The 263694-nt window shown below is 41.1% G+C and overlaps 1 protein-coding gene across 9 annotated transcripts; it reads left to right on the plus strand.

The window, feature by feature from the left end:
• The first annotated feature begins 3400 nt into the window (after positions 1-3400).
• On the plus strand, positions 3401-243364 carry MAPK10 (mitogen-activated protein kinase 10). 9 transcript variants are annotated; one of them, XM_075860994.1, is made up of 15 exons: positions 3404-3730; positions 37307-37359; positions 121232-121330; positions 145035-145204; positions 156924-157053; positions 167836-167894; positions 168358-168496; positions 171562-171727; positions 184576-184647; positions 208807-208989; positions 210102-210226; positions 224117-224173; positions 229939-230002; positions 231012-231089; positions 241293-243364. In XM_075860994.1, exons 4-15 carry the CDS (start codon positions 145083-145085, stop codon positions 241433-241435), a joined length of 1338 nt encoding a protein of 445 aa, XP_075717109.1. In that variant the 5' UTR covers positions 3404-3730; positions 37307-37359; positions 121232-121330; positions 145035-145082; the 3' UTR covers positions 241436-243364. The 9 variants fall into 9 exon arrangements, with proteins under 9 accessions (XP_075717092.1, XP_075717068.1, XP_075717085.1 ...); XM_075860961.1 differs by having other exon boundaries at positions 121232-121303; XM_075860953.1 differs by lacking the exons at positions 37307-37359; positions 184576-184647 and adding an exon at positions 193829-193900 and having other exon boundaries at positions 3402-3730; positions 121232-121303.
• The last annotated feature ends 20330 nt before the right edge of the window (positions 243365-263694 follow it).

Consider the following 263694-nt stretch of genomic DNA (forward strand, 5'->3'; position numbering starts at 1 on the left):
AAGCCATACATGTATACACACAGTAAGTATATGTTTATACAGTATAAGAGTACAAGCCATACATGTGTACATACAGTAAGTGTATGATCATACAGTATAGGAGTACAAGCCATAGATGTGTAAATACAATAAGTGTTTGATCAAACAGTATAGGAGTACAAGCCATACATGTGTACATACAATAAGTATATGTTTATACAGTATAGAACTACAAGCCATACATGTGTACATATAGTAAGTGTATGATCATACAGTACAGAAGTACAAGCCATACATATACACCTACAGTAAGTGTACGATCATACAGTATAGAAGTACAAGCCATACTTGTGTAAATACAGTAAGTGTATGTTTATACAGTATAGAAGTACAAGCCATACATGTGTACATACAATAAGTGTATGTTTATACAGTATAGAAGTACAAGTAATATATGTGTACATACAGTAAGTGTATGATCATACAGTATAGAAGTACAAGCGATACATGTGTACATACAATACGTGTATGTTTATACAGTATAGAAGTAAAAGCCATACACATTTACATACATTAGGTTTATGATCATAGAGTATAGAAGTAGAAGTCATACATGTGTACATACAGTAAGTGTATGATCATACAGTATAGAAGTACAAGTCATACATGTGTAAATACAATAAGTGTATGATCAAACAGTATAGGAGTACAAGCCATACATGTGTACATACAATAAGTGCATGTTTATACAGTATAGAAATACAAGCCAAACATGTGTACATACAGTATAGGTGTACAAGCCATACATATGTGCATACAGTAAGTGTATTCATACAGTATAGAAGTACAAGCCATACATAAGTACATACAGTAAGTGTATGTTCATACAGTATAGAAGTACAAGCTATACATGTGTACATACAGTAAGTGTATGATCGTACTGTAGAGAAGTACAAGTAATACATGTGTACATACAGTAAGTGTATGTTCATACAGTATATAAGTACAAACCATACATGTGTAGATACAGTAAGTGTATGATCATACAGTATAGAAGGACAAGCCATACATATGTACATACAGTAAGTGTATGATCAGACAGTATAGGAGTACAAGTCATACATGTGTACATACAATAAGTATATGTTTATACAGTATAGAACTACAAGCCATACATGTGTACATATAGTAAGTGTATGATCATACAGTACAGAAGTACAAGCCATACATATACACCTACAGTAAGTGTACGATCATACAGTATAGAAGTACAAGCCATACTTGCGTACATACAGTAAGTGTATGTTTATACAGTATAGAAGTACAAGCCATACATGTGTACATACAATACGTGTATGTTTATACAGTATAGAAGTACAAGCCATACACATTTACATATATTAGGTTTATGATCATAGAGTATAGAAGTAGAAGTCATACATGTGTACATACAGTAAGTGTATGATCATACAGTATAGAAGTACAAGTCATACATGTGTAAATACAATAAGTGTATGATCAAACAGTATAGGAGTACAAGCCATACATGTGTACATACAATAAGTGCATGTTTATACAGTATAGAAATACAAGCCATACATATGTACATACAGTAAGTGTATTCATACAGTATAGAAGTACAAGCCATACATATGTACATACAGTAAGTGTATGTTCATACAGTATAGAAGTACAAGCCATACATATGTACATACAGTAAGTGTATGATCATACAGTATAGAAGTACAAGTCATACATATGTGTACATACAGTAAGTGTATGATTGTACTGTAGAGAAGTACAAGTAATACATGTGTACATACAGTAAGTGTATGTTCATACAGTATATAAGTACAAACCATACATGTGTAGATACAGTAAGTGTATGATCATACAGTATAGAAGTACAAGTCATACATGTGTACATACAATAAGTGTATGATCATACGGTATAGAAGTACATGTCATACATGTGTACATACAGTAAGTGTATGATCATACAGTATAGAAGGACAAGCCATACATATGTACATACAGTAAGTATATGATCATACAGAATAGAAGTATAAGCCATACATATGTACATACAGTAAGTGTATGATCATACAATATAGAAATACAAGTCATACATGTGTACATACAATAAGTGTTTGATCATAAAGTATAGGAGTACAAGCCATACATGTGTACATACAATAAGTGTATGATCATACGGTATAGAAGTTCAAGCCATACATGTGTACATATAGTAAGTGTATGATCATACAGTATAGAAGTATAAGTCATACATGTGTACATACAGTAAGTGTATGATCATACGGTATAGAAATACAAGTCATACATGTGTACATACAATAAGTGTATGATCATACTGTAGAGAAGTACAATCTATACATATGCACATACAGTAAGTGTATGATCATACAGTATAGAATTAGAAGTCAAACATGTGTACATACAGTAAGTGTATGATCATACAGTATAGATGTACAAGCCATACATGTGTAGATACAGTAAGTGTATGATCATACAGTATAGAAGTATAAGTCATACATGTGTACATACAGTAAGTGTATGATCATACGGTATAGAAGTACAAGTCATACATGTGTACATACAGTAAGTGTATAGAAGTACAAGCCATACATATGCACATACAGTAAGTGTATGATCATACAGTATAGAAGTTGAAGTCATACATGTGTCAATACAGTAGGTGTATGACCATACAGTATAGAAGTACAAGTCATACATATTTACATACAATAAGTGTTTGATCATACAGTATAGATGTATAAGTCATACATGTGTACATACAATAAGTGTTTGATCATACAGTATAGAATTACAAGTCATACATATGTACATACAATAAGTGTATGATCATACAGTATATAAGTACAAGCCATACATGTATACATACAGTAAGTGTATGATCATACAGTATAGAAGTACAAGCCTTAAATGTGTACATACAGTAAGTGTATGATCATACAGTATAGGATTACAAGCCATACATGTGTACATACAGTAAGTGTAGGATCATACGGTATAGAAGTGCCAGTCATACATGTGTACATACAGTAAGTGTATGATCATACAGTATAGGAGTACAAGTCATACATATGTACATACAGTAAGTGTCCAGTTTATGTGTAGGAGCCAGGCAGTATATGGGCTATCACACAGTATAGGAGCACATACACACTATATAAGGAAGGTGATGGTCACCGTAGACACTGGTTTAGGGCAAGGCATGGGATGCTCCCGTCAGTGTTGGTTCCTGCTTGTTTGTCATGTATGCTGTGACTGCAGATTACACGCTCTTCTTCCCTCCCTCTGCTCACCCACCCACCTCACCCCCTGAGACCTCTATGCATGTGACGTCATGTGTGCTCCTTTCAGTTGCCATAGCTACTCCCTTCCCTAAACCCCTCTGCCTGTCTCCTCTGGTAGCTTCCACAATGGTACAGGCAGCAGCATCACGCCGCACAATGCTGTCCGGGCAGTAAGGGAAGGTGATTCAGCAGCACGCCTGCCCAGCACTACTATACCAGCGCCTTCCTCTCTAGTCCCACAGCTCTCGTCATCATTCTCTGTCTATGTCCCAGCCCCATCGTGGGGGACCCTGAAGTCACCTGGTCATTCTGCTCCCATCCCCCCGCAATTGGCGTCTGGAATGTGGTGTAAGAACGATACATAGAAGAGCGCAACCTCTGCATCTGGATCCTGGCATTGCAGGCACGGAATGGTGAGTAACCCTCATTGATGATGGGCACTGCCTGCTGGGTGGGGTGATGGGTACGTGCTCCTTAAAACAAAATGTTATATATATAGATGGAGATGATCACTGACATTGCCTGTCATCCTGTTGTTCTGTGTATCTAGATGGATGTGCGGCCTATCTATCTATCTATCTATCTATCTATCTATCTATCTATCTATCTATCTATCTATCTATCTATCTATCTATCTATCTATCTAATATATATATATATATATATATATATATATATATATATACACGCACACAGTAAGAGCTGAGCCAGCTGGTGCCTGTACGCATTGGTGCAATTTGCCAGTAATTGCTGTTTCTGCTACAAACCACCCCCCAGTTTTTTTCTTCTCTTAAAAATGGCCTAATAGACAGGCTTTACCAATATCTATCAGCGCCTGCTCCATCATTGTAAGATGAAGATGATATTACTGACACGTCACTGTTTACATCATCAGACATAAAATATATGGCTAGATTCCCATTACAGTATCCAGACGGGATTGCTGTTCTTGTAAATCCTGCAGCAGTGATATCCATGTGGAATACAGGACAACATATCACAATAATCTTCTATCCTGACTGCTTTCTAAATAGAGGAGTTATTTTGGCTACATTGTTATTGTAGCACAAGTCATAAATATAATATTATGGCTTCACCAATGCTTCGTTTAGCTTTGCTGCATTGCTTCAGCATCATCTGCAATCCATTCTGTATTTACCCACTGACTACCGGCGATGCCTCGTACAGGACTGGTAAAAAAAAAAAAAGGAGAAGGTGACATGAGCCAATAAAATAAAGGACGCTTTTCATCCCACTGCCAATGCATAGGATGGCACAGCCCGCCAGGCCAGAGCCTTATAACAATATAGCCGCTGGTAGTTACTGCTGAGTGATGCTCCTAACCTTTGGTGAATGTGACACGACGCTGTGCGGATGCTGCAGGCCTCACTCCAGCATACACGGGGTTAATCGGGAGACTGTAGTGGCTGCAGCATAGTGACAGGTTGTCTTTTCTTAGCTCTGTGCCAACAGTGCAGCATAAATACCCTCTCGGTTCATCACCAGCTATTCGTATAGCACAGCGCAAAGTTCTGCTGATACCTATAAGTGACTTTATAGTAAATAATGCTTAATGCTGTTTTGCTGCCGGTATATTTTCTAAAATGAGTCCTTATTGTACCGATTCTTTTCCTACGTGTCTTTATGCAAATACGAGTTCTGCGTTTATTGCGCAGGTCATCACCATCTTGCCTCTGGCATCTTCCTGGTACATTTGTTTGCTTGATACGACGTACTATACTTTGATTTTTAATGCCAGCATCATCATCATCATAGGTGTGCTCATCAGCTTGATGGTATTCTATATAAAATATTTCCGGCATTCTTGCTATAGGGGCAGGTACGATGCTGTTTTAGGATATAAGGAGGTAGGATTTGGCCAATATGCTTGTTGTCAGTTTGATCATTTCATTCTATGGCTCTGCAGTGCTAATGAACTACCCCATCCGCTGATATAGGAGCCATTCATTATGCTCATGCCAGTTCCAAGCTAAAATTGTAGGTTTTTGTTCTGCTATTTTATCTAGGCAGCCAAATTTCGTGACTAGCCTTCACTGCTTCCCTTCCCCCCCATTGGAATACTAATCTATAGAGCTCCCAGAGGAATTGACAGCTGTCAAAATCTAATGGGTGATGGTGCTCTTGTTTCTCTACCGGTACTAGCATTCTGCAGCAGGCACAAACAATAAATATGGTCCGCATGCTGTTTTAAGAATAAGGAGGCTTTATGGGTATGCACACTAGGGTGAGCTGTTCCTTGAAGAACCATTCCCTTTGTTGCCTTTTGTTGACGATGAAGGCACATCATTTTTTTGTAGATGGGACTATCCGTTCTCTAGCAATCATTTTGTGAACAATGAAATGATGAGCATATGCTTTTGTAATCGTCATTTTTGTTAAGCTTGCTATCACTGATGGAAAGGTATAAGAAAGTGTGAGTGCTATCAATGAGTTTACAGGGAGGGACAGGTCTTTGGTTTTGTCATCTTAAAGTGGCAAGTATGAGATTACACAAAAATGTCGTAGTTATTTTCAGAAACTGCGCCACTCTTGTCTGTAGGCTGTATCAGGTGTTGCAACTCAGCCCCATTTATTTGAATTGGGCAGAGTTGCAATACCATGTACATCCCATTAACAAGAGTGGCGCTGTGTCTGAAAAAAATAAAAAACCTTTTTTTCTCTAATTTCATATAAACCCTTTACTAGACTGCTGTGTTCTCATATGTCTCAGTGCTGGAAGTATACTTTAAGATAAAAAAAAAATCCTTAAATGAAAAAAAGAAAACTTTAGCCTTTCTCAACTGTAATATTGGTTGCCTATTCAATTAAAAATGCCCACTCTCCAGCTGGTAATAGTGAGTAAGTTCAGGCCCCAGGCCAAGATGCAGTCTGGCCGATTATGTTCCTGTGGTCTACGGTGAGCTAGTTAGAGACGCAGTTGTGGGTGAGCAATAACTGTATAAATTGTAATGTAATAATAATAATAATATAGATCGGTTTACATATATACAGTAGGTTATATTATAACCAAAGGTCCAGGTATATTTTGTGTTTGAAATGTACTGTAGATGCAACCATATTATCTCCATGGCTAACCTATCAACATATCACAACTCTATGCTTCTTTTCCAAATAAATGACAAGTATTTTTTGTGTGTCTGTTTATTTGACATTGGTGTGAAGGACACTTGACTATGGACATTTTAGTTTGCAGTGTTAAACACAAAGTTCATTTTTAAGACACAGAAAGTTCATCAGGTCGACAACAAAGGTGATCTTGAACTAGAAAAATAACAATATCGAGGTAGATATTGCAATAATTATACGTGGATATTTGTCAAGGCCTACAAGGGTACACGCGAAACGTCCGTAGGCTTGTGCTCCACATCCATACTGCCTTTTTCTACCTAATAAAAAGGGAAATTTTTAACTGAATGAATGGTGAGTGCCGTGGAACTTTCTTCTTCTCCAGTGCATTTTAAGTATCTTCTTCTATATACCACTGAGCACCACCTATCGGGGACTGTTCATGGTGCTGCAACATATGGTACTCCCAAGAGCTAGATCAGTGCCGGTCTATCTTTTCCTCTATTTGACATTATATGTGGATATATTGTCATTTCTAGCATGGTTTTAAAGGGAATTTAAAAAAAAACAACATTCCAAAATGATGAATTAAACCTCGTGTACCCCATACCAGCCACAGCGTCCCCATCTTTAGGTTATGTTCAGATATGAGTTATAACGTTCTATCAGGGGTTCCATTTGGGTTTCCGTCACTTTTGGCAGCGCTATTTTTTGCCATCAAGACAATGGAAACCTCAATGGAACCCTTACCGACTTCATTGTACAGGAACGGAAGCCATGGAGCAGTTGAGAACAAAGTCATAATGTCCCCCACCCACATAATCTTACCTGCAGAAACAATCTGTATAGATCACTTTTGCAGGCAAATTGGTGACTGGGCCATAGCTTCTCAGTTTCACACACTTTATAGTATTGACCAGGAAGGTTTCCTGAAAGTTAGTGAGTGAGGCCAAAATATTGCAAAATACTCTAAAATATAAAATATCTAATACCATCGTATCATGGTAATTCAATATCTCTAGCTTTAGACTAGGGCTCAACGGTGACATAGGGACGACTGTGAGTTACAGTAAAATCACAACATTATCGCAAAAAGTTACTAGCCATGTCTAAATTCTTTCGATTGTCACATGACTTTTCTCCTCATAGGACCACATTGAGATTGCGGTAATCGCAAGTTGCAGGTGACCCTGTGTCGCCGTGGAGATCTTTCCTTACTCAGAGGCATAGCCCGGGGGTCTGATGGGGCAATGTCACATGTAAGGAGGCTAAGCTAAAGCAAGAAACATAGAAAATCAGTTCTCTTCCATTTTTTTTCATAGTTCCATGTATTTCAAGAACGGTTCCCAAGAGGCAACGCTGAGATTTTCCAATACAGGACATCTCCTGGCCATGTTTTGATAAGCTACGACCCCTTCCGGCATTATTCTAGAGCTATGCCTTCAGTGTTACATTACCCTTTGAGATCATGCTGTATTTTTACTCTAGATCTTTCCCTTTCCACGGTTTTCTATTCTGGTCTAGGTGGATCATTCTAAAATCACTATCCTGTCAAACAGTGGAGCACCAGCTTCTGTTTGCACAGGGGTCAACTGGAAGAAGTGACCTGCATTATTTCCTATAATATTTCATTACGGGAGGGAAACCAGAGCAGTAAATTGTAGAGCTCTGATGGTTGTATAGACCTGCATGGTAGTCACAGCTATGACATTTGCCATGCTATGCTGATTCTATTGTTTGCAGCTCTGGAAGAGCTTTCAACAATTTCTAAGAGCGAACTCTCATCTGTAAAACTAATAGAGACACAGTGAGCCATTCCACTCCCTGCTCCTGCTTCCACCCCCTCCCCCAAATTACTTGCTTACTGAATTTGGTTGTATTTTATATTTTACATGTTTTAAATACAGATCAAGATGAACTGTATGGTATATATTAGTTTGTAATGAATAAATTGTCCAATTCTAGGAATAGTGAATTCTAACACTCAAGACAGTCCTTGGAAATTGGGATCAATTGGCATCAATTTAAAGGAACCTGAGCCTAAAATTTAGTTAACAAGTACCTTCAAGTATTTACATACCTGCTTAGATTCATTGTGTGCCTTGGTGCCTTGGGGGTAAGAAAGTCAAAGTCTCCTTACAGTATTGTTCTACAGACATAAGAGCTTGCGCAACTTCCCTAAGGCCCTGCCCTGGCTGTAAAGTGAGCTGCAGAAAACAGGAATTGACAGCTATTGTTTATGCTAGTGACTAGAGTGAAAACATTAATATTTCCGAATTTTATTTTTTCTAGTGATACTAAATATGAAAAAAAAAACAATTCTTTCTAGAAATTAGCTTTTTCTAATATCCTGATTTAAATGTAACTTTCTGATGATCTTTTTAAAATGCAAATTTATATTTCTGCATACTCATTTTCCTAGACAGTCAGATCTAAACTTAACAAGCGATTTATTAGTAGCACAAATTTTTACAAAAAATGCCTGTGCTCATTTGTCTATGGAGAACCCACAATCTCACTTGTGATTGCAGAAAATAATGTAATCTTTCAAAATGTTCCCTATACACTGTGTGAACAATTATTAGTCAAGTTGTATTTTTGAGGATTCATTTTATTATTAAACAACTACAGTGCTGTCGGTCAATCCAAAATGTTAATAAACCTCAAACCTGAATATTTAAGAAAGTAAAAGTGAGGTTTTGGCTCTCTTAGAAGAATTTCTGTGTGCTTAATTATTGGGCAACTATTAGTGTTCAGAAATATTATGTAACTAAATGATAAAAGAAAATTTTCCTATCCCACTTGTTTATTTTCATCTGTTAAAGTGAGAACAATAAAAAATACAACTCAAAACTTACAAAAAAAAACATTTCTGACATATCAGTGACCAATATAGCCACCCTTCTATTCAATAACAGTCCTAAGCCTTCCATCCATAGTCTGCCAGTTTCTTAATCTGTCGGGGATCAACTTTTTGTGCAGCAGCCACTGTTCAGAGAGGTGTACTGTTTTCTTTCACCGTAAATCTGCAATTTAAGAAAGGTCCACAATTTCTCGATAGGGTTTAGGTCAGGTGTGGAAGGGGGCAATGTCATTATTCTTTCATCTTTAAGGCCTTTAGTGGCTAGCCATGAAAAGGAGCATTGTCCTTCATAAAAATCACGGTTTTCTTGAAAGATGTAGACTTTTTCCTGTACAACTGCTTGATGAAAGTGTCTTCTAAAAACTGGCGGTAGGTTTGGGAGTTGACTTTTATTCCATCGTCAACATGAAAAGGTCTAACTAGCTCATCTTTAATAATACCAGCCCATAGCAGTACTGGACCTCCACCTTGCTGGCCTCTGAGTCGAAGTGGAGCTCTGTGCCCGTTACTGATCCAGCCACAGGCCCATCCATCTGGTCCATCAAGAGTCACTCTCATCTCATCAGTCCATAAAACCTTTGAAAAATCTGTCTTCAGATATGTCTTGGCCCAGTCTTGACGTTTCAACTTATGTGTCTTGTTGAGTGGTGGTCGGGTTTCAGGCTTCCTTATCTTGGCCATGTCTCTGAGTAATGAACACCTTGTACTTCTGGGCACTCCAGGGAGGTTGCAGTTATTGAATATGACAGTACTGGAGGATAATAGCTTCCTGGTCGCTTCACGTTTGATTCTTATCAAATCTTTGGCAGTTAACTTGCTTTATTTTTTTTCTCAACATGTTTCTTTCGACCCTGGTGGCGATTTGCAACAAAACGTCTGATGGTTCAAAACGTTTGATGGTTCTGCGATCATGCCAAAAATATCTTAGCAATATCAAGAGTGCTGCATCCGTGTGAAAGACTTATAAAAAATTTTTACTTTTCAGAATCAGTTAAATCTCTTTTTTGGCCCATTTTGCCAGAGGAAATTCAAGCTGCCTAATAATTCTGCACACCTTGATATAGGGTCTTGATCTCCGTAGGCCACACCCTCCCTCATTACACAATTACGCATCACCTGATATGCTTCATCCAATAAGCAGTCAAGTGTATACAGCTTGGAGTTAGAGAATATGCATAAAAATGATGATATGGTCAAAATACTCACTTGCCTAATAATTATGCACACAGTGTAGACTAATTATTGCTCAAAGGCGATTTCGGTTGTGTGCTCACTCTTCTGACAAATCACCCAATTCAAGTAATCTACCCTGCCCCATAGTAACTGGAAAGGATATTGGCTTTAATGGCCATAATTAATAAAAATGAGGGAATGTATCAAGTTTCAGGCCATCCTGTCCAGGAATCGTGCGGTTTGTTGGCATGAATCAGCAAAATCAGGGATTCCTCTTTTCTGTACGTATCCTGTTTCTGGATGAGGCTTCCTTTTTATAAAGAGAAGCAGATTCTGTTGTTTTTTTTTGTATAATAGCTAGTAGCTAATGTGTCAACTGCAGGTAACCGTTATAGCACTCAGAGTTTCTCTAGAATTTATCTACAGTGGCGATAAAACATTTTCAGGGATCACTGGACCAATTAGTCTAAACATATAGACCAGCCACCTCATCTTATTTTTTTCTTTACTAGCCCCTTGAATGGAGTGTTAGGTATTCAAGTATAACAGGCGCAACTAAAGTTTATTGGATTATACTGTAGATCAGTGCTTCCCAAACTGTGGAACGCGACCCCCTGGGGGATCGTGTGAAGACCTCCGGCGGGTCGCGAGCCACTCACAGATGTCCCGGTTTCAAGATACAGTTTAATTCAATGCTGACGACTCCTTGCTCCAGCTTTCACTATGCCACGAGTGGCTTGGTGCAAACAGGCGCGATGTAGTGAAGTAATCACGCCTGACTGCGCTGAGCGACACACTCCACAGACTGGAGGACCAGAAGGATCTCCAACCGTTGTGGGAATGGGCATAGGTGAGTAGGTATTTTGTTATTTTTATTAGGAACTATTGGGGCCATGTGGAAGCAGCTATGGGGGCATTATAAAGCGTGGGGGCAGCTGTCGGCACTATACTGTGAGGTGGCAGCTATGGGGAACTTTATACTGTGTGGAGGGTAGCTATGGTGGCGGTTATGGGGATATACTGTGTGAAGGCAGCTATGCGGGGCATTATACTATGGGAAGGGCAGCTAAAGGAGCATTATACTGTTAGAGGGCAGCTATAGGGGCCTTATCCTGGGAGCGGGCAGCTATAGGAGCATTATACTGTGTGGGGGCAGCTATAGTAGCCTTATCCTGTGTGGGGGCAGCTATTGGAGCATTATACTGTGTGGAGTCAGCTATAGGGCATTAAACTGTGTGGGGCAGAAATAGCGGCATTATACTGTTTGGGGGCAGCAATAGGAGTCTTATCCTGTGTGGGGGCAGCTATATGAGCATTAGGCTCAATTCACATGACATGGTCCGAGTGTCGGCCGATAAAAACGGCTGTTTTGGGCCGTTTTGCATCTGTTCTATTCCGGGCCGTGTTTCCGTTTTTAACGACCGATTTTGACCCATTTTGTATCCGTTTTTTTCCCTATCCGTTATAAAATCGGATGAATTTCATTTGTACATTTTTTTGCCACACACTTCCCTCTGTAGATAATGCCACACACTGCCCTCTGTAGATACTGCCACAGCCCCCCTTGTAGGTAATGCCACACAGACCCCCTTGTAGGTAGTGCCACACAGACCCCCTTGTAGGTAATGCCACACAGCCCCCTGTAAGCAATGCCACAAGGCCCCCCTTGTAGGTATTGCCACTCAGACCTCCTTGTAGGTAGTGCCACACAGACCCCCTTGTAGGTAGTGCCACACAGACCCCCTTGTAGGTAGTGCCACACAGACCCCCTTGTAGGTAGTGCCACACAGCCCCCTGTAGGTAATGCCACACAGCCCCCTGTAAGCAATGCCACACAGCCCCCCTGTAGGTAATGCCACACAGCCCCCCTGTAGGTAGTGCCACACAGCCCCCCTGTAGGTAAGGCCACACAGCCCCCCTGTAAGCAATGCCACACAGCCCCCCTGTAGGTAATGCCAAACAGCCCCCTTGTAAGCAATGCCACACAGCCCCCCTGTAGGTAATGCCACACAGCCCCCCTGTAGGTAGTGCTACACAGCCCCCTTCTACATAGTAACCCCCCCCCCCTACCTTCCTGTAGGGCACGGCTGCAGGAGAAGTCCCTCACTTCACTCTCGATATATGGACAGTGAAGTGAGGGACTTCTCCTGGATCGGAATCCCCGGCCACATCGATGGGGATTCTGCTTCAGAAGTCCCTGACGTCACTGTGTCCATATATGGACAGTGAAGGCATGGACTTCTCCTGGATCGGAATCCCCGGCCACAGCGGTGGGGATTCCACTTCAGAAGTTCCTGATGTCACTGTGTCCATATATGGACACAGTAAAGTCAGGGACTTCTCCAGAAGCGCAATCCCCAATCCCCAGCCACAGCGTTGCCGAAGCTGTGGCCGGGGATTGGGGATTCCGCTCCTACAATGAGCAGAAAAATACCCTCCTCCTCACGTGACCGACGGAATACACAGCCATCACTTTGAGCACATTCAAGTGATGGCCGTGTATTACCCGGCTCCTTAGATTTCTATGGGAGCCGGGCGTCCGGGAGAACGGCCGAAAATAGGACATGTCCCAAAAAAATCGGCCGTGTGAATAGCCCCATTTGGGGTCTATTGTTCCTACTGCGGCCGTGTGACGGCCGTTTTTTGAAACGGGAAGCCCTGTCATGTGCATAAGGCCTTATACTGTTTGGGGTCAGCTATAGGGCATTTAACTGTGTGGGGCAGCAATAGCGGCATTATACTGTGTGGGGGCAGCTATAGGTGCATTATCCTGTGTGGGGGCAGCTGTGGGGGCATTATACTGTGGGGGGCACTAAGGGGTCATTATACTGTGTGGGTTCAGCTATAGGGGCATTATACTGTGTGGGGACACTAAGGGGGTCATTATACTGTGTGGGGGCACTAAGGGGGTCATTATACTGTGTGGGGGCACTAAGGGGGTCATACTGTGTGAGGGCAGCTATGGGGGCATTATACTGTGTGGGGAGGCACTATAGGGGCATTATACTATGTGGGGCCAGCTATAGGGGCATTATCATGTGTGGGGTCAGCTATAAGGGCATTATAATGTGTGGAGGCCACTAAGGGGTCATTATACTGCGTGGGGGGCCCACTGGGATGGAGTCCACTCAGCTGTGTTTCCCCCTTCTGTGCTAAACCCCTAGCTACACCTCTGAGCCCGCCCCATCCCCCACCCGCACAATCATCGTTGCTTTCAATGTTGCAGGGACTTATTTTTCGAATGGAGCTAAATACCGGCATCTAACTACGAATGATGTTGACATACATCAGACGAAATGGGGCTAAGTACGGTAGTGGGGGGTCCCAAACAAAAGTCTCGTCCAAGAGTGGGTCCTGGCCTCAAAGTTTAGGAACCACTCCTGTAGGTGATATTCTGCAAGCTGTAATCAGTAATCAGGACATCAGCCATTTTCCCCTCGTCCTCACAATCCTGTGTCTGGCTGTAAGACAACTGGCTGCAGCACTGTCTGCAGTACTACACACATATAGTTAATCCCCACCCTTTGCTAAGCCCCACCCCAACTGTGTTCTCTGCAGCATTTCTACAAGACTGTTTGTGAGGGCTAGTTTATCTTCTGTTTAGTTTTATCATTTATTTATAGGTTTAGTGTTCCTATAATAGAGCTATAAAAGTGAATGAACTGAAAGCCCCCCAAAGTGCCATATAGGGGGGGATTAAGGTCCCGTTCACACGAAAATAAGTAGCATGTACGAAAAATCCTGCAGATTTCCACTCACGGATTAGTCCCATTGATTGGGGCTAATCCTCGTGCGGATCTGCAGGGCATCAAATTGCACATTCGCGAATTCAACCCGTTTGAACCTAGCCTAAATTAATCACATGATCTCTCACAGCTAGTCAGCAGCTCTTCACAACAGGTACCTGCATCTTAATAGAACGGGCCTGATAATTGTTGTATGTATGTTCCTAAGAACAATTGGTTCTAATTGAAATCGCCTCCATTAGTTGGAACACTTATCGTTAGTGCTTCATCATTTCTCACCGTAGCTAGAGGAAATCTTTACATTTGTAGCATTTAATTTACTAACACTGAGAAAAACACATCTTTTTTTATGTACGTCCCCATATTATTGCCACATCTTTCCGTCTTTGGCCATCTTAGGCCTCATGCACACGACCGTAGCCATGTGCACGGCCGTGATTTTCGGGTCGGCCGGCAGCGGACTGTCAGCCACAAGCCACCCGAAAATAGCGGCCTTTATTTTCAATGAGCCCGGACCGCAGAAGACGGCCGTAATAAGACATGTCCGTTCTTTCTGCGGTGCGGGCTCCCGGGCCATGCATGGACCGTAAAAACTACGGTCGTGTGCATGGCCCCATAGAAATGAATGGGGCTGCAATTATCCCGTGGATTTTCGGGGGAATTGTGCCCGCAAAAGCACGTTCGTGTGCATGGGGCCTTAATGTGGATGAGATAGACCTTGAACAGGATTTGCCTATGGAATACAAGTTAAAATTTACTTACAAAGCTATTGCTGTACATTGTAAGCCTGGACCTTTTGACGGACAAAATGCATATGATGGCACCGGTGGAAAGAGTTCTGTCATTGCACTTACTGTTATGCACAGCAGGGAGGAGCAGGCTCTCATGAGTCATGGGCCTAAAAGCCTCATTAAAAAATAAAGCTGTATCCTCGTGACCTGATCCTATTTAATCTGTGCACTGCTGCTTTCGTTATTTTACACACTTGCAGTAAAATACTATGGAATGATGATTTATTGTATTTTTTCTCACACCGCCCCATGACATGTATAATTACAACTGTAAAAACTAAAGGGTGTATACGTCCTGTAAATGATGACGTGTGTAGTGTAGAATCACAATACAGAACAATGTATTTTTCAGTAATTCAGAATTGTATTTATTTTAATATGTACATGTGTGAATGATACAGTACATAACGGCATGTCAGACTCATACAGTTACAAAATAATGCTGTCTGTTTGCAAACCAGCAGCTCTCTTGGAATCTAGGCTACGGACAGTCTGACCTATTTTCAGAAACACTTGCAGTACATGAATGAATTCCAACGCACCCTTACTTTCCATTGTAGCCATAGAAACATGAAGCCTGTCTGAGACCAGCTCAGTCCTGTAATTGCCCTGGACCATATGGACCATTTCCTGCATTGTATTTTTGCAGCTAGTAATGTCTGGCAGCTTCTGGTATTTAGGCTCTGTTCACATCTGCGTTGGGGTCCTGTTCTGACGTTCCGTCTGAGGTTTACGTCAGAACGGGACCCTGAGCAGACACAAACTGATACCGACGAAAACCAGAGGTTTCCGTCTCCATCACCATTGATTTCATTGGTGACGGAGCCGGTGCCCCTGGTTTCCGTTTGTCTCTTTTGTGCACCGGATCAGTCATTTTGCCAGAAGCAATAGCGTAGATTCCATAATCTGATGAATGTGTAGTGGCAGTAAATACTCCAGCTAATTTTCACATAATCTCTTTAATTCACCTCACAAATCTACTTTCCTTAGATTTAAATCCATCTGTCTCTTTTTTTCTGCCAATTCCTTCCCTCTTTCATAAATATCCTCATTCAGACAGGTACATTTATAGTTTCTCATTTGTGAAATTAAAAAAAAATATATAAAAAAAAATTGGTTTCTATTTTGAATGGGTATTGCACAGTAAGGCAACCCAGGATTCGTTTCAGGAAAAGATTTTTAACATCACCCATTTTGGGGCAGGTGCTCTATGAGGCACAGGCTAGGGGCAGCATCTAGGGAAATTTACTTCTATCTCAATGCTATATAGCACCTCTCGGGAAAATTACTGTGATTTAATCCTCTGACCAGGAGTGATCCATGAAGTTATCTGGGGATCCAAGTGGACTACCACATGGAGTGGGTGAGTGACTATGAAATGCCCCTAGACCTCGCATTACTGTCGTCCTCCTGATCATAACTAGGCGTGTTTTCTTGCTAGACCGTCAAGTGTTGGTGATCCGACCATATCGTTTTAAAAAAAAGGAATTAATAAAAGGGATATTTTAATTGGACAATTCTTTCAGTGATAACTACTTTAAATGTGCTCTTTAAAACTATGTACATATATAGTATGTACACATGTAAGTACAATATCTCTTCTAGTCTATACTAAATAATATGTAATTACATTATCTTAAATATTATTTTTTATTAAGCACATATTTTTCTCGTAAACATAAATTACAGAAACATATAAAGCAGCATAGAGATAAAGCTTTGTCCCTGGACTTACCATGGCAACCTGAAGGACATATATTGACTACATTGTTGCCTGCAATGTGAGAAATTTAAAATAATGCACAATAGAAGTCCTACATGAGGCTCTGTCCATACTAGCTACATGGCTTACATTAACCAGAGCTACGACGGATCGGTTGGGTGACGGACCATAGCGGATTCAATTGACCTATCAGGTTTCTGCTTTTCGTTTTTGTATTTTTCAGGAAAGGATAGCATAGCAGACTACACTAATAAATCAGACCCTTACATCAATGTGAAGAGCCCTATAAAGTTATTTCAGTTTAGAACCCCTTTAATATAAAGTCCTTTAGACCTTCTTTTATTATATTCCGCTGTGCAGAGTGGATGAGGTCAGAGCAGCAGTTTCCAGAGCCCACAATTTCAGATAATGTGTATCTCTATAACATGGTAGGATCTCCCTAATTTATGTTTGTAACCATCATAATCTGTTGACTAAACACAGCCTGCCTTCTTGTGACGTAAATTCCCTGCAGCCCTGGCGGCTATTTTCAGAATTATCTTGCTCGTGAAGGGAGCATTTCTTATAATAACATGAGATGAGAGAATTTTTATACCCATTACAAGTTTTGTCAATTTGCAAATAAACTCCACCACCCCTAGGATACATAGGGAAAATCATTATGATATATTGGTAATTCACATGATTGAGCGAATCAGCAAATTATCAGCATATTTTTTCACCCGTTGTATTCTGAGTAAATGTTGGATTGAGCAGATAAATCTATTCATTTTTAATAATATTTTTGCTAATTACTGTTTATGCAATTCCTTTATATGACCCTTAAGAATCGATAGAAATTGAAGCTTCCCTTTATTGATAGTGCCCATTTTTCATGGAGACTGGGACCTATAATCTAGTAAATGTAGTATATATACACTACCGTTCAAAAGTTTAGGGTCACTTAGAAATTTCCTTATTTTTTAAAGAAAAGCACAGTTTTTTTCAATGAAGATAACATTAAATTAATCAGAAATACACTCTATACATTGTTAATGTGCTAAATGACTATTCTAGCTGCAAATGTCTGTTTTTTTAATGCAATATCTACATAGGTGTATAGAGGCCCATTTCCAGCAACCATCACTTCAGTGTTGTAATGGTACATTGTGTTTGCTATCGGTGTTAGAAGGCTAATGGATGATTAGAAAACACTTGAAAACCCTTGTGCAATTATGTTAGCACCGCTGTAAACCGTTTTGCTGTTTAGAGGAGCTATAAAACTGACCTTCTTTTGAGCTAGTTGAAAATCTGGAGCATTACATTTGTGGGTTCGATTAAACTCTCAAAATGGCTAGAAAAAGAGAGCTTTCATGTGAAACTCGACAGTCTATTCTTGTTCTTAGAAATAAAGGCTATTCCATGCGAGAAATTGGCAAGAAACTGAATATTTCCTGCAACGGTGTGTACTACTCCCTTCAGAGGACAGCACACACAGGCTCTAACCAGAGTAGAAGGAGAAGTGGGAGGCCCCGCTGCACAACTGAGCAACAAGACAAGTACATTAGAGTCTCTAGTTTGAGAAATAGACGCCTCACAGGTCCTCAACTGGCAGCTTCATTAAATAGTACCCGCAAAACGCCAGTGTCAACGTCTACAGTGAAGAGGCGACTCCGGGATGCTGGCCTTCAGGGCAGAGTGACAAAGAAAAAGCTATATCTGAGACTGGCTAATAAAAGGAAAAGATTAATATGGGCAAAAGCACACAGGCATTGGACAGAGGAAGATTGGAAAATAGTGTTATGGACAGACGAATCGAAGTTTGAGGTGTTTGGATCACACAGAAGAACATTTGTGAGACGCAGAACAACTGAAAAGGTGCTGGAAGAGTGCCTGACGCCATCTGTCAAGCATGGTGGAGGTAATGTGATGGTCTGGGGTTGCTTTGGTGCTGGTAAAGTGGGAGATTTGTACAAGGTAAAAGGGATTTTGAATAAGGAAGGCTATCACTCCATTTTGCAACGCCATGCCATACCCTGTGGACAGCGCTTGATGGGAGCCAATTTCATCCTACAACAGGACAATGACCCAAAGCACACCTCCAAATTGTGCAAGAGCTATTTAGGGAAGAAGCAGGCAGCTGGTATTCTATCTGTAATGGAGTGGCCAGCGCAGTCACCAGATCTCAACCCCATAGAGCTGTTGTGGGAGCAGCTTGACCGTATGGTACGCAAGAAGTGCCCATCAAGCCAATCCAACTTGTGGGAGGGGCTTCTGGAAGCATGGGGTGAAATTTCTCTCGATTACCTCAGCAAATTAACAGCTAGAATGCCAAAGGTCTGCAATGCTGTAATTGCTGCAAATGGAGCATTCTTTGACGAAAGCAAAGTTTGAAGGAGAAAATTATTATTTCAAATAAAAATCATTATTTCTAACCTTGTCAATGTCTTGACTATATTTTCTAGTCATTTTGCAACTCCTTTGATAAACATAAGTGTGAGTTTTCATGGAAAACACATAATTGTCTGGGTGACCCCAAACTTTTGAACGGTAGTGTATATATATATATATATATATATATATATATATGTATATATATATATATATATATACATATCAATATTAACAGTGTTAACAGCATCCCCGGCAAGGTTATAATGCATTGAGTCTATCCACTGTGCCCTGAAATGCATGCTGAAGGCTCTCTCTATGGAGGGTCCCTGTGGAGGAGGTAAGTGTTTTATTATGTGTGGTGTATTTAGTTGTCACTGTAGCTGGTTGTCACTCTTATAGGGCACTGGGGCTTGGCTAGCTGGCACTATCATTGGGCATTATGACTGACTGCCACAGTTTTGGAGGACTGGCTGGCACGGTTATTGGATGCTATGGATAGTTACTACTTTTTATGGAGGTACTTGGCTTCTAAAAAAATCTGCGGCAGCACATTCCATATACCTGTCGTATGTACATCTGGGCATGTTTATGTATCTGTACATGTGTGTAAGTATTGGGCCCTTATTTTGGGTTTTCACCATGGCTGAAGCGGGCCCCCTTCTATGTTTACTTCAGCTAATTTTTTTAATACTACAAATGCTTTGAGGTACTGGTTTGACTAATAGCACACTGCATAACTAGATACTAGAAATCTAAACTATTATGTAAAGGAGCCCCCCACTAATGCTATTGATATACCATAAATGTATGTGGTGGGAAACCCAGTTCACTTGACATATAGTTACATCTATAAAAAAAAATTTACACTTGAAACAGCAGATTTAGGCTTTCTTGGCTTGTTAAAAATGCAGAAAAGCATTTTATGGGTGGTGTTTTTAATGCAGAACGTTTGTAAGATGCATTTTTTTCAGGCATTTTTCAGTCCTAAAGAAAAGCCTATGGGAAAACGGCTGAAAAAAGTCGGCCATACCTAGAGCATGCTGCGTTTTGAAATATACCCAAACAACGCACCAAAAGTGAAGAAAAATACCACATACAAAAGGCATTGTTTCTGTTGCTTTTTATATTTCCCTATTGGCTTTCAGCAGATATCTGGCTGCAGCGTTTAGAAAAAAACAAAACAAAAAAACATTGGAAAAAATGGCAGGAAAAACTCTGCAAAAAATGCAGTGTTTTTCCTATAAACGCTATGTGTAAACTCACCCTCACATTAAAATTCCCTGTGTCTTCTGGCTTTATAATATACGTTTTCCTAGCAATTTCCTTCTCTTTGCATAACTAGCAATCATGAAAAATGTATTAGCAACATGATGCTGCAGTCGTTTTCTATGAAGTAATATTGACGGGGTTTCTTAATGTAATGTCTTGGAATGGATTCAAAGCTGCATTGCCATTGAGTACATTTGATTTGGAGGATGTATTTTCATTCCTTTTTTAAATATAGTATATTGATGATATTTGACATTGATTGATAATGTTGAGGTCATTTTACTGGTATTGCCGTCATGATCCAGCACGCTTTATATAGGTATAATTGCATTGTGGGGAATTTTAGGAGCTTCTAATGATGTTAAATCATTGATGACCATAGGTAGAGAAAGTCTCTGTAGCATTCATAAAAAAAAGTGAAGTCAGACTCAGATCTTGATCATATGATACAGATGTATCCACCCTCACCTTTGCTTGAATTTGATTAAGGACTCCAATTTTGCATGAAACTAATTCAATACATTATCGCAACATTCTAGCAAAATCCTTGACAGGTTGCAATTCACATCACAACCACTGGATGGCCACGCAGAGACACATATAGCAAAGAAATCTCGTGACAGAGTATCACAAAATACTGTTTTTTTTTTGTTTGTTTTAAATCTTGTCTTCTTGTGTCACATATCTCCGAATATGTTGAGATTAAAGGAAAGGTAACTTGGGTTTGGTCACTAACCTAAGCGTTAATACTTGCATGTTCAGCTCTTGACCACTGAGGCCAGTTATTAGCCGCATCGGTCACGTGGATGTGAGTGATGTCATCAATGTGTGTCAGCACTGGAGTGGCTGGGAATTTAACAGGAGTAGTATTGGTTCATCTTTTATTTTATGACATCTTCTACTCTCAGGCTAACTTTTTTAACTCCCAGAAAAGCCCTTTAAGAAATTGTATGTCCAAGGTTCTATAATATATATCTTAATCGAAATGGGAGCTCTATTTTCTGGTATAGAGCCACAAATCCCCTGATTGCTTTCGCGTTCATACCGTTAACTGATAGAATTCTTGCTGCTTGCAATCAAACCAAGTGGAGTTTAAGAGCTTACTGAATACATTATATTCTGCCAAAACTTTACTTTATAAACGGGCTTTCCTACTTCTAAAATTATTCAGCAATTGTCTCCAAACATATAAAATAACAAACAGTAAGTATTAGTGAGGTTGTATCAGCTATTTGCACGAATATAATGAATTAATTTTTACTACATTTTAAAACAGAGAATTTGAAAATGATATTGTAGAGGTTGTCCGGTTTCAGCAAATTAATATATATATATATATATATATTTTTTGTATAATTAAAAGGGATACACACGCTCTGTTGAAAAAATAAAAAATATGTGAATAGCCACTATTGACATGTATGGGTCTGAAAAAATAAAATTTATTGAAAAAACGGATAGCACACGAATGAGAAATATGTTAGTGTAATTAAGACTTGGGAGACTTTGGTTCCTGCCTTATCTCATGAGAAACATAGACCAGATGAACTTCTTAGCGCAGTGTTTAGCTGAGATTCACTATTATTATTGTATAAGAGTTCGTATGAATTTGTATTTTCATCATGACTTTCCCATTATTATGAGTTAATAAAATCATCTGGTTTGAATGTCCTCCACTTTGTCTGCTTGTCTTCTTGCATTACGGTAAATAGGTGTTTTGTTCATGCAATGTTGATGTGAGATGACTGACTTTAATATACTGTATTTTTAATACAGTCATACTTGGCGCACCTTGGTTCCTAGTGTGCCCTTTATGTCTCAGGCCATTTGTAATGAGGATAAACAAGGTAAATATAACATGCATTACAGTCAATGAGCTCAAGTCATGTGAATAGTTAGATAATAACTGGTAAATGGTGCCTTGTTACTGGAGATGCATTCAACCCAATAGACATCTTATTGCCATAAAAATTATACTCTTTACAGTCATAAATTCACACCTAATGAAAAGAAATGGTTATACCTACAGTGCATTCGGAAAGTCTTCAGACCCTTTCACTTTTTTTTTCACATTTTGTTATGTTGAGGCCTTGTGCGAAACTAAAATAAAAATTCAGGTATTTCCCCATCATTCCGCACTTAATATCCCATAAGTGAAAACATAATTTTAGACATTTTTGCAAATTTATTAAAAATTAAAAACTCTAATTTTACATGGACATAAGTGTTCAGACCCTTTGCTATGACACTTGAAATTTAAATCTGGGGCCTCCCATTTGTCTTGATTATCTTTGAAATGTTTCTACACCTTGATTGGAGTCCAACTGTGGTAAATTCATTTGATTGGACATGATTTGGAACGACACTCCCCTGTCTATATAAGGTCTCACAGCTGACAATGCATATCAGAGCAAAAAGCAAGCCTGCGGAGGAAAAAAAAACTGCGTATAGAGCTCAGAGGCAGGATTGTGTGGAGACACTGATCTGGAAAAGGGTACAAAAAAAATAATTCTGATGCACTGAAAGTTCCATAATTCTTAAAGGGAAGAAATTTGGAGCAACCAGGACTCTTCCTAGAGCTGGCCGCCCCACCAAACTAAGTAATCTGGGGAAAAGGGCCTTGGTAAGAGAGGTGACCAAGAACCCAATAGTCACTCTGGCTGAAATTCAAAAATTTTGTGTGTAGATGGGAGAAACTTCCACAAGGTCAGCCATCACTTCAGCACTCCACCAATCTGGGCTTTATAGCAGAGTGGCCAAAAAGAAGCCTCTCCTCAGTAAAATACACATGAAAGCCCACCTGGAGTTTGCAAAAAAAGCACTTAAAGTACTCCCAGACTGTGAGAAAGAAGATTCTGTGGTCTGATGAAACCAAGATTGAATTTTTTTACCTAAATTCTTAGCGTCATATCAGGAGGTAACCAGGCACTTCTCATCACCTGCCAAATACCATTCCTAATTTGAAGCATGGTGGTGGCAGCATAGCCAGCGGTTGGGACAGAGAGACTGGTCAGGGTTGAGGGAAAGATGAATGGAGAAAAGTACAGAGATATTATTAATGAAAACCTGATCCAAAATGCTCTGGACCACACACTGGGCCCAATGTTCACCTTCCAACAAGACGATGACCCTAAGCACACAGCCAAGACAACACAGGAGTGGCTTAGGGACAACTCTGTGAATGTCCTTGAGTGGCCCAGCCAGAGCCCTGACTTGAAGCCAATCGAACATCTCTGGAGAGACCTGCAGATGGCTGTCCACTGACGGTCCCCATCTAACCTGAAAGAGCATGAAAGGATCTGCAGAAAAGAATGGCAAAAAGTCCCCAAATCCAGGTGTGCAAACCTTGTGGAATCATAACCAAGAAGACTGGAGGCTGTTACCGCTGCCAAAGGTGCTTCAACTAAGTACTAGTAAAGGGTCTGAATACTTATGTCAATTAAACATTTTAGTTTTTACTTCTCAATAAATTAGCAAAGATTACTAACATTCTGTTTTAACTTTGTCATTGTGAGGTATTGAGTGCAGAAAGATGGGGAAACACTTGAATTTGTTTTTATTTTAGCACAAGACCTCAACATAACAAAATGTGAAAAAATTTAAAGGGTCTGAAAACTTTCCGAATACACTGTATTGTAATTATTCATTTTATTATTACATTAGTCCCTCTGTGTGCTGAGGTGCTTAGCAACAGGTGTGGTCTCCTTCTATACTAGAAAATGCTCGTAAGCAGGATTGTTGACATGCCACCACTGCTTCAACACTTTGGGCGGGGAGTATTAGGCTATGTTCACACTCAGTGGCGTAACTACCGCTGTAGCAGCCGTAGCGGCTGCTACGGGGCCCGCGGCATGAGGGGGCCTGTGTCGCCCGCCGGCACAGGCCCCCACGATGGCCGGAGGCTCCGCTAGCTGCCGCTATGGCTACTACAGCGCGACGCCACTTAACACTACGGCAGAGCAGGGAGGTATCTGCCCGCTCTGCCATTAAAGGGGTTGTTCCTACAAAAGACATGTATCCCCTATCCTGTGGATAGGGGATACATGTGTGATCGCTGGCAGCTATAAGGAGAACAGGGGACCGAAAGTCCCCTGAATTTCTCCATCACAAACTTCGGACTTCCGGGGTCTGTGTCGGCAGCTCTGTAGAAATGAATGGAGCGCCGGTCGCGCTTGTGCGCATGCGTGACGAGCGCTCCTTTCATTTTTATTGAACTGCGCAGACGCCGGAAGTCAGAGGTTAGTCATGGAGAACTTCGGGGGACTTTCGGTCCCCTTTTCTCCTTATCGCTGCTAGCGATCACACATGTATCCCCTATCCTTTGGCTAGGGGATACATGTCTTTTGTAGGACAAACTATAGGTCTGATTTTTTTGGGGGGTTGTGGCTGTACGGCGTTACCTACAGGGGGGGCTGTATAGCGTTACCTACAGGGGGGGCTGTATAGCGTTACCTACAGGGGGGGCTGTATAGCGTTACCTACAGGGGGAGCTGTATGGCGTTACCTACAGGGGGACTGTATGGCGTTACATACAGGAGGGGCTGTATGGCGTTACCTACAGGGGGAGCTGTATGGCGTTACCTACAAGGGGGGCTGTATGGCGTTACCTACAGGGGGGGCTGTATGGCATTACCTACAGGGGGGGCTGTATGGCGTTACCTACAGGAGGGTTCTGTACGGCGTTACCTACAGGGGGGGCTGAATAGCGTTACCTACAGGGGGGGCTGTATAGCGTTACCTACAGGGGGGGCTGTATAGCGTTACCTACAGGGGGGGCTGTATAGCGTTACCTACAGGGGGAGCTGTATGGCGTTACCTACAGGGGGGCTGTATGGCGTTACCTACAGGGGGACTGTATGGCGTTACATACAGGAGGGGCTGTATAGCGTTACCTACAGGGGGGGCTGTATGGCGTTACCTACAGGGGGGCTGTATAGCGTTACCTACAGGGGGGGCTGTATAGCGTTACCTACAGAGGGGGTTGTATAGCAATACCTACAGGGGGGTTCTATATGACGTTACCTACAGGGGGGCTGTATAGCGTTACCTACAGGGGGGCTGTATAGCGTTACCTACAGGGGGGGCTGTATAGCGTTACCTACAGGGGGGGCTGTATTGCGTTACCTACAGGGGGGCTGTATAGCGTTACCTACAGGGGGGGCTGTATAGCGTTACCTACAGAGGGGGTTGTATAGCAATACCTACAGGGGGGTTCTATATGACGTTACCTACAGGGGGGCTGTATAGCGTTACCAACAGGGGGGCTGTATAGCGTTACCTACAGGGGGGCTGTATAGCGTTACCTACAGGGGGGGCTGTATTGCGTTACCTACAGGGGGGCTGTATAGCGTTACCTACAGGGGGGGCTGTATGGCGTTACCTACAGGGGGAGCTGTATGGCGTTACCTACAGGGGGGCTGTATAGCGTTACCTACAGGGGGTTCTGTATGGCGTTACCTACAGGGGGGCTGTATAGCGTTATCTACAGGGGGCTGTATGGCGTTATCTACAGAGGGGGCTGTATGGCGTTCTCTACAGGGGGCTGTATGGCGTTCTCTACAGGGGGCTTTATGGCGTTCTCTACAGGGGGGGCTGTATGGCGTTCTCTACAGGGGGCTGTATGGCGTTCTCTACAGGGGGGGCTGTATGGCGTTCTCTACAGGGGGGTCTGTATGGCGTTATCTACAGGGAGGTCTGTATGGCGTTATCTACAGGGAGGTCTGTATGGCGTTATCTACAGAGGGGGCTGTATGGCGTTATCTACAGGGGGCTGTATGGCGTTCTCTACAGGGGGGCTGTATGGCGTTCTCTACAGGGAGGTCTGTATGGCGTTATCTACAGAGGGGGCTGTATGGCGTTATCTACAGAGGGGGCTGTATGGCGTTATCTACAGAGGGCTGTATGGCGTTATCTACAGGGGGGCTGTATGGAGTTATCTACAGGGGGGGCTTTAAAAAAGGCACTATCTACAAGGGGGGTTGTGTGACACCGAGGGGGGGGTGCAGTCAAAAGTTTTCTATGGGGCCCAGTCTTTCCTAGTTACGCCCCTGTTCACACTGCTGTCAGCAGTTAAAGTAGTTTCCCCACTAAGAACATTTCGACCGCTGGGATCCCCACCAAACACGAGAATGAGTGTTCCCAAGTCCCCTATACGAATGGAGCGGTATTGAGCATGCTTGGCAAACACTACATTTACTGTGCATGGGTACAGCGTTCGGCTGGAGCTTTTGTCGGGAATGTGCAGAACCGCTCCACTAACATAAGGGCTTGGGGGCGCTTGGTCTCGTGATCGGTGGGGGTCACTGCGGTCAAACTCCCACTGTTCAGCATGCAGCGCTATTCTTGCCATCAAAAACACAGACTCCATTATAAGACAATGGGGTCTGTCGGCGTTGTTTGGTTCTGTCATACAACCCATCCAACTTTGTGTTGTGCCCTCTGTTATGAATGGAAGCTACTACGCAGATGTGAATAGAGCCTTAGGCAAGTAGATTTGTTTTTACTGGTGCCTTGTGGGAGAAAATTCCAAGGAAAGATAGTGTCTGTCTGCCAAAAGTATCCTTTAACCCAAGGAGGCACTCAGGAATGATATGTTTTCTAAATCTTGTGAGTCTGGCTTTGGTGACAAAGCAGGCACAAATGAAGTGGCTAGCATGTATGTAATAGGTGTTATAATTATATAGGCACATGCATATGAGGTTCTATTTAGATATTGCATGTGAAGATACAGCCAAAGTTTGCATGAGTAGTACATGAATAAAAAGATGTCCATCCTTACCTTTCCTAATATCTCAACATATCCTGAGATGTGTGGCACGAGATGACTAGGTTTGAAAATGAACATGACATAGCGATACTCTGTCACGAGATGTCTATGCTATATGTGTCTATGTGTGGCCACCCAATGGTTGTGATGTGAATTGCAGCCTGTCAAGGGTTTTACTAGCATGTCACAATATTGTATTGAATTTGTTTAATGAGAAATAGGAGTCCTTAATCAAATTCAAGCAAAGGGAAGGGTGGACACATCTGTATGAGTAAGTTGTAAGAGCAAGATGATTTTGTGGGAAGGGGAAGGGGAATGCATCTTACAACCCACATCACAAACCAACACCTGGGAAATTAAAACGTTACTGAGCTCAAAGCTTGTAAAATTACATTTGATTTTATTTTGCTTCAATAACCTACTCAACTTTAGTCATAGTCACAGGTGTCCAATATGCTGAGATTTAGGGGGTTGTTTTGGTATCCTCATAATGTAGAACTTTTATCTGTCAATGTGTTTGCCTTTGACATGAAGGGGTTAAAGGCTAAATACAACTTGGAAAACGCGTTTTTTAAATAAAAATGTGTATCAGTGTGCTTGGTGTAACATTCTAATTAGTTTTTATTAAAAATTATTTTTACTTTTTGAGATACAGCTGCTTTGTATCCTGTACCAGCGCAAGATACAGGATACAAAGCAGCTGTTTCTCAAATTAGTAAAAATTATTTTTACTAAAAAGTAATTTGCACGAAACACACTGATTTGTTGTATTTAACCCATTGGCGCAGAATCACGTACATGCATGGCATAAAATTAAGCCATTAGCGCATCCCGCCGTGCATGTACGTGAAGGAGATCTTGCGGGCACAGAAGCTTTGCCCGCACAATCGCCGCGGGAGCCCTAAATAGCCGCGGTCAAATTTAAGTTGTTTGACAGAGGGAGGGAGCTCCCTCTGTCACCGATCGGCGGCCCGCAAATGAATTGCCAAATGCCGACAGGTTGCCATGGCAGCCGGGGGCCTAAGAAAGGCCCCCATGTCTGCCCTGGCTGTATGCCTATTTAGGCCATGCCAGAGTATTACACTGACCGGTAATAATGCTTTGATACACTAAGTATACCTAAGCATTATATAAGCGATCAGAAGATCGCATGTTAAAGTCCCCTAGTGGGACTAATAAAAAAAATAAATGAAAAAAGTTAAATAAAAAAATAAAAAAAAGATTATAGTAAATATTTAAATAAAACCACTTTTTTCACATAAAAAGTGGTTTTATTTACTAGAAGTGCAAAAAAACACAAAACACACACATATATATGGAATCTCCGCGATTGTAAAGACCAGAGTAATAAAGTCAACTCATTAATTAAACCGCTGGGTGAACGCGGTACAAAAAAAACACAAATTCTTTTTTTTTCTATTCCCCCACCAAAAAATGAAATAAAAGTTAATCAATAAGTCCCATGTACCCCAAAATGATACCAATGAAAACGACATCTCACCCCGCAAAAAATAAGTGCTCATATGGCGACATTGATATACAAAATAAAAAGTTACGGCTCCTGAAAAGCGGAGATGCAAAAACAAATAATTTTTGTTTAACCCCTTAATGACCGGGCCATTTTGCACGTTAATGACCAAGGATTATTTTCTGTTTTTTCACGGTTGCATTCCAAGAGTCGTAACTCTTTTTTTATTCCGTCTACATAGCCGTATAAGGGCTTGTTTTTTCCGGGACGAGTTGTATTTTGTAATTGTACCATTTTTAGATGCTTATAACATATTGATTAACTTTTATTAACTTTATTTTAGGAGAGAATTGAAAATAAGCAGCTATTCCAGCATTAATTTTCACGTTATAAATTTACGCCGTTTACTATGCAGCGTAAATAACATGTTTACTTTATTCTATGGGTCGGCACGATTACGGGGATACCAAATATGTAGAGGTTTTATATGTTTTCCTACGTTTGCACAATAAAAACCCTTTTAGAAAAAAATGACTTGTTTTTGCATCGCCGCATTCCAAGAGCCGTAACGTTTTTATTTTTCCGTCGATGTGGCCGTACGTGGGCTTGATTTTTGCGGGACAATGTGTAGTTTTTATTAGTACTATTTTGGGGTACATAGGACTTATAGATTAACTTTTATTTTATTTTTTATGGGGGGAATGGGAGAAAAGAGAGAATTTTGACGTTGTTTTTTGCGTTTTCTTTGGACGCCGTTCATCCGGCGGTTTAATTAATATGTTCATTTTATTGTTCAAGTTGTTACGATCGCGGGGATACCATATATGTGTATGTGTGATTTGTTTTGACCGTTTTACTAAATAAAACCACTTTTTGGGCCAAAAAAGTAGTTTTATTTGACTTTGACTGTAATTATAATTTTTTTTTTTTCACAAACTTTATTTAACTGTTTTACATTTTTTTTTTTAGTCCCACCAGGGGACTTCACTATGCGATGGGCTGATCGCATATATAATGCTTTGGTATACTTCGTATACCAAAGCATTATTGCCTGTCAGTGTAAAACTGACAGGCAACCTGTTAGGTCATGCCTCCGGCATCGCCTAACAGGCAGATGCTGAAGGCAGACCTGGGGGTCTTTGTTAGACCCCCGGCTGTCATGGAAACCCGACGGCGACCCGCGATTTGTTTGCGGGGGCGCCGATCGGGTGACAGAGGGAGCTCCCCCCTCTGTCAAACACATTAGATGCCGCTGTCACTATTGACAGCGGCATTTAATGGGTTAAACTGCCGGAATCGGCGCGCGCTTCGATACCGGCAGTTGCAGCAGGAGCCAGGCTGTGTATAACAGCCGTGCTCCTGCCGCTGATCGCGTGGGTACAGTCTCAGTACCCGCGCCATCACAGGACGGATATATCCGTCCTCCTGCGCGAACTAGCAGCTGCTGAGGACGGATATATCCGTCCTTCGGCGTTAAGGAGTTAAAAGTGTTTTAATTGTGCAAAAGTATTAAAAAAAAACAAAACTATATATATTTGTTATCTCCCAAAACCCCAAAAACAATGTTGGAATAGCTGTATTTTTTTTTAAATTCCTTCCCTAAAATAATTAAAAGATAAGCAATATAATATATACACCCAAAAATTGAAAAATACAATACAATACAATACAATACTCGTCCCGCAAAAAAACAGGCACTCATATGGCTATATCAACATAAAAATAAAAAAGTTAGGACTCTTGGAAGGCAGAGAGGAAAAAACAAAAAAGAATGCAGGTCCTTAAGGGGTTAGACCTGGTCCTTAAGGAAATAGACCTGGTCCTTAGTTAAAAAAAACAACGATTTCAAAAGGTGTACATAGCCTTTAACTGGTTCCCAACCGCTGGCTGTGTTTTTACGGCCAGCGGTCAGGGTCCTTAAAACCCGAGCCATAGACTTTTTACGGCTCGGGTTTTAACTTGCTGCCCGAGCGATCGGGCAGCTGAATGTCGGGTCTCCGGCTGTCAGTGACTGCCGGGGACCCTGAGGAGAGGATAGAAGCAGCTTTCGCTGCTTCTGTCTTCTCCGATGTCTTTTTACACAGCGCTCAATGAACGCTGTGTATAGGAATAGAGGCAGCAGAAGCGGCGCTGTCTCTATTCCTCCCGGTGATCATGTGCTGGTCACATGATCACCGGGTGCCGTTACTGACAGACTGCTGCTGGGTCTTACTAGACCCAGCACAGCCCTATTAGTGACAATCGTCACTATGAGAGGGCTGATTTCCCCTGTAACTGGGGCTGCTGTGCAGCTCCAGTTACAGTGGAAAAACATGGTGGAAAAGAAAGAAAAAAAAATATATGAAGTTCCCCAAAGGTCTTTTTTGACCTTTGAGGGACAGACCATAGTAATAAAAAAATAGTAAAGTAAAGTGCAAAAAAATATTAAATAATAAATACACATAAAATACCCACCTAATATAGACATGTAATATATTAAAATATACGGTAGACAATGATGATCACAAATAAAAGGTCTATTTTAGGGTAAAATTATGTTATTACCAAAAAAAATAGCTGAAACATAAAAAAGCTTATTTTTTTACTGTTATTTTCAAACTTTATGAATAAAAATTCTAAAATAGCAAAAAGGATGTGTATAAAAACGATAAAAAAAGAAACCTGCAATTGTCTATGGAAAAAACATCGCAAAATTCACGTCGTTAGCCCAACAAATAAAAAAGTTATAGCCATTTAACTAACATGTGCTAAAAATGGCTAAAAGATGTCTGGTCCTGAAGGCTCAAAATAGCCCGGTCCTGAACTGGTTAAGATATCACTGATGAATTTATTTTCCAGACTCAAAAAGTAGTGTTTGTCTCTGAATGGTAAATAAGTTAAAATGACCATATTGGTCACGCAGTAGGCACAGGTACAGCTTTCTGGACCCATGTAGGAGTGTGGCATTGGTTAGCTCGTCACATTTTAATTTTTAGGTTTTATCTCTTGCCCAACGCAGAGGCACAGCTGAATGGTTATGTCTATCAGCAGCGCAGCAAACAGTGTCACCCAAGGATGTAATTGAACAGAGCATCTCTTACTTCTCCCCTCACCCGCAATTGTGTCAAGTTGTCTGGAAACTGGAGTGATCTCATAATGTTGTCAGGCATCAGGTTATTGAAACCCATTCTGCTCCGACATTTTCACTGCCTGAGATTCAGTGTTCTGAAGCCTGACTCTAGTCATTGACTGTTGTGACATCAGCTTCATTGCAGATTCCAGGGAGACCAAGCAGTACATGTACTATAGTGCAGTGCTCAAGTTTGACCACTAGGTGGCCTCTACTTAATCCTATCTCAAGCCAAATGATTTCGATCACACAACAAAGAAATCTGGTGGTAATTCTAAATTTTTTGAGGCACTCCACCGAATGCGGTAAGAATTTACAGAAGGTTCAAGTTTTTTGTTACATGAGTAATGGTACATCACACTGACAGCCCTCACCAGCATCCTATCACCACACTTGCTCCGCCACCTCAGCGTTTTTGACAAAACATAATTTTTTCTGCTAAATCAGATACTTATTTAATATCAGTTTCATGGGGTAAATATGCCTATGAAAATTGATGTCTTTATAAGTACGCTTAGATTGTCAGCTCTTTCTGCATTTTATTGAAGTTTGTACTTATTGGACATGGCTGCGCAGATAATAATAATATGGTCCTTGGAAATATCCACGTTTTCTTGTTTTGTTGTAAATTGACAAAAGTCTGGTCCAACTAATATGCATTGATTATTAGTCCAAAGTAAACTATTTTATTTTGGAACAGTAATCGACCTGTGTAAATAATCAGCTAAAAATATTATCATTTAGGGCCTGTCACAATGGCGTCGGGTTCCATTTGGGGTTTCTGTTCATCTAGTCCGTCAGAGGATTAGACGAACGGAAAGCCGAACGGAAGCTATAACTTCCGTTTGCACTACCATTGATTTCAATAGTAATGCTTCAGTTTCAGATGGTTTCCGTTTGTTTCCATTCTGTAAAGTTTCCCTTTTTTTCACGGAAACAATAGCGTAGTCGAACAGGCCCCTAAGAAAATTGACCATGCATCGATAAAATTGTAAGTTATAACCAGCCCAGTTCTGTGAATCATTACATTACAAATGTATTGCAAAAGTAACAATATTAGAAATTTTGGTGACTGTTAATTTGTGATCTCCTAAATAAATCATCTTTACTCAATATGCCATGAAACCTTGTGTAACTTTTAAATTGCTTGGGTACGTTCAGACGAAAAAGTTTCTGCGCGTTTTAACCACTTATTAATATTACTCTATTTTAAGCTGAGGAATTCATTAAAGATCTGAAGTGTCAGCTATTTCTTAAGGAAAATTAGAAAGCCGGACTCTAAGAGAAAAATGCTACGCACCAACAATTTTAACATTTTGTATGCACAATGCGGCAAACAAGATATGATGCATATGCAATACATTCCGGATATGTCTATGTATAAAATGTAACACAACAACAGAATATATCTAGTATACCTCAAATTAGTCATACCACAGGCCTGGACAAATGTCAGGAGCCAAAAAGGCAATAAGCCTAGAAAGCTGTGATTGAGGCCTCATTTTTTTACTGGTTTTGTACAGTATTTTGTCCATTCCTCCCATACGCCATCACCTAACTAGTATAGCTTTAAATAGCCAGTAAGCATACTTAAAAATATGCCACCGTGACAGTAATCTCACACTGTAGTTGTGCCCATACAGCAGTACCAAATAGTAATGATGCCTATTTGTAGTATTAGGCTGGATTCACACGAGCACATTACGTCCGTAATGGACGGAATGTATTCGGCCGCAAGTCCCGGACCGAACTCAGTGCAGGGAGCCGGGCTCCTAGCATCATAGTTATGTACGATGCTAGGAGTCCCTGCCTCTCCATGGAACTACTGTCCCGTACTGAAAACATGATTACAGTACGGGACAGTTGTCCGGCAGCGAGACAGGGACTCCTAGCGTCGTACATAACTATGATGCTAGGAGCCCGGCTCCCTGCACTGTGTTCGGTCCGGGACTTGCGGCCGAAATACGTTCCGTCCATTACGGACGTAATGTGCTTGTGTGAATCCAGCCTAATATAGTGCCATATAACATAATTTCTCCAAAAGTCTTTTTTTTCTTTTTTTCTAATACTATTTTTATTGAATTTTGTAGGTCACATATAAGCGCACAAAGGTGAAATTCTGTAAAATTTAACAACACAGAGTACATAATCTAATCAGACTGACAGGCATACCGTATAAATGGCGTACACTATAAAGCGAAGCCATAATATATTCACAGAGAGTATGAAGTTTGATTACAGGTCACCCAGCAATAGATACATTATTAGGCCACGCCCATGTGGACACCCCTCCTATTTATTGAGTTCAGGTGTTTCAGCCACTCCCATTGCAAACATTTGCATAAAGCCCCGCCCCTCAGCCTTCTGCCACACAAAAATGGAAGATATCAGAAGAAAATCACCTGTGTTCTCTGCAAGATTTCTGCTAGATTGTTTGTTTCAGGAACATGCAAAAAATCCTGCAGATTGGAAAACATTGTTGAATTCAATCAGTCATTTCTAGGTTTAGTGTTCTTTTAAGTCAGGGTGCTGACTGTAGACGTCTACTCATAGAAGAGGCTTGGTGGCTATATCTGTCAGGCACTATTATAGATGAGCCCTTTTCATATTCTTGTACTCAATTAATCCAATTCCTTTTGGAAATATTGTTACGCTTTTGACAGCACCCATTTAATACATGCATCGTTCATTGTGATGCCAGTACAGTACTTTTCTCAGTACAAGACCCAGTATGACAAATCCATGGTTACAATGGTACTCAGCGCCAGAATGAAATCTCTGACTGAATCAGGTTAGTGTAGCCACAGTTCTAAAATATATGTTCAAAATAATGTGGTATTACATCAAGCTATTGTCTGAAGGAAAGTAAATCAGGAATATTATATGGAACTTAGGGACACATCAGCGTTGCCTTTACGTTGGGTTCCGTCGGAGGTTTCCGTCCGGTTAACCACTCATGGAAAGGCAAACGTAAACCTTATCTTCCGTTTCCCTCACCATTGATCTCAATGGTGATGGAGACGTTGCTAAAGGTTTCCGTTTGTCACCGGTGTGACAGGGTTCCGTGGTTTTGACGGAATTAATAGCGCAGTCGACTTTAGCAACGTTTCCGTCACCATTGAGATCAAAGGCAACGCTGATGTGAACACAGCCTTAACCCGCAGAAAAGAAAAAGAGTCTTACCTGGAGGGCAAGCACAGGTAAGGGACTCATAGTACAGTAAAACTCGGGCTGGCAGAACATGTGATGGATTTGTGCTTTTACTGGACCATAAAAAATGTAATGATACTTTACTATGATATTTACAGATGTTATCTCTGGCATGTTTCCAACCCCTGCTGAACTGATGCTGAATTGCCGCTTCTATATTTTATACCAATAAGCATGGGTCCTGTAAACGCAGTAATATTAGAGACATTTCTTACTAATGCACTTTTTTGCTCGATGCCGGATTAACATTAGAACATCAGAAGGGAGTTTTGGAGTGAGAAATGCAGAGCAACATGTTGCCAATTATATATTTTTTTATTATTATTAACTCTCAGAAAAGTTATTTTACAAGTGGAGATAGGCTTTAAGGGATTTTTACTGTACAGTTACACATTAAGTGTAACAAGCTATTACAGGCAGCAATAGCAAGTTGGAAAGTATTGGTAGCATGGCTTTAAAAATCCAGATTCTAGCAGTTCAGCCCTCATCAAACCTAAGAAACAAACCCAAAGGAATACTTGCAGCAAAAATCATCAACATACAATATTTTGCTGAAATATCTCTATTAAAAATATAAAGGAGCTTTACAGTTGTTGTGGGCGCCGAGCGAATGGATCAATGCACATTCTACCTGCTGTTTAAACACTGTTAACTCCAGTTACAAGTAATTTTTGATTGTCTTTGTCTATATTGAAATTTGAAAGGGGTTCTTTGGGAGTATGTAGTAGAGCGGAATTAATAAGTACAAAGCCTGCTCTATTTCATTATATAGTGGGGCGTACATTTAGGTCCCCAAGATTTGATACTCGTAATGCAAGTGGCAAATAGTAACAAACACTGAATCCGATAAGAGTACGCATTGATACTGAGTTCTATGTGCATGCTCATTCAACAGCAGCTATTCGAAAGTGGATAAAGATGTGGTTATTAACTTGACATCTGCAAAAAATATATCAATGGTTACTGTGACAGCTGGCACATATAGACAGAAGAGATGTCCTAGAAAACTACCTGAGAAACGGTGATGACACAGGACTTCCAACATTGATTACAGAAAGTTGGAGTAAGATATCAAATATATTTTCACGTTAGTTACAAACGCTTTCCAGCACAAACATTAATGGCATATCCCTAGGATGTGCCATCAATGTTCGATTGGTGGAGGTCTGACCACTGTGACCACCCTTGATTGCTAGAACAAAGAGGCTGCGCTAAAAAAGTGCCAAGCCACTTTGTCTTTTGTGTGCTCCTCTCGGTTCTTTAGGTAGGCTGCATGATAGGCCCAATATAGTCAATGGCTAACTATGCCGTCTCCAGAAAAACCTGGGCTGAGATGACAGGAGAGGAAGGGGCATGGTTCTATCATATCACCGCCGTCACTTCGTTCTTGCCATCAGCAGTTTTCCCAGCAGTCGGACTCCTACTGATCGGACTTACTGGCGATGTGCTATCAATATTTGTACTGAGATGACCCCCTTTAGTTGTTTTCATAGCATTAGAGTTTTTCTTTAAAGGGACACTATCGCTAAACATTATTTAGAATTAGTTTTTTTTTCTTCAAAAAATCATTTAATATTCAGTTATTTTGTATTCGATATTTGGTTACTTCCTAGAGGCAGTCCTCAGTAGAACTGCCCCCCCTCTCTTCACAGCAGGAGAGGGATGTTATAGAGTCATGTCATTGGAGTATGGAAATTGAGATCGGCAGTGACATCACCAGCCCTCCCCCTGATAACCCTGCCCCTCACTCTGTGACATCACCAACCCTCCCCAGATAACCCCGCCGCCTGCTGTCCTTTCCTTTTGCTTTGTATTAGCAGTCTACACTCTTTCTTTTGTGTCTTACCTGAGGCAGTGAAGTACACTTGTCAATCTGTTATTAATCCTGCCTACTAGGGTTAGTGAAGTGATAATATTTCACCAGTACATCCCACCAATGCTTCTGCTGTATATTCGTTGATTACTCTGGTCTCTACTCTAGCATTGTCACCCACTAACTCTGACACCTGCTACTTATTTGGATGCTGCTTAGAAAACCGGGTGCTTTATAAAATTACTCATTGGGTAGTCTAAAGAATTCCATAATAATTACCCACAATGAGTTACTTTTGGTTTTACAGAAGTTTCCCTTTAAATAAATTTTATTAGCGATTGACTTTCATGTTTTGTTAAGGGGCATTATTCAAGCTGCATTGGAAATTCATTAAATTCCTAAAAATGCTAATGTTCCAATCTCCGAAAGAACACATCTTAAATAAATGTACATTTAAATACATATGAATGCATTATACCGCTCTTATTGTATCTGATAATGATTGCTTATTTCTTACAAGCTTTCTGTTGATATAATCTATAAATACATCGGACATTGTAAAAAGAATGCGGCTATTTTATTTTACTTTCTTGCTTAGATAAAAGAAGAATATTTTAAACAGAGTCCCTGCTGACGTCTGGATAAACTAAGGTACAAAGGTTTTGTTAGATTCATGTGAACCTAGTAATTAATGAGTTTCTCATATTAAAAGGCCACAGATAGCCTTGACAAAAAACAGCTGGTTAGATTACTTACCGGAATTGGTATCTAAAAAAAAATTACATTTATTTTTTCAATTTCTAGGTTAAAATAATGAGACATCCTTGAAATAAACGCCAACAATTTTAGAGCAATTTCCTTCTTTATTAGGAGTGTATTGTGTACCTCCCAATTTTTTAATTTAAAGTACAGGACATGAGCATTTTTAGGTCCTATTTTATTTAGTCTGAAATACCAATCCTCCAGTTCCCGCAGTGTCCTATTCAGATAATTAAAATTCAGGCATTTATGTTGAATATATAATTATTCATCTTATTCACTTTCCTGCAATCTTACTTTTCAAAATCAGTGTGAAATTGTCTAAAAAGTTGCTATGTTTGGCTCCATTTTATGAATGTAATGACCATTTTCTTACTTTTTTCGTTGAGGGGAGGCATTTATTTAAACAAATTGTAGTGTGACTGTAAAGCCTAATTAACACGAGCCTGTTCGGTCCGTGATATACGGTCCATATGTCGGCCGCATTTCCCGGACTGAACGCACCGCAGGGAGCCGGCTCCTAGCATCATAGTTATGTACGATGCTAGGAGTCCCTGCCTCCCCGCGGAACTACTTTCCCTTCCTGAAAACATGATTACAGTACGGGACAGTTTTCATGCATCAAGCAGTGACAGCTAGCGTCATAGATAACTAAGATGCTAGGAGCCCGGCTCCCTGCAGTTTGTTCGGCTTGGGAAATGCGGCCGACACACGGACCGTATATCACGGACCGAACACGCTCGTGTGAATTAGGCCAAACGGCAAGTGTTTTTTAATCTAATGTGTATGACCAGCTTTAGAAAATAGAGCATCTCAGAATGTGACTTCAACGTACTTGCATTAGGTGCAATAAGTAACACCACATTACCAGGGGCAGACATACCATATATGCAACTAACACGGGGGGCCTAGCTGGTAAGGGGGCTCCCTGCCATCTTAAAAGCCTCTAACAGCATCCTACTGTCCATTAGATTGCATGTACGGGACTGAGCTATTGCATTTCATGAGTCACAATTATGGCGGATTGTTGAACAGACAGTTTGAGAATACTCTGCAATAAGGGATCGGATGCACTATATTTGGAAAGCAAGGGGTCCATATTATTTTCTTGCACAGCGAGCCCTCTGCTGTCTATATCCGCCCCTGCACATTATATAAAGGTAGTGCCACCTACCGGCCACTTGTTGTGAAGTTTGTCATCTCCAATGGTTTTCCTTTCCTTTAAAACAGTGGCTCTGTAGTTTAAGGATAGGATAGGAAAATCATTGGTGACCACCAGCTCTTCAGAATGAAGATCCTGACAAACTAATCCCCATATGTCATCTTTTTTAACCCTTGTGAGTGTGGCATGTGGAGAGAGTGAGACACTGGGGCTAACTACAGTCATACCTACATTTTTATGTTTTAAATTGGCTTTAAAAACATGGAGAAATATCCATATATTAGTAAATCAGAAGTTAGAGCTGTAGCCGGAGTCTGTCAATGTTTCTTTTGATTATAGAGATACAGGCATTTTTCTATTCAGTTATGACAGACTTTTTTTTTTAAGAAACGAACAACAATTAGCTTCTCAACAAGAGATGGGAAACCGTAATTTTTTTTTATTGACAGGACCGACAGGAAAAAGGTTATTTGGTCATCAGTTGCTGAGAAACAAGTTCAAAAGTGAACACAAACGTATCTGCACGTCCTCTTGTCAAGTTTTTAAAAATGGCCTCCAGAGCTAACTTGTGATTAACTAATATATGACCAATTTTATATTGATGATAAATGCTGTGCTTAGTATGTGATCATACCAACTATGTACGGTTGGGCAGATTTCTCAAAAGCTCTAGATAGAAAGTCCTAATATCTGGTGACTTGCTCCAGGGTTATCAACATTTTTATTAACACCACAGATAACACAGTGATAACTCTCTGAGAACAGATAATGTAGTAGATGTAAGAGACAAACACATGCAGAGACACAGACAGACAGAGACACACACACACACACACACACACACACACACACACACACACACAGACACTATAACATTTTAAATATAAAGACTCAGCAGGTTAAATCGCAAGTTAGGTGCCAATGACAAGTGTCTGAGCACCTCCAATATAGGTTTATATAATGGCAAGCTTCATTGCATCATAAAGAACTAGGAGAAAAGGAAGCCATAACACCACAAATGTTTAAATATAAATAACAAATTTTATTGGGACATACAACATAAAATAACATTAGTATAAAATTTAAAGGGATCTAAAAAGAAACAGTATGGTTGCTTAAAAACAATTAATTCCAGGGTGTCTTGCATAACAGATTCTTTAACAGTTATGTAAGCCTCACAACGACCAACAATGCGTGTCCAAATCCTATAGAACGGGCGTGTATGTAGCCTATGTGTAAAAACACAAATGTAGTCTTAAGGGAGACACAGGGTTAAATTAACACCATGTGCTCCAGAGTACCCAAAATCAGAAGGCTGTATAACAAATTACGCCAGAGTAAAAAGGATAGACCACGAGAGGGAGGTCAGAGTCAGGCAAACACAGCCGAACAAAAGTTCAAGTGTCTAAAGCGTTCAAAAAACAGAAAGAGTCTGTACATGCATAGTAAATGTGTCTGCAAGCTTACCCATGGTAATAGATGGTATGATGGCCCCACACTGCAGCCTGATATGGTAGCACCCCGACGCGCGTTTCGCCAATCTAGCTTCCTCACACACACACACACACACACACACACACACACTATAACATATACACATACAAAGACAGAGACACACACTGTATACACACTACACACACAGACACTCACCATGTCTCCTTGCTGACAGCATCACAGGTCAGGACGGGCTGTGGGCGGAGCTTCCTCCCTGCTTCTCGGCACAGAAGAGCACAGAGTAGAGGCAGAGCTGGAAGGCTGCAGCACGGGAGTGGACCTGTCTCCTGACCTGAGTCATCTGACCTCATGTCACTGACGTGAGGTCAGGTGACAGGTAAGGTGACCGGACTGGTCCACTCCCTGGCCGTCACAGACCCCAGTCAGAACGCCGTAATTTCCTGGCTCTTCCTAAAGCTGCTGCAGGTGTCCGACATACGGGGCGCCTGTCAGCAGCGATCAGCTGCTTTTCGGCGCCCCCCCCTTCTCTACCACCTAGGCTTTGGCAGCGTATGATCTAAAAGTGCCGAAGCTGCCACTGTACCTCGTAGACTGGGCTAGTACTACGCAGGTGCCGTCCTTTTTCACTGTGAACATGCATAGGCGCGCTCACAGTGAAAAGCTTAATAGGCTGGGCGGGCAGTAATCAACCAGCGCAGGCTGGGGCGAGACCATGTGATCGGGATACGACACAACAGTGGAGAAGCCTGAAAAAGTGACGTCAGAAGTCATGTGATCCGAAGAAAAGAGCAGCCAGAGCGGAGAACAGAAGCAAGATTGCACGGGTAAGTATATTATTCAACTGTAAATATGTGCAATGTGTGTTTAAATTTACTGAAAAAATTAATCTCGGACAACCCCTTTAATTTCTTCTGTGGTGGCGCTAAATAGAAATTGAATACAAGGGAAATTGAACATTAAAGGCTCTATTACACCGGCCGATAATCGGACGGTGCAGCGAGCGCCGCTCAACGAGACATGATTGATCGGTGCTCGTTTGCTCCTGTGACAAGGAGCTATGTATATGGATGAGCGGTATTAGTATCATATCGGCAGCGCGCCTCCCTGTTTACAGGGAGATGTGCAGCCGACAACGATAATATTTTAGTTTTTTAAAATGATACGATCAGCAGATGAATGTCTAATAGTGTGGGTTCCAGCTCTGAGACCCGCGAGTATATATAGAGAACGAGGTTCACCTAACATTCGTTGCGCCTGGTGCAGCGGCCGCATATTCCAGGCGGCAACTAGTGGATAGAGTGCCGCACATGCGCTCAGCTCTCACCATTTTGTTAAATTGGAGTTCCGGAAACAGCCGAGCAGGCGTTGCTCGGCTGTTTCCGGAACTCCCATACAACCGAATGTACATAGCTGCCCACATGTGCAGGCCCCTCTCCTCTAGACCCAGCTTGGCATCTACGGCCAGTGGCTTCCGCACCTGGCGAATCGAGGGTATGGTGACCCCCTGTTCTTGATATAGTTGCGGGTCCCAGAACTGTGGATATGCCATACATGTCTAAGATGAGAATACCCCTTTAAAGAGGCTCTGTCACCAGATTATCAAATTCCTATCTCCTATTGAATGTGATCGGCGCTGCAATGTAGATAACCCCAAAGTTTTGTTTTTTTTTAAAAAAACATCATTTTTGCCCAAGTTATGAGGAATTTTATATTTATGCAAATGAGCTTTTCAATAGACAACTGGGCGTGTTTTCTCGTTTTACCAACTGGGCGTGTTTTTACTGGTTTTACCAACTGGGCGTTGTGAATAGAAGTGTATGACGCTGACAAATCAGCGTCATACACTTCTCATCGTTCCCACCCAGCTTCTTTCACAGCAGACACACAGCGTGAAGTTACCCACAGGTCCTTCAACTTTGTCGTCGGACAAAGAAGATACATCGGCTCCAAGCGTCCAAAAGGTTAATATGCTCGTCTCTAGTGAGTTTGCTATGCTTACCTGCACATGGTGATGCTCCTGCAGATTCAACTGTACTCTCTGACGCCTGAAGCTGATGTGTCTTCTCTCTTCCGACGCCAAGGTTGAAGGACCTGTGGGTGACCTCATCGTTCCCACCCAGCTTCTCTCACGCTGTGTGTCTGCAGTGAAAGAAGCTGGGTGGGAACGATGAGGTCACCCACAGGTCCTTCTACCTTGGCTTCAGAAGAGAGAAGACACATCTGCTTCAGGCGTCAGAGAGTACAGTTGAATCTGCAGCAGCATCACCATGTGCAGGTAAGCATAGCAAACTCACTAGAGACGAGCATATTAACCTTTTGGACGCCTGGAGCCGATGTATCTTCTTTGTCCGACGACAAGGTTGAAGGACCTGTGGGTGACGTCACGCTGTGTGTCTGCAGTGAAAGAAGCTGGGTGGGAACGACGGGAAGTGTATGATGCTCATTTGTCAGCGTCATACACTTCTATTCACAACGCCCAGTTGGTAAAAACACAATACACGCCCAGTTGGTAAAAACACAATACACGCCCAGTTGGTAAAACGAGAAAACACGCCCAGTTGTCCATTGAAAAGCTCATTTGCATAAATATAAAATTGCTCATAACTTGGGCAAAAATGATCGTTTTTAAAAAAACAAAAAAACTTTGCTGTTATCTACATTGCAGCGCCCATCACATTCAATAGGTGATAGGGATTTGATAATCTGGTGACAGAGCCTCTTTAAGTCAGAAGGCCAGAATAGCAATAATATAGCCATTTGTAAAAGGCAACCTGTTTTGTTGCACAGGGAACTCGGAATTTCTTGGACAGACAATTTCCCGCTGTTTCCTAAGAACTCATTATCTGCCTTTGTTTAAGAAGATTATGTAGAGATTTGTATCATTGGGGTGGTCTATGATAGATAAGCAGACTCAAGGAATAAACGATTAATTGTCAGTAGATGAAGTAAAAATAGTTTTAAGTGTCCGGAAGCGTTCCGTAAAAAGCCTGTTTTATATGGATTAAACATAGTATTAGCATTTGAGGAGTAGTATGTGGCTTTTATCTTGTGAAAAGAGCATCTGGGCAATGGCAGTAGGCCTGGGTGGGATTTCACAGCGGTGATTCCTGCACAAGGAAATATCTCTTTAGGTTCAGAAAATGATTCTGTCTGTGACATAAAGTAGGACAAACATGAATACTGATATAGTTAAAGAGGCTCTGTCACCAGATTTTGCAACCCCTATCTGCTATTGCAGCAGATAGGCGCTGCAATGTAGATTACAGTAACGTTTTTATTTTAAAAAAACGAGCATTTTTGGCCAAGTTATGACCATTTTTGTAGTTATGCAAATGAGGCTTGCAAAAGTCCAAGTGGGTGTGTTTAAAAGTAAAAGTCCAAGTGGGCGTGTATTATGTGCGTACATCGGGGCGTTTTTAATACTTTTGCTAGCTGGGCGCTCTGATGAGAAGTAACATCCACTTCTCTTCAGAACGCCCAGCTTCTGGCAGTGCAGATCTGTGACGTCACTCACAGGTCCTGCATCGTGTCGGACACATCGGCACCAGAGGCTTCAGTTGATTCTGCAGCAGCATCGGCGTTAGCAGGTAAGTCGATGTAGCTACTTACCTGCAAACGCCGATGCTACTGCAGAATCATCTGTAGCCTCTGGTGCCGATGTGTCCCCGCTCGTCTGACACGATGCAGGACCTGTGAGTGACGACACAGCGTGATCTCTCGAGAACACGCTGTGTCTGCACTGCCAGAAGCTGGGCGTTGTGAAGAGAAGTGGATGATACTTCTCATCAGAACGGCCAGCTAGTAAAAGTATTAAAAACGCCCCGATGTACGCACATAATACACGCCCACTTGGACTTTTACTTTTAAACACGCCCACTTGGACTTTTGCAAGCCTCATTTGCATAACTACAAAAATGGTCATAACTTGGCCAAAAATGCTCGTTTTTTAAAAATAAAAACGTTACTGTAATCTACATTGCAGCGCCTATCTGCTGCAATAGCAGATAGGGGCTGCAAAATCTGGTGACAGAGCCTCTTTAAAACCAGTTGTGTTGCTCGCATGTAAAAATTGAACTCCATAATTTTTGTAGGGCCGTTGTGAAATTCACGCCACTTTTGATCATAAAGTTGACAGTATACGTAAAAACATATATACCACATTTGTGCAGTCTATGCTCTTCTTTAGTACTGTAAAACAAAAGGTACTCAGATAAAGTACTGTTTAGTATACGTACATTTTAAAAACATACTGCTCGGTCAGTCGGCTGTTTATTATACCGAGTATGTGTGTCTGAGATATGGAAATTTTAAATAAGGACCTTTTAGAGAAGTGGATGATTATTATTTGTGTACAGCATTGTGTATTATGTTGGTGATATAGTCGTCATGGGAAATATTACAAATGTAAACAGACATCAAAATGCATGCAAAGTAAAATGAATGGTATACATTAATATGCTTGTTCCTTTTTAATTTCTCCAGTTAAAGAATTTATAGGAATGTTGGCAGCCACAACCAGGTAGATAATAGCCGGCAGGACTTGTGGAATATATTGTGTTAATAGTTTGCGGAGCTTTGGAGTAGCAGCTAATCGCAATGCAGCACTTTTTCGTGAAGAATCATGTTAAACAAGCTGTCTGTATAAGCTGCAGTAGCTGTGTTAATAATTGGTGAAATGAAATGCGTGTCTTCTCACTAACCATTCATAGGACGCATTTTTACTACTTTAACCAGTTAAGTGCTAGTTTTTTTTTATTTTATCATCTATTCTGCACCATGATATAAAATGATCCCTATGGAGCATCAGAATTGTGCACTGCTGCAGCAGCGTGACTACCGCAGAAATGTGTAAGATAAAGAGAAGTCTTACTTAGTACATCTCCCATCAAAATATAAAGCTGCATATAGAGGAGGCATTTTTTTTATATTAAGATAAATTGAACATTGCTGATTTAAAATTTATTGTGATTGCGGTTCCTTATCGTTCGGTCGGGTCATGTATATACTTATTTTTCACCAATGTGAGCGTTCTGATGATACCTTAACATTGACAATTGTTTTCATGTTTTGGAATGATCATAAAGTATAAATTGCCATTTTAAAACTTTATATACACCTGCAAAATAATCTATTTAATGATCATTCAAAAATGTTAATGCATTTTCCTTTCCCTTAAAGGGATTGTCCTGGACATTATCATTAGAAAAGACCATTAATGTTTGATCAGTAGGGGTCCAACCTCCGGCTTGCCTCCCAATCAGAAGAATAAACAAGACTTTAAAGGCTATGTACACCTTTGAAATCTTTTTTTTTTTTTTTTTATAATAATATTGTCCATTATTTTAACTTTTTAATATACAGCTTTGTATACTTTATACAGAGCAGCTGTATCATTTGCTAAGACCTGATTCTGTCAGATCCGCGGGACTGACAGGTTCAGTGTCAGCGGGTCCTTTGTGTCTCTGACATGCAGGAACCACCTGTAATCTATCACATCTAAGTTATGAACTTAGACGTGATAAATAGCAGCTCGATCCACGCAGGATCCGCTGACACTGAACCCGTCAGTCCCGCAGACCTGACGAATACAGGATTCAGCGCTAGATACATGTGCTCTGTATACAGTATTCAAAGCAGCTGTATCTCAAAAAGGAAAAGGAATTTTTTATAAAAATTTATTTAGGAAGTTGCACCAATCACGCTGATGGACAATTTTTTTTTTTTTATAAAGACACGATTTCAAAAGTGTACTTTTAATGCAATAGTTTGAGCTCCAGAGCTGGCCCGGTCCCTCTGTCGTTATTGTCACCCCATTGTATGCAAGTACGCATAGATACATCTCCCTCCTTTAGTAGATACGTCTCCCTTGTTCTGCTCCTCTTTTTTTCTTTGTGTTTCTCCATCTTAGGTTTGCTCCCAAAGTCATGTCCCGGTACTTTCAGTACCAACGTGAATTACAAAGGGGTACACCAAAAAGTCTGCATACATGCATGCCTGGTAGCTAGAAATACAAACTCCTTCTCCAAAGGTTTCCATTTATTTCAATGTCATAATTTGGGAGAAAACAGCTATACAATATTCTAACGCATGCAAAATGAAAATGAATATGTAAAGCTCACTTAGCTACTAGTGACTCCTGCATGGCACGTCTGGCTAGTTTGCATATCTTGTCGCATATTTATAGACATTTGCCTTTCAGGAGTCCTGGAAACTCTACGATATGTCACCTGACTTTACAAAAAACAACTATTGGTTGAATATCGCTTTAACAACATGACAAAAAATGACTTTTTATAGGTGACTTTTTAATTTTAGGAGGATATGCTCGAAAGTTATGAACAAAGGGGTGTCACCTTTAAAAAATGGATGTCATAAGGGCCCTTAATAAAGGAAAATAGTGGATGAACTAGGTATAAAATAGTACAGTTATAAAGAATTATGTATTCTAGAAAGAGTTATTTTTTTAAATATAGTATTTAGTAGACGTCAGCGTTTCGTTTTACAACCGTGGCGAAAGCACTTGTCAGGCAGCTGTGTACTTGTTTTACATTTTAGAACTCTTCAGTGACTTGCAGTGGCCCTATAGTTCAGAGTAAACTGTATAATATTCACTATGTAAGGCTACCTGTTCGTGTCAAATATACAGACCCTGGTAAGTATATCCTATAGTCCTACAGTATCTTTTAATTACTTTAGGCCCCATGCACACGACCGTATTTTCAGTAAATACTGTCCGTAAATACGGATTCGAAGGCATCAGTAATTCATCCGTATTTACGAATTGGTATCTGCAAATACGGTTTGTATTGCCTAGCAACGCTTCCGTAAATACAGACGGTTTACGGATGCACATCCGTGGCCGTCCGTATTTACAAAAGCTCCCATAGACTTCTATGGGAAAGTCTGTGCTGTAATTACTGACAAGAATACGACAGGTTGTATAATTTTTACAGTAATTATGACAAGGACTCTCCCATAGAAGTCTATAGGAGCTTCTGTAAATACGGGCGGTTACGGATGTGCATCCGTAAACCGTCCATATTTACGGAAGCGTTGCTACTCAATATGTTGATGACATCATTTGCAGCCTCCCTCTTTTTTACGGATCCATATGTACGGATCAAATACGGATACAATACGAACCGTATTTGTGGATACCAATCTGTAAATACGGATGAATTACGGATGCCTACGGATCCATATTTACGGACAGTATTTACTGATAGATGAAAATACGGTCGTGTGCATGAGGCTTTAGGCCCCATGCACACAAACGTGCTTTTGCGGCCGCAATTCCCCCGAAAATCCACGGGAGAATTGTGGCCCCATTCATTTCTATGGGCCCATGCACACGACCGTGGTTTCCACGGTCCGTGCATGGCCCAGGAGGCTGGACCACAGAAAGAACAGACATGTCATATTACAGCCGTGTTCTGTGGTCCAGGCTCATAGAAAATAATGGACGCGGCCATGTGCTTGGCCCGCGATTTGCGGGCGGCTTGCGGGTGACACTCCGTGGCCGGCCGACCCGGAAAATCACGGCCGTGCACATGATTACGGTCGTGTGCATGAGGCCTTAGACGGCACAGCAAATGTGCCTGTTTTATGTCAGACAAATGGTTTTGGTCATTTACTGCGGCACCGTTAGTAACAAATAAAAAAGCATCTTGTTTCTGACAATAGACTCAAAATTATATATAACTGTACATTAAAATATCAGCCTTATATATGCAGAACAAGTACGTTTCCAGTAATGTTACTTACAGTCTTCATGATGGAAATGCAATATATTGTAATTTTCTGACTTTATTCAGTTCAGTGCAATATTATTAAAACTAAGTGCAGATATTGATGCACAGTAAAAGGAGATTGGTGGATATATATGGATAACTACTCATATGGATAACTCATTGCATGTATTAAAAGGCAAGTCTGGGAAGCATTGTGCTTGCATTGATGGCCAATTCTGGGAGGGAAACTTAGTGCAAGTGGTGAAGGATTGTTTTGGGGAGGTGAGTCCATGTAAAGATGACCAATACTAGAGGGGAGCTTAGTGGCTAATTGGGAAGTGCTCTTGACATATATTGATGGAGTATTTTACCTGCGGATTTTTATGGATAATTCTAGTATTGATGCACAATTTGATCTTGTCTTGGTTTCTGGATGATCCATACAGTGGGTTTACAGCACATGCACCCGCCCATAGACGCTATTGCATGGTAGGTAGTGTTAAATAAAAGCTTTTTACAGTCATTTTCAGTTATTTCATCATTTTTTGTAGAGATGTGACTCAATTTTTGTTATTAGAACACTATACTTCTGTTTATGCTTGTGTTGCTTGTGTTCTCATATTTCTTTAGATTTTTTTTCTCTAAGTCTTAAAGAAACTGATCCTTCTATTGAAATAATGGAAACCCTCAGATGATTTTACCCTTCTATGTGATAAGGAAATCTTGGAAAAACTCTCTTGATCCTCTTAAGAGTTAGGCTGGGTTCACACAACCTATTTTCAGACGTAAACGAGGCGTATTATACCTCGTTTTACGCCTGAAAATAGGGCTACAATACGTCGGCAAACATCTGCCCATTCATTTGAATGGGTTTGCCGACGTACTGTGCAGACGACCTGTCATTTACGCGTCGTCGTTTGACAGCTGTCAAACGACGACGCGTAAATGGACTGCCTCGGCAAAGAAGTGCAGGGCACTTCTTTGCCACGTAATTTGAGCTGTTCTTCATTGAACTCAATGAAGCACATCTCAAGATTTACGAGCGTCTCAGACGGCTCACAAAATGCGAGGAGGAGCATTTACGTGTGAAACGAGGCAGCTGTTTTCTCTTGAAAACAGTCTGCCTTTTCACACGTAAATGACAGCTAGCGTGTGAACATACCCTTAGATAGAAGACCTAAAGTTTGACTTTTATATGAACCGTTTAAAGGTCTTTTCTGGCTAAGTGCTATCAAGGAAGCACCTTACAATATATTGGCCACACAAGAAATGCGTACTAATAACACAAAATTCTTATTTACAAGTTCATGTTGCCAGAACATCAAATCAATCTGGAGCAAACGCGGAAATATTATCAAAGCACGACCTCCTCCGTTATCCCCCCTAAAGGCACTATTACACCGGCCGATAATCGGCCAATGCAACAAGCGCCGATCAACGAGACATCGTTGATCGGTGCTCGTTTGCTCCTGTCACAAGGAGCTATGGATGGGGCTAGCGGTCGTTACTTCGATCATTATCCCATTATTATCATGTCGGCAGCACGTCTCCCAGTTTACACAGGGAGACGTGCTGCCGACAACGATAATACTTTAATTTTTTAAAACGATATGATCAGCAGATGATCGAGCGTTTGCTCGTTTATCTGCTGATCACAGACATGTTTACACAGGACAATTATTGGCAAGGAGCGTACTATGAACACTTGTCTGCCCGATAATCGCCCAGTGTAAAAGGGCCTTAAGGATAACCAGCAGACATAATTGTCAAAGATTCCTTCTTTATCTTACTAAGACCTCATGACATTCTAGAGAAACAGGAGAAACATATAAGATGTATACATATATATACACTACCGGTCAAAATTTTTAAAACACCTGAATTTTTCCAGTTATTTTTTACATTAACACAGTTCTAGTATAGCAAATAATGTGAAATGGTTCAAAGGCTCAAAAGTAAGTTAAAAACATAAAAAAAATGCAACAATATTCAGAAATTCTGATTTTAACCAAAGGGCTTTTTTCAGGGAAGACATCAAGGACAGCTGCTCTGCAGCACAGAAAGCTAATTTTGGTTTGAAATTGGATGCAAACTATTCCTACAGGTGTCTCAACTTTTGGAGATTACTTTTAAACCATCTGATTCTATATAACCAGTGTTGGATTTAGACAGTTTTGCTCTTGAGGACAGAGCCCATTGCTATCATAATGGCAAGAAAAAGGCTATTAAAATAAAACAAACAGACAATTATAACCCTTAGAAGTGTAGGTCTGTACTGCAGGGAAATTGCCGAGAAAGCCAAGGTGGAGGTCAGTACAGTTTCCTATACCATCAAAAGGCACTTGGAAACTGGTGGAAACTCTGACAGGAAGAGGTTTGGCAGACTAGTGGCCACTACAAAATCAGATGACAAGATTTTGAGAGTCATAGTTTGCGTGATTGGCGCCTCACAGAACAAGATCTTCAAGCCCAGCTTAATGCAGCAATAAATAAGCAAGTTTCCATTTTAACTGTGAAGAGAAGACTTCTATCTTCAGGTTTGACAGGTATAGTATCCGTAAGAAAGTCAAAAGATTGTAAAATTAAAAAAAAAACGACTTGCCTGGGCCAAGCAGCAGCTCCAGCGGACTACTGAAGAGTGGAAGAAGGTCTTAAGGACTGGCGAATCAAAATTTGACATCTTTGGTACATCACACAGGGTTTTGGTACGTCATCTAGTACATGAAAGGATGCTTTCAGTGTATGACACCAAGTGTCAAACATGGAGGAGGAAGCGTGATAGTCTGGGGCTCTTTTGCTGGATCCAGAGTTGGCAACTAGCACAGGGTTACTGGCACACTGGATAAAAAGGGCTACCACAGCATTTTGATGTGCCATGCAATACCCTCTAGTGTACGCTTACTTGGTCAGGGGTTCACGTTACAGCAAGACATGATCCAAACCATACTTCTAGGTTATATCAGAACTACCTAAGAAGACAAGAAGAAGCCGGTAGGCTTCAAAGAATGGAATGGCCTGCACAGTCTTCAGACTTAAACCCAAACAAGCTCATTGGGGTTTAACCCCTTAATGACCGGGCCATTTTGCACGTTAATGACCAAGGATTATTTTTTGTTTTTTCACGGTCGCATTCCAAGAGTCGTAACTGTTTTTGTATTCCATCTATATAGCCGTATAAGGGCTTGTTTTTTGCGGGACGAGTTGTATTTTGTAATTGTACCATTTTTAGATGCATATAACATATTGATTAACTTTTATTAACTTTATTTTAGGAGAGAATTGAAAATAAGCAGCTATTCCAGCATTGATTTTCACGTTATAAATTTACGCAGTTTACTATGCAGCGTAAATAACATGTTAACTTTATTCTATGGGTCGGCACGATTACGGGGATACCAAATATGTAGAGGTTTTATATGTTTTTCCTACGTTTGCACAATAAAAAGCCTTTTAGAAAAAAATTACTTGTTTTTGCATCGCCGCATTCCAAGAGCCGTAACGTTTTTATTTTTCCGTCGATGTGGCCGTATGTGGGCTTGATTTTTGCGGGCCAATGTGTAGTTTTCATTAGTACTATTTTGGGGTAGTGTGTAGTTTTCATTAGTACTATTTTGGGGTACATAGGACTTATAGATTAACTTTTATTTTATTTTTTATGGGGGGAATGGGAGAAAAGAGAGAATGTTGCCGTTGTTCTTTGCGTTTTCTTTGGACGCCGTTCATCCGGCGGTTTAATTAATGTGTTAATTTTATTGGTCAAGTTGTTAGGATCGCGGGGATACCATATATGTGTATGTGTGATTTGTTTTGACAGTTTTACTAAATAAAACCACTTTTTGGGCCCAAAAAGTAGTTTTATTTGACTTTGACTGTAATTGTTTTTTGTTTTTTTTTCCACCAACTTTATTTAACTGATTGACATTTTTTTTTTTAGTCCCACCAGGGGACTTCACTATGCGATGTGCCGATCGCATATATAATGCTTTGGTATACTTAGTATACCAAAGCATTATTGCCTGTCAGTGTAAAACTGACAGGCAACCTATTAGGTCATGCCTCCGGCATCGCCTAACAGGCAGATGCTGAAGACAGACCTGGGGGTCTTTGTTAGACCCCCGGCTGTCATGGAAGCCCGACGGCGACCCGCGATTTGTTTGCGGGGGCACCGATGGGGTGACAGAGGGAGCTCCCTCCCTCTGTCAAACACATTAAATGCCGCTGTCACTATTGACAGCGGCATTTAATGGTTTAAACTGCCGGAATCGGAGCGCGCTTCGATTCCGGCAGTTGCAGCAGGAGCCAGGCTGTGTATAACAGCCGTGCTCCTGCCGCTGATCGCGTGGGTACAGTCTCAGTACCCGCGCCATCACAGGACGGATATATCCGTCCTCCTGCGCGAACTAGCAGCTGCTGAGGACGGATATATCCGTCCTTCGGCGTTAAGGAGTTAACTGGACAGAAGGGTGGAAGCAAAGCAACCTACAAGTGCAGCACATTTTTGGGAACTTCTGCAACAATGTTGGGAAGAAATTTCTGCACAACATCTGAATGCAATTGCAGAAAGAATGCCTTGATTGTGTAAAGCTGTTGTATCAGCTAGAGGTGGCTACTTTCAAGAGTTAAAAATCTAGATTTGTTGAAAACAAAGTTACTCCATTACTTTTATTCATCCTAACTTGTTTATTTATTCTAAACTTTCATTTCAAAGTACATTTGAGACATTAAACTGTGTAAATATCAATAAAAACTAGAAAAACGTAGGTGTTCTAAAACTTTTGACCGGTAGTGTATATATACTGTATGGCATAAGCATATAATATTGGCAATTGATTATTAGCAAAGCTATAATGATAATTTTTTTATCACGGGTTACAGGGCATTCATGTGGGCTGTCATGTGGGTGTTCCTGTAGATGAGAAGATAGGGAAAGTTAGTTCTGAGTAGCCTCTGTGATGACCGAATACGGCTGATTTCTCGAGTTACAGTAAGAAGAGTGGCTCTGGAGCACAAAAGATAACTGTTATAATTACTTCAAATGTTATTATATTTCCCCCTTGAAAAGTCATTCCAGGGTATATAAAGGATTGTATATTCCAGCATATGAATAATGTCAAACACCAAATAGCTAGTTGCAATGACTAAATTAATAAATAAACTGGGTTTAATGCTATGTTTGCTTGGCAGACATCTGGGCACTAACATAGAAGCAGTTTTATTTGCAAAGCCACAAAACACTTACCTTTACGTAGCAACCAATAAATTGCATTAATATTGGTTTAAGAGATTCAATGGAATAAGCTTAAAAAGATGCTCCCATTGCAGTTATCAGACAAAGAAATAACCTGTTTTCGCCTTATTTTTTCTTATTCACACATGCCGCCATTATAAAGCACAATTGCAGATTCTAGTTTCTGCACACCTTTGATTTTTATCTTTTTTTTTTAGCATATAATTGCAATATTTACAGTGTCGGTTAAATCACCACGGAAGACTAACAAGATATCTGAGCTGTACTTTGTCCAAACTGCAAAGGTTTAGTCAAGAAAATCTGATAAATAGAACAAAGTGTATGATATTGACAAAAGTGCTTCTGGATGAATGTGTGTCTATTATGGCCTGTTCACATCACGTTTGTGTTGTACGTTTGGCACGTACACCATGACAGCTTCCGTCGTACACGCAAAAGTGTCCCTAGGGCTACATTAGCCTGACAGAGGCCAAAAGAGTGTCCATCGGACAGATGGACATCAGTATACCATAAAAAAGGTATTGAATAGCACAGTAGACCACAATATTTAATACAATGATATCCAGTAAAAAAAGCATACAGTGTGGTATACGTTTTTACAATATGACGATATTTTAAGATGGATGCCACTGTTCGGCATTCATCGGAGGTATCTGTTCAATGTATTCATCAGGAGATTTTCCCAGTGTATACGTTATATGAAGGCCATAAACGTGAATTTGTGCACATCACTGTTAAAATGTCCTTTAATCTACATGAAAAACAGCTAAGGCTCTGTTCACATCTTTGTCAAAGTTTCTGTTTTAACAGATCTATTCTTGAGGGATTTATAGTCAAGCTTTGGTCATAATACAGTCCACATGAAAACAAAATTCATGTTTTTTTAGCTGTATTTTTATTAAACATTTTGAACGATCAATGATTGTGAATAATATCTACTAGCATATAGAAATCTAATACCAATAAAGAATTTGTTCAAATCCAAACCTCTATGAGTATTAACTTATGCAAAAGAGACATTATATCTGTCTTCGCATAATGTTCAATAGAGGCAAAATACAAAACATGTTGGTCAGTTAAAGAAATCAAAAAGCATACCAATATAATATGCAGGTTAACATGTTGAAAAAGAAATGAAAGGGGGAGAGTATCAAAAAGTAGACAAACACAACACACATCAAGGAGGACATTAGAGAGAAAAAGTTGAGACAGTGTTTAATATCAGCTGGTAATCACATCTATTAATTTTCTTGGGCTGTGTAATCGAGCGTCAATCAACGTGACAGCTCGTTGATCGGCGCTCGTTTGCTCTTTTCACAAGAAGCTGGGTTTGGGGATGAGCGATCGTTACTACGATTGCTCATCCTCATACATTTCTATAGATGATACTACACATTTCTATCAACGATTCTATCATATATGGACACAGTGACGTCAGGCACATCTGAAGCGGAATCCCCGACCCTGTGGCCGGTGTTTCCGCTCCAGGAGAAGTCCCTGACTTCACTGTGTCCATATATGGTCACAGTGATGTCAGGCACTTCTGAAGCGGAATCCCCGACCCTGTGGCCGGTGTCTCCACTCCATGATAAGTCCCTGACTTCACTGTGTCCATATATGGACATTGAAGTCAGGGACTTCTCCTGAAATGGTGCCGCTATCTACAGACAGGTAGGGGCGGGGTGCCATCTATGGTGGGGTGCTCTGTAGAACTACCTATGGTTGGATGTATGGCATTACCCATGGGGGGCTGTATGGCATTACCTATGGGGGGGGGTTGTGTGGCATTACCTACAGGGGGCTGTGTGGCAGTGCCTACAGTGGGCTATGTGGCACTACCTACAGGGGGCTGTGTGGCACTACCTACAGGGGGCTGTGTGGCATTACCTACAGGGGGCTGTGTGGCACTACCTACAGGGGCTGTGTGGCACTATCTACAGGGGGCTGTGGCATTATCTACAGAGGGAAGTGTGTGGCAAAAAATTTACAAATGAAATTCATCCAATTTTAAAACGGACAGGGAAAGAACGGATGCGAAACGGGTCAAAATCAACTGTTAAAAACGACAACACGGCCTGGAATGGAATCGGAACGGATACAAAACGGATGCAAAACGGCCGGGAAAAATGGTCCAAAACGGCCGGCACTCGGACCCTGTCGTGTGAATAGAGCCTTATACTCCTGGGCAATTCAGGTGCCAGATGAAGGAGTTGTAACTCTAGGTAGAAGCGTTGTGCCCAAGGATAGAGGTCATCTTCTATTCTGTTGGCCTGGATTTCAGATTCATGGTGGAGCAAAGGGTAGTTTTTCAGTCTCCCAATCTGGTAGGTCAGGCGGTGTTTTGTCCAATGCAGAGCAGAAGCTAGTTAAGTCCGCTTGAAAGCAAAGGGTTGCTTCGCAAACATTTTTGAAAGCTTGAAGGGAAAAATGGAAAACCCAACAAAATGTTATGCTTCAAAAGGAGAAAGAAGTAGCCATAATTGTCGCTTTTCTAAAGCGTTAACCATGAGAGGTATGGAAACAACTGCACAGGAGCTCCTCTGAAGTCAAAATTGTGGAGAGTTCCTGCCTTCGCCTTGATAGTTTCTTACAATTCAGTCATGACTGCAACAAATTATATCTCGGGGGTTGCGAAGTGGAACCCTTAGGGTGCAATGCATGATGTGCCCTGTCTATTTTAATCTGGTGCGAAGGGGACTTTTTAAAGATAGCTTACAATTTAGCTTTTATGTTTTTAGTGTCTGTGGCTCTGGCAAGCCCTGCACCCCAAAATTATTTCTACGCCCACTATTGTCTAAATCTTCTAGATGACACGTAGTATCCTGCAAGGATGTAGCATAGGATGAGACACTAGCTTGAATTTGGAGACGTGTTAAAGTGTGTCTGTCATTAATTTAAGCTCATGGTGCACTGTAGCAATTTCTGCTCTAAAAGTCTCTTTGACCTCAGTAATAAGTGCCCTGAAGTCCTCTTTGGTTGGCAAGGGTTTTAGGTAGTTTTGCCACTCTGAAATATTAAGAAGTAGTGCAGCAGCCAAAGATGTTGCATCAGATAGAGATTCAGAGGAAGTATTTCAGGGGTCCTTAAAGCAAAGTTAGATAGAGAAGGGGTAGCTTCCAAATTGTTATTAGGCGAGTCAGCCCATGTTGTCTGCTAAGGTAGAGTTGTGGCAGGGGCCTTTTCTTGGGCCTCAGACAGTTGAAGGCTTGCACAGCATGTTGGAGTGGCTAGGTGTTAAGGCTGGTAAAAGATGGCACTCACTCACCGCAGCTGACAAAGGATTCTGAATCCTTATGTAAGAGCATTCCTTATGTTAGAGCCCCCTGACATGGATTGTGGCCCAGCTGCTGGGTAAAGTCTGCTACTGTCAGGGATAGAAGGGGAGGCATATTCACGCCTCCGCCAACAATATCCGACGTGATGCAGCCCTCTTGTCTACCTGAGGTCCGGCGGGGAAGCAGGTCCATAGATGACACTGGATGGTAAGTATGGGTGCTTTGTCTAGTGCCGGGCACCACACGGTTAGGGAGACGACTTCTGGTCGAAGACAGGCGCTTGATTGGCCTCTTGTAAAGAAGGCATCCAGGGTCTGCAATGGGGCTATAAGAGATGGGGCTTCTTTTCTCCATGTAGAGGCCAGTGTGAGTGGCTATAAGTCCCTATTTTAGCGGCGGATCTGCAGAACTGCGGGATAATGTGGTCATCTTGCTTGGCCTCTGGACAAGCCCCTATTCATTGAATCAGAAATGCTTACAGATTTATTTTGCTGCCATATACTTTAGTGACCTGGCGAAGTATAAAGTCCTGGACTTGCTGGGGTATGTGGAAGGGAAACGAAAAGAAAGTGATCAGCGACTGCACCTTTTTCAATGTCTTTCGCATATAACTATAGGTAGTTGCGGACCTAGATGGAGGATAGACCTCCTGGGAGACCAATATGGAGATGGGAGAGAAGAGGTGCACTAGTGTATTATCAATGGATACTAGGAAACGTGTAGAGATAGGTGAGTTTGTGCTCACCTTTTTGGATTGTTCTAGAAGGTACAACACTCTGTAAAGATTTTATGGCAGAGGGGTGCAAGCAGTCTGTGACCAGGTACTCGGATTACCGGGTTCACAGAGTGTCATCTGCAGGAGTTCCTTATGCTGAACGCACAGTGGGATAAAGAAGGGCACAGATGTGCTCGCTAGTGTGATAACGTAATGAAAGTTGGTCACTCAGTAATTAGTGTAGGTATTGTGCTTACCGTGTTAGCACTTGGCTGTAAGCATTTAAGAAGTTTCCATCAGGAGGGTTTCCGGACCTTTAAATAACCACTAACATGGCTGCATTGTAAATATTATACTGGTCTGAGTACAAAACGCATCACCGTTGTTTATAATATTGGCCAAATAAATTCCTTACCTACTATCAACACTTGTAATCTCTCTTTGAAGCGTCAGTTGCCATCCTGAAACAACAGGTCACAGCGCCAAAGGTATTTACTCACGGAACCATGCACAGAAACTTCTACTGGCAATGACCGACAGTGGTCCCCTGCCCCATCGGCATAAATGTCCATCTAGATGATTGTTGTTTCCCACTCAAGGTCTGAAAACCCTCCTGAGGGAGACTCTTTAAATGCTTACAGCCAAGTGCTAAGAAGGTGAGAACACTACATTAATTGAAGAGTGACCAACTGTCATTAAGTTATCACAATAGGGAGCGCATCTGTGCCCTTCTTTCTCACAGTGTGTTTTCAGCATAAGGAGCCCTTGCACATATAACTGGTAACTTAGTAACTGCAAGCAGCCATTGAAAGTAAGGGGTCCATTGATTGAATGGCCACTGATTTTAGATGGATTCCTGTAATGCTTCATGATGTTGCTGACAAATGAATCCGTAATCTGAGATGGAGTTTATCTTGATCATACAGTATACAGTTGTTTTGCCTTTCTTTGGATCAACTAAGGCTAATATATAATCATAATTTCTTTATCATTTCTAGTGTATTTTAAGACACCAAAACACAAAATAAAACTGTACAAGTATTGCTTTATTTTATATTATATTATTATTTTTAGCATTAGGAAGTTGTGGAAAGTGTGTTTTGAATAATACCAAGTCTTGGAGCCTCTTTTTCTTTGCTTAGATCAATGCCAATTTTGTGATGAATTGAAGACCTGAGTAATATTATACAGAGTGGTTGCCATGGATGCGTTGCTTGACAATTCCACGTAAAAGACTATAGCTGATTTCCATAGTAACCAGTCTTTCTCAAAAGACTCATCTGGCCAGATTAAAGCTATCCTAGCACTGTGATGTCAGTAGGGAAGAGGAAAGGGTGGCCCTTTCCCATTGATACATTTTTTTCCTAAAAGTAATTTTAGGTGGAGAACTTCTTTAAGATGAATATCACTCATGATTTACATTCACCTTCTGTTGCCAGCTGGATCTCTTGGGTATTAAATAGTCTATTTCTCTTTGAAAGCATATTCTTTATCATAAGTGAGGTGCTGCATCAATATCAAATATATTGTCACAGTGTCTATAAAATATGTCTGGCTGACATTTTTGTAAATGTCACTTGCTAATGCAGATTTTATGTGAACGAAACTGTCTATAGTGTAGATGTGTTTTATTGTGCCAAGATGTTCAGTAGAGTTGGTTGGTGGCAGTTGCCTGCGTAACGATGATTCTTTTACAACTGGTGCCATTTGTGCCTCAAATCTGTGACCTTTTGCAGATAGATTTCTAGCAAAATAGGCTTTGAATTTAGGATCTTAATCTCTAGTTCTGTATAATGTGAACACAAGGTGTAAACGTTTTTAACAGTATAATAATTTTTGAAAACACGATATGCTAGGACATAAACAAGTGCGTCTTTTTCACAGGATCCATAAATCTGAAATTTGGGTTGTTTTTTTCGTGGGTTTGGCAGCCTTTGTGACCAGGAGATAACCAGGGTAAAGACCGGAAAAGCACCACTAGCTTGCTTCATGTTTTCAGTGAAATAAGGCTATAAAGAGAAAGAATAGTTGGGGAGAAACTTATCCGAGTGAAGTATGGAGAGATCCAGTGGAGCAGATTGAAAACATGCTTTGGGGTAGGTTGCACTAACCACTGTGCACACTGGACCAAACCAGAGACACCCATCTGTGGGCAGCATTGTTTCAGAGTTGTTCCTCCTCATCATGTAATGACAGGGGGGTAGGGAAACAGACAGTGAGCCCTAATCTACCCACCACTCAGTCCCTGCCTACTTGCAACGACCCGCCCTAGGGACGGGGTACAACTGGGCGACGGTCCCTACGCTCAGTAGGTGCACGACAGACAAACAGACAAGGGGACACAAGCAAAGGGAAATGGGGCAGTTGCCCACGGCAACACCTTGAGCAACAAGAGAGGTGAACGAGCCGAGTCAAACCAGGAATGTACGAGGTACCAAACGCAGAGCAGGAGAGTAGTCAGAAAGCCGGGGTCAGTATGAAGCAAGGTCAAATAGCTAGGAGCTGCAGCAAGGCCAGGAAACCACACGAGAAGAATCACAAGCAAAGGAGGAACAGGAAAGGCAGGTATAAATAGACAGAGGGCGGGAGCTAGCTCCGTCTGGCCAGGCTGCGATAGGCTCTCCCACTCCTAAGCCTGCCATCCTGAGTGGTGGAAGATGGAGTCAGTCTCATAGACATAGAACCTGGTGCAGACTGATTACCCATGGGCGTATACACAGAAGTTGTGCCTGGCAGATCCTTTACACATCAATACAGAGTAGTGTTCTAGTTGGCTGTCTGCTTAGTAATGCAGGGTAATGCAATCCATATACCGTACAATCCTTTCCTCTATCCAATTGTTTATAACTGGTTTAATTTAAAAAAAGCCTAGTTTATGTGTAAATGTTATGTTCAATTTTAGCTTCATCCAATTCAAGCCAATCTTACACATATAATGGTGGTTTTACTTGGTGAACCCAACTGAGCTGCTGTTGTGATGTTCTTAAGGGTATGTGCACACACACTAATTACGTCCGTAATTGACGGACGTATTTCGGCCGCAAGTCCCGGACCGAACACAGTGCAGGGAGCCGGGCTCCTAGCATCATAGTTATGTACGATGCTAGGAGTCCCTGCCTCTCCGTGGAACTACTGTCCCGTACTGAAAACACGATTACAGTACGGGACAGTTGTCCTGCAGAGAGGCAGGGACTCCTAGCATCGTACATAAGTATGATGCTAGGAGCCCGGCTCCCTGCACTGTGTTCGGTCCGGTACTTGCGGCCGAAATACGTCCGTCAATTACGGACGTAATTAGTGTGTGTGCACATACCCTAAGACATAATTACTTTATCACTATATAGCCTTACCTGGTGGGTGGGTGGGTGGGCAGCCAGCCGTTAAGTTTTTTTAAACCCCAAAAGCTTTTTACATGGCTATTTCCAGCACATTATTGTTAACAATGACATGTACCTCAATACAATGATTACTATAGTACTTTACTTACTATAATCATTAAAACTTTAGGAAAACCTGTGATTTTGGAAATGCGAGCATAATAAAAAGATAAAAGAATCAGTAAAATTTATATTTATTGAATTTTTCTACCCTTATCAAATACTTCTGCATGATTTTTAATATATTTTTGCACACAATATATAATATAGTGATGTGACCCCCCCCCCCCATTCCAGTTATCTCCTATTACTGTATATTTATCACACTGAGGGGGTTTCCTATCTTTTAAGCACATATATGCACAGACACACACACACACACACACACACACACACACACAAACACATATATACAGTGCTGTGAAAAAGTATTTGCCTTTTATGACCTAGTTTCTATTTTTGCTAATTTGTCACATAAAAATGTTTCAAATCATTAAACTAATTTTAATATAAGTTAAGCATAAAGACAACACGAGTAAACATAAAATGCAACTTTTAAATGATCATTGCATTTATTGAGGATAAAGATTTATTCAAAACCTATATCACCCATGTGAAAAAGTAAATGCCCCCTAAACCTAATAACATAATAACTGGCTGTGCCACCCTTGGCAAGTACAACTGCAATCAAACACTTACGATAACTTGCGATGAGTCTTTTAGACCACTGGAAATCGAGGAATTATGGCCCTCTTTTCTTTGCAGAATTGTTTTAATTTGGCTACATTGGAGAATTTTTGAGCATTAACTGCCCGTTTAAGTTCTTGCCACAGTATCTCAATAGAATTCAAGTCAGCACTCTACCACGCCAAAACATTAACTTTGTTTCTTTTGAGCCATTCAGAGGTGGATTTGCTTGTGTGCAGATCATTGTCCTGCTGCATATTCTAACTGTGCTTAACCCCTTCGCGCTCAGGTCAGTACTATTACGTCGCACTAAGTACATCGTTCGCGCTCAGGTCAGTAATAGTACTGAGTAAACACGGCGCCATTTAATCCCAGCGCGTGTTTGAGCTGTGATACCTGCTGTTTCCGACAGCAGGCTATCACAGCTTAGTGTGCAGGGACCGATCGCGGTGGTCCCCGCCGATTAACCCCTTAGAAGCCACGTTCAATAGCGATCGCGGCTTCTTAGGGGTTAAGCTGCCATCGCCGGCCTGCTACACGATAGCGGGCCGTGATGGCTACTATGGAAACCAGAATCCTAACAATGGACTCTGGCTACGCCATCGACGGAAGCCTAGTGGGTTCCGACAAAATCAGGACCCACTATGCTTGCTGTCAGCGAACAGCTGACAGCTCTAATACACTGCACTACGTATGTAGTGCAGTGTATTAGAATAGCGATCAGAGCCTCCTGCCCTCATGTCCCCTAGTGGGACAAAGTAAAAAAAGTGTGAAAAAGTTGTGTAAAAATAAGAAAATAAAAGATTTAAAAGTAATAAAAGTAAAAGTCCTCCTTTTTCCCTTATCAGTTCTTTATTATTAATAAAAATATATAAATAAACAAATAAACTATACATAATTGGTATCGCCGCGTCCGTAACGGCCTGAACTACAAAACGATGTCGTTATTTATCCCGCGCGGTGAACGCCGTAAGAGAAAATAATAATAAACCGTACCACAATCACAATTGTTTGGTCACTTCACCTCCCAAAAAATGGAATAAAAAAAGATCAAAAAGTCGCATGTACCTAAAAATGGTACTGATGGAAACTACAGTTCGTTACGCAAAAAATAAGTCCTCGCTCGCTTTCCTGATGGAAAGATAAAACAGTTATGGCTCTTAGAATAAGGTAACACAAAAAATAAATTATATTTTACAAAATGTATTTTATTGTGCAAACGCCATAAGACATAAAATAAAACTATAAACATCTGCTATCGCCGTAATCGTATCGCCCCGCAGAATAAAGTGAATATGTCATTTATAGCGCACGGTGAACGCTGTAAAAAAAATTGAATAAAAAACAATAGTAAAATTGCTGTTTTTTTAGTCACCACGCCACCTAAAATTAGAATAAAAACTGATCAAAAAGTCGCATGCACCCCATGAAAACTGCAATGGATTCCTCAAGGGGTCTAGTTTCCAAAAAGGGGTCACTTTTGGGGGGTTTCCACTGATTTAGCACCACAAGACCTCTTCAAACCGGACATGGTGCCTAATAAATTAAATTAAATTAATTAAATGTCACCTCTACTTTGCTCTAAATTCCTGTGAAACACCTAAAGGGTTAATAAACTTTTTAAATGCTGTTGTGAATACTTTGAGGGGTCTAGTTTCTGAAATGGGGTGTTTGATAAGGGTGTCTAATATATGGGCCCCTCAAAGCAACTTCAGAACTGAGCTGGAAACTAAAAAATAAAATAAAAATGAGGCAATACTTCGCTTCTTACATTATACTGATAATGAGCCGTGCCCACCCCGAGATGACCCCAGTTTTGACCGTTTGTATAAACGGAGACCCCTATTAGACCGTTTCAGTGCCCGGTTTTCCCAGCATTCACCCCCGAGAAGTGTATTTCTATAGATGAATCCCTGGTACATTTGAAAGGGAGGCTTCAATTCCGCGAGTACCTGCCGGGTAAGAGGGCAAGGTATGGCGTGAAGATGTATAAGCTGCGAGAGTGCATCAGGGTATACCTACAAATTTAGGATATATAAAGGGAAGGACACCAGTACTCAGCCCCCAGAATGCCCCCCCCCCTTACTGGGAGTTAATACAAAAATTGTGTGGGATTTGGTGCACCCACTGCTGGGCCAGGGTTACCACCTCTACCTGGATAATTTTTATACCAGTGTCCCACTCTTCAACTGCCTCGCTTCCAGAAGTCCTGCGGCATGCGGCACTGCTAGAAGAAACCTGAGAGGCCTCCCTAAGACTCTGCTTTGGCAAACACTCAGAAGGGGTGAGAGCAGGGCACAATCTAGCAGCAACATATTGTGTTTCAAGTACAAGACCAGAGAGATGCCACACCAGTACCCATGTACCTGTACGAGGTACCAGTACAGGGACCCCCAAACTAGACTGCATCCTGGACTACAATAGGTACATGGGAGGGGTGGACTTGTCAGATCAAGTCCTGAAGCCTTACAGTACTTCTGGAAGCGGGGCCACAGGCATCGTACCAGGGCAACACTTTTTAGGAGAAGTTCCCCAAACTGGCAAGAAGGGAAAAAGTCAAAAGAGGTGCAGAGTCTGCTATAAGAGGGGGATAAGGAAGGACACAATATATCAATGTGACGCGTGTCCCGAAAAACCAGAGCTCTGTATGAAAGAGTGTTTTAAAATTTATCATCCATCCCTTTATTTTTAATTTACCCCAGTTTTACTCGCTCTGATCCACTTTGCACAGCTTACCCCTCCTCATCTTTCCCCTCTGAGCCCTGCTGTGTGCCCAGGCAGCTGATAACAGCCACATGTAGGGTATTGCCGTACCCGGGAGAGCCAACATTACAGTTTATGAGGTGTATATCTCCGGTGGCGCATGCTGGGCACAATATATCGGACACTGAAATGGCATATATGTATAGAAAATTGCAAATTTCACTCTGCACCAACTGCTGCACATTATCTTTTACACAATACCTGTGGGGTCAAAATGCTCACTACACCTCTAGATGAATGCCTTAAGGGGTGTAGATTTTAAAACAGGGTCACTTCTTGGGGGTTTCAACTGTACTGGTACCTTAGGGGCTTCTGCGTACAAGACTTAGCACCAGAAAAGCTCCAGTAGGCCAAATGGTGGTCCTTTCCTTCTGAGCCCTGCCGTGTGCCCAGGCAGCTAATAACAGCCACATGTAGGGTATTGCCGTACCCGGGAGAGCCCACATTACAGTTTATGGGGTGTATGTCTCCGGTGGCACATGCTGGGCACAATATATCGGACACTGACATGGCATATATATAGAAAATTGCAAATCTCACTCTGCACCATCTGCTGCGCATTATCTTTTACACAATACCTGTGGGGTCAAAATGCTCACTACACCTCTAGATGAATTCCTTAAGGGGTGTCGTTTTTAAAACGGGGTCACTTCTTGGGGGTTTCAACTGTACTGATACCTCAGGGGCTTCTGCACACACGACTTAGCACCAGAAAATTCCCAGTAGGCCACATAGCGCTCCTTTCCTTCTGAGGCCTCCCATGGGCCCAAACGGCAGTTTATCACCACAAATGGGGTATTGCCGCACTCAGGACAAATTGGGCAACAAATTGGGGTATTTTATTCCTTGTGAAAATAAGAAATTTTGAGCCAAAACTAACTCTTATTGGAAAAAATTACATTTTTTTGAATTCACAGCCCAATTCAAATAAATTCTGTGAAAAAACTGTGGAGTCTAAATGGTCACAACACCCATAAATGAATTCCTTGAGGGGTGTAGTTTCCAAAATGGGGTCACTTCTGGTGGGTTTCCATTGCTTTGATACCTTTGGGGCTCTGCAAATGCGACATGGCACCCGAAAACCAATCCAGCAAAATCTGGGCTCCAAAGAACACATAGCGCTCCTTTCCTTCTCATACCTCCCATGGGCCCAAACGGCAGTTTATGGCCACAAATAGGGTATTGCCGCACTCAGGACAAATTTGGCAAGAAAATGGGGTATTTTATTCGTTGTGAAAATAAGACATTTTGAGCCAAAACTACATCTTATTGGAAAAAAGTTTTTTTTTTTAAATTCACAGCCCAATTCAAATAAGTTCTGTGAAAAAACTGTGGGGTCTAAATGGTCACAACACCCATAAATAAATTCTTTGAGGGGTTTTGTTTCCAAAATGGGGTCACTTTTGGTGGGTTTCCATTGCGTTGATACCTCTGAGGCTCTGCAAATGCGACATGGCACCCGAAAACCAATCCAGCAAAATCTGGACTCCTAAGAACACATAGCGCTCCTTTCCTTCTGAGGCCTCCCATGGGCCCAAACAGCAGTTTATCACCACAAATGGGGTATTTCCGCACTCAGGACAAATTGGGCAACAAAATGGGGCATTTTGTTCCCTGTGAAAATAAGAAATTCTGATCAAAAAGGACATCTTATTGGAAAAATTGTCATTCTTTTAATTTCACAGCCCAATTCAAATACGCGCTGTGAAAAAACTACGGGGTCAAAATGGTAACAATAACCATAAATTAATTCCTTGAGGGGTGCAGTTTCCAAATTGGGGTCAGTTTTGGGGGATTCCTACTGTTTTGGCACCTCAACACCTCTCCATACCTGGCATGCCGCCTAAAATATATGCTAATAAAAAAGCACCACCAAAATGCACTAGGTGCTACTTTGCTTCTAGGGCTTGTGTTTTAGTCCACGAGCGCACTAGAGCCACATGTGGGACATTTCTAAAAACTGAAGAATCTGGACAATACATATTTAGTTGTGTTTCTCTTGTAAAACCTTCTTTGTTACAGAAAAAAAATAGAATAAAATTGAAATTCAGAAAGAAAAACGAAATTTGCAAATTTCACCTCCACTTTGCTTTAATTCCTGTGAAATGCCTGAAGGGTTAATAAACTTTCTAAATGCTGTTTTGAATACTTTGAGGGGTCTAGTTTTTAAAATGGGGTGCTTTATGGGGGTTTCTAATACATAGGCCCCTCAAAGCCACTTCAGAACTGAACAGGTACCTTAAAAAAAAGGCTTTTGAAATTTTCTTAAAAATATGAGAAATTGCTGTTTATGTTCTAAGCCTTGTAACGTCCAAGAAAAATAAAAGAATGTTCAAAAAACGATGCCAATCTAAAGTAGACATATGGGAAATGTGAACTAGTAACTATTTTGGGTGGTATAACCGTCTGTTTTTCAAGCAGATGCATTTAAATTCTGAAAAATGCTATTTTTTCTAAATTTTCTCTAAATTTTGCAATTTTTCTCAAATAAAGACTGAATATATCGACCAAATTTTACCACGAACATGAAGCCCAAAGTGTCACGAGAAAACAATCTCGGAATCGCTTGGATAGGTTTAAGCATTACAACGTTATTACCACATAAATTGAAATATGTCAGATTTGAAAAATGGGCTCTGAGCCTTAAGGCCCAAACTAGGCTGCGTCCTTAAGGGGTTAAGGTTTAGGTCACAAACTGATGGGCAGACATTCTACTTCAGGATTTTATGATAAAGAGCAGAATTCATGGTTCCATCAATTATGACAAGTCGTCCAGGTCCTGCAGAAGCACCGCAGCCCCAGACCATCACAATATCACCGCCAGGTTTGACTGTTGGTATGATGTTCTGATGGTGGTATGTGATATTCGCTTTACACCAGATATAAAGAAACCGGTTTCTTGCAAAAAGCTCCACCTTTAACTTATCAGTCCAAAGGGATTATCTATTTTTTTTTTATCAAATACAATATGAGCCTTTGTGTTCTTTTTAGTCAGCAGTGGTTTGCGCCTTGCAACTCTGCCATGGATGCCATTTTTGTCCAGATTCTTTCTTATTGTAAAAATTTATAAATTGACCTTAACTGAGGCAAGTGAGGCCTGCAGATATTTAAATGTTCCTCTGGGTTTTTTCATTACCTCCTGGATGAGTTGTTGATGTGCTCTTGGTGAAATTTTGGTAGACCGGCCACTCCTGGGAAGCTTCACCACTGTTCCAATTTTCTCCTTTTGTGGATAATGGCTCTCACGGTGATTCACTGAGGTTCTAATTAAGTGATCTTTAGGTTAAACAGGTCTGGCAGTAATCATGCCTGGGTGTGGCTCATGAAGTTGAACACAATTTTTGCTGCGTTTGGTTAACTGGTGATTTAGTATCTAAAAGGGAAATTACTTTTCCACAGGTAGGCAAATATGCAATCCAGGCCTCATTATGTCTGGTGTAAAGCATAAACAGTATTCAACAATAAGAACAGGAACCCAACAGTCAAACGTGTGGCGGTATGAAGGTTTGGTGATGCTTTGCTGCTACAGGACCTGGACTCATGAATTCTGAACTTACTAGAGATGCTTCAACAAGAACTGACCAGTTTTTGGAAGTAAATACACCGGTGTGTCATAATTGAAGAATAGTGAGCGGAAAAAAAATTCTAACTGATGTAATGATTGATAAATTGTAGCCAGGGCGTACGCAGGACTACTTCAGACAGCAGTGTTGTGAAGACGATGGAGCTCTCCCCCTACCTCTCTGACCGGACAGCCGTCTGTATGTATTGCTGTCTGGCATCTCCTATGTAATGTTCACCTTTCACCAGCAAATGGCAGACAATCTTACATACAGATTATCTAATGTACATTAGCCTGAAGAGGAGAGCCGAAGCCAGGAGAAGTGAGGGTTTAATGGGTTGGTATTATCCCCATAATCTATCCTTTTGGGTGTGCCCCTGAATTGTAGGTACTTTTTTAAATTATTGTGAGGTTTTGCAGTTATTTAATTTAATGGGTCTATTATTTTTTCACATTCAAATACAGCATTTCTTACTGAGTTTCTCTTTGTCTAATATTTCATTCTTTTAAAGATCAGAATCCATTCAGAAAAAAAGGGCAATCACAGGACATCGTTTTCACAGTGCTGCACTATAATAAAATAATTATTCCTATTAAGCAGTGCTGATTTAGGATACCATTTCCTAGCAGAATTTATTACAACAGCTTTCGAGTACTGTATGTCCCAAAGATTACCAGCTCAGGGACATTACACAAAACATTAGCACTCAGGTGCTGTAAATGTGTCTTATTTCAGATCAATAAAATCTGCTGTGTCCAGCAGGGTCTAGTTAAATGCCTAACAGCTTATAAAGCTATAGCTGAAGTGATCTTGTAAAAAATTCATAGGTAATATAATACAACAGAATGAACATGGATAGCATTCAATCTTTCATTTTAGGATCATTCCTAAAATAAGTGTACCACTTCCAGAAAATAGGGAAAATAATGTTGAATTCTCCCCATGTGTATTAATTATAACAAACCTGTCAGTGCCCGACTGATATGCTGATTATTGGTTGAATCAGTGCTGATGCTGCTGTGATCACAGGATTTTATTAGCTAACAAGATTCACACAAGCGTGTTTGGTCCGTGATATACGGTATGTATGTCGGCCGCATTTCCCGGACCGAACACACTGCAGTAAGCCGGGCTCCTAGCATCATAGTTATCTATGACGCTCGGTGTCACTGCCTCTCCGCGGAACTACTGTCCCGTACTGAAAACATGATTACAGTACGGGACAGTTGTCCGGCAGTGAGGCAGGGACACCTAGCACCATAAATAGCTATGATGCTAGGAGCCCGGCTCCCTGCAGTGTGTTCGGTCCGGGAAATGCGGACCGTATATCACGGACCAAACACGCTCGTGTGTGGGAGGCCTAAGGGTATGTGCACACACACTAATTACGTCCGTAATTGACGGACGTATTTCGGCCGCAAGTACCGGACCGAACACAGTGCAGGGAGCCGGGCTCCTAGCATCATACTTATGTACGATGCTAGGAGTCCCTGCCTCTCTGCAGGACAACTGTCCCGTACTGTAATCGTGTTTTCAGTACGGGACAGTAGTTCTACGGAGAGGCAGGGACTCCTAGCATCGTACATAACTATGATGCTAGGAGCCCGGCTCCCTGCACTGTGTTCGGTCCGGGACTTGCGGCCGAAATACGTCCGTCAATTACGGACGTAATTAGTGTGTGTGCACATACCCTTATAAACCACATAACTCCTTTTATTCCTGGTGCCCTGTCGATTCCAGGATGACGTGCATACACAGCAGCACATTAATCACTGTCGAGAAGGGCATGGAGAGGCCAGGGGAGTGCTCTCATCATAATTACACCTGACTCATAACTATGAGTCCAGTGTGTTCTTTAAGCTAAATAGAACAATATTTGTTTGGGCCATTTTGGCCATTAGGAGAACGGACCTGTTCCTGTAATATGCTGCCTTTACCTAGCGCAGCATATTGAGGTGAGAGATCCACTTTAAGAAAAATAAACATACTATAATAGGATGTTTATGTACTGTATAAATTTCTTTTTAACTTTATTATTATTATTATTATTATTATTATTATTATTAATGCATTCATTTAAACATTCATTATTATTCAAGTTTTTCTTGACACTTTATAATATACATTAGCAAGCCATGCAATAGACTTAGTGCCATGGCACTAACATACAGGTGTATGGGTAGATCATGTTATTTAATAATCATAATAGTCATCATATTTAATAATTTCATAAATAGGGACGTGTACTGCTGTTCCTTTGGAAAAGATAACAAACCATGCTGTCTCTTTGTCAAAAAATGATGATCAGAAATAAGATCATTCTTATTAGAAGCAGATGTACATTAGATAAAGTGTAGTACTTGACTAACCTAGCATGAACTACATTGGCACGTTTTAGTAGCCTGATCACATTACTAAAATCATTCAGTCAAGATCAGTGGACTGCTTTGGAATCTTTGTGCTATGGGACTTGCCATCTTAGTGATTGACATTGATGTGACGATGCTCACAAAAGTTTCTGATGGTCCCGAAAAAATTGCTTTGTAGTAGAAAGTGATTTTTTTTTATAATGGCACAATTGTTTAATTACAGATCGTAGCATAAATTCTTACTTTTTTATTTTTATTAAATTCTTTGAGAGCAGTGTTAATTATGAGATGAATTTCAATTAATAAAAAAACCATGAACACATTTCATAATTGCCTTATTGCGTATTTTTTACATCTCACTATAAAACAATTCTTTGTGAGATGTGTCACAACTTTCTATAACACCACAAGAGTATAATGCCTGGAGTCCTATGCCAAACCTAGAACTCAAAGTTTATAGTTATCAAGCTTAATAATATCAAAGAAAACGCATTCACATGTGAATGCAATAACATGAAAGTGCTTAGGGAATCATTTCATCTGAAAAGTACCAGTGTTTCTGCTTGCATAGGTTCATGCAGTGTCTACCAGTGAAAATCAATTCTTCATTCTCCTCTAGGATCTAGGGATCAGATTCGATATGTGTAGAAGTTTGGCAAAGTAAAGGATTTGAACTGTTCTAGGCATTGCCTATATTTTAAGGGGCAATGTCATTGGGGGGCGTGGCTTAGCGGCATATGTGAGCGGACGCAGGAACCGGAGCTCCCGCTGCCGATATCCTGGTACATATCCTGTGGCTGAACTCTCCTAACGGAGACATACCTGTGCAGAGAGGGGAGAAGGAGGAGAATCTGGGGACACGACTCTGGAGCTGTTGGAGGCTGTAATGACCCGTTCCAGAAAGTCTGAGGCGGCAGAGGACGGTGAGCTGCGCTTACAAGATGGCGCCGACACGTGCATGATGGCAGAGAGCAGGGATTTGAGAGGGGAGGCGGCATCCCGGCTGGAGCGCTTTGCCAGAAAGATACCCATGAAGGCAGCTGCTGATGGAGAGATGTCAGACGGAGGGAAAGAGCAGACAGGCCGCTCAGGGTCTAGGTATGAACCGCTGAGGGCACAGATGGAGTCAGAGGAGGAGAATGGAGAAGATGCTGCAGGCAGCTCAGGAGGAGGGCTGGATCGAGGCTCGCGCAGCTTGCATAAGCCTGGACCCACGCTAGCTAAACTTACCTGCCAGGTGGGCGGAATTAAGGAGGATATCTCCATTATACGTCACGATCTACAGAAAGTTTCGGAACGAACAACAGCGGTGGAAGGCAGGGTCAGCGAATTGGAAGACAGAATGCTGCCCATGAGGAGGGATGTAAATGCGGTAGCTGTGGATGTTACTTACCTGTTATCTAAAGCTGATGATCTGGAGAATCGCCTACGTCGGAATAATGTGAGGATGGTGGGAATTCCTGAAAAAGTAGAAGGGTCCAACCCGGATTCCTATTTTGAAAAATGGCTACTGGAGGTGTTTGGTAAGGAGTCGCTGACCCCACTGTTTGCGGTGGAAAGAGCCCATAGAGTACCAACTCGCCCTGGCCCACCTGGACGGCCGCCAAGACCTGTGTTGGTAAAGTTGCTTCATTATAAAGACAGAGATTTAATTCTTCGGCAAGCCCGGGAAAAGCAAGATATACGGGTGAATGGTGTGAAAGTGTCATTTTACCCGGATTTTTCTGCAGAGGTTCAGAAAAGAAGGATGCAATTTCTAGATATTAAAAGACGACTGAGGAATCTGCGTGTTCAATATTCAATGCTGTATCCGGCGAAGCTTCGGGTTGCGGCGCTGGGATCCGTACAATTTTTTGAGAACTCAAAAGATGCGCTGAGATGGCTGGATAGTCACGAAGATCGCCTTCGTCAGGATCGAGGGGAAGAGGCGGTGTGATCATCAGGTGGATGGCTGAAGGGGGGACTCTGCTTTTTATGAAAAAGGAGAAGGATGAGCTGCGCAGGGGAATAAGGCCTCATGCACACGACCATATTTTTTCCCACCCGTAAATACTGGCGTAAATACGGGTCCGGTGTCACACGTATTCCACCCGTTTTGCACCAGTATTTACGAACCCGTGCTCGTAAATATGGGTCCGGTGTCACACGTATTCCACCCGTATTTACGAGCACGTTTTTGGCGGCAAAATAGCACTGCACTAATCGGCAGCCCCTTCTCTCTATCAGTGCAGAATAGAGAGAAGGGACAGCCTTTTCTGTAATAAAAGTTAAAGAAATTCATACTTACCCGGCCGTTGTCTTGGTGACGCGTCCCTCTCTTCACATCCAGCCCGACATCCCTGGATGACGCGGCAGTCCATGTGACCGCTGCAGCCTGTGATTGACCTGTGATTGGCTGCAGCGGTCACATGGCCTGAAACGTCATCCAGGACGTCGGGCCGGATGTCGAGAGAGACGCGTCACCAAGGCAACGGGCGGGAGACCGGACTGGAGGAAGCAGGAAGTTGTCGGTAAGTATGAACGTCTTTTATTTTATTTTTTTACAGGTTTATACTGATCGGTAGTCACTGTCCAGGGTGCTGAAAGAGTTACTGCCGATCAGTTAACTCTTTCAGCTCCCTGGACAGTGACTATTTACTGACGTCGCTTAGCAACGCTGCCGTAATGACGGGTGCACACATGTAGCCACCCGTCATTACGAGAGCTCCATAGACTTCTATGGACTGTCCGTGCCGTTATTACGGCCTGAAATAGGACATGTTCTATCTTTTTCAACGGCACGGGCACCTTCCCGTGAGAAAACGGGAAGGCACCCGTCGCCAATAGAAGTCTATGAGCCCGTTATTAGGGGTCGTAATTACGACCCGTAATAACGGGAGTTTTTACGGTCGTGTGCATGAGGCCTAAGGCACTGTTTTCTGCATTTATTTGTTGTTCTAATGTGGGTCTGCAGTTTCTATGTCTATAATGGTGAGAGGGGGAGACAGAGCTGTCAGTTTAATTGAAATATCAGTTATTTGAGGCACAGAAATGCTATATGTCTATTGTGGTAAGGTGGCGGGAGGTTTGTGGTTCTTAGGTTTATATTGCGGGAAGAGATGTATTTCTGCAATGTGAATGGGAAGCTGAATAGTCACATTGGTGGAGGTTTCTTCGCCAGCCCGGGCCCTCTTTGGAGGGTAAGTTTATGTAAAGTTGGGTGGGTTAGGGAGGTGGGTGGAGGGGGGAAAATGTTTTGGAGGGAAAGGGAGTTTGAAATGCAGTACGCTCTGATTGGCACTGGATTCAACGGTAATTGCCACTGTCAGATAAAAGAAATGGCTAAATGGGGGGTAGGGTAAATCTTTTGTCATGGAATGTGAGAGTTATGGGGGAGGTAACAAAACGGCGAGCTATATTCGATTTCCTGAAAGGACAGTCTGCTGGTGTGATGGTAATACAGGAAACGCATCTTACCGCTGATACTGTGCAACAGGCACATAGGGCTTGGATTAGGCACAGTTTCCACTCCTTTCATTCCACATACTCGAGGGGGGTTAGTCTCCTGGTTCATAGGGATGTACCTTTTTGCTGTTTGGCTTCCTTTAGAGATGGAGAGGGTAGATATGTAGGGGTACATTGTAAACTGTTTAACTGGGAATGTATAATCGTAGTACTGTATGTACCTCCCCCATACTCTGTGGTTCCAATAAGAGAAGTGTTGGAGAGGTTGGCTAGTTGGCCTATGGTTCCGACTATACTAATGGGGGATTTCAACAACGTAATGGATAAAAGGTGCGATAAATTTCCAAAAGGGGGGGGGGGGTAGGAGAGGCTGCTCTGACGCGGTTTGGGAAGTACATGACGGAGGTTGGGTATACAGATATTTGGCGGGCAAAATGGCCCTCTACTACGCAATATTCTTGTGTGTCATCTACTTATGGGTCATTATCCAGAATAGATTTGATGTTCAGTAACGGGTTAGGGATTGAGTGTGTGGAGGGGGTGGAATATCTGCCAAGGTCATTGTCTGATCACTCCCCGATGATACTGAAGGTCCGAACCAGCCCACAGATGGGGGGCTAAGATTGCACTGGAGGCTAAATCCGTTCTGGATACACCTAGTGGGGGAGGAGATAATAAATGCGAGCCTGCAGGAGTACTTTGAGTTTAATAAAGGTACGGTTCCTATGGATATCCAATGGGACGCTATGAAAGCAAATATAAGGGGGGTGTATATTCGGGAGATCATGATCATAAAGAATAAATCAAGACAGGTGGGAGAACATCTGAGGGGAAGGGTGACGTTAACCGAGGAGAACCATATCGCTAATAATACAGTAGAAACTTTGGCCCAGTGGAAGGTCGCCCAAAAACTACTAAAGGAACATCAGCTGGAACAAGCAGCTAATAAAAGCTTGTTTTTGCAACAAAAATACTATGAGGAGGGAGAAATGACTGGTAGATTGTTGGCAAATATGGCTAGGCCTCAGCGGGAGGGTGCGTTCATCCACCAATTGCAGGATAAAGACGGGACACTGGTGGAAAAAACAGGGGATATACTGGGAGTGTTGAAGTCCTTTTATACTGAGCTGTATCGCACGAGGGTAGATTATCCAGAAGATCTTCTGACAGAATATTTGACGGAAATGACGTGTGTTACTCTGGGGGAGGAGGAGAGAGAGTGGCTTGAGGAGCCAATTACTTTGGAGGAACTGCAGGAAGCGGTGAGTTCTATGGCAAATGAAAAAGCTCCAGGGATGGACAGCATACCTACTGAGCTGTACAAAACATATGGGGGGGAGCTTCTGCCAGAGTTGTTGGAGGTGTTCCAAGATAGTTTTACCAGGGGGCGACTACCGCAGACTATGTATGAAGCAGCAATAGTGGTCATTCCCAAGGAGGGGAAAGATCGAACACAGCCAGATTCTTATAGACCAATATCCCTGCTGTCCGCTGATGTTAAAATTTTGGCAAAGGCTCTGGCTAACAGGGTGACAAGAGTGGTAACTAAAGTAGTGGGCCCGGATCAGTCGGGATTCATGCCATCAAGATCTACAGCGGTTAATATACGAAGATTATTCTTGAATTTGCAGACAGATGCTGCAGATGCGCAGTGTAGAGCAGTGTTGTCCTTAGACGCTGCCAAGGCATTTGACAGCGTGGAGTGGGGGTATTTGTGGGCTGTTTTGGAGCGGTTTGGTTTTGGGAGAAATTTTATAACATGGGTAAAATTGTTCTGTGTTGGTTCAGAGCGCACAAGATTGAAAGAGGTGCACGAATAGGGTCCCAACCCAATTGTATATAGAAAAGTATCCGGCACACAAATGTGGTTCAATTTTGCGATTTTATTAAATTCGATGCCATGGGCAATGTGCGTGCAACGTTTCGGTTCAACGACCTTCGTCAGGCACTGCAGGTGTACAAAATATTTCACATGAATATATTGGCATCATATTTCAACAATAACATTATATCAATGGTGCAAAACAGCAAGTAAAGAGAAACTGGAAAGAATAAAATAAAAAAAAGGTAAAAAATAAGAACAGAGTCTTTTGTCAAGACACATACAGTGTTCATATATAGTCAATATATCTATTATTTTATTGGGAACAAGCCTCGAGATATAGATATGAATATTTATTTAAATATGGCCCAATGTATGTTAGAGGGTGACTATCTATCCAGTGCACAAACAAAAGGTATACACAATAGCGGTATATCATCAAGTATCACATCGTCATATCAAGACAATTTAAGACAATTTCTATCAAGTGTGATGGTTACAATGGGATAATGAATAATGTAGCTTAGCAAGAGTGGTAACTAAAGTAGTGGGCCCGGATCAGTCGGGATTCATGCCATCAAGATCTACAGCGGTTAATATACGAAGATTATTCTTGAATTTGCAGACAGATGCTGCAGATGCGCAGTGTAGAGCAGTGTTGTCCTTAGACGCTGCCAAGGCATTTGACAGCGTGGAGTGGGGGTATTTGTGGGCTGTTTTGGAGCGGTTTGGTTTTGGGAGAAATTTTATAACATGGGTAAAATTGTTGTATAAGGTGGCTAGAATCAGAGCCAATGGAAGGATGTCAGACTCTTTTAGATTGGGGAGGGGGACGTGTCAGGGATGTCCACTTTCCCCGTTACTATTCGCTCTAGCGATCGAACCTCTGGCAAACATAGTAAGGCAACATCCGGGTATAGAAGGGTTTCGATGTGGGGACCTGGAGGAACGCATAGCACTATATGCGGATGATATTTTACTATTCCTGGGAGAGAGAGATCGATCATTGCCTGTGATAATGACCGTATTGGAACGGTTTGGTAAATTTTCAGGGTTGCAAATTAATTGGAGCAAGTCGGCATTATTGCCACTCAAGTCATTAGAGGTGCCACTGCAGGTGGGGGGAATTGATATACCTTGTGTTAAGGAATTTAAATATCTGGGGATTACGGTCTCGGCAAGGGTGCAGGATTTTGTCGCACTGAATGTAAAACCATTATTGGATAAACTAAAAGACAAGACTAGAATATGGCTTGGGCTACCACTTTCAGCGCTAGGAAGAGCAAACCTGATTAAAATGATTCTGATGCCTCAGGTTCTTTATGTTGTGCATAATGCCCCAGTGTGGTTGCCTAAGTACTGGTTCAGGAGAATACATAATTTGTTTAGGGACTTGGTGTGGAAAAGGGGGATCCCCAGGATTAAATTGGAAAAATTACAATTACCAACAGACCAGGGAGGATTGGCTATTCCAAATGCGTGGATATATTATCTAGCAGCCCAAGTGCAACACTTTAAAGGTTGGAAGAATAGGGAAGAGTGGGACTCTAGTGGGAAACTGGTGTATTATTTGAGTCAGTGCATGGATATACTAGAGGCCATGGAGTCTCATAAGTTGCGGAGGGAGGCGAAAGGGAAACCAACTTTGCTATTGATACATAGGATCTGGTGGGAATGCAAGAAAATATTGGGCGTTACAGGGTGCTCCAACTATATGCCTCTATGGGACAATCCATACCTATGGGAATTTAGTATCTTGGCCGGCTTTCAGGAATGGGAACAAGCAGGGGTCAGATATGTATACCAGTTATATGAGGGAGGAAGTCTCAAATTGTTCTCACAATTGCAGGAGGAGTTTGGACTTCCACATCGGATGTTCTATCAATACCTCCAGTTGCGTCACGCAGCACAGGCCCAGGGTAGGTCGGTGGACTTGAGCTGCTCCACTATGGGAGCGATGGAACAGGTATTGGGGGCAAAGGACACTAAAGGGATTATCTCTGTGATATATAGTACATTACTTTCCAAATTCCTTGGAGATCCGATGGGGGAGATCAGACGCAAATGGGAAGAAGATGTGGGGACTATAACAGATGAAGAGTGGGAGGAGATACTTGAATCGCCCAAAATGCTTTCCATTAATGTAGCACACAGGCGGTCACAACTTTTTCTCCTGCATAGGGTGTATCGGACACCTAAGGTGTTATGGCGAATGCGGCTCAGACCAACGAAGGAGTGTCCCAGGTGTTCGTTTGATGGGGCAGACATAAAGCATATGTTCTGGGACTGTCCGATGCTGAATGACTACTGGAAGGAGGTTGGAGGCATGGTAGCGAGAGTATATGGGAGAGATTTCCCGTTGGAACCTAAGATCTTTATGTTGGGTTGTATGGGGGAGGAGGGAGGAGATGGGGCTGAATTACTGGCTATTAAAAAAGTTTTGTACCACGCTAGGAAGCTGATAGCAAAATATTGGCTGAATGCGGATCCCCCGGAGGTGTCTGAACTGGTAGGATATGTTAATCACACGGTGTCGTTGGAACATCGGATATATCTGAAACGAGGGGCAACACACAAACATGATAAACAATGGGGAAAGTGGATACATAACTATGGCACAACAGGGAGGTAGGAGGCAGATTGAGGGGACATGATCAGGAGATCGCTTATGGATATATCAGTATGATGCGGGAGAGAAAATGTACGAGCCAGGGAAAGGAGATACTGCGGGGGGGGGGGGGGGAGTTATGTTAAATGTAACTGAATATTCTGTACAAAACTGAAAATGTATAGATTGTTGGAATTGATTAGATATACATGAGATTTATAATGTATGTTGTACTATCAATAAAAACTGGTTTGATTTAAAAAAAAAAAGGGCAATGTCATTCATATTATTTATAATACTTTTGTAAAAGATAATTGTAGATTTAAAGCAATATTATATGCTATCATTTATTTTTGCAGACGTGCATAGTCCCCTGTGTTTTGGTGTAATCGCCGTCTCTTAGTTTTGTTTAGGCGCTGATTTTTTGTCATAGATTATTGATGTAAATGCCATACCATGACTAAATAATACCACCAAAGAGTGACTGGATAATACCATCATAAAGTGGCTCCATGATATCACCATGCAAAGACTAAATAATACCACCGTAAAGTTTATATACAATGCAGCCATACAGTGGCCAAATAATATCATGCTATACTTGCACATTCACTACATATATGCTCGCACACATACACTCACTTTACACATGCATACTTGCTACATATACGCACATACACACTACATATGCACGCTCGCTACAAACAGCTACACATAGGTGCACCCACTACACAAACACACAAACATTGTCACTGTCTCTGGTACGAAAGAACACCCTCACCCAATCCTTATCCTTCAGAACTTACAGACAGCTCATTACTGACTTCATCCGACTATATCCGAGCACCAACTTCAAGGGCAAATGCACAATTTTTAAAGGGTGGTTTCCAAGTGCTTTGGTGCCCACAATGAAGACAGCAAAATGCCCCCGATTAAATTGACTTTGCCAACTTTCTACATAAATGACATTATACACTTTTACATGGTGTGGTTTCAGGTTATTGATTTTATTATATTGTTTAGGATGGTGCAGGGGTTAGTGGTGGTCTCTGTCAGGAAAGTGTACCTAAAACTTAAGTTTATATAATAAATAGGTTCAGAATTCTTATAATGGTCAAAGTTCAGTTTATTTATTTATTTTTTAAAAAAAGCCTCCAAACCCCCTGGTTACTTTCACACATCCATAGTGTATAAAATGCTGTCTTCCTTCAGCTTCCACTAGGGGAAGCTCACTGCATAGGAATTTTTACAGCTCTCATTGAAATCAATAATAAATTGAGCTCTCCCTCGTGGTGGCAGAATTTTTTTTCTGTTTTACCTGGATTTTTTCCCGCCAAACTGCTTATATGGGGGTTTTCAGACACTAGGAAAACCCCCTATGTGTGCTCCTTTGAGATTTATCCTATTCAAAGCTCATCTCTTTTGTCATATAAACTGTTAAATTATATGCTCCATATTAAGTGACTATTACATTGTTTTTTCCACCATAATTACTGATGACATAAAAATGTGTCCTTTCGTACCTGTCCTCTTATCTCAACATATCCTGAAATGTGTTGTGCGGGATGACTAGCTTTGAAATAAAACATGATTGCGTGATACTCTGTTACGAGATGTCGATGCTATGTGTGGTCACCCATTGGTTGTTAAGTATATTGTAGCATGTCAAGGGTTTTACTAGCATGTCGCAATATTGTATTGAATTGATTTAAAAAAGTCCCTAACCAAATTCAAGCAAAGGTGAGGGTGCACACATCTGTATCAATTATATATGCCACCAATATCTGATTGGTGTGGGTCCAACTGCTGGGACCCCCACCAATGCCTAGAATAAAAGGGCCATGGTACCTTAATTTTCTTTTTCGAGAAACAATACCATTTCCAACTAAGCTTTATATCTTGCAAAACAGAGCTATTTGATTTAGGCGTCAGTAGGAGTTGGACACCCACGATCAGACATATTTAGCCGACATTCCATTAATGATTATAATGGAAAACCACTTTAGGTAATATAATCAAAAAGATAGGTAATATTAGTTTCATTTTATTAAATTGCTTATGTATGACAACTTATGTTTGAGTTGGCTCATAGAAGCATAACCGAGTCTCGACACTAGACATGTCGTTAAACGCTAAAACCTGGTTTACTGTGTGTTGATTGGCAGACACAAGGGTATCATCTTTTTATTTCAAAGACACGTGGTCCGCAATTGACTTAATGACCCAATGGTTTTTATGTGTGTTTGCCGTACTGCAGGACATTTTTTCACAATATAAGTTTAGCTGAAATACTATTGTGAATTGTTTGTACATTTTTAATACTTTTTTTGTAGTATTACAAGAAAAAGTTACAGTAAGATTAATGATCATCTTAATGGCTAGTCCTCTATTTTCAGAGCCTAATGGCCTTCTAAAGATACACTAGCTACAAATCAATAAAAGTCAAGAGTGCCTGGTGCAGTGCTGTGTTTGCTTTACAAGGAATTATGTTACTATCCAGCAATAACACAGGAAGAAGAGCAGATAAATTGAATTTACTTGCTGCAGAAATGGGAAAGTGAAGCTGATGCTGTACGATGGCCATTATGTGTTATGTCTGAAGGCTACATTTATTACCTGGTTTTAATTACTCTTTTAGATTGATTTACTTGCTCTTTACTGCCTGGAGCCGCAGCAGGTCGACATGCTTTTTAATGAAAGATATATGTGCTCACTGGCAGAGTGAGCGTACTGTTAAATTCAAGTATAACTTCATTCAGTCCCACAAATCAAAGTCACAGAAAAGACTTGGAGTGTTATCCTTGTTTTTCCATAATGTTAACATTGCATTAACTCTGCATACGATTGGTGAACATGGATGCTAAGAGATGCGCCACTTTGTAAAGCTTAAAGGGGTTTTCCACCTTTGAAAAACATATATGCAATACATTTTAAACATGTAATAAACCGTCTTTGTAATATACTTACCGTTTCAAAACTGTCGCAGTCTTTTAATACGATGTAGTGTCACGTGACGCCGGCACCTTCATAACTTTTCTCTTCCACCGATGTCCCGTATGGTTTTCTTCCATCCTGACTACCGGACGAGCTCCTCTTCCAGTCTTCCATGCGAGTGGTTTGTCGACGTCTTGCCTAAGTAGCGCCTGCGCGTTCACTGATATAATGGGACTTTGTCTTTAACTCTCACTGCTCGAATGAGAGCAGGAGAATGGCGACGGAGTTGAGTGTAGTAGGCGTGATAAGTCCCGGCACATTGCATGCTGGGACACAAGCGGTGGATGCCGTGCGCAGAATGACCGGAAAAGCAACTGAACGAACACGAACAGGTAAAGAAACCACAAGATGTCAACAAACAAACGTAATGTTAAAATAAAAGTAAAAAAATTAGACACCGATTTACAGAAATTGCGAAGCGTTGCAGTGTTTTTTAAAAAAAAAAAAAGTATTGGAAAACCACTTTAACATAGAATATACTTTGCCATTTCTTGGCCACCATCACTTCTTGAAAAGTCTATATAAAATCACTACAACATGCAGTCTCTCAATACAGACTACGCCAGCATGGGGCTACTGTGTGTCTAACAGTATAGAGAGGTCATGCAGATCACATATACGCACAGGGAGTTTTAGGGGTCAAGCACACGGCCTCTGTGCACTGCAGTACAGGCTTTGTTGGCTGCCATATGTACAGAACTATTCTCTCCTAGGAGCAATTCATCTGATGGAGCAGGCCACAATTTTTTTTCTGTTGGATTTGTACACTAGTCTGGGCACTGTATTAGAGTTCTGCGCGGACCTCAAATACGGCTGCGTGAATGAGCCCTTTATAACCCATGATTGTAAGTCAAATGTTCTGCAGGCCCTCCTCCTGTTCAGGACGCTGGCCGTTTGCCCATTTTGTTGCACATGAACATTGATCCAACAGATTTTTTCAATAATAACACCTGAAGGTCAAAGTATAAATTTGGAAACATTATTATGACCTTTCTGGACTTGTGAAGTCAATGGCTCTACATTCAATCTATCTAAAGTCTACAGCTGCAGCTATTTTCCCGTAGTGGCCAGAAATCCTTTATTATGATAGCATTTTATTAATTCCCAATCATACGGGGTGTAGATTGAAGCTCTTTGGACCTAGTGTAAAAGTTTTCTGTGCCCACTACTTAACCTTGACCGCGCATTATAATATTCCTTGTGATTACATGCTGTATGGAAGAAGTCCGCAACCTTTTCTAGGTCATGAGCCACTTTCACAAATGACAGGTGGTGTTGAGGCACATTGGGTATTTTAAAGGGGAAAAAAATCTACTAATATACTAATGATATGTCGTGAATTTCTGGATCTTACCCAACTATTAGCAGTTAGTGATATGCTTGTCACCCTATTTCACAATAGTATTTAGGGTTGCCTCCAGCTGGGGAGCTACATGCAGGGGGCCAGAGCCACTAGTTTGGAAACCCTTCTGTATAGGATCCATATACAATATAGTGATATAAGTCTGATAAGTTATTGATAAGTTATTGTACCACCAACCTGCCTGCTTATAGGGCTTTTGTTCTCTTACAGCGTTTACAGACTTGATAAAGCCATCACTGCTTTTTTTAGACTCTCTTAGTGCATGTCAAACGTCACGCTAAATGTAGTATGTAAAAACTGATCTTTACATGCAGTTTTAATAGAGATAGTCATTGGAACATTTCCATTTTTGTTGCCATAATAGTTCACAACCGGCATACTATCACTATGACACTTAAACAAAAAAGCACTAAATCTACACTATCATGAATAAATGACATATCACATTGTTGTGCTTTTTTATAATTTTTTTTGCCAGTTTTCATTATTTGTTTTGTCAGTAAAAATGTATGATGAAATATTGCAAGGTGCGGACATCTAGTGGCCAAACAGGCTACAGTGCAGACTGATCTAAAAAATAATTTTCAGAAAGTAAACAAAGCATAAATCTAAATGAATAATATTAATAATTATAATAGGATGGAATTGAAGAAAAAACAATGAAAAAAAAAATCTGGAACAAGTTACGCTTCGTTTCTTTTAAAATAAGGCGGAATACATTTGGTGTTACTATCTTAGGACTCTGGTGCAATCTGCACAGTCTACTGTAGTCATAAATATGCTTGACATATCATACAAGAAACCGTTGAAAACTAATACTTGTTCCATTAACTATATTTATGATATAGCCATTACAAAAAATATAGCAGATAACGGTTCCAAGGCAACATATATAGCTTCATAATATGGACTTATAAAATGAAACTACTCCCTATATATCTGTCAAGACATTTTTACTACTATACTTACATAATGAGAAGGTCAAGAAGGAAAGACAATACACAATAATGTTAATAGTCCAATATAGCATAAAATATCAAATAAATCCTGTCCAAGTAGATTCAGATGAACTATAGGCAAGAATGAATGCTGTTCAGAAATATAAACCAAGTGAACTTGTAAAATACCATTATCTGATTCCATAATGGCAATTAACAATGCTGCCTTGTATAAGGGTTGCCTAGTATGAGGGCCGGTCCACTCTACTATTATTAAAATATTGAGCCGTTTGACTAATACAACCTAATAGTTATGAGTTTGCTGTATTAATGAGGGGAGAGCTTATCTATTACTTTAGCCAGATAAGTTCTATAAGTTGGTTCCTTCTAAATTTCTAATAATATCTATGAAAAGGACTCTGTACTCCAGTGCACAATCCTTTTCATATATATATGACCGGGGTTGGACCCTACTTGTGCACCAGTTACACCCAGAAACGGAGGGCTATATTAATGTCATAAAAACAAGCTTGTCATAACAGTGCCGATCAGTCAGAGGAAAGTTGACTTCAATTTGGTGAAGTTGTGTTTTAGAATAGTCCTGTGTAAAAAAAAATGGGAGTTACAAGTCTAAAACTTCTTATCTCCCTAAAGAAAATCCTCAACCCCTCCTCCCTATGATGTACATTTACGTCATTCACACTATTCAGTTTCTGCGAAATGCAGTAAATGTATGGTATAGTGATGGCGCAGGAACAGGAGTCCCCACAATGGTGCCATTGAAAAATATAACTCGTCTTTGAAATTACAGCCCTCATGGCTAAATAAAAATGTTAAGGTTTTTAGAATGTAGTTATAAAAAAAACAAAAAAATGCTGCGCCCTGAAGGCCTAAAATAGGCCACATCCTTAACCGGTTAAGGACCGCCCACTGTATATATACAATGTGGATTTAAGCTTGCTGCCCGAGCGATTGGGCAGCTGAATGTCGGGTGTCCAGAGGGACCCTAGAGAGGTTTTCACCGCTACTGTCTTCTCTGCACTCACGTACACAGCGCTCATTGATTGTGATTGACCTTCATTTTTTATATAATTCAGCAGTAACCCTTTTGTGGTTTTAACTGTCTGTGTTAGGTACTTGTCTGTTCCTATTGTTTGGTATACACATATAATTGGGAAATATTATTGAGATACAATCATGTGCTTTTGCATGTATTATACATTATTTAAGAGATTTGTATTTAGTGGATCATATTGTTCTATATGATGGTAGGTGGATTAACAATAGTTGACATATAGGTGTGGGATTTTTTGTAACCAAAGTTTCCCATAACTTTTAAGAGGTTCATCTTAATCCCATTGATACGTAATGTTTCCGTTATTTTTTTTTTTGTAAATTCTTTTTATTATTTTTAAAACATTATACAAAAATATAACGTGATATATTAGCAGAAATGTAAGAAGAAAAGGAAAAAAAAATACCGAAGGGGGGGGGGGGGATTCTGCCTCGTAATAACTCATAGTAAGTAATTTCAATGTAAAAGTGATCCTTGCTTGGTAAGATCAGTCTCTAAAATATTAATTACACAAGAGAGAAATAACATTTCTGATCAGGGTAATTATTGTATAGTAATGACAATTTGACATCATCAGATATCTTGAGATATTTGTCATAATTCCTGTTTCTAGTCCACCGTCATTTTTCGAAATTATATATGTTGCAAACTTCTGTATACCATTATTTTATTGAGGGAGTGGTAGTATTTTTCCAATATCGAGGAATTATTCATTTTCAGCAATTATAAGGTGCGGGGTTATTTTTAAATATTTGGCAGAATAAGGTAGTCTGCTGCCACTGATCTGCCCGTCAAGTGCATTGAAGACCAGAAGGAACTAAACCATGACGCCAATGTGAACAGTCATTTATTTCTTTCTTGCTTAATGTGCTTCCACATGAAACAAATCTTGCCATAGACTGACTGTTCTCTGGATTGACAGGTAATGCATGGATAGCTCTATGACGGGAAGAGTAATGGTCTTATCATGTGAGTAGACTGTGACAGTGAGCTTGACTTCCATGGTCACCTTTGTTTTTTACCCTGATGTCCTTATGTTTTATGCATTTACTGTGTTGTTTAAAAACAGGCATTGTTTTTGCTTATATATTTTTAAATCCAGTATTATGGCATTATTAATCTACTTATGATAGAAAAGGTTTGGTGGTGGTGTATACAATGACAAGACCGGGCAATCACACCTTAGGCTTCGTTCACATCTTATATTTTGCCTCAGTGTAGGTGGTTAAACATTTGAGCAGCCCTTATTACAGATCTTTATCAGGAATCCTCTTTGCCATCAGTGACATGGTCAGAAAATATAATAATAATAACAACAATAAATACAGGAACAGACCCTGGGGTCCTGCATGCTCATTTTATATATGTACTGTAGTCATTTAAAATTGGGCTGGAAATCTGCTCATTTTATGTTCTGCGCTAGAGGATCAGCATTTTTCAGCTGTCATCGCTGAAGGTTACACTTGTTAGCCTTCAGCCAAATTCTTATTAGGCAAGACTTTATGACACTTTATCCAGTTCATATTTAAAAGTCTTAGATCATATAGCATATTTTATAACATGTCAAGCTTAAAAGGGAGAAATATACAACCCTAGTTTTCTTGGCATATAACACTGTTTGGCGTTCATGATGCATTTCTACAGAAAATGTACTATGGAGGTGTAACCAATGAGAAAGCTTCATTTTGCCCCTTTTCTAATGACGGGTATATTTTCTACCATTGAAGAGGTAAAGGTATATGAGTCATCAGCTAAGTGATATGAGTTATCGAGACATATCATTTGGCATATCAATAGGCTATGCTACCAATGTCTATTTGGTGGTGGGTTTACCTCTGCGATCCCTACAATACCTAGAACGAAGGGCCCACAGCTTTAGGTAAATACTGCTGTACTGAAGTGCATAAACTGTAAAAATAAAAACACATTCACAATAAATATATAGAGATTTATTGCATAATAGTACTGGTCAGACAAGCAACAAAAACACAACTTTGAAAAAAAAAATTCCCCCTTAATAATTGAAAAAATGATGTTATGCCTTTATTTCAGGTAGAACCAAATTGTGAATTGCCGTAAACTATGTTAATAAATAAAGTTTTATTATTTATATTATCATTATTGTTATGGCGATAAAGTTTGTGTTTTAAAAATGTTTCTCCATAAAACAAAATTCTGTGCAGTTACACAAAAAAAATTTTTTTATTGAATACATAGTTTATGAGGAGGTTTTGTCTACAGTAGATTGGACTACCCCTACTAAAAAAAACACCTTTATTTGCTTACGTAATTGGGAAACTGTGGGTCATCTGTTCGGAACGTTCCATTAATTCTTGGTGCTGGCAGACAGATCAGGAAAGCACCCAGATCAGCCAAGAGCAAACCACTGAGATCAGCTGAGCTTAGTGGGGGATAATATATTTGTAAATGCATTATCTGAAGCTGAAAATCCCTTCAACCACTGTCAATCCTCACAGTATGAAGTCCTACGAGTTCATTCTAAATGATGTCATCATAAATAATTCCAACTCGAAGCAACATTTCTATGAGTAAAGTTAATGTATAAAAAGGGTCTTTGTGTTGACAATTTTTGCATCAAATTCTAAAAATTGTATAGATGTTTGTACATTTGGTGTAAGTAGTGCTCACTAAACACAAAATAATTCAAATATTACATCTGTCCGATTTTTGTAAGACTGGTCTGATCAGATCTAAGCTGTATAACAATATTTCACCATTGAAATGTTACACGCACTTCATAGCTTTGGCGTACGCTCAAAACCAGAAAGAAAAATGTTGTACATGAGGAAAACCTGGACAGGCAGCCTGAAACTTTATAATATGGCACGTTTTCTCAATTTACAAATTGAGATTTACGCCAAAAAAGGCAGCTTTTATAAGTGTGCCCCAATGTGTTTGTGTAGATGGGTATGGATATATAATTTAACACTATAACCTTCAACATTGCAGTCATATTTTTCAAAGATCAGGTTATTTGTTATTAACTGAATTTTACAAGAAGTGACACAAAAGAAATGAGTTCTGCACTTACTAAAGCGTCTGTGACAGCCAACCAACAATAAAGGAGTCAAAGTTCCCACCGCAGGGGCACCATAAAGCATTGATCTAAATAGAAGGGACGCTCCACACCGCTTGTCAAGGGGAGAAAGAAGGTGCTACATGTTTACCACCAATAAGGTTATTTGTAGGTACTAAAGCAGGGAGTCTGCCACCAGAACTTGGCCTATCAAAGCAGCAGCGCAGTAATATAGTGTAGCCTCACCTGAATATAATGCTGTTATCATTTTATATGTGAGTGGTTCTGTTGCTGCGATAATAACTTTATTCTTCATATGCAAATTAGCTTTTTGGAGCAACGAGGGCGTCACCGTTGCTCCAAACATCTCTACCTTTTATCCCCAGTCTGTCACTCTCTCCCTCTGCGCATCCGCCGATTACGTCACCCTACACAAGGTGTAGGGTGACGTAACTGGCGCATGCGCAATAGAGCCGATTCGACCGCTAAAACTTCAATGCTGTACTGCGCATGCGCCAATTCAGAAGCCGAGGTGCAGGCATGCTCAGGAGAATACGGGGCCAAGAGTGATCACAACTTCTACGTTGCCTGGCCCTGTAATTCAAAGAAGGAAGGGAGGGACTGGGGATAGAAGGTACAGCTGTTTGGAGCAATGGTGATGCCCTTGTTGTTCCAAAAAGCTAATTTGCATATTAAGAAAAAATTATTATTGCTGCAACGGAGCCACGCATCTGAAAAATGAAAACAGCGTTATATTCAGATGAGGCTACACTATATTATTGTTCTGCTGCTTAGATAGGCCAATTTCTGGTAACAGACTCCGTTTAAAGTGAATTTCAGTCCCTCAACATAATTCTACAGTTTATATATGGAATTATTCTACACAAAAATTTGAGTAACTTGTAAATACATTGCATTAGGCCCCATGCACACGATCGTAGATTTCATCCGTAATTATGGACCCATTCATTTCTATGACTGACGGACACCTTCCCGTATATTTACGGGAAGGTGTCCGTCCCGTAGAAAGGCTCTGCAAAAGATAGGACATGTCCTATTTTTTGCTTTTTACTGACCATGCTCCCATACTTTATATTGGAGCACGGCCCGCAAATCTGGGTGTCTGTCCGCAGTCATCAGTCATCGAACTGTGATTACGGGCACGGTCGTGTGCATGGGGCTTTAGACATATTGTACTGATCCTGAGTTACAGACTATATTATAGATCAAATCTTTCACAGTTGTGGTGGCTTCAGAGCTCAAATCTCCCACAATTCCTTGCTGTATTAATGTCTGCACTGAGTTCACACTTGCAATTTCTATTTTAGGGTAATCTTTACACAGAGCACTGCACAGTAAAAAAAAAATATATATATTGTATTGTAAAGATGAATATGAATATCACACGCCACTGTGGTACAATAAACACCTGCCAGAATTAGACCCTAAAACTTGACTATAGCAAGGTTTCAATTTTTAGGGGCAACTTGTAAGCAAAGGTGAATTAAATCCCATCCACAGAAAGCTGAACCTGAATTTCTATAGCCCCTTTTTTCATCTTGTTTAGATCAGGCATGCTTCAAACCAGCAGAGAAATACAGTCCAATTTGATAACTCAATTATGATATGGGTAGAGGTGTCCACTGTTTTTTAGTAATTCAGCCAAAATTGTTATGAATTATTTTCTGTGAATTGTTAATCGATGGTAATTACTACCTGCAAAAAGTTCTCCATGGACGCATCTATTTATTTTTTTTTCTTACTACAGACACCGGCCAATAGATTTTAAGCACGGTTGGCAGTCCTGGTCCTAGGTGTTTCTAATGGCATGATAACATTTCTATATGGCTGTGTCATGGCCTTCTCTTACAGAATATATCTTTTAGATCGGTCAGTTAGTAAGACTAAAGATCCTTTTACACCGTCCAATATGGGCCGTGAAAACGAGCGCCGATCAACAAAACAGCTCATTGATCGGCGTTCGTTTGCTAATTTCACAAGAAACTAAGATTGGTTGTGTATGGGGATTGTAAGATTGGTTATATGTATGAGGACGAGCGATTCAGTGAAAGCGTGTCCACGCCGGATCCACCTGTTATCCATCACATCTTTCATAACAGGACCCGCTGACACTGAACCCATCAGTCCCGCTGACCTGACGGATTCAGGTCTTAGCGAACGATACAGCTGCTCTGTATACAGTATAGAAAGCAGCTGTATATTAAAAAGTAAAAATTATTTTTAATAAAATGTATTTAGGAAGTTGCACCAATCACACTGATTTTATATATACAAAATTTCAAAGGTGTACATAGACTTTCTTTAAAGGGGTTTTCTGTGACCTAAACACTGATGGCCGCGTCTTGTTTATTCTTCTGATTGGCAGGCAAGCCGGAGCAGCTGTATCTCAAAATGTAAAAATAGTTTTTAATAACAACTCATTTGAAAGTTGCACCGAACTTACTGACTGACCTTTAAAGTACATATTTAAAGGTGTACATAGCCTTTAAATATGTACTTTTATCATTTTATAATTAGAATGTTTTACAGGTCGAGTTTGTGTACTAGTTGCTCTTTCTTATTTAGTGCATCAAGACATCTGATAACAAACTACTAGAGTTCCAGCTATAGCGGGCGTCATCAGGGGCGTAACTAGTAAAGACTGGGCCCCATAGCAAACTTTTTACTAGGCCCCCCCTCCCCTGGGTGTCACACAACCCCCCCCCTTGTAGATAGTGCCTTTTTTACAGCCCCCCCTGTAGATAACGCCATACAGCCCCCCTGTAGATAACGCCTTACAGCCCCCCCTGTAGATAACGCCATACAGCCCCCTTTGTAGATAACGCCATATAGCACCCTTTGTAGATATCTACAGGGGAGACTGTATGGCGTTATCTACAGAGGGGGTTGTATGGCGTTCTCTACAGAGGGGGCTGTATGGCGCTAACGCCATACAGCCCCCACTGTAGAGAACGCCATACAGCCCCCACTGTAGAGAACGCCATACAGCCCCCACTGTAGAGAACGCCATACAGCCCCCCCTGTAGGGAACGCTATACAGCCCCCTCCTGTAGGGAACGCCATATAGCACCCCCCTTGTAGGGGACGCCATACAGCCCCCCCTGTAGGGAGCGCCATACAGCCCCCTCTGTAGGGAACGCCATACAGCCCCCCCTGTAGGGAACGCCATACAGCCCCCCCTGTAGGTAATGCTATACAGCCCACCCCTGTAGGTAACACCATACAGCCCCCCCTGTAGGTAACACTATACAGCCTCCCCTGTAGATAATGCTATACAGCCCCCCCCCCTGTAGGTAACGCTATACAGCCCACCCCTGTAGGGAATGTCATACAGCGTCCCCAACCCCCCTAAAAAATGCGACCTACAGTGTGTCCTACAAAAGACATGTATCCCCTATCCACAGGATAGGGGATACATGTGTGATCGCTGGCCGCGATAGGGAGAACGGGGGAACGAAAGTCCCCCGAAGTTCTCCATGACTAACCTCTGACTTCCGGCGTCTGCACATCTCAATAAAAATGAAAGGAGCGCTGGTCACTCATGCGCACAAGCGCGACCGGCACTCCATTCATTTCTACGGAGCTGCCGACACAGACCCCGGAAGTCCGAGGTTTGTGATGGAGAATTTCAGGGGACTTTCAGTCCCCCGTTCTCCCTATCAATGCCAGCGAACACACATGTATCTCCCATCCTGTGGATAGGGGATACATGTCTTTTGTTTAATGGCAGAGCGGGGGGATACCTCCCTGCTCTGCAGTAGTGTTCAGTGGCATCCCGCTGTAGCAGCCATAGCGGCTGCTAGCGGAGCCTCCGGCCATGGTGGGGGCCCGTGCCTGAGGGCGACACGGGCCCCCTCATGCCGCGGGCCCCGTAGCAGTCGCTACGGCTGCTACGGCGGTAGTTACGCCACTGGGCATCATGCATTCTTTTCTGTTTGGCTTTGTACTCGTACTGCGCTTGACATTATGATCATCTGGACCTCACTCCATATGCCCCTTTGTAGATAGTACCACACCCCCCCCTTGTAGATCGTGCCACACACTCCCTTTGTACATAGTGCCACACAGCCGCCCCTGTAGATAGGGCGATACAGCCCCTCTGTAGATCGTGCCACACAGCCCCCCCTTGTAGATAGAGCCACACAATCCCCCTGTAGATAGTGCCACACAGCCCCCCTGTAGATAGTACCAAAAACCCCCCTTGTAGATAAAGCCAAACAGCCTCCCCCTTGTAGATAATACCACACCCTCCCGCTGTCGAAAGCGCTACATCCTTCCTCTCTCCCTGTAGATATCGCCATTAGGGCTCCCTCTAGGAGTGGAATCCCTAGCCAGAGTGTCGGTAACGTTCCGCCCGGGGATTCCGTTCCAGAAGGAGCCCCTGACAACACTCTCCATATATGGCAGGGACATCGGGGGCTCCCTCCAGGAGTAGATACCCGGACAGAGCATCGGCACCCACCTACCTTCCCTCCTAGTGGCGCCTGGGGAACATGCCCTGCCTGCACCCCTAGATTTGCCCCTGGCTCTTGTATATACCGCGTGCTAGGCTGTAATCCCTTGTGCAAATACAAATGTTTCTGCGAGATATATTTAGCAATCGTGCCGCCGATAATGATTGTTTTTGCAACAGCGCTTTTCGAACAAGAAGTAATCGTTTTATCGTTAGGTTTCTCCTTCATTCACACTGGTCAATTATCATCATGATCACTTGGAAACAAGTAAATCATGACAATATTTGGCCTGTGAATGAATACTAGACTGAACAATAGTTTTTCTATATACCACTTTCAGATGATAGTGGTATATCATTTTGTGAATGGGCACTTGTAGCTATGAATACTTAGAATTTTTAATGTAAGATAAATTACGAAATAATTACATTCAAATAAGCGCCTGGAAGCCTAAGATTAGAGGGAAATATTATTTTAACTTGACAAGTGAAACAAATGAGTTTGTAATTATTCTCACTAGGTGACTACAAAAAGTTGATGTCACCTCAATATATGTATGCATCACAATCATCAAAGTTTGAACTTTTCTAGAAAACTGCCTGTCTTGATGTCAGGCCTGGATTTAAAGCTAACCATTAATCGTACAGGTTGTATTTTCCTGTTTCACATACAGATGTGTCCTTCATTACCTTGCCTCTTATCTCAACATATCCTGAGATGTTTAGAGCGAGATGACGAGCTTTAAAAAAAACATGATTTTGTGATGCTCTATCTGAGTTTTCTATGTCATATGTGTCATTGTGGGGCCACTTAGTGGTTGTGATGTAAGTTGCATCCTGTCAACGGTTTTCCTAGCATGTTGCGATATTGTATTGAATTTGGTTAATGAGAAATTGGAGTCCTTAACCAAAATCAAGCAAAGGTAAGGGTGGACACATCTGATATATAATATAAAACAATTCCCATATATATGTATACCGATTACTTTCCATTCATGTATACTGTACCCACTGTCATGTCTAAAGTGTATATTTTCTGCATAGTCCCTTTCAGTCAATGACATATTATCCATGTATCCTCAGGTCTATGGTGTTCCAGAGGCAGTTTTCAGTCTTATGTAACCCCGATACAATCATTCATTTTACCCAGTGTCTAGTTGTGAGTTCGTAGTATATGTAGCTTTGTGTTTAGTCCTTGGTAACACTCACTGTCTAGTGACCCAGTGTTATCGTGCCCATATCCCAGACCCAGTGTCATTGTTCCTGTTCACTGGTGACACAATGATGCAGTTAACAGTCCTTAAAGATGTCCATTCCAACCCTCTATCACTGCAGACGTAGTGGCACATTGCCCAGATTACTGATACAGTTCTCATTACTTGGTTAACCAGTTATGCAGTGTTTAATGTCTGTTGCCTCTGTGTCATTTTATCTCGTCTATGGCCATCCATTTGTAGTATCCTAGGTGACCTAGAGGTTTAGTGTACTGAGATATTGTTCCCTAGAACAGAACAGACTGGATGTATAGCCCTTAATGTAACCTGTTTTCAACCTATTTCACCTTTGTGACCTATCCTTACCTTGTGAGTTGGTGAGATATAATAAGTGCCTTGGTGTAACTCATTAGTCCACAATAACTGAGACAATAACAAGTGAAAGTACTGACACCCTTTTCCTCATTATTCTGTTGGCAATGACTCATTTGTTTATAATTGCATACTGTTCAGTCAAATACAATTGCAATGAATATGTATACATTGGAATTATAAGATCATTAGAGATTACAATTTTATTTGTGTGTTTCCTCTAGGGACGTTTTTACACAATTGTCATGTTTGCTTTTTTAAAAGATCATCCGTCACCATGTCTAAATTAGAATCCATTTTGTCTTGATCTATAGTCTCTTGGGGGTCCTGTTGTGGCATTTAGATGTCAATAAGTCTAAAAGTCCTTTTACACCAGCCCATTTTGGCAGCTCGACAGCTCGTTGATCGGCGCTCGTTTTCACTTTTCACAAGGAGCTAGTATGGGGACTAGCTGTTTGGCGGGGGTGCCTGAGAGTCAGACCCCCACCGATCAGATATTGATAGCCTATCCCAAAGATAGGCCTTCCCCTTTACACAGCTGATTGGCGGGTTCCGAGAGTCAGACCCAGGGCCGGCGTCAGCACCCGGCGAACACGGGCAAGTGCCGGGGCCTACTCGGCCGCCGGGTACTGTCGCTGCCGTCGTCACGGCATCACTGTCCATATATGGACAGTGATGTCAGAGGGAGAGGAGTCCCAGGCAAAGCGCTACAAGCGGCTCTGCTCCGGAACTCTGTCTCTGGGAAAGCTCCTGACATCTCTGTCCATATATGGACAGTGATGTCAGAGGGAAAGAAGGACTCCAAGGCAGAGCACTACAAGTGGCTCTGCTCCGAGACTCCATCTCTGGGAAAGCCCCTGACATCAGTGTCCATATATGGACAGTGATATCAGAGGGATAGAAGGAGTCCCAGGCAGAGTGCTAGCGGTTCTGCTCCGGGACTCCGTCTCTGGGGAAGCCCCTGAAATCACAGTCCATATATGTACAGTGATGTCAGAGGGAGAGAAGGAGTCCCAGATGGAGCGCTACAAGCGGCTGTGCTCTGGGACTCCGTCTCTGGGAAAGCCCCTGACATCACTGTATATATATATGCACAGGGATGTCAGAGGGAGAGAAGGAGTCTCAGGCAGAGCACTACAAGCAGTTCTGCGCCAGGACTCCGTCTCTGGTGAAGCCCCTGACATCACTGTCCATATATGGAAAGTGATGTCAGGAGCAGAGCGGTGTCCCAGGCAGAGCGCTAGTAGCGCTCTGCCCCGGACTTTGGCTCTGGGGTTGTCCCTGACAACACTGTCCGTATATGGACAGTGACGTCAGGGGTTTCTCCTGAAGCAGAATCACTAGCTATATATGGACAGTGATATCAGGGGCTTCCCCAGAGCTGGAATACCAGAGCAGAGGCTTTACTAGCGCTCTTCCCGGGACTTCAGCTCTGCTTCGGACATCACTATCCATATATGGGCAGTGATGTCAGGAGCAGAGCAGAAGTCCCAAGGAGAGTGCTAGTAGTGCTCTGCCCGGGACTATGGCTCTGGGGTTGCCCCTGACAACACTGTCCATATATGGACAGTGACGTCAGAGGTTTCTCCTGAAGCAGAATCCCCAGCCAGAGCATCAGCAATGCTCTGGCTGGGGATTCCACTCCAAGAGGGAACCCCAAAGGTGCTACTTACATGGAGGGAGGCTGTGTGGCACTAACAGGGAGGGGGCTGTGTAGCACTACCATGGAAGAGGGGGTTGTTTGGCACTACCTGGGAATAGTGGGCTGTGTGGCACGACCTGGGAGGAGGGGTCTGTGTGGCACTACCTGGGAGGGAGGCTACAGAGGGCAGTACATTTATGGGGGTACAAACTGGGGGCCTAACTTCTGTATGGGGGCATAAACGAGGGCGCAAAGTGATGTTTTCTGCCATTTTACTGCCGCCGTGAGTTCCCCCACAAAGGGTCCTACTAAGTCTGTGTCGCCCAAGGTCCCACATAAACCTGGAGCCGGCCCTGGTCAGACCCCCACCGATCAGATATTGATAGCCCATCCCTAAGATAGACCATCAATTTTTTGTCACTGGATAACTCCTTTAAATCCTTTGCAGTTATCCTGTACTTATTGGGACCTCCCATTACTATGACGTCTCAAAGTACCTGCTAGGCTGTCCTAATAATTGTCCTACACCACAGGACAGGCGCTTCACCTTCTCTGTATACTTCCACCAACTATTCTAACTGAATCTCCTCCAGGACTCCATTGCTTCAAGGTAACAGCTCTACACATGCTGCTGTAATAAACTATGAATGCAAAAGACTAATCTTATCAAGCAGAATCAGAACTATGTTCATGTGTACTAAACGAGGAAGTAGCAAAATGTTTACACCTTAGCTGCTATGAGTCCGTATCTCAATTCCTGCTATTTAAAAGAAAGTCTCAAATTTTACAAGTGGAAAAATGTCTTTCATGTAGTCACGGTGAATATATATGGAATCAATTAGGTATCTCACAGTTCACCTGAGGTTACTTGATGTTGTTTCCTGCTATGGCGTCCGTACTCTCAGTCCTATGGATGCCTGTAGGGCCCAAACTTCTAAAAACTTTGGGTTTAATACCTCGTTCACAGATAACTGAGATCACCGCTGTTTCTTAGATAGTCAAAAGTACAACTGTAGGCAGAGAATTGCAGAAAAAAAACCACTGAGTGGAACCAGATTAAAGACACTTTTTTTTAATACTGCGCTTACGGAACATAAACTTGTTACAAAAGCCCATCAAATAGAGTAAAAATACTGTGGAACCAGGTAATGCACGACCAGTTTTGCTTTCCTGCCTCGTCAGGGGTCCTGTATGGGGAGGAGGGGAAGTCCAGATAGGGCAGACATCCTATCAAGTATTTTCGACGCCACAATAAAGGTATATTGCAGTTATGATTTTTGGGGTATTTACTACTTTCTTTTCCACATTTATTACAGATACCCTTTTAACAATAGAAATAATCGGATAGTTTTATGTGATGCATTTTATTAAAGTCAAAAAGGTAATTATTCTTTGTGTATAGTACAGATTTATCTAGTAACAATGACATACATCATCCTTGGAACAGTGATTTTATCAAGACAAATGTGACAGCAGTGACACAAAGGTATCACTGACAAGTCCAATAGGTCAATTTTCATGTCCAGGGTCTAGAAACTAAAATTAGAATCTGTCATTCTTTAAAGTTTAACTGGCACTCATAGGGGATGTAAAAAAAAAAAAAAGCTTATTTCAGGTAATATATGTCTTATATTATGGAAGGAGTATTTGCTCAAAAAGATTCACCAACAGATTTCTAAAACAACTTGTTTTACAATTAGGCATTTTTACTCCCGGAACTGCTTAAAGGCAAATACAGTTTATTCTGGATAATTGTATATGGAAATAAAAATTTGGTCCTTGAGTGTTGATCTTGGCAGAGGGGGAGAGGTTGTTTACATACATTTTGAATTCTTTGGATGGGATATGTTCATATATAGTACTAGATGAGTCCCAACCATAGATCCACCTGTCTGGACAACCACATGTAAACAATCATCTTCTGGCAACAGTAGTCAGCATTTAGAAATTAAAGCTCTATGTCACGCCTATGTATTTATGTATAAAGGTTTAATATTATATATCATATTTTATATTGTATATTTCTTAAGACCAGGTCACGCAATAATACCTCTTATTTTTATATATACATAAGCAATATAGTTGCGGGACCTATTCTTGAGGAATGTTTTATTTTCCTGATAACTGCTGAATTTTATGAGACTGTATGCCTATCTAGGTCACTTGTTTTGTTAGACCTACATCAAATTAAGGCAAGTGAACATCGAGGTCAGTGATTCCCTAGTAAACCCCCAAAAAGCTACAGAGGAATCTTAACCTGTTCATAGGCAGATATCTGACCTGACCATTGTCTATAGTGAGATTTCCTCTATGATCAAGAAATGTGCCAGGTAGGCTGCTTAATCTGATTGACTGTCCTAGAATTAAGTTACATGTTAAGTTTATCTAGATAGTGCTTTGGTCAGCTAACATATACAGTACCATATAGTATAAAATGAAAAAAAAAATGTTAATGTAGTAAAAATGAGACACATTTGTTGTACACTGTGTGCTCAATTATTAGGCAAGTGAGTATTTTGACCATGTCATCATTTTTATACATACGTGACTGCTTATTGGATGAAGCATATCAGGTGATGTATATTTGTGTAATGAGGGAGGGTGTGGCCTAAGGAGATTAAGACCCTATATCAAGGTGTGCAGAATTATTAGGCAGCTTGTTTTCCTCTGGCAAAATGGGCCAAAAAAAGAGATTTAACTGACTTGGCGTGATGAAAGAACCATTAAACGTTTTGTTGCAAATAGTCAACAGGGTCGCAAGAAATGTGTTGAGAAAAAAAAACAGGAATCCTTTATCCTCCAGTGCTGTCATATTCAAGAACTGCAGCCTCCCTGGAGTGCCCAGAAGTACAAGGTGTTCAGTACTCAGAGACATGGCCAAGGTAAGGAAACCTGAAACCCGACCACCACTCAACAAGACATATAAGTTGAAACGTCAAGACTGGGCCAAGAAATATCTGAAGACAGATTTTTCAAAGGTTTTATGGACTGATGAGATGAGAGTGACTCTTGAAGGACCAGATGGATGGTCCCGTAGATGGATCAGTAATGGGCCCAGAGCTCCACTTCGACTCAGACGCCAGCATGGTGAAGGTGGGGTACTGCTATGGGCTGGTATTATTAAAGATGAGCTAGTTATAACTTTTCGTGTTGAAGACGGACTAAAAGTCAACTCCCAAACCTACTGCCAGTTTTTAGAAGACACTTTGATCAAGTAGTGGTACAGGGAAAAGTTGCATCTTTCAAGAAAACCATGATTTTTATGCAGGACAGTGCTCCATCGCATGCATCGAAGTATTCCATTGCATGGCTAGCCAGTAAAGGCCTTAAAGATGAAATAATAATGACATGGCCCCTTTCCTCACCTGACCTAAACCCTATTGAGAACTTGTGGACCCTTCTTAAACTGCAGATTTACGGTGAAGGAAAACAGTACACCTCTCTGAACAGTGTCTGGGAGGCTGTGACTGCTGCACAAAAAGTTGACAGTCAACAGATTAAGAAATTGACAGACTGCATGGATGGAAGGCTTATGACTGTCATTGAAAAGAAGGGTGGCTATATTGGTCACTGATATTTTTTGGGAAATGTCAGAAATGTTTATTTGTAAATTCTGAGTTGTTTGTTTATTATTCTCACTTTAACCCTTTCAGATCGCAACCTGTTTTAGCCTTAAAGGAACAGTGTTACCACAAATTTTTTTTTACTATGTTAAAGATGTTAGTGCTTTATTAAAAACGTTTGGATTAATTTGTGTGTTTGTGTGTTACTTTTTCTTATTTTTACACTTTTTCTTCCCTATGGGGGCTGCCATTTTTTTTTCCATTTCTGTATGTGTCGATTAACGACACATACAGACATGGAATACGGCAGCCACAGTCCCATAGGGACTGCGAACGGGTCCCGTCCCATCCACTTCTGTGTACGCCGTCTGTGTGGGAACTGCACATGCGCCGCTCCCACACAGTCCAATTTTAAATGCGCGCCGTCCGGCGCCATTTTCCTGTGGACCGGAAGTCGCGGCTGGACAGTAAGATTACTACTTCCGGTCGCGGCTTCCGGACTTGTGCACTTGGACCAGCGGCAGCAGACGGAGCGGACGGGCCGGAGGGAGCCGCGGCGGCAGGAGCAGGTAAGAGATTTCTATGTATGTTCGTGTTTGTGTGTGTTTACTACTGTATGTAAACCTACTACACTGTGTGTTAGCTCAAAAAATGGCGACACACAGTGTAGGAGGTTAGACCGTTCAATCCCCTCGTTTATCCCGGCACTAGCCAGGATAAAGGAGGGGGGGATTCTCAGAGCTCACTAGAGCGAGTGCTTTTTACCCAATTTTGCAGCAAAAAGCAATGTGGTTGCTTTACCACATGCAATGCTGCAATTTTGGGAATAGCTCCATCTAGTGACCAGCAATGGGAAATATTATAAATTAGAATCTAATTTATAATATTTCCTGACTCGTGAAAAAAAGAAAAAAAATGTGAACAATGTTTAAACACCTACACACTAAATGTTTAATTAAAAAAAAACAAACATGTTTTGCTGGCAACACATTCCCTTTAAAGACGAGCCGATTTTTTTCAAATCTGACATGTGTCCCTTTATGTGGTAATAACTTTGGAATGCTTTTACCTATCCAAGCGATTCTGAGATTGTTTTCTCATGACATATTGTACTTAAAAAATTTGGTCGATAAATGTAATATTTATTTGTGAAAAACACTAAAATTTTGAGAAAATTAGCGCTTTTCTAAATTTAAATGTATCTGCTTGTAAAACAGATAGTAATACCACACAAAATAGTTACTATTTCACATATTCCATATGTCTACTTTATGTTGCCATCATTTTTTTGAACGATCTTTTCTTTTTCTAGCACGTTACAAGGCTTAGAACTTTAGCAGCAATTTCTCACATATTCAAGAAAATTTCAAAAGTTTTTTTCAGGGACCAGTTCAGTTGTGAAGTGGCTTTGAGGAGTCAGTACAGTACAAACCGACATAAATCACCCCATTTTCAAAACGACACCCCTCAAAGTATTCAAAACAGCATTAAGAACGTTTCTTAACCTTATAGGTGTTGTAGGAGTGAAATTTACAAATTGTATATTTTTTTGCAGAAATTTATATTTAATCCTTTTTTTTTTCTGTAACACAGAGGGTTTAACCAGAGAAACGCAACTCAATATTTATTGGCCAGCAAAGGAGCACCAAGAGGATTTTGGCGTCTTCTTTTTATTAGACTATATTTTAGGCACCATGTCAGGTTTGGAGAGGTCTTGTGGGGCTAAAACAGTGAAAACACTCCCAAAAAGACACTATTTGGCAAACTACACCCCTCAAGGAATTTATCAAGGGGTATAGTGAGCATTTTGACCCAACAGTTGTTTTGCTGAATTTAGTGGAATGAGGTTGTGAAAATGAAAATTTATATTTTGTCAATAAAACGTAGACATTTTCAATTTCTCAAGGCATAAAGGACAAAAAACAACCCTACATTTGAAAAGCAATTTCTCCCGATTATGGCAATACCCCATATGTGGTAATAAACCGCTGCTTGGACACACATCAGACCTCAGAAGGGAAGGAGCACTATTTGACTTTTGGAGCTCAAGTATTGTTACAATGGTTTTCGGGTGGGACCAAAAGTGACCCTATTTGCTAAACTACACCCCTCAAGGAATTTATCGAGGGGTATAGTAAGCATTTTGACCCCACAGTTGTGTTGCTGACTTTAGTGGAATTAGGCTGTGAAAATAAAAATCTAAGTTTTTTTCTAATAAAGTGTAGTTTTAGCTCAGATTTTTCCATTTTCACAATACATAAAGGAGAAAAAGCACCCCAATATTTGTAAAGCAACCTCTTCTGAGCACAGTAATACCGCATATGTGGCAACAAACTGCTGTTTGGACCCACGGCAGGGCTTAGAAGGAAAGGAGCACCATTTGGGTTTTGGAGCTCAAATATTGCCGGAATGGTTTGCGGCGCCATGTCACATTTACAAAGCTTCTGCGGAACCAAATCAGTGAAAACCCCCAAAAGTGACCCCATTCGGGAAACTACACCCCTGAAGGAATTTATCTAGGGGTACAGAGAGAATTTTGACCCCACAGTTTTTTTGCTGAATTTAGTGGAAATAGCCCATGAAATTAAAAAGTATAATTGTTTCCGATAAATGTGGAAATTTTAAATTTTTACAAGGAATAAAGGAGAAAAAGCACCCCAACATTTGAAAAGCAATTTCTCCTGATTACGGCAATATCCCATAAGTGGTCGTACAATGCTGTTTGAACACACTGCAGGGCTCAGAAGGAGCACCATTTGGAGCTCAAATTCAGCTGGAATGGTTTTCAGGTGCCATGTCACATTTCATATGCCCCTACAGAGCCAAAACAGTAGTTGCCCCCCAAAAGTGACCCTATTTGTGAAACTACACACCTTAAGGAATCTATCTAGTGGTATAAAAAGCATTTAGACCCCACAGGTCTTTCGCAGAATTTATTGGAATTAGGCCGTAAAAATGAATATCAAATTTTTTCCATTAAAAAGTTACATTTTTTCATTTTCACAAGGGATAAAAGAGAAAAGGCCACCAAAGATTTGCAAAGCAATTTCTCCCGAGTACGGCAATACCCCACATGTGGTCATAACCTGCTATTTGGACACACAACAAGGCTCTAAAGGGAAGGAGCGCAATTTTGTTTTTAGAGTGAAGAAAAATTAGTTTTCGGACACCAGGTTACAATGAGCTAAGGTACCAGTACAGTGGAAAGTCCCAAAAAATTACCCCATTTTGGAAACTACATCCCTGAAGAAATTTATCTAGAGGTATTCTGAACATTTTGACCCCACAAGTTTTTTGCATAAGTTAATGCAGAGTGGATGTTGCAGAATGAAAATTGCCATTTTTCCAATGATATGCCATTTCAGTGACCAATATGTTGTGCCCAGCTTGTGCCACTGGAGACACACACCCCATAAATTGTTAAGTGGGTTCTCCAGAATGCAGTAATACCCCATATGTGGTCATAAACTTCTGTTTGGACACACTTTCAGGCTCAGAAGAAGCGCCATTTGGCTTTTGAAGCGTAGATTTTGCTTGGTAGTAGTTTTGTTTGGGGTTTTATTGGTATTTCAGGTTATAATGTGGGAGCATATGTAAGCTGGGCGAAGTACATCAGGGTATATGTAAACTGTGTGGAGTACATCAGGGTATATGTAATCTGTGTGGAGTACATCAGGGTATATGTAAGCTGTGCGGAGTACATCAAGGTATATGTAAGCTGGGCGGAGTACATCAGGGTATATGTAAGCCGTGCGGAGTACATCAGAGTATATGTAAACTGGGTGGAGTGCATCAGGGTATATGTAAGCTGGGCGGAGTACATCAGGGTATATGAATGCTGTATGGAGTACATCAGTGTATATGCAAGATGTGCGGAGTACACCAGGGTATATGTAAGCTGCGAGGAGTACATCAGTGTATATGTAAGCTGTAAGGAGTATATCAGGGTATATGTAAACTGGGTGGAGTGCATCAGGGTATATGTAAGCTGGGCGGAGTACATCAGGGTATATGAATGCTGTATGGAGTACATCAGTGTATATGCAAGATGTGCGGAGTACACCAGGGTATATGTAAGCTGCGAGGAGTACATCAGTGTATATGTAAGCTGTAAGGAGTATATCAGGGTATATGTAAGCTGGGCGGAGAACATCAGGGTATATGTAAGCTGGGCAAAGTACATCAGGGTATATGTAAGATGAGCGGAGTGCATCAGGGTATATGTAAACTGTGCGGAGTACATCAGGGTATATGTAAGCTGTGCGGAGTACATGAGTACATCAGGGTATATGTAAGCTGTGCGGAGTTCATCAGGGGTATATGTAAGCTGGGCGGAGTACATCAGGGTATATGTAAGCTGTGCGGAGTACATCAGGGTATATGTAAGCTGTGCAGAGTACATCAGGGTGTATGTAAGCTGGGTGGAGTACATCAGGGTATATGTAAACTGGGCGGAGTACATCATGGTATATGTAAGCTGTGCGGAGTAGATCAGGGTATATGTAAGCAGGGTGGAGTACATCAGGGTATATGTAAACTGGGCGGAGTACATCAGGGTATATATAAGCTGTGCGAAGTATATCAGGGTATATGTAAGCTGTGCAGAGTACATCAGGGTATATGTAAACTGTGCGGAGTACATCAGGTTATATGTAAGTTGGGCGGAGTACATCAGGGCATAATAGCATGATGTAATAATGGGTTGAATGAATAATAAAATTAATAATCCATGGGTTGGTGTGGTATGCTTTGAACCAATCCTTTATGCACAGGCTGGGTTTTTTGGCTATTGCACAAAATATCTGCGCTCCAGTATTGCCTAATCTTTGACTTCTTCACTAGCCCTATAAGCAGCACAAGGCCCTAAAGTTTCCTCATCTCCGCTGCATCTGTAGGGTCCACCTGTGGGGTCCACAAATGACGATGTGGTGTTTTTAGTGAAAAACTACTGGACCTAAAAAATTAGTCTGGGCCGTCATTTTGCATCATTGCGTTTTGAGAGTCATAACGTGTTATTTTTCCATTGACGGAGCTGTGTGAGGGCTTGGTTTTTGTGGAACGAGCTGTAATTTTTATTGGTTCCACTTTGGGGGTACATGCGATTTTTTTCTCACTATTTATTACATTTTTTGGGAGACGAGGAAACCAATAAACAGCATTTCTAGCACTGTTTTGTTTTTTCCTTTTTACAGTGTTCACCGTGCAGTATAAACAACATGTTAACTTCATTCTGTGGGTTAATACGATTACAACGATACCAAATTTATATAGGTTTTTACGTTTTACTACTTTCCCACAATAAAAATACTCTTTTCTAAAAAAATCATGTTTTAGTGTTGCCATTTTCGAACAGCCATAACTTATTTATTTTTTAGTTGATATCACTGTGGGATTGTTTTTTGCGTGACAAACTGTAGTTTGTGTGGATACCATTTTGGGGTACTTGTGATTTTTTGATCACTTTTTATTAAATTTTTTCTGAGGCGAGGTGACCAAAAAAAATAAATTCTGTAATTGTTTTTTATTTAATTTTTCTACGGTGTTCACCGGGCGTTAAAAATAATGTCATATTTTTACAGTTCAGGCCATTCCGAACGTGGCAATACCTATTATGTATATTAATTTTTTATTTTTTTTTCATTTATAAAGGACTTGATCAGGGAAACAGGGCGATTATTTTTTTTAATACCTAAAACGTTTTATTTATTTATTTTTCATAAACATTTTTTTTTACTTTCTTTCACTTTTTTTTTTACACTTACCTGGGAACTTGAAGATCTGATCTTCTGATCCCCGGTACAATACACTGCACTACTTATTGTAACTGTAATTTTTCATTTGACGGTTAAGCCTATTAGGTCTTGCCTGGGGCAGGAGCTAATAGGCTTCCGTATCTGGCGAACCAGGAAGTCGTTGCTAGGCTTCCTGGTTGCCATAGCAACCATTAGCACCCGCGGTTTGGTACAGAGGGTGCCCCACTGACCACCGCATTGAAGGGGTTAAACGGCGGTGATCAGTGGTAACTGCCATCGCTGCCGTTGCAGCGGGATGTCAGCTGTATATTACAGCTGACACCCGCTGAAGATGAAGAGAGCACAGCTCATGTGCCCGCTTCATCCTCATTATGGGTCTGGTACGTCGGATTGTGCTAAACTACTTATGCCGACGTACCAGACCCGTCATTTTGCGGGAAGGGGTTAACAGATGAAAATAAGTTGGATGGGAAAATTTTCCTTTTTCATTTAGTTACATAATAATTCCGCACACTAATACTTGCCCAATAATTATGCACACATAGATATTCTCCTAAGAAAGCCAAAACCTCACTTTTACTTAAAGAGGCTCTGTCACCAGATTCTCAAATCCCTATCTCCTATTGCATGTGATCGGCGCTGCAATGTAGATAACAGTAACGTTTTTTTTTTTTAAAAAACGTTCATTTTTGGCCAAGTTATGAGCTATTTTATATATATGCAAAGGAGCTTTGAAATGGACAATTGGGCGTTTTTTTTTTCGTTATGTCCAACTGGGCGTGTATTGTGTTTTTAACTGGGCGTGTTTACGTGTATGACGCTGACCAATCAGTGACCAGTCAGCATCATACACTCCTCTACATTGATTTACACAGCAGCGATGTGCAGCCACATACACAGAGATTAACGTTAATCAAGTGTCCTGATAATGAATACACATGATCATCCAGCCTGAACGTCATGTGTATTCAGAATCCTTACACTTCTGACTCTTTTCTTTGAGATTTCTAGCAAGGGAAACGAAATCTCGCGAGATTACGGAGGTAAACAAGATTTCGTTTCCCTTGCTGCAAATCTCAAAGAAAAGAGTCAGAAGTGTCAGGATTCTGAATACACATGACGTCCAGGCTGGATTTCATGTGTATTCATTATCAGGACACTTGATTAACGTTAATCTCTGTGTATGTGGCTGCACATCGCTGCTGTGTAAATCAATGGAGATGAGTGTATGATGCTGACTGGTCACTGATTGGTCAGCGTCATACACGTAAACACGCCCAGTTAAAAACACAATACACGCCCAGTTGGACATAACGAAAAAAAAAAACGCCCAGTTGTCCATTTCAAACCTCATTTGCATATATATAAAATAGCTCATAACTTGGCCAAAAATGAACGTTTTTTTAATCTACATTGCAGCGCCGATCACATGCAATAGGAGATAGGGATTTGAGAATCTGGTGACAGAGCCTCTTTAAATATTCAGGGTTGAGGTTTATTAACATTTTGGATTGACCGACAGCACTGTAGTTGTTCAATAATAAAATTAATCCTCAAAAATACAACTTGCCTAATAATAATTCACACAGTGTATATCTTTATCTGTAAGATCACATATACACAAAACACATGTATCCCCAGGGTAGGGTAGGGGATGCATATGTGATTGCTGGGGGTCTGACCACTGGGAACCCCAGCGATAAGGAGAATGGGGAACCGAAAGTACCCCAAAGTGCTCCATGAGACGCTTGGGACTTCCGAGGTCTGTGTCCGGCTTGTGTGTTCGGCAGTTGCACATGCACGACGGGCGCGCCATTCATTTCTATGGAGCTGCCGGACACACAAGCCGCACACAGAGCCCCGGAAGTCCCATGCTTCTTATGGAGCACTTTCGGTCCCCCTTTCTCCTTATCGCTGGGGGTCCCAGTGGTTGAGCCCCCAGCGCTCACACATGTATCCCCTATCCTTTGGTTAGGGGATACATGTGTTTTGTGGGACAACCCCTTTAACTGCTAATGTATGGTGTTCTACTAACGGCATAATAAAAAAAAATTAAAAAATAAAAACTTTATCATTTTTCCACTATTTGTTTTTACAAATGTATATGTACCTAAAATAAATACAAGTTGTACGAGGAAAAACAATGCATAATATAGCTACACACACACACAAAAGAATAAGACAATTCTGAGGTCTGGAATGGAAAAAGTTGAAAAATAGCTAAGGCATTAAGAGTTATGCATCTGATTTGGACAACCCCTGTTTTAGATTGCCAGTTGTCCAGAGTAGTATTGACCAAGGGAGATTTGACTGTTGGGAGCCTACAAGATCAAATGTTATACAGTAGCTGGGGGAACTGCCGCACTGATCTTGTGGGGGAAGCGATGCTGCAGGACTAATGTAGAACACAGTGTCTATTGAGTTCAGTGGGTGACCATGTGATACTATACATGGATACATTGGGGCAGATTTATTATTCCGATCTTAAACTTGAACAGCTTACATCTAGACTAGGCAGGCAGAAGAGTTGCCAAATTTATCACAGTAGTGCGTGCTGTACAGTACGATAAATTTGTCACATCTTGCAAGACATGTAAGACACTTTTTTCTTTTTTATTCCACCTCTTGGTTAGCTTAGTATAGATCAATATTTTTTGCCAAAATTTTGTCACAATTTCAGTGCACTTTGGCGTTTTTTAAGCCCCACTCACTTTTCGCTATTTCACACTTCCTTTTCTAGACCATTTAAAGCTATATAGTGAGGTGTAAAAAGTGTCTAAAACACATAATAAATCTGGCGCAAGACATGTACACCACTTAGCTTAGTAAATCTTCCTCATTGTATCCTCCAGAGGGCTTTATGCCCTGGCTTAAAGGGGTTGTCTCACCATGACAAGAACTTTCTGCCGCTACATAGAAAATGTAGTATAGTATTGCAAGGCGACCATTCAAATAAAAGGCCATGCATGTAATACAGACACAACAGGCCTATGATAATGGGCTCCTCTAGGAAACAGGGTACCTGTTGCCTATTACAAACACGTCTATGTACTGTCATGCAAGTATAGACTTTGTTTTATAATAAAAATAATTTCTTGTTAATTTTATATCTTTATTTGCAAAAGAAAAGTTTTTGGTGTGACTTTATAAATGGGAAGGGTCTCAGGTGATAGCCCCTTTTTGTCTACAAGCTCTTGAGATCTAAATCTTGTAATGGGCTATAATTGACAGATTTGTGCCACTCCCCAATGTACCTTACATGCTACGGTAAACATTTGCCTTTACGGCTCTCAATCCCACGTGTCCTTTTGTTATTTTTCACTACACGTTACTCTACTTCACAGGCCTAGATGATGATCTCAGAACCACAAGGTTGTTTAATACTGTCCTTATATTACCTTAATACATTTATTTGGAGTATTGTTTCATGGCTCTGCGCTATTTAACATAATTAATCGACTTTAAAAATAAATTGTATTGCAGAGCAACTAATGAAAGTCAATAATAAAAAGTGTGTCATTGATCAACAACTTTCATGATTAAAAATAACACATTGAATTAAACATTTAATTTGGTTTATACATTTTAATTGTAAAACATTTTAGTTACTATCAAGCCAGATGACTAGAGTCTTGCTCATTTATGTGTACAATCTAGCGCAAAGGAAAAGTGGAGCAGTTGCCCAAAGTTTCCTGTGAACAAGGGCATACATACCATAAAGGCAGACCATGGAGCTTATCAATATACACACACACACACACACACACACACACACACACACACACACACACACACACACACACACACACGTATATAGAAGAAATCCCACAGCACACCGGTGTGATGTGGGATTTCTACTATACATACTTATAATCCATGTATCAGGATTAACCGCTTGCACCCATTTACGTGGTTGATTTTGGATATTGAGTGCTGCTTATTTTCGTTTGTGAGTATACCGTATTTTTCGGACTATAAGACGCAGTTTTTAGCAAGAATAAATCTTGCTAAAAAGTCCCTGCGTCTTATAGTCCGCAGTCAAGGGAACCGGCATTGCCGGGCCCCCTAACCGCTTCATTACTTAACCCCTTCCCGACCCATGACGTTCCCGGCACATCATGGAGCGGGCTCACGCGCTGAGCCCGCTCCATACACTGCAGGTGTCAGCAGCTGACATGCTGCTCTAATGGCCAGGAACAGCTATTTCGCTGTTCCTGGACGTTTAAAGGGGTTGTGCCATAAAACACATGTATCCCCTATTCACAGGATAGGGGATACATGTGTGATCGCTGGGGGTCTGACCCCCAGTGATAAGGAGACCTGGGCCGGAAACTCACCAAGAGCGCTACTTCCGCGTTCTGTGTCCGGCAGCTTCATAGAGAGCAATGGGATTCTTCTGCGCATGCGCGAGCAGCTATGTATTGATCTCTATGGAGCTGCAGAACAAATAAGCCGGACACAGAACCCGGAAGTTCAGGCTTCTCATGTAGAGTCCCCTGTTCTCCTGATCGCTGGGGGTCCCAGTGGTCGGACCCCCAGCGATCCCACATGTAGCCTCTATCCTGTGGATAGGGGATACATGTGTTTTATGGCAAACCCCTTTAACTAGTTAAATGCCGCGGTCAATAGCGACCGTGGCATTTATAGGGGTTTTTCTATGAAGGACATTTATGACATATCCACAGGATATGTCATAAATGTCAGGTAGATGCGGGTCCCACCTCTGGGACCCGCACCTATCTCTAGAACGGGGCCCCTAAACCCTGTTTTAGCTTTCTGTACTCTCCTGTAGTAGTTACGGGAACAGCGTAGCTCGCAGGCTACGCTGCTTTCATAACTGCTATTCACTACTATGAGAGTTAGGGAAACAGCGTAGCTCAGCGAGTTATGCTGTTTCAATAACTCCACATGTAATCAAGTGGCCACTGGTTCAAGTCCCCTAGGGGAACTAATAAAATGTGTAAAAAAAAAAAGGAATGTGGTGAAACAGAATAAATAATTTTTTAACAAATAATTTTTTTCCTATTATCTGTTGTCTAAAACCGGGTGCGTCTTATGGTCAGGTGCGTCTTATAGTCCGAAAAATACGGTGTATATATATATCTTGAGAAAGGTTCTGTGTTGGACCGAAACGTCGCTCACTTGAGGTGAATAAATCCACCCTGTTTCATCTACTTTGAAGTCCTGGTGCCGTTACTTTGTTCTATGGTTGCTTTACATTCAAGTTGGGGAATTGATTCATCCCCTGGTAACGAGCACATGGTCTGATATACAGGTATATTGGAGTGCTTTGTTCATTTGTATCTGGACAATATATATATATATATATATATATATATATATATATATATCTCAGTGTCTTGATTTGATGAGCTATTACACTATTATTTACTCCCACACCTGGCCATGGACACATCACCACTCTAGAGTTTATGGTTATGTATTCCCACATGTTTTTATTGTCCCTGCTCCATGTTGTATATCTGCTCAAAAATCATTAAAAAAAAATCATAAATGTGGTAAATATCATTATATGTCTTTAAATAATAACGAGAAACATTTTGCAAACTTGTACGCCACTTTACTTCCTCCAAGATGTAGGAATCACTGGATCGTTCACACTGAGAACTAATGAGCTTCTTTCTAGAATGTTGAAGCTACCAAGTTTATTAGGATCATTACTTTCTTTACGCTTCGCTGATCATGCCATACTGTAATGTGCACCAGCAGAACTACCTCAAGTATGCCAGTGGGAAGAAATCGACTTTCATTGTAGATAAAGGATTTGTAGATTAAGATTTCTCTGTATGCATGACCACACTAATAACTCACTGCAGAAATACTGTGGTGCTTCAAACTTACTTCCTAAACGAGCGTGCCGAGGCTAAATGAAATTTACAGTGACTGAATAATCGGCACTTTAGAATTGCATTATATATTAATGGAATCATAGATTGTCTTTGAACTAATTTCAATGTAATTTACAATGACTTTTCAAGAGAAGGTCTCATAAATGATGATGAAGCTGACTTAGAATCCATTTATTTTTTTGATGCAACTTGTTACCAATCACAGACAGGAAAGTTGGACTCTGGGTACGTAATAAAAGCAGAATTCTATAATATTTTTTTTTTGCAAAATCTCTTTTTATTAAGTACAGTAACAATACATACAAAGGAACATATCTCTTACAACATGTCAATAGTCAGGTAGAACAGCATTGTAACAAAATGCAATTACATATGGTGGATAAGGGTTTAAACTTCTATAGGTGTTGCCTTACAGGCAATGCATAGGATAAAACATCCTTACATATCAGGCAAAACCCAAGAACATCTGACTCGACATGTAACAGAACACAAGGGTCGACAGAGACAAAGAAACATAACACAGGAATAACAATGAAAAGGCAACGTCCGGCATCACGTCTTATAAACAATAGTACAGCATATAACAGATGTAAACATTACTTTAAATCAATTTAAATGCCCCTGAAAGAGTAGCAAGATGTGTGGGTTCAGAAATATGTTATAGGAGGGGTTTACACTCCGAAGATACTAAATACGCCACCCCCCTAGATTTAACAGACTCAATATATAAACAGTCAGGTAATGTGGGTACAATTTATCTAGAAGAAGGGTCGAGCGGACAACTAATTCACGTTGGAGCATGTACCCCCATACCTCTGGCCAGCCAGGGACGCCATAGTTTTAGGTATTTATCTCTCGAATGGTTTATCCAGGCTGCCCATTCCTCCAGTCTACAAATCTGATGTACCCTGTCTAACCATAGGTCTACCGTCGGCGGATTAGATTGTCCCCAAAGGGTGGGGACCAGCAATTTAGCTGCGGAGATCATATGAGTCGGGAGACTGTGTGCAGATGGGAAGAAATCAGGTTGAGGCAGCCAAAGCAATATCAATGCAGCAGTCAGCTTAATATTCGTAGAACAAATAGAATTAATTACATTTTCAACTCCCCTCCAAAAGCTTGTCAATTTGGGGCAGGACCACCATATGTGGAGATAGGAACCTGGTCCCTCACGACACCTCCAACAGGAACTATCGGACACCAAGACAATGGAGGAAAGGAATTCTGGAGTTCGGTACCAACGCGTAACAAGTTTGAAGGAGTTTTCCTGCATGCATACACATTTAGAAAAACCTTGGGCGGATTTCAATATAAACTCTATGTCTGATTGTGATAAAGACAATCCCAATTCCTTCTCCCATGTTCTCACAAAATGAGGCGTTTGGGGAGACATCCCCAATAAAATACCCTTATATAATTTAGACAAGATTTTAGCCGGGATGGCCGGCAATAGTATGTAATTTTCTAACCAAGTCGGATCAACTAGTTGAGGTGGTGACTGGGCTTTAAATGTAGTAATAGTAGCTGTGTAATCTGCCAGGTGTAATACATTGGGCTGACCACATCCCCGCTCCCTAAAAACAGAGGACAGATCAGGCGGCCCCTCCGGTCTCCTCAGCTCCGATATTCGTAACTCGTGTAAGCGCCGCCAAAAGTCTGCCGTTCTATCAGGTGGTCTACCTAAAAAGGAGGGCAAGACGCTCAAGGGAGCAAGAGGAGAAAGGAGGTTCCCCGACATATTTAGGGCTTCTGCCTTGTGACACCCCCCAATCGTTCCCCTGGTAATGGGGCTCAGGTCTTCCCTTTTAGAGTTCAGGGCAGTCCGTACCCATAGTAAACTAAGCATGTCAGGCCCCAAAAGAGTTCTTTCCATGACCACCGATAAGGAGGTGTTGCCCCCATCCGCTAGTTGCGTCCAACGAGCTAAATGATTAGCTATGAAGTACGTTTCCAAGTCGGGCAATGAAATGCCCCCTTGTTCCTTTTTTTTTTATCAGATAGGAATATGCTAGTCTAGGCCTCTTGAAATTCCATAAAAAGGAGATGAACAGGGTCCTGAAGTTCCGAAAATAGCTCTTTGGAACAGCTATTGGCAAGGCACACAGTAGATATATGATCTGCGGAAGTATGTAAGTGGCCAGTAAGTTCTTCCTGCCAAACCATGACAGAAATGGCAAACTAATGGATAACACCTGCGCCCGGATTTTGGTGAAGAGAGTTTTATAATTAAGACTAAAAAGCTCCCTTAGGTAAGCGGGTATCATAACCCCGAGAAATTTAATAGCCCTAGAAGGCCACTTGAAAGGAGTACAGCTTTGCAATTGTGAAACGATCTGGGGGGAAACATTAATGTTTAGCGCTTCCGACTTGTTAAGATTTATTTTAAAATTGGAGATAAAACCAAATTCATCGAACAGTGTCAGTATGTACGGTAGGGCCGACAGCTGGTTGGTAATAAAAAGGAGGAGGTCATCGGCAAAGGCCGCAATTTTGTGTTCTACAGCTCCAACCTTCAATCCCTTAACTTCTTCATGTTGTCTAATATGTAGTAGCAATGGTTCCAAACCTAAAATGAAAAGAGCCGGGGAGAGAGGACAGCCCTGTCGGGTACCATTTTTTATGAAAAAAGGGGCTGACAAAAGGCTGTTTACTCTAAATTTTGGCTGAGGGTTTTGCGTATAAGGAGAATATAGCTCTTATAAAAGGCAGTGGAAACTTAAATTTTTCTAATGCGCTTCGAAGAAACCTCCAATCGACCCTATCAAAGGCCTTTTCGGCATCAGTTCCCAGCAGGACAAGAGGCATTTATAACTCTGGAGATGTTATTCTTCCCCTCCCGCCGCGGGACGAAACCTACCTGCTCCTCCGCTGTCAATGTCGGTAGGAGTTTAGCTATCCTGCTAGCCAATAGTTTTGCCCACCACTTCACATCAGTGTTTAACAGGGATATCGGTCTATAGCTTGCACAATCGTCAGGACTCTTTCCTTCTTTAGGAATAAGAGTGATAAAGGCTTCCAGAGCCTGCGGCGGAAGGAAAGAACCAGTTAGAAGGGAATTACACACCTCAAGAAATTGTGGGAGAAGTATATTATGGAACTTTTTGTAATACGTAATGGGCAGGCCGTCAGGCCCAGGACATTTCCCTGATGGGATGCTAGTGAGACTGGCCTGTAATTCTTCTAGCGTAAAGGGAGCTAATAGGGATGTGCCGTCGCTGTCTGACAATTGAGGAAAATCCAGTTTATCTAGGAATGTCTGTACTGCAGTGTCGCGATCGGTATGTACTAAGACTAAGACTAAGGTATCCGATAACCCCTGAGAATCCAGGTCGTATAGGCTAGAGTAAAACTGCCTAAAAGCTTCAGCAACCTGTGGGGTGGTAGAGACCCGCTGACCCGAGGCAGTCCTAACAGTGGACACAAAGGATTTCTCTGTCTGTGTCTTAAGCATTTTAGACATCAATTTTGAGCCCCTATCCCCGTGCAGATATATCCGGCATTTAAGTCTCTGAAAGGTCTTAGCCGCCTGAATATTTAGCATGTCTTTTAGTTGGTGTCGAAGGGAGTCTAGATCTGTGCGAAGGGAGTCTATCGCAGCCTGTTTGTGCAATTGTTCAAGGGCAGAGATCTGTGCCAGCAAAGAATGCAATTTCTTAGTCCTGTCTCTCTTCAGACGAGAGCACAGTGAAATAAATTCCCCCCTAATAAAAGCCTTATGGGCTTCCCACACCACCGGCATTGAGACCTCCGTGGTTCTATTGAGACGGAAGTATTCTTCCAACTTTACATCCAAAGCCGCCGTGTGAGCCTCATCCGAAAGTACCGTATCATTGAGCCGCCAAGACCACGATCTATTGGGTATATCCTGTACGTGAATCTTAGCCAAGACCGGGGCGTGGTCTGAGACAGTAATGTGCCCAATAGAAGCCGACTGCAAATTCGAAAGGTGTGACGTAGACAGAAAAACGTAATCCAGCCTGCGGTACACCTTATGTCTATGGGAATAGAAAGTATAATCTCTACCCTGCGGGTGAGATAGCCGCCATACATCAGTCAGCTGGCAGTTATACAGCATCAATTTGAGTTTGTGCATAAAAAAAAATTACAGTCACCAAAAATCTATGTAGAGTAAAACAACAAATACTAAACAGAGAGAGAGAGAAGAGGAAAGATTCAGAAGTATTCCTCCCTCAGTATCTTGAGAGGGGAAGGGTAGACATCTGATTACAATACAAAGCACAGATCTCACCAGCAAGAGCCTGTCCAACTCAGCATAGAAAGAGAATAATAATTTACTGTAACGATGGACAGGGTTGGAAAAACCAAGAATTCTGGCTGCACTAAATCTAATATACATCTACAGATGGAGTGATTGTGTTGTTGTTTTGTTTTTTTTGTTTAAGTATACTTTAGGAAAAATTCTTACTGTAAGGAATTATTCAGAAGCAATTATCTTGAAAGACAATGATCCTATGATCCTGCTTCTTGTCAAAATAAAATGTTACTTTTTTACCAGGGAAGATGACGCATAAATACAAAAGGTTGTGGGTAATTCATCGTATTTTTCACATTATTGCTTAGTTTACAGTAGTTGGTAATGTTTTTATGTAGATCCACTGAAGTGTAATTATAATGCTGATTAGCATAATTACAGAAGAGGTTCGGCAGTGTGTTTCCTTATCACTGGACCAAACACATACTGGGTATCTGGAAGCCTTGTAAGCTAGCTGGTATTTTTCCATTTCTTCTTATTCCTTGAATAAAATTTTACCAAAAAGAAACAAGTTTGGTAAAAAAATATATATTTCACCTAGCAAATTACTGTACATTTGATTTTTTTAATATATATTATTATTACTATTATTATTATTTATATAAGCAATAATGATGTTCAATGTTCTGGAACTTTTGTTTTTGTATTTAGGTTTCACTGTTTGTAGCCCCTGGGTGAACTAATATTAATTTTACTTATAGATGTTTTACAGGATTTTACATTGATGTCCTATCCTTAGGATAGGCCATCTATATGTGATCAATGAGGGTCCTACTTATGGGATCTCCAATGATCAGCATATTGATTAGAACATAAATGCGCCTTTGTCCAGTTAACAGGGGCTAGAGTACCAGACACCGGGCATGGATACATGCGTCACAATGTCGGTACCGCAGTGGGACCACCAGCAATCACCAATCCTAAAGATAAACCATCAGTGTGAAATTTCAAAAAAGCTGGCTACACTGCTTAATAAATGTGGGACATTGCGTTCAGTCTGTTTTCTGTCTTGTAGTCCAATCTCTGAAAACTGTAATAGCTATTGCTCTGGTTCAATTTATTAATTTTACTTACAAGTGCAGCGATTTTGATTCTGTTCAAACTACAGATTCATCTCTTATCATGTTTACCCAGACTAGGGGCAGATTTATTTTTACAGAATTAAACGTAACTTTTCTGGTGACTTTTCAAAATAGGCTGTCATATGTGTCTACATGAGGAATAACACTATTTCTGGCCATTATGTGACTTGTATGCCTCATTTTTTAAATCAGTTTTCCCCTATGAAGGCTCTATCTCTAATTCTCAGTTTTCTCTAAGCTAGTGCGTGGAACCTCACTGCTATCATGTCTTCTATACACAGCACACATAGAAGAGGAGAATCCTGCTCTCCTATCTCTATTTATCACATATATATATATATATATATATAAAAGCAGCAGCAGCATGGGTGAGATTATACAGCAGTAATTAGAAGTGGCTGTGAATCCAGCCCGTGTCTACACTCTCTCTCTCTTTCTCTTCTCTTGGTCCCTCTTCCTGCTCCATCCTCCTTCTCCCCTCTCTCCATAGACTTCTATGGGCAGCGTGTCTATGTTTCTCACTTTGTTTCCTCCTCCCCCCTCCGCACTTCATGGACTGCATCTCTGTGTCGATGTCTTTCCCTGCTTCCTCCTCCTGCTCCCCCTCCCCTCTCCATAGGCTTCTAGGAGCTGTAGCCTTTGTGTCTTCTTTTTTCTGCTCCTGCTCCCCCCTCCCATCTCGATAGACTTCTATGGGTTGCAGCATCTGTTTCTCCTCTCTTTCTCTCTGTACCTGCTCCCTCCTCCTGCTCCCCCATCCCTCTTCATAGACTTCTATGGGCTGAAGCTTCTGACTATCTGACTACTCTCTCTCTGATCCTGCTGCCTCCTCTTGCTCCCCCTATCCATAGACTTCTATGGGTAGCCTTTTTGTGTCTCTCTCTCTGCTCCTGCTCCCGCTTCTCATCTTCATGGACTTCGATAGGCTGCAGTACCTGTGTCTCTCTCTCTCTCTGCTCCTGTTACATTCTCCTGCTCCCCATCGCCTGTCCGTATCCTTCTAGGGACCGCAGCATCCGTGTCTTTCTCACTCTGCTCCTCCCTTGACTCCCCATAGACTTGAATGGGCAGCGTGTCTGTTTTTGACTCACTCTCTTACTGCTCTCTCCTCCTGCTCCCACCTCCCCTCTCCATAGACTTCAATTAACAAGCTAGTAAAGACACATCCCTATTTCCTGCAGTTCGTCTCCTCTGCTCTGTACCTAGAGACGGATTTTGTTTGACAACAAGGGGTGGCCAGCAGATTACAGGAAGGGAGATACCTAGTAGCAGCAACTTCACATAGAATTTGCATGGATAAAGAAACTTAAATTTTAACAGGTTGTAAATTACAAAGTTGATTTAGATCAGGTATACTATTAAGTGAGCTTAAGTTGTTTAAAAAATTAGTGTCCATTTAAAGCTTGACAGCTTAAAACTAGACTAGGCATGCAAAGATGCATGATACATTTTGCACATCTTTCTAGACATGTTAGACACTTTTCTCTAACTTATGTCATCTTTTGGTTGGCTTACTTTGGACCAATATTTTGGCCCACTTTGGATCATTTAAGCCATGCCCATCACAATGAAGCGAAACCCCTTTTATCAACGCTTTTTAAATTGTCTAGTGAGGCACAAAAAGTGTCTAAAACATAATAAATCTAACGCAAGGCATGTACATCAATTTTTTTCGTGCAAATTGAGAATTATGACGCATTTAGCTTAGTAGATCTCTCACTGTCATATACTAAACAATACTTTTCTGCTTGTCTTCTTATACCTCTCAGAACTATCTTTAGAATAGATTAGGGTGTTCTGAGAATGACGTATAAATGACAAATAATGGCGGAATATAATTTTTTGCTCATTCCACTACAAGTAATTATTATAAATGAAATATACATTTTTATTTAACCCCTTAATGACCGCCGATAAGCCTTTTCACGGCGGTCATTAATGGGCTTTATTCTACAGCGCCGCCATTCCACGGCGCTGCTGTAGAATAAAGTAAACAGAGCAGGGAGCCGTCAAATCTCCCTGCTCTCAGCTGCCAGAGGCAGCTGAGGGCTGGGGGCGTCCCTGCTCTGCCGGGTGAGATCGATATTAGTATCGATCTCACCCGTTTAACCCTTCAGATGTGGTGCACAATAGCGTGCACCGCATCTGAGTGGTTTTGGAGAGAGGGAGGGAGCTCCCTCTCATCTCACTGACACCCGGCGATAAAATCGCAGAGTGTCTGTGTCTTCTATGGCAGCCGGGGGTCTAATAAAGGCCCCCAGGTCTGCCTGGAGCGAATGCCTGCTAGATCTAGTAGACCTAGCAGATGCCTGTCCGTTTTAAACGGACAGGCAGTAATACACTGCAATACTAAAGTATTGCAGTGTATTATAATAGCGATCAGAGGATAGTAAAGTACCCTAGTGAGACTAGTATAAAAGTAAAAAAAAGTTGAATAAAGTTAATAAAAAAAAAAAGTGAAAAAAAAAAAATGAAAAACCCACTTTTTCCCCTTACAAAATGCTTTAAAAAAAACTACAATAAAGCAAAAAAGTTACACATATTTGGTATCGCCGCGTCCGTAACGACCCAGACTATAAAGCTGTTACATTATTTAACCCGCACGGTGAACGCCGTAAAAAATAAAATAAAAAACAATGGAAAAATTGCTGTTTTCTGTTAATCTTGACTTAAAAAAAATGTGATAAAAAGTGATCAAAAAGTCGCATCTACTCTCAAATGGTACCAATAAAAACTGCAAGTCGTCCCGCAAAAAACAAGACCTTATACAGCTATGCCGACGCAAAAATAAAAAAGTTATAGCTCTTCGAATGTGACAATGGAAAAATGTAAAAAATGGCTTGGACATTAGGGCCCAGAATGCAAGCAGGGGGAAGGGGTTAATGAAAAATGATGCCAGAATAATACACCCTGAATTGCAAAAATACAAGATACACAGCAACATCAGCAAAAAAAATCAAAAAATCTAAGGCCTCATGCACACGACCGTAGCCCGACCGTAGCCGTGTGCACGGCCGTGATTTTCGGGTCGGCCGGCTGCGGACTGTCAGCGGACTGTCAGCCGCAAGCCGCCCGCACATGCACATGGCCGCGGCCATGGCTCCCGGGCCGTGCACGGACCGCAAAAACTACGGTCGTGTGCACGGCCCCATAGAAAAGAATGGGGCCGCAATTCTCCCGTGGATTTTCGGGGGAATTGCGGACGCAAAAACACGGTCGTGTGCATGAGGCCTAAATGTTTCTGTCTCCCAGGATGAGACAAAAAAACGCAAAACACACTGCTTCCTCAAAGCCAAAATAATCTGGGTCCTTAGTCCATGGTTTTTCATCTTCCAACCTCATTATTTGTAAACAATAAAATCAATAGAAGATATAAGTTGTGCGCATGCTAAATAAACCTATACTCAAATAACTGGGGTGCACGCAAGGGGGGAGGGGGGGGTGTCTGTAAAAATCTCTATGTAGTGAGCTCCCCATAGTGGCAGTTACAGGAATATAACATTTTATTCTGTTACACTATGGAATCAGGGGATTTAGAGCTCTTTACACAAAAAAACAACAAAAAAAGACAGAGCCCTGAATTGTGAACCTATTTATTAAATATAATTAAATTCTAGGGACACTTTCCGTCCTAAGACCACTAGTAAACCCTGCACCATACTAAACAATAGAATAATATGATATCATCATATTATATAATAAATGGTTAACCACTAAAGCACGATAGGCCTCCAGGGATATTAGATATTAACCCATAACCACCATGTACAGTATAATGTATATCAATACCCCTAAACCACTAGGAGTATCATAGGTATACTATCACTTACCCCCGAATCCAGCCCATGTAAAAGTGTATGATGTCATTTATGTAGAAAGTTGGCAAAGTCCTTATAATTGGGGGCATTTTGCTGTCTCTCTTGTGGGCACCAATGCACTTACAAACCCTCCTTTAAAAATCCCGCTTTGGCAAATATATACTGTCTAGTATACAGTATATAGTGTGTGTTTAGTATATATCAAACTACAGAGAAGAAACCATACATTTTCAACAGACACACAATATCAAATATACTATAGATCTTAATTAGAAAAGAACATACTTTGTATAATGAATTATTACTATATTTGTCTGCTCTCTATCATGCTGTCTACAAAAGAAAGCACAGAGTAGAAGCCACATATATTACTTGCAAATAACAATTCTAAAACTTAGAGCCCTGCAGTCTCTTGAAAGGAAAACTCGATTATTTAACCACCAATAGAGACCATGATCTCCATTAAATCTATCTAAGAGTGTGGAGCATAGCCCTCATAGAGAAGATCAATTTATTTTTTTGGGCTCTATCTGCAATCTGAGCTCCTGAAAATCTAATAAAACCTTAGGAAGAAGCAAATCCTCAGCAGAATGTTTAATTTTAATTCAGTGGAGAGGTTAAAAAAAAGTGCCAATTTTCATGCCCGGCACAGTGCCAGCCGGAGGAGGCAGAAGAATTGTCACTCACTAGAAAGTAGACTTTGATGTTCTACGGTTGATTAGCATTCCGTATCCATAACGGCTACAGTATGGCACATCACAAAAGAAAGAAAAAAACCTGAATGGACGTGTTATATTTGTTTTTCATTTTTAGAAGTGTCTTTATGCTTTCAGCATTATATAGCTATAATTAGTATTCTTATTATTATAAGAAATGCGTGGGTCGGCACTGCTAAACACTAAAGTCCCGTTTTAATGCCTGACATGTTCCGTGATTGAAGTCAAGGGAGGTGCTCAGCCCAGAGACAAAGTCCTTAAGTAATTCAAAGATATAAGCAAAAAGAATGGCACTCACCCAAATCAACTTTTTATTTTCTTTAATGCTCAACAGTAAAAAAAAACAAGCGGGCATAGACAGTATTAAAGGGGTTAACTGCCTCCTGATTCATTCCATTCTAAGTTCACAGATGTCTGGTCTCCTATAGCCGGTAGATCAGTGGGGGAGGGTCCCTGCTACAGCCAGTTGTCTTTCAGCCTGAGACAGAACTTGTCTGAGGTGTGTGAACAGGAGGGAGAAAGTGGCTGATCTCCTAGGACACATATAGAAGAATGTATTATATTTTCCCTCATAAAATATCTTTCTCCTGTGAATAGAAGGATATTATAGGATTTTTATGGTATCTTCTGTGTGGTAGGGAAATGCTCAGGAAAGACTTTAAGAGGGTTCCTTAAGGTTGTATATGTATTTAATATACATTATATATATACACGTATTGATGCAACTATTTAGTTTTTTATTACTACTCACTGTATCGGTGACAATCCTGGTGCGGTCTTGTGGGCAGGTAGCAGCGCAGGAACACATGACCGCTGTTTTGCAAGCACAGAATACATTTCCCATGTAGCTTTTGTGCGTACTCACTCCCCATGTCTCCTACATGTTCATCTGTGCAGGAGATCTCTGCATTTCTGATACCTAAAAGGTATTTGTGCATGCGTATGGATTTCTCCCGCGCCACCACTAGAAATTGGAAGTACCTATAGTGCATGCGTGTTCACCTGGGCAAGACACAGAAGGTGGACATACACATCGGGAATACATCTAAAAGATAATGAGCACCATTAAAAAATTTAAGTTCAATATATTAAAAAAAACACTATAAATTGCAAAAATAATCATCATTTTTTATTTAATTAGCTATCATTTTAATGGTAAGACAACTTTCTAAAAAATTGGGTAATGCTAACATAGGCGGTTGGGCAATATTAAAAAGTACAAATGAGCTGTCAGTTAAATCCAATCACATGGCTTAATTTTTGACAAAAAAAGTGTGAAGACCATTTGTTTTATTTTGGCCACTTATTTATATATATGTATATATATAGACTAATTATTTTTTTTTGTATTTTTCAATGCAGGTATTTATGAGCCGACATTTCTTGTACAACTACAGTGAACCTACCCTGGATGTGAAAATTGCCTTTTGTCAGGTGTGTGTTCCTTACAGGTAAAACAAGGTACCGTATGAATTTGTACTTCCATTTTTCCTTCCAAAATATTCACTCTATCATTTCACAATTTCCGAAATTCATCTGTATGTTTGTCAATGCTACATTGCAATGCAAGTTACACACCATGTTTTTATGGCTACTAGAAAAAAATCACTACAAAGTGAACTGTAGCACAAAGACATATTGCAAAGTATACATGTTGTGGGTTCAGGATAACATTCATCCTATGGAGGACCCAAGTAATGTGACCCTCTAAGCATGTGTCTGGGCAAATTAGGTGACGGACAGCTTTAGTATCTTTCTAAAATTCATATCTAACAAGTTTAAGACAACTTTTATTTTTCTATGTAGGACATTTATTGTTTATTGCTTGGCTCTCTTTAAGATTGTCTGTCATTATCTATGTCTCTCCTGCCTCTCTTTCTTCTTAGATCCGTACAACCATGAAAGGAAATTTTATTGCTATTAAGTTGTCTATTAACATTAGCGGAATGTAGGCAGAAGTGGCAAATTAGGACCATTTTGGCCAATCATTCTGTTTAAACGTCTTCACAATTGCCGACGACTAACCAATGTCTGAAAAAACGGTGATCAATTGGATTAGAGTTTTCCGTTTGATACTGTTTGTATAATGTAATTGGCCACTTTAGAATTCGTTTTTTAACCCCTTTTTTAAGCTTATCTCCCTGATCTGGCATGTTGCTGGTCTGTTCATTGGCATGCAAGTTCAGGCGATTGAACGGCTGCATACTTTCCATTTCATCTCTTAAAGGCTTCCAGGGCAGCCCCATGAAGAGTATGCTTCTAGAAGTGTGGTGTCAATAGATTCACCGTCTCGTAGTTCACTGCTTTACTTTATTATTTGTTCAGAAAAAGGTTAACGTTAATCTGTAGAGATAAAATATCTTGTTCTTATTAATCTCAAATTAAATTCTCTGTGAAATCATTAGCCAATGATAATGAAAAAACCTATGCTTTGCAGAGCAATGAGCTGGACTCATTGGCTGGCGGAGAAACTTTCAGACCATCATCCTTTAGCAAACCATAACCAAACCGTAAAGTAGTATCATATTTTTCAGATTGTTAGACCCTATTTTATCTGATTGTAATATATCATTATTGCAAGGACATAAAATAGGGTCTAAGAATATGAAAAATATGATACTACTTTAGTTTTTGGATATGATTTGTTATACAACAACGCTTACTTTTGCTGTGAAACATATTTCTGGTGATCAATAACATAATGTAACAAACAATACTGCATTGCTGAAACTTAATGAATGACTCAATATATCGCATTTCATAAGCTAAATTACGACATTCTAAATCTTTCAAACTGTTTTAGCTCCCAAGGAGGAACGTTATATCAAATGTCTGCATAAGTTATGTCTCCTGAAACGCTCCTACTAAATCACATTTGTGTTTCATTTGCATCATAGCAATCTAGATTGCTTTATTTTAAAGCATTAAAATATACAGTACTGTTCAAAAGTTTTAGGCAGTTGTGGAAAAATGCTGCGAAGTAAGAATGCTTTCAAATATAGAAGTGTTAATATTTTTTTCATCATTTCACAAAATACAAAGTGAATGAGCAGAAGAGAAATCTAAATCAAACCAATATTTTGTGTGACCACCCTTTCCTTTCAAAACAGCAATCTTCTTTCCCCACAACTGCCTGAAACATTTGCACATTACTGTATTGTTACTGTAAACAATTTTGGATGGTAGCCCAATTTGAAATATGTGAATCTGAGATGCTTATGGGGCAGACAATAGAAAGAATGAAGTTTCTTTATCATTATATAATGAAAAGGTATGCAGCTTTCTAATCCACTTTGGGGAAAGTTCAACAATGGCTTTACACCAGTTTGCTGGCGTTACAAATCCGCAAATTATGGCTATATTTTTGCAATAATTTGTGACTTTTTTCCTTATCATGCAGCTGTCAACAATTTTTTTTAAGGGACGGGGCCTAATGGGATAGGTCACACATGTTTTTTTTTTTTGTAAAACTATATGTATAATTAGAATTATATCCATATTCCTAATAACCAATGCAGAATAGTACAACATATTAATTGCCCTTCGCCATACTTGCCAGATATCTCACATGTCACCCCAATGCGCGTTTTGCTTTTAAGAGCTTTGTCAGGAGGTGACATTGCAATTTTAAAATTCAAAGTAGCTCCCCTGTTAAGTATTCAATTGAATATCACATCAAACTTTACCACTTTATGGTCACTAGCCAAGTGCTTTGGATCATTTATATTTGATATTACACTCCTCAACATTGAAATTGCAACACCAAGAAGGGCAAGCCATAAGGTTATGCAAATCAAAGGAGTAGCAGGTGTCGCTAAGATCCTCAAATGATCACATTTTAAATCACCTAGTGATAAATCTCCAACCTGTGGCACATAGGAGGGGTATAAAAGCCACATGAAACCTCAAAAATCGGATGAAGTGGTGTGGGATGATTGTGCGATGCGTCCTGTATGACATTATTGCCACTTGTTGCAAACTAAGAGGGACAGAATCCTTGGGCTGAGAGACCTTGGCTTATCACTCCACTAGATCGCTATGCTCCTAGGCCGAGATGTCAGCACTCTTCAACGGTGCATGTTCCGAAGGTTGGGTGAACATCAACAAGCGGGCATGAGAGCAAGAGGTGCGCAGAGGCGAACCTCTGCATAGACATCGGATCATCTGATTGGAGGAATGGCACATAGTAAACCATTCTTTACTGCAAGTGTAATTGGACATCACATCCCAAGTCTAGGACGGCAAGCATTGTCGACACAATCCATCAGAAGGCGTTTGCATGTCATTGGACTACGAGCCAGACGTCCAGCTACAGGTGTTCCACTGATCACACGTCACCACTCTCAAAGGCTATCATGGTGCACAGCAAGATGACAATGGAGACTGGAATGGAGGTCTATCCTCTTCAGCGATGAGTGCCGCTTTTGACTCAGACACAATGATAGCCGGAGATTGGTCTATAGACCACTTGGGCAACGCCACAAAGAGGCCTTCACAAGGGAACGTCACAAAGGTCCTACTCCCGGGATTATGGTGTGGAGTGGCATAATGTACGGTAGCCGGACTCCTCTAGTCCTTATTTCAGGTACACTAACAGCTCGGCGTTACATTGATTTGGTCATGGAACCAGTGGTACGGCCGTTTCTTCAGTGTCCCGAAAGCCGTTTTTCAACAAGACAACCCCAGTGTAAAGGATCTGCCAGGCACAGCTTCGGGGTTAACTCCCATGGGTAATCAGTCTGCACCTGAATCTAAGGTCTCTGAGACTGACTCCATCTTCCACCTCTCAGGATGGCAGGCTTAGGAGTGGGAGAGCCTATCGCAGCCTGGCCAGACGGAGCTAGCTCCCGCCCTCTGTCTATTTATACCTGCCTTTCCTGTTCCTCCTTTGCTTGTGATTCTTTCCGTGTGGTTTCCTGGCCCAGCTACAGCTCCTAACTATTTGATCCTGCTCCATACTGACCCTGGCTTACTGACTACTCTCCTGCTCTGCGTTTGGTACCTCGTGCTCTCCTGGTTTGACTTGGCTCGTTCACCACTCTGGTTGCTCACGGTGTTGCCGTGGGCAACTGCCCCTTTCCCTTTGCTTTGTATTCCCTTGTATGTTTGTCTTGTGCACTTACTGAGCATAGGGACCGCCGCCCAGTTGTACCCCGTCGCCTAGGGCGGGTCGTTGCAAGTAGGCAGGGACAGAGTGGCGGGTAGATTAGGGCTCACTTGTTTGTTTCCCTACCCCCGTCGTTACACCCAGGCTGCATGTTACTCGTTCTACTGTGAGCAGCCTGCATGGCCTAAACGTGCTACCATGGCCTGCAGCATCTCCGGACTAGTCTCCCATCGAGCACATCAGGGACGTCATTAGTCGGCAATTTGTAAAGGGAGCTGCCAGCAGCCAATCTTGATGAATTGCATGCCCAAGTGTATTCAGTGTGGCATAACATTCCTCAAACAACCATTAATAACATCATTGATAGCATGCCAATGTGTGTAAGTGCTTGTATTTCTGCGTGTGGCGCTCATACTCAATACTGAATAAATCAACATGTTTAGAATATGTTTTTATCATTTGCATATCATTAACATGTCTATTGATCCTGTGATTTCCACGATTGCAAAACTTTTCCTTGGTGTTGCAATTTCAATGTTAAGGAGTGTATATCTGGACTTTTAGACAAGACAACCTCTAGTTAGGTTCATTTATGCAAGCCTCTAAGGTAAGCAGAAATTAACCCTTCCACAATCCTAAATCACCATAAAAGCTGGCATTAAGTCCTTCACTACCCTAGACAACAAGGGATAGTAGCATTAACTCCGTTGCTGCCCAGGAAAGCTCACATTAAACTTTCCACTACCTTCAACCATCCACAATGCTGGCATTGACTTTTTCAGTACTTTAGACCACCAGGAAAGTCTGAAATTAGTCAGAATTTTTCCTTGTTTTCTGTTGTTTAAACTTTAGTGCGTATTGTAGTCTGGCGTATCTTATAATAACCTAAAAATCGGAGTCTGACACACCGAGAATCAATTAAAAAGTGAACATTTTATTGAGAAAATTGTAAAAAAATGACAGAAAACACATAAAAGATTTTTTAGAGATGATTGCCACAGTGTGAATAAATGCCAGACAGTGATGTGTGCAAATATAATGCACAGGATGTGTATAGAAGATACTATATCAATATTGAAAGGACAAAGCTGTGATGCATAGTACCTTACGTCTATAAATATTTAGTAGAGATCGCAAAAAAGTAACAGTGTAATAATACTTGAAGCTAAATGCAGAGGATGCAAACACAGCAGCCAAATAAATCCAATAGTAAGTAAACAAATAAATGAATGAACATGGGAGGGTAGACAAGAAGAGGCAAAGGAAGCCTCGTCTCACCCCCAGACGAAGGCTCCAGGGCCGAAACGCGCGTCGGGGTTCATGCCAGACAGTGTGGACCGTGACATGGGTAAGGTTCTCTAATTTAGAGTTATCACAACATAGGCTTCCTTTGCCTCTTCTTGTTTTACCCTCCCATATTCATTCATTTATTTGTTTACTTACTATTGGATTTATGTGGCTGCTGTGTTTGCATCCTCTGCATTTAGCTTCAAGTATTACACTGTTACTTTTTTGTGATCTCTACTAAATATATATAGACGTAAGGTACTATGCATCACAGCTTTGTCCTTTCAATATCGATATAGTATCTTCTATACACATCCTGTGCATTATATTTGCACACATCACTGTCTGGCATTTATTCACACTGTGGCAATTATCTCTAAAAAATCTTTTATGTGTTTTCTGTAATTTTTTTACAATTGTCTCAATAAAATTGTCACTTTTTAATTGATTCTCGGTGTGTCAGACTCCGATTTTTAGGTTATTATTTCATTTAGAGGGTGTTTTCACCGCTACCACCATGCTCATTATGGAGCTTGTAAGCCCTGTCTTTCCCCTTTAGATTTCATATACCAACAGGCATATTTGTTTATTCATAACATATATATTTATTTTTTTGGGGGACTATGAATTGATTAAATTTGCTTCTTTGGTGTTCTCCATATAGGCATAGTAGTGGCGTATCTTATAGACTGAAAAATATGATATAAACCCATACCATACAAACTACACATTGTCACTGCTTTCCCCAGCGTAGCCTTCCACGTTTACTATCCAGTTAAGATTGTTTCTGTTATGTCCAGTATATCATGACCTTTGTCAGTCTTTCATTGATTGTATTTAGGAAACTTCTTGCATTTGCCAAAATGTATCAACATCCTTATGTTTCATCTACCTTAACATTATCCCACAGGTATATTTTGTATATCCATATGTAATTGAGAGGCCAGCAAAAGATTTTATATAGTTTTCTTTGTGGAATGTAAAGATTTTTCTTTCAAACCAGGCCATCAGGAATTGATAGTGTAAGCAAAACCCTGAATAGGAGAAGCCTATAGTTGTTATGTATCAACCATCTTTCATTTGATGTTTTATTGTAACCTCTATGGTTTCTGTTGGGATGGCAGGATTTGTTTAAAGAAGCATTCCGAGAAAACCCCTCTCCTTTATTTCTAAACTTGATTGGTTAAAAGTTGGTATTAATAGTAATCCTCTTAACGGTGCTTTATTTTAAAGTTAGCCACTCCATTCCAGACCGCCATTGAGTCATGTGACCCGCACTCCGACTCCCTAAAACCTACAGTATCTGATGTGTGGACTAGAAGTCAGTCTATCTATGCAAACCTATGAGAATCTTGAAGTGAGTGTCCTAGACTGACCTCCAGTCCACACAGCAGACGCTGTAGGATTTGGGTAGCCGGAGTATGGGTCATGTAACCGAACGGCATCCTGAAACAGAGCCGCTAACTTTTAAATAAAGCGCCCAGTAAGAGGATTACTATTAATACCTTTCAACTTCTGGTTAAATGCGTATCCCTAAACGTCTGTGGAGCTATGCTACCATTTCAAGCCTCATAAGCCCCCAGTTTTACTTAATGTGGGAGAGTTGGAAACATTCATGAGATAAACTGACAGCATTGACTGTTTTAAAAAAGCAGTGTCCAAATATGAGCATGACACCAGGCCATATATTTGCAGTAATTTAAAAAGTTGGTGGCGGATTACTGCTTGAGGTAAAATGCTGCAAAATGTAATTTGATCTATTCTGGGTACCATAAACCCAGGATCTAGATCAAAGATGCTTCAGGCCAAGATTATTGTAAAGTGATCAAATATTGTGAAAAGTCGAATATGTGGAACTATCACATTTATTCTACAATTTGCAAGAATTGTTACCTTTGTCTTTTTGTGCCCTTATGTCCTGCCATGCTACTTGTTTTTGTGTCATTATTAAAGTTTTGTTGCAGCATGCATGACTGTAGACTCATTCATGACCCCTCATTGATGTCGTGTTAAAGCAGGCTCGCTTTTTAAGGAGGACATTGATTATCATTATATACGTTCTATATATTCTCGCCTGTGGAATAAGAAAATGAACTAGTATATTTGTCATGCTGTGGCCTTATAAAGAAATGTTTCTATAATTCATTTAACAAGTACCCCTGGGTCTTGGCATTTTATAAAGTTCACACAATTTGCAACTTTCTTTCCTTGTAAGGTTCTAGATGTGATGACCACGGTTGGATACACAAAGACTAACATCATGACTATTAGTCTAAAACTGCATTACTAAGGGATTATAGAGTTCGGTCCTTGATTCCTATTACTTTTAACTTATGCAGGGCAAATCGATCTCCCCAGTCCCTGAATTCTCATTTTACATCCCCACCCCCCTTTACCAATGACCTTGGACTGTATTAAGGATATGTTCACATCTGCGTTCTGTATTTCTAATGATGGAGTAGAGAAACGAAAATACCAGAGACACCGGTTTCATTGCACCACGGAAATGTGTTCTGTCGGATTTCCATCGGGGTGTCCGTGGTTTTACTGAAAACAATAGCACTGCTGTGCTATTGTTTGCAGTAATTTCTGCCGAATCTGCGACAGAGGCTTCTAATGGAGCCTTCAACGCAGATGTGAATAATGCCTAAATTGACCACAGCAGCTATTTTATTGCCAAACATAACAGATTAATAATAAAAAAATGCAATAAATAGAAATTAATACGAACATTTCATGCAATCACACTACTAACACATTTCGCATTAAAAAAAAATCACCCAGATAGAAAGGAGTCCTTGAATCTAACAAAAGGATCTGGCGCCAATCTAGCCATACCTCTACTTACCCCCTGCCGATTCCCTACAGGCTCAGAAGCAGCGTGACCAACTGCAGATGACTATAATGAATCACAATCGCTCTCCTGGACACCATCCAGCAGAAGCCCAAATAAACCAGACCTCCAACAATTGTATAATTTGGAAGGGACAATACACATGATGAAGTCCTCCCCCACTAATTTAACACCAACTCCAAGGACTCCCAACCCGCCACCCACTACCATGACACTGCAACAACACCCATAGAAACAAAAACAATCACACCAGTCACCCCAAAAGAGAGAAAAAACATATGACAAAACAATTAGGGGGGGCGGGACACTCTTCACCGCTCCTTCTGGTCAATCTGGCACCAAACTCCTAGCGCCGAGTGACCTTCCCACCTCTATATCCTCCTCTTCCTATTCCCCTCGTCACCATGGTTGGACACACAAAGAGTAACATCTTGAATATTAGTGCGGTTTAAGTTACCCTAGTTTAATAATGTCTAAAACTGCATGACTAATGGAGGTATAGCGTTTGGTCCTTAATTCCTATTACCTTTTACCTTTTTAAGCAGGGCCAATCTAACCCCCCAGTCCCTCAATTCCCATCCTACCTCCCCACTCACCTATACCCATGACTAAAACATGTGAAATACTTGGATGTGCAGCCTGGGTCTGGCCTGTATGTATGTTCTACAGCCCTACTATAGTATAGAACTGTTTCAATAGCTGCATCCTTGGCCGCTGCTTAACGCTCCCTCCGCCATATACTCAATGCTCCCTGCCATCTTCTTGTTTCCAGCCAACGTTGCATTTCTGCCCTGACCATTTGCCTGTTTACCGTGACGATCGTCTGCTCTTACCTCTGACTTTGCTAACCGTTTGTTAATAATTTTCACCAGATTACCAAACCCATTCCCATGAAAGTAAGAGCACTCCATCATGAACAAATTTATTTCTATGTTTTGAAAAATTCTTTCAGTCCTCTTCTCCGGGGCCTAACCTGGTTATGGAAATACTTTTCCAGTTATCGATTGGACTTCTGGTCAGATATCCTGATGGGGTGAAACTTACCACCAACAATGCCTGCCTGTGATCTGACCCCCTAGCCCTCAACCTGTGGAATAAGTTTTGGGCAGTTTACTATTGAGTTGATACCCAATTCTACTGCACCTCGAGGTAGGGTATGTCCACTGTTCATCCCTGAGACTGAAGCTATGTCACTCTGTATCAAAAATCTTGGAGAGGGGGTTTATTCGCAAATCGACTTTCCCTGCTGGAGCTGGCTTCTCTTTCGTACTTTACAGCCCTGTATAGGCTATAGAGCGCTCAATGAGTTCACGATAAAGAACACATATTCTCTGCCATTAATTTCTGATCATTTTTGACCGACAGCAAGGAGCAAAGATTTTCACCAAGCTGGATTTACGTGGTGCATACAATTTAATTCGGATTCATGAAGGGGGATGAGAGAAAAAAAGCATTTAAAGGGGTTTTCCCATGATGGGGATTTATGACAAATCCACAGGGTATGTCATAAATGTCAGATAGATGCAGGTCCCATCTCTGGGACTCGCACCTATCTCTAGAACGGGGTCCCCTAAACCCTGTTCCATCAAAACTTGTTGTGCTCACGCTGCCTCCTGGCCACTTACTGATTACATGGTCGGGAGTTACATAAACTGCGTAACTCGCTGAGCTACGCTGTTTCCATAAGTCCCATAGAACTGAATAGTAGTTACGGAAACAAAGTAACTCGCATGCTACATTGCATCCGTAACTGCCGTCACCACTATGGCAGTTACGGAAACAACGTAGCTCAGCGAGTTACGCTGTTTCCGTAACTCCCGACTATGTAATCAGGAAGTGGCCGGGAGTCAGCGTGAGCACAAAAAGCTAGAACGGGGTTTAGGGGACCCTGTTCTAGAGATAGGTGCGGGTCCCAGAGATGGGACCCGCATCTATCTGATATTTATGACATATCCTGTAGATATGTCATAAATGTCCCTCATGGAAAAGCCCCTTTAATACTAGGGATGGACACTTTGAATATTTCGTCATGCCTTTTGGTCTCAGAAATGCACCAGCTGTTTTCCAAGAATTTGATACTGACATTTTCTGAGATCTCCTTTAGAGTTCTGTTGTGGTGTATATGGATGAAATTCTTGTTTTTTTCCCAGATCTCAACACTCATTGCAAACAACTTGGTGCAACTTGTTTTTAGTGTCTCAGGGAGAACCATCTTTATGCCAAGCTGGAGAAGTGTCTTTTTAAAAGAACCAGTGATATAGAAAGGTGACAGTAGCTGACAAAAATAGCTGCGTACACTGAGGTGACACAACTTTTTAATTTCTGTGTCCATGAAGCAGTGTGAGGGCTTGTTTTTTGGTGAATACACTGCATTACTTCTGCATTAGAGTGTTTTGATCTTTTAGTATTATTCAATTAAGCCCTGCCTCTGGCATTACTTAATAGGACTACTAAGATGACAGACCTGGGGACTTCTTTAGGCTTCCGGCTGCCATGATAACCCATCGACATTCAAAGATCGCGTAGTGGGGAGGCCCATAGGATGTGACAGTGGGGGCCCCTCTCTGTCTAAACACTTAGATGCTGTGGTCACTATTGACTAGGGCATCTAAGTGGTTAGAAAGCCGACATTGGAGTTATCAGTATCATCAAAAAATGAGGGCTAAATAATTCCCAGGAGCCAGTTAAGCAATGTACCTAGAATTTAATACTACTCCAGACGTGTTCAAACTGTCTCCTAAAGTCTATAGTACAGTAATTTGAGTATCAGAGGCATGGCCTAATATAAATTGGTGAGAACTCATTTTGCCTAATATGCTCGTGCAGTTTTGTAGTCTGTAGATTTTTCCAAATATTTTATTTGCTGAACTGTTGCCCCTTTCCAGTCTCATCAGCCATGTGGGGGTGTTCTATACTTTGTTCACATTACTGGGATTGCACCAAGCTTTATTTAGTCCACATCATTACTGACAAATAAGCTGGCTTATAGACGTCCCTAAAAGGACATATGGATAGGGGTTGTTCTGATGAGACAACTCCTTTAAAAGGGGTTTATATTGGCCCTCTACCTTTTTGAGAAGTTCATGCTAACATAGGTTATGAGCCAACGTCAAAATCTCAAAATCATCACAATTAAATGATGTTAGGGTTTCTAGCTACACATTTGTGTACAGCACCGTATTTTACCAGAGGAGAACATTCTGGATGCTAAATTTAGGTAGTGTCTCAAGAATTTTATTATTGTATCATGGTATAATAAAAAAGTACAAACAAACTACAGTTTCATTTGCCTCATGGTTCCTTCAATACGTTTAGTAGTCCTGTGTAATCTAAATTTGGAAAAGGATGGGCAGTATTGTAGACATGAATGGAAAAAAAAAGTCCTTGGTTCTGACGCTTATTCAATACAACCCTATCTCTATTTATATATTATTCTCCAGTAATGTAGCAGCATCATACATCCAAATAAATGACAGCGTTATTTTGTTCCAGCTCTTTGATTGAAGTTGTTCAATATTGATATCATCCATTTATGTTTCCTTGACATTTCTTTATCTAAACATGGATTCATTAGATACCGCAGTAGTTCACACTGAGTTTTTTGACACGTTTTTTGACGTGGAAACCGCGTCAGAAACCGTGTCAAAAGACGGCCGAAAATGCCTCCTATTGATTTCAATGGGAGGTGGAGGCGCTTTTTTCCCGTGTGCGGAAAAACCGTCTCGTGGGAAAGAGAAGCGACATGCCCTACCTTCGGGAATTTACGTCTCTGACCTTGGCATCAATAGGAGGCAGAGAAAGCGGATTTTGCTGTGTTTTGGTTGCCCGCGGCGCTCAATGGCTGCAGGCGAAAAACGCTGTGAAAATCGTCGTTCAAGCAGAGCAAAATCTGCCTCAAAATTCCAAACGGAATTTTGAGGCAGATTTTCCGCCTGCTAAAAACTCAGTGTGAACCTAGCCTAACACCATATGGAGCCCCCCCATCCCCACCTTAATGAAATTGCTCCTAACAAACAATGGTGGAAATATATTAAGTTTTCTGGTGTAAAAGAGTATCAAATTTTGGCGCACGCCACAGTTGCACCAAAACTTTAGACTTTAGGGTATGTTCACACGAGGGCGTCCGTTACGGCTGAAATTACGGGGATGTTTCAGCCTGAAAACATCCCCGTAATATCAGCCGTAACGGCATGTGCAGGCGCTTGAACGCCGCGTCAATTACGGGCGTAATTGGCGCTGCTATTCATTGGAGTCAATGAATAACGGCTCCAATTACGGCCAAAGAAGTGACAGGTCACTTCTTTGATGCGGGCGTCTATTTACGCGCCGTCTTTTGACAGCGGCGCGTAAATTACGCCTCGTGTGAACAGACAAACGTCTGCCCATTGCTTTCAATGGGCAGATGTTTGTCAGCGCTATTGAGGCGCTATTTTCGGACGTATTTCGGGGCAAAAACGCCCGAATTACGTCCGTAAATAGGCCGTGTGAACATACCCTTATGTTTTCTCTTGTCACTTTTCAATAGTAACCAAAAAGGGGGCAGAGTTTAGTGGGAGGGGCAACAGATTTACAAAGTTATAGCGCAAATCTACACCTGCTCTTAGCAGGCGTAGATTTGCATTTCTGTTGCAGGACAGCCAAAGATGCACCAAAGGTATTAAGAGGTGTTCACTTAATAAATTTGGCACATAACTCATCGATGTAAATTAGTTAAAGACACAGGGGGAATTCACTTACTTTTATATGCCAGTTTTTGGGCGTAGAAAAGTCGCAAATGTATCAAAGGTTTACGGCCAAAAGTTGCGACACAACTTTTGATGCAATTACTTTGCCCACGTCACTTTTCTGAAAAAGCTATAGCATTAGGGAGCGTGGCCTGCAGCGGCCCGACAAATTTACTATAATTTCCAGCAGAAACTGGTGTAAATTATAGCGAAAATATGCGCCAGCTTGTTGCTGGCATAGATTTTCCTTTCAGGTGCACGGACAGATGTGCCTAAATAAATAAAAGGAGTGCGCCTCTTAATAAATTAGTCGCATCTTACTCTAGCGATCGCTATATCAAGACTGGCGTGTGAAACGCCAGTCTTAATAAATCTCCCAATGGATATTAAGTCTATGATTAGATTACTATGCGACTCCTGACTTCCCCACCCCGTTACAAACAAGATTCAGTAAGAGAGTCCAGGAGTATAGAGAGTCTGAAGATGAATTATTGGAGATTTAATGGTCTTCTATAATATATGTGTGATATACGCAACACACCATACTTTAGACCAGGGGTCTCAAACTCGGCCGGGTAAGTGGGCCACATATAGAAAAAATGAGAAAATGACGGGCCGCATTACTTTCAAATTTGATACAATACAAAATTATTGTTAATCAATTAGTTATTTGAACTACTATAATAATGCTCTATTACTATAATGCTACATTACTATAATAATACCGCTAGGTTTAACCTTAACGGAAATTTGCAAGATTTCTCCACATGCGTATTTCAACAATCCAGTTTTCCAGCTTAAGTGTTGCTAAATGCAGTCCGGCGGCTCAGTTGGCAGCATTTGGCAGAAATGTCAAGATTGGGCAGCCCCTTTTTAGATACTGCCACAGTGCCCTCTGTAGAAATTACCACAGTGCCCTCTGTAGAAATTGCCACAGTGCCCTCTGTAGAAACTGCCACAGTGCCCTCTGTAGAAACTGCCACGGTGCCCTCTATAGATACTGCCACAGTGCCCTTTGCAGATACTGCCACACACCACTAGATAATGCCAGTGCCCTCTGTAGATACTGCCACACACCCACAGTGGCCTCTGTAGATACTGCCACAGTGTCCTCTGTAGATGCTGCCACAGTGACCTCTGTAGATGCTGCCACAGTGACCTCTGTAGATGCTGCCACAGTGACCTCTGTAGATGCTGCCACAGTGCCCTCTGTAGATGGTGCCACAGTGCCCTCTGTAGATGGTGCCACAGTGCCCTCTGTAAATGGTGCCACAGTGCCCTCTGTAGACACTGTCACACACACCCCTTGTAGATAGTGCCACAGTGCCCTCTGTAGATGCTGCCACAGTGCCCTCTGTAGATAATGCCACACATACCCCTTGTAGATAGTGCCACACACATCCCCATTAGACAGCTCCATTGGGGCTCCCTCTAGGAGTGGAATCCCCAGCCAGAGTATTGCTGATGCTTTGGCCAGGGATTCCTCTGCTGGAGGAGCCCCTAATGTCACTGGCAATACACAGTGACGTCAGGGGATCCTCCTGGACCGGAATGTGATGTTAGGGTCAACCCCAGAGCCGGGGGTCCCAGAGCAGAGCACTAGTATAGGCGCTGCTCCGGAACTCTGGGGACGCAACTGACATCAGTGTCCATAAGCTAGTAGCGCTCCTACTGGGACTCCAGCTGTTCTCCAGACATCACTGTCCAGCTCTGGGGAAGCCCTAGACATGTCAGGGGATTCCACAGAGTCCCGGAGCAGAGCCTATACTAGCGCTCTGCCCGGGACTCTGGCTCTGGGGAAGTCCCAGACATCGAGTGTCCACAGAGTCCCGGAGCCGATACTAGTGCTCTGCTCGGGATTCCGCTGTGGGGAAGACCCTGACAACACTGTCCATATATTGACAGCGATGTCATGGAATTCCACAGAGTCCCTGAGCGGAGCCGATACTAGTGCTCTGCTCGGGACTCCGCTGTGGGGAAGACCCTGACAACACTGTCCATATATTGACAGCGATTTCAGGGAATTCCACACAGTCCCAGAGCAGAGCCGATACTAGCGCTCTGCCTGGGACTCCGCTCTGGGGAAGACCCTGAGAACACTGTCCATATATGGACAGCGATGTCTGGGAATTCCACAGAGTCCCGGAACAGAGCCGATACTAGCGCTCTGCCCGGGATTCTGCTCTGGTGAAGACCCCGACAACACTGTCCATATATGGACAGCGATGTCAGGGAATTCCACAGAGTCCCTGAGCAGAGTCGATACTAGCGCTCTGCCTGGTACTCTGCTCTGGGGAAGACCCTGACAACACTGTCCATATATGGACAGCGATGTCAGGGAATTCCACAGAGTCCCTGAGCAGAGCCGATACTAGCGCTCTGCCCGGGACTCTGCTCTGGGGAAGACCCTGACAACACTGTCCATATATGGACAGCGATGTCAGGGAATTCCACAGTGTCCCAGAGCAGAGCCAATACTAGCGGCTCTGCGTCCGGCGGGCCGCAGATGATAGCCTCAGGGGCCGCGTGCTTGAGACCCCTGCTTTAGACACTGTAATCTATAGAGATTGAAATAATCTTTTACAACCTGTCAGGATTTCATATTCAAGATTAAAAGCATTACTTGAAGCTCAAATCTGTAAAAAGGCCCCATCTGCCGTGTGTCATTTATAATACTAGTGCCTGCCTATGTGCTAGAAATTCTTTTTGGCTACCTTAGGCCACAGTGCTGAAGTGCGACTGCTGCCTATAGCTACACCACTTATCAAGATATGGCAACACCAGTACTTTATAAAGTGGTAAAATAATACCTAGAATGCATGGTCCTTCTAAGGGTCCTTTTTCACCGGACAATTTTGGCTGTAACAACAAGCGCCGATCAACGAGACAGCTCGTTGATCGTCGCTCATTTGCTCCTTTAACGAGGAGCTATGATCAGTAATGTATGAAGACATGTGATCATTACTACGATCGTAAACAGGGCAACAATCAGCCAATGAACAAGCGTTTGCTCGTTTATCGGCTGATTGTTGCCCTGTTTACACAGGGCAATGATTGGGAACGAGCGTTCATATGAACACTCCATTGCCCGATCATTGGCTCATGTAAAATGGCCTTAAGGCAAGACAATATCCTGTTAGCTCTCCAAGAATAATTTAGTGAAAATGCACTTAATGAGAATACAACTGTAATTAAAGTATTTTATAACTAGTACACAGCAGTAACTAAGAACTCCACTTTAGTTAAAATATATATATATATATATATATATATATATATATATATATATATATACCTACCTAAGAAAACGTCATCATGGATGGGAGCTCATGTCTTCCCTGCCTACAGAATGGAGTGAGCTAATAGGCACCAGTGAATGATGTCCCCAGCCTGTATCCATCTGCTCCACAGAGAAGACTAATCTGGCGTCTAATATTAGGCCCCTGTCCATGTAAAATGCCCATTAAATCAAATGTTGGCATTATAATTGTGGTAATGACCCTTTGCCACAACAGTGATTTTTTTTATCGAATTAAAAAGAATGAAAGTACTCATCTCCTTATGTTTAGAAGGGTCAATTTTTTTTATTTTTTTTTAATAACAATTATTTTGTATTTCACAGAAGTAAATAAAATTTAATTATTGGCCAATGTATTTGCAGAAAAGCAAGATCGCTGAAGCCCATTTTTGCAAGCGTGACACTGTATTATATTACTTTAGTGAGGCCTTGTTCACACAGTGCAGATGTTGCATGCATTTTTTTAAGACAAAACCAGGAGTGGAACCTAAACTGAAGAAATATGTAAAGGAAGGCCTAAAAGATCTGTTCTCCTGGATCCAATTCTGGTTTTGGCTTAAGAAATGCATGCAAAATCTGCAGCAAATCAGCACTATGTGAACAAGGCCTTAAAGAGAATCTCTTTAGTGTCACTTCCCAGACAAAGAGTACTGTTAGAAATTCCTCAATGGCTAAGTACAGTATATTTCAGTATGGTAGACACATTGGTATGTTTGGTTCCCTCACTCCGAGATAATACATACCTTCCAAGTTTTGAATTCGGAAAAGTGGGACATTTTAAGCCACGCCCCCTAACCACGCCCAATATCCCGCATAAAAACATCAAATCACGGCCATATCCTTCTTCAAATAACAAGCGCACATTCTTACTGCGGATCTCTAGACTGTCTAGATATCACAGATATTATATTTCAGGTTATATATAGTCTTTGTGTTACTTTTCCTTTCTTGGGTATAACATTTGCTCATCACGGCGGCAGCAGGACAAACCAAAAGGCTGAAAACAATTAATGTCAAGAGGGAGACCCTGTGGTGGATGACTTTTCAATTGACAGGTAGCAGAGTTACATGATGGTGATTTTTTTTTTCCAGTTGTGTAACTCTGCTACCGATCAATGGAAAAATCATCCACATGAGCTCCCTTGTAGATCACTCCACACACAGCCTCCCTGTAGATGGCTCCACACACAGCCCCCCTGTAGATGGCTCCACACTCAGCCCCCCTGTAGATGGCTCCACACACAGCCCCCTGTAGATGGCTCCACACACAGCCCCCTGTAGATAGCGCCAAACACAGTCCCCCTGTAGATAGCTCCACACATAGCCCCCCTGTAGATAGCTCTATACACAGCCCCCCTGTAGATATCGCCAGAAACAGGTTCCCCTGTAGATAGCGCCACACACAGCCCCCCTTTTGTACATAACGCCACACACAGCCCCCCTTTAGATAGCACCACACACAGCCCCCCTGTAGATATCGCCACACACAGCCCCCCTGTAGATAGCGCCGCACAACCCCCTCCCCATTGTACATAGTGCCACACAACCCCCTTCCCCCTTGTACATAGTGCCACACAACCCCACTCCCCCTTGTACATAGTGCCGCACAACCCCCCTCCCCCTTATACTTTGTGCCACAATCCGCCAGAGTGGAGAGCGGTAGAGGTAGCCTACTGCTGCCACTCTCCGCTCTGCTTTGACGTCACTCACCGTCAGAAGAAGGCAGGAGTCTTGCAGCGGCGTTCTCACTGGTGTGGATGCCGGCCCGGGAGTGGACCAGTCCAGTCACCTGACCTGTCATCTGACCGGTGAGGTCAGATGACAGGTCAGGTGACTGGACTGGTCAACTCCCGGGAAGGCATCGATCCCAGTCAGAACACCGCCGCAAGACTCCTGCCTTCTTCTGATCACTGCTGCAGACGTCTGGCCTGTCAGCAGCGATCAGCTGTTTTGATACAGCTGCAGCACCCAGCGGGACATTTTGCAGACCGCCCGGGATGGCGGGACAGCAGTGAAAAAACGGGAATGTCCCGGATCCGGGACGGTTGGGAGGTATGGATAATACATGGGCCCACATAAATCAAACTCATTGGACTTTCAGTGATGTGACATTCAGATTGTTCACCTGAGTGCAGTAATTTTATTTCAAGTATAGCACCATGGTTTCTAAATTAAATTTGATTTGGTATATAGCGGGAATTCTGATTACATTTACTTTTTTGGATAAAATTACTAAATCCTTCAGTTTTTTCCAACTGATAAACTTCTTTAAACAGGAAGGAATATGTTAGGAGCCCCACACGCGAGCGTGTTCAGTCCGTGATATACGGTTCGTATGCGGGTCAACTGTCCCGTACTGAAAAAATGATTACAGTACGGGATAGTTGTCCCACAGCGAGGCAGTGACACCTAGCGTCATAGATAACTATGATGTTAGCAGCCCAGCTCCCTGCATTATGTTTGGTCCAGGAAATGCGTCCGACATACGGACCGTATATCACGGACTGAAAAAGCTTGTGTAAATATGGCGTTAGAGGGAATGTATAATCAAAAAATTTGATTTATTTTTTATTTTTTATGTTACTATCCAAATAAAGAAAAAACATTCACATTTTTACACTGGCCACTACAGCAAACACAATAAGCTCACATGTTATGTTTTCTTCAGCTTATTTGTCAACTTTGCTGTGTAGACTGGGACAGGGTCAGCATAGGGCAGGGGATTTATTTAAGGCCCTATTGTACTTCTGGAGGCCCTGATAAGGTTCATCTAACCTCTCGCTCCCTTGTCTCTGGAGAAGGAGCAGTAATTCTTAATTTCATGGAGGCTGTAAAGGTCTATGACATTTTCATTTAATTAGCTTCCATTTATTGCAGTTGCCATAAAATGCACACAACCTATTGCTCTACCCATACAGATAATTCATGAATGAAGTGTGTGTCGCCAATAGTAAATAGTTGCATAAAAAACAACCCACATATATCTCTTCTAACGACTAAAATCGAATAATTAAAACTAAAATTCAATATATGAGACATTCTCTTTAGGAACAGTTGAAACCAAACCATTATCAAACATTAGGATTAGATGACAAAACTTATGTAACATTAATAGAACCTTCGTCCAAAATGTATATATTGTAATTTGTACTATTTGAGAGTTGGTGTACATACAACTTTTTGATCCCTTTTTTTGAGGAAACAAGGTGATCAAAAAACATCAGTTCTGGCATTATGATTTATTTTTCCTTCGCAGTACACCATAGTTTGGGTTTTTATGGCCACGACAATACCAATTATGTTTACTTTTTATTATTGCTTAGAGTATTTTTTTTCAACAAAATGTAAAAAAAAATGTTCTAACTTTTAGTTATTTTTTTATGTTTTCAAAAGTTTTATTAATAGTTTTTATTGATTCCTAGATCTAACGCATGGTATAGATCGCTCACTCAATACACTGCAATACTTAAATATTGCAGTGTATTGCCTTTAAGTCTTAAAGGCTATGCACACATTTGAAAGGCAATTTATATATATATATATATATATATATATATATATATATATATATATAAATATAAAGGTCAGTCAGTGTGATTAGCTGAACTTTCTCTATGCAAAGCAGATGTATCGTTCGCTATGACCTGAATCCGTCAGTCTCGCGGACCTGACGGGTTCAGTGTCAGTGGGTCCTGCGTGTCTCTGATCCACCTTTAATATATCACATCTAAGTTATGAATTGATGTGATAGATTACAGGTAGATCCTGTCAGAGACTCACAGGACCCACTGTCACTGAACCTGTCATTCCCGCGGACCTGACGGGAGCAGGACTTAGCGCTAGATACAGCTGCACTATATATAGAATACAGAGCAGCTGTATCTCAAAAAGTAAAAAGAATGTTTGATATAAACTATTTAGAAAGTTGAACTAATCACACTGACTAACCTTTTTATTTAAAAAAAAAAATTGCTTTTCAAAGGTTTACATAGCCTTAATAGAGCACTGATTGAAAACCTAGAGGCCTTCAATAGGCCTTCATCTGCCATGGCAACTAATCATCACCCCGAGATTTTGTTTGGGGGCGATAGGGCGACAGAGGGAGCTCCCTTTTTATGTCTAACAGCTCAGACAGTACTTTGCTCTACTTTTCTGATATTTTAATCGCCAAGAGCTGATCTTAAGGACTGTGGCTGCTGGTGCAGGGGGCAATGGCACTGTGAGTGTTTAAATACAACTTAACATAGATCCGACATAGCGCCTTAAGCATCTATTTATTATCAACATATGAAGTAGACATATGGAAGCATACCACAAGGACCAAATTAAAACACTATATTAAGAAAATAGATCAAGTCCTATCCTTTTTCAGCTACATTTATGTTTTCCTGAAGAAACCTTCTAAAACTATTGTGACATATTTCATAGTAATGGTTATGGTGAAGAACCCGTCTAATGCCAGCCTGACAGTTTCCATATAATGGTTGTAGTGAAGAACCCCTCTTAAGTCAGCATGACATATTCCATACTAATGGTTATGGTGAATATCCCCTCTAGTGCCAGCCTGACATATTCCATAGTAATGGTTATGGTGAATATCCCCTCTGCCAGCCTGACATATTCCATAGTAATGGTTATGGTGAATATCCCCTCTAGTGCCAGCCTGACATATTCCATAGTAATGGTTATGGTGAATATCCCCTCTGCCAGCCTGACATATTCCATAGTAATGGTTATGGTGAATATCCCCTCTAGTGCCAGCCTGACATATTCCATAGTAATGGTTATGGTGAATATCCCCTCTAATGCCAGCCTGACATATTCCATAGTAATGGTTATGGTGAATATCCCCTCTAGTGCCAGCCTTATATATTCCATAGTAATAGTTATGGTGAATATCCCCTCTAGTGCCAGCCTGACATATTCCATAGTAATAGTTATGGTGAATATCCCCTCTGCCAGCCTGACATTCCATAGTAATGGTTATGGTGAATATCCCCTCTAGTGCCAGCCTTACATATTCCATAGTAATAGTTATGGTGAATATCGTCTCTAGAGCCAGCATGACATATTCCATAGTAATAATTATGGTGAATATCCCCTCTAGTGCCAGCCTGACATATTCCATAGTAATGGTTATGGTGAATATCCCTTCTAGTGCCAGCATGACATATTCCATAGTAATGGTTATGGTGAATATCCCCTCTAATGCCAGCATGACATATTCCATAGTAATGATTATTGTGAATATCCCATCTAGTGCCAGCATGACATATTCCCTAGTGATGGTTATGGTGAATATCCCCTCTAGTGCCAGCATGACATATTCCATAGTAATGGTTATTGTCAATATTCCATCTAGTGTCAGCCTGACATATTCCATAGTAATGGTTATGGTGAATATCCCCTCTAATGCCAGATTGACATATTCCATAGTAATCGTTATTGTGAATATTCCCTCTAATGCCAGCCTGACATATTCCATAGCAATGGTTATGGTGAATAACCCCTCTAGTGCCAGCATGACATATTCCATAGTAATGATTATGGTGAATATCCCCTCTAGTGCCAGCATGACATATTCCATAGTAATGGTTATGGTGAATATCCCTTCTATTGCCAGCATGACATATTCCATAGTAATGATTATGGTGAATATCCCCTCTAGTGCGAGCCTGACATACTCCATAGTAGTGGTTATGTTGAATATTCCCTCTAGTGCCAGCATGACATATTCCATAGTAATGATTATGGTGAATATCCCCTCTAGTGCCAGAATGACATATTCCATAGTAATGGTTATGGTGAATATCCCCTCTAGTGCCAGCCTGACATATTCCATAGTAATGGTTATGGTGAATATCCCCTCTAATGCCAGCCTGACATATTCTATAGTAATGATTATGATGAATATCCCCTCTAGTGCCAGAATGACATATTCCATAGTAATGGTTATGGTGAATAACCCCTCTAGTGCTAATGACATATTCCATAGTAATGGTTATGGTGAATATCCCCTCTAATGCCAGCATGACATATTCCATAGTAATGGTTATTGTAAATATCACCTCTAGTGCCAGCATGACATATTCCATAGTAATGGTTATGGTGAATATCCCCTCTAATGCCAGCATGACATATTCCATAGTAATGGTTATTGTAAATATCACCTCTAGTGCCAGAATGACATATTCCATAGTAATGGTTATGGTGAATAACCCCTCTAGTGCCAGCATGACATATTCCATAGTAATGGTTATGGTGAATATCCCCTCTAGTGCCAGAATGACATATTCCATAGTAATGGTTATGGTCAATATCCCCTCTAGTGCCAGCATGACATATTCCATAGTAATGGTTATTGTGAATATCCCCTCTAGTGCCAGCATGACATATTCCATAGTAATGGTTATGGTGAATATCCCTTCTAGTGGCAGCATGACATATTCCATAGTAATGATTATGGTGAATATCCCCTCTAGTGCGAGCCTGACATACTCCATAGTAGTGGTTATGTTGCATATTCCCTCTAGTGCCATCATGAAAATATTCCATAGTAATGGTTATGGTCAATATCCCCTCTAGTGCCAGCATGACATATTCCATAGTAATGGTTATTGTGAATATCCCCTCTAGTGCCAGCATGACATATTCCATAGTAATGGTTATGGTGAATATCCCTTCTAGTGGCAGCATGACATATTCCATAGTAATGATTATGGTGAATATCCCCTCTAGTGCGAGCCTGACATACTCCATAGTAGTGGTTATGTTGAATATTCCCTCTAGTGCCATCATGAAAATATTCCATAGTAATGGTTATGGTGAATATCCCCTCTAGTGCCAGAATGACATATTCCATAGTAATGGTTATGGTGAATATCCCCTCTAGTGCCAATGACATATTCCATAGTAATGGTTATGGTGAATATCCCCTCTAATGCCAGCATGACATATTCCATAGTAAGGGTTTTCGTGAATATCCCCTCTAGTGCCAGAATGACATATTCCATAGTAATGGTTATGGTGAATATCCCCTCTAGTCCCAGAATCACATATTCCATAGTAATGGTTATGGTGAATATCTCCTCTAGTGCCAGCCTGACATATTCCATAGTAATGGTTATGGTGAATATCCCCTCTAGTGCCAGAATGACATATTCCATAGTAATGATTATGGTGAATATCCCCTCTAGTGCCAGCATGACATATTCCATAGTAATGGTTATGGTGAATATCCCCTCTAGTGGCAGAATGACATATTCCATAGTAATGGTTATTGTGAATATCCCCTCTAATGCCAGCCTGACATATTCCATAGCAATGGTTATTGTGAATATTCCTTCTAGTGCCAGCCTGACATATTCCAGGTTAATGGTTATTGTGGGGAAGGTCTCTAAAGCCAGCCTGACATATACCATAGTAATGGTTATAGTAAAGAACCCCACGTAAAACCACCCTGGTGTATTTTATACTAATAGCCATGATGAATTTTCCCTCTAGAGCCAGCCTGAAATATGCCATAGTAATGGCTCTGGGATGTGTAACTTTCTCATTGCAAACTTATTTTGTTGCGTCACTGTGTGTGCTTCTAATGTCTAAACTGGATTATAGTAATTGACAGAATTAGAATTTTTTTGTTGCTTTATGGTTACACTGTGTGCAGTTAGATTTAGCCTAATTTCTTTATTGCTGCTTAACTCTACTATAGTTACTAAACATGTAAAGTGGCTTAATGGTAAAAAAAAAGAAGAGGGTTGTTTTATTTTCTGTCTCTTTTTATATTTCTATGTTTATGTTATAGCAAAATTCAAGAAGATATAATGACCAACTGAAACTATCATAAATGACTTGCATTGAATAACAATAATCTGTCATGTTTTTATTTCCAATAGGGATTCAGTAATCAAGTGGATGTGTCATATATTGGCAAACATTACAACATGAGCAAAAGCAAAGTTGACAACCAGTTCTACAGTGTGGAAGTAGGAGACTCGACTTTCACAGTACTGAAACGCTACCAGAATCTCAAGCCGATAGGCTCTGGGGCTCAGGGAATAGTTTGGTAAGTAGTTATTCTTGTTTTAAAGCTGTAGTCACATGCACACTAGATTTAGAGGGTGATCAGTAAGTTTACCCTTGGTAAAAACAGAAAAAAACCCCACCTGCTTATTTATTCTTAGGGCAATGTTGGGTAGTTTGAAGTAAGTTTGTGTAGTCTTTTCAGGGGCTAGTGCCCAATCGGTATCTGGTGCTTACTAGAACATATTTTTAATGCTAAACCGAATATAGGTATGTTCCCTTGTATTGGTAATGGTTTGCTGGCAAAATTATTATATACATGGGGTTTTAGGATGGATGTTCTGGAAAGAATAGGGTCGAGAAATTCACGAAGCAGCAAACTCAAGATGCTCCAAGTGGGAACCTCCATGAGATCAGGTTCTTACTACTATTTTCTAGTCTGATTACAAGAGATTTATCAAAGCCAGTATGTAGTATCTAATGGCAAACCTCCCTATCTTCTCCCTTTTCTTTTTTTTTTATGCTGATGACCTAAAATGTTTAAATTGTATATATTTACTATGTAGAAAAAACAAAAATAGCTGTGCATATAGCATTGTTGTGCTGCATTGATTTCAGTTCTATCTAGAATACTAAAGAAATGTTGCCGCAATCTACCTCTAAGGCTTTGCACACATTAGTGTCATGACTTCCATTCTTTACGAAAGCTTTGACAGATCCCTTTTGAAACAGATCCCAATGAAGCCTGACAGATCCCATTAACCTGTCATTTTTCCGTGGGGTTCGGTTCACATTTTTTAATAAAGACTAGCGCTACTTTAAAGAAACAAAATATAATCCCATCATTTCAGTTACTAATATACTGTAGCTCCAAAGTAAGCTATTGAATTCTGACAATTCTAGTAGCATAATCACGCTGAAAACAATAGCCCATGTAGCTTAGGCCTAAGTGCCATTGAGAATGCTGCATATTTTGGTGCAGATTTTGATGCAGATTTTTAACCAAAGCCAGAAGTGGATCCTGGAGGAATGAAACATAAGTTTTTCCTTTATATTTCCCATTCCTTTTGAAACAACTTCTCGCTTTGGCTCAAAAATCTGAATGGAAAAATCTGCAACAAAGTCTGCAACGAATACGCGATGTGTGAATCCAGCCTAAAGGGAAATAATAATTATTATGTATCTTCTTTTGTGTTTACATTTATTATAAAAGCATTTACCCATTAAATATCCTATTAACATTGGAATATTCAACCATACCAATAACATAGAGGAGGTGTCATGTTCAATTAGAACACATCTTTTCTCATAGAGTTTATTTTCCACGCAATATGACTTTAAAGCAAGTGAAAAAGAGAGAACTTTTCCTATAGTCACTTAACCTTCCAATCCAGTAGCGCCACAGAACGTGTTCACAATGATATTGTGCCTTGGAACTTAAGTTGGGTATATTCAGCAGATAAATAATGTCACAATGCATTTGAGATTTTTGATGTGACTGAAGTCTACATTTGAAGAACACAATTGTCCAATACAGCATTTACTAACTATAAGATCTATTCTATACCAGTCAGCGGCAGGATAGTTTAGTTTGTTATTTTTTTTTTTATAATTAACTGAATTTTTAATGCTCACATATCAAAACTAGAAAATAAGGGAAAGGGAATGGGAGCAGGGGAGGACCCTGCATTTAGAGAAAAAAAAAATGTACAATAAAACCAAGATGCGGAAGCACTCAGGCTCCAGCATCCTATAATATACAGATGAACAGGAGCACGCAGGCCCCAACAAATGAACAAGGATCCAAATGTCAAATACAATTGAGACAAGAAAAATAAATAGTAAAATGAAGAGGGCAAAGCGGGAAGAAAGAAGTAAAAAAATATATATAATAATAGTATTTGCCATCCACCCCATCCCCAAGGACAAAACAATCAATTCCATGCTCCCTGGAATAAGAATATGCACTCATCAAGGTGCGATATCATTGGGCCATGATAGACTTATACTCTGGAGTATCTAGATACACAATCCAATAGTGCTCGGTATGAAGAAACAACTCATGGTGGTCATTCAACTGAGAAGTGAGGTCCTCCATGCGCCCTAGGTCTTCCACTTTTTGAAACCAGAGCCTGAGATAGGGAGGCTCTGGACATCTCCACAAAAATGCATGCCCAGGCGCCGTTGACCAGGTGACGTAGAATAGAGTTTTTGTAAGTCTTTATGGGAATGTCACTATGATGAAGCAGGAAGTATGTAGGTATGAACTGGATAGATAAGTCGGAGAATGTGGAGGTTATTCTCCAAATCTCTCACGAGAAAGGATTCAACACAAGACAGTCCCAAAAGGTATGAAGGATGGTACCTTTGGCACATTGGCACCTCCAACATTGCGAGGGAATGGTAGGAACCATGGCATGCAATTTAGTTGGGACATGGTACCATCTAGAGAGAATTTTGTATCCCGCCTCATGGATGTGACTTGATATAGATAATCCATGTGAAAGACGATATAATCTCAATAGTTGAGATTCAGAAAAAAATAGATACTCAGGAAGGGGGGCAGAGGCTGTGTCAGGGGCGACACCAACATAGTATAGATGGAGGACAAGGTATATCTTACTGGTCCCTGGTTAGAACAGAGGACTTCTAAAGCTGTTTTGTCACGAGCAAGGGAGAATGGGGATGGAAGGGAAATTAGAAAGTGATGAAGTTGGTTAGTTCCCAAGAGTCCTAAAGAACATGGGTCTGAAGCATTAATAAGAGACTCCAGAGAGTGCCAAGATTCCCCTACAAGAAAATGAGAGGCTCAAAAATGACCAGAGGCTGACCGGCTTTGAAAGACGGGGTCCGTCAGACCTGGCGTGAATGAGGTGTGACCCAAAATCCGGAACATGGGGGAGGGACGAGGCAACAGCTGGTTTGCAATGGATTGCTTAATTGTCGCCAGTGTTAGGGAGATAGTAGGATGAGGAGGGGACATAGGGGGTGTAGTAAACAATGAAGGGATGGTCTGAAGGGGAGAGGGGCAAAAAATGAGACTCCAGAGAGACCTATAATCTGCGTGTCGATGCCAATCAACCAATCTACTAAAATGGGCAGCCACAAAATAAGTGTGGATATTAGGTAAGCCAATTCCACAGGACTCTTTGGATCTATAGAGGATAGCCTTCAAGATTATGGCCGGTTTGTTGTTCAAAATTAACTTAGTGATTGGGGTGGCTACTCTGTCAAAGAATGATCGGGGAATATTAAGAGACAGGGTCTGTAGGAGATATAGTATCCTGGGGAGTACGTTCATCTTTGGAATTGAGCAGCGGCCAAACCAGGTAAAGGTGCCATGAGACCATCGGTCTAGATCCGTCTTTAAGGACTGAAGAAGCTGAGGGAACTTTGCCTGATAAAGCCACGATGTGCGGGTGGTAAGATGGATTCCAAGGTATTGTAGTGTCGAGGGAGACCATTTTAACGGGAAAGAAGAGGATAGCAAAGAAAGTGCCGATGAAGTTAGAGAGATGTTAAGAGCCTCTGATTTTTGAAGGTTAAATTTATAGTTCGAAAGAGCTGTATAATGTGATAATTTGGAAAAGTGGTTAGGGAGAGAGATTAGAGGTTTGGAAAGAAAGAATAGAAGATCATCCGCATAGGCAGGGACTTTATGTACAATTTCCCCGATACAAATCCCTCAGATATCTACATTCTAAGGTGAGGCTGAAAATGAGGGGGAACAGGGGACAGCCTTGGTGGGTGCCGTTTGTAATGGGAAAATAGTTAGAGAGTACCCCATTTATTCTACCTGCCATCAAGGGATGGGAATATAGGCTGCCAACCCAGGGTAGCACGTTAGAACCAAGACCTATAAGTTTAAGGGTTTGAATGAGGGACCCCCAATGCACGTGGTCAAATGCTTTTTTCCGTAGAAAGGAAGATGGTGAGAGAAGGGGAAATGGAGAGATAATGTAAGATATTAATGGCTCTTGTGGTTTTGTCCCTGGTAGGCATAAAGCCCACTGAATGATATGTTGTATGGAGTGAGGCGGGCATAGAGGATTTGGGCAAACAACTTAAGGTCCACGTTGAAAAGAGAGATGGGTCTGTAATTAGGACATTCAGAGTGGTCCTTACCTTCCTTGGCGATAACAAAGAGTCTCTGTATTGTCATCATCTAATTATTAAAACACTGTGATACTTCACAATATCTTATTTCATTATACCGACTCATCCAGTTGCGTAACTAGAAATTATAGGGCCCCATAGCAAAATGAGATGGGCCCCATCACCTAGTAACAGTAAACTGAAACAGCAGCATAAGTAAAGGTATGGACAATAGCGTCATATATCAGAGAACTAACATAGTGGTGCTAGATAGCGGAAAGCCACCAATTTGTTCATCTCCACAAAACGGAACAATGTCCTTGCACCTAATTGGGCCCCCTCAACCTCTGGGCTCCACAGCAACTACTATGGCTTCTACGGCTGTAGTTACACTTATGGACTCATCATAGAATAGAATGGTGTACATAAGAAAAAATAATCTGTCAGTCAGAATTAGTAGTATAGTTTGCCATCAATGTTTGATCAGTAAAACTTTGACCTTCGGGACCCCTGCTGATTAGCATAATGAAGGGACACCACATCCCGTTGATTGTTTACATAGGCACAATGGCTATGTCTGGTATTGCATCTCTTCCCATTTACAGCCTCTGTAAACAGTGAATGTGATGTGGCACTTCCGTAGAGGTTGGTCCCCGACCAATGAAACATTAATCACCTATCCTAAGGATAGGCCATCAATGTTCAAGTCCCCCAAAAAAACTTTAATCCATTGCTATTGGCTACGAAGACATACATTTTCATACAAGTGCAAAATTAGACTTGTTTAGTGTCCATGCAATTTGCTCTCTTTTTTTAGCTTCGTTTACGGATGCCTAATAGTGGCATCCGTCAGCCTTGGACTATAATGGTGTCTGTTTAACTGATACTTCATGAACTCTTATGGCCCTAGTTCATTAAAGTATCTGTTTAACAGACACCAATATAGTCTATGGTAACGAATGCCACTGTTAGGGCATAGGTCACAGCCTACGTTTAACGTATACATCGGGAGCTTTACCCCGCGTATACGTCAAATGTAGGCAAATAAACATGATGGGAACATGGCCTTACAAGAGTATTTCAGAATTTACCATATTGAGTTAATTTCAGCTACATTGTCTGGATATACAGTATTCGCAGTGATTAATGATGTCCGACAGATTCTGCTTTCCTGCTAAATAAATTACTTGTCTTGTTGCTTCTGAAGATTAAAACATATTTGCATTGCATACGATGAAGAAGACAAGAAGGAGCACTGGTTTTAGATGAATCACAATTATGATTGAGAACATATTATTTAGAGATCTTTATAATAATGGAGACAGTGATAGGGTGTGAGGTCTCTTGTCATGAATGAGCCAAGAATACAGATAGGAATAACAATGTTATATGTAGCATGTTTAGTGACCACCATGTATATTGTAGTATACAATCTTGTATAGAAGAGGGGAATTTCCATAAGATATTGCAATGTACTGTACTATAGTGAATGTTTCAAGTTTGATCAAAAGTGAATTACTTAATTCTAGGGTGTGTCAGGAAATTTATGAGATCTCTTGAAGGGGTTATGACTTATGAGAAAGCTAAATGAAATGGAATGTTTTATGTTTCTACATTAAATGTATGTATATATGTGTTTGCTAAAATCCCTTTACTTTGGAAGAGCTGCCCAAAAATAAACAGATAACAGTTTGTCACACTGCAATTAGTTGTAATCTGTTTGAGAACCAGGCAACAAGAGTTTAATTCCGCTGCAGCGCCACCACAGGGGAAATGGTGCATTTCGCAAATGTGGTGCCTATTTTCAAAAAGGGCTCTAGGTCTTCCCCAGGTAATTATAGACCAGTAAGCTTAACATCCATCGTGGGGAAAATGTTTGAGGGGCTATTGAGGGACTATATACAGGATTATGTGACAATAAATAGCATTATAAGTGACAGCCAGCACGGTTTTACTAAGGACAGAAGTTGTCAAACTAACCTAATCTGTTTTTATGAAGAGGTGAGCAGAAGTCTAGACAGAGGGGCCGCTGTGGATTTAGTGTTTTTGGACTTTGCAAAGGCATTTGACACTGTCCCCCATAGACGCCTAATGGGTAAATTAAGGACTATAGGTTTAGAAAATATAGTTTGTAATTGGATTGAGAATTGGCTCAAGGACCGTATCCAGAGAGTTGTGGTCAATGATTCCTACTCTGAATGGTCCCCGGTAATAAGTGGTGTACCCCAGGGTTCAGTGCTGGGACCACTATTATTCAACTTATTTATTAATGATATAGAGGATGGGATTAATAGCACTATTTCTATTTTTGCAGATGACACCAAGCTATGTAATATAGTTCAGTCTATGGAAGATGTTCATGAATTGCAGGCAGATTTAAACAAACTAAGTGTTTGGGCGTCCACTTGGCAGATGAAGTTTAATGTAGCTAAATGTAAAGTTATGCATCTGGGTACCAACAACCTGCATGCATCATATGTCCTAGGGGGAGCTACACTAGCGGATTCACTTGTTGAGAAGGATCTGGGTGTACTTGTAAATCATAAACTCAATAACAGCATGCAGTGTCAATCAGCTGCTTCAAAGGCCAGCAGGATATTGTCGTGTATTAAAAGAGGCATGGACTCGCAGGACAGGGATGTAATATTACCACTTTACAAAGCATTAGTGAGGCCTCATCTAGAATATGCAGTTCAGTTCTGGGCTTCAGTTCATAGAAAGGATGCCCTGGAGTTGGAAAAAATACAAAGAAGAGCAACAAAGCTAATTAGGGGCATGGAGAATTTAAGTTATGAGGAAAGATTGAAAGAATTAAACCTATTTAGCCTTGAAAAAAGACGACTAAGGGGGGACATGATTAACTTATATAAATATATTAATGGCACATACAAAAAATATGGTGAAATCCTGTTCCTTGTAAAACCCCCTCAAAAAACAAGGGGGCACTCCCTCCGTCTGGAGAAAAAAAGGTTCAAGCTGCAGAGGCGACAAGGCTTCTTTACCGTGAGAACTGTGAATCTATGGAATAGCCTACTACAGGAGCTGTTCACAGCAGGGACAGTAGATGGCTTTAAAAAAGGGTTAGATAATTTCCTAGAACAAAAAAATATTAGCTCCTATGTGTAGAAATTTTTCCTTCCCTTTTCCCGTCCCTTGGTTGAACTTGATGGACAGGTGTCTTTTTTCAGCCGTACCAACTATGTAACTATGTAACTGTGTAACTTGGTGTCTATTAAAATCAATGGGCTGTCAATGTGACACATAAACCTGCTGGGTCCTCCAGAGAGAGATTGAGACGTTCTTTGTAGCTGCTCTCTGCTACGGCTAATTGTAGGCAGTTATGAATGAGGAACTCCTTTCTGGAAATTCAGAATGCCTTAATGAGGTAATGGTTTCCGTGACCAGACAACCCCTTTGACAACTGTGTAATATACTATAAACTATTGTCAGTTCCATGGCCACTCAGGATGACAGTATCTGGTGAACTTTTTTAGGTCCGATATACAAATATCAAGCATGGTCAAATGTGGCACAGTTATTAAATGTCAGTTCTAAAATAATAGTCTGTACGTCTGTAGAGGCCACATGGAGACGTGAGCTTTTTGATCTACTCTCACGGTTGTGGGGGCTAGTGTTTTTTTTTTTGCTGTCACGGACTGATCCTTTCTTGTGTCCACTTAAATACCAGGATTTTTATCTGTCAGCCTTTAGTACTCCAAGTGTAGAATTTACCAGGAATAAAACCTAGATAGATTTTATTTAAAAAAAAATAATTTAGAAATTAAAATGAATCAAGATGCAGCGTTCCACGTTATTGTTAAAATTTGCTCAAAACTGGAGTGCCATGGAAGAGAGCTTATTAGGCCCTACTAAATGCAGGATCTAATAGACTCCCTATCAGTGTAACACTTTTTTCCCGTATAGTTTTTCCCTTATAGTGGTATTGTAGCTCAGCCCTATTCACTTCAATGGAGCAGTTACAATACCAGACAGAACCTGTGGACAGGCTTGGTGCTGTTTTTGGAAGAAAACAGCAATGTTTTTCTAATCTTAGTCAACACCTTCACCTTTAATAAATGTTATTTAATACATTATATGTACCCCAAAATGGTGCCAGTAAATATGTAACTTACTCCCCCCCCCCAAAAAAAGAGAGTCTTATGTATTGGGGTAGAGAGTGGGGAGGTATCGCAAGATTAGGGCTGAGATGTAGGGAGGGGACAAGTTGGACTACCTTGTATTGATTTTAATGTGTCATAATAAATGGTCCTAAACTTTGTATTTATTCCTTTAACTTTATTCCTGTCTCATAAATCTGTTTCTGCAATAGTGGGGACTTTTAAATTTGATGCTCTTAAGATCTTGGTGCTTCAACTCCAAATCTAGGCCAAGACTAAGTTCAAAAATTTTTATTATTTTTATCTAATCTTGAAAAACATGAAATGTTGGACTTTAAAGGGTTATTTCCATCACCAAAAGGGATGGCACATCGCTAGGATATACCATCACTTTCTGATCAATAAGGGTTCGAATGCCGCTATCCCCGCCAACACTGAGAATAAAGAAGCTGCAGTGCTGGTTTAGTGATGCGGCACCTCAAAAGTTCTTACCGGCTTTGCGGTACCCCTGCCACTTGCTGTGACGGGAACTGCAGACGGCCCCATTCAAGTGAGCTGCAGCACTCTGCTCATCCGGTGGCCGGGATCACAGCTGTGCAGGGAAAAACTGAAGCACTAGAACAGTGTTGCGGCCCCTTAATTTTTAGGATCATTGGGGTCCCAGAGGTCAGACCCGCACCGATCAGAAAGTGATGGCATATCTTAGAAATATAGAAGCTTTACATTGAACAGCTCAGAATAAAATATGTTAACTGAAAGTCTTATTGACATTAAAAGAACAGATTTTGCTGATTATATTAGTGAATGTTTATGCTTGAGAGCAGATACAAAAATATCATTTCATTTCCCTTATTAGTGAGGATAACATTATTTATACTGACCCTTAAAAAATACATCAGAGGACTATTGTATGATACATTTTGCAGCGCTCTAACACAACAAAATGTGACACTGCTGCAGTGCAGCAATTATTAGCATAGCATAGGATTTTCCTTCTTTACATATTGAGCGTGTGTCAGTGCAGCTTTTGTTGCTCAGCCACGTAGTACAATGTCAGGAACACTCCATTAGTTGCAGTTATATTGCAGCTTGCCATGTATTGTAGTATAGCCCCAGCATCTCTGTAGATTTTTATTAAACAATAGACAGCCCTGCAATAATCAGTGAAAAACAGGAATGAAGGTTAAACTCCAGCATTGAACTGGGACAAGTGGTGATATATGGGTTGTTACTATAGGGACCCGGAGAAGCCAAAGTCTTACTAACCATACCAACCAACCATAACCCTAGACGTCTATAGGGCAGATTTTTAGTATGACGAAAATGCCCTTTTTTTTGGCATTCAAATGGCAGGTTGAAAAACGTGGGCTGAAGAACTTTTCAATATAACAGTACACCACATAAAATGTGGATGTTAGCAAGGTTAACAGTTATATAATGTAAGCGACAGACGTTAGCAAACGTAAGGATACGAGCGTGTGTGTGTGTGTGTGTGTGTGTGTGCATAGTATACAGTATGTGCACTGTACATGTGTTCTTTGTCTAGAAAAAATATGTTCAGTTCCCTTTTAAAAAGCAAAATGGATACCAACTCTATACCTTTTTTTTAAAGATCTATTTGAAGGATTGGTCAAAAATAAATAAATAAATACATATACAGTTGGGTTACAAGTTAATCCTTTTTCGGATGTATAGTTTTTTAAAAATAAAGGAATACATCTGAGAATACATCTTGTCAACCTAGTTTCAGGTGGAATAAGCCTGAGCTTCTAACCTCTGAGCTACCAAGGTGGCAAAATGACCATCCAGCAGTTGTTGTAAAATTTGCTGCCTCTTTTAATAGAAATGTAAAAAAACGCATTTAATATAATGTATAACCTAATTTGAGGCCCCCCTCTTACATTACACCCATAGCAACTGCATGGGTTGCCTCTATGGTATATACACATTGGATTACACATTTTTTTTATCATTTATAATAATCATCTCGATTATTATCATCATCTAAATGTATTCTGTCTATGAAGCATCCCTTCTGTTACCTGTACCTTGCTCTTTTGATGGTCATGTTATCTTCTGAATCTGGAGGCAAGACTTAGTGTCTAGATATTACATCATAAATCTTATAATTTTACTTCAAACCCTTAGCACAATTCAGTTTTAGATATATTAGAGATCCTTGTTGTCACGATCTAGAGGTATGTGGACCCAGTAGGCCACTCCGCCATAGCATCTATATAAAGTCTATGCAAAGTCCTTAGCACAAGAGTACCTGTAAGATTCCAGACAGTAGCACAGGCTTTAGCACGGGTAGAGCTTGACGTGGCAGATGACACCAGACGTGGCGGATGATGCCAGACGTGGTATATGACAGCAGACGTGGCAGATGACAGCAGACGTGGCAGATGACAGCAGACGTGGCAGATGACATCAGACGTGGCAGATGATACACACAACTCCAACTAAAGGCTTAGGGTATGTTCACACGCTGAGCCAAAAACGTCTGAAAATGCGGAGCTGTTTTCAAGGGAAAACAGCACCTGATTTTCAGACGTTTTTTGAGCAACTCACGTTTTTCGCTGCGTTTTTCGTGCCGTTTTCGCTGCTGTTTACAATAGAGTCTATGAGAAAACAGCTCCAAAAACGTCCCAAGAAGTGTCCTGCACTTCTTTTGACGAGGCTGTAATTTTACGTGTCGTCTTTTGACAGCTGTCAAACGACGACGCGTAAATTACAGGTCGTCGGCACAGTACGTCGGCAAACCCATTCAAATGAATGGGCAGATGTTTGCCGACGTATTGGAGCCGTATTTTCAGGCGTAAATCGAGGCATAATACGCCTCGTTTATGCCTGAAAATAGGTCGTGTGAACCCAGCCTCAGGTACAGGAAACAACACAGCAACAGGATACAGGAAGCAGGATACGGGGACACTGGGAGCAGGATACAACTAAGGGACCGTTTGCAATACACATGTGTAGACAACAACAACAACAACGCTCAGGCAAGGCGTGGAAGGGCGGAGCCCTTTTTACAGGCCAGGGTGATCTGGGGATTGGTTCTTTCAATATGCGCTTGTCCCTGGCCCTTCAAAGTCGGGGATGAGCGCACGCGCACCTTAGCACACATTTCAGGGCAGGATGGCCACGTAAGCTGCCTTCTCTGAGGAGGGAGACGCTGGCAGGAGACCAGGAGTCTGTGGTTGCGGCTGTCCGACGATGGGGTGCGGCCGCAGCGGCTACACTTGTTAATCCTAGGAAATATTTAGTTTGCACGAATTCTAAATATAAGTAAATGAAGGCAAGAGCGTAAGGCATCCATGACAACGTTCATGACATTAGGTCAATTACAACAATATACCTGAAACACTGGCGTTTAATATCCATTACTATGAAGTAGCTTCATAAGGAGGATGAAGAAGTACAATAGAACAATGTTTATGCTTTTCATATTGATCTTTACTTTTTCTTAATGTGGTTTTTACGTCTTTTTTAGATATAGTATTATCAGAAACATTTGTTCTCATGATGGTTCTCTTTCCTGTCTTTCAGTGCTGCTTACGATGCTGTCCTTGATAGAAATGTTGCCATTAAGAAACTCAGTCGGCCATTTCAAAATCAAACTCATGCCAAGCGAGCATACAGGGAGCTGGTCCTAATGAAGTGTGTAAATCATAAAAATGTAAGTTTTTCTGCCTCTTGCTATAGTCTAGGATTTTAGTTTAATCTAATTTATGTTAATCTTTTTATTTCCATGTATTGTAAAGTTGTATGATTGTGAAATACCCTTGTATTTTTCTGTGTGGCAATTTATAACATAGTACACGCTGTATGGAAATTAAAGGGGTTTTCCAGGGACTTTTTTTTTTTCTCAGGCCGTCCAGCGCATGAGCACTGAGGAGTTTTACAAATAAGAGGCAAATGGAGCGGGCATTGAGGCGTAATCAAAGAGGCAGGCATTTAGGAGACTGTGGACCAATAGGATGCCTCAAACCCGGGACTTCTGACGTACACCTGGGTCTGAGGCATCTTATTGGTCCACGGCCTCCTCAATGTCCACTACGTTCATTCTTTGCTTGTACTTGAATAGCAGCACCATTTTCTTTGCTTGCATGCTATTCCTCAATTTTCACTGAGAAACAGAATGCACACAAAGGAAATCGTGCTGCTATTCAAGTACAAGCAAAGAATGAGCGGAGCGGACATTGAGGCGGCCGTGGACCAATAGGATGCCACAAAACCCGGAACTTGACGTACACCAAGTCTTTTAAAGTGCAATACGCTCTTCTCCGAGTCTTTTCACTTAATGACATTCACCATTCTAATAGGAATGTTTCCAGTCAATGCAGTGTCCAAACAATCTGCTGTCAACTGTATAGTCCTTATGCCTTCATACTTTGCTTCCCTTAGAAGTAACTGGACATAAAGTAAAAGATATTTGTATGATGAAATTGAATCATCAGGAATTTGTATGCCAAAGATTATTTTAGATGCCAGCGGCTCATGGGCCCTGGTGCAAAGTTCTTCCTGGGCTCCCCCCTAACTTCTCTTCATGGTTGACGGCCCGCAGCTTTTAGCTGCAATGCTGAGTCTCCTAAGTGACCCATACTGTGCCAGCAGACAGTATCACACATGATAGGATCAGATACAGTGCCAGCAGACAGTATCACACATGACAGGATTAGGCACAGGGCCCAGCAGACAGTATCACACATGATACAATTAGATACAGGGCCGAGCAGACAGTATCACACATGATACAATTAGATACAGGGCCGAGCAGACAGTATTCTCCGGAATCCAAAAATGAAGAGGACCTAACTAAGGAGGGTAAGTATACTGTTACTGTAGAAAAACAGGGGCCAAAGTATTTTACTCCATAGGGCCCAGAAAGGCAGGTAACTGTGGATAGATGTGGAGCGATGGGCCATGGGTTCCCCTAGCTTTCGGGCCCGGTCGCAATTGCAACCACTGCGACCCCTATAGCTGTGCCACTGATGTCCATAATGTTCTAAAAGAGCACTGATCTACACTGAACAGTGTGAAAACCATAGTATCACCATTGAGGCAACACTTAAAAGAAAGTAGACTGAATATTTATCTATCTCATACAGTAGCTATCAATCTATATATCTCTTAGCTATCCATCTCTAACAATCACATATTTATTACCTATCCATTATCTATCTTTCTAATTCCCTATATATATATATATATATATATATATATATATACAGTACTGTGTAAAAAGTTGTGGAAAAATGCTGCAAAGTAGGAGTATAGAAGTGTTAATAGTTTTTTATGAATTAACAAAATACAAAGTGAATGAACAGAGGAGAAATCTAAATCAAATCTATAATTTGTGGGACCACCATTTGCCTTCAAAACAGCATCAATTCTTTTAGGTAGAGTCATGAATTTTGTAGGATTATAGTTAGGTACTATACCTAAATGGAGGACACCAAACAGCTCCCTACAAAATCCGTAGTGAATGCCCCTTCATCAGTGATGTGTGGGCTCTATAGGGAACCGGGCCACAGGCCCATTGTGAACATGGTGGTGACGGTGAGCCCGCTAAATATGAAACAAAACCTATAACTTGGAGTCTGACACACGAAAAATGAATTAAAACAGTGAAAGTTTATTGAATCAATTAAAATAAACACATAAATAAAAACATAGAGATGATTACCACAAGAAAAATGGACAACCAGAATATCTAATACAAATGATGGCACTATGTAGATAGGCTGAGCACAACTGTAGCAAATAGCATTAATGGTTAACAAGTAATGTGCAAAACAGCCAATTGTGTGTCAATACAAAGTGCTGGGTAGTGCATGCAGCAATAATAAATACAATGTATAATTTCACTATGTAATACAATTGGGACAACAGCCCATGAACGGTAGAGGAGAGTAACTAGAAGGATGTCACATCATAACACAAGTACCTGCTGCAATAAATCGAAATGAATCAATGTATCTTACCCATCTCAAAATTTAATATCTGGAGTCCACCCCGACGCGCATTTCGGCCCGGAAGCCTTCGTCTGGGGGTGGTGTCATAGTGTGCTCTCCGGCCTTTTAAATAACCCCCACCAATTCCCAAGCACATGCATTTTGCAGAGGCAGCTGTGCCCGCGGATTCATGGGCCGGCACATCGACCTCCGGGTCACAGACCCGGAAGCAGAAGACACAGGAGACACGTGTCCCGAATCCGAGCTAGGAGGCCGAGGGCCGCGGCACCGCGCACGCGTACAGCAGAAGAATGATAATAGCTGCCGGAAAATGCTGGTAGTACTCATGGCCGCCACAGGGGGCGCGTCATGACCGAACAATGAAAAATAAAGAAAAATAAATAAAACCACAGAAAGGGTGAAATGACTGTCCCTAACCTTTCCCTACGCAGTATAGTATAAAGGGGGAAGAAAAAGAAACAAAAAGAGGAAGACAAAATAATATAATAAGAGTATACAGAGTGATGTTTAGAATATGTGGAACAAGTAAAAATAGGCATAAGTGGATGGATGAATTTGATAAACCCCAAGTTTTAAACTTTACGCATCATTCCTGCATACACCACCAGCATAACAAGCAAATGGAATAACAGGCGCACAAGAGAATATATAATTAGAATGTATGTATGCATAATATAAAAACAATTACATGACAGTATAGCAGAACCTACATTCATTATTGAACGGCAGCATAGTCAGTAGAACACAATTGATTGCATTGATGTATATCATACAGTAAAACAAAATACACATCAATTATAGCAGATGTAGTATATGCAATACAATAACACGCTAATACATACACGTGCGTATGTCCTGCATAACCAGCCAGTATCAAGTATAATAAGTAGTGAAAGTGAAGGTGACCCCCTGCAAACTAACCAGTGTACTATAGCAGAATGCTAATGAGAATAAGTAAAAAATAACAAACATATGTGAAAAAAGAAGAAGAAGAATATAGGCGAACATTATGCTCGCAGCCAATTTAAAAACAGAGCTAAGTGACCACTGGACATGCTAAGGTGAATTTACGATTAGTGAATGGATAAAGTGAAACGTATGTATGTGTGTGAGAAATGACGTGTGAATATGTGTAAAGGGTAGTGCGAGTGACAAATAAAGCGGGTGAATATTGGATGATGAGTAAAAAATAATGTGAAGGAGTGATGATGTGCGGACAAAAATGTATATGGCAGCATGTAGCAAATACGTATAATACATGTTAGGTAAATATATATCCTAACCGTGGTCTGTCTGTGAATATCCACAACTACATCTAAATGTAATTGATGAATATGTGTGTGTCTCAAGATACAATAAATAAGTGCAAAAAATAAATGTGTGTTATACACAAAGTGTAAAAAATGTATATATATAAAAAATTTATAAAATATGCATTTAAAAGATGAAATTGGCAGATATGCACACCTACATACATGCCTACGTGCACCAAAATCAGATATAGGGGGTGGAATACAACAACTAACATTCACAGGACAACAATAGTAATACCACGTAAACAAACAAAGCACCATGTATACAATAAATACATACAAGATAAATATTATAAGTATTATTGTCTGCTCAAACAGGATAACGGAGAGCAATACCAATGTGGAATATGGGTACATTCAACAACTAGGCCGGAATACAAGTCCTCGCTGGCAAAATAAGTGGTGAACAGGGCGTCCTCTAGTAGATTCCACATCCATTGGGGAGTGGGAGAGAAAAGTTGTCACAGGCTCAGGAGGTCAATAGAGTGTTAGATTATAGCAAATGCACCATACATGACTGGCAATCTAAAAGGACTAAAAACAATCATATGTTAAAAAATGGCTATTGCTGTACACATAACACATTTGTTAAAAACAATGACACCGTGGAAAATCTTTCCTTTCAGGAAAGCTGCAAACCCCAGGATTTCGTTCAAACCCCTCGGTTGTAGTGTTTTGAGTTTCCAAATCCACTTGGATTCTACTCGCAACAATTTTTGCATTAGAGAACCACCTCTCAAATCAAGCTCCACATGGTCGATGCCTTTAATTTTAAGGTCTTTAGATGCACAGTTATGGTGCAGGAAGAAATGTCGTGGCAGAGTTTTCAGGAGATAAATATTGTCAAGAGACGTGCCCCTAGCTGCCTCAATGCTATTGACATGTTCCCTCGTTCTTAATTTGAGTTCTCTTGTGGTAAGACCAATGTAGATTTTTGGACAGGGGCAGCATGCATAATATATTACTCCCTTTGTGTTACAATTGATGGGCCAGGTGATTTTGTACGTTATTTCACCCATGGAATCCACAAAATCGTCCCCACTGACAATATTAGGGCAAGCTATGCATTGACCACATTGGCGACAGCCCCATCGTGGTTTTGATGCACCAAAACTCGGTTTGGCCACTTGTGGTTGGTGGTAACTGTGAACAAGTGTATCCCGGAGCTTTCTTGCTCTCCTTGACGCTACTGCAGGTTTAGTTGGCAAGAATTCTGATAGAATACCATCCATTTGTAGGACGGGCCAGTGTTTGGACAAACACTTGCGCATTTCCCCCCATCTATCGTGATAGGTAGTAACATACCTGATTTTAAGATCGTCTGTTTTCATAATGGCAGGGTGGAGTAATTGAGTTATAGTTAGGTGTATGATTAACCAATTATACAAAACAGGTGATAATGATCATCATGTTCATATGTAGGCTGAAACACAGTCATTAACTGTAACAGAAACAGCTGTGTAAGAGGCTTAAATCTGGGTGAGGAACAGCCAAACTCTGCTACAAAGGTGAGGCTGTGAAAGATATTTTCATGTCACAGGACCACCATGGCAAGACTAAGCACAGCAACAAAACACAAGGTCAGTGGCACAACTACCGCTGTATCAGCCATAGCGGCTGCTAAGGGGCCCGCAGCAGGAGGGTTCACGTGCTGCCCTCTGTCACGGCCCCCCCATGCCTGGTGGAGCCGCTATGGCTGCTACAGCAGTACTAACGCCACATTTAATAGTATCTGCGTCTATATTGAACACTATGGCAGAGCAGGGAGGTATCATGTTGACTTTTAATGTTTTATTTGTTTGGGGGCTATATGGCACTATCTGCAGGAGGATGGGTCGCTATATGGCGCTATCTACAGGAGGGGGTCATTATAAGATACTATCTACAGGAGGGGCAGCGTGGCGCTGTCTACAGGTGGATCTGTAAGGCACTATCTACAGGGGGGCTGTATGGCGCTATCTACAGGGGGCTGTATGGTGCTATCAACAGGGGTGAGGTGGACTGTATGGCGCTATCTACAGGGGGGCTGTATGGCGCTATCTACAGGGGGGCTGTATGGTGCTATCTGTAGGGGGAGCAGTATGGGACTATCTACAGGCGGGGCTGTATGGCACTTTCTACAGGGGGCTGCATGGCACTATCTACAGGGGGACTGTATAGCGATATCTACAGGGGGCCTGTATGGCACTATCTACAGGGGGGCTGTATGGCGCCATCTACAAGGGAAGCTGTATGGCGATAACTACAGGGGGGCTGTATGGCGATAGCTACAGGGGGGCTCTATAGCATTATATACATGGGGAAGGTGGGGGCGCTATCTACAAGTGGGGTGTGACACTGTCTTAGCGGGGCTGTATAGCACTGTCTACAGGGGGGCTGTGTAGCTCTGTCTACAGGGGGGCTGTATAGCACTGTCTACAGGGGGGCTGTATGGAGCAATCTACAGAGGACACTATCTACAAGGGAAGCTGTGTGTGGCACCTAGGGGATAGGGGGGCCCAGTCCAAAGTTTGCTATGGGGCCCAGTCTTTCCTAGTTACGCCCCTGCACAAGGTAGTTATACTGCATCAGCAAAGTCTCTCCTAGGCAAACATGTCACAACAGACTGGGGTTTCAATATGTGCTGTTCAAGCTCTTTTAAATAAGCACAAAGAATGGGCAATGTTAAGGACCGTAGATGCAGTTGTTGGCCAGGAAATTTAGTGCAGCAGGTCACATCATGCTTACTTCCCTTTGAAATAGGAAGATGTCCAGCAGTGCTATCAGCTCAGAACTGGCAGAAACCAGTGGGACAAGTATAGGCCTCACCCAATGTCGCATCAGGCGTAGTAAGACGCCAATCAATCCTCCACCTGGAGTCTCTGCTAACAGAACCAAAGCACCGGGAAGAATCCATCCAGATATTCTATGGACACTGAACACATTGGGTGATGCTTAAACTTATCGCTTGTAATTATTTTTCTGCACTGAATTTTCTGACAAAAGAAATAAATTTTTGCAAAAAGAATGTTATGTGCTTAATACTATATAAGTATTGCATTGTCTTGAGACATAGGAAGCGTCTCATCAAGCACATATCTAGCACCATTGTTTTACTAAAATTCAGGATCAAATCCATATCACTTTGATAGAAACCAAAGGGACCCAGGTACACACATGTACCGTTCGGAGAAGTCTGACCAGAAGTGTTCTTCCTGGAATAATTGCGGACAAAAATCCAAAGAAACAAGGCCAAGTGACTCAACTACGCACGAAAACATAGGAACTGGGGTGCAGAAAAATGTCAGCAAGTGCTCTGGACTGATGAGTCAAAATTTGAAATATTTGGTGTAACAGAAAGCAGTTTGTTCACTGAAGGGCTGGAGAGCGGTACAATAATGAGTGTCTGCAGGCAACAGGGAACCATGGTGGAGGTTCCTTGCAAGTTTGAGACTGTATTTCAGCAAATAGAGTAAGGCCCCATGCACACGACCGTAAAAACTCCCGTAATTACGGGCCCATAGACTTCTATTGGCCACGGGTACCTCCCCGTATGCTGACGGGAAGGTGCCCGTGCTTTTGAAAAAGATAGAACATGTCCTATTTCAGGCCGTAATTACGGCACGGGCAGCCCATAGAAATCTATGGGGCTCCTGTAATTACGGGTGACTACGCGTGTGCACCCGTAATACGGGAGCGTTGCTAGGCGACGTTAGTAAATAGTCACTGTCCAGGGTGCTGAAAGAGTTAAGCGATTGGCAGTAACTGTTTCAGCACCCTGGACAGTGGCTACCGATCACAATATAGATAAAGCTGTAAAAAAAAAAGACGTACATACTTACCCAGAACTCCCTGCTTCTTCCTCCAGTCCGGCCTCCTGGGATGACGTTACAGCCCATGTGACCGCTGCAGCCAATCACAGGCCAATCACTGGCTGCAGCGGTCACATGGACTGCCACGTCATCCAGGGAGGTCGGACTGGATGTCAAGAGAGGGACGCGTCACCGAGACAACGGCCGGGTAAGTATGAATTTCTTTTACATTTATTACGGAAAGGGCTGTCCCTTCTCTCTATCCTGCACTAATAGAGAGAAGGGCTGCCGATTAGTGCAGTGCAATTTTGCAGCCAAAAACGTGTCCGTAAATACGGGTGGAATACGGGTGACATGTATGTTGTCTCTAGCTATCTATTTTTGAAAGTGACATAACTATAGGACTCGCAGTGGTTAGAAGTCTGACTTCTTTGCTTGAGAGCCTTTCAAGCCCCAGTCCCACACAAACAGTTCCTCAATGCAACAAAAAGAAGGAAGGAGAACATTAGGTTTGGCAATAGGATGCAAACTATCTTGGAAGGCTGCCAACATGTACAGGCTAGCACTAGAGGAATTTGTTTGTTCTCTACTGGCTGGTGGCCATTCATCAATCATGTTTAGTATGTACCTAGTATTTAATTCTTGAGAATTTGTACAACTCAACTACTGGCTGTATCTGTAAATATTGTATTTGTATTTATGTGTAATTTCTAACAATGTACAACAGATCTACAGTAGTAGTAATAACTATGGCGACTTTCTAATTTGCATCTGTATGGGCTGTATGTTTTTTGTTTTTGACTGTATTTGTGCTCTAACATCCTCTGTCTTATTCAATGAATGTGCTGTAAGGACTAGTTCATTGAAACCCAGGGCACATTTTGTTCCAGTGCCTTGTTGATATGGATTTATTTAATTGTAAAGGTAAGGAGGGCTGTAAAGAACCCTACCAAGAAGCAATTGATCATCTGAACACTAAAAGCATAGCTAGACATTGCTGCTAGGAAAATAACGGAGAAAAGTACTCCAAGCTCTTTGTGAAGTACAGTAAATAATAGGATTTAGTGGGAAAGTATGTTCGCCTTAATCTAGAGAGCTAAAATATAGAGTTATCTAACTGGAAAATGTTCTGATTTATTATCATTGAGTATCCTACACACTGGGACTTGTGTATCATTAAAAAGGACCTATCGGTGCGGACAAAAACTGAAAAAGTGACAGTAGATGAAAAGATACAAGTTATTCCCTATACATATCATTAGCAGAACATCGGTTTTCCCTCAGTATTACAAGACACAGGTTTTATTTAATTTCAGCAGAGTGGGGTCCAAATCTCACGAGATTCTTTTTTCTGGGAGGTACCAATTGTGGGTGGGGGGGGGGCTAATTCTATACAGCATCTGAATGGTAAAATGTGCTCCGATCTAGGCAGGATTAGGGGTGAGGGAATCAATTCGCCTGTTTCGCCGTTTTGTTGATTTTCTGTTTCATAGAATACAATGAGAGAAGCGAGTCCCCTACTTTTCTCTTAAATTCACCAAAAGTGAATCTCAAACCTAGTGAATTAAATCACCAAAGGGCTGAAAATCAGCCAAGAGCAAAATTAGGTGAAAGATTGGCTCAGCTCCAGCCAGAAGCCTAAACTTTACTGCGTACACTATATTGTTATTTTAAAATGGAAGAAGGGTAAAACAGTAGCTGGCACTACTCAACTCACAGCTGACATGCCAAGACTAAGCAATAGGGAAAGATACTCATGTGTTCCTACACGGGTGGTGCACTACTTGAAAATACAATGTCAAAAACTATGAGTGTGTAGAGAAAAGAAGCAGCGCTCACCCAAATAGTTGTCTTAAAAAAAATATATATTTTATTGTATTCCCGGACGGGTATCACAGCGGGAAAACGTAGCACTGCACACAAGGCAACAGCCATTTCGTGTGAAGCGCGCTTCGTCTGGCCTGGCGCGCTTACCGTGAAACGGTCGTCGTCTTGTGTGCAGTCCAACATTCTCCCACTGTAATACATGTCTGGGATTGCAATAAAATATATATTGCCGCTTCTTTTCTCTGCACACATATTGTTATTTTAGCAGATGTGTAATAAGATTCCCTGCTCTGTTGCAGATGCACTTTTCCCCTTCCATTTCCTGTCAGCAGTGAAAACAAATTGACATAAAAGAAACCGGTTTGACATTACATTTATTAGACTCTGTTCACATCATGTCTAAACTTTCATTACACGGATACTTTATGAGTATGTATTTCATCTACGCATACTTCTGAAAGAAGGCTCTGACGTATTCCACTGTATAGGCATCCAGTGGCATATGTCGCCCATAGGCTCAAATGTTAAAAAATTGCGATAAACTGTTTTTGTGTGATGCCTGTGCATAAAAAAGCATAGTTGACTACAGAAAAAAAAAGGATACCGACAGATACCATCCTGACAGAGGCAAAAAATACACTCTTTTGGTCTCTATCAGGTGATGGGAGCCCTATGGAAACATTTGGTGTAGACGTGAGGAATTTTTTCCGGGCTTTAGACTAAACGTAGGGCTCAAATGCATTGTGAACAGAGCCTTAGTTATGGTGGTGTTCACCTAAATGTAGTGATAACTTACAGGGTACTCGCTGCTAGGAGCTCTCACAATCCCCCAATAAGCATCTGTCCAGTTTCCCTGAACCAACACTGCCTATTGAAACCAGTGGGCTGCCATTCTTTTCTATGAGTTACAGAGGTCCATCAGGGAGCCACAATTGTCACATCTATGACCCATGGTTAACAAATGAGGGTTTCACTTAGAGGACCACCTCAATCATCTCAGTAGGATTTAGTAAGGCTAAAGGCAGAGGAGTATCTATAGCAGACAAGCAGGCGTTATCTCAACGTTATATCATTAGGAAATTCCATCAATGTCTGACCTGTAAGGTCCGGCCTCTGTGACCCATACCGATTGCTAGAACTAAATAGCAGCAGTGCTAGGAAAGTGTTTTGCCACTTTGACTCCAGTCGGCTGCCCTCTCCTTTTTTCCAAGCTGACATAGTAAGCCAATTAGTCAATAGCCAAACATGCGGTCTCTGAACGAAAGCCACTTTGTTTCTAGAAATGGGTGTAGAATGAAGCTCAACCCTTAAAAAAGTAGAAAACTGCCTTTAAGTAGTTAAAACATTAGAGTCTACCTTCTCTGTGTTAACATGATGCAAGATGGAAGGAGTCAGAGTTTAAGCTTCAAGATGTCTCTAGTGCCTCCAATTTTCAGCATGACTACAGCAGTTTGTTATCAAAATTTCATTTGCATAATGATTTTGGAAATTAAAAAAGAATTGCATCTTACTTCTTATCATATGTCTGTCTTTGTTTCCCGTTCTCTTTTAGATTATCAGTTTATTAAATGTCTTTACGCCACAGAAATCTCTCGAGGATTTCCAAGATGTGTAAGTAATGCCTGATTAAATTATTTTAATCTACAGAGGCGGAGAAAGTACTTTCATTTAGTAGATAAAATCAACACGGTATTGATTGTCGGATGCGGCTGTACTTGTAGGAAGTTTAAGAACAGTCGTAAAGGCTACAATTGTATCGATGATTTAGTTTGTAACAAAGCTGGAGATTGCAGTTGAAGAAGGCACATGTATGTGTTTTATGTATTACTATTATTATTGATCATTTCTATATATAATAACTTTATAACGTCTAATACAAATCTAACGAAGCCTTAGTAAATCCAGCCAAATATATTTTCAGTATAAAATTAAAGCACGTAACACAAAATGTATACAAAATAATAACATTCATGCTTGCCTTCACAGTTCTGTAATATCATTTTATAACAAGTGTCTAGGCAGCATCCAATTTGGTGGGAACTGATTAATTCCAAGCACTATTCCTATTTTCTAGTTACCTAGTCATGGAGTTAATGGATGCCAATTTATGCCAGGTGATTCAAATGGAATTGGATCATGAGCGAATGTCTTACCTCCTGTACCAAATGCTTTGTGGCATTAAACATCTTCACTCAGCTGGAATCATACACAGGGTTAGTAGTATCAAATTTTTGCGTTTTCCGCACTGTTTGCTTTGTTTTCAGTATTTTAATGATAGCTTAACCTCTTGTAATGCTTAACATGGATTTAATGGTTACTTCATTAGTTAAATAAAACTCCAAATAGCTTTTTTTTTATCAACTTTATATAGCTTGTAGATGATTCAAAACATAAAAAAAAATCATTGGACTCTTTGGGGTACTTAAAGGGGAATTCTAAAGAAGGTCACATTGATGACAATACATGATATGAAACCCCCACTGATTGTTTTGACAAAAATAGATATTTTGGCCCCATGAACACGAACGTGTTTTTGCGGCCGCAATTCACCTGCAAATCTGTGGGTGAATTAAGGTCCCATTTATTTCTATGGGCCCATGCACACGACTGTGGTTTCCACGGTCTGTGCATTGCCCGGGAGCCCGGATCGCAAAAAGATAGGACATGTCTTATTACGGCCGTATTTTGCGGTCCAGGCTCATTTAAACTAATGCACACGATTACACGATTACACTCCGCTGCCGTTCGAGCCGCAAATCACGGGCCGTGCACACCACTACGGTCATGTGCATGAGCCCTTTGTCTTTATAACCAACCCAAGAAGAACTGGGTAAGGCTTTGTTCACATCTGCGTTGGGGTCCCATTCTGACGATCCGTCGGAGCTTTCTGTCGGAAAGGGACCCCGAACAGACACAAACTCACAGAGACAGAAACCAGAGGTTTCCGTTTTCATCACCATTGATTTTAATGGTGACTGATTCGGTGCCCATGGTTTCCGTTTGTCTCTGTTGTGCACTGCACCCATCGTTTTGCCGGAAGCAATAGCATAGTCACTATTGCTTCCGGCAAAACTACGGGTCTGGTGCAAAACAGAGACAAACGGAAACCATGGGCACCGTATCCGTCACCATTGAAATCAATGGTGATGGAAACGGAAATCTCTGTCAGTTTGGGTCTGTTATGACGGAAAGCTGAGATGGAACGTCAGAACGGGACCCCAACGCAAATCTGAACAATGCCTAATAGATTTTGCGTCAGGTAAATCTCCAACCAGCTCAAAAGAGGCTCACGCCCTTTTACTCAACGCACTAAAACCCCTAGATGTTGAAAATATAAAATTTTTAGGAACTGTGGCTACTGACCATCCTTTTGTTTCCTGAACTGTGTGCAAGAATGAGGGATAAAAGTGTTGTCCAGGATTAAACAAACATGGCTGATTTCATCCATAAAGAGGACCACACCTGTCAATGAGTTGTGTCTGGTAATGCAGCTCAGCTCCATTGTAGTGAATGAGGCAGAGCTGCTATACCAAACACAACCTGTGGACAGGTGTGGCACCGTTTTGTGAAGAAAGCACCTCTTTACTTTGCGTATGTTTGAACCTGCTACCAATACAATTAATAGAAAAAACAGTGCCTGCGGCAGTTTTCTGTCTACCCCAAAAACATTAAGCAGAATGGAAAAAAAGGGAAGGTAGAAAACATGACAAACGTTATGATTAGTATAAATTGCAAAAAGTTTATTTCCAATTATCATAATTTCAAATATCATTAAATATTATCACTTTTAGGCTGGGTTCACACGTGGCGGAATTTCACTTAAATTCCGCTGCGGACACTCCGCAGCGTTAATCCGCAGCGGAGCCGTTTGTCCATTGACTTACACTTTAATTTAGCAGTGTTCGTTTAGACGAGGCGTAAAATTCCGCTGCGGAGCATAGGCTGCGGAGCGGAATTTGGTGTCCGCAGCATGCTCTGTCTGTTGCGGAGCAGTGGCGGACTCATGGCGGAATTTCTCCATTGACTTCAATGGAGAGTCAAAATTCCGCAATGAAGTCCGCAGATCTTATGTGTGCTGCGGAGCGTATTGGTTTTACTACCATGACATTTCTTCATTCTGGCTGGACCTATGTATTTCTAGGTCTACAGCCAGACTGAGGAAGTCAATGGGGCTCCCGTAATGACGGGAGCGTTGCTAGGAGACGTCTGTAAATAGTCACTGTCCAGGGTGCTGAAAGAGTTAAGCGATCGGCAGTAACTGTTTCTGCACCCGGGACAGTGACTACCGATCCCAATATACAGTTACCTGTAAAAACAATAGAAGTTCATACTTACCGAGAACTCCCTGCGTCTGTCTCCAGTCCGGCCTCCCAGGATGACGCTTCAGTCTAAGTGACGGCTGCAGCCAATCACAGGCCAAGCACAGGCTGCAGCGGTCACATGGACTGGCGCGTCATCCAGGGAGGTCGGGCTGGATGCCGAAAGAGGGACGCGTCACCAAGACAACGGCCGGTAAGTATGAAAATCGTTTACTTTCACTAGGGAAAGTGCTGTCCCTTCTCTCTATCCTGCACTGATAGGGAGAAGGGAAGCACTTTTCCCGCAGTCCGCAGCAGCTAGTCCGCATCAATGTACTGCACATTTTGTGCAGATCCGCAGCAGAATCTGCAACGCAGATTCTGTGCGGCATTGATGCGGACAGTTGCGGAGGAAATCCGCCACGTGTGGTCATGCCCTTATAGGAAAACCCTTTTTGCAAAAACTGTGTCTGTCTTAAAAACATGATCTAGGCTTTAGTTTAAATTGTACAATTAATTGCTTTAAGTGATTGCAATAGCAGAACATGTGGAACCTGATTTGTGATGCATTGTATAGTGTTGGCTATAGATTCAAAATAAAACAAGTATAGCCTTAATTTTATTTAAAGTAAAGACAAAAAATTGTACTAAAAGAAGCAAATAAAAAAAGAAAAATGACAATTATTTTGCATAACCAACTGAAAACTGGGCATCTATTTGGAATCATGGCTCTTAGGCTATATTTACACGAACGTGTGTCCAATCGGCCGTAAAAAAAAACCTGACGTTTTTAACGGCCGATTTGCATCAGTGCGGAACCCGTTTTCACGGATCCCATAAAGTCTTGAGTCTATTGAGGGATTTGTGAAAACAGGGGAAAAAAAGGACATGTCCTATTCTTTCACGGGCCGTTCACACAGTCCATTAAAACAACGGCCATTGAATAAAACGTCCGTCACATTATTTATTTTTAAATGCAGGACTTAAAACCAAGTAATATTGTTGTGAAGTCAGACTGCACATTGAAGATCCTTGACTTTGGCTTGGCACGGACCGCTGGCACCAGCTTCATGATGACTCCCTACGTAGTAACACGTTATTACAGAGCGCCAGAAGTCATTCTTGGAATGGGATACAAGGAAAATGGTAGGCTGTACCCTAGACACAATCTTTTAGTAAATGCAATGTTATTAAATACAACAGTAATAATATAATTGTATATTTAGCCATTAAATTCATGTAAATGTGCATAATTGGTAACCAAGTATTGAGTTTTCATAAAAAATATTTCCTTGAAGAGAATTACTTTACATGTGATTTAGTAAAATAGACCCCTTGGGTTGATCTTGATTTTAAAACCTCAGTCCTGTCAAAAACCTACAATTCATGTGTCAATGTTATTAACCCCAATATCCCCCTTCCCCCATGTCATACCATATACAATGTAATGTAGCTATCGACCTTTGGCAATAAAGGAGTGGCTGTTTATGTTCAATATGGATAGTATACCGGAGCTCTACAAGGAAAAAAATCTATAGGCTATATTATATATTATATAGGCTTTATTTCCTGGAAAAATATAACTAGTTTATAAAAATCTCTACATGTTAAACAACCAATACAGCATATGTACCATATTAGAGAAAGTTCAGAATCTCCTAGTCTAGTATGTGCTAAAATACCTAGATTTATAATGATTGGTTTAGATAATTGGACATCCTGTAGTCCAGAGCATCTGTTAGTCCAGCACAATGCCCGTCCCTTGGTCACTGGACTATTGAAATGTAACTATTATTTTTCCAATATCTTGTACACACATAAGGATTATATGGATTTTATACATGAATATTAGATTACGTCAGTTATTATTTATTACTTTAGAGTTATTTTCTCTCCTTTTTTTTTATATCATGCCATAGATATTCTGAGTACCATAATGGGATACTAAGCAAAAATGTCATCTTAAAGAAAATTGCTCTGGTCTTTGCATCATAACACACATTTTTTTAGTCTAATAACATTTATTATAATCCAATTCAGAAAATGACATGTCTTTATTAAGATATTTTCACATCCATCATTTTACTAAAGTTTATTGATTTATTTTCTAACTGCCATCAGTATTTTCATTCCCTTAGATCTCACCTTATCCCCATCTGTACAATTACCAGGTGGCATTTAAAATCTGTTCACTTATTTGCTAATTGGGGTAATTTTTATTAACAAATAGTTTTGTTTAAGCTGCTATTTTGCTATTATAATTTGCTTTTTAATTTAAATGAAAATAATTAGGAACATTTATGAAAACTGACTCACAAGAGAAAAAGAGCAATATTCAATAAGACTCCATAATTTATATGATTATAAAGTAGTGCAAACTATATTAAAAGTAACCTGTGTGGGCAGCATGTTATAGAGTAGGAGTAGGTGAGAAGGTTCATGTATATTTTTATAGCAAAAGATTCAGTATGACTTGTAATTTATTCAGTTAAACCTCTTCTCACTCTGGGCTTAGGAGTCCAGTGGACAGTCCTACAGAGTGACTGACAGGCTACCCTGTATGAGTGAGAATACAAAGATATCTGTCAATCACTGAATAGGACCACCCACCGGACTCCTAAGCCCAGAAAGAGCAGAGGTTTAAATGAATAAATTACAAGTTAGGCTCTGTGCACACCACATTTTGACCCTTCGTTTAGTGCGTACGTCGGGAAGCTCCTAATGTAAGCTCTAAACGTGTAAGTTTGGTCTTCATCTGGCCAGTACGTCAGATTACCGCAAAAAAAAAGGTATGTTATAGAGTAGTAGACTACGCTATTCTTTACCACAGAAACCAGTAAAAACTCTTTTATGTTTAACCATCCCAGGCCACCATTAAACATATGCGACTCCGGGCAGAGCATCAGGATTCAGAGAGGGGAAGCTCTCTGAATCCCGATGCGGGGACTAATGCTGCTCTGAATCTTGATGCTATGCCTGGGACTCTGGTCCCGAAATAGCTCCCGAAGTAACTGGCCATATATGGGCACTGACGTCGAGAGCTTCCCCAGGTTCGAAGTCCCCTGGCAGAGCTTTTGAAGTCCCCGGGCCCTAGGACAGCTCATGACCTAACTGTCCATATATGAGCAGTTACGTCAAGAGGTCAGAGTTCCAGGGCTAAGCATCAGGAGTCGCTGGGTCTTCAGCCTTCTCTCCACTGAAAAACCAAAATGCATGTGCCACCAAGAAGTGCTTCTCTCAAAATAAATGTCATTCACTTATCTCTGCCTGGGTCCCCCGGGAGTTGTCTTCGCAGTTCTCCTCTCAGCTCCCCAGGTAAGTCCCCACATACTGATTATCTGTAATGGCAGGAAGGAGGTGAAGGGAAAGTGAGCCCTAATCTACCCACCGCCCTGTCCCTGCCTACTTGCAACGACCCGCCCTAGGCGACGAGGTACAACTGGGCGGCGGTCCCTACGCTGGCTAAGTGCACTGGAAGACAAACAGGGAACACGCAAGGGAAGGGGCAGTAGCCACGGAACGCCACGAGGAAACGGGGCGGCGAACGAACAGTCAGGACCAGGACGAAGTGAGTACACCCGAGCGGGCACGGAGACAGGAGCAAGCCAGGGCAAGCAAAGCAGGTCAAGCAGAACTGCAGCAAGGCAGAAGCACGGCAGAAGCAGGCTGGAGCAAGCAGCAGTGGGGCCAGGAATCCAAAAGAATTACAAGCACTGAGGGAGAGCACAGGGCAGGTAATAAAGGGCAGGGGGCGGAGCTAACTCCGAGAGACCAGGCCGCGATAGGCTCTCCCACTCCTGAGCCTGCCACCCTGGTTGGTGGGAGATGGTGTCAGTCGAACAGGTCTGGCCTCAGGTGTGGATTGATTAATCCCAGGAGTATAGCTAGATGAAGTACCTGGCAGATCCCTAACAGTACTCCCCCTTTTATGAGGGGCCACCGGACCCTTACTAAGGGGACCCGGTTTAGTGGGGAAGAGGAGGTGGAACCTCCTGATCAATACCCCAGCGTGAACATCACGGGCAGGTACCCAAGTCCTCTCCTCCGGCCCGTATCCTTTCCAATGGACCAGGTACTGGAGGGAGCCCTGGACCATCCTACTGTCCATAATCTTGGCCACCTCGAATTCCACCCCCTCAGGGGTGAGAACGGGAACAGGAGGTATCCTCGAGGGGGACCAGGACGGGGAGCAGCGTTTAAGGAGGGAGGCATGGAAGACGTCATGTATGCGAAAGGATGGGGGGAGCTCCAGACGGAAGGATACAGGGTTGAGGACTTCAATGATCTTATAAGGTCCAATGAATCGGGGAGCAAACTTCCTGGACGGGACCTTAAGGCGCAAGTTCCTGGACGACAACCAGACCAAATCCCCGACGACAAACCGGGGGTTAGCAGAACGTCTACTATCCGCCTGAATCTTTTGTGCGCTCTGGGACGCCTCTAGGTTCTTCTGAACCTGGGCCCAGACAGTGCACAGTTCCCGATGAACCTCCTCTACCTCAGGATTATTGGAACAACCAGGGGAGACGGAGGAGAACCTTGGGTTAAACCCGAAATTACAGAAAAATGGGGAGACCCCTGACGAGTTACTGACCCGGTTATTCAGGGAAAATTCAGCAAGGGGAAGGAATGAGACCCAATCGAATTGACAGTCAGAGATGAAACACCTTAAATATTGTTCCAGGGATTGGTTGGTCCTTTCCGTTTGGCCATTAGTTTCGGGATGGAAGGCGGAGGAGAAGGACAGATCAATCTCCAACTTTTTACAAAAAGCTCTCCAAAATAAGGAAACAAATTGTACCCCTCTGTCAGAAACGATATTGACTGGGGCCCCATGGAGACGCAGGATGTGTTTCACAAACAAAGAAGCTAACGTCTTGGCGTTAGGTAGCTTCTTAAGGGGCACAAAGTGGCACATCTTGCTGAAGCGGTCGACTACCACCCACACCACCGACTTGCCCTGAGATGGAGGCAAATCGGTGATAAAATCCATGGAGATATGGGTCCAAGGTCTCTGGGGAATGGGCAAGGAACGTAGTAGGCCCGCAGGTCGGGACCTAGGGGTTTTGGACCTAGCGCAAACCTCACAAGCGGCGACGTAAGCCCTAACATCTTTAGGCAACCCAGGCCACCAATAGTTTCTGGTAATGAGGTGTTTGGTGCCCAAGATGCCAGGATGACCAGATAGAGCGGAGTCATGGTTTTCCCTGAGTACCCTCAGCCGGTATTGCAGGGGAACAAACAGTTTGTCCCCAGGGATGTTCCCGGGAGCTGCACCCTGATCAGCCGCGATATCAGAAGCTAAATCAGAATCCGTGGCAGAGACGATTATACCAGGGGGTAAAATACAAGCGGGATCCTTCTCGGAAGGAGGATTGGCCATGAAACTACGTGACAGAGCGTCAGCCTTAATATTCTTCGACCCAGCCCTATAGGTAACCAAGAAATTAAATCTGGTAAAGAATAGTGCCCACCGAGCTTGTCTAGGATTAAGCCTCCGGGCCGATTCTAGGAAAACCAGATTCTTGTGATCCGTAAGGACCGTTACCTGGTGTCTGGCCCCCTCCAGGAAGTGCCGCCACTCCTCAAAAGCCCATTTAATGGCTAGAAGTTCGCGGTTGCCAATATCATAGTTACTCTCCGTGGGCGAAAACTTCCTAGAGAAGTAAGCACAGGGGCGGAGATGGGTGAGGGAGCTGGTACCCTGGGACAAGACGGCCCCCACTCCCACCTCGGAAGCGTCAACCTCCACAATAAATGGCTCCTCTTGGTTGGGCTGAATCAGCACGGGGGCCGAGATAAAGCACTTCTTGAGAGTCTCAAAGGCCTGGACGGCCTCAGGGGGCCAATGGAGGACATCGGCACCCTTGCGGGTGAGGTCCGTAAGAGGCTTAGCGACGACCGAGAAGTTGGCAATAAATCTCCTGTAATAGTTGGCGAACCCTAAAAAACACTGTAACGCCTTAAGGGAGGCAGGTTGGACCCATTCCGCCACAGCTTGAACCTTGGCAGGGTCCATGCGGAATTCATGAGGAGTGAGGATTTGCCCTAAAAATGGTATCTCCTGTACCCCAAAGACACATTTTTCAGTCTTAGCAAACAGATTATTCTCCCGAAGGACCTGGAGCACCTTCCTGACATGCTCCACGTGGGAGGACCAGTCCTTGGAAAACACCAGTATGTCATCAAGGTACACAACAAGAAATATCCCCAGGTAATCTCTCAGGATTTCATTAATAAAATTCTGGAAGACAGCAGGGGCATTACACAACCCAAAGGGCATGACCAGGTATTCGAAATGACCCTCGGGTGTGTTGAACGCAGTTTTCCACTCATCCCCCTCTTTGATGCGGATAAGGTTATATGCCCCCCGTAGATCGAACTTAGAAAACCACTGGGCTCCCTGAACCTGATTAAAAAGATCCGGAATCAAAGGAAGTGGGTACTGGTTCCTTACGGTGACCTTATTCAGGTTACGATAATCAATGCACGGCCTAAGACCACCATCCTTCTTCCCCACGAAGAAGAAGCCAGCACCTACAGGAGAAGTCGAGGGGCGAATGAAACCCTTGGCCAGGCATTCTTGGATATATACCCTCATCGCTTCACGTTCAGGACATGAAAGATTAAATATCCTACCCTTAGGAAGCTTGGCACCAGGCACCAAATCGATAGCGCAATCGTAATCTCTATGGGGGGGCAACACCTCGGAGGCCTCCTTAGAAAACACATCGGCGAAGTCCTGAACAAACTCAGGAAGCGTGTTTACCTCCTCCCGGGGAGAAATAGAGTTAACGGAAAAACATGACATAAGACATTCATTACCCCATTTGGTGAGATCCCCAGTATTCCAATCAAATGTGGGATTATGCAACTGCAACCAGGGAAGGCCTAAAACCAGATCAGACGATAATCCCTGCATCACCAGTACAGAGCACTGCTCCAAATGCATGGAGCCAACCAGGAGTTCAAAAACAGGAGTATGCTGAGTAAAATAACCATTAGCAAGGGGGGTTGAGTCGATTCCTACTACAGGGATAGGATAAGGTAAATCAATACAAGGCATCTTTAGAGACATAGCAAATTCCACAGACATGATATTAGCAGATGAGCCAGAATCCACGAAAGCACTGCCCGTGGCAGACCGGCCAGCAAACGAGACCTGAAAGGGAAGCAAAATTTTATTGCGTTTCACATTAACGGGAAATACCTGTGCGCCCAAGTGACCTCCCCGATGATCACTTAGGCGCGGAAGTTTTCCGGCTTCTTATTCTTGCGCCTGGGACAGGTGTTCAGTAGATGCTTGTCGTCCCCACAGTAGAAGCAGAGACCATTCATTCTGCGAAACTCCCTACGTTGTCGAGGGGACATGGAGGCCCCGAGTTGCATAGGTACCTCCGAGTCCTCCGTGGAGGGGCGAGGAGACGGGACCTCGGGGGGAATCGCAGAAAAGTCAGAGGGGAGCACACTGAAGCGTTCTAGCTGACGTTCCCTGAGACGTCGGTCAAGTCGTACTGCTAGGGCCATAACCTGGTCAAGGGAGTCAGGCGAGGGGTAGCTAACCAGCAGATCCTTCAGGGCGTCAGATAATCCTAACCTAAACTGGCACCTTAGGGCCGGATCGTTCCACTGAGAAGCTACGCACCACTTCCTAAAATCAGAACAGTACTCCTCAACCGGTCTCCTACCCTGACGTAAGGTCACCAGCTGACTCTCGGCTAAAGCAGTCCTGTCAGTCTCGTCGTAAATGAGTCCGAGGGCAGAGAAAAAACGATCAACAGAGGAAAGTTCAGGGGCGTCAGGAGCCAAGGAGAAGGCCCACTCTTGGGGCCCTTCCTGGAGTCGGGATATGATGATACCCACCCGCTGGTTCTCGGAACCTGAGGAGTGGGGCTTTAGGCGGAAATACAGTCTGCAACTCTCCCGGAAGGAGAGAAACGTCTTACGGTCCCCTGAAAACCGGTCAGGTAACTTGAGGTCGGGTTCTAGAGGTGAGGTGAGGGGTACTACTAAAGCAGCGTCACCCTGATTGACCCTTTGGGCCAGGGCCTGGACCTGTAGGGAGAGGCCCTGCATCTGCTGGGTCAGGGTCTCAAGGGGGTCCATGATAGCGTCAGCGTAGGAGAAAGGGTAGACTAGGTAAGGGCTTGTAATTATGTAATGGCAGGAAGGAGGTGAAGGGAAAGTGAGCCCTAATCTACCCACCGCCCTGTCCCTGCCTACTTGCAACGACCCGCCCTAGGCGACGAGGTACAACTGGGCGGCGGTCCCTACGCTGGCTAAGTGCACTGGAAGACAAACAGGGAACACGCAAGGGAAGGGGCAGTAGCCACGGAACGCCACGAGGAAACGGGGCGGCGAACGAACAGTCAGGACCAGGACGAAGTGAGTACACCCGAGCGGGCACGGAGACAGGAGCAAGCCAGGGCAAGCAAAGCAGGTCAAGCAGAACTGCAGCAAGGCAGAAGCACGGCAGAAGCAGGCTGGAGCAAGCAGCAGTGGGGCCAGGAATCCAAAAGAATTACAAGCACTGAGGGAGAGCACAGGGCAGGTAATAAAGGGCAGGGGGCGGAGCTAACTCCGAGAGACCAGGCCGCGATAGGCTCTCCCACTCCTGAGCCTGCCACCCTGGTTGGTGGGAGATGGTGTCAGTCGAACAGGTCTGGCCTCAGGTGTGGATTGATTAATCCCAGGAGTATAGCTAGATGAAGTACCTGGCAGATCCCTAACATTATCTTCCCCAGATGCCCGGACAGAGCAGGCGTTTGTGCGAACCTCCTCCGGTGATGGGGGTCTCATGCTGGACAAAAGAGCTTAGGGTGCTGAGGGAGCCTGAGGCTAGCATGGAGGACAGGGAGGCTTGGTGCTGCTGCTTGCTGGAAGAGCAACCCAGCGGCCCATAGCTGGAGGGAGAGGTACTCAAGCTACTCCAGCCAGCAGCACTAAGGTTCCGCGTCCTCCGCTGTGTGCTCCAGTCTGCCCGGATAATGCGGCATGCATTTTTTTTCATGAAAGTCAATGGCTGATGTATACTACTATGTGCCTATGTAGTGGTATATGTCGGAGGCTTCCATCTGAGGTATAATTTGGGGAATACTCCAGATGTATACTTCCAACGTAACCAAAAACTAACTGTGAACAAAGTCTTATAATGAAACTTTTGCTACAAAAATATATATCAATCTGCTCAGCTCCCCCTGCCCACAGATTGGTCTGCATTTTCAATGGGATAAGTTCCAATTCCAGTCATATTTTTTAACCATGTTTTATGCAACCTGCCTCCTGTCTCAACTCTCTTGGTGTGTGGAATCACAATTATGTCAATGGCAACAGCTCTCCATCAGGATTTATGTCACCTCTTGTCACATATTTCTAAATGCTGTGTGACTTCCAGTCCATCCCTAGCTCCTTTTATGTACAGGACCACTTATTCATCAGTCTTCCTATGTTCCAAACTACTCTTTTGCCAACGTTCCTTTGTGCTATATTTTCTCCTAGATTTCTTGTGTGGCAAATTACTTCTTTCCTAGCTCTCTTAAAGACAGACAACTACCTCCGCGGCGGAGGCCTGCTTTCACTCAGAATATTTCCCTATATGGGAATGATTGCTTACATAATATCAGTATATATGTATGTGTATGCCGCATTTACTTTTTCTGTTGGTTTCTGTATTTTTTCTGTATTTTGTCAACTGTACCCCATATGTTACAAAATGGACTTCTTCGGTCATCAAAATAAAGAATTTCAAAAAAGACAGACAACTCCTTTCCTAGCTCACATATGTGCTATGTGCCAGGCCACTTTATCCCTATTTGTCATATACCAGACCTCTCATACCAGGACTTACCAAGATTGCCTATATGCCAAACTACTCCTTTTTCAATCATGCCAGACCACTCATCCATAAGCTCTCCTATGTGCCAGATAGCTCCATCCCTAGCACTCCTTTTCTTGCTCGTCTATGTGTCAAACCATCTATTCCTCAGCATGATGTGGGTCATACCTCTCCTCCCCTAGTTGTAATATGAATTATAGTCTTAAAGAAATTGTACCACTCTTCCCTGAGTCTTCCTCCATTAAAGTGAGTTGTAGAAAAATTTCTCAACTGTAAATTTCATTGTGGGTAAAGGTGCCCTTACACAATAGATTAACGGCGGCCGAACCCGCCGATTTCGGTGGGACCACTTAACTGTCTGTGTATGGGGGTGTCGGGGGAAAGAACGATCGGGCATGTTGGATTTTATCATGCCCGATCCTTTGTTCTCACTGGAGACAAGCTGCTTATTCCCCTTTCCCCATTGAGCACACATGCACACTAGGCTAGGCTGAGCTTGCATGTGTTTGGGGGATTTATTTGGGGATTGACTGACATCTTTCTAAGGCCTCGTTCACATCTGCGTTGGGGTCCCGTTCTGTCGGAGCTTTCCTTCAGAACGGGACCCTGAACAGACAAACTGACACAAACAGAAACCAGAGGTTTCCGTTTCCATCACCATTGATTTAAATGGTGATAGAACCGGTGCCCATGGTTTCCGTTTGTCTCTGTTGTGCACCAGATCCGTAGTTTTGCTGGAAACGATAGTGTAGTCGACTACGCTATTGCTTCCGGCAAAACGACGGGTCCGGTTTCCGTTTGTGTCAGTTTGTGTCTGTTCAGGGTCCCGTTCTGACGGAAAGCTCCGACGGAACGTCAGAACGGGACCCCAACACAGATGTGAAGGAGGCCTAAGGTGTATGGTCACCTTTAGCCAAGCACCATAATCCAATCACTAATGTGGCTTGAACATTATTGAGAGATGTTAATAGAAGGTGTGGAAGGTGTCTCACTAACTCTAATTAACATTTTTCAGTCACCACGGCCTTGTTTTTTGCTTTATAAGTAGAATAGTAAATTGTTTTTCAACCACTAGCATAAAGATACTAAAACAGCATTGTATGATGATAAAAGGTTGTGTTGAAGGCCACTTCTTGTTCACACAGGAACACTGCAGGTGTATTTTGGATCAATATGCCTATGAACAACTCCCATTGAATTAAATGGAAATACACTGTGTAGGTGTATTTTTAGGCCCCTGAATTCAAATACGGCGCATAAAAATACACCTCGTAAAAATAAGTTTCTTGTCACTTCTTGAGGCGTTTTTGATGCTGATCTTCCATTAAGACCCGGTTCACACGGCATGTATTTGATACGTATTTTGGCGCACCTTACGTTCTGAAATGCGCGTCAGAAAATGCTTGATTGAACTTCCTATTGAAATGAATGGAAAAGCGTGCAGTTTTTACATACAAGTGATTTTTTACGTGAGTGTATATAAATTACACGTTGCTTAAATAAACAGCGTTATGTCAATTCTTTCCACAGAAAAAGGGACATATATTGACTTTAATATACTTAAAATCACAGAAAGAAAAGGCAATACTTACTGATATAAGGCAAGCCCAATCCCCAGCTCCCAGCAGGATGCAGACAAGCACAATGCTACATGGAGGAAGGTTACACAGGTGCAAAATACTGATAAACAGACACTCTCATGCCTACTATTCATGAGGGGGGTGGGTGCTTAGTATTATCATTGCACACAGATAAAGCTTATACAAGGGTGCCAGTCACACGGTTACGTGTAGTGCACAATGTCAGCTTGCAGCCTATTAATCACGCCCATACTATTAGATTAGCAGCTATATTTAGGTGCACCTCACTAAGTACTGACAGCCCACTATCCTAATCATTAAAATGCCTTGCTGAATCCTGAAAAAATATACATGATAAACATGAGGTGATAGTTGATATTTTGGCCAAAATACGCAAGATCGCAAACCCGCGTCAAGGGTCCTCATTGTCTTGTGAGTCCCTACACTCAAACAAATTACAAAGCACAGAAAAAGGGACATATATGTACTTAAAAAAATCACATGTCAATTCTATGGCACGTAAAGCTCCTTGAAAATGCGCAAAATGTTCTCATAGTCAATGGGAGTCCTAATTACGTGCCAAAAAATGCACAAAAAGCATGCACAAAATACATAAAAAATCCAACGGAAAAACGCAAGTATTTTAAAATGCGTTTTTCAAAAACAATAGCATATTTGACACTGTTAAACATTGTTTTTTTTTTGTTGAGAGCGGTTTGAACATGTCCTAGCACTACAAAAAAAAACACTTAGGTTTATGTTCACACAACTTATTTTCAGGCTGATTTTGGAGCGTAAACGCCTTGTTTTACGCTCTGCTGAATAAAAAAAAACACCTCGTAAAAAGAAGCCTCGTAAAAAGAATTAGCATGTCACTTCTTGAGGCGGTTTTGAAGCTGATTTTCCATTAAAACTATGAAAAACGGCTCAAAAAAAAACGCCTCAAAATACGCTTGCAAACACCAAAAACGCTTTGAAAATCAGCTGCAAAAACGCCTGGATTTAAAGGCTGTTTTCTTTTGAAATCAGTCTTGTATTTTTCTGCCTCAAACATATGCCGTGTGAACATGTCCTTTGTCATTTAGTTTGGCTTTCTTCATTCCTCTTTAACTTTATTGTCCTCAAAGGAGTGTTCTTTCTTTTTAGGTTGTAGAAAGACTACAAATCCTGGCCTGTAGAATTAGACATATCTTGATGAGGATTAATCTTTATTGAGGGCCTTTTTGAGCTGCACATTGTAAAGGTTTTTGTACAGAAAAAAAATTCTGTTTCAGTGTATCTTGAGAGTGCCCGGAAACAATACGTGTTAAGAAAATATTTTGAATTTAAAGACAGGCTGGCCACATATGATACACCTAGACTATTCTGCCTTTTTTGCTTCTTCCCTCTCCTTGGTCATTTGTTCTTTAATACCATCATTCATCAACATACGATGCTGTTGTAACATCTTTACGCCACAAGTTTCACAACAATTCACACCTTCATTAATACACAAAAAACAAAAAAATGGTGGTCATAGACCTAAATATTACACACAAGGCTGCAGTGGCCAGTACAGAATAAGATGCTCTTGGACCATTGGTCTGATATATACATTTGTATTTAAAAAAAATACAAATGTATACTCTAACATCCCCCAAGGTTTCTATAGGGGAAATATATGTCCTGCTGATGCATGTTTTGACAGGTACTGTAGTGTTTCCTTCACCTTCTTAAAAAAAAAAGGAAAATATGGCAGTGCAAGGATGAGATTATTCAGATGATGCTATGGCCAAGTTTTACTGGACAAAACTGTTCCCATCCTGACAAATATCCTTTCATGTGTGCCCCTTTTATAATAAGCATCCTAATAGCAAAAAAAAACCTGAACGTTTACAAAATTTGAGGGGTAGTTGGGCCATGTTTAGGTCTATGGCCAGGTTAGTACCTCGATGAATTGTGTTCATTATAGCTGTTGGACAGGTTCTACATTCTACTTAATAAGGTTCATGTCATTTTGGTGATTTGATTACATTTCCCACAATGGTATCTATGCTATATAAATTTTTCCTAGCACTCATTTATACTGCGGAAACCACTTATATGAGTGGTGAAATATTTTGAATATTTCTAAACAAGGTCAATTTATTTTGACTCATCTCATCTTTATATACTATGACCTGGATGAATAAAAATCTACATAGACAGATTGAAGCCGCCATACAGCCTAATATCCCCGGCATTGGAAATACAGTATAATTAGTGTCAAAAGAATGGCCAACCATGCAATACACGGTCATGATAAATTGCCAATATAAAGTCCACTTTTTACAGGAGCTTTCTGCTCTGCTTGTAGAAAGGGGTTCCGAGCCCCCATGATGTCCTTCTGTCTGAACAAGCAGATTCTGTTCTAACGGTACATTTCATAAGTGTTCCTAACTTTATTTTAGATTTATTTTTTATTTGTGGGGGTGGTGATAACTGGATTTTTATGCATTTCAATCTGCACTTTTTTCCACATGCTTCAGGAACTTACCTTCCTAGCTAACCTTGCCTTTTCCTCTTTCGATTTCTTAACGGCCTTGTTTCTGCACTTCTAGTGGATATATGGTCTGTGGGATGCATTATGGGAGAAATGGTCCGCCACAAGATCCTCTTTCCAGGAAGGGACTGTATCCTTGTACTATTTTGGAGCTTCAGTGTTCTCATGGAAACATACCTTCCAACTTATCTAGCTTACATGTCTTATTATTAACCATCATGTCTGTTGTTGTTGTTGTTTACTAACTCTTCTTAGTATTATTATTTTTGTGTTTTAAAAGAGATTTTTGGCTTTACACAGCCATGAGTATTCAGGTGTATAATAGTTAATGGGTTAAAATTGAAATATATGTGTGAGCACTAATGAAAGATTTTACCTAAATATTCTGTCTCTACTCGCTAAAAACATCAACGTATTGATACACACAGCATGCAAGTAATTTGCTTTGTATATCTATATACTAAAGGGTATCGTCATTTATAATATTATGCTTGTTTTTAGAACATAAATCCTACTAATCTTGACATTTCATATCTCATTTAGGTTAGCAAAAATAAAAAGTACTATGAAGGATGTTTGAAAACATTTCTTTAATTTCCTGTATTCTCTAATTGTATACTTGCTTGTATGAAAATTGGAGGAAACAGGCACTGGAAATAATTTTAGTCCAACAAACAAGTGAAATATATACATTAGATCTCCTGATAAAAACAATGGATCTATTAATATAAAGGAAACAATAGATACTGACTTTGTTATCTTAATACGACAAAGACTATGGTTTCTGATTCTGTATTAGTGCATGATAAGAAAACGAGAAGGTTCCCGAATTTCAATGGGTACTGGATAGTGCTTTATAATGAGCATTTGCCTTGCCATTTCCCCAGTGTTAGCAGCGGATTTTTGGCATACAAAGCAGTGCTTATTTTAGCCAGGTTGGCCTCTTTCCTCTTCTCAATGGGTGTTGCAAACCTAAATAGGCATCTTAATCTTCCCAAGCACCAGAACATTAGCAAACTAGAAAGTTCATGTTTCTCCTTGTTGGGCCCTTCTGTCCTTCTATAGGGCTATGTAGTGGCATGAACTAACACAAGAATAATATATGATAGTATACCTGTATTGATATGTCTGTAATGCAAAAAGTTGCGTAAGTAACGCCAATAAGGAATCAGAAAGTCTCTTAAAAAAAATAAATCATTAGAAACTCACCATTGAGTCACTATAGTGGGTTTTTACACATACACACTTATTAAGCTGGTACTATGTTAAGACCTCATAGCAAGGGTAGGCAAAAAAAAATTCATACATGTGTCTTACTTTCTCACCTTTCAGTAACTCTTTGCCATTCACCTAATACCTGTAGTAACAACTGTGCATGGACAGGAAAAGTTTTGGGTGGAAAAGATAACACGTGTTCGTGTGAAGTCTAATAAATTTTCACAGCATACCTCCAGTGATCCGCTTAAAAACTTCTTAGGACATGTACCTCAGTGTGTAAATTGTAGTTTTTAATCTAGAATTAAAAAATGTGTGCAGTACGCTGTTTATTAGACTCATCCACTTGCAGGTTGCACTCTCCATTCATTGCTATATAGGGAAGAGTGGAAGGAGACTTGAATAAATTCATCCCTGCTGAGAGATAGAGATAGAGTTAAATATAAAAAGGGTACATTCTAGCTAAAAAAAAGTCCTGTTATTACTGCAGCATCATCGGCATTAATTCAAGCCAGCAGCCTCCCTATCTCTTTCTGCAGTGTGAGAGGGGGATAGGGAGTAGGGGGATGTAAGCTCACAGGCTTGTAGACAGAGTGACCGTGACCGGGCAGCAGCTACACTGTATCTTTTAACATGGCAGACAATTATTACAACTTCCTGCTAGTGAAGTAAGCAGAATGAGAAGTTTGTAGCACAAACGGCTGAGCTTTGAAGGGAAAGACTTCATTGGGGTTCTGCACATGAGGCTCTAAGAGCATTGTAGGGTTTTAATTTTTCACTGGAGGTATGTATACTTTAAGTCAGTTTGATGAACTCATAAAGCTTGCTCTGTATTATAGTCCAGGCTTAATCTTTATGCTGCTCTGTCTTAATGTTCCCTTGTCCTAAGTGATACAATGCAGGGACTTGTTTAGCAGGGCTTATCTGGAAGCTCAGCAATAAGAGCCTTATGAAACACTTTAGTGTCTTTGCAGCTAGTGTCATGGCTGTTACTCTTCTAAAGGTCATAATTTATTAAGTGTTTCTTAGATTACTGACAGTGTTACTCTCTAACATTTTCTTCTTCAGCAGGTCAGAGAAAGCGTAGACCCTGTTTTTCCTGTTCACTCTCAGAATATCAATCATTCTACAGTCTCCTAGCTTCATTAGTTTTCCTGTAATAGTCACAATCACAGAGCACTAGGTTGGAAGGTATGTATAAGTCATAGCAGCAGGATGATTAGAATACAAAGAAAAATATATGACTCAGCCATCTGGAGTATGTGAGATAATGGAACTATATACCGTACATAGGTCTTCATCCTAGTCATTTGCTTTTTTTCGGTTATTGCTTATATTTTTCATTATTCATGTCATTTTTTTAGTATACGTGCTTTGCAAATTGCCATCACATCGATATGTATATCAGTAACAGAGATGCAACATTTGGAGGAGATCATGGCTGTACAGATGCTACATCTTGTTTTCCATATTGATGCTCGCAGCTTGGCTTACTTATGTGTTATAATCAGCAAGCGTATTTGATTTTAAATTCCACTGTGAAATTGTATATTTCCCACATCTTGTTCTCCCATACATTATATGCACATTAACTGCTTTGAGTCCACATTTCAGACAAATATTCAGGTACAAGAGTAAATGAGAATGTTCACCGCATCATCCATTATCTTGTAGGGAAAATAGGGTGGTGTCTCATGGTGTACAGAATTGTTACAGGATTGCTCCCCTGTATCACCCTCCTGTCAATATAGCCTGGATGCCAGACAAAATGAGACCTAGTAACAAGTTAGAGCTAAAGAACAGTTATGAACCAAGTTGTTTAGTTAGGAAATACACAAGGAAAATTTTTTTTTTCCATTGTGCAATGGTATTGTTTTTCTTCTGTGACATATATTTTTATATTAGTGTTTCTAGAATAGACTAGAAGAGAAATAGTAGTTTACCAGTATACATGTCCTGATCATAGCCATGACAACATGATATGCTGGGGCACTGAATGAATGGCATGAAATTCAGCATTGATAATATCTTCGTTAAAATAAATGGTAGTAAATAGTATTTATTTCTTGTGTGGCGTAGGGACGCAGCAGAACTGTTAGGCAGATGTTTGACATAGTATTACCAGTAGTATTTAGGCCAGGACTTCATTGTGATCTCTGTCGTATACTTTCTGTTGGCAACATTTCAAAGTAGTGGGATATCTGACTAGTTTGCACATGTATGCGACACCATTTTTTTTCTAGGGTCAATGTTATATTGCTATGTGACAACATTGCATCTCAAGTCACAATATATCAATAATCAAGTTTAGCTTTTACTTTCTATGGGCAACAAGTCTATTTTGTCTTTGATACAATTATGATGCCATTGGGGCAAATATTTTATTATGGTCCTTTTACGTAGTAGTTATGTTTGTCCTGCCAAGCCTCCTTAGCCCTTCTCTGGCACAGTTCAGTGGCAATTCTCCATGAGCTGAAACAGACCAGTTACTAGGGACATGCTAAGCCTAATCCCTAGCAACTAGTCTGTCAATCATAGGTTGACAATGTTTCCTATTTACACCGTGCAGTTTTGCGTGTAGTTTATTCAGACAAAACTAGGATTGGAACACAAAAAGAGAAGTATAAAGGAAAGACTTATTATTTTCCTTATTTTTGGATCCAGTCCCAGTTTTGCCTAAAGGAAATGCACTCACTGTGCTAATGAGGCAACACAGCATGGCAACAAGCCATACCACTCCCCATCTCAGGCTATGGTATTGATCACATTTGTCTAAAAATAAATGTAAGTGGAAAAGCTCTTGCTACAGCACAAGCTTCTTGGCTGTTTGTAAATTATGTTGAATTACATGTAGAAAATTGCCTGGTCAAGCATAAATTTCAAAACCCTCAGCTGAAAACACATCAGACATTCGGGGGAATTTATCCTCATTTCTATGACAGTTTTCTTCTAGCTGGCGTAGATTTCAGTCTGTGGGGCATAGCAAGGTAGAGGCCTATCCAGGGCCCCGTACCTTGTGTCCCCTCATTGGACTAATTATGCTCACCTCACAGCTCCTCTTCTCCCCTTTGAGCTCCCTCAGCATGTTGCGGATCATACAGCTGAAGACATTGGGTGCTGCGTCACATATAAGGCCCTGACGCTGCTTGTTGTATGAGCAGATGCACGCAAAGGGAGTATGAGGGGACCCGGAGGCTAGAAGAGGAGCAGTGAGATGAGTACGCCGTTTTTTTTAAAATGTTGTGGCCTTTGTAAACGGAGGAATGAATGTTGGTCGTTGCGCCATGGTCACCAGAAAGATGCGACACATTTATTAAAAGGCATTCGCCTCTTAATAAATGTGTTGCATCTTACGGCAAATTTCTTTATATTAATTCCCCCTTTGTCTATGTATATGGATCCCTCCTATTTTGACAGGAACTGCTGACATTCTTATGCCTATGGAGACAGCCCAACCCATCTGATTTTTTCTTAATGGAGATAAGCCACTCACCTTCTTCGGTGCTGGAATAACATAAATGCTCGGTCAAGCTGAACATACATGTGTATGGGGAAGTCATGGGTGATAGCCGTTGGCTATAAACTTCAGCAAGTTGTCTTCCATCCTTCCATAAATATAGTCTTTACCAAGACAATCATCACACCCAACCTTTATGTCAAACTTAATCTGTCTTTTTCTATACTCTATACTTTCCCGTGAATACCCTATGTAATTGTGCGGATTTCAATGGAACCTGTATCATTTATATTTTTTGCTTTGTAGTAAGGCTATGTTCAAATCTGTGTTAAAGGCTCCATTTAGATGAACACCTTCAGCGGAACACGATGAACCGCAGTGTCCATGGGGTCCAAGACAATGGGGTCCATCGGATGCCAGTGGTATTTATCATGTGGTGAATCTGCCTATGCGTCATGCTTTCCATTATAAACGGAAATCATAATACAAGTGTGAATAGAGCCTAAGTACAATATGAAATATTCAAATGTGCTGGAATAAACACTAACATTTAACTGACATATTAAACCACTGCTAGCCATTGTACATGTAGGATGTAGTTAATATGGTAATCAAACGTAGGACTGGAAATGATGAACCTCCACAATGCTCCCATATCACTTTAATACTTTTATGTTTATGATCTTTTTTACGATATGAATAACAGTGTGACAATTAGTGCTGAGCAAAGCATAAATCCGCACATTCCTGCCTCTTGTGAGAGATTATGGATTATGAATATTGATTCCAAGTTGTAATGTGCTCAGCAATCATCCCGTTCTGCAGCAAATTAATTTTGCAGATATATGTAATATTCAGGGCTTTATTTGTTAAGCAGTGCTCGGTAAATGGAACATTTCAACTGCAAATACGACTCTGGGAAAGACTTATATTCATTAAGAAAAATTCACTTCTTGCACAAATGTAATTCCAGAAATGAAGCCAGCAATGAAGATCGATAACATTAGCTTGATCGCTACCAAGTTAGTGCAACTCTCCCTGAATGCAGATATAAGCATACACTTCGGGCATCATAGAAATTTCTAGGCTTCAATAGTCAACCACCTTGTCAGTAACCTCTGTAGTATATTAGAAGGATACCAGTCATGATAGGGCTTAAAAAGTAGATATAAGATGTATACACTTATTATAGGTGCCATGCCTTGCGCATGTATTCACCCCTTTGGTGATTTTCCTGTTTTGTTGCATTACAACCTTGAATTAAAATGGATTTTTTTGTACCATTTGATTGATACTACATTCCTACCATTCTGAAAGTGCACTTTTTTTTAAAACTGTGACACAAACAATAATTAAGACAAAAAATGTAATGTGCATAAAGTATTCACCGCCTAAAAGTCAACACTTTGTTATAGATGGAGGTCTCTTGGGGAATGTTTCTATTAGTTTATCACATCTAGACACTGGGATTTTTTTCCTAATTTTCCAGGTAAAACTTTTCCAACTTCAAGTTAGATGGGTTGCTTTGATTTATATCAAGTCATGACACAAATGCTCAATTGAATTGAGGTCTGGGCTTTGACTAGGTCATTGCAAGAAATATAAATGTTTCCCCTTAAACCACTCCAGTGTAGGTTTAGCAGTATGTGAAGGGTTATTGTCCTGCTGGAAGGTGAACCTCCGTCCCAGTCTCAAATCTCTGACAGACTGAAACAGGTTTTCCTTGAAAGTTGCCGTGTATTTACTGACATTCACCTTTCCTTCAATCCTGACCAGTTTTCCAGTCTTTTCCGATGAAAAGCATCCAGACAGCATGATGCTGTAACTACCGCTACACTTCACTGTCAGAATGGTTTTCTTGGGGTGAAGGAAAGTGTTGGGTTTGCGCCACACATAGCATTTCCCATGATGGCGAAAAAGTGCAGTTTTATTCTCATCTGACCGGAGAACCACCTTCCGTGTGTTGTTTGCTTAGTGGTGCAGACTCAGGTGCCGCTTTTAGAACATGTGTATTTATACTGACATCATGTGACCGATCATGTGACACTTTAGTTGCACACAGGGGACCTTATTCAACCAAATATGTGACCTCTGAAGTCAATTGCTTTCACCAGATCTAGTGGTTTCAGGTTGTAATGCAACAAAACAGGAAAAAACTTCAAGTGGGGTGAATACTTCTGCAACGCACTTTATATAACTTATTTTTTTTATCATACTGGGAGGAGCTTAGTTGTTACATAATGTTTTGAGCTTGCCAATAGAAATCTCTGTACGGAAAGAATATTAGCATATAGCTCACACATTTCCTGTCTTGGAAACAACCCGGTGTATTGTGCCATTCCCTTTTAAGACCCCCCCCCCCTTTTTCCACAAAGCTCTGTTAGAGTTATAAGTATGCTGCTGGACCCAGGACAGGCGGTGGTATCATAGTCATCACCAGAAAAGCACAACAATTTTGAATCAACCAGCAGAGGGTAAGCCGGGTGTCAGACATCAGGTTCGGAGCGTCAGATCGTGAGATGATTGAACTTTGTTAAAATAACCATGGAATCAGTAACCAACCAAAATCATAGTATGAAGTATAAGACAATTTCACAACATAGGTCAATTGTTGGTCGCACTTAAACAGTGGTTTATTTTTTGATAACACAATAGAAAAGAATCTGACAATTCATTCGTTTTTTCAGTGCAAAAGAATATACAGAACAAATAGTTTTTTTTTTGTTACATTAAAGATCCACAAGTATTTTCAGGTACAATTCAAATGTGTGGAGCTGAATCAGAAATGATGGCCAAAAATTACAAATGTTTTTGTTCATATCATGCATAACAAGGCCTTACCCTCCCCAAAAAAATATGCATGTATGATAAATAAAATATAATTTTTTAGATTTAGAGAATTTACTTTCTTTTCTGCAATAAACAGATATAATTTGCTATTGTTTTCCCATGCAATTAACCTTAGATTTGTATATAATAGTCATCTACCGAGGAATATTTTATATGCTTTCAATTTTCTTAAATCTTGAGCGTAGTAACCAAGATTTTGTTATCCATGTTGTGTGATTATGTACAATAAAATCCTCGCCAAGAAGTGGCATGTTTACATGAATAAAAAGGTTATTTTCTGGATTTATAGAGGGATACCCATCGCTAGGATATGCCATCACTTTATGTCCCACCCCCACCGATCCTGAGATTGAAGGAGCCTTAGCTCTGCTTTAACGCTGCGACTCCTTCACTTTTTTTCCTGCACATCAGCACTTTGGCCACCCGGTGTGCAGGGAACTGCAACATGGCCCCATGCAAAATTCGGTGGGGGTCCCCAGAAGTCAAATCCCAACTGATCATAAAGTGATGGCATAACCTAGCAATATGCCATTACTTTATAAGATGATAGTGACTCTTTAAGATCAGTGGGCTATCCTTGGTATAGGCCATCAATGTGTGACCAGTAGTGGTCCCACCTCTGCGACACCCACTGATCAATTTAATGAACGGGCTTTTGTTCTCCATCACCTTCCCTGCTTAACAGACACAGAAATGATCTCAATCATGTTTTGTACAGCATCTCAGCCATAGCTCAGTGCCGTTCATTTTAAGGGTATGTTCACACGCTAGACTAAAAACGTCTGAAAATACGGAGCCGTTTTCAAGGGAAAACAGCTCCTGATTTTGAGAAGTTTTTTAAGCCACTCGCGATTTTCGCTGCATTTTTCACTGCGTTTTTTACGGCCATTTTTGGAGCTGTTTTCAATCGAGTCTATGAAAAACGGCCGCATAAAAAAAATGGCCCGTCGGAAAGGAACGCTGTTTTTCTCATTAAAATCAATGGGCAGATGTTTGGAGGCATTCAGCTTCCGATTTTTCGGGGGTTTACAGCCTGAAAAACGACCAAAAATAGGCCGTGTGAACATACCCTAATAGAGCTGAGCTGCAGTACCAGAAACAGTTGCACGGACATAGTGTACACATGGGTACTTGAGTGAGCACTGCATCATATCTGTTCTGCTGCCTGGAAAACAGACCCCCACTGATCACACATTGATGCCCTATGCTATGTTATAGACCATGGAAATCCCCTCTAAGACTTCTGTTTATACATAATGAGCTGAACAATTACTTTCCATGTGTGCTAGGAGATTTTGACATTTTTATGGTTATTTGAGCATATAATAAAAAAAAAAAAATTTGCTAATATTAATACGAGTGCTTATAATAACGGGCCTCAAAGGGGTATTCCAGATCACTTATTACCTAGATCAGTGATAAAACCCTGGGCCCCTACCACTCCCTCCCCTAAAGGCACAATAGCAGTAAGAAGGGCAGCGTGACTACTCGACCACTGCTCCTTTTAAACTCTATAGCAGTTGCAGAAAGAGGGCTGGATAGGTAAAATGTTTGTGGCTTGAGTACTCCTTTAAGAAAAATAAATACATGAAGTGAAATGGTTAATTGCAATTGAATTACTGCTCAATCTCAAACTTCGCCATATGCTCAATACTTTTTGTGTGGGGTAAAAAAAAAAAACATCTGCCCCCTATCTGTCTGTTCTCACACTGCATGATGAGACTTCATGTGCATTGTTTTCTGTTGACTTGTTGTTTTTCTTCATTTCATTATTTTTATTTGTTTTCAGTTGACATGTGGTCTGTGGGGTGCATCATGGGAGAAATGATTAAAGGTGCTGTGTTATTTCCCGGCACTGATCGTATCCTTCCTTACAAATAATAACACTGCTGGCTGCCAGCTGCTTCATATGTGTAACTAGAACAAACAGACTAAGGCCGGATTCACACGAGCGTGTTCAGTCCGTGATATACGGTCCGCAGGTCGGCCGCATTTCCCGGACTGAGCACACTGCAGGGAGCCGTGCTCCTAGCATTATAGTTATCTATGACGCTAGGAGTCCCGGCCTCGCTGCGGGACAACTGTCCCGTACTGTAATCATGTTTTCAGTACGGGACAGTCGTTCCACGGAGAGGCAGGGACTCCTAGTGTCAGAGATAACTATAATGCTAGGAGCCCGGCTCCCTGCAGTGTGCTCAGTCTGGGAAATGCGGCCGACAACGGACCGTATATCACGGACTGAACACGCTCGTGTGAGTCCGGCCTAAGACAGAGGAATCCAAGGGAACACGCCAAGTGTCTCTTTAGTGTTTCTCATCTGCATCATAGCTTTTTTGACATCCACCACCATAATGCAGCAATCTATTCAAGGCTTTGTGTTTAGGGCTAACTTGTAATGCAACTAATGTAAAGTACAAATGTCATCAATATATAATGAACACAGTGAATGTATTTATATCCAGCGGCTCCTGAGTATTCACATGGCAACCTAAGCACATCTCTAGGTCCCCATGGTTTAGAGCGCAATTGTGGGCTATCTTGACTTGGGTTAGACACCATAATAATGATATACAAAATGTAGAAAGTTACTCTCTATCTCCAAACTGAAAACGGTTTAGGCTGAGCGTTAGACCATTAAACCCAAATTTTCTCTATTCTCCGCAGTTCGTAAATTCTGAGTTTTAGTCTGGCCCAAGCAGTTATTATAGGCAGGCAGAATTGTATCATTTAACTGTGAGTCTTTGTAAAGGAAAGCAGAAAATTCAGCGCACTATGTAAGAAATACAAACCTCGAGCCCTAATATAGGTTTATTTTGCCATTGAAGGGATTTTCCAACTTTTGTCTCTTATGAGATATGCACAGAATATGCCATAAATGTCTGTTATATGGAGCTCAAACCTCTGAGAACTTGGGTCCCCTGACTCCCGTTCTGCAAACCAAGGCAGCATATAGGAATAGACCAAATGGAGCGGTGGCCACATGTATGCGCTGCTTTAACCATTGAGGTTCAGGAGAGTTGCAGAAACAGCCAAACAAGTGCGACCACGGTTCAATTTCGTTTTTATACGACCGCCGCCAGCCTCTTGTCTTGCTTCTTGACACCGCCACCTATAAGACATTTATGGCATATCCTGTGGTAAAACCCTTTAATCACATTCATACCATCTCTTTCTCTGCTTTCTTAGAGACTCATTTGGAATATGGAAATGCATTGAGTTTGAACATTTATTTTAAGTACATATTCACATTATTTATTATTGCCGATTCCTGTCACATTTTTTTTAACTTGTTTATTTATTAACAATTTACAATTTTTTGGTGGGGCTTTGCCTGTTCTTGCGTTGGGTCTTCAGAATAAATATTTTAAAGTAGGATGTAATCATGTCTGTCAATAAGGAACCTGCCATGTTGCCTCATGCACACATCCGTGCCAGTAATGACGGTCCGCGATTACGTCCGCTGGCGACCACGGACAGCCACCCGCATTTTCGGCCCGTGCTCCTATATAAAGTATGGGAGCACGGTCTGTAAAAAGCAAAAGATAAGACATGTCCGATCTTTTGCGGAGGCTTTCTATGGCATGGACACCTTCCTGGGAAGGTGTCCGTGGTCAATAAAAATGTATGGGTCCTTAATTGAGGACCGTAATTATGGTCCACATTTACGGACGAAATCTACGGTCGTGTGCATGGGGCCTAAAAGTTTTACAGTTGTTGATGATATTCTGCCTCCCTTAAATTATATTTTTGGGGTTTGATAGATTATAATTAAATTAATAGTGATGTCAGCTCCCAAATTCCCTAACACTTTTTTCCTGCCCTGCACCAGGGATCCATCAATAGTCATGACTTTCCTTCATTGTCCCGGTTAGACATAGAGACACATGAAAATACATTGTTAGCGGAAGTTGGATTACAGAATGATTTTCCGCAGGTACCAGTTCTGTATGTGAGGATGTTATGGTGTAGCTGCACTTGTGTGAATAGGACTGAAGTGCTTGGTGATGAGCAGTGATAAGGACAGTTGGCCTCATCTATTAATTTTTTCCTTTAATATAATCTATTATTACTTTTCTAGTGATATACAATGCATGGCCTTCAATTATACAATTTTCTGTAGGAAACTTCCAAACATTCACCTGTCACATTTCCCCTCTCTAAGAAATAAGAAGGGCAGAAGAGAAATTCTCTTTAGAATTCATGCGCTACTGCTCCCTACACAAGTAAGGTAAGACACCGAGCAGTCAAGTCTAATGCGTTGATCACAAATAGAATGCTTTGCTCGTCATGCGCTTGGCTAAAACTTGATCATGGCAAGCAGAGACAAAACTCTATTATGATCAGGGCTCCAGTCACATTTATTTAGGCGGTTTGGTTGGTTTCGGGGGAGCCGTTCTCCTTATTGAAGAGAACGAGGTAAGATCCTGCATTCTAAAAAGGAACCATCATCCCCTTTAATAGGATAAAGAAATGTGACAAGTCCTCTTTTAGTGATTTTTCTTCATGTAGTCTTCTTTTCTTATTGCAAACCTTATGGATGTGTATGTGTAGCTTTAACTGCAACATTTAAAGTCAATGTCCACCTTTTATCATCATGTCGTTTAAAGGTCCTACAATTCGGATTTCCTAATATATCTTTATAGCAGTCAAAGGTCTGTTTTTCTTGTACAGAGCTCCAAATCCCAAGCCGATTAGGGGGTAGACATAGATTTAAATAACAATAACATTCTGACTACCTGCAGCTGCCACTAGAGGGAGTATGAGAGCTTACTGCAGACTGTTATTATTGAGTTCAATGTCCAGTATAAACAGTATGCAGTAAGCATAGAAATTATTCATGACCTGTATGCTCAATGAGAACAGCATAACTTAGGACTTCATTAAAGTCGGCCTTCGCATGTTCTGCACAGACTGACAGGAGGTCCTCAGAATTGTTTCCTCGGATGGGCCTAAGGCATGCCAGTCCGTCACTACATGCACTGTTTTGGCTATGATTGATCTTCTATCTGTGGTCAGTGTAGTCGCGAAGGGGCATCTGTCATAGAAATTAATCATCATTCAAGTCACATTAGAACTTAATCTGACCATTGTGGACATGCCCTAGTGACGACTTATATCCACACTACCATGAGTCAAGTAATTGCAGATTTTGGCTTAGAATATACTTTTCATAAAACAGCTCAGTGCTTGTCTGCAGCTTGATATATGCAATACATTAAAATACATCCATTAAAATCAAGGGGCTGTGACTGTAATTCCAGGTCGTTCAGAGAGAGACGTCTTTGTAGTTCTCTCTAGTCTGGCTTATAGATGGAGGTCCTGAATGATACCATTCTATGTGGGTTCACTATTTTTTCCAGTTATACAACCATTTTTTTCACCAAGTATGCCACTCATTTCTTCTTAACTGCTCTATTTGGTTCTGTACAATAAACTGCAAACAAAAATATTTTTTGTGTTGTGCCCCATCAGTATCAAATAAACCATACTTATAAAAACATCAATAATGATGTAAAAATAATTATACTCATGTATTATCATGCTATGTACAAAACACTAAAGAATGTAGGGTGAAACTATCCTTTAGCAGCTGTCCTTTAGCTGTTTTCTATTAGCGCACAGCTATGTTCAGTAAATGCAGCTAATCTGTATTGTCTAATTAGAGTTTAGTATAAAATTGACCTCTTGACTGCTGCTCTGTCCCCCATTCTTTGCACATCTGCTCTGCTTATTGGGCTTAGCGGCTGTGTAAAAGCACAAGGTCACCAGGACATCAGCGCATAAAGAGCTGATTTCAAGTATAGCAAAAACTTGGGCACTGAATGGTGATCCTGGTGATCGTGTGGTGGCTCGAGGCATGGCCTAATGGATTGCTTGTCATTTATGCACTAACAGTCAATAATGCTTTTGGATATTAAGGATTGTGTAAACGATCAAGAGATCGCAGTTTCAAGTCCCCAAGTGGGACTAAAAAAAAAAGTAAATTAAATGGTAACTAACTTTTCAACAAACTTGACAAAAATTTAATAGTACAAGCGAATATACATAACTTTGTAATATATCTTATTAGAGAGAAATGTCTATTTCTCCACTTTGCAGGCTCTTTTATTTGTCCTCCTTCCTCCTAATTGTTCACTCACTCTGAATTTATGGCTTTTTCAATCCCATCAAGACGAGACGAACTATCATCTCACTGAGGTATCAGGTTACAGCTGTCCATAGGAGTCTATGGAGAGGGGGGAGGAGGGAGCAGGAGCAGAGGAAGGAAGACACACAGAGACATTGCTACAACTTTTAGTAAGTGTTATAGTTCACCCTAGTGCTCGATTCTTAGCTACACTACTTATTACTGCTGTGTAATGTCCTCCATCCTACTGCCGCTTCCATATATATGGGACAGATAGATATAGGAGAGCAGGATTCTCCTCTTCTATGTGTGCAGTGTATAAAAAACATGATAACTCATAGAACACTGAGATTTGGAGATGGAGCCTGCAGAGGGGAAAACTGATACAAAACGCAGAATATAGGTCATATAATGACCAAAAATAGCGTTATTCCTCATGTACACACATATGACAGCTTATTTTCAAAGGTCACCTAAAAAGTTAGGTACGCTTTAAAGTTGAATAAAAAAATAAATAAACCCATTTTTAATTAAACATTTTTTTATTGTTTCAAAATAGTAAACAAAAAATTGTAGCAACCCATGGAATAAAGTTAGCATTTCATTTACATTGCATGGCACTTGGTGTAAAACAATCCCCAAAAATTATGCTGGATTTGCTGTTTTTCCCCCAACCCCCACAAAAAATTATTTTTTAATTCCTTAAAACATTATTTTATTGCCACAAAGTACTAAAACACACAAAAAAAGATACTTATGTGGTATCACCGTAATTTAAACGGCTCGTAAAATAGAATGATGCTATGCTATTCATACCTCATTGTAAACAGCGTAACCCCCCCCCCACACACACACACAAAAATAGCAACATTTTTGCCAGTAAAAACTTCAACTCATCTACAAAAAACAAGCCATCAAACAGATCAGTCAACAAGAAAATAAAAAAGTTATGGCTCCCGAAATGTGGGGATGAAAAAAGCAAAAAAAATAAATAAATTACTTAAACATTAGGCCGCTTCTTAAAGTGTATTTGAAAAGGTAGGGCACATTTTAGTTTAGCGCTATCAGCTTTTCTTCACTTTTCTAGAAAATGGTATTTCTTTCCATTTCCCACAGGGTCTAGCATATAAAGAGATAAATAACTATTTTCAATTATTTGGATAGCATTGACGGTGTGCAACTTAGAAAACTGGGGGAACATTTTTTATAATAATAATTAGATATATATATATATATATATATATATATACACACACACATATATAACTGTTACCAGGGAAAGGGCTATGTGAAAAACACTTAAAGCCTGCATCTGTTGATTTCTATAATACTATAATTATATATATATATATATATATATATATATATATATATAAAACTATTACCAGGGAAAGGGCTATGTAGACAGAGTGTTCTTGTCCTCCTGATGCACTGCAATCCACTAGCTAATGTTGTCTAGAAGAGATAGACTTCTGTTAAAGTGCCGCAGTTCATCAGCAGAGTTTCAGAGCTCAAGGTTAATATCTCTGGTTTTTCATGTGTGCCTTGGCAACCACTTCCACCCACATGCATTCATTCATGCAGCCAAGCACAATGCATACTAGAATAGTAAGGGCTCCATCTACTGGTCAAATAGTAAAATACAACATGCCTATCATGGGTCTCTGCCTATATCAAGATTTCTACTCAAGGGCTTGTCCACACGTAACGGAATTGCTGCAGAAAACATGCTGCGGTATGAAAAATACGCACCACAGGTCAATTTCTGGTGTGAATTTTTTCGCAGCGTGTGAACAGTGGCGGATTAAGTAGTGCACAGGCCCTGGGCTGTTCCACAAACTTGGGCCCTCCTTCCCCACCGCCGCTCTGCTGTGTCTATAGTGAACACCACCTTTCTGTGAGAGCATTGACAAATGGCTCTTCAAAGGGCTGTGACCCTACATACTGACAGTCTCCAACCATCGCTGACTGTATCACACTGTGCAGGGACACATTCTCTTGACAATGGGAATGGTAACACGCATTTGTCTATTAGTCCTGGGTACACAAAGACTTTATGTGGAATACGAGGATTTCCTACAAAACACGTCAGGAGAGGGGACAGATCCTCTATAGATCCAGTGACTCACAAGTGATGTCTTCTCTGATGGGAGTCGTTCTCTTTTCTTCTCCATCTGACACAGACTGTTATGGCGACTTCTCTTGATGAGACATCTTTGCTTCTCACTTCTGCAGCCATTTCGAGCAGGAACTCAAACTTCAGACACCAACGCCCAGGCCCATACATTAAAGGGGTTGTCTGGACACAGAGCGTTTTTCATACTGGTGACCTATCGATGTGCCCAGAAACCCCCTTTTACTCAGACTAATAAATAAGAATACATACAGACCCCAGACCTTCTAAACTATTGCTGTTCCCAGACCAGACCCACCTAAGCAAACACAGACCCCAGAACAAGCACCCTAAATAAATACAGACCCCAGAACAAGCACCCTAAATAACTACAGACCCCGAAACAAGCACCCTAAATACAGACCTCGGACCAGACCCCTAAATACAGACCCCAGACCAGTCCCCCTAAATACAGACCCCATAAACTAATAGACCCCAGACCAGACCCGTAAATACAGACCCCAGACCAGACCCCCTATATATAGACCCCAGACCTCCTAAATACAGACCCCAGACCAGACCCCTAAATACAGACCCCATAAATACACCGACCCCAGACCAAACCAATTAAACTACTACAGACCCCCTAAATACAGACCACTTAAACTAATACAGACCCCAGATCAGACCCCCTAAATACAGACCCCCTAAACACAGACCCCTTAAACAAATTCATGATCCCCTTATAGTTACCTAGCAGCTCACCTCACCTCACGGTCTTCTCTCTTGCTGCTGTTGTAGGACATAGGACCATTCATTTATATGGCCCCATGAACATGACCGTGATGTTCACGGATCCGTGCAGGGGACGCGAGTTCAGATTGCAAAAAATCAAGACATGTCATTATAGTTTTGAGGAACATGGGGGGGCTGTGGCAAACTGGTGACATCACTTCCAGTCTTCATTTTTTTTGCGGATTCGTGAATACTAATGACACACGGATGCACCACGGAAAGTTTATTGCAGGTAAATGGACCTCAAATACAGACAACGGATCCGTGTTTTTGTGGATCGTGTGCATTAGGCCTAAGAAAGTTGGATATTTGGCCTGAAATATTCAGTTTGCGGAGGCATATATTTATCAAGGATCTGTTGGTCGGAAATGATCAGGCGAACAAGGGCAGGGCAGTGATAAGCTGACAAACGAAAAAAACACTTATCCGTCAGCTGTTCGCATTTTTAGAAAAATGGTCGCTTGTTGGCAACACATCTCCCCGTGTAAACGGGATGTGCTGCCAACGAGATGCTAAATTTATGGGACGAACGATCGTGTTAACAATCCTTTTCCCTATACTTGCGGTCATTACGCCAATCGACATGCTGTTTTGTCAATTGGCGTTCCTTTAATGGGCAGATATCAGCCCGTGTAATAGGAACATTAGTTATCTTGCTATAATGGGTAAGGCTGGCGAGTCCCTTCTATGACCACCAGTTAAAAGCATTCCTGTTTTACCAAGGATAACATCAGGATGGGTAAGAGTCGGCATTAGTGAGGAGGACAGAGCAGCTAACTTTTACTGAAATCTAGTACTTCTCCAGAAAAGCAGAGTGATGTGAGATACTGTAGGCTATAAGACCGTAAAGTGATGGGTATTAGAGGCTGATGCTGAGAAGTCAGTTGTCGTAGTCGTAGTCAGTTGTGCAAGTTATGTGGAGAAATAATATTTATGTGGGACTGAAAGACCACCAAGCCTTTTCTGATAATAAGTAAATGAAGCCAAGGTTTGTTACCAGCCCATATGAAGTGGAAAATTTGTGTTTGAAGGGACTCTATCTCTCTTCTGTTTACTGTAGTTGTAGTATTTTTTGGAGTACATTACTTGTGTGTATTTGTATACAGAGGTAGTAGAGCTGAATTTGTCATTCAAGACACCTCTGTAACGAGATAATCTCATTTTAATGGAAAATATTGGTTTGATTCCTATAGACATAAGGGGATGATATACTATGCAGGTCCCAGAACCTGTTTACTGTGCCTGGCATCCAGCTGACACGGAGATTTGGGAGGATTGTGATCTACGATCTGTCAGTCAACTGCTCAATATCACCGGGTGTTTTCTTTGCTGAAAATTTCTAACAGTGTTTTATAATGCTCTTCCAAAAGTTGATTTTTAATTTATGTTAGTCATAGTAAACAGATCCTCAAACTCTGGTTCTTGAAGCTGTATATTGGGAGCTCTGTATAGGTCATTTAAATTTAAATTCCCGATTGAAAGTGCCAGAATCATGTTAAATACATATATTATAGAGATACAGTTGTAATATAACAGTTTTTTTGGCATCCTGATAACTCAGTAGGTTTACCTGCGGTCCTATTGAAAACTACAAAAATGCATAATGATATCCTGGTGCATTGCACCAAAAGGCAAACTGAGCTCTGCTACATTGGTAAAGTAAGCACTAGCAATATTTGTATTTCTTGTGAGCACCATGATATGTCACAGTTGGAGAGCTTAATAGCACACTAGGGCCACATGTGGGATATTTCTAAAAACTGCAGAATCTGGGCAATACATATTGAGTTGCATTTCTTTTGTAAAACCTTCTGTGTTACAGAAAAAATGAATTTCTGCAAAAAAAAGGAAATTTGTAAATTTCACCTCTACTTTGCTTTAATTCCTGTGAAATGCCTAAAGGGTTAAGAAACTTTCTAAATGCTGTTTTGAATACTTTGAGGGGTGCAGTTTTTAAAATGGGGTGATTTATGGGTGATTTCTAATATATAAGGCCCTCAATAGCCACTTCAGAACTGAACTGGTCCCTGAAAAAAAAGCCTTTTGAAATTTTCTTGAAAATGTGAGAAATTGCTGCTAAAGTTCTAAGCCTTGTAACGTCCTAGAAAAATAAAAGAATGTTCAAAAAACGATGCCAACATAAAGTAGACATATGGGAAATGTTAACTAGTCACTATTTTGTGTGGTATTACTATCTGTTTTACAAGCAGATACATTTAAATTTAGAAAAATGCTAATTTTTGCAAATTTTCTCTAACTTTTGGGGTTTCTCACAAATAAATATCGAATTTTTAGACGAAATTTTTTCACTAACGTAAAGTCCAATATGTCACGAGAAAACAATCTCAGAATCGCTTGGATAAGTAAAAGCATTCCAAAGTTATTACCACATAAAGTGACAGATGTCAGATTTGAAAAACAAGGCTCTGTCAGGAAGGTCAAAAGTGGCCAAAGAGGGAAGGGGTTAAATATGATAATTAGAGATGAGCGAACTTATGAAAAGTTCGGTTCGGCTAGTTCGCCGAATTTCACGAAAAAGTTAGATTCGGACCGAACTAGTTCGGAACGAACCTTTAATTTCCGTGCGCTGAGCATGGTACTGTCCAGGGTGCTGAAAGAGTTAATGGGCTGCACTAACTCTTTCAGCAACCTTGACAGTACATGCTCGGCGCACGGAAAATAAAATTTTAATGTAATAAAAAATACATAAAAATACGTTCATACTTACATTCCTCCTGTCCGGCCTCCAGCGATGACGTTTCATCCATGTCGCCGCTGCAGCCAATCACAGGCTGTAGTGGCGGTCACGCACGTCAGGATGACGTCAGAAGGCCGGCCTCCAGGGATGACGCTTCATCCCACGTGACCGCCTCTGCAGCCAATCACAGGCTGCAGCGGCCTCTGCAGCCAATCACAGGCTGCACCGGCCTCTGCAGCCAATCACACGCTTCTCTCCTGAAATACTCTGTGCTGCGCTGCCTTAAACTCTGTGGACAGGTCAGGATCCTGTTTCTTTTAAATGCTGCTGGGGAACCCGCTCGATCCACTATATAAGGCTGCGCTACAGTGCAGCATTTAAAAGAAACAGGATCCTGACCTGTCCCAGAGTTTAAGGCAGCACAGAGTATTTCAGGAGAGGAGCGTGAAGATTCAGTGCTGCTGTGAACTCTGCTCTTACCATTACGTGGCTCTCAGTCTGTTACCTCTCCTCCACTCCTGTCCTTAATAACACCTTCACATGATTGGCAAGTCACCACGTAATGGTAAGAGCAGAGTTCACAGCAGCACAGAGTATTTCAGGAGAGGAGCATGCGGATCTTGTGCGGGGTGGTGACTTGCCAATCATGTGAAGGTGTTATTGAGGACAGGAGTGGAGGAGAGGTAACAGACTGAGAGCTACGTAATGGTAAGAGCAGAGTTCACAGCAGCACAGAATCTGCACGCTCCTCTCCTGAAATACTCTGTGCTGCTGTGAACTCTGCTCTTACCATTACGTAGCTCAGTCTGTTACCTCTCCTCCACTCCTGTCCTCAATAACACCTTCACATGATTGGCAAGTCACCACCCCGCACAAGATCCGCACGCTCATCTCCTGAAATACTCTGTGCTGCTGTGAACTCTGCTCTTACCATTATGTGGTGACTTGCCAATCATGTGAAGGTGTTATTGAGGACAGGAGTGGAAGAGAGGTAACAGACTGAGAGCTACGTAATGGTAAGAGCAGAGTTCACAGCAGCACTGAATCTGCACGCTCATGTCCTGAAATACTCTGTGCTGCCTTAAACTCTGTGGACAGGTCAGGATCCTGTTTCTTTTAAATGCTGCACTGTAGCGCAGCCTTATATAGTGGATCGAGCGGGTTCCCCAGCAGCATTTAAAAGAAACAGGATCCTGACCTGTCCACAGAGTTTAAGGGCAAAGCCACACGTGGCGGAATTGCTCTTGAATTCCGCTGCGGACACTCCGCAGCGTTAATCCGCAGCGGAGCCGTTTCTCCATTGCCTTCCACTTCTTTTTAGTAGGCTTCGTTTAGACGAGGCTGAAAATTCCTCTGCGGAGCATAGGCTGCGGTGCGGAATTTGGTGTCCGCAGCATACAATGGATGTTGCGGAGCAGTGGCGGACTGGTTGCGGACTCATTGCGGAAGTTCTCCATTGACTTCAATGGAGATTCTAAATTCCGCAATGAAGTCCGCAACTGTCATGCACATGTTATGTGTGCTGCGGATGCGTCTTGCTTTTTTGACATGACATTTCTTCATTCTGGCTGGACCTATGTATTTCTAGGTCTACAGCCAGACTGAGGAAGTCAATGGGGCTCCCGGAATTACGGGAGCGTTGCTAGGAGACGTCAGTAAATAGTCACTGTCCAGGGTGCTGAAAGAGTTACGCGATCGGCAGTAACTGTTTCTGCACCCTGGACAGTGACTACCGATCCCAATATACAGCAACCTGTAAAAAAAATAGAAGTTCATACTTACCGAGAACTCCCTGCTTCTGTCTCCAGTCCGGCTTCCCAGGATGACGTTTCAGTCTAAGTGACGGCTGCAGCCAATCACAGGCTGCAGCGGTCACATGGACTGCCGCGTCATCCAGGGAGGTCGGGCTGGATGCCGAAAGAGGGACGCGTCACCATGACAACGGCCGGTAAGTATGAAATTAGTTTGCTTTCACTAGGGAAAGTGCTGTCCCTTCTCTCTATCCTGCACTGATAGAGAGAAGGGAAGCACTTTTACCGCAGTACGCAGCAGCTAATCCGCATCAATTTGCTCCACATTTTGGTCAGATCCGCCACAGAATCTGCAACGCAGATTCTGTGCGGCATTGATGCGGACAGTTGCGGAGGAAAACCGCCACGTGTGGGCATGCCCTAAGGCAGCACAGAGTATTTCAGGAGATGAGCACGGCCGGCCACGGGCAGCCGGTCGTTTTTCCGAGCCGTGCTCCCATTATAAAGTATAGGAGCACGGCCCGTAAAATAAAAAAATAGAACATGTTCTATCTTTTTAACGGCACGGGCACCTTCCCGTGAGAAAACGGGAAGGTACCCGTGGCTAACAGAAGTCTATGGGCTCGCTATTTCGGGTCGTAATTACGACCCGTAATAACGGGTGTTTTTACGGTCGTGTGCATGAGGCCCCGTAATGTCGGGTGACTACATGTGTGCACCCGTCATTACGGCAGCGTTGCTAGGCGACATCAGTAAATAGTCACTGTCCAGGGTGCTGAAAGAGTTAACTGATCGGCAGTAACTGTTTCAGTACCCTGGACAGTGACTACCGATCACAATATACATCAACCTGTAAAAAAAAAAGACGTTCATACTTACCGAGAACTTTCTGCTTCCTCCAGTCCGGTCTCCTGGCCGTTGCCTTGGTGACGCGTTCCTCTCGACATCCCTGGGTGACGTTACAGCCCATGTGACCGCTGCAGCCAATCACAGGCTGCAGAGGCCTCTGCAGCCAATCACAGGCTGCCGTGTCAGAAAAGAAGGTCGGACTGGAGGAAGAAGAGGGACTCGTCACCAAGACAACGACCGGGTACGTATGAAATGCTTTTTATTTTATTTTTAATCAGCAGCCTCTTTTCTCTATCAGTGATTGATAGAGACAAGTGGCTGCCGATTTGTATAATATTTTTAACCGGGTTCGGTCAAAACGGGTTCGGCCGAACCCGGTGAAGTTCGGATTCGCTGCGAACCGAACTTTTCCTGATGTTCGGACCGAAACCGGGTTCGGTTGTCCCGGTTCGCTCATCTCTAATGATAATAATGAACAATATTGTTTATCACTTGTCAATATGTCTGTTCTACACGGCTGAATTCTATGAATGTCATGTTGTTACATATTTTGTTCATAAAAAGAGATTGAACACAAATATTATAATAATTGTTCCAGATTTATTTTTTATTTGCTGGAATTAAGTATAAGCAGTTAAAGATTAACCACTTATCAGCTTAAGAGAGAAGGTAGCAGCCTTTTATATTCCATTCATGCGGAAGAAACCAGGTGCCATATATAAAGTACCAATGTGTATACCTAAGTATAAGCATGTTATATATTTTTGATGCTTAACAGTCATGCAGGAACAGATTCATATTTCATAAATGCATTTTTTCTGGGTCTTATGATGCTTAAATATTTAATAAGATCATATGAGTTATTCTCATCTGGACCATCATTTTATTCTATATTATTAAAAAAATATTTCATGCCTTTCTAGTTGCCATTGTGGTGTCATTTCAGAAAGTGCATACCAATATTTTACTATCACAACATATTCATAGTAAACTCACTGTTATAAATATTTTGTATATTAGTTTGAACAGATTTTTTTTTGCATCTACCGTGTGTTACTTTTTTTATTTCATGTCACGAGGCTCGAAAGCACTTGGTGAATTACAAGCGGCAGAACAACAATAGTTGCTTGGTTTTTATCAGATTATTGTTTATTATTACATGAACAGCACATCCTTCAAAATTGAAATTAAGGATTTTTTAATTATTATTTCGCTGTTTAATGAAAATGATTTGCAATGATTTTAGATCATTTCAAGAAAAGTATACTTATACTTATTAATAAATTGGCCATAAATGGGCAGAAATCTTGCCAATTCTCAGACCCTTCTCCAATGTCATTAGTGACATTTCATAGATTTGGTCATTATAACATCAGTGAACTCATTGTCCTCTATTGTATGAGGAGGTTGGGGATTATCTTCTATCGGATACCTGTAGTTCCCTCTTTACAGATGCAGAGTAGCGTTAGGTTGACTATACACTGAAAACAGCCGGGTGTGCCAACAATCTAATATCTATGGGGCTACCAGTACCTACAGGCCATCAATTCTTTGCATATAGAAGGCATATATAATTGAGATGCCATCTTAATTTTTTCAACCAAGCCTTTCCCCTGGAATTAGTCGTGCTAGGAGTGTCTGTCAGCCATTCACCCTTCCTCCCTTTAGAGACACATAAAACGAGGATGTTAATAGGGAAATCAAGGTGAGGGGGGTGATTAACAACTTACATATGGACAATTGTCTGTGGTCAGCTATTAGTTAGTAGGAAACGGTTGTACCAGAAACATAGGCTTTAGTATAAATGAGTGAATAACCACTTACCGCATAATTATTACTTACGTTTTTATCTTTCATATGTTTTCTTCCTTTGCGTTGTTAAGTCTACTGTATAACTATGAGATGGAGAAGAGATTATGGTCGGGAGAAATGAATCATTATGCATATTACAGTCATACTGTAGTACTGAAAGTGCAGGTAAGTTTTAATGATTTGTCATACTGTTAGGTAATCTCCCAGTGTACACAAAGGGTTAAAGTTGGCAATTAAATAATTGCCCTCTATACTAACATGTTATATAGAGATAGAAGTGGGCCGGTTTTATATGGCCGTATTATGGCTGCAACAAGCAACCCCCACCCCCCCCCCCCTTTACCTCCTCTCTTGGTTCTACTGAACTGATCTTAGGTCACATCCAACCCTATGTCTATCAAAGCTTGGTTCAGTGGAATATCTGGGGGTCTAGGTATTGCAACCGTAATACGTTAAAATTCAGCCATTTTTCCGCAAGTATATAATAATGATACCAAAGAAAGAAGGTTAACAAGCACAAGAAAAAGCTGTAGCTGTAAAAAAAAAATCTCATTTAATTCACTTCATTATTCTTCTAATAACAGTAAATAAGAATATTGGTAATTTCTTAACGTATGTTCAGATATTGACCAGTGGAACAAAGTCATAGAGCAGCTGGGAACACCGTGTCCAGAATTCATGAAAAAACTCCAGCCAACTGTTCGGAATTATGTCGAAAATCGGCCCAAATATGCTGGTCTCACCTTCCCCAAGCTTTTCCCAGATTCTCTATTTCCTGCAGATTCCGAGCATAATAAACTCAAAGGTAGGCTTATGAAATGTATTACATCAGGTTTTTCAATAATTGTATAGCAGATATCCTGTGTTTTATGCTTCAGTTTTCTTCCCATTCAGGAACTCAAATAATGAGATTTGTATTTACATGCAGAGACATTTTCCTATGATAAGGGTAGGACAAATTGCTAAATAAATCCCTACTATTGAGCGCAATGGCCTTCTTTTACACATGTTTATCATAGAGAATGGGAAAGGTCAGATAAAGATTGGATCCCATAGATCAGATCAATTATAACCCATCAAGAATGGATAAATATTAGAAGAAATATGCCAAAACACGATGACTCGGAGAAGGAGTCAGTCAGACTTCCAATGAGCAGAGAGCAGCCTTTTCATATGACTTATGAGCAGAACCTGTGCACTGATCATCATCCTAAAAAAACACTGAAAAAATAAATAGTAAAACAAGGTTGATGTAGTATATTATATGTGCACTTGATACATTGTGGCTTGTATACGACATTGATCATTTATTAAGATTTAATGGGAAAGTATGTCTTCAAGTAACAAAAAATATTTCATATATTTATCAAAAAAAGTCAATCTGAAGATTTGTGGATGTGTAGACCAAAACATTGACCTGCTACTGCAGATGTCATTGCCATTTCTCCCCTCCCTGTCTACAATGTAGAATATCACCACCACTTTAGATGTGGATATCTAATAGATGTCCTCAATTGATTCAACTACTATTACTGCCTACTTACTAAACTGGTTGAGAAGACAATGCCAGGTGAGTGTATCCTTGCTTGTCTACAGCATCTAGATGATTAAAGTCTAGCTCCATTAACAAACATTCTGTGGTGTTAAATATTGGAAATATGTCCGTAAATGGGCCAAAGTCCTAATGGTACCACTGGCCTGTGAGCTCCAGCCCATCTTCAGACCTATATGCTGCTACCAGTATCTCATCGATCTTGCCAGCAATACTTAGAGCCTTTATGTTGGAAGCACAAGGTATCATACGTCTACTTATTTTCACGTTTACGTTATTACGCCTTCATAATTCTAACTGTACTCAATCTAATTGACCTTATATCAATGACCTTAATCTTATTGTCACCATTATGTGTCCTGCAGCCAGCCAAGCAAGAGACCTTTTATCAAAGATGCTAGTCATTGACCCAGCTAAAAGAATATCAGTGGATGAGGCTCTACAACACCCCTACATAAATGTTTGGTATGACCCTGCGGAAGTTGAAGCGGTAAGACTTTGTATTCTCCCACATAAAATAGCAATACACATAAATATAACACAAAGCAATTTCCAAGAAATAATATTTTTATTTCAAATGCAGCATTATTGTTTTATTAGGCTTTCTACAGTTAACAGAAAGGACTGTTTGTAGTCAAGTTTATTTTTAAAAAATGTATTTAATTTATAATGGAGGATATACACCTTTTGAGCTGTGGTTCCTGATGACCAAAGACACTGGCCTTAATCCAACGCAAGCAATGCATACAGTAAGCAAATGTCTGACTGTTTTTTTTGGTGTAAAGAAGTAATACTATATTATTTACTAATACTAACATGCTGATAATAGACAGGAGATCTCCCCATTTATGAAGTGTCATCTAGCAGGATCAATTTCTAATTTGGCCACACACATGAGTGTTTAAAGGGGCTGTCTTACGATGACAACACCGTTCAATATATTCTATTATGGCATATGGATCATCATAGACGTCATTCGGGATCCCCTCGTATGAGCCAGATCGGAGATCATACTTAGACACTCTCGGTCAGGTGGACTCAGTAAGTCCATTTTTTACGTGGCTGGCCCGTCATTGAAATGTAGGTATGTAATGCTAAATTACTAAATGTATGGCAGGCTGCAGCTTACCTTGGTGATAACAGGGTGTCTGAAGCCAGATTGAGGGGTGGTAAATTCAGTCAAGTTGTTAAAAATTATTTGGAAAACTTGGTGTCAACCATTATGGCTGCCATTACTGTTACATATGAGGTGTCACTTAGTTTTTACAAACCCCTGAAAAGCAAGTCTGGCTGGTTATGAAGCAATACAAAAGTGAGAGAACTTGGCAGAATAGTCAGTCACTAATAAAGTTTGCAGAATTTTTGGCAGAATTGTCAGAGGGTATGACATCCTCTGTAGGGATACTAAAGGTAGCCTAATATAGTATCTTGACACTTAGCTTTACCATGAACAGATAGAGAAAAAAAATTATTGAATATGTATTAACAACTTGGCAGAAGAGAATGACTCAATGACCTTTTTTTTATTGAATTAATGTGGAAATGTTTTTTAAAGAGAACCTTTCTCTATGATAGACCTCTTTAAATGATAGCATCAATGTGATCCCCTAATACTGCTATATCCGAGTGTCATTGTATACACTAAACAGCTGCCAAAGTGCCTAGCAGGGGAGCTAAAAAAAAGTTCCCCCCAGTTCCCTGATCCTGAGTCACATCATGTATCACATCATCCCTCTCAGTAGTCACAGATGGCATCACATGATCTATTTCAGCGTTACTGACTGGCTGAGAGGGATCATGTGATACACTCTGATTTCATAGAACCAAGAAGTTCTTTTTTTGTTTTTTAGTCCCCGTTTATCACTATCGGGGGCTGCTTAGTGGATACATTTGCACTCACTAGTACAGTCCTATTAGAGGATGACATTGAAGCTCTAATTTAAAGAGGTCTGTCATAGTGACAGGTTCACACAGAACTTTCGGTTTAATAGAGTGGCGAAAACAAGATTATAGAAACTGTAAATATTAAAAATATTTAGACGATAGTAAAAATTCTCCTGTAGTCTAATTTGTAAGAAACAAGTGCATTTCAACTAAATGTTCTTAGCTCTAGAACATTTCTGAGAACTGAAGTTGTATCATGGCAATTACAGTTTGTAACTGCAAACATCATGAAATCCCTTGTGAGATTTGACAGCGCGAAACAAAAGAGAATAAGATGTCTGCGTGTTAGAGTTGGATTCAAAGGACTAAGTGGCCCCCCACAGTGTGAAAAGTGTGTTTGACATTTTAATAAATGGCATCTCCAAAACATCAAAGGTGGAACTTTTTATTTAGACATAAAAAAAGCTTGACATTTTTTCTTCCTCAAGTAGTGGAATATACTTTTTTAATCTAGAAGCCAAAAATGTTAGACTGAATCACGCAGTGGAATATTCATGTGCTTATTATACAGGGTAGAGGAAGAGAATTGGTGGAATGTAGTGCCTAGGTCCCTGTCTCATCTCACAATTGCCATTAGAGCTTAATCAGATGGCAGATGGCATTATTTTATACTCTCATCAGATATCACTAAAGTAAAATAGAAAATCACTGTGAGAAATAACACACAATCGAGGGTTGCTCCTGCAATTTATTTTTGTTTAGATCTGCTGACAGCCTGTGGTTAAGATGGCATCTTATATCGTAAAATGAAGCACCATTGAGGGTAAACATATTTAACGGCAGAGGGGAAAATAAGTAACAAATCACATTCTGTGTAGCATTTTTAGGAAAAGTTTAGAAAATAGTGAAATAAAAAGTCTAACCTTTTTTAGTAGTTTTTTTTTTTTTTTTTACTGTCCATAGATTCAGTTGAACTTATGGAATGTCTGGAGCTAGTAGACATGTTGACAACTTCTTAAAGAGGATCTGTCACTAGTTTATTAATTCCCTATCTCCTAACTAATCTAATAGGCGCTATGATGCTGATAACTGCAGTGTGATTTTTTTCAAAAACGTTTATTATTTGCAAAGTTATGAGCATTTTTCTAAATATTCTAATGTGGCTCTAATAGGAGGTGACTCTCTTTCTTTTCACTCTGGGCAGTCTGATGTTTTCTGTATGACGCTGTCCAATAGTCCTACAGCTTCTCCCCATTCCCTGCCCAGCAACACCGTGTGATCATATAGTATGCAGCTTCCATTCCCTACTATGTATTCAACTGGCGATTTCTCCGGTTGTTTCACAGCTAGAAATGCGATCCTGGTGTCATATGAAAGATTAGAATCTCAACTTTCATATGCCACCAGAACCACTAATTGAACAGCCTCAGGCCCCATGCACACGACCGTAAAAACTCCCGTAATTACGGGCCCATAGACTTCTATTGGCCACGGGTACCTCCCCGTATGCTTACGTGAAGGTGCCTGTGCCGTTGAAAAAGATAGAACATGTCCTATTTCAGGCCGTAATTAGAAGTCTACGGGGCTCCCGTAATTCCGGGTGACTACGTGTATGCACCCATAATTACGGGAGCGCTGCTAGGCGACGTCAGTAAATAGTCACTGTCCAGGGTGCTGAAAGAATTAAACGTTCGGCAGTAACTGTTTCTGCACCCTGGACAGTGGCTACCGATCACAATATAGATAAAGCTGTAAAAAAAAAAAATGACATTCATACTTACCCAGAACTCCCTGCTTCTTCCTCCAGTCCGGCCTCCTGGGATGACGTTACGGCCCATGTGACCGCTGCAGCCAATCACAGGCCAATCACTGGCTGCAGCGGTAACATGGACTGCCGCGTCATCCAGGGAGGTCGGACTGGATGTCAAGAGAGGGACGCGTCACCAAGACAACGGCCGGGTAAGTATGAATTTCTTTTACTTTTATTACGGAAAGGGCTGTCCCTTCTCTCTATCCTGCACTGATATAGAGAAGGGCTGCCGATTAGTGCAGTGCAATTTTGCAGCCAAAAACGTGCCCGTAAATACGGGTGGAATACGGGTGACCCGTATTTACGCCAGTATTTACAGGTGGACAAAAATACGGTCGTGTGCATGGGGCCTCAGTCTCTCATACTGTGTGAAGCAGCTTCATGCTGATAGGACAGCGTCCAAGGCTGTGAGGTAGCTCCACCTCAGGAGAATCGCTGCTGTTGACACCCACTTGTCTAGTGTAGCCTGAGTCTCCCACATTGTGTGAAGCAGCTTCATGCCAATAGGACAATGTCAGAGGCTGTGAGGAAGCTCCACCTCAGGAGAATCACTGCTGTTGACACACACTTGGCTAGTATAGCCTCATTTGGATATTTAGAAAAAAGCTCCTAACTTTTAAAATAAACTTTTTGTGACACAAATTTTACTAGTATTATCAATGTGACAGCGCCTATTAGATTATCTAGGACATAGGGCATTACTAAACTAGTGACAGATCCTCTTTAAGTACACGTCCTATTTTGGCCCTATAGGTCGCCATGATTCTTTTCATTTTTTTACGATCGTATTCCAAGAGCTATAACTTTTATTCTCTCCTATCGATAAAGCTGTATGAGGGCTTTGTTTTTTTGCAGGACTAGTGGTATTTTTGAATGGCACCTTTTTGGGGTACATATTTATTACATAACTTTTATACATTTTGTATGGGGAGAGCAATTCTGCCATGATATTTTTTACGCTACCTACCATACGGTATAAATTACATGTTAACTTTATTTTACGAATCATTACAATTGCGGCGATACCAAATATTTTTTTGTATGTTTTAGTACTTTTGCACACTAAAAACACGTTTTATGGAAGATAAAATAATTTTTGTCTGACTGCATTCTGAGAGCCATATACTTTTTTTCCCCCCTCAATGTAGCTTCATGAGAGCTTGCTTGTATTGACACCATTTTGGTTTTAATAGAACGTATTGAATAACTTATTACATTTTTATTGGGTGTAATTGTCGTGGTATCTTATATTTTTTTTATAGTTTATTATCTGTACTCAATCAAGTCATTTTTACTTTTTTTTATTACACTTTTTTATTAGTATCACTAGGGGTTTTGAAGCTGCGATCATTTGATTGCTTGTATAATACTTTGGAATACTTAGTATTCTAAAGTATTAATGCATGTCTGGCATGGCATAACAGACAGCTACCAATGACTGGACTAAGGAACATTGTGAGACCCCCTCACTGCCAAGGTAACTCATTTGCAACCCGTGATGGGGCCTGGATGGGCTGAGAGACAGAGCCCCCTCATCAAACTCTTTAGGTGTCGCAGTCAGTAGCTATTGACCGCAGCATCTAAGGAATTAAAATGCCAGGAAGGGTGTGGTTATCTTTGATCTCGGCCAATAGAGCGCGATGCGTGCTGTATAATGCTGCTGACACCTGCCAGTGATGGCGCTGGCACACCTCCTGTGCCCACAACATCACCGTGCCGTAATAGTGTTTCATGGGAATGGCGCAGGCTGGGAAGGGGTTAAAGAGAGTCTGTGGGGTCTCCTTTGCTACTCTATTTTAGTGTCCCGTGAGTCCTGCTCTCCCCCACACAGGGTGATTGACAGCCCTCCCTATATACAAACTCATACAAGAAAACCTGTCAATCGCTCATAGGCTTTCTCTATAATACCTGGCAGCATTTTAATAGTTTTGCACTTGAAAATACTGAATCAAATAATTGAAAACTATAAATCTCTGCGCTCAGCATCCCCTCCTATAGAGTGTATGCTGCAGATAGGGTATGATAGGAGACGTGACAGATGCACTATAGAGGAAAGTACAGGAAAATAAGGAAATATGTTTTTCATAAGTATCCTGCTTGGGAATGTTCCTTAAAAAAAACATGCTCACTAATAAATTGGATATATTATAAATGCCAATTGATTGGGTACTTTCATTTAGACATGCTTCCAGACAGTTGATGGAACTAAGGAAAGTAGCATTTGGGGTTTACACTCTGTATTTCTATAGCAGTAAATCTAGAAATAATAGAATCATTGGAAATCATGGACATTAAAACTGTCATAAGCATACATTTGAAAAATTAAATATAAAATGGACTTGAACTTACGCCATATTTATTTCACTTTTGATTATTTGTGAATCAACTAATTTTTGTGAGGAGAGTGAATGGTTGGCAATATATTACAATAACTTATTTTATACTGTACATTTAAGTTATTATCAGGGATTGGAAAATCTATTGCCTTTGTCCTGAGAAGTAACTATAAAAAAAAAAAAAAAATCACATTGTCAAAATTATATATATTTATTTGCATTGTGCACAGAGAAATAAGTATTTGATCCCTTTGGCAAACAAGACTCAATACTTGGTGGCAAAACCCTTGTTGGCAAGCACAGCAGTCAGACGTTTTTTGTAGTTGATGATGAGGTTTGCACACATGTTAGATGGAATTTTGGCCCACTCCTCTTTGCAGATCATCTGTAAATCATTAAGATTTCGAGGCTGTCGCTTGGCAACTCGGATCTTCAGCTCCCTCCATACGTTTTCGATGGGATTAAGGTCTGGAGACTGGCTAGGCCACTCCATGATCTTAATGTGCTTCTTTTTGAGCCACTCCTTTGTTGCCTTGGCTGTATGTTTCGGGTCATTGTCGTGCTGGAAGACCCAGCCACGAGCCATTTTTAATGTCCTGGTGGAGGGAAGGAGGTTGTCACTCAGGATTTGACGGTACATGGCTCCATCCATTCTCCCATTGATGCGGTGAAGTAGTCCTGTGCCCTTAGCAGAGAAACACCCCCAAAACATAATGTTTCCACCTCCATGCTTGACAGTGGGGACGGTGTTCTTTGGGTCATAGGCAGCATTTCTCTTCCCCCAAACACGGCGAGTAGAGTTAATGCCAAAGAGCTAAATTTTAGTCTCATCTGACCACAGCACCTTCTCCCAATCACTCTCAGAATCATCCAGATGTTCATTTGCAAACTTCAGATGGGCCTGTACATGTGCCTTCTTGAGCAGGGGGACCTTGCGGGCACTGCAGGATTTTAATCCATTACGACGTAATGTGTTACCAATGGTTTTCTTGGTGACTGTGGTCCCATCTGCCTTGAGATCACTAACAAGTTCCCCCCGTGTAGTTTTCGGCTGAGCTCTCACCTTCCTCAGAATCAAGGATACCCCACGAGGTGAGATTTTGCATGGAGCCCCAGATCGATGTCGATTCACAGTCATTTTGTATGTCTTCCATTTTCTTACTATTGCACCAACAGTTGTCTCCTTCTCACCCAGCGTCTTACTTATAGTTTTGTAGCCCATTCCAGCCTTGTGCAGGTCTATGAGCTTGTCCCTGACATCCTTAGAAAGCTCTTTGGTCTTGCCCATGTTGTAGAGGTTAGAGTCAGACTGATTAATTGAGTCTGTGGACAGGAGTCTTTTATACAGGTGACCATTTAAGACAGCTGTCTTTAATGCAGGCACCAAGTTGATTTGGAGCGTGTAACTGGTCTGGAGGAGGCTGAACTCTGAATGGTTGGTAGGGGATCAAATACTTATTTCTCTGTGCACAATGCAAATAAATATATATAATTTTGACAATGTGATTTTCCTAGCCTAAAAATTCTAGATGTTCATGTCTTTGACAGTGGGCAAACTTACAAAATCAGCAAGGGATCAAATACTTATTTCCTTCACTGTATATACATACAATATTAATTGGAAGAACTATGATTTCACAAAAGCATTTTTAATCATAATATAATATGGTATAAATTATTTCAGACTTTTTCTTTTTTTTAGTATTCATTTCATAGAGTGCGGATTGATTGGACCGCCAAAGTGAAGGGTCGGGTGGGTAATTTTGGTTAACTTGAGTTCATCCTAGGTAATGTTTAGACAAGAAAAACAGAGGGAAGGATCCAGCGCTGAGACCATATGTGTCTATTAAAAATGGAAACTTCTTCCAAGTTTTATTGGACAAACGAAGTTAAAGAGGCTCTGTCACCACATTATAAGTGTCCTATCTCCTACATAAGGAGATCGGCGCTATAATGTAGGAGACAGTAATGCTTTTTATTTAAAAAAACGATCTATTTTCACAACGTTAGGAGCGATTTTGGTTTATGCTAATGAGTTGCTTAATGCCCAAGTGGGCGTATTTTTACTTTTGACCAAGTGGGCGTTGTACAGAGGAGTGTATGACGCTGACCAATCGGCATCATGCACTCCTCTCCATTCATTTAGACAGCAGAATCGCGTTCTTACTAGAACATGATCTGCAGCCACATACACAGCGATTCTGCTTGATTAACGTTACTGCAGTGTCCTGATAATGAATACACATGACCATCCAGCCTGGACGTCATGTGTATTCAGAATCCTGACACTTCTGACTCTTTTCTGTGAGATTTCCAGCACGGGAAACGAAATCTCGTTTATCTCCGTAATCTCGCGAGATTTCATATCCGTTGCTGGAATCTCACAGAAAAGATTCAGAAGTGTCAGGATTCTGAATACACATGACATCCAGGCTGGATGGTCATGTGTATTCATTATCAGGACACTTGATTAACGTTAATCAAGCAGAATCGCTGTGAATGTGGCTGCAGATCATGTTCTAGTAAGAACGGGATTCTGCTGTCTAAATGAAGGGAGAGGAGTGCATGATGCCGATTGGTCAGCGTCATACACTCCTCTGTACAACGCCCACTTGGTCGAAAGTAAAAATACGCCCACTTGGGCATTAAGCAACTCATTAGCATAAACCAAAATCGCTCCTAACGTTGTGAAAATAGATAGTTTTTTTTAAATAAAAAGCATTACTGTCACCTACATTATAGCGCCCATCTCCTTATGTAGGAGATAGGACACTTATAAAGTGGTGACAGAGCCTCTTTAAAAATGGATAGTCCGTGTCTCTTTGGTATCCGTGCTTCATTGGGATGAATAAGCAGGTGCCTACGCGTTTCAGACGCGGTCTGCGTCCTTAATCATGACTTTCCGTGATTAAGGACGCAGACCGCGTCTGAAACGCGTAGGCACCTGCTTATTCATCCCAATGAACCACGGATACCAAAGAGACACGGACTATCCATTTTTAACTTCGTTTGTCCAATAAAACTTGGAAGAAGTTTCCATTTTTAATAGACACATATGGTCTCAGCGCCGGATCCTTCCCTCTGTTTTTCTTGTCTACCCAGCACGTGTACTGACACGAGGACCCGAGCGCTACAGGCAAGGCAAATTACCTGCACAGGTGAGCTGGAGGACTCCTCCTTTTTTCTCTACTACTAGGTAATGTTTACATTAGGTCGCTGGAGCTGACTGCCAGTATACCCCTAAACTGCACCCTAGTGTCAACCACAATGTCACCTCTGTACAGCCACAATGCCCTCATATTGTCAGCCACAATGCCCCCCTCTATTGTCAACCACTATAACCCCAATGTTCACCAATTATAAGCCACAATGCCCCCCCAGTGTCCAACAAATTGCCCCTATTTTGCTAGCTCCAAATGATAGGTATTTGGGGGCAGTTAGCAGCACAGTAGACATATTGTTAGGGGGTGACAGCAGGATGTGGCACTATTAAAGGGAGCAACAGGTTGGGGGTTTGTGCAGCGGGTGAGGATGTGCTGGGAAAGCATGGATTGTGCTGTATTTCCTAATAGAGCACATGAGTCTTGGGGAGCAAAGTCCACACCACTGAACAACAGGACCTGGCTGATCACTAGGCAACAATGCCAAGTGTAAATGTCACTGAGCGACATCACTTGTGCCACTAATTACAATTATTTTTATGGCATCACAAGTGATGATCATCCAACAGGACAGTCCTGGATTCTAGGCGGTGCCCCACTGTCCCAGGCAGCTGGTGGCATGTCCCGGTTTAAACTGTATCTGCGTCCTCAGGATGCAGATACAGTTGAATCCAATGGTGCATAGGGGGGGCAGCTCCCTGCTCCACCATTCACTATGTAACGCCAGACGTGAGCGGGCTGGTGCAGACAAGCATGATGCAGTGACGTCTCCACGCCTGCCTGCACAGAGCCACACAGGGCACAGACCGGAGGAGCAGAGGGATCGCCTCCAATTATTGTGGGATTGGGGTTAGTTGAGTATTTATTTTATTTTTATTATGGGGGCATTATACTGGGTGTGGGGGGCAGCTATGGGGATATTATACTGGGTGTGGAGGACAGCTATGGGGACATTATACTGTGAGTGGGCAGCTATGGTGGCATTATACTGGGTGTGGAGGGCAGCTATGGGGGCATAATACTATGTGGGGCAGCTATAGAGGCATTATACTGTGTGGGGGAAGCTACGAGGGCTTTACACTGTGTGGGGGCAGCCATGGGGCCAGTATGGGTGCATTATACTGTGTGGGGGTATTATGGGACATAATACTGTGAGGCGCAGCTATGGGGGCATTACGTTGTGTGGGAGACACTATAGGGGCATTATACTGTGTGGGGGACAGCCGTGAGAGCATTATACTGTGTAGAGGAAACTATGGGGACATTATACGGTGTAGGGGCACTTTGGGGCATTATACTGTGTGGGGCAGCTATGCGGGCATTATACAGTGTGTGGGCTACTATAGTGGCATTATACTTTGTGGAGGCCACTATAGGGCATTATACTGTGTGGTGGGCTCTATGGGGGCATTATAAAGTGGGGAGGCACTATTTGAGCTTGATACTGTGTAGGCTGAACTGGGTGTGTATGAGCGGGGATTGGGTGGGGCTAGAGATGTGGCTTAACGGGGGAATTTGTCCCTCTTTACTATAGTTGAAACTTGGAATGTATGTTATAATGGGGGGCGGGGGGGGGGGTGCATTCAGTCTAATTACCTAGAGCAGTGTGAGCTGTAAATAACGCCTTGTGTCTAGTATGTTTTAAGAAACACTATACAACTCTGTCCCAATAAAAACTACATTTACTTACCGGCTACAATACAGTGGACATGTGTATAATTTAAATATCTATCTATGGGTAATAATGGCATTGATAGTAACTTAGTAACATATACAGTATACACTATATGTGATTGAAAAAATACATAAATCCTGCTACATATTTCAACCTATTATACTGCATTGTAGATCTAGATAAGCCAGTGATCGGTATGAAACACCCTTAATAGAGCTGAGCTAAAACAATATTGTTCCTGTCTTGCCTATAGTGAATTGTACTACATTATATACAATCCAAAAGCATCAATACGCTAGGTGTCAGTGCTTCCATTGATATCAGTAAAATGATAACCAAGAGTTCTATGATATCCATTCTCTATTTCAGTCCATATATTTATCCAGTACTGGTCTATGTGCATGCAATCGTAAATGAATTTCAATAAGGCTACATATACAATATTTACCTAATAGTAGATGCTAATTTTATAACTGATACAATAATACTAAAGTTGTTACGTTTAGAGGGGTTTTCAGGTCTAAAGCTAGGCTAGAGATTAAAGTTACCCCAAAATTAATGATTTTGACAAGATCAGCCAACCATCTAAGCCAACATGCCTGATCCTTTGTTCCCCAGGAGAAATAAACCTCTGCCAGAGGTGTCTGGCAGCTACTTTTTGCTTATTGAAATAAACATGCACGCTTGTATGCATAAGCATGCATGTTTATTGGGAGAATAGTCAGCCAAACAAGTGATCGGCCATCATCTATCTAATGAGTATGGCCAGCTTAAATTGGCATAGGTGCCAATCAATGGCACTCCCCTAAAGTATTGTGAAATATATGAATTCACCTCAATTATCTTTTTCTTAGCTTGCCAATCATAGGAGAAAAGCATTTCATATAAAACAGATATGGCTCCTTTCCAGCCGCTCTCCATGGTGCTGAAAGATAAAATATCCGCTTTAATATTGCAGTCTATTATTGAAATGTGTTACGCTTCCAAGCATTGACAGTCTATCCTGCCGTTTAAAATATAACACTTCAGAGACAACGCTATTGTTCAGCATAAATACTGTAGATCTATGCAACTCTAACAAACAAAAAAGTAGAAACAAACTTAAAGCTCTTTGTGAGACTCACATTGATCCATCTACCATTTCTCCCATACAACTACAAAGATTTATAAATGCCACATCTACAGTGATATGGAGAGAATAGTTTTTCCGAAACTCATTTTTATTTGGAGTTTTTTTGATGTACAGCAGAAAGTAATCCAAGTAGTATTTTCTTTTATTTGCTATTTGTGTCACTTTATATTGAGTAAAATATGATAGAGTAAAATACATGCACATAGAAACAACAGTGCAGCAGACTATGGAGCACATACATAAGTGTGTCATTGGAATAGCAAGCCCTGTGTTTTTAGGTTATGGGTCATTTGGTTTTACGTGTGCCAGCTGATTGTTCATGCACTCTTATCTGTTTTTGGATCTCATGCTCTACTCCAATGCTAAGTATCTATGAGATTGAAATCAGTTTACCATCTATATTTATTGTTGCTGTTTTCTGGGGAACAATGAACCCCATGATTCTAAGGAACCCTGATTTAAAAAAAAAACACTGTCCTAGTTTATAAAGTGACTTGCACCATTTTGGAATTTTCGCACGTCTGCTCTGCATTTACAAATTACGGCAAATTACGATATGGTTTGGTAGCAACGTGCGGCTCACAGATCTTTTTTTGCTTGGCTCCTGACTGCCCAACCCTTTGAAAAACAAGTGTCCAGGATTCATGGAGACCGTACTGGATTACCGGCACTGTCATTGAATGCCATAGATCTGCCCTGATAGAAGAGATTACATTTAGATTGCTGTTCTATTTTCCAGTACTGATATCTGTTTGTAGAGAAGAGGACAGGGAGCAACATCTATATTCAAGCAGCTGCTCTAGTCTAGTACCTGATAGTGGAGTAGAGAGCAGTGCAGGACCATGGAAGAAACCAGTATATTAAAGGAGCACTGTTTCGGGCATATTTCAATGGGTATCATTGTTTGGTAAAGATGTGCCAATGTATTTCCGCGCTCTCTCACTGGCTGGGGATAGTGTGATTCTTTTTTGTAGACAGGTTTTCCTTATATCACAGGCTGGAGGTGCAAGGAAAGTTTTGTATTTCCTCAGTATATCTAGAAAGTATTAAGCAAAGAGAGCCCGCGCCATTGTGTAGTATATAGGTTGTAAAGGAGCAGTACAGAAATGTACTTACATGAGGTAAAATGTGATCCTCAGTTGTTGGACCTGGGATCGTCCTCCCCGTCTGTAGTCTGTAAATAGTCCTCCAGTAGTCCTGATGTATAACAGGTTGTGCTGATGGAGTGATGGAGTGATCGTATAGCTCAATCACGCTTTGTATGTTCGTGAAAAAATAACAGACCTGGCCTCAGTATTGGGTCAAAAAGTTACTTTTTATATTTTTGTTTAAAAAGTTTTTCGGCAAAAGACTGGTAAAATAAATAAATAAAACCAGGAGCTCAATGTTTCGCAGGTGATCCCTGCTTCATCAGGAGTGGTATGATAGGATAATTTAACCATATGACATTTTTAATGCTTAAATCTAGAAACTACAATACTTATGCTACAGATGTAGCCGTCTTTACCTTGACTTTTAAGATGGCTACATCCGTATGTAATACTTATCTGCTGTGTATATATTCTCCTAATTTATTTTTCATGGAAGCATTTGTTTTATCTCCCCCTTTTTCTCCCCCTCCTGACCTTAGACTTCAAGGATTGTCTGGGAGGCAATAGAAATCCCATACTATAGATCTGACTACATTGACACAGAGCTATACTTATTCTTGGGCTGGAAACACACGTGTAGCTGTATCTGCTGTTCTGGCACCGGGAGTTATACAGTGCTTCGGAGCCGAAAGCAGAAGGCTCCGTACACTGTACAGTGACCGTGCTGGGTTACTGAATAGGAGCAGAGCTGCAGTACTGCAGCACGGCCACTATACTGTGACTGGAGTTATCTGCTTGCGGCTCCGAACATTGTTCGCCAGAGGCAGCCAGGACAGCTCATTGGTGCGGGTTCCGGGTGTTGGACCCCCACCGATCATATACTGATGGCCTATTCTGTGGATAGGTCATCAGTATAAAAAACCACCCCATAACCAGAAAACGCCTTTAAGCTCTGCCTTGTTCTAACACACCAGCTGAAACATGGAGAAAACCAAGATGTAAAGGACCCCTGCTTCTCTGACATTTTGCACAAGACTGAGCTCCAGCAGACTGTCCTTGCACATTTTTTTTTCTGTGATTTAAAGATGTAGTGTTATGTTAAGATTTTGACTTGATCATTTAAAAAAATAAGGAAAATAGTTTTAGAATTAAGAAATATTACAGACGAGTGAAAATAAGTCATGCAGTACAATACAATGTATATTTCCCTGAAGCTGAAAGAAGTTTTGTGATATGCATGATATGATTTCATTCACTTACCCAACCCATTCTCCTCCATTTTCATTCTCAGGACCCTATGAGGGAGAGATGGAATGGACAATCTGTCAAAACACAGAATAATGAAAAGGTTATATTCTCCATTTGTAAAAATGCAATTGTTCAATGTTGAATTATAGACTCAGGCTGTAAAATTAGTCAAGCAGGACATAATCATAACATGTAATATGTAATACAATTTTATTAAAAAAAAAACTTCTATGCATGATGTATACAAACTTTTAGCATTAGAACAGATTTGTTATAAAACTTTATTTCTAGTTCCACTTTGGATCTACAGCACTTTTCAGAAAATATTATCAGCTTTTTCCCCCAGATCTACTGGGAATCGCAGGGAAGTATAAAGTATAGACAGTATGCAGTAAGTTCCTTGGCTCCCTCTAGTGGCAGCTGCAGGCAGCCACAATTTTATCATTCACCTCTGTCTATGCACGGGATTTAGAGCTCTGTATCCGAAAAACAGTGCTCCAACCACTTTAAGGATAACCTGAAAAATAAATCAGCACAGAATAGTGGACCTATTTTTATATATATATATATATATATATATATATATATATATATATATATACAGTATATATGTATATATATATATATATATATATATATATATATATATATATATATTTCTCAAAACAAGAAAACAAGGGAGTTTATTTGTGGATATTCACTTTAAGTAGTCCTATCGACAACCAAATAATTCATATTGGCTCCGCTGTTTGCTAAGCAGCGAGGCAGAACCAGATCATAATTTCACTATTGTGTAGATCTGGATGTGTCACTCAAATTTACTAGTATTGCCTAAAAACAAAATGGCCACTAATACCGTGCACTGAGAAATATCCGTATGGTTTTTTTCTTTCTTTTAATGGTGAGAATTTGGTGGGGACAACATTTTAATGTCTCCAGTCCACAAAAGTCAAGAGCTATTCTCCCACCTTTAGCTAAAATAGAGAGACCCTGAGCAAAAGACACTCCTCCTTCAGCTCAGCATTCCTAAATAGGGCATATAATGGGAGGTTGCCAAAAGTAGACAAACCCTTTAAATGATCTATTTCGATTTTTAAAAAAAGTAAAATAATTTTCTATAGTCAACTGCTAACAAGATGCATTACATTATTGTAGTATATTCTATTGCTTATATTATTATTATTTTTTAAGAAAACATTTGTGCTTAGGAGTTTAGGTGTACACCACTATTTATTATCAGTTGATATCAGAATTAGACATTGCATAAGGTCCAAATATCTTTCTCTACTTGCTACTTCAGATGTAAGCATAAATGTTGTATATACTAGTAAAAGGTTACTCGTGTTTCCTTTTTTTATATATGAAAGCCATATAGAGCTCTAAATGTTTAATAATCAATAAGATATCATATTTCATGGATTATATGTAGAAGATCAATAAAAAGTTTTACTATAAACTGAACCCTACTAGGACCCTATGCTTACAGCTTTACGTGACTGGTAGCCATGAAAAAATGTGTAGGAAAACGAACAGAGGAGGAGGAGGAATTATTGATGTTTTTGATGTACGGAATTTCTTATGTGACACAATGAACAATTGCCCTTTCCTGACTCTCCATATGGATGTGAATTTAATAATACATAAAAATTCTTCATGTCAACAGGCAATATATTGAAGGATTGCAGTGTCAAGGGTGTAGGTTATATATACTGCTATAATAAGCATGCTCAACATATTATCCGAAAATGTCTAGATTTATCTTAGTATAATAGGAGTTATGGCAGTATGGTTATAAATTGTAGTGCTTGCCATAAAACATATCACAAGGCACCGAAGGCAAATTGCAATGTAGAAAAGTATAAAAACAGGAACTCTTTTATAGTTGGATGGAAATATTTTCTTTGTATCAATGATAAAGACATTATAGGTTAGACCATTATCATTGTACAATGAAGTCTCTCTGGTGGTGCCTGTAGTGGGCTCCTGTAGTATGTTATCCTGAATAATGGAAAATATAAGGGATGCACCCACTACATACCCATGGATGTTAAAGAGTGTATTTAAGGAATTGCACATTACATGCTAAAGTGTTATAACTGGATCTTAATGCATTTATAGTCTACAGTTTTCTGAATATTAGTTCAGCATAAAATGCAGTCCCTGTGTAGGTGGTTAAGAGAATTAAAGGGGTTGTCCACGTTGGACAGTGCATTTCTATATGTCATTGGGGCATTTGGAGGTGGTTCCCCTGAAGCTAAAGCAGAAAACTACTGTGCAAATGACTCAGTGGTTATGATATGATGCACTTAGTCCTGCCTAATGGTTATGCCCACCAATAAAACTGATCATGGGGGATCCCAGCATTGTATTCCTTGTGATCAGCTAGTCGCTGGGGGGGGGGTTCCAATAATTGTAAAATGCCAGTGGATTTTATCGTTTTTAACTAGTTGGTATGTGCTTTATTATGTACCTGCATATTTTGTAGTTTCTCCCATCTTCCCATGTATTTAACTAGTTAATGCTTGTAAATGTTATTAGTGGTGACTCTATAACAATGTTTCGCAACTCCAGTCCCCATGTAAAGTACCCCTAGCAGGTTATGTTATTAGGATATGCCGTAGAAAGAACACGTGTGGCAACTCCTGATGTACTGACAATAATAATATTACCCCGTGAAATACCATGGAGATCCTGAAAACATGACCTGTTGGGGGCAATTGAGGACTGCTCTACAACATGCGTATGCAATATTAAGGTATTGTGTTTGTCTGCCATGGCATGCTTTAGGTTACTTGGATACATTTCCATTAAGTGGACAAACAAAAAACAGAGGATTTGAGCAGCACTGGGATTGTATGCCTAACTAGGCCGGTGCTATGCTCCAAACGAAGGATGTCAAATGTCAAACGTCAAGAATAAAGAGAAAGCGAAGCAGCACTCAGAAAAAAATGGATTTATTTATCCAACATCCACTACAACGTTTCACCTCCTCTAGGAAGACATTTTCAAGCAATGTGCATTAAGAATACATGGGTATTTATAGAGGGCAAAGCCCAAGCAATCAGTGTAACAAATCAATACATAGTTATGAAATTGTGTTCAATTTAACTAACATGAAATCATATAAAGTGACCAGTGACATAAATTTCTGTGAAATTACTACGAGACATGGTAAGAGGTAATAATATATATAGTAAATACAACCTCCATATCATACAAAAGTTAGTGTTAAAAGTTAATTAGACATACACAGTGTAATCGTTAAAAACAGAAACAGCTGGCACTCACCAATCTAGGAAGAAGAATTGTTATTGTTGGACTCATATGTATAACACATTTCCAGCCGTCGGCGTTCTAAACGTCAAACGGCACATGCTCACAGCTGACTCAACCATTGGGTCAGCTCCAGCATGTGATCAGTGGTCACCAAGACAACACAAGACAACAACGCCAAGGAACGTAACATGAGTCATCCATAACAATGGATTCAACCCCATGTATACGTCACACGTCCACAGATGTGGAAGTGTCATTTAAGGTGGAGAATGCAAGTATATCAATAAGTTAAAAAGAAAATGAACTAAATCCGTTTGATGAGAAAGATCATTATATATAAGGGCTACATATCCCAATTTTCAATATTCTGTATACTCTCATATTTAAGGGCATAAACGGTCCTTCCACCCTTACGGTGAAAAACATCACACATTTTATTAGTATTAGGTACAGATTTAGAAGGCCATTCGTCCCTGGGTGCGGACTGTATCTCCCATTGTCCATAAGAGAACATTCCACACCATGCATCCACCATGTCATCAAGTGGATATGTCTTCCACCAGAAGACCTATAATAGATACTCTATCCAGGGATCAAATTTAGTTTTAAGAGACATCACAGTCATATATATGTATATATTTTTTTATAAAATGGAGTCTGTACCATAACTTAGGTGAGTGTAGACGTCACCCATCCCTATTGTGAAGGTAGACAGAATTAAATAATAATTTTTTTTTAAAATAATTTTACAATATAACTCGATCAATCTCATATTTGTAAATATTTCATTTCCAAATGAGAACCTCCATTTATATTCGGCATTGTCATATCATAAGTCAGAATGTCCACCGTAACATAAATTATATTAGGAATTATTTTTATTAATAGAGCAAATCTCATTTTGGCATAAAAATACATATTAGAGACATGATTATCTAAAAAAAGATAATTAACAATAACATATGAGTCCAATCCTTCCAATTCCAGATCGTGTGAATCCAGTCACAATAGTATGATATCACTCTAAAAAGAGAAAAGGGAAATTATCACAATATAGATACCCATAGAAATATTTATATGGCTAATACACATACTATTCCATCAACCAATTATCAACAATATTTACAGGATCAAGGAGGAAAATTGTTGATAATTGGCTGATGGAATAGTATGTGTGTTAGCCATATAAATATTTCTATGGGTATCTGTATTGTGACATTTTCCCTTTTCTCTTTTTAGAGTGATATCATACTATTGTGACTGGATTCATACGATCTGGAATTGGAAGGATTGGACTCATATGTTATTGTTAATTATCTTTTTTTAGATAATCATGTCTCTAATATGTATTTACGTGTGACGTATACATGGGGTTGAATCCATTGATATGGATGAGTCATGTTACGTTCCTTGGCGTTGTTGTCTTGGTGACCACTGATCACATGCTGGAGCTGACCCAATGGTTGAGTCAGCTGTGAGCATGTGCCGTTTAACGTTTAGAACGCCGACGGCTGGAAATGTGTTATACATATGAGTCCAACGATAACGATTCTTCTTCCTAGATTGGTGAGTGCCAGCTGTTTCTGTTTTTAACGATTACACCGTGTATGTCTAATTAACTTTTAACACTAACTTTTGTACGATATGGAGGTTGTATTTACTATATATATTATTACCTCTTACCATGTCTCGTAGTAATTTCACGGAAATTTATGTCACTGGTCACTTTATATGATTTAATGTTAGTTAAATTGAACACTATTGCATAACTATGTATTGATTTGTTACACTGATTGCTTGGGCTTTGCCCTCTATAAACACCCATGTATTCTTAATGCACATTGCTTGAAAATGTCTTCCTAGAGGAGGTGAAACGTTGTAGTGGATGTTGGATACATAAATCCATTTTTTTCTGAGTGCTGCTTCGCTTTCTCTTTATTCTTGACGTTTCCATTGAGTGGTGTTCCCATCATTTTCCTAATTCATTTAATGAGTATTGAGTTTATAGCATAACTTGTACTACATGCAACCTGACATATTCAAGACATGGAAGGTCTGTATGTCGCTAAATATTGTGTTTATATTTTACACAGATACCTTATGTTTTCTTATTAATATATTCAGGACAGATTTATCAATGAATTAATGTCAGTTTTCTGGGGTAAAAATATTAAAAAGGTGGCATTTAAGTCAAGTGCCATATTTATGAACCCCCTGCGCCAATTTTTTCAAACACATTAATGTGTTGAGGAAAAACGGGCAGGGCTGCAGAAAACAACACCAGCTCCACAGCGAAGAGATACTGGTGCAATGCCTTGACGGTGCCGTAGTACAAATAAATCTCCCCCACCAATGACTGTCACAGGATCTTAAACTTTAAATAAATTATTCCTCATGAATGTGTTTAAAGTGGTTTTCCCAGAATTTACTTTTAGCTGGACTCCCCATCATTCTTGAGGCCAACAAGGTTTTGGTGCTGGTCAGGGAGTCATAAATGTCAGTTTTGGGAACACCCTTTCAATGATAACTTAGTACTTAAAGATGTGGAAATATATATTTTACATTGTTTATTTGTTTTGCGTTTTACAGCCTCCTCCTCAAATTTATGACAAGCAGCTGGATGAAAGAGAACATACAATTGAAGAATGGAAAGGTACATTATCTTTCTCTTTACCCAATATGTTGACATTTTGTTTGGTTGAAATAAAAAAAATTGCCAAAACTCATCTATTATATTCCAAAATTGTCATATATTAAATACTGTACAACAATCCATACCCGCAGCAATTCAAAAGCCACATGTTAAAACCCATGACCTGTCCTCTAAAAAACAAAAAAATGGGTTTATGGTATTACCAAAAATTATATACACCAACCAATCAGCCGTAACATTAAAACTACCTGCCTAATATCGTGTAGGTACCCCTCGTACCAAAATAGCTTTGACATTATCATCTACTCCTGTAAGTTGTGAGGTGGCGCATCCATGGTTAGGACTTGTTTTTCCAGCACATACCACAGATATTTGATTGGATTAAGATCTGGGAAATTTGGAGGCTGTCAACACCTTGACTCTTTGTTATGTTCCTCAAACCAAATTCTGAACAATTTTTGCAGTTTGTCAGCCAGCATTATTCTGAAGAAAATGCTTACTTTTGGTAGGTACTAACCACTGCATACTGTGAACACCCCCACAAGACCTGCCTTTTGGAGATGCATTGAATTGGAGAAAAGGCTGCAATACCTGTAAATCGCCACTAAAGGCGTGTCAGAGATTCACAGTGACCAAGTAGAAATGAAGGGGAAGCAGCGCTCGTACAATCGCTGCGGCCCCTTCAAAACAGCAGATCATCGGGGGTCCCGGTAGTCAGACCCCGACCCATCAGCTATTGATGATAGACCATCAATTTTTACTGGCTGGAAAACCCCTTTAATTGCATGTTTTTCTTGAGAAATCTTTCTTCATACATAGCTATAACACGACATCCAGATACTATTGATTTCAGTACAGAAATTAGAGCAGAAAATGTGACATATTTAGTGAAATTGTATTATAGCCAATACAAAACAACAAATTAAAGTTTAACACATAGCCCATATTTAAAGATAAAGAACTAAAGAAATAGATAAATAATACATGCTAACACATTATTTTTTTGCAGAGCTCATCTATAAGGAAGTAATGAACTTTGAAGAAAGAACTAAAAATGGTGTAGTAAAAGGACAGCCATCTCCTTCAGGTACTCTTTGTAAATAGCAGTAGTTATTATTAAAGTGGTATTCCCAAAATTGACATTTATCAACTGTCCACAGGATAAGTGTCTAAGCACTGTGGGCCCCATCAATCACTAGAACAAGGGTCCTGAGCCCCCCATTCCGCCTCACTGCACCCCCCCCCCCCGCAGTGAGGAGGTGCTTAAAGGGAATGGAGGCCGAGAATGCGGCCTACCTCTCTAGTAAATGTCCATAGTACTGACAGAAACAGCCGAGCGCTGTACTCCATCAGTCTAGTATGATCGGTGGGTATCCCAGCAGTGGGGCACCCAGCCCTTCTGCTACACGGGAGGTTTCTGTCCTCCCTGAGTTCACCAGCGACCAGGCACTTATTACCTACCTTGTGGATGGGAGATACATGTGAGTTCCGGGAATAACCCTTTAATACCATTTTATAATGAAAAAAGAACATGAATGCAATAAGACAGCAGAGACGGCTCCTATGCAGACCTATGTGTCTCCACAGTAACAGACGACAAACAAATTGTGTGTAGTCAAATTTTGCAATCATACTCTCTTTTATCTGTCCCCTAGTTCTCGCTAACCTATATTTGTAGGTTAGCAAGAAGTAGGGGACAGATGGAAGGGAGTATAACTGCAGGATCTGACTCTCACAGGGTTTGTAGTCTGTAACTATGGAGACACAGGTCTGCATAGGAACTGTAGACGCAAATCAGTAGGAGTTTTGAAATCAAAACTATGTACAAAGTTGCTTTATACTTTCATTTTAGATTAATTGGAGCAATATGTTTTCAGTGCTAGTTTCCGAGTCTATGCATAATGTATATGTAGCTGAAATGTTGGAATCTCATTCTGTATAGTACATTATCATGTTTTCATGAAAATAAATTGTTAAAAGGTTGGTCTTCGATCGCTATGGTGGGAACCACAATGGAGACTCATGCACAGGGTGATTAAGGCATTTGATAAACCGATTTAACTAAATAGATCCCAAATTTTAAACTGGAATGTCCAAAATGAGGGCTAAGAAGAGCTAAATTATTTTATTTTATATTGACATGCCTATTTATATACAAATGTTGGGTTAGAGTGGTTAATCTTATATATGTGGTTACAGGATTTAAGACCACATATATAAGATTTTTATTTCATTTTGATGTGGAAGGTAATAAATTACATGATGGTCATTGCAAAATAACTAATTTGATTTGCTTGACATAAAAAAAAGTGATAATGAATTACTGTCTGGAGTCGCCAAGGCTGAAGAAGCTTAAAGGGGTTGTCCAGGTTGGGGTTGTCCAGGTTTTTTATACTGTTGACCTATCCACAGGATACCCGACCTGGACCCTGTGCCGATCATTTACACCGGCTGCCTCTGGAAGCTACCCCGGGGTCAGTGCCAAAAGAAGAAGGCTCTGACTACTGTTTAGTGGCCGTGCTGAGTTACTGATGCTCTGCTCCTATTCACTTGAATAGGAGCAGAGCTAAAGTACTGCAAACACGTCTGCTATACAGTGGTTGGAGCCTTCTGCTTCCGGCACTGACCCCCGCATAGCTTCCAGGGTCAGTGCTGGAAGCTATGGTTATCAGTATAAAAAACAACCCCCAAACTGGGCAACCCCTTTAAAGATAGTCTTAGACATCTTTTCACAATTGAGTGTTCTGATTTCTCTTCTTTCATTGTTTGGAGAAGGTGGGTTAGATGTTTAGGTAAGATTTACAGCATGTCGGAAGTCAAGTCTGTGGCAAGCTCTTTACAAGAACTAAAATGTGGAATGAGTGGTGTAGCGGTGCCCGTGGATACAAGGTTTGGGGGGTAGAAGATCTTAGATAAATTAGTAATTTACAGATAGTTACAAGTGGTTGTATTGTAATGTTATAGGTAAAATGTGATGAATTGTATTGTAACTATGATATTTTGAGATACAAATCATGACAGCACAATGATGTTCATTTTAACACACTGTACACAAAAGCATTGTCATGCATAGCAACCAGAAAATTCCTTTTATTGGTTACTATGGTAACACCACAATTTTTTGCCCCCATCAGCTTTCACAAATAACTCAATTGTTCTTTATTGTAGCCTTCCCCTTTTGATACTGTCAGCTCTGTGCTTTCACAATTCATACCTACGACATAAGGCCCATGTCCCCCCCCCCATCTTCCCCCTGCAATTTCCACTGTATTGTATTGAATTAATGTGCCTGATTTAATGTACTAAATATTCATGCAGTTCAATACAGAATCTGTTTAGGAATCTATTTTTTATTTTCTTCCATTGAGGCAACCACTTTTCTTATGGTTTTTAAGAAAAATGCTTTCATTGGTGGTCATGGTGAAAACCACATAATAGCTTACATAGTCACACTGGTCAGAAAAAGATAAATGTCTATCAAGTTCAACCAACTTTTCTCTGACCTCTATTTAGTCTACAGATAGAACTCCATACCCCTTTCTTATGATTTATAAGTTCTAACACCATTAGATCATCCCCAATACCTTTCTTTTATTTATAAATTCTGTTATTGATTTTCATAGTACTGTCATTTGGTTAAGCTTCCCACAGTTTAACCACTCTTACTGTAAAGAACCCTTCCTATATTGATAATATGAACAACTGTACTGCACAAATGATAGTTTGTACAGATTTTTAAATGAATCATGCCAAATTTATATATTGTTAATATTTATTGATATTGATATTAATACGTATAATCATATATATATATATATATATATATATATATATATGATTATATGTATTAACTGCATGTATTAGCTGCATACGCTCCGTCCACTACAGGTGAGTTTATATCCTATGAAACTATAGTATATACAGCTGGAAACTACACTAGGAATACGCCACACTTGAATTTGTTAATATTGTGCCTAAAGATCTGTATTTGTAAAAAAAAATGATCTCTGTGCCTCTGTGCAAAGGATATTTTATGTCGTGTTCATGTTTTTAGAGGCATTTGCTGCACAAACTCCAGACCAGTGTGAATAATCCCTCTGCGATGGTTGTAAAGCAGTCATTATATTCATATATCCTAATTTATGGCAGAGCACTGCTGAGAAACCAGCGTGCCCACTCCCTGGACAAAGACCATCTATCACATTTTCCTTTAGGAAAGTCAAGTTCTTTAGATGCTAAAACAATTTGTTTTACACTAAATGAAAAACATGCAGAATGAGAGTGTTTGTACATTACACCTTACAGACTAAGAAAAAACTAGCGGTAATATATTCACATCATGTAGTCTATGTAATCGGCATTCCATGGTCAGATACAGTTTAAAACAACATATGCCGCCTGGTATACTGTATAGCCTACTGTCTTATACCTTTTATCTCAGCACACACTATGAGGGATTTTACTTTGTTCTTGCAAGAGCCGTCTAAATATTTTTGTTCATTAGTAGCATGTGACCGCTTCAGCCAATCAGAGAGCTCAGTGGTGAGGAATCATGTTTCTGTCATAATGGCAGAAATATAACACATGACCGCTGAGCCCTGTGATTGGCTGCAGCGGTCACATGCTACGTGCATGTAAACAACTAACCGGGAATGCTACAATTGCAGCAAAATGTGTATTTTTGCAGCATTTATTATTTTATTTTTTTGCCTGATAATAATGAAATCCTTGACGGCACTGCTACTATCCCTATTTGCCTTGTATGACAGGCCTTTTCTCTGTAGTGGATTACATACTGTACTTTTAGTGTCTGGTTACAGAGTAAGGCTGGGTTCACACGACCTATTTTCAGGCGTAAACGAGGCGTATTATGCCTCGTTTTACGCCTGAAAATAGGGCTACAATACGTCGGCAAACATCTGCCCATTCATTTGAATGGGTTTGCCGACGTATTGTGCAGACGACCTGTAATTTACGCGCCGTCGTTTGACAGCTGTCAAACGACGACGCGTAAATTGACTGCCTCGGCAAAGAAGTGCAGGGCACTTCTTTGCCACGTAATTTGAGCTGTTTTTCATTGAACTCAATGAAGCACAGCTCAAGATTTACGAGCGTCACAGACGGCTCGCAAAATGCGAGGAGGAGCATTTACGTGTGAAACGAGGCAGCTGTAAACAGTCTGTCTTTTCACACGTAAATGCCTCTCAGCGTGTGAACATACCCTAACAATCTCACTTCTATGGGGAAATTACTTTCCTAATGCAATTGAGAAGCAATTCATTTGTATTCAGACTGACACTGGGCACGTCGTCAGTCACTGCATTAGCAATGGTAATGGTGCCAGCTTCACCCCTAGAGCAGTCAAAGTTTGGGATAAAGAAAAATGTCCTTGTCATCCACAAGCTACGAGATGCTCGTTTTTTAAATGAGCAAGGAATCACTGAACTGTTACCAAGGACATTCTCATATTTTTCTACTGGTTTTTTGTTCTAGCAACTGCATAGGTTTACACCCTTGAGTACCAAGCATTTATGTAGCGGGCATTGCCGTTTGTGATCAGTTTTGATCCATTTCTTCCAGCGTAGTGGCATCAAAGGCAAAAGGAGATGCTCTATTGAGCAAAAACATGAGAAAATGTAAATTTCTCATACACTTTTTTTATTCTTTACATTTTTATTATTTCAATTTAAAGGCATTTTGGGTTCTGTCTCAGGAGCGTCTCCTTCTCACTTAACTTGCAGAGTTTGTCTCCATCGACAGCTTCCAATTATAGTTCCCAGTACATTTATGTTTGACTAGAGGAATTATTGCATGCTGTGTTTTATTTATCTGGTACTCTGTGTGGTCTGCGTGCCTCCTCCGTTGTGCTCAGTGAATTCTTTTCCAGAGGTGTGCGCGCATACTAATTCCTCCATTCAGCCAATTAAAACATTCTTTCATGATTTCATATGAAATTTTACAGAGCTGTACAAGCGTGTTTATGTGAGCGCTCTATTAACAGTTGTTCTTTTTATCCCACAAATAATTACGTTTCACTGATCTTTATTTCTAGTCTTCAAAATCCTTTGCCATAGAGAACAATGACTCCGCATACAGCGGTGAATGCATGCGCTTACTTTCATCCCAGCAGTCAATATGTATTAGATCAGATTTAGCAATACCTTAAATATTCCTTTATTAAATAGGGACATTATGCTGCCAACTGTGTTTGCAGTTGCTTATTGGAACTTTTTGGAATTTTGCCGATATTGGCATCATTCCGGATACTTTGAAAAATAAATGTTTTTATAAGCAAGTATGTCACTTTGGCATATATAGCCATTGCAGAGAAAACATAGTATTACATTCTAGCCATTCATATGAACCAAGTATTACATGGTCTGCCAGAACGGGAGTCGCTCTTTCTTAGTGGCTCCCTGCTCTGGCTTATAACCAAGGGTCCCGAGCGGGCGACCTTACTCTATGACGTCCATGTGTCCTAATAGGTCATAAAGAAAAGTGTTGTCCTTATGCCTTTAATTAGGCTTTCTATATTCGTTACAATTAGTCAAAACATAATAATCTAGGGCCTATTTATTCTCATTAACAAGACAAACCTTCATATATCATCATGGAAAAGCCAAGTCAAATAACCTGTGTGCATTCCAGGTGTTTCAAATAATGATAGTATAAATATACCTATACCTGGCAGAAGAACACTCTGAACAAGGCGCCATTCAGGGCAGGACATCTCAGCATTTTTTTTTACTCTGGTCCCACCATCCGGAATATTGTAATGCATGTGTCTCCATTGGTTGAAGTCCATGGCAAAATTCGAACAATGTTCAATTTAGCTTTTATCTGTCTCCTGAAATCAGTGTAACATTAATATATGCACAAAATAAATCAATTATGGTAGTAAACTAGATATTGCTGCAGACAGAGAAAAGCCTCAACAGCCGAAAAGATCAACAGATGATCATTTATTTTAAAACTGCCTCCATACCCGCACCTCATTCCCAAATGGGGGCACCTCACTAGTGTACAAAGCACTTATTTAGAGGATAGACATAAAAAAAAGTTTAAGCAACTGAATTGTTTGTTTTTTTGTTACTCATTAAAAATGGAAAGAATATGGCACAGTTCAGGCATGACATTGACTGGAGTACACTAGTGCAGAAAGCCATCAGTAGATCCATGACAACTCTAAATGATTTTCAACCTTTGGTTAATAACCATTGCAAACTATAAAGTTTGAGTTATCACTTGGGCCCCACCTTAAATTCATAGCAGTTTTTACTGCTGGTTTAAAAGGATCAATTTGTCTAATGATATATTTAAGAGAATTTATGTATATGCAATTTCCTTGTATAATGGTGAAATTTTAAAACCTAATTCCGCCACAAAAACTCTCCTTTATAAATAACACAACCCCTAGCTCTATGCACATTATCACATTTTTCTTATATTTTTTTTTATCCCCTGGTTTAAACATACATCTTGCTTACTTAGCCCAAATCTGGAATTAATCTTCTATGGCTGCTTCTCGTTTCATGAGATTTACCTATAGGCACCTATAGTAAGTGTCTATCTATAAGTGGCTCTGGGGGGGGTTTGTAAATTGACATATGAGTACACTGAACACTGTATACTTATATGCAAATAATGGGTATTTATATGTTAATTAGGCGCTCACAGCACAGTGGGGGTGGGGAGGACACTCAGGAAGGGACAAGGCCAAAGCTTCAGAGGGTGCTAGATATTTTGTACAAGCAGACAAACATTTTAAAGCCATACATGACTTAATGGTCGCCTTCTATGACTCCAGACAATCTGTGTCTACAGGCTCTTGAGATGTAAATTCAGTCCTCATGTGTGGATTCATGGGTGGCGGGGGCCATGTTCCCTCTATGGACCCGATTTGCATTATTGACCACAACAACTAGATCCGTTGTGAAACTAGACTCTGTGGTCACTTAGAAAGGAAGTGATGTCATTTGATTGACAGATCAAATGTATGCCTGCTTGGTGCAATGTCTAATGTTACTTTCTATCCAATATCTCTCTCATTTAAAAAATATCTCCCTTGGTTTGTGATAGAAAGATACGGTGGCAATGGGCAAGTACAAATTCTATATATCATTCTATAGAGCCAGAGCAGAATTCTTGAAAACTTTTAAGCTCCTAATACTCTATTATTGTAAGTAGTTAATGGAGTTATAATTTCTCTATGAGGATAAATGCTGCTCTAGGAAGCGAGTGTAAGTACTACTTTAGTAGGTAAGTAGAGAGAGGCACAGAAGGGGGATGAGAAAAGGATAAGCGGAAAAAACACATTGGTTGCTTCTAAACTTGGGAAGGGATGCGCCTAGCAATGGTCTCCCCATTCAAGCTTTGGATTCTAGAAAAAAATATGTGGGACGAAAATCAGCCATAATCGGTTTGATCAGATTTTATTCAGTTTTTTGTTAGGCAAGATGAAAAAAAAACACATACACGGTGATACCAATTATGTGGAGTTCTTGTTTTTCCATAAAAAAGGCATTTGGTTAGGGACTTGAAGATGCTATCGTTTGATCGCGGTGTATTGTGCCTGTCAGTGTAAAGCTGACAGGCATCCTATTAGGGCACTTAGACTAGAGCGCTGTAAAAATAAAGTGTTGTAGCCTAAGGCCCTTTAACCCTTGAGAGACTAGCCTGTTTTGGCCTTAAATGTGTACCTCCAAAGTAGGGCTGGGCGATTATGACCTTAATCAAAATCACGATTAATTGAACATGTAACCTTGATTACGATTAATGAACGATTATTTTGGCCACACCCCTTTTTTCATACCACACCCCCTATTAGCATGCTACACCATTGAATTAATATTTATCGCCCGAGCCTGCTGTATACTACTGTATATAACATACCCCCTGACACTGCCTCCATAGTGCTCACCACACAGTATAATGCCCCATAGCTGCCGCAACACAGTATAATGTCCCTGTAGCTGCCCTCCACACAGTATAATGATCCCCATAACTGTCCTTGATAGTATAATGCCCCCCATAACTACAATCCAAACAGTACAATGCCTCCATAACTGCCCTCCACAGTATAATGCCCCCATAACTGCCCTCCACACAGTATAATTCCCCTATAACTGCCCTCCATACATTATAATGCCCCTAAAAGCTGTCCTCCACATAGTATAATGCCCCTATAGCTGCCCCCCACAGTATAATGCCCCCTATAACTGCCCCCCACACAGAATAATGCCTGGGAGAAATAAAAATAATTGAGAAAACCGAAATGCACAAGATGACATTGATTAATTGCGCTAAATTTCGGTTTCGGTTTTTTTTTCGATTAACTGCCCAGCCCTACTCTAAAGTTACTCTCCCACCCGATCTGACATAGAGCGTGGAGAGTCTGTAACTGCACGCTGGGAGGGCACAGGTCCTAATAATTAAAATAGGACCCGTGCATGATAATCGCGGGGCGTCGTACAGTTGTCTTGGTAACTGCACTGCCCAGCGTGCAGTTACGGCTCTCCACACACAATGTCAGATCGGGTGGGGGGGTGACTTTGGAGGAACACTTTAATGACGCAGCAATTTTTTAATTGTCGCATTCAAAGAGCCATAACTTTTTTATATTTCTGTCAACATAGCTGTATGAGGACTTGTTTTTTGCAGGACGAGTTATATTTTAATGTAATTATCTTGACTTGCATATAGTTTATTGATTAACTTTTATTAACTTTTGGGGGTGGAATGGAAAAAAAAACCAGCAATTCCACAATTATTTTTTGCATTTTAAATATACACCGTTTACTGTGTGGCGCAAATAACATGTTACCTTTATTCTATGGTCCTATTCGATTATGGTGATAGCAAATATGTACAGGTTTTCATGTTCTACTACTTTTGCACAATAAAAACACTTTTAATATAAAATAATTTGTTTTTGCATCGTTGTATTCAAGGAGCCATAACGTTATATTTTTTTCTGTCGATATAACCGTATGCAGGCTTGATATTTGCTGGATGGGATGTAGTTTGATTAGTATTTAATATTTTAGGGTAAATGGGACTTATTAATTAACTTTTTTGTGGAAGGGGGGGGTGGAAAAAAAAGCTATTGTAACGGATACGGGATACATGTGTGATCGCTGGGGTCCGACCGTTGGGACCCCCAGCGAAAAGAACAGGGGACCGAAATCCCCCTGAAGTGCTCGATGAAAATGCAGCGCTGGTACGCATGAACGACATGAGCTCCATAAACTTCTATAGAGCTGCCGGAGACAACGGTCTCAGATGTCCCATAGAAATCCATTCTGTATGAGCGTTTTAGAGGAATTCCGGCCCCCTCCCTTCTACTCATCACTGGGGCTCCCAACGGTCATCCGTAATTTTTTTATATTTCTGTGTACAGAGCTGTGTAAGGTGTCTTTTTGTACGTGGCAAGATGTAGTTTTTATTAATACCATTTTGGAAAATGTCGGGCATTTCGATTACTAAATTTTTTGGGGGGTTGAAGTGGCAAAAAAAGTGATTCTGTCATTTTGACCTTTTTTCCCGCTAAAACGTTCACCGTATTGGATAAATATTTTTATAGTTTGGGCATTTTCGGATGTGGGGATATCTAATGTGTTTATGTTTATTATTGTTCATTTATTTTTATATGTGATCTAGGGAAAGGGGGGTGATTTGAATTTTTATATTTTTTTAAAAACTTTTTTTAACTTTCATTTAGCCCCCCCTAGGGGGCTTGAACCTGCGATCATTAGATCAGTTATGCCATAGACTGCAATATCACAATATAGCAGGAGTGCACCAGCTCCCGCGATCTCGCCGCGCGGGAGGCGTTGACCGGCCCCCGAAGCAAAAGGGGCAGTAAAAACCCCTCAGATGCCGGTGGCTACATCTGACACCGGCATCTGAGGGGTTAAATGCTTGCGATCAGAAATTTTTCTGATCGCACGCATTGTGGCTGGGTCCCTGCTGTGCAACACAGCAGAGTCCCGGAGGAATAGGTCAAAGAAACACAAAAGGGCAGTGACTTACCACTACAAGATAAACCATAATCTTCACAGACATAGACCTAGCAAAAGGCCAACATGGTGGAAAATACCATCACAATAATTTGTGTATTTTTTATCCTTCAGTTGCATTGTATGAAATAATGGATGTAAATCACAAACACACACAAAATAATAAAAATCTAAAAATAAAATTATTGTTGCCTATTTTTTTTTTGTAATTGATCAACTTTGACTGGATTTACTAAGGTTATATTGCTTTGTTGTTCCTTTTCTTAGCACAGGTGCAGCAGTGAACAGCAGCGAGAGCCTCCCTCCATCCTCATCTGTCAATGATATATCCTCCATGTCCACTGACCAAACACTGGCATCCGACACAGACAGCAGTCTAGAAGCTTCTGCTGGAGCCCTCGGTTGTTGCAGGTGACTAGCCGCCTGCCTGAGAAACCCCACCTTCTTCAGACGATGATGTCATTGGAAACGGATCATTATCCCTATATAATTGCAAGAAAGGAAAGAAAGGGAGTGGAGCGCTAAATTATTTCCCTTCTAGCCTGCTTCACCTACAGAGTTATGTCATGCAGCTCAGCTCAAATGTATATTTAACTTATAGTTGCTCCGCTTTGGTCTTCTGGTTATGCTTACTGCAAGATTTAAAAAAAAAAAAAAAAAATTCTGTTTGCATACGTTGTAAAATGAATGGCTGCAAAACCAGCAAGATCCAGTTATCTTTTCTCATTATGACACGACAAAAATGTGCAGTAACCATTGAAGCGTGTGCGTGTCCGTGTGAACGTATGCGTGTACTGTACGTATTTTTATCATCAGAATTGTTTCAATATCTGTTTGATACCCTTCCATCTCTCCAGGTAGATGGTTGTAGATATTCTCACACTTGTACATCAGATGTACTGTATACATGCAAGCCTATATGTATATTATTAAAAGAAGAACACACAACTGTACAATAGTTATTACATAGAGCAGTATATATAGTATTAAAGGGCCTGTTTTGTGTTAGCTACTTGGACTATCGCTGTAAATTACCGCTAGTACTGTATGTAAGATGTTAAGTTCATACATTTGTCAAATTGTGATAAAAAGGAAACTTTGTATTCTAAGACAAGAAAGCATCTTTAGCAGAACGGAGCATGACAGAGCAGTGAAAATCATACGGATCATTCAACAACATGAACTCTCCAAACACTTCTTCACAGTTTAAATAGCTATTTATTTTTTTACATGCACAATATTTTTTATTTCCGACCAGATGTGCTGTATTATACCAGCAGTTGAGGTAACGTAAACTTGTATACAACTGTATATTTTAGTTTTTTCTTTATAAGGGACAGGAGATAATGTTGGCTTTGCAGTAACCCTTAGGATATGTTCACACAGCCTATTTTCGGCCATTTTTTGGGCCGTAAACGCCCGAAAACGGCCAAAAAATCGGAAGCAGAATGCCTCCAAACATCTGCCCATTGATTTCAATGGGAAAACGTTCTGTTCTGACGGAGCGTTTTTCGCGGGGTTTTTTTACGCGTAAAAAAACGACCGCGAAAAAGAAGTGCAGGACACTTCTTGGGACGTTTTTGGAGCTGTTTTTCATAGACTCTATTGAAAAAAGCTCCAAAAACGGCTGCGAAAAATGCGAGTGCCACAAAAAACGTCTGAAAATCAGGAGCTGCTTTCTCTTGAAAACAGCTCTGTATTTTGAGACTTTTTTTGACTCTGCGTGTGAACATACCCTTACTGAAAGTGGTGGACACCACGTGGAGATCCTTGCTTAGGATGGCACACTTGCTATAGAGAGCGACGTACACATTTAACTTATCAGTGGCTTATGGTTTTGTGACATTGTACATTTTTTCATAGATTTAGGTATTCTTTGGCATAGCCATCTTTTCAAAGTGAAGTGCATTTTGAAAGTAATGGTGAGAAAATAATCAGGCAAGAATGGCGCTGGAGGTAAAAAATGTTCTGAACTGAAAACATGGCGGGACCCACAGATGAAAATGTCTTCAGACCAAAGGAGGAGGTGTTGCCCATAGCAAACAACCAGATTCCAGTTGTCATAGTTTGGAAAATGAAAGCAATGGTTTGATTGGTTGCTATGGGCAACTCCTCCACTTTTTGTCTGCATTAGTAGTCATACATGACCGTTCTTTCCCGCGGTATAATTTGTGTATTACGCATCAGGGATGAAATGTATCATTGCTATGTTGTATGTTTTAATCCTCAGGAGAATAACACTTGAGAGTCTTTTCCTGTTTATTGACTGAACATGTTTTGTTAGATGTTGGCATTTTGTGGACTGAGTATATAAATCTGCAAAATAAACTTTAATCACTCAAAAGCCCTGTCTAGTGGAACAAGGTCGGTGTAAAACCTAATTATTTTATTGTGGGTGAGGTAACACACATTTTGAGCTTCATTTTCATTTTACAAATGGCAACCGACAAAATATATGGCAATGTCTAACCGATTTGGAATTCAGCATTGAATAAGATGCTCTGTATAAATGTGCTGGCTACTATTATTATTTTTAAGAATATACTGTGAAAACAAATTGGGTCATACTGTCTGAGGGGTTATTTGGGCCCAATGTAAAATGTGTACCAGGGTCCCCATCCCGCCATGTGCAAATTATAATACTGGCGTCTTCTTATGTGGCAGTGGAGCCTTTGGGCCTCTCAGGCTCCAGAACCCGGGTGCAACTTCTACCTTTGCACCTCCTATACACCCTACTAAACACTTGAGCCTAGAGAAATCAAGATACAATTAGCCTTATGTATAGAAAGCAGTGAGGACCATAGTGAGCAGTTGTTTATAGCAACCAGTAAGCTGGAATTTGATTGGTTCGTATATACAACTGCTCTATTTTTATCCACATTTTTTTGTATACATGAGGACCAATGTGATAGCTGCAGTAAAGCCTCAAGTCACCCTTCACTACTTTTAAGACGTACCTTTATGTGTATTTTGTACTGCAACTCACATATAACATGTACCTTAACACGCTACACAGGGAACTGTTCAAAATATAGTGACAATCCAAGTGTTAAAATACAAATGTATGCCTGCTTGGTGCCATGGCGCTACTGTGTAATGTTACTTTCTATCCAATATCTCTCTCATTTGGTTTGTGTGAGAAAGTTACAGTAGACAAGCACAAATGCTATATATCATCATAAAGACACAGAGCAGAATTCTTGGAAAACATTTAATTTCCTCATACTATATTATTGTTAATAGTCAATTGAGTTATCATTTCTCTATTATTTGTAAAGCTTTTTTTGTATTTACCAGAAAGGTGCATACGTGAAAGGCTGAAAAAGTACAAAGCTCATTGGGACTAGAGATGATACTTATAGACATAGGCATGATAAATGCTCCTCTAAGAAGCGGGTGTTAGTACTCCTTTAGTAGGTAAGGTGAAAGAGACACAGAAGGAGATTAAGAAAAGGACAAGTGAAAAAAGCACACTTATTACAGGCCTGTCCATAAAGCAGAGATAGGGCACATGTACCTAGCATGTGCCTAGCAATGGTCTTTCCATTCAAGCTGAAAGCCTGCACAGTACACCCTCTCTATACAGGCACTGTAAGGAAATACAGGACCAGCCGAAGCATCATGATGGCAGTCACAGAACCAGCCCAAGCGTCATGACGGCTGTCACAGGACTAGCCCAAGCGTCATGATGGCTGTCACAGGACCAGCCCAAGCGTCATGATGGCTGTCACAGGACCAGCCCAAGCATCATGATGGCAGTCACAGGACCAGCCCAAGCATCATGATGGCTGTCACAGGACCAGCCCAAGCATCATGATGGCTTGTCACAGGACCAGCTCAAGCGTCATGTTGGCAGTCACAGGACCAGCCCAAGCATCATGATGGCAGTCACAGGACCAGCCCAAGCGTCATGATGGCTGTCACAGGACCAGCCCAAGCGTCTTGATGGCTGTCACAGGACCAGCCCAAGCGTCATGATGGCAGTCACAGGACCAGCCCAAGCGTCTTGATGGCTGTCACAGGACCAGCCCAAGCATCATGATGGCAGTCACAGGACCAGCCCAAGCGTCATGATGGCTGTCACAGGACCAGCCCAAGCGTCTTGATGGCTGTCACAGGACCAGCCCAAGCGTCATGATGGCTGTCGCTCCTATGGTTACTGTTAAAAAAAATACACTAATATAGTGTTCCTCAATCAGGCTACCATAGAACCGTAGGATTCCTTGGAATCTCATCAAGGGTCCCTCACAGGAAAGTAGCAGAAAAACTTGGACTCATTTTATCCTGCTCAAAGATGCTTGAAAAGCAGTCAACAAATCTCGGCTAGAATATAGCACTAGTCAAGAATTATGTAATGCTTTATGTTCTATACAACAAGCTTCCTTGAGGTGGGAAATGGAGTAGGGGCTCCGCAGGAGTGGTGGTAGTAAAGTTAGGAATCACTGCCTTAATACATAAGTGATAACTCGCTAAAACTAAATAAACAGAATTATTCTCCAGGTATATCAGCACAGACAAGTGTAATGGCTAAAGGATCTCAGATCTTCTCCAGGAGGTCTAGAAAATGTGTCATTCATCCAGCACAAATGAATAATTTTTCATCAGTGAAAACTTTCTTATATCATCTCTCTCATAGCTTAATACTCTATTGCCTTGTATCTAGTGCTTTTCTATACCCTTCTGCTTCATTTAAAGAAATTTACATTGCACTCTTAAATAACTAAACCTTTTCCATTAGAACTATTGAATTCCATGTGTACTGAATTCATGACCATGTTTTAGTAAAGAAGTAAAAAGGCAAATAAGACATTGTTAACATTATTAATTAAATGGAAAGATGTTTTTTTCTGTTTTTTTTGACTGTAGGCCCTCTTTTAATGCAGTGATAGGAGATATCAATCAGTATCCAACAATCTATTATAATATTGGCCACTTAAAGAGGTATTCCCATCTAAGTAATGCATGGCATATCCAAAGGATATGCCATAAATGTCAAATAGATGCGGGCTACCAGCTCTGAGACCCGAACCTATCTCCATAACTGGGGTCACCCAACCCAGGTATTTTTGGAGAACCAAACCTACAGTATCAGTATCTATCAGACTCTTTTTTAAGGTTCACCCTTGAATACCATTTATTTCTTTATTTTTAATCTAACTAGACCCAAAATTTTGTGGAGATTAATCTTTATAGTGGTCGGAGCTCAGTATTTCTTATATGAAGTTCCAAATTTCTTGACACAGAGCTAATTGATAACATTCTGGCTGCCTGCAGCTACCAATAGAGGGAGCTTAGGAGGGTGCTACCTACAATTTATATGCTGAACTCAATAATATTACAGTATGCAAAAAAACTTTTAAGCACCCCTTAGTGGTGGCTGAAGGCAGCCTTTACCTTTATCTATGTCTATACTCCTGGAGCTCTGTATTGAGAAAAAAAAAACGGAGCTAGGACTGCTATAAAGATGGCCTACATTTATATCTTCATAAGCTTCCATATTGCAGTGTGTTCACATGCCATACCTACTGCATAACAGATCAGCAAACATTTGCATGGAGTTCCTGCACGGAATGATAGTTCTACAAAGTGATCAGAGTTATTTATGACTTGTTCTTTGCTGTTTACTGATCTAAACCAAGAACATTGTGTTTCACCAGAAACAGTGGTGATTACCTAGATTCCAGTCCATGATCATAATGGTCCAGTTGGCCTTCCAAATGCACCATGTTTCGACCAGCCTTACTAGCTCATGGCTACTAAGGAATATGAATAAAATTCAGAATGTATCATAAACTATATCTTTAAATTTGCCTGTAAAGTGTGTTCGTTGATAACAGCTACCAAAGACCAAGGCTTGATAATTATAAAGGTGCAACATAGATATTCTTGCACCATTTTTAAGTTGTTGCATGAATAAGATAAAGTATTTAGACTTATAGCATGTAGTCCAAAATACCAGAGTAGATTTTTTTTTTGTTTACTATTAGTTGTGATATGATACAATAATGATGGGTTTTAAGAACATTTTTATCATATTTTAAAACACTGTTGACAATTTCAGGATTTTTAATTTAATTGTTGACTTCTTTCTACAGTTTCAAATATCTCAAAACTCTAGAGCAGTTGTGAAAATCGTCTGTCAAGAAACTATTTGAATTTTGTTTAAATGAAGAATGACAGATATCAGTATAGTGGGATAGTGCCTATAAGACTTTTCATTTGCCATATGCCATAATAGGAATAATAAACGTAATTTCCAAAAGTAAAAGTTATGCACCTTCTGCACATGATATTCCATTTTTATATTGCAGCAATGCATAGTAAATAAATAATCATTCATAATGTGGCTCACAATCTAATTGTACATTTTTTTAACAACTTTTTTAAGTGTGGGAACAAACCGAAGGAAACTCATGCAGAAACAAACCTTATGTACCTGCCTCCCTGGTTGGGTTCAAACCCAGGACCACCTGTACCACAAGACAATAGTATTAAGCACTGAACCCCATGCTGCTCTTTTTTGCTGATATCAGCAAGTAATTTAGTGTACCTATTTTAGAGGAAGGGATATGGAAATGTGGGTCAAAGTATGATACTATTCTTCTCATGGAAAAAGGACAACTTAAAGAGGCTATGTCACCAGTTTATAACTGCCCTATTTCCTATCTAATAGGTGCTTTAATGTAGATAATTACTGGTTTTTGTTTTTTTTAAAAAACGTTTATTTTTGACCAAGTTATGAACATTTTAAGATTTATACAAATTTGTTCTTAATGCCCAACTGGGCATTTTTTAACTTTTCACCAAGTGGGCGTTGTAAAGAAAAGTGTATGACGCTGACCAATCAGCGTTGTACACTTCTCTTCATTGGAGCCCAGCTTGATCCACAGCACAGCGTGATGGAGAAAAAGTAGAATGATCCAGCGCTGAGTCCAGTCAGTAATTTAAAAAGGAATCGATGTTCCCATCTTTATTGGGGTGAATGTATAAAATAATGTAGAGACGCAATCCCAAAGAATAGTGAGTAGGCAGTAGTGCCCTAGCCTACGCGTTTCGAGCAGCTCCTGTGCTCTTAATCATGGCAGAGAAATGCTGTGATGTCACTTCCTCCCACATGTCCTTCACCGGAGCGACGGAAGAGGGAACAGACATTGCCTCCAGCCGTACCAGGACATTTATCCGAATCTGCAGCGGCTAGAGGCGATGTCTGTTCAGTCTTCCATCGCTCTGGTGAAGGACTCGCGGGATGAAGTGACATCACAGCGTGATGTGGATCAAGCTGGGCTGGAATGAAGAGAAGTGTGTGACACTGATAGATTAGCGTCATACACTTTTCTATAAAACGCCCACTTGGTGAAAAGTTAAAAAAAAACGCCCAGTTGGGCATTAAGAACAAATTTGCATAAATCTTTAAATGTACATAACTTGGTCAAAAATAAAAGTTTAAAAAAAAACACAGTAGTTATCTACATTAAAGCGCCTGTTAGATTAGGTAGGACATAGGGTAGTTATAAGCTAGTGACAGATCCTCTTTAAACATAAAGATTTAGTCTTAAAGTTAATTAAATAATTATTAGAATGAAGGGCAGTGTAAATTCACTGAGGAAGGTACCCCAGAATTATTAAGGTTTATGGTACCTCATTTTACATCAGTCAGGTTTTGGCCAATATTTTGGGAAGCTTTTCATAACTTCACAGGGGTGAAGTACCTGTTACAGGACAGGAAGGTCCTTTGTTCTGCTCCGCCTAGGCAGTGCTTCATTCATCCATTTCTTCTCAAACCTTGTGTTTCAAGAGTGAGCAAAGCGGCAGTCTCAGTAAAAGTAATCCTAGAAAGAGAAGCAAGCTGACCCTCCCGCAGGCTGAAAAAAGCAGGTGCCACATGAGCCGGGCTCTAAATAGCCTCAGAAAAGTGCTGAAAAGGTAAATAGTTGCAGTAATTTGTACATTACTGGTGGTGACATGACTAATTGAGGAGATTAAGGAAACTGGATAGCTTTAATCGGCGTGCCTGGAATCTTTAATCTGTAATTACTGCATTACAAAAGCGTGAAAAATATGCAGTTCATGAGATTAAATGCACGAGTAACTAACTATTCATATCCAGCTTCATAGTTCTGAAACAAGAGTGACACAATTTCAGTGTGCCATTTATACTTACAGAAATGTTTACTATTTTACTTGAACACTAAGTAGACACAGGCAGAACTGTACCCCAACATCTTACTTAAAAGCTATGTAAACCTTTGAAAGCAATATTTTTTTATGAAAAAGGTCGATCAGTGTGTTTTGTGCAATATTATAATTAGTTTTTATTAAAAATAATTTTTATTTTTTGAGATACAGCTGCTCTATATTCTGTATACAGAGCAGCTGTATCTGACGCTGAATCCTTTACCCGTTAGGCCTGCGGGGCTGACGAGTTCAGTGTCAGCAGATCAAGCTGTTAATGATCACATCTAAGTTCATAACTTAGATGTGATCGATTACAGGTGGATCCTGCATATCAGAGACGCCTAAGACCTGATAGATTCAGGTCTTAGCGCACAACAAAGCTGCTCTGTATACAGAATACAAAGCAGCTGTATCTCAAAAAGTAAAAACCATTTTTAATAAAAACTTGATATAAAGTTGCACAAAACACACTGATTGCTTTCAAAGGTGTACATAGCCTTTCATTTGAGTTTAATAAATGCTTCTAAGTGCCCATTGACCCAGGGCCCAAGTTTTTAGTTGTTTGTTTTTTTTTCTTTGTTGAAAATTTTTTTTTTACGTTCAATGCCCAGGGTTATAAATGGCAGGTAGTTTTTAAAGAGGCTCTGTCACCAGATGTCACAATACAAATTGCATACATTATTAAAAATATCTCTTAGACCTGATGAAGCTGGTGTACTTACTTTGAAAATCCATATCAAATTGGCTATAAGCATTTGTCAAAGTGTTCATGCCTGATATTAAAATGAGCATTTTATGAGTCCAGAACCATAATGTCTGTCTGCTATAAAAAGCAGACATGGGCAGTAAATTGTAGTGATCATATGTGGTCACAACGGCACTAAGGTGCATTATGTACTATCATTGTTTCAATGTGTGCATTAAATTTCATTTTAGCTTCTATACATTCACATATTTATAGTGCATAATACAGTAATTGTGTTTATTGTTTTTGTATTTTATTCACTTTTAGCACTAATCTTAAAACTGTTAGGACAACACATCCATTTCACTCTACTTCAAGTAGCACTCGGGGACTTCTGGCCAGTAATGTCATTAGTATATTATCTCACAAAAATCATTGTCTCAAAATTGTTCTTCATTTCATCAAAAATAGATTGTGCGCACAATAATTTTGCATGGCTAAATATTGCAAACTTTTCAGATGGATAATAAAACATGGTTGAAATTACAATTATCTGTGAAATGGTATATAATTCTGCATCAATTTACTTACTTTTTACCACTTTATGTATATCTACTCAAGGTTGTATTTATTCTACCATAAAAGTGAGCCGTCTAGATTTTGACCAGAACACTTCGCAGGAAAACCCTTATCATTTGTTCTATTAGGACATATGAATGTAGCAGAGGGGGTCTCTAAACTAGACCCCTCTCTATTACCCAGAGTGGAAAGTGACTACAAAGCTTGTCTCTCCTTTAGGAGGACCCAACTGATCGGGGCATTAAATGGACTGCCATTAAATTAATTGGGTGTCTTATAATGCTTCATTTCCCCTGCAGCAATGCAGGAAAGAAAACTAGCTGGATACACCTCACCCCCATTAGTTTGTTCAGGGGGGAGAGGGAGTCACCCAGATAGCCCCTTTAAACCTGAAATCAGCCATAACTGTGAGTCAAATGAAGCACCCAATATTAGATCAGTTTTTTCTCATTTAAAGTGTTCCTATATTACAAAAGTGTCATTTAATATGATCAAAGGGCCAACTAAAAAAAAAATCCCAAACATTTCATAATGTGGTGATATTTATGTCCACATATCTTTTAGCCACCAATTAACATCTTTTGTCCAGCCTCAATTCAAATGTACATGATTATGAAGTCGGCTATTTTTTTTATTTTATTAATTTTTTTAAAAAAAAGCTTTATCAAATTTTCAAAAGTCGGCTATTAACATTGGGTTCAGGCAAACGGGTATGTTAATTTCTGTGGACGTGGAAATATGGTGCATTTGGGGGTGAATGGTTGCCAGTAACATAAGCTAAACAAAAGAACTGGCTGGTAAAGTAATCTATGAGATTATGAGAAATGGAAATAAAATTTTCAATGAAATTAGATACATTTCAGGCATGGATTTTCAAACCACAGATGCATATTTTAGACCATTGGACCCATACTACCATGTTTGTAAATATTTTACTATCGCAATCTTATTTTCATGTAGGATAACCTGTTTCTGTTTTGGATTAAACACAGCAAAACCTATATTTAGTTGGAATATGGATGTATGGGTAGTAATGTAATATTTTAAAGGTTGGAATTCCACCTTGTTGATAGATAGACAACACATCGACTCGCCATGTTTTAACTTGTTTTGTGTGGTCACAACGGTACACCCGCAGCTTATTGACTTTTCTGGACACAAATGACACCATCAGAAAGAATTGCCAAATTCATCTGCATCTTTATGCTTGAGAATATATTAAAATAGCATTGATAAACTGTACAAAAACATTCACTTTTTTCAATTGTTCAATTTAACAGTATCTGCTCTGAATTAGACTTAGCTTTGTGCATCAAGCATTAGAATTATTATAGGTCAGCAGGAATGCACTTGGATATGCTTGACCAAAATTTCTGCATAGTAACCTCTAAGCCAGTGCAGACTATAAAGCAATGCCTATTGTATTTATTATTTAGCCAGGACTTATCTCAGTGAAATGTGGACAACTTAGAGCTAAGGGAGCGGGTTTCCGACTGCTGAGGCTTGATTTAATATTTGTGAAAATACTAGCAAATTGTTTATTTTGTACTGTTTGTGATTATTTTCTGTTGTGAGAATGAGACTTGTGCCATTTCTTTCCAAATATGCTTTAGGCCTCATTCACACTACAGGTTTTCCCGGCCGGGTGCCGGCCGTTCATAAATCGGCCGGCACCCGGCTGCATTAGGAATAATAGACCCCTAATGGGGCTATTCACACGACCGATTTTTTGACGGCCGGGAAAACCGGCCGTCAAAAAATAGGACATGCTCTATTTTCGGCCGGGTACCCGGCCGCCCGGCTCCCATAGAAGTCTATGGGGCTGGGTAATACACGGCCATCACCGGAATGTGTCCCGAGTGATGGCCGGGTTTTCCGTCGCTTGCGCTCTATCTCCTCCTCCTCACAGCGCAGAGTGCATGTGAGGAGGAGGAGTTGATGCCATTCGGACGATTGGCTACGCTGGAGATACTGTGTTGCAGGGCCGGGGTGTACAGCAGGTGGAGGGAGCGCTGCGCTGGCTCCCTTCCCCTGCTTGTTTTAAAAGCGTCCTGGTCCGGCGACATTCGATGGCGCCGCTAGCAGCTGCTGCGGCTGCTACTACTGTAGCGACGCCACTATAGCAGAGCGGGGAGGTATCTCCCCGCTCTGTTATGTGCTAGCCCCACTTTAGCTCCCTGAAGGAGCGGAATCCCCGTGTTTTCGGGGATTCCGCTCCTGGACAGAGCGCTTGATGTCTCTGTCCATATCTGGGCAGTGACATCAGGGGAAACTCCTGAAGCGGAATCCCCGAACACATGGGGATTCCCCTTCAGGAGTTGCCGCTGATGTCACTGTCCAGACCTGCCCGGCCCGGAACGGATGCAAAACTTTATGCAAACCGGCTGGGCAAAATGGCCGATTTTACCGGCCGACACTCGGGCGGGACCCGGTCGTGTGAATCCCGCCTTACTCCTAATTCGTATTTTATTTTACGGTTTGCCAAATCCCGAAAACAAAACTTTTTGAAACAATCATTTCAGATATTAACAGCACACAGAAACTCATACTGATTTTTTTTTTTGTAATAAAAAGGCAAACACAAAACAAATAAAAAAGGCACGCGATATTTTAAAATGACTGTATATGAATAAAACTATATGTATGTGATTGAAAATAAAACGAAAACATTTGAATTGAGAATTGAGTTTCCCTGTGTGTTATTTTTCCAGAAAGAAACTTTGCATCATATTTGGTTTATCACATGTTAGAACTAATGGGTTGCACATTAGGGAAAATAATTGAAATCATGTATCCGTATGCACCAAAATCTATTGGCTAGCCACCAGGTTTGTACCACTATAGATTCAGCCTATGGCAGGGAGGCCACAGCTAAGGTTGAAATAATAACCTAAAAATAGTCTGTTCCACACCAATCCTATAAAACTTATACATTTTATTGACTACAAAAACATAAAAACACACAATAAAATAGATAGAATAGAGATAACTTTCACAGTGTGATAGATGGAAGCCAGACAGCAACAATTGTGGACAAATACGATCAAATATAATTGTGTTCGAATAATATATAGTATATCAAAGGGTAAATATACCTACAGAGGGAGTTATAGCAGTACCATTAAATCTGCAAAATTGTTATATCAAATGGAAATGCTGATATAATGCAAATGGACTGACTACCTGCCTGTTATCCAGCAAAGATATAGATGTAATAATTATATACACATAGTAGCAATTTTCACAAACTAAGATATATATATAGTGGTTAAGTCTGCATGGTAGTACCTTATCCAACCAAAAGTGCATATGTAATGATCATATACGCATGGAAACAGCTTACCCAAGCAGGAGTACATATATGGTAATTATGTATTCATAGTAGCAGCTTACCCATGAGATAATAACTTGCTGTCTGGCATCACAACCCGGGTGAATGCCTTAGGCTATGTTCACACAGAGTTTTTTGATGAGTTTTTTGACGCGGAAACCGCACCGCAAAACTCGTCAAAAATGGCCCTAAAATGCCTCCAATTGATTTCAATGGGAGGCGTCGGCGTCTTTTTCCCACTAGCGGTAAAACCGTCTCGCGGAAGAAAGAAGCGACATGCCTTAACTTCGGGCGTTTACGCCTCTGACCTCCCATTGACATCACTGGGAGGCAGAGAAAGCATATTTCGCTACGTTTTATGCCTGCGGCGCTCAATGGCCGCGGATGAAAAACGCCACGAAAAATCGGCGTGCAGGGAGAGGAAAATTTGCCTCAAACTTCCAAACGGAATTTTGAGGCAGAAATTCCGCCTGCAAAAAGCTCTGTGTGAACTCAGCCTAAGAATGAAGAGACTGCTCCTCTGATGAAGATTTTGAGAAACAATCATACATTTTGAAACAGCGTTTTCCGGACAGGGGATACAGCAAAAAATGTGTATGGAGGGCGTATAATAGAGCTCGCAAGACTACACGATCACAACTATTTCGACCTGCAGTTAAAAAACCTTCTACTGCACAAACCAGGTATGTGACTACTTACCATGATAGAGGGTGGAGACACAGTGTTTATCTAAATACTGGTCTATTTTGCAGAAGGACACCATTTTGTCGGAAGTTTTGACTTTGAGACCTGCTGTTGCCTCTCGACGGGCGAGAAAATTTTGGAAATTTAAATGACACATTGGTTCACAGTTATCAAAACCCTTCAGGAATAAAAAACTATTTTTGGTGCAGGTAAACCACGTTGGGGTTGTCGACCATGTGAACGCTGTATCGCCTGTCTGAATATTGACACAAGTGAGGAATTTTGTGACTCGGCAGGGATGATGAAGTATAGGATCACATGGCCTATTGCTTGCAATACTAAAGGGGTGATCTACTATGCTCATTGCCCTTGTCCAAAAATATATGTCGGTTTGACTACAAGAGATCTTAAGCTAAGGACGAGGGAACATGTTAATGGTATTGAGGCAGCTATGGGAACCAAACATGAAATGGTGGAGCACTTGAAAACTATATCTAGACATTTCTTTCTCCACCACAGATTTAACTCCAAAGGTTTACGTGTTATGGGCATTGACCATGTAGAAATGGATCTGAGGGGTGGGTCCCTCATGGAGAGATTGTTGCGATTAGAGGCCCGCTTAGGTTAGGGAAAGGTTATGGACAGTTTATATAATATAATGTAATATATTTATGCTTTTCTTATGTTCTATGTAATATAAGTACTCATGTCTGTTATATTATTAACATAAGCTATGTTACTCAATATGATGCCTATGAAGTAGTGTTGTGCTGTGATATGATGCACTTTGCCCTTACTATCCGATAGATATTGTGTCTAGTCCCGGTCATGTGACCGCTCTATTTACTTCTTGTAAAGGATTTGCCAGACACAGGTTCTGTGTCGACGCCCGTAGGCAATCAGTCTGCACCTGCTCCTATGTCTGTGAGACTGACTCCATCTTCCACCACTCAGGATGGCAGGTTAGGAGTGGGAGAGCCTATCACAGCCTGGCCAGACGGAGCTAGTTCCCGCCCACTGTCTATTTATACCTGCCTTTCCTGTTCCTCCTTTGCCTGTGATTCTTCTATGCTTGTTTCCTGGCTTGCTGCTGCTGTTTGTACTACTGATCCTCTGCTTGTTATTGACCTTGGCTTTCTGACCACTCTCCTGCTCAGCGTTTTGTACCTCGCTCTCTCCTGGTTTGACTCGGCTCGTTCACCACTCTTGTTGCTCACGGTGTTTCCGTGGGCAGCTGCCCCGTTTCCCTAGCTTCTGTGTACCCCTGTCTGTTTGTCTGTCTTGCACTTACTGAGCATAGGAACTGTCACCCAGTTGTACCCCGTCACTTAGGACGGGTCGTTGCAAGTAGGCAGGGACTGAGTGGCGGGTAGATTAGGGCTCACCTGTCTGTCTCCCTACCCTGTCATTACACTTCTCTCCTCCTTCCTGAGTGACCTGCAAGGATTGTACTGTGCCTGTCTCTCGGGTAGGATGCGCGTTAAGTTATTATTTCCTGTGTCATGTGATGTATGGGACACGTGACGCCCATTGAGTCGCGTCGTCTGACGTAATCACTGGCTTCCTGGATTGATTGATTGATTGATTGATTGATTGATTGATGGATGCATGGTGCATCCTTTACCAGCTGCTATTATCATCATAGGTCATTGCTCTATTGGTTCATTGACATATAAATACCTCCTTATGACTCTCTGGCACCACCCACAGACGAAGGCTTTCAGCCGAAACGCGCGTCGGAGTGTGACTCTAGACAGCCAGTTATTATCTCATGGGTAAGCTGCTACTATGCATACATGGTTATCATATATGTACTCCTGCTTGGGTAAGCTGTTTCTATGCGTATATGATCATTACATATGCACTTTTGGTTGGATAATGTACTACCATGCAGACATAACCACTATATATGTATCTTAGGGGGGATTCACACGAGCGTGATTTGCGCGCGTGCAGTCCGCGTTTTTTCTGCGCGCCACGCACAGCACTATAGAAGTCAATGAGGCAGTTCAAACAGTGCGTGTTTCTTGCGCAACGTTTGTTCGCTGCGTACTATATGCGACAGGTTCAATAAATCTGCGTATTTCGCGCATCACGCACCCATTGAAGTCAATGGGTGCGTGAAAATCACGCATGTCATACGGTGGCAGCAGCTGCGAACACGCGTTTTTCACGCACTACACGTTGTATCTATGCTAAGGAGTTTGAACTAACTAGTTGAAACCAGCTGAAAAGCAGGAAGTAGCTTAGACAGCAGGTTTTGAAAAAGAGGCCAAACCGTTTGCAAAAGCACCACAAACACCTTGCAGGCATGCCTCGGCAGATTGATGTGGCGAAGCTCATCAGGTTAGTTCAGGAGCGTCCGGAGGTCTGGAACACCCATGCGGAGTCGTACCATGACCGCACATTGAAGGAGGCAGCATGGGAGCAGATAGCAGAGGCGCTATTCGAGCAGGAGTGAGCCGACAGCCGCACCCGTGACCGCTAACGAATTGGTGAGTGGATATCTGTGTGTCGACATTGATGTGTATAATGACATCCATATTGGCTATTGCGTCCCTGCTGAATAAATGCCTGTCATTGCCAACGTTTCCGTTCAGTGGCATCTTTATATAGTATCATCAACTTAGGTTTGTTCTTGTGTAGACGTGTGGTACAGTAGTTTATATGCACTGTCTGTGTGCGCAGTTACATCTGGTGTGTTTATTGAATGATGTGTTCTTTATTAATCATACAGTGGACGATGTAAAGAGACGGTGGCGCAGCTCAAGGGACCAGTTCCGTTGCGAATATGGATCCGGCGGCCGTAGAGGAGAAGGTGGAACACGAAAACGGCGCTACATTTATTACGACCAGCTGTTTTTCCTGCGGGAAATAATGGACATGCGACCGTAAGTACTCGTTGTTGTCCCTTTCTGCCCACGTCACCTTCCAAAAATGTCAGATACGCCAAAGCAGCTTTGTGTTTGCACATTAAATTTGGTTCCTCAACTGACGTGTCCCCTATATTCTAGAACTAGCGACACTCTGGATGCGTCAGAAGAGGAGGCACTGCCCGAGTGTAGCCAGACGTCCGAATCCGCCGCTCCCCTGGTCGCCCTAACCCCGGAGGCCACCAGAGAGGATCCTGGTCCAGTCGCCTCAGCGCCTGAAGCAGGACAACCGGAGCAAGTGGCAACTAGCCATGCAGCACCCCGCCGCAGACGCCCTGTAAACCCACCCGCAGGTGACCAGGTGGACGCCCGTGTTCTGGAGTACCTGCGGCGTGCTGCTGATGAGGACAATCATGATTTTTTTTGTCGGAGCATGGCACCTTTGATGCGGCGGGTACCAGTGGATAGGTTGGTGCGGCTGCAATCCAATATGCTGTCGCTAATAGACAGTGCGACACCCCCGCTAAGTCCAGGCCGGTGCTTTACATCAATAGAGCACTGGCTTAGTGTTTATATGCCCTCAGCGCGGGCCCATTTGCCAGGGCCCTCCCAACCTGCCCCCGTCTTCTCGCAGATGGCGCAATACCCTCCTGCCCCAAGATACCTCTCCCCTGCCCCAATGCCTGGCCCAGTCCATCACTTTCCTCCATACTCCCTACCTGGCCCAAGTTTACAGGCTCACATGCAGCCTCAGGGCTACCCACCGCAGTATCACCCCCACTATGCTGTGCAGGAACATCCTCCTCAGGGCCGGGGACAGCATAGTGGTGCGGAACTGTCTGGTTACAGCTCGCCGCCCCATGCCTATCAGAATCTGTAGGGGCAAGTGTGTTGTAAGGCCACATGTTACAAACCCATGACATGCTAGGAATCCGTACATGTTTCTTTTGTATATGCATCATGTTGGTGCCATTATTTTTTCGGGTATGTTTTCCCGCCTGTGTATTTTGCTGGTATGGCGTGTATGTGCCACAAACATAAACGCAAACGTTTTATATATTTCACTTCCGTGTGGACAATCCTTTTGTTACCTTGCACACCATTTCTACAGCCTCTACCGCTATGAAGTGCCATGTTGTAAGAGGTTCGGACGGTATGACATTTCTCCAGCACATCGTTGAGGTCTTCGTTGGTCGGAAGGGGTTTGGAATACCAGGAACTGAGGTGTAATTAGTATAGTTAGTGTTTGGCCATACCTAACTTTACTCACCCAGAAAGGCGCGCAGACATATAGGGCAGGAAATACATTGTCTCCACAAGAGGATGTTATATCCATGAATTCTTGGCGTCTAAAAAGGGTATTCCAAGCGCCTACCGAGCTTTAAGCTCGCAACCCACGTCAAGGGGCCTCAAGTTTTGCGAGTCCCTAACCCTCCCCCCCCCCAAAACAAAAAAGGACTAGAGGGATAAACAGACGTTCGATAAAATAATAGTAACTTCCCCACACCTCAAATGCAAGCCTTCTGCCAGGTTACATCTCAAGGCTGGCTGTCAAAATACTCCGCAAATTGGTGGCGCACTCGCTGGCCACATGTCGGTGGCCGCCCAGGCCGAGCAGCCTGGCCCAGGCTGGTGGTGGGTGCAGATGTTACCATATATTCCCCATCATGAGCGGCATCATGGATGCGGGTAAAGTTGTGCAGTACAACACAGGCTTTGATCACACATGTCACATTTGACGGCGACATTTGCATTGCTGTCATCAGGACCCTCCACTTGCTGGTCATGATGCCAAAGGCGCATTCCACGACTTTCCGTGCTCTGCATAGGCGCTGATTGAAAATGCGCCTACGGTTATCCATGCCCCTCCGCGCATATGGACGCATGACGTGTCTGCTGAGGGCAAAACCTTCACCTGCAACCATAACATAAGGAACGGGTGGCCCGCTGGTGCCAGGGAGGATGCTAGGCTCGGGGACATCAAGTTGGTTAGACATTAGACGATGGCCCATTCTGGACGAGCGAAAAATGCGGGCATCCGCAGAGCTTCCATAGGACCCGATGTCCACGATGGTAAAGCAGAAATTACAGTCCGACAAGGCAAGCAAGACTATGGAAAAAAACTGCTTGTAGTTGAAGTATCGAGACCCAGAGTGGGGCGGTTTCTGCACACGGATGTGCTTCCCATCGAGTGCACCAATACAGTGGGGAAATTGGGTGTCGGTTTCAAACTGCTGCGCTATGCGAAGCCAGTGTTGGGCCGTAGGCTGAGGGATCACGCTGCTCTTCAATCTCAGCCACAGGACCATACAGGTTGCTGGGACAATGCCGGAAATAGTGGACACTCCAAGAAGGAATTCAAAATGAAGGGAATGGTAGCTATTGCCGGTCGCCAAAAATCTACAGGAAATCATACAAGCAAACAACAAAGCAAACATGTTAGGTAGGACATTAAGCACCTAAAAGAATGGGTAACCTGGATAACAAAACAGCACATACCGTAAGGTGACAAGGAGACGCTCCTCTGGGGAAATACAGCGGCGCATGTTGGTGTCCTGATAGGTTATTCCAGGCCGAACCAGCTCCAGCAGCATATCAAAGGCAGGCACAGACAGGCGGCAAAAGGCGCGAAATTTCTCGGGGTGACGACGGAGGTCAGCAAAGAGGGTATGAAAATGCCCTTTAGAGGTGCGTTGGGCCACTATTGGGTGAACCCACATCCTACCTGATCTCCGCCGGTGTGGCCGTAGAATGCTACCGCGTTGGCCAAACCTCCGGGATAGCATCCATTCTAATAGGACACGGGCCAGAGAGCTAGGTGGCATCAATGCAGTGTGGCAGACAAACTTCCCGAAAATACTGGTTGCAACACTGGGTTGCACCCAAAGCACACAAATGAATTAACACAGGTGCACACATCAAGCAGGGGTGTTGCATTCTTGGCCTTTTTGGAGGCTGCCGTCAACAGAACAGCTGCGTGCGTTTTTTACGCGCGCTGGAAAAACGCATGTCTTACGCGCGTATTACACGCATACATGGTTAAAATACGCATTGCACACGCTGCTGACACGCGCGCAAAACGCCGCGTTGTTTGCGCGCGCAAAAACGCAACGTTCGTGTGTATCTGCCCTAAGTTTGTGCAAATTGCTACTATGTGTATATAATCAATACATCTATATCTTTGCTGGATAACAGGCAGGTAGTCAGTCCATTTGCATTATATCTAATGGTACTGCTATATCTCCCCTCTGTATGTATATTTACCCTTCGATATACTATATATTATTCTAACACAATTATATTTGATCATATTTGTCCACAATTGTTGCTGTCTGGCTTCCATCTATCACACTGTGGAAGTTATCTGTGGATGTTTTTATAGTCAATAAAATGTATAAGTTTTATAGTATTGGTGTGGAACAGACTATTTTTAGGTTATTATTTTGGTTCAATGAGTCATCACCAGTGATATCATGTAGTATTGGGCTTATATAGGCCCCCCCCCATATATGATATATGATATATGACACATCTATTAGATTATGATAAAGAGGGGTATTAAGGTTGGTCTCCATATTGGTATAGTGCACAGCTAAGGTTGGCACCATTGTACATTGGAGGTATGAATCTATTCAGGACACCCTATCTCCACAAGCAATACAATAACAACAAAAAAAAGGAAGTTCTGGGCCCTGCTGTCCCAAGATAGAGACCTTGGTTACATAATCGAACACCAGAAGAATGCACCTGTTTTTTATTTTTCAGCTATGCATATATTGCTATGTATAATATGCCCCCTACTGGGTACCATACTATTGCATGGTGCCGCAAAATGTGCTATAATAAGAGTGCATCATTATGTAAAAATGAACAAACATTTTGTATGATACTACACTAATCCACTTACAAGTGTTTATAAGTCAAACATTGCATTGTTTCACCATTAGATGGCACAGTAAGGGTGTATAGGTAGCAATTGCAACCGGGTCCTGGTGCCTGAGGTGGGCCAAAGGCTACTCTGCGACTCAAGAAGACCAGTATTATAAATGGTACTTGGTAGATGGGAGCCCTGTTAGAGATTTTGCATTGGAGCCCAGGAGCTTCAAGTTACGCATCTGTTTGAAATGCATTTGCTGTTAAAATGAAGACAGAAAAGACTGTAACAGCATAGTAACTTCCACCCTCCTAGAAGCTTTGGGACATATAGTCATCACACAGGCCAGATGCATATGAAGGGCACTAATTAACTGTCACCAAGTTTCAGTAACTTCTATATAAACCTACACAGACCACAGACCACAGACCCCAGACCACAGACCACAGACTGAAGATGTAACGCCTTATGCACACGAATGTTGTGCCACTCGGGCCGTTTTTGACGGCATCCGAGGGGCACCCGATAGTCTTCATGGACCCATTCACTTTAGCGGGTGAAGCGGGTCCGTGAAAAATGATCCGAGTCTCCAATCCGAGGAAAGATAGGACATGTTCTATCTTTCCTCGGATCACTGACGGGACTCGGCCGGCGCACACGGTCGTGTGCATAAGGCGTAATATTTGGACAACATAAGATAAAGCATAAAAAAGGGAGATGTCATCACAACACAATATATTATATTAAAGCACAGTGTCTTGAACTTTGGCGGTGTACAGAACAACCAACATGAATCCTGCATCCGAGAAGATAGAGCTGAAGTTCTACACTTGAAGACTGCTGGTATAGTATCTGATAGTACCTGTCAGTTGGCATCTGACATCTCAAAAAAAAAACACTGGCTCAGGGCGCTGCACTATAATCTATCACAATGTGCCTCAGGAATGAAAATATTCTTAAAATATGGAGTTTGCCGTTTTTATCAGTGGACAATAAATTGAAGCTCTTCTTGAGATCTCTCCAGTATTCTGCATGCCCTGCAAGCAATAGATTTACGCAATATGTTTCTGTATATTAATATTTGATCATTTTGAGTTCTTATCTACAGCTAGCCATACACAGTTTGACTGGACCCTCTAACAATCTATTGTGTGTGAGGATAGCCTGTCTCCTAATTTTCTTTTTTTACCCCAGGAGATAAGCTGTCAAATGTGCATGTTTGTTTCAATACGGTGAGGAGAATAAGCTACTACCAGACACCTCTTTATCTGTGATTTGGGATTGGGAAGACAGCTGAACATCCATATCATAAGTATAACCAGCATAAGGATGAGGTTCATCCAACTCATAGATAATGCAGATCTTGACTAGAAACTCTGTCTGTGAACACAGGGGCGTAACTAGGAAAGACTGGGCCCCATAGCAAACTTTTGACTGGGGCCCCCCCTCCCCTGGGTGTCACACAACCCTCCTCTTGTAGATAGTGCCTTTTTTACAGCCCCCCCCCCTGTAGAGAACGCCATACAGCCCCCCTGTAGATAACGCCATACAGCCCCCTGTAGATAGCGCCATACAGCCCCGCTGCAGAGAACGCCATACAGCCCCCCCCTGTAGAGAACGCCATACAGCCCCCCCTGTAGAGAACGCCATACAGCCCCCCCTGTAGAGAACGCCATACAGCCCCCCCTGTAGGGAACGCCATACAGCCCCCCCTGTAGAGAACGCCATACAGCCCCCCCTGTAGGGAACGCCATACAGCCCCCCCCTGTAGGGAACGCCATACAGCTCCCCCCCTGTAGGGAACGCCATACAGCCACCCCCCTGTAGGGAACGCCATACAGCGTCCCCCCCCCCCTGTAGGGAATGCCATACAGCGTCCCCCCTCCCAAAAAAATGCGACCTACAGTGTGTCCTACAAAATACATGTATCCCCTCTCCACAGGATCTCCACAGGATAGGGGATACATGTGTGATCGCTGGCAGCGATAGGGAGAACGGGGGACTGAAAGTCCCCTGAAGTTCTCCATGACTAACCTCTGACTTCCGGCGTCTGCGCAGCTCAATAAAAATGAAAGGAGCGCTGGTCACGCATGCGCACAAGCACGACCGGCGCTCCATTCATTTCTACGGAGCTGCCGACACAGACCCCGGAAGTCTGAGGTTTGTGATGGAGAACTTCAGGGGACTTTCAGTCCCCCGTTCTCCCTATCAATGCCAGCGATCACACATGTATCCCCTACCCTGTGGAGAACTTTTTTATTTGTTGGGCTAACGACGTGATTTTTGCGACGTTTTTTCCGTAGACAATGCAGGTTTAATTTTTTATCGTTTTTATACACACCTTTTTTGCTATTTTAGAATTTTTATTCATAAAGTTTGAAAATAATAGTAAAAAAATAAGCTTTTTTACATTTCAGCAATTTTTTTTTGGGTAATAACATAGTTTTACCCTAAAATAGACCTTTTATTTGTG

This window comes from Rhinoderma darwinii, chromosome 1 (assembly GCF_050947455.1).
Source record: "Rhinoderma darwinii isolate aRhiDar2 chromosome 1, aRhiDar2.hap1, whole genome shotgun sequence".
Taxonomy (NCBI): Eukaryota; Metazoa; Chordata; class Amphibia; order Anura; family Rhinodermatidae; genus Rhinoderma; species Rhinoderma darwinii.

Excerpts from the sequence above, each read along its gene's own strand:
- MAPK10 (XM_075860953.1), top strand. Across the intron at positions 171,728-193,828 it reads AATGGGATACAAGGAAAATG|TTGACATGTGGTCTGTGGGG; the intron begins GTAGGCTGTACC and ends ATTTGTTTTCAG. Across the intron at positions 224,174-229,938 it reads AAACACAGAATAATGAAAAG|CCTCCTCCTCAAATTTATGA; the intron begins GTTATATTCTCC and ends TGCGTTTTACAG.